The 288,358-nt window shown below is 38.9% G+C and overlaps 3 protein-coding genes, 1 non-coding gene and 1 pseudogene across 9 annotated transcripts; 2 read left to right on the forward strand and 3 right to left on the reverse strand.

Moving 5' to 3' along the window:
* Positions 1-1,473: 1,473 nt before the first annotated feature.
* PHKA1 (phosphorylase kinase regulatory subunit alpha 1) lies at positions 1,474-159,694 on the reverse strand. 6 transcript variants are annotated; one of them, XM_058714151.1, is made up of 33 exons: positions 159,176-159,693; positions 158,232-158,390; positions 149,691-149,738; positions 147,706-147,874; positions 135,588-135,670; positions 132,471-132,551; positions 127,789-127,887; positions 126,630-126,776; positions 125,153-125,206; positions 123,072-123,194; positions 119,870-119,965; positions 117,979-118,086; positions 116,185-116,263; positions 101,627-101,761; positions 68,891-69,000; positions 67,801-67,945; positions 43,213-43,291; positions 40,161-40,327; positions 37,199-37,375; positions 35,577-35,668; positions 34,832-34,971; positions 26,996-27,152; positions 23,314-23,393; positions 21,930-22,008; positions 21,666-21,795; positions 16,443-16,544; positions 15,423-15,538; positions 15,247-15,285; positions 13,429-13,479; positions 10,255-10,419; positions 7,852-7,905; positions 5,528-5,728; positions 1,474-4,104 (listed from the first exon to the last, which is right to left on the reverse strand). In XM_058714151.1, exons 1-33 carry the CDS (start codon positions 159,251-159,253, stop codon positions 3,931-3,933), a joined length of 3,717 nt encoding a protein of 1,238 aa, XP_058570134.1. In that variant the 5' UTR covers positions 159,254-159,693; the 3' UTR covers positions 1,474-3,930. The 6 variants fall into 6 exon arrangements, with proteins under 6 accessions (XP_058570134.1, XP_058570137.1, XP_058570135.1 ...); XM_058714154.1 differs by lacking the exon at positions 16,443-16,544 and having other exon boundaries at positions 159,176-159,694; XM_058714152.1 differs by lacking the exon at positions 15,247-15,285.
* LOC131503263 (U6 spliceosomal RNA) lies at positions 17,498-17,604 on the forward strand. The gene has a single exon (XR_009257367.1). It is a non-coding gene; the product is annotated as a U6 spliceosomal RNA (small nuclear RNA).
* On the reverse strand, positions 43,314-52,994 carry LOC131502971 (splicing factor, proline- and glutamine-rich-like; annotated as a pseudogene).
* Positions 159,695-203,489: 43,795 nt separating the features above from the next.
* Positions 203,490-211,338, forward strand: LOC131502698 (doublesex- and mab-3-related transcription factor C1-like). The gene is made up of 5 exons (XM_058713610.1): positions 203,490-205,511; positions 205,596-205,753; positions 206,439-206,575; positions 207,727-207,874; positions 208,852-211,338. The coding sequence occupies exons 1-5, from the start codon at positions 205,240-205,242 to the stop codon at positions 208,962-208,964; spliced, it is 828 nt and encodes a 275-aa protein (XP_058569593.1). The 5' UTR covers positions 203,490-205,239; the 3' UTR covers positions 208,965-211,338.
* Positions 211,339-215,940: 4,602 nt separating this feature from the next.
* Positions 215,941-252,225, reverse strand: LOC131502541 (doublesex- and mab-3-related transcription factor C1-like). The gene is made up of 6 exons (XM_058713321.1): positions 252,156-252,225; positions 222,488-222,706; positions 222,246-222,403; positions 221,424-221,560; positions 220,123-220,270; positions 215,941-219,145 (listed from the first exon to the last, which is right to left on the reverse strand). The coding sequence occupies exons 2-6, from the start codon at positions 222,700-222,702 to the stop codon at positions 219,033-219,035; spliced, it is 771 nt and encodes a 256-aa protein (XP_058569304.1). The 5' UTR covers positions 222,703-222,706; positions 252,156-252,225; the 3' UTR covers positions 215,941-219,032.
* Between the last annotated feature and the right edge of the window lie 36,133 nt (positions 252,226-288,358).

Raw genomic sequence — 288,358 nt, forward strand, 5'->3', positions numbered from 1 at the left:
ACTGGTGTGGTGACCCTGGATAAGGGTCCTTGACTCACTTTCTTCAACCAGTATTGCTAAAGGTAGTTTTTAAACCAGCAAGGTCAGGTTAGGCTATGCCACTTCTTTTGGCGATCTCGCCTGTCTTTGCTTGCTGGCAGAAGCAGGCAGCAGGGAAAGTAAACACACTGAAAAGGCACTACTCCTGTGGCTGCCTTCTTTGTGCATTTCTGCATGTTGCCCACTGTGCCATACAATCTGCCCACAGATGCCTCAACTGTACTCAACAGACTGACCCTTGTTTTAATGTCTTTTCCTTGAAGAGTGTCATTGTTGAGAATGGGAACTCTATAGAGCCAGACTGCTTGGGCTCAAATCCCAGCTCTACCACATACCAGCTGTTTGATCTTGAACAATTTGCTTAAATGCTCAGCACCTCAGTTCCCTCATCTGTAAGATGGGAATGACAACAGTATCTAGCTCACATGGTAACTATGAAAATAGAATAAGATGGTTCATGCTAACTGCCTGTATAACAGTCTGGCATCTGGTAAGCACTCAAATATTGCTTAGGATTTAAGAGATATTATTTAAGTCTCCCCCCCACTATTTCCTTACCCCCACACCACTACTTCAAGAGTACTTTTGAGAACAGGTCCTTGGCTTTTAGGCCTAGCCTTAAAAGAAATCAGACTTCTGCTAAATATAGGGCAACCATATCGTCCAAACTGGGACACTTTTAAGAGTGACAAAGAGTGCTATTAATAATTATGCCACGACAACAGGCATGCATGGAGACTGTCCTGGGCAAACCAAGACCTAAGGTCACTCAAGTTTAATAGGAAACAAAGACTAAATGTGGAAAACACTGTATTTATCTCCGCTGCATTAGTGTAGGTATTAGGTATTGAGTAAGTGCAAAGGGGGGCAGTAGAGGTTTTGTGAGCCATGGGTAAGAACGACAACGTTTGCCCCACCAGTTGTGTAAAATTCCTACAGTGTAGTGAAACCTAATTAGTGAGGATGGGATTGGAGACTGGTTCATCCTTACTGAATAAACCCTCTCTTGTTACACGATGGTTAATGAGTAGTATAAACAGGATTCTGCCAAATATTTATAATACTTAGGAGAACAAATTGTTAAGTACCTTCCGGTAGTACAGAAGCCCCATTTGCACACAATTGTAACACTGAGTAAAAATCTTATTCATTCATCAGTACAGGTCCCCTAAAGATGTCAATAAGCCCATTTTAATTTAATGAGCCTAGTTTGAGTGGGTATGTATTTGAAAGATAAAACTGTGTTTCTTTACTTATATTATCTAACATATTATAGAATATATATGATTTCTATATTAAGATAATTCTACTTTGACCCAATTAATGAGGTTTGACTGTACTGTATCATTAAACAGAGTATGTAAAATAGAGCCACAAAATAAACCCCAGTCACAAAAACACACATAAAGTTTTGAACACTGGCATCAGACATGATTTAATTGGACATTCCAATTTTTAATTCTAATTTCAAAACAGAAGTGCTTAAAAAAAAGTCCAAAGTTTCTTTTAGTATCACATGCTTACAAAGAATAAAATGCAGATCAAGTTTTCTAAAAAGTTGCTTTAAATGTGAAATACCACTGGATGGAGAGCACAGTGATAGGCAGTTTAGTAAACCCAGAGAAACGCAGCAGTCAGTGTCAGTTCAGGCAAATTAACATGGCAGAGAGCAGAGGTTTTCACCTGTGCCACTCCAGATGTACTTCCTGTGGCTGGGGTATGCACGGCCAGTGAAAAGACAGTGTCAGAACAGGTCATAAATTATCTTTATAAAGTGACCAGAAAATCATGTAATCAGAAAGCTACTTACTGTGTGTTTCCATTTGCTCTGAGAGACATTCTATTCTAAAAAGGTTGGCTATCCTCTCTCATTTCCACTCTCTGTTTTCTATCACCCTACTTACTGTGCTCACTTACTCATGCACTCAAAAGACTGTCATGGGTTCTGTAAGAACCGTTTAGAGAGATCCCTAGCCCCAGCCCCATTCTTGGAGAAAAATCTGAAAAATCTGAGAGAAAGGAAAGGACAGAAGTAGGAAGTTACCTGAGTGCAAACAGGTAAATTAGCAGACTCTTTACACATAAATAAGGAGAAGGAAAGTGCTATGGACTGAATATTTGTACCCCTCTGAAATTCACATTGGGGATTCAGCCTTAATCCCCAAGGTGATGGGATTTGGAGGTGGGGGCCTTTGGAAAGTAATCAGGATTAGATGAAGTCATAACGGAAGAATTCCCATAACAAAATTAGTATCCTTATGAAGAGTCTAGAGTACCCTCCGTCCCCCTTTTCTCTACCATCTGAAGACACAGCAAGAAGGTGGCCATCTGCAAACCAGGAAGAGGGTCCTCCCTGGACACTGAGTCTGCAGGAACCCCAATCTTGGGCCTCTAAGCTTCCAGAAATGTGAGAAATAAATGTTTGTTATTTAAGCCGCCCAGTCTACAGTATTTTGTTACAGCAGCCTCAATTAAGAAAGTTAGGAGAAACATTCTTCAAATGCGGTTACCTAAACATGGGACTAGGGAAAAGGACTTAAGGATTCCTCCATTACTCTTGGTGTGTCAGCCTGGGGGCCACGGTCACCACCATCCATATAACACATATTTACATAGGCTGCCAAATGTAGATACAGCTAAATATACAGACACATTGAAACTACTTACATTCAGAAAAATTCCCGTGTATGCTTAGACACACACACGAATGCAGTTATTTATAAGAAACAGATATATGCCAACAGATATCAAAATACACATAGATAGGAACACTAGAATCAGGGAGTGAAGATGTAAGTGAAAGAGTTTAAGAACCGATGGGAGGACAGGGAGTTGGTGGTGGGTGGGGGTTGGATGCTGTAAAAAGTCAGTAGGCGAGTGAGACAGACAGGTAAGGATCACCAAGGAAGGACTGCTTGTGAAGGCAGCTATAGACTTGACTGCTGGATTCCTGTTTGCCAAAGACAGAGACTTCAATTATTCTGCATGTTGTGTGTTGGCCCACTCTTCTGAGGCAAAAGTTGGTGTACAAGGCTCTCTTCAGGGTACTAACTTACCTCTGATTCCCTCTCTGTTCCCTAGGTGTAAGACACTATTGCAGGCATCCCTTTTCCCTTCCTTTTTGGAACTGGGATCCTGGCTCCTGGGTTTTTCTGCATTTTCTGCTACAGATACATCTCTGAGCACCAGCAATCTTCAGAAAAGGTGATTTCAATTGCTAATATCAAAATTCTTAAATACAGACACTGCACTTGCATTTTTTGATATTTCACCAAAGGGAGAGTAGAAATTATGTATGCAGATACAGAGAAGGCAAGAACAGGGACAGTAATTCTATACAGAAAGGCGTTTGTCACTCAGTGTGAGGCAACATGTGAGTAATGAAGAAAACCATGATCTGGTACTCTCCTTTCCCAAGAAAAGGCACTTAGAATAGATATTTCCAATTTGTGGTAGTATAAAATCCAACACTTTAGGGTTTCCCCACTTGAAACAATGTCCCAAAGCACCCACCACTCATTCACACAATGAAACTACACATAAGAAAAATTTCCAAACTTCAGTCATAAGTTATTATTAATACCTACTCTGCAAACAGTAGTTAGGAAACTAAATTTGTAACAGATCTGGAGGATAAAAACACATGCAAACTTCCATGAACCATGAAAGAATTAAGGCCTACAACAGAGTGCCTGGGCGGGCATATTCCTCCAGGCAGAGGTTCACTTCGAAAGCAGTTAGTGGATCAGAAAAGTTCATTCTTCTTGGGCGGGATGGGATGGAAAGGGGCAGGGTAGGAGTGATCAGGCCAACACATTTCAGTCCCATGCATGATCAACCGAGGCAGGAACCAGCTGTCAAAAGGCTCCCTGCAGCCAGGGCCCAGAGGCCTCACTGCATGGCACAGATGCTGTGAGGCAGGAACTCCTGTACGTAGGTGGCAGCTGCCTTGGAGAGGTAGGTCATGGTGCCAAACCTGCCACTGGGCGCACTGTCATACAGAAGAGTACAGATGCCAGACGCAGGATCCTTGGCCAACATGGTATCATCTGCCCCGAGGGTTTTCTGTTTGGTTTTTAAGGGTAGGAGAACACAGGGGAAAGGAAAAATTACTAATCCTACTAGTTAAAGTCCTCATTGGGATTACTGAGAGCCTCGTCCCCATCACCAGCTAGTTGAATCTTAGGCTGTTTTGGTAGGAAGGGATCGGTTATGCACAAAATGTTGAATGTGAGTTTCTATATGTACATTTTTCCCTAGATACCCACATCCTACGACATTATTTTTTTAATTAAAAAATTTTTAATGTTTATTTTTGAGAGAGAGAGAGACAGAGAAAGACAGGGAGAGAGAGAGGCAGAGAGAGAGTGGGGGCAGAGGATCCAAAGCAGGCCCCAGGCTCTGAGCTGACAGCACAGCCCAGTGCGAGACTCAAACCCACAAACCATGAGATCATGACCTGAGCTGAACTGACTGAGCCACCCAGGTGCCCTCATGATGACATTACTTTTAAAATATTAATTGTTCAGAATTTTGAAAGTTAAATATAACAGTTAATTAAACAAGTTGTACCTGTTAAGAGTCAAATGTTAATACTTACAAATCACCCCAGAGGGACTTGGGTCCTAATCTTTCCAGTACTACTGATTTCAGCACATACTATTTTATCTTGCTTTTGATGATTATTTCTTTCTAAGTAGACTTAGTTCAAATATACTGTACACTTTCCAAGCTAGAGTCTATGCCTAAAAGGGATCATATTGTCTGATACACAGACTAACAGCAATCCAGAATATTTAAAATTAGGACTGTCCTGAGTACTTCTGATTTTTTTTTCATATTTTTCCACAGTGCCAAGTAATAGAATGAAACACCTATTACATATTTTGGAGATTTTCCTATTGATGACAGGGCATGTACTTCACCTTAGTGTTTCTACTCTTAATCTAGGAAACATTTGGAAAGCTTTCAATAGTCTGCATTTTGTAAACATGGTTAATGTCCTGGAAGAAGATACATTAAGAAAAAGTTTTTAAATGTAGAATTAAAAGTTTCACTTTAATATTTTCCTATAGGTAAGTAGCTAACGCAAAAACAAAACAAAACCAAGCCAAAATTGAATCTTCTCTTTTCCTTAATAGCCCAAAAAGGATATGCTATCCAGTTGTCTCTTCTTAAGTCCTTATTGCTATAAAAAGCTATGTGATAAGAAGACTGAAATATGATGGAAAGCATAAAAGCCTCCTGAATTCCAGGCAACTTTACCATCTCACACAATCACAAAAACACTTGGTGAAAGACAGAGGCCGTCCCGCAGCCTACTTCTTCAGCAAACAGAGCTCAGAGACATTACAGAGGGGCCCAGAAAAGAGCTATGGAGGAAGAGGGCACAAGAAAGTGACCTTGGCTTCACTAAGAGCTCTGAATGCAGTTAGGTTAGTGTCAGACATTCCCTTTTGAGAAAACAACAGTCTTGCCACTTGCCTACCTGTTCTTGAAGGAACAAGTCATTAGCAATATGCACTATCTTTTCCACAGCAATGATGCTTCCAATACTATGAATTTCAATATCTGCCATCATGGTGAGGACAAGGATGGCTTCAACCAGAAGCTGGCGGTACTCTGGCTGAGGTACACGGTTCAGGACAGATTCCACATGAACAGAGAATTTAATCTCGCCTGGAGTCATCTGTGATAGAGAAAAAGAAAATCAATTCCTAAGAGCCCGTCATCCAGGAGTTATCAATCACCTATTCTGAAAGGCAGGAAAAGCACTATAGCCAAAGTGCAGCTCAGTCTCCTTCAAAGTACCTGAGTGAGTAAATTGGTCCGATCTTTTTGGAATGCAGTCTAGCATTGCATAACAAGAGTCATAAAAGTGTCAATGCCCCCTAACTACAATCCTATTTTTGAAAGTTTATCCGAAGTTAATAATTCAAGTGAGGGAAAAAGCCCTATGTGCAAGAGTGTTTACAGCATTAGTCATAAATGTAAAACTAAAGGTAATCTAAACATGGGAATGGTCATGTAAATAAATGGCATATTATGGTACAGCAACTTCACGGGTTTTTATAGAGTCATTTAAAAGAATAAATATGATGACTGTAGATACAGGAAAAATCTAAGTAGAACTTAAAACTGTATGTACAGGATGACTAGAATTATGTAAAACATTTATATACTGTTAGATTAAAATGGGCATGAAGAAATACAAAGTTATTTTAGGGTGAAGAGCAGTGAGGAATAATTTTTGGCAAAATTGTATTGAGTATATAATGGACCTTATATATAATGGACCCAAATATATATATTTGGACCCTAAAGACCAGGGTTCAAGTCCTGTCTTTGTTAGTTACTAGTTCTAGGACACTGAACAATTCATTTCCCTAAATTTGTTTCCTTATTTGTAAATCGGAAACTACAATCCCTTCCTTAGCTGTCTCACATACCTGTTTTTTAAAAATTAAAAAAAAAATGTTTATCTTTATTTTTGAGACAGAGACAGAGCATGAGCAGGGGAGAGGCAGAGAGAGAGGGAGACACAGAATCAGAAGCAGGCTCCAGGCTCTGAGCTGTCAGCACAGAGCCCAACATGGGCTTGAACTCGTCCACTGCGAGATCATGACCCGAGCTGAAGTCAGACGCTCAACCAACTGAGCCACCCAGGTGCTCCTCACATACCTGTTGTAAAGATCCAATTAAAGAATGTGTAAAGGTACTCTGAAGATTCTTAAAGGTACCATTTATTATTATTAATTATATTAACATTTCAATCTTGCTTAAAAGCAGAGAAAGGACAGAGAGGGCACAGTGTTCTTTATTAGAGAAGAGGCCTAGAGGCAAGAGTGAAGCTCTGAGGCATAGCATTAGCTTTCTGCACTCGCCCCTCCAGCCATTGCCCACAATAACTCCAGTGTTTTTGAGAATTCTCTACCATCCAATCTTACTATTCCTAATTTGCTAATTCTAGTTCCTTTGTTGGCTTTGTATAAAAGTTATTTCTTTAGAATACCTATGTGATTGGGCAAAAAGGGAAATATAAAAGCACCCAATAATACATGTCTGTGGTTCATGGCATTATTTTCCAACCAAGGTTATCTATCAGACTCATTCAAGGGTTGTTTGCTTGTTTGTTTATTGGAGAGAGAGAGAGAGAGAGAGAGAGAGAGAGAGAGAGAGAGAGAGAGAAGGGCAGAGAAGGAGAGAAAATCTCTCCATGTTGGAGTCAGATGCAGGGCTCAATCCCACAACCTGATGATGACCTGAACCAAAATCAAGAGTTGGACGCTCAACTGACTGAGCCACTCAGGTGCCCCAATGATTTTTTTTTTAGAGTACAGATGCTCAGGTTCCATCCCTGGAGATTTTAATTCACTAAATTGGAGATGGGAGCTCGGGTTGCTATGACATATGGTTAGAGCTGAGGACCACGAGTTCATAATATAATAGTCTACAAGCATCCTACAAGAGAAAGGTGGGGATGAAAAGGATGGGGACATGAGAGGTCATCCATTTCTAGATTTCTATCTTGTCTGCCCTCTCTAACTGGCAATACTCACATAAACCAGCCTAACTTAACCATCAAAAGGGGGCTGTCCTTATATAATTAATGTAATACATAATTACTCTCTAATGTTCCCATTCTATTTCTTTTCCTATTCTGTTTTTAAAAAATATTCTATCCTTTCCTCAACTGCACTTCATGTTTAGTTGATCTAGAGTCATAGAACTGTTATGTTGAAAAATGATCACTGAAATACTTTAGTGACATAAACCATCAATCACATAAATGTGAAAGACACAGAATCTCACCTCTCTAGTGGTTGAAGAAGGAAGAACGAAACCTTCTACAGAGAGTCCATGACACTGCAAAAGAGCAAAAACATGTTGTCACCAAGGATATGCTGATAAATGGGAGCCTGTAAGGAGACACTTAGTATTTCTAAGTGCGCTTCATGGGGTAGATGCTGAACAATCACAGGCCAGTGAAAGGCCCTGCAGCCCAAGTGTCCTTGCCAAGGGCTTATGATTATTATGTGGCAAGAAGCAGGGCTGGGCTACAGTAGATGCAAGATTTACCCTCAATTTAAAGGAGTGGAAGTGATAGAGAAGGTCTACCTTCTGGGATAGACTAGTCCCAAATATTCAGAGACTATCAGAAAAGATATCATGCTAGGTCCCAGACCCATCACAAATAGGCTTTCAGAAAGACTTTTAGGCTGAAGAATAAAAACCCTCAAAATACATACTTTTCAGACTTGTATAGTTACTACATTTAAATTTTTTTTAATGTTTATTTATTTTTGAGAGACAGAGAGAGACAGGGCATGAGCAGGGGAGGAGCAGAGAGAGGGAGACACAGAATCAGAAGCAAGCTCCAGGCTCTGGGCTGTCAGCACAGAGCCCGACGTGGGGCTCAAACTCACGAACGAACCGTGAGATCATGACCTCAGCTGCAGTTGGACGCTTAACTGACTGAGCCACCCAGGCACCCAGCAGTTACTACATTTTCTAGTTAAGCATCCCCCGCCCCTGAACATCAGTGCTCTTGATGCCCTCACTCTGCTGTACTTTTACTACAATACTTGTCTTCTTTTAATTCTATATAATTTACTTATTATGTTTATTATTTATTGAATAGCAGAATCTAAGCTCCCATAAGGATATACTGTTGTCTATTTTGTTCTTTGCTGTATCACCATGAGCACTTAGGACACTGCCTAGCGTACAGCAGATGCTCAGAAAATATAAATGAATGATATTTTATCTTCTCTCTTACAATCAACTCAATTATTAAAAAGGAATGGGCATTAAGGACTTGCCATTTTAGATGTTAAACAAATTAAAACAACATATATTAAGCCACAGACAAAGATTCCAATCCAGCAGGTTTACTGGCTCTGGTACCTGACACTTCCATCCCATGTTTCTTATGCCAAATAACAGTCTTAGTACAGAGAATTACCAGCCTGCAAACATATGTGCCAATGTGATGAGTATGTTACATTCATTCTAAAAGGAATGGAATTAAAAAAGAGGGCATTTGTTTGTCCTCTTATATTAGGATTCCAAGTCCATGTTTTTATTCTGCCATAAAATACTCAATCTTCCTGGTCATATTTAAATGTTCCTTTTCGTGTATTTGCAAGACCTTGTGGTTCTGTACCTTTATCATAATACATTTCAGCTTTACATTATAGCTGCAATTTAAGAAGATAACTATGGATTAAACTTCTTGATGATAAAAACAGATACATTCCATGGTATCTGGGGTAGAACAGCACCCACTACATGTCTGTGAAATCAAATTGCCATAACCCAGGCATAGCTGTAGAGATAAAATATCTGTCTGTGACCAGGGTGCTAGAGAAGTTAGATGGAGAGTTTTAATAATATTCTCTGAAAAGAAGATTGCCAGAGCTACTAGTCTGAGGAAACAACTTTTACCTTTCCAAAAGATCACCTGTTTTGGTCCCTGGAAGAACATCATTGTGCTAAGGGGAGAAACATAACTAAGGTTTTGAAGCCCTGGATGAAATCTTCTTCAGGTCCTTGCTAAGGGCAATGAAGCAGAAAGTACCACCTAAGAGACTATAAATGAGACCTATGAATGAGTACCATGGTCTTCCTGGCCCTCTAAATCTGTCACAATCATACTGGTGTGATGTCCTCTTAAATGTCTTTGGCAAGCTAGGCCTTTGAAAGAAAAACAAAAATTGGTCACACCAACAAAGGCTTTGGGTCATTAAAATCATTATAATCTTGCATCTATTTAGTAGTTTTCATCCAAGAAAAAATAGAACAGCTTCTTACACTAACTCCTCAGACACCACAGCAGTTTTACTCTACTGTCAGCACATTACTACAAATAACATTTCCACTCTACAATAGTTACAAAGAAAGCAGGCTCTTTATCACCAGATTTTATAAGCAGCAAATGTATCACAAAGTCCAACAATGTTCAAGTATGAGCAAAAGTAGAGAAGTGATGATTTTTGAAAAATACCTTAGTGTCAATAATAGAAAGAGACTAAATCATAAATAATATCAAAATAATAAATCAACTTCTTTGATTAGGTCTTCTAGGTTTTGTCCATATGAGTATATGACATTTATATAATTGTAGTGATGTCACAGTCAAGTCATATCTCAGCCAAGGAGACTGAGGATATCAAGTGGGAAAATAAAGATACATCTACAATGTGTTATGCTTACCTTCTGTAAAACTTTCCATACTTTTTGATAAAATCCAATTGGCACTCTGTTCAGTGCTCCATCTAGCCTTCTTCGGCGTTGCCACTGACCTTGACGATTATCTTTAGATGTCTGTTGACCTCTAGGAAAGGACCCACTACTTGGAGTCACAGATGTTCCAGGTGACTTGGGAGAAGAGGAGAGGAAAGAACATAAATCAAAAGTTATCTCTGTTTTTCTGATAAAGTATTATAGCATAGTGAATAATAAACACTCTCAGTAGAATTAGAAACCACATATTAAGTGTAACACCCAAGATAAAGAGGTTACAGTGAAGCTAGTAGGCTTATGAGTAGCTAGCAACAATGTAAACCTTTGTAAATGTAGATCCTTTTAGAAAGCAATCTAGTGATACTTAAATAGTGCCATACAAATACTGATGACCTGGGAGTTTCTTAGCTGTCTCTTTCCTTGGTTATCTCTGTTAAAATTCCAGCTGGCCTATGGCTTAGTTTGTTGCTTTCATGGCCTATAATACAAGTCTCAATCAAATTAAAAGAATTGAAATAAGATAAAGCATGTTCTCTGACTACAATGAAATTAAATTAGAAATAAAAAACAGAAGGAAATTTAGGAAATTTACAAATATGTGGAAATTAAACAATATGCCTCTAAATAACTGGTGGTTTAAGAAAGAGATCACAAGGAAAATTAGAAAACACTCTGAGATAAAGGAGAATGAAAATACAAAACTTATGGGACGCAGCTGAAAGTGCTTTAAAGAGAAATTTACGTCATAGATGCTTGTATTAAAAAAGAAGAAATATCTCAAATTGATAGCCAAACAATGAAAAAAACCTTCAGACAATGAAAAAAATAAAAGCAAGCTAAGCCAAAAGCAAGAAGGAAGAAAATAATAAACAGTGCAGGAGAAAGAAATAAAATAGAGAATAGAAAAGCAACAGAGAAAAGCAATGAAACTAAAATTTGTTTCTTTGACAGTAAATATAAACTAAATTGACAAATCTTTAGCTCCCCCTCAAAAAGTTAAGACTGAATGTATTAAAATCAGGACAGAAAGAGGGAACATCACCTCTGACTTTAAAGAAACAAAAAGGACTCTAAGGACGTACCATCAGCAGCCATATGTCAACAAATTACATAACTTAGATGAAATGGACAAATTCCTAGAAAGACATAAAGTATCCAACCTGACTCAAGAAGAAACAGAAAGTCTGAATAGATCTATAATAGAGATCAAATTAGTAATTATAAAACTTCCCACAAAGAAAAACTCAGGCACAGATGGCTTCACTGGTTAATTCTATCAAACATTTAAAGATTAATTACCAGTTCCTAACAAACTCTCCCCAAAAAAGAGAAGGAACTTTCCAACTCATTTTGAGGCCAGTATTACCCTTATTCCAAAATCAAAGACATCACAGGAAAACTACAGATCAATATCCCTTCTGAATATAGATACAAAAATCAACAAAATACTGGCAAACCAAATTCAGCAACATAGAAAAGAATTATGCACCATGATGAAATAGAATTTACTACAGAAATTCAAGGTTTCACATCCAGACATCAATTAATGTAATACACCACATCAGGAGAATAAAAGATAAACACCACATCATCCTAATAGATGCAGAAAAAGCATTCAATAAAATCTAACACTCCTTCATGATAAAGACACTCAACAAACTAGAGACAGAGGGGAACTTCATCAATCTAATAAAGTACATCTACAAAACCCCACAGCTGGCATCATAACAAATGGTCAAAGACTGAATGTTTTTCCTCTTAAGTTTAGAGGATAGTTTAGAATAACACAAAGATGTTTTTACTCTTGCTACTTCTAATCAGCATTGCACTAGAGGTTCTAGTCAGTGCTATTAAGCAAGAAAAGAAATAAAAGACATCCAGAGTGAAAGGAAAAAGTAAAACTACATCTGCAAATGACATAATCTTATATATAAGGAATTGTAAATTTGTGCAATATAAGATCAATATAAAATTTGTACAATATAAGATCAGTATAAAAATTGTACACTATAAGATCAATATAAAAATCACTTGTAATTTCTAAACACTAGCAATCAACAATCTGCAAATGAAATTAAGAAAAAAATTTCATTTAAAATAGCATCTGAAAGAATAAAATACTTAGGAATAAATTTAACAAAAGAAGTATAAAACATATACTCTGAAAACTACCATACATTTTGAAAGAAATTAAAAACCTAAATAAATGGAAAGAAATCCCATGTTCATGGATCAGAAGACTTAACATTGTTAAGGTGGCAATACCCTTTAAATTTATCTACAGATTGAAATTTATCTATAGTCTTCATCATAATCCCAATTAGGTTCTTTGCAGAAATTGACAAATTTATCTTAACACTCACATGGAAATTAAAGGGACCCATGATAGCTAATACAACCTTAAAAAACAAAAAAACAAAAAACAAACAACAAACAACAAACAAAAAAGTTGGAGTTGCCTTAATGTCTTCAGTTTAAGAAATCTGAAGTCAGAGGCCATTACATTGGTTTAAACCAAGGAAATCTAATCGGAAATCAGTCTTCCTAAAATGTAAACTTCATGATGGCAAGGACCATATCCGTTCTGTTGTTTATTGTATTTCCAGTGCCTGGTACAAAATTGGCACTCAATAAATATTTACTAAGTACATTACTAATCAGAATAACAGCCAATCCAGTGGCTTTCAAACTTAAAAGTACATCAGAATCACCTGGAAAGCTTATTAAAACACAGATTGCTGGGCCTTACCCACGCCTCTCTGATTCAGTAGGCCTAGGGTGGGGACCAAGATTTTACATTTCTAAGAAGCTCCCAGGGGATGCTGATACCATCTAGTACAGTGCCTGGCACCTAGTATACATGCAATTAATTATATTAGTTGAAAGAATAAATGCATAAACAGACACTTAAGTACTTATTAAATTGAATTTTGTTTTCTCTGAAATGGAAAAGAGGCTAGAGCTGAACCCCCTTTGATACCCTTTGTAGGAAAATGAATGGAAAGATTTTACCCCCATACATGAAGTTGATTTATAGTTATTTTAGTTCTTGATTCATTTTGGTTTTCTTTTCAGTCAGTATATGTCATGACTTATATAACAGCATATTCAAAGTACTTGTGAATGGTATATAACAGCAGTTACCAGAAAAGATGGTGATGTCAAATCTATACCCAAGGGATGACCACCATTGGACTATAAAAAAAATTAGAAAATAAGATTTTAGAAGAGATGAGGCAAGGCAAACATTATTTGTGTTTAAAAACATATTAGTAGAGTAAAATTACAGACTATTCAAGTAACTAGCCAGCATGTTATTATTTAAAAAGCTGATGAAATAGCCTTACTCCAGAAGCTATGGTAAAAGGTAAAGAAAAACTGCCTTTGAAAATATTTTTTTCCCATGATCAGAAAAAAGGGCATTGGTGAGTGGTAGAGAAAAGGGTTTAGAACAATACAAAATACCAGACAGGCAAGTAAGGATGGAAATCAATAATTAGAAATTAGAAAGTAATGAAAATTTAGGTCTCTCAATCCTTGACATTATAGTCCTAATGATTTTGCCTTTCTTGAATTCCTATAGGTAGTGGATGTGTAAAAAGGAATTAAATGATATAGCTGGATAGGTTAAGTCCTTAATATCATACTAATCTAGCTGGGAACACGGGCTTCAAGTTCTAAATATATAATGAACTTGTAAGTAATACTGTGTGCCTATAAACAACTATAAAAAAATATTTAGCCAATCACTCTCAGCCAAAACAAGGACTGTTTACCAACAACATCAGTTTAACTCCTCAGTATGAAACATAGTTCTTTCACCTTTCAGATAGGAAAATGTTCAGGTTATCCAAATTATCTGTGAAAAAACCTGTAGTAGTTAACAGTTTCCTATTAGTCCATTCAGTTCTTACCCTTGCATAATATGAATCTGAAAAGTTTCCTTCAAATTAAACTTCAAGCATTGGCTCATTCTTGTCCTAAATGGTTCTGACTCCCATAAAACCTCCAACAAAAAATTTCCATTTTGTCTCTCCTCTTCTGGATGTGCTTTAGTACTGCAAGCTACCATAAGTCAGGAGGAGTAGTTTTAAGATTTTCATAAAAAGTGCTACTAGGGGAGACCAAATCAGTACCTTCTCAATTTGGAGACTCTGAAAATCACATGATTTCCCAGAGTTTTGAATAAAGCTATGGAAGTTTGTGTTAAGTATTTCTTTGTAGAGCATAATAATTCATCTATTCTCAGCTGCAAGGAAAATGAGTAAGAGGCTACAGTATGATGTCTGATAATTCCCATCAGCTCCCCGAATGATTTCAATGTTTTACCTCTATGTATCCACAACACCTTTTGTATACCTCTCTCATGACAATGATAAAAATCTAATTTGGGGGAAATACCTGAAACTAGATTTTTTTTTAAAATTTTAGGGAGAGAGGGAGAGAAAGAGAGTGAGCAGGAGAGAGGGGCAGAGGGGGAGAGAGAGAATCTTAAGCAGGCTCCATGCTGAGCATGGAGCCTGACATGGGGCTTGATCCCTTGACCTGAGCAGAAACCAAGAGTTGGACACTCAAGTGACTGAGCCACCCAGGAGCCCCAAGAAACTAGATTTTTAAAAAGGCCCTCATCCAATCTGGTGTTCTCTCTAGTACCTGTCCTTAAACGTAAGGAAATGGAGTCTAGTTGCATAGAGAAAATTAATTCCAAAATTACATGTTAATTCTAATAAGAGGAACTCAGGGTTTCAATTTCTTGCTAACAGAAACAAATTATTTTCCTCCTAAAATTAGCAAAACAGTTTGGTCCAGAAAAGGAAAGCTATCTATAAAATGAATGCTACAAAGGAGAATCAAGCTACTCTGTGATTTGCTATCTTACTTGTAAAAAGGCCATGAGCTCATGCATGTTATATAGAACTAAAGGCAGGTTAAATTATGTTAAAGGATCCCTAGTTGTTTCACCTGACTCTCAGTTGAGATAGATAGTCTACGAAATTCCGCCTGAAAAATAAATGGCTCCAATTAAACACAGGATATGAAACAAAATACACAATCCCAACAAAGATCAATTCCAAAAGAATGTTCTTTAACATGACAATATCCCAGCTAATCTCCTGAGATATCCCAAGATGTCTTACCTGCTTTATCTCACTTTTTAACTGCATTATCCCAGTTCGTTCTGTTTTGGTTGCCCCGACAGCACCAATCTCATGGATGGAAATAGCAGGGCTGACATTTGAATCAGTGGGACGAACTACATAGCATGACAGATTAAACAGAAAGAGAGAGGATAATCAGGTTCAAATAATTTTGTCCACCATGCTTAGAAAACTTAGATATATGTCCTCCTTTTATGTTAATAATAATAATGAAAATAACCCACTATATAACCTTGCTATTCAAAGTGTGGTCCATACACCAGCAGCATCAGCGTCACCTAGGAGCTTGTTAGTAGAATCTTGGGTACAACTTCAGGCCTACTGAATCAGTCTGTACTTTTGCAAGTTCCCCACATGATCCTTATGCACAGTAAGGCTTGAGAGGCAGTGCTTTATGACTTTCTTTTACCATTCAAAGGCCTAGGATCCATCCAACTGAAATTACATGTTTATTTATCCTAAGCCTAAAAGTGGAGCAGGAAAGATAACCTTTTTCATTTGCTCTGTTTTAGGTACTTGGCACCAAACACCACTGCCAAACCACCAAGTGCCAAGTGGAGGATTAATTTGCAACAGACCTTAAGATGTATGTGAATTCACAGGCGAAAGGATATATTTGATATATCTGATACACCCAGACACACCACTGCAAATGCTATTAAATTATTGCCAAATGGAATACAAGAAAGTTTCAAATGATACGGGTTGTCAGTTTTCCTAAAGTAGAGATTCAGGATAATGTAAAGGAATCGATAGAACAGTGCAAAAACAAAAGATGATGGCAATCCACTTAGTTGATTTATCATTTAAGAAGAAAAAAAGAGACATATACAGTAGTTTCCAAATCTTGTTCCAGAAGACAGCTTTGCTTTTAACTGTTTCATATACTGGGGTTCTATTTAGTTGGGGGAAAGTTTCCATTGATAAAAGAAAAACATTTTAAAGTCAAACGAGACCAAACTAACACTCTAAAATGGAAATGCGGTTATTCAATCTTACCACTTCGTTCCACTCCGAACTCCTTGCCACTGAGAATGTGATGCAGGAGATTCTTCATGGCTGAAGGACTGAGATTCATCAGGCCGTCTGTGGCTTCCTCAGCTAGTTATCAGAAATGTTAGTACAGAGGACCACAATTTGCCTGACATACCCACCCTATTTTGTTCTCTATTTCCTTTCTTTCTTAGAATTTCTGAATTATTTGATTGATTGGAAAAATAGAATTACAAATAAATTCTTAGCACCACACTGTCTGGGTATTCATAGTGCAATAGATTTCTTTTTTAGAGTAGGGGGAGAGAGAAAGAGAATCTTAATTTTAAGTAGGCTCCAAGCTCAGTGTGGAGCTCAATGAGGGGCTTGATCTCAGGACCATGAGATCCTGACCTGAGGTGAAATCAGGAGTCAGATGCTTGACTGATTGAGCCACCCAGGCGCCCTGCATACTGCAATAGATTCTTTTTTTTAAAATTTATTTATTTATTTTGAGAGAGAGAGAGAGAGAGAGAGCGCAAGCATGAAGGTGGGGTGGGGCAGAGAGAGAGAGAGAGAGAGAGAGAGCAAGCATGAAGGTGGGGTGGGGCAGGGAGGGAGGGAGGGAGAGAGAGAGAGAGAGAATCTGAAGCAGGCTCCAGGCTCCAAGCTGTTAGCATACAGACCAACATGGGGTTTGAACTCACAGATGCGAGATCATGACTTGAACTGAAGTCGGAAGCTTAACTGACTGAGCCACACAGGCGCCCCTGCAATAGATTCTTAATAATTTAAAGACTGATTATCCAGTTTATGGGCTAATCAGATTCTTGATTTCTTCTTCATCCTCTTTCCACACCATTAGGGAACTTAGTAGAATCTTTATTTGAAGGTGGGAAGAATGTAAAGAGAAATATGGAACTGAAAGCCAGTCAGAGAAAAGCAATGGATGTATACATACAGAGGGACTAAAACAATAAACACTTCTCAGTCTGGAAATCTAGAGACTAAAAAGAGAATAGATATGAATCCATGAAATCATGAAGAATAATGAGAAAACTGGACTTTATCAATATCAGTTAGTGCTCACTTTGACAGCACATATACTAAAATTGGAACAATACAGAGAAGATTAGTATGGCTCCCGTGCAAGGATGACATGCAAATTTGTGAAGCGTTCCACATTTTGGTAAAAGAATTGCACTTTGAAAACTATAAGACACTTATGAAATAAATTGAAGAGCACACAAAGAAATGGAAAGACATTCCATACTCATGGATTGGAAGAACAAATATTGTCAAAATGTCTATACTACCCAAGGCAATCTACACATTCAATGCAATCCTTATCAAAATACCACCAGCATTTTTCACAGATCTAGAACAAACAATCCTAAAATTTGTATGGAGCCACAAGGACTCCAAACAGCCAAAGCAATCGTGAAAAAGAAAAGGAAAGCATTACAATTCTAGAGGCCAAGGTATATCACAAAGCTGAAGTAATCAAGACAGTATGATACTGGCATAAAAACAGGCACATAGATCAATGGAATGGAATAGAAAACCCAGAAATGAACCTACAACTATATGGTCAACTAATCTTCGACAAAGCAGGAAAGAATATTCAATGGGAATAAGATAAGTGTCTTCAACAGATGGTGTTAGGAATATTGGACAGCGACATGCAGAAGAATGAAGCTGAACCACTTTCTTATACCAGACACAAAAATAAATTCAAAATGGATGAAAGACCTAAGTGTGAGACCTGAAACCATAAAAATCCTACAAGATAGTATAGGCAGTAGTCTCTTTGAAACTGGCTGTAGCAACTTCCTTCTAGCTGTGTCTCCTGAGGCAAGGGAAACAAAAGCAAAAATAAACTATTGGGATTATATCCAAATGAAAATGTTCTGCACAGCAAAGAAACAATCAACAAACCTAAAAGGCAACCGATGGAATGGGAGAAGGTATTTGCAAATAACATATCTGATAAAGGGTTAGTATCCAAAATATAAGAAGTTGTAAACTCATCACCCAAAAAACAAATAATCCAGTTAAGAAATGGGCAGAAAACATGAATGGAGATTTTTCCAAAGAAGACATACAGATAGATGGCTAACAGACACATGAAAAGAGGCTCAATATCACTCCTCATCAGACAAATACAAATCAAAACTACAATGAGATATTGCCTCACATCAGTCAGAATGGTTAAAATTAACAACACAGGAAACAACAGGTGTTGGTGAGGATGCAGATAAAGGGGAACCCTCTAACGCTTTTGGTGGGAATGCAAACTGGTGCAGCCACTGTGGAAAACAGTATGGAGGTCCCTCAAAAAGTTAAAAGTAGAATTCCCTGCAGCATCTGGGTGGCTCAGTCGGTTGAGCGTCCAACTTCAACCCAGGTCATGATCCCACGCTTTGTGGGTTCAAGCCCCACATTGGGCTCTGTGCAGACAGCTCAGAGCCTGGATCCTGCTTCAGATTCTGTGTCTCCCTCTCTCTCTCTGCCCCTCCCCCATTCTGTCTCTCTGTCTCCCAAAACTAAATAAACATTAAAAAAAAAAAAAGAATTCCCTACGATTCAGAAATTGTGCTATTAGGTATTTATCTAAATGATACAGGGGTGCCTGGGTGGCTCAGTCGGTTAAGCATCTGACTTTGGCTCAGGTCATGATCTCACGGTTTGTGGGTTCGAGCCCCACATCAGGCTCTGTGCTGACAGCTTGGAGCCTGGAACCTGCTTCAGATTCTGTGTCTCCTTCTCGCTCTGCTCCTACCCCAACTCGTGCTCTGTTTCTGTCTCACAAATAAATAAATATAAAAAAATTAAAGGATACAAAAATGCTGATTGGAAGGGGCACATGCACCCCATTGTTTTCAGCAGCATTATCAACAATAGTCAAATTATGGAAAAAGCCCAAATGTCCACCGACTGATGAATGGATAAAGATGTGACGTATATATACAATGGAATATTACTCAGACAAAGAAAAGAATGAAATCTTTGAATCTTGCCATTTGCAATGACATGGATGGAGCTAGAGTGTATTATGCTAAGTGAAATAAGTCAGTCAGAGAAAGACAAATACAATATGATTTCACTCATATGTGGAACTTAAGAAAAAAAACAGATGAACACAGGGGAAGCAAGAGAGGAAAACCAGAAAACAGACTCTTAACTATAGAGAACAAACTGAGGGTTGCTGGAGGGGAGATGGGTGGGGGGAATGGGTTAAATGGATGATGGCCATTAAGGAGGGCACTTGTAGTGAAGAGCACCTGGTGTTGTATAGAAGTGTTGAATCACTAGCTTGTACACCTGAAACTAATACTACATTATATGTTAACTAACTGGAATTTAAAGAAAAACTTGAAAAAGATAAAAAATCACACAGTTAGTGAGACCTTACTACATGTCGGTCATGACTTTACACAATGTTAGTAACAAACAGGTAGGACATGGCACTTGACCTTGAGAAGCTAAGCAACTATTTGGGAGAGATCACATATGTAAACAAAATAAACAACAATAAACATGACTATATTAAGTGCCAATGAGAGGTACAGACAATAAATGCTTTGGAAATCAGACAAGACATCAATCTCCAAGGATGGTGACTGATAAAATCATTGGGAAATACTGTTGAAGTAGGAGGTAGGGGTCAGACTGTTGGGGGTCTTGAATATCACACCCAGGGATCTTGACTTTATCCTTGTAAGAAATAAAGAGCCATGGTTTTGATGAAGCCATAGGAAAAAAAATACGTAAGAGGCAAAGAAAAATGAAGAATGTTTGAGGATTTTTCCCTTCTTGAGGTTTATTATTAAATAATTAGACCTTAATAAAATATCCCTTGATACATGGCTAGAGGATATATGTATGTGTATAATGTAATACATATAATCCATAACAATGTGCTAAATTGGAAATCATATGGAATCAGAAAGACTTGGACTCAAATTGTACTATTTACTAGATGTGTAACTTTAGGCAAGTTATTTAACCTCTCTGAAATTCAGATGACTTATTGGTAAAAGTGGAACAGAAATACCTTTTGCAGAGGGTTGTTGTAAGGATCAAGTGTATATAAATATAAAGCAAAAAGCACACAGTCTGGCATATGGTAGGTATAAAATAATCATTATTTTCCTTTAAAGGGTTATTTTAATATAATTATCTTATGTAATTTAGGTTAGGCTCATGCAAAAAAATTTAGCTATTTGTTAATAGCTCAATTAAAAGCCTTTTGGGGAAATGTAACAGAAACAATGGCTAACATTGAGTTTTACAACTCTATTTTCATTTTTGTATGCAGTCCCTATCTCTATTATTTTATCATTCTTAGAAATCAAACAAATATCAATGGAAAAATAGTCATGCCATGTGGGTCCCTTTCCCTCTCTCACACTGTATACAATTCTGCGCTACAGCTTCTACAGGGCCCAGGTTTTCTTCTAACTAAAACTGTTATTTTGCCAAATACAGCTATAGTTAATTTCAAAGAGACTCCTGTCAGAAAATTTTCATAGAAATATAGCTTTCCTTTATTCAATCCTGTTGTTGACTAGACAGAATACTAACATTATGATCAAACTGATGTGGTGACTCAGTCTGGTTCGAGAAGTTGCACTGCTTGAGTCAGAATCAAAACCAGTCTGTCACGCTCAAATTCGAAGCACACTTAGGCTCACTCTAGGAGTTAGAAGGAATGTAATTTGGAGTGCAGAGCCCCCAAGAGGTGGAATTTTGAAATTGCAGAACTAATACATAAATTTGTCATAATTATCAGTCTCTTGATTTATATAAATACAGATTGACTAACATGGGAACAAGATTGCTATATGCAGCTTCTGAGCTACCGATAAAATGTTTTAGCTTTCTTTCCCTCTTGATCCAAAACTCAATAGACTGACATTAAAAATTTTTTTTAAATGTTTATTTATTATTGAGAGAGAGACACACACACAGAGCATGAGCAGGGGAGGGGCAGAGAGAGGGGGAGACACAGAATCCGAAGCAGGCTCCAGGCTCTGAGCTGTCAGCACAGAGCCCGATGTGGGGCTTGAACTCACAAACTGCAAGATCATGACCTGAGCCGAAGTCAGTCACCCAACCAACTGAGCCACCCAGGCGCCCCAGTAGACCTACGTCAAGAGTGAATTCTGCCTCTGCCTCTCTCTCTCTCTCTCTCAAAATAAACCGAAAAAAGTGAATTCTGTCAAAAATAGTTACTAAAACGAATACCTGAGCATCGAAGGGAATGGGCCAGTTCTGTTGCCATAACTTGTATGATTAGACCAATTCGAAGTCGAAACATTTCGGCAAAGAGGCCAGGCTGAGTTCGCATATACATGGCTAGATACACCATTATTTCCTGTGCATGGAATGAATATAGACAAAAATTATGGCCCAGGTCTCACAAGGCCTATTTTGTAGTCTTCAGAAACTGCCAAATCAATTGAAAACAAAAATATCAATCACCATACTAAACTTCATAATTCTGCTCACCTGTGTAAGAATGGAAATGCTCATGTCCCCTTCACTGGCTTCATCTATCAGCTGAGTGAGCACTTCATAAGGCAGAGGTCTGAGGGAGAAGACAGTGAAGAATGAGAAAACTCTGTGACTATTTAAGCTTAAATACATGGAGAAAATAAAAAAGCTCCTCCCAAGTCCAAGTCACCTCTTTAATGTCTCATTACTGGTAGCATTTGGTTCATTTAGTGTTCAAAGGTCATTGCCACCCCAAACCACTTTGGCCTATATCAACTCAGGAAAGCTCTCCTCTCTCCTCTTTAAACCTGGATTGCCCTTCTCCTTCAAAATTTTATGTAAAATTTACCTGATGAGGTCCTTCCAGATCAGTATTTCAGGGTTAATTCTTAACATATGACAAGTAACTATTATGGCTAGAAAGTAATGAACTAAATTTAAGCTGTACCTTTTGGAAACCATTTCATTACTTTATGATCACACCTTAGTTATACTTATTTTCTAGTTTCATCAGTTTACACACACACACACACACACACACACACACACACACACACACGTATGCATACCTCTTCCCACACTTCTGACTCTTCTGTTGATATTAAGTACTCTGGGGGAATGGGATATGGACCATGCCATCTTCTTTTGGATTGTCACAGTAGTCAAAAAAAATTTTTTTTTTACAGTAGTCAAAAATTGATCAGATTTGTGATGAAAAAAAACCCCTCTGTTTGCTGAGAGTAAGGTATTATGGGTTGAATTGTGTCCTGTCAAAGTTCATATGTTGAAATCCTAACCCCTAGTACCTCAGAGTGTGACCTTATTTGGAGATGAGGTCTTTCCAGAGGTAGTTAAGTTAGAGTGAGGTCATTGGGTGGGCCTTCATCAAGTGTCACTAGTATCCTTATATGAAAATTTGGGAAATTTGGACACAAAAATATACATAGAGGGAAGAAATGTGAAGAGATATAGGGAGAAAATAGCTATCTACATGCCAAAGAGAGAGGCCTGGAAGAAAGTCTAGAGTACAGCTGATTTTTTGTGGGTGCTCATTGTAGTTGCCTGTCCTATTTAAGACTGTTTTCCAATGTGAGGTTTGGGAAAGACAATAAGTAAAAAACAAGCACAAAAACAAAAACCATCACCACCACCACCACTACCAACAAAAAACCCTAAAAAGCAAATTACATTTGAGTACTACTTCCTGTGAATTTTCTCTTTCATTTACTCATGTTCTGTCATTATCAACATTCTCATGCCAAGTGTCTCTGAAAGAAGCCGACACATGTAGGACATTATTATCAACTGATAGATTAGGGCAAGAGAATTGTGGTCAGTCCACACAGCTCCTTAAAGGCTCAGAGAAGCTTGAGCAAACCCAACCAAAAACCATACTCACGCAGAGATGGTCTTCTCTCGAGGTTCTGGAGGGAGTCCCACTGTCAAATGTTTCTGGTGGGAGAGAAGGTCTGTGCAGGCCTAAGAAGAGATGGCATAACAGCATTATCCCTCCCATAACATGCCAGATTTCCAAGACAATTACTTTTTTCAGCCTACAAACCTTTGTTCCCTCTTAATTTATTGATACGCCAAACCCTCTTTCTCAGGAAATCCCATGAAGATAGCAAAAGAGAGATTTTTTTAGGAAGAAACAATGAAGGATTTTTATCTCCTAAGAAGTAGGAATTTTTAGTCTACTGTAAATTCATTCTTAAGATGTAGAATTCTTATAGTTTATAACATCTTATATTTGACATTCACAAGCAAAAAGCTAATTGAGTATCAGGAACTTTATGTGAGGAAGACAACATCTCAAATGATTAAGATGCTGTGGTTGCCTTAAAAATCCATTATGGAAACCAATTAAAAAAAAGGACCTCCATTTAACAAAGTAACAAGATATTAAATCAATGTACAGAAATTGGTTGCATTTCTATATACCAATAATGAAGCAGCAGAAAGAGAAATCAAGGAATCGATCCCACTTACAACTGCACCTACCATAAGATACCTAGCAATAAACCTAACTAAAGAGGTAAAAGATCTGTGCACTGAAAACTATAGAAAGCTTCTGAAAAGAATATTAGAAGACACAAAGAAATGGAAAAACATTCCATGCTTATGGATTGGAAGAACAAATATTGTTAAAATGTCGATACTACCCAAAGCAATCTACACATTCAATGCAATCCCTATCAAAATAACACCAGCATTCTTCACAGAGCTAGGACAATCAATCCTAAAATTTGTATGGAACCATTAAAGACCCTGAATAGCCAAAGAAATGCTGAAAAAGAAAACCAAATCTGGATGCATCACAATTCTGGACTTCAAGCTGTATTACAAAGCTGTAATCATCAAGACAGTGTGGTACTGGCACAAAAATAGACACATAGATCAATGGAACAGAATAGAGAACCTGGTAATGGACCTAAAAATATATGGCCAATTAATATTCAATGAAGCAAGAAAGAGTATCCAATGGAAAAAAGTCTCTTCAGCAAACATTTCCAGGAAAACTGGATCATGACATGCAGAAGAATTAACCTGGACCACTTTCTTACACCACACACAAAAATAAACTCAAAATGGATGAAAGATCTCAATGTAAGATAGGAAGCCATCAAAATCCTCGAGGAGAAAGCAGGCAAAAACCTCTTTGATCTTGCCCTCAGCAACTTCTTACTCAACAGGTCTCCGGAGGCAAGGGAAACAAAAGCAAAAATGAACTACTGGGACCTCATCAAAATAAAAAGCTTCTGCACAGCGAAGGAAACAATCAGCAAAACTAAAAGGCAACCGACAGAATGGGAGAACATATTTGCAAATGACATATCAGATAAAGGGTTAGTATCCAAAATCTATAAAGAACTTATCAAACTCAACACCCAAAACACAAATAATCCAGTGAAGAAATGGGCAAAAGACATGAATAGGCACTTCTCCAAAGAAGACATCAAGATGGCCAATTGACACATGAAAAAATGCTCACCATCACTCATCATCAGGGAAATACAAATCAAAACCAAAATGAGATACCACCTTACACCTGTCAGAATGGCTAACATTAACAACTCAAGCAACAACAGATGGTGGTGAGAATGTGGAGAAAGAGGATCTCTTTTGCATTGTTGGTGGGAGTGCAAGTTGGTGCAGCCACTCTGGAAAACAGTATGGAGGTTTCTCAAAAACTAAAAATAGAACTACCCTACAACCCAGCAATTGCACTACTAGGCATTTATCCATGGGATACAGGTGTGCTATTTCAAAGGGACACATGCACCCCCATGTTTATAGCAGCACTATCAACAATAGCCAAAGTATGGAAAGAGCCCAAATGTCCATCGATAGATGAATGGATAAAGAAAATGTGGTGTATATATACAATGGAGTATTACTCTGCAATCAAAAAGAATGAAATCTTGCCATTTGCAACTATGTGGATGGAACTGGAGGGTACTGTGCTAAGTGAAATTAGTCAGATAGAGAAAGACAAAAATCATATGACTTTACTCATATGAGGACTTTAAGAGACAAAACAGATGAACATAAGGGAAGGGAAACAAAAATAATATAAAAACAGGGAGGGGGACAAAACAGAAGAGACTCATAAATATGGAGAACAAACTGAGGGTTGCTGGAAGGATTGTGGGAGGGGGGATGGGCTAAAAGGGTAAGGGTCATTAAGGAATCTACTCCTGAAATCATTGTTTCACTATATGCTAAATAATTTGGATGTAAATTTTAACAAATAAAAAATAAAATTAAAAAAAAATAAAAAAAATTCAAAACAGATTAAAGACCTAAATATGAGACAGGAAACCATGAAAATCCTAGAGAAGAAAACAGGTAGCAACCTCTTTGACCTTGACTGCAGCAACTTTTTATTAGACATGTCTCTGGAGGCAAGGGAAACAAAAGCAAACGTGAACTATTGGGACCTCACCATGATAAAAAGCGTCTGCACAGTGAAGGAAACAATCAACAAAACCAAAAGGCACCATCAGAATGGGAGAAGATATTTGAAAATGACATATCTGATAAAGGGTTAGTATCTAAAATCTATAAAAAACTTATCAAACTCAATACCGAAAAAACAAATAATCCCATAAAGAAATGGGCAGAAGACATGAATGGACACTTCTCAAAACAAGACATCCAGATGGCTAACAGACACATGGAAAGATGCTCAGTATCATTCACCTTCGGGGAAATACAAATCAAAACCACAATGAGATACCACCTCACACCTGTCAGGGTGGGTGAAATTAATAACTCAGGACACAACAGATGTTGGCGAGGATGCAAGGCAACGGGAATGCTTTGCATTCCTGGTGGGAACGCAAACTGGTACAGCCACCCTGAAGAACAGTATGGAGGTTCCTCAAAAAATTATACATAGAACTACCCTATGACAGAGCAATTGCACTACTAGCATTTATCCAAAGGATGCAAAAATGCTGATTTGAAGGGGCACATACACCCAATGTTTATAGCTGTGCTGTCAACAATAGCCAAATTATGGAAAGAGCCCAAATGTTCATCTACTGATGAATGGATTAAGAGCATGTGGTATATATACATAATGGAATACTACTTGGCGATCAAAAAGAATGAAATCTTGACGTTGGCAACAATATGGATGGAAATAGGATGTATTATGCTAAGTGAAATAAGTCAGTCAGAAAGACAAATATCATATGATTTCACTTATATGTGGAATTTAAGAAACAAAAAGATGAACACAGGGGAAGGGAAGGCAAAATAGGATAATAAGGGGGAGCCAAACCATAAGAGACTCTTAAATACAGAGAACAAACTGAGGGTTGCTTGAGGGGAGGTGGGTGAGGGGATGGGCTAAATGTGTGATGGGAACTGAGGAGGGCACTTTTTGGGGTGAGCACTGGGTGTCATATGTAAGTGATGAATCACTGGGTTCTACTTCTGAAACCAATACTACACTATATGTTAACTAACTTGAATTTAAATAAATAAATTAAAGAATAAATTTACTTTTTTTGAAATGCTTAAAACAAAGCACCTCCATTTAGATTTGGTATAAATTCAAGAATTTATAGTACCTCATCGAGTGCTTCCACCTTCTTTCTTAGGATTCCAGAGATGTATCGGATCAGGCCCCAGTGACGAATTTCTCCAACTTTGCCATACAGTTCAGTAAGCAGCTCTCGGACTGTTGCACTCCCTTCATCATATAATCCAGTGTCCCAGTCAGGTCCTCTGGAATGTTAGAGACCTACATTAATTATAAGTAAAGCTGCTGGCAACGATCATTTGTTTCAGTGTTACAACAGATGTGTCTGTTTTTGTAAGTTCTGTCTCATTAGGAACTACTAAATATTATTTACCAAGAATCCTTGTAAACCTATGATTAGTGATCAGCCCTGAAACACAGATACCTAGACAATAATAAGTCTTAGTTTCTAGTTGTGCTTTGACAAAATGCATTCTTTTACCCTCTTCACAGGCTTCAACATAGCTGAAAATGAAGTCAAAGGTTTAATTTGAAAGTATGCTACACTTAGGGAGCTAATGAAGAGATAAAAAAGATGTGTGCTTATTTTGAAAGGATACATATACATTATTGTTGTAAAGATTACTATAACACGAGTCAACTGTGAAGTACCATAAAATCTATATAATGTTCTATGAAACTGGGAATTTGATATACAATAAAGGTAGATTATTTATTAAACAATATTAAGACAATGAAGTAACCATATGAAAAAGAAGTTGTATTCATGCCTTACACTGTAAATCAGATTTCTAAATATATCAGATTTCAATGTAAAGGTACTAGAAAAAATATGGGAGAACTGGTTTATAACTTTGGGGGCAAGAGGACTTTTTAACTATCACCCACACACAAGAAGCCATAAAAGAAATACTGTTATATACATAGAAACAATGAAATTCTTATTGCAAAACCCACCATAAGTGATGCGACAAATTACAAACAGAAAAATATATGCAGTTCATAGGCCAATTTCCCTAATATATAAAGAACTCTAACAAATAGATAATAAAAAAAGACACAAAAGAAAATACAGTCAAATACTGATGAATTTTAGGTATGGGATAAAGTGTCTGATCTCACTCATAATAAGAAAAATTAACACTACACCAAGACAACATTTTTTAATCTATCATGTTGTCCCAAATCCCCAAATTTGATAACACTGCATTGGTGAGGCTTTGGGAAAATAGGTGATCCTGATATATTGCTAGTGGGAATAAAATTGGGACAATTTCTCTGGAGAGCTATTTGGAAATACATATTAAATTTCAAAATCTCTATATTCCTTGACTTAACATTTCTGGTATATCTGTAGGATAAACTCCACACATGAGAAATGATATATACTATGAGGTAGGTTATTTGCTATAGCGTTGTTTGTGACAGTGAATGATGGGAGACAACCCAAATGTCCATCAACAGGAGACTGTTAAACAAATTATGGTATATTCAAACAAGGGAATGCTACACAACTACTGAGAAAGTATGATGTAGATCTAGATCATGGCAAGCTGTATGTTTCAAAGTGATTCCAATAATGTTCCATCTAACACGCTTTTCTTACAGTGTGACTTGTACAGTCCTCCCATGAAGAGGTTGGGTCTGTGTTCTCTCCCCTTCAACCCAGGCATGCTTGTGACTAATTTGAAATGATGCTGTATGATTTCTGAGGCTAGGTCATAAACATTCACGCAGCTTCCACTTGGTCCTTTTCTGGGGCACATAATCTTGGGACCTAGACATCAGGCTGCGAAGAAGTGGAGAGACATGGGGGAGGTCATCTGTAGGCATTCCAGGTGACAGCTCCCGGCGAGGTTCCAGCCAACAACCAGTGTCAACTCCTAGATATTCAAATGGACAAGCCTCCTGGTGACTTCAGCCCCAGACACTGTCAGACCACAACTGAATGAGATCCCAAGTGAGAACTGTCTAGCTGAGTTAGACAAGCTCCAGAACTGTGACGGATAATCTAAACATGTTTTATTTTTACTATTTTAAGCCACCGAATTTTGGGGTTATTTGTTAAGCACTCATAGATAAATGGGATATATATGTCATGATTTTCAAGATAAATAGTTTTAGTGAAAAAAAGCAAGGTACAGAACAGTGTATATGCCATGCTTCCATTTGGGTAAACAGGTGTAAAATTACATACATATATGTCTTTATTTACCAACATTTACCTACATATGCACAAACTGTCCCCAGATGGATACACAAATAAACCAAGTATCTAGAGACCAGAGGTGGGCAAAAGACTTTTCATCTTTTCACTGTATCCTTTTGTACTTTAAAAAGTTCAAATATGATAATGGATTATTCAGTATATTAAATTTTAGTAAGTATATACTAACATGATGTATTTAATATACTAAATATATTAAAAATAATAAATACATTAAATACACATGTTTTGCTTATTTATTTTGAGAGAGAGCGAGCGGACAAGGGAGGGGCAAAGAGAGCAGGAGAGAGAGAATTTCAAGTAGGCTTCATGCTGTCAGCGTGGAGCCTGATGTGGGGCTTAATCTCACAGACTGTAAGATTATGGCCTGAGCTGAAACCAAGAGTCGGATGCTTAACTGACTGAACCACTCAGGTGCCCCATTATTATTTTATTTTATTTTATTTTATTTTATTTTATTTTTTTAATTATATGAAATTTATTGTCAAATTAGTTTCCATACAACACCCAGTGCTCATCCCAAAAGCCCCCATTAAATATATTTTTAAAACTATGAAATAAAAAGTACCATAGGAAGAGTCAACAATGGATTAAAAAAACCAGTGAATGAAAGTCTAAAGAGTAACAGGATATTTACAGTTTCAAAATATATCTCTACAAGATACTTTTTATTTATAAAGTGCAACATAAAAGCTTTATAGTGGCAGAATGTGGAAGATACTACTTTAAATATACTACATATATATATGTATATATCTATATCTATATCTATATCTATATCTATATCTATATCTATATATATGGGGAGAGAGAGACAGAGAGACAGACAGACAGAGAGACAGAGAGAGAGAGAGAGGATCTTAAGCAGGCTTCACGCTCAGCACAGAGCCCAATGCAGAGCTCTATCCCTCGTCCCTGGGATCATGAACTGAATCAAAATTGAGTTAGGCACTCAACTGACTGAGCCACCAAGGTGCCCCGAAATGTGTAATTTAGATTTTCTTTTGCTATAAAGACATTATTAGGACAACTGACAAGTCTGGTATGTAGATTCAATAATACTATTGTTTTAACATTAATTTTCTGATTTTGGCAATTGTACTGTGCTTATGTAAGAGAATTCCTAGTCTTTAGGAAATACACAATGCACACTCAAACACTTAGGATAGAAAGGGATCATGTGGATCATGTCTGCCACTTACTCTCACATGATTCATAAAGATATATGTATGTATGTATGTATGATGATGGTGATGATGACAGAGAATGAGTAAGAGAGAGACAAAGAGAAAGAAAGAGAGAGATTGAGACTGAGATCAAAGCTCAAGGTAAACCTGAGGAATTTAGGTGAAGGATATCCAGAAAATTTTTTGTGCTATTCTTACAACTTTTCTCTAAGTTTGAAATGGTCAAAATCAAAATATATAAATGAATAGTATTAAAATACATGCTTTGAGAGCTCAGAATCAGGGATGATCCTTTTTATTCCCATAGGTCAGAGAAAGCTTTATGGAGATGACAGGTGAACTAGGCCTTGATGGATAGCTAGAATTACAATGAGGAGAGATGGGGTGTGGTAAATGAGTGTAGTCCAGGCAGAGGGCAAAACATGAGCCAAGGTATGAAAGTAGTCATGTATAGGCTGTGTTTTGGATATGGTAAGTAGCAGGCTGTTTTGGTGAAATAATTCACAATATGAGTGGGGAGCAATGGTAGACAAAGGTTGAAAGATCATAGAGGATGTATATTTGGCTCATGATTCCCAATGGTAGTGATGATGTTGCAGGGAGAGGCAGGGTATGAGGAGGAGCTGAAGATGATGACACAATTTCAAGCCTGGGTGACTAAAAGAAGGATGATACCGTGAACATGGCCAGGAGCAGTGGCTTTCCAATAAAGACAGTGAACTGGGTATTAGATATGCTGAGTAAGAAGATATATATATATTCTAAGTAGATTAAAGACATACAATCTAAAAAAATTATTAAAGGTATTTAAAATATTTTTAAAATTCTGGGAGGGGATGCATAACAAGAAACCCAAAAGCCAAAAAGGAAAGACTGACAGATTTTATGATATAAAAATTAAACTTCTGCATAGAGAAAAGCATATAATTAGCAAATTATTTGGATAAAATATCTGCAACAACTGTAACTAACAAAATAGTGACATCTAATATCAATGAGAAATATATAAAAAACCCAACAGAGAACAAACAAAGGTTATAAACAATTCATAGAAGGAATGCTAGTCAACACACATAGGAAACCTGACCTCCCAACTTTTACTTTTTTTAAAGTTTATTTATTTATTTGAGAGAGACAGACAGAGGGAGAGAGGGAGAGGGAGCAGGGTAGGGGCAGAGAGTGAGGAAGAGAGAGAATCTCAAGCAGGCTCTGTGCTGTCAGCAAAGAGCCCTCAGCACAGGCCTGATGCAGGTCTCAAACTCACAAACCGTGAGATCATGACCTAAGCCAAAATCAAGAGTCAGACACTTAGCTGACGGAGTCACCCAGGTGCCCCTCAACTTTTACTCTTAAATCCACAAGGGATATTGGGCAGAATTCCAAGTGTATTAAAACCCATGCAGCACATCATACACACTCTAGTCAAGTGGTTTGACATCACCTGGAATACTAGTTTTAGGGAGACTGTAGGTTTGATCAGATGTTATGGTGAAGTTAATATACAGGATTAGATGAAGAAAACTCATGTTAGGAGCCAAAGAGTTGGCAGCCAATCATTGATCATCTGAATTGGTGGGAAAGTATGAACTTTTCAGGTATAACTCTCTTTGTTTTCCCATATCAACTACCTAGCTGGCTCGTCAGGTTTCATTCAAGCTTACCCCTTATTTCATTTTACCTTCTCTATCTTTTCGTTATGCTGCATTTAGCATTGTGCCTGGCACATAATAAGTACTCAACAGGTATTTGTTGAATAAAGTGCCTTACCCTAAAGGAAAAATGAAAGAAACAAAGGTATCAAAACAATAAGACCCCATGTCTTTTTTTTGTCAGTAGCACATAACAAGATTTATGGGGTGGCTCTTAGGGTTGTAGGATAAGGGAAGTCCCTCACAGCATGAGACTGCCTGGAGGTTTATTTAAGGCACCAGCTCTACCATCCAGGAGGTGTGGAGGGCAAGAAAACTCCCAGAGGACAGGAGGAAGAGGAAGTTACATGTCTAAGTGATGTGCTTCAGTAGCACTGTGGGGATTCTCTAGGTTAGAGAGCATTAAATGTCAGCAGTGGTTTGGGGTATTATTCATGGCCCTGGGCTTACCTCTTGTTAGCAGATATGGAGTAGGTTTCAAGGAGTATACAAAGCAGGCAGGCCCTACATAGCTAAAAGTATGTTGGGGCTACTTTGGTAACAGTTGGATGTGTAAAAATATGCGTTTGGTGTTGGTGGGATTTTCAGCTGTCATTTTCATTTACTCACTAAACACCACAATCAAATGGAAGCAGCATGAGCTTGGGAGTCACACAGACCAAGGCGACTTCATTAGCACCTAGAGGGGATGAAAGTCCTAGATACCTACTTGGTCTTCTTTGACACTACCCTGGCAGTGCAGAAGGTGAGGTAGTGCCTGCTTTGTTACACTGGGGTGGGAGTGGATGTCTGGGCTTCAAGCTAAGCCCTTCTGGACAGGGGTGGGGCCACAGATTCTTCTATGGTGCTTGGCTCCAGTAGAGTGGTCATTGTCTCAATGTTGTTGGTCTTGCTAGTCTGCCCTTTCCTAGTCCTTTGTCTAGAAAGAACAAGTTTTTCATTGGGCTTTTGGTGTCTGTGCCCATTGGCATTTTCGGGGTGCTGGCTTCTCTGTCATCTGATGCGGGACCCAAAGGCAACATGGAACAAAGGAACCCAAGGGACGTCACCACCTTGTCATTCCTCAGATCCTGAGGTCCTTAGCCAGTCTACCTTCTTCTGTCCAGCCTTTAACACCTTGTTATGTTTGTTTTACAAATGATGTTATCCTGTACTTAGCAGGAGGAACAGAGAGGAATGCATGTAGTCTATCTTGTCTGGAACCAGAAGTCCCACTGTGGTCTTGTTTTACGAGATTCATTGACTTTTAGAAATAATACTGTAATATTTAGGGATTAAATGATAAGATGTCTGGTTTCTTTGTCAAACCAATCTGGGAGAAGAGAGGGAGATAATATAGATGTGACAAGGTTAACCATGTCTTTATAATTGTTCAGGCTGGATGATGGGTCTCAAAGTGTTCATTATGCCATTCTCTCTACTTTTAAATAAATTTGGACATTTCTATCATTGAAAGTAAAACAGGGGGTGCCTGGGTGGCTCAGTAGGTTAGGTGTCTCTGACTTCGGCCCAGGTCATGATCTCATGGTTCATGAGTTCGAGCCCCACATCAGGCTCTGCTGTCAGCACAGAGCCAACTTTGGATCCTCTGTCTTTATCTCTCAGTGCCCCTCCCCACTGTGTGTGCATGTGCTCTCTCTCTCTCTCTCAAAAATAAATAAAAACATAAAAAAATAACTAGAATCTTCTCTTAAAAATTGAATAAAAAACAAAGTAAAACAGAAAAGTTACTCTCTCTCCTCTGTGGAGGCTGGGCTTCAGGAGAACAAGATGAAAATAGGAAGACTTGTTACAAAGCTATAGCAATAGTCCTGGTGAGAGACAAAGACCTGAGTGAAGGCCCCAATACAAGAGATGCAGAAGGTAAATATTTAGAGGTAAAACTGAGTAGACTTGGTGATTAACTGGATATGGGGAGAAGCGTGCTGAGTAGGTAGGTGTTGGGTCCAACAACAAGGATGTAGAATTTCAGAATATAACTCCATTTTTAATGTTTGACTGGCTGACCCCTTTCAAGTCCTCTTTCCCTTCCAGCCTACATCTGGGCAAGGTGCCAGAAAAATCCAAGTATTTCCTCTCTTGGTGCTGGTGACAAACTTTACCCCAGCTTCACCTCCTGATTGTAATAAAACCCCAATCCAGCCTCCTTTCCCTACTCACTTAAGCTTTTTTTTTTGTTTGACCAACTTTGGAATCTGTTCCACTCTCCCCAGAAGTCTCATTATGTGAGTAATAAACATTTTACAGACTTTTGGTACATGTGTGGCATCATCAGTCTCAGCATCCAAACCAAATTTAGGGGAGGGGATCTGCCTCTTCAGGTTGATGACTACATTAATAAATGAGGAATTTCAGGTTATGTTTTGCGGGGAGGAAGTAAGGGACAGGAGAGAGTTCCACTTGGGCATGCTGAGTGTGAGGTTCCTACATATAATGTACCTAGCAGGGTTCTGGACACATAGCAAACACTCAGAAATGCTAGTTTATTTTTTCTGTAAGCCTCCATCTTCTTACTTCTTCTGAGTTTAGAATTTATTTAACTGTGGATTTTTAACAAATTACAGAGGCTTAAAATATCCATAATAATGATAATAATAGTCACCAGTTATTGGTCACCTACTCTGCAGCAGACATTGTATTAGAGACTTTGCAGATACTGTATCTTGTTTAATCTTTACAACAGTTTTATGTGGTAGGCGTAATCCAAATTTTATAAATGAGGACACTTGAGGCTTTGAAGTTACACAGTGGGTAGGGGCAAAATTCAAATCCAGGTCAATGAGACTCCAAAACTGTGTTTTATTTACTATGTTATACTTCCCCTCTACATGAACATTAAAGTGATAATATCTATCACTTACTTCATAGTATACAGCATGTAAAGGATGTCAGCTTGCTCCTGTAAGCTGGAGGTCTCCTTCAACTGCAAAATGAGTGCTTTGAAGTCCACCTCCCCAGATTGGTCTCTAGGAAGATGTATTTCTACACGAACAGATGGAACCTTTAGTTTGAGAAAGGACAGAAAAACTTAAGTCCACAAATGCTCAACTTAAATAGTGCCCTAGAGTGTCGATCTTTTCACCTCTAAACCTTTTCTGTAAGAATTCCCTACATTTTGATGGAAAGTAAAACAAAAACAATGAAATCTTCAACATGAATGACATAACAATTTCATTTTCTTAGAGCCTGGCTAGGAAAATCTTATTCATTTTATTTTATTTTTTAATGTTTATTTATTTTTGAGAGAGAGAGACACACACAGAGAGAGAGAGTGAGCGAGTGGGGAGGGGCAGAGAGAGAGGGAGACATAGAATCTGAAGCAGGCTCCAGGCTCTGAGCTGTCAGCACAGAGCGAGACGTGAGGCTTGAAGTCATGAACCCCGAGATCACGACCTGAGCCAAAGTCAGACACTTAACCTACTGAGCCACCCAGGCACCCCAAAACTTGCTCATTTTAAAAGTGACCTAAAAAGGAGTATATCTTCACCAGGGTAGCATTTTGCCTACCACCAGTTATTAGCAGAAACCATAAGGGCTAGTTCTGTTATTTGCCATACAGATGGTGGTTTTGCAAAGAGCTGACAAATACGTCATGTGCAAGTTTACCTGGTCCTCTCGTGGGCAATGAGGAGAGTCAAGTAAGTTCAATGAAGGCCGGGAAGCCCGAAATATCTTTGTAGGAAGATACATGTGAACATCTGCGAGAGGTTGACATTTATGGGAAAGGTTAGATAACTTAGGAGACTAAAAAACAAATAATTCACAGTTGCCCTCAAAATCAAGTTGTATAGGAGTTGCTCTTTATATTATGTAGAACAAGAGTGAGAAATTTATCCTTTCTTGCTAATATCAAAGAAAAAATATGAATATCAGATAATTTAAAGACTGTTCAATCAACCATATTTTCCACGGAATGCCTAGAATTGTAGCATTAAATGGACATTTAAGATATTAAACTCTATGAATGTAATCAATACCAAAATGGTGCCATCACTGATACTTTGATCGAATACCATATGTAACAGAAAGAACCCAGTTCTGTTTTCTATTTTCTGGACTACCCTGGGAAAATATCTGGCTGTCAGCAGTTGGATTTCCTTGAGAATAGATAAACAGATGTGTATCCCTATGTAGGGAATAAAAAAAAAATGTAGTGGCTGACCTACTTTGAGATATTCCTAATATTTTTACTTATAGTCCATTTACAGTCCAAATACTTACCATAACCTCAACAGAGAGACTGTCTTGTCACTTTCACCATTTTACAGATATAGAAAGAGAGATACAGAGCTCAAATAACTGTTCAAGCAAGTAAGTAGCAGAGCTGGGAATTAAGCTTAAGTTTCCTGGTTTGCAATCTAGAAGTAGAACTTAAGAAAGGCGATCTCTTCACATGAGCCCTTGGTCAAGGGAGCATATTCAAAGGGTATGCTAAGCTTTTCCCTCTTTGAAATGTTAAATGATTCACGTTTAATTATCTTTGGTTAGTAATGGTCAATAAAGTTTTAGACAGCAAGAACATGCATCTCAATCATTCTCATCATCTATAAAATGTTACCATTTAGGCCCCCTAGGTGTGGCCAAGGAGCTCTTCTGTCCCTTCAGATGCAGCTACCACAGTGGCACTGAGTACTCTTAGGAACGATGACTCCTCCTAGCAATGGGTAGTAGGTGACACCCTCCACTGCACATACTGCCGAAGGGGGGTAGTGGTCATGGGGAGGACAATGACAATGTTGTTGTATAGGGAGTACTGCAGTTGAGAAATAAACACAGCTCTTGCGCTGCTAGAACTGACTGTAAATGTCACAGCTGACATAAGGTAACCAGATGCAGCTTAAGGGCGAGTATCTCCCTCTTCATTGTCAGATTATCTTGTAATTGCTTGCAGGGCTTTCTCTTTAAATAAAAGTGCTTCCAAAGGAGTAACTTTTCCAAAAGAAAAAACTCTTTCTGTCACTTTAATACTGATGTTAAAATTCTCCATGTCTCCTGTTCTGCTTCTTTTCCCTATGAGACCATATAGCACCATCGATGGCAAAACTATATGCAGTTTATTAAATTCACAAATATTTGAGTGTCTAATGTGTTCCATCTGTCTGAGATGCTGGGGATAAAGCAGTGAACAAAACAGAGTTCCTGCTTGCACTGCTAATAAACGCCCTGCCCCCATCCTGGACTTCACATCAATCCTGTGCCTGATTCCAGTGAGTCATGGCATTACTCACTCTGTACATGCAGCTCCTTGGCCTTGGTCACCAAGGGCATTAAATCGCAGGTTGTTTGCACAGCAGCTCGGAACCGATCTAGCCCTCCCTTCTGTGAGGTGAGGGCTAGTTTAGGATGGGGAGCAGTGTGCGCCAAAAGGTGATCTAAATAGCGAGCAACTTCATCACCACAGCGAGCTGCAAGGTTAGTGGGGGTAGGGGGGAGAGAAAAAATGAACATTTTAGTTAGTTTACAATCTACCCAACCAACCAGAATGATTGGCTCCTGTGCCCATAACACAGCACCAGAAATAGGTTATTTTTGATCATGGAGGTGGAGGGGGGGAGGTTGTAATCATTTTACAACATCTTGGCTTTACCATTTAGAAACTATGGCCATTTACCAGGACCTACCTGTTCTTCAACTTTGCTAAGACAATATTAGGGCTCCTGAAAGTAGTATGAGGTTTTTTTAAGGACAGGTGGAGCAAGGATTTTATAATCTGTGAATGTGATGGTAGTGGTGTGGCAGTGGTGGTAGAGGAGGAGCAGAATGGGGCCCTTGGAGTCTTACTGGTATAAGGAGACTTTTGTGAGAAAAGACAAAAATCTTCCACTAAACCCAAGCTTAGCTGAAAACAGACAAATTCCATAAATGGCAGCTACAATTGCGATGGGAAAAACAATCTCCATGTGGCACTGGTGTCAAAATGACTACTGGCCACACATTGGTTTTTTCAAGTCACCACATTCATTTATTCACCAAATATTTCTTGCTGCTGAGGTTTCAGTGGTGAAGGAGACAGATACGGTCCATATCCTCTTGGGCTCTCCTTCTCCCACTCACCTCCTATAACATTATCCCTGACTATGGATAATGAAAACAAAATGCACACACAGACCTCATGGATCCTAACGTTTCAGACTTTACATGAACATTTACAACATTTATAGTAGGAAAATCACAGTGTTTGGATGCATACTAAAGTCTTCTAGGTCAGTTATACATCATCTGGTCTTTGATCATTTTCAGTGATCTCTCCAGATGTTTTTTTGTGTTCTGATGTGATCAGTGGAAGCTAGCAAAGCTGGAAACTAGCAAAGCTGTAAAAATGGAAATCATTCTCAGTGACATCCTAATGACAAATATTATAACCTTGAATATGATATAGATACTTGAGTGGAGGATTATGAAGAATATGGAGGGAAGTGTTCTTGGCATGGAAGAGCTGGCAAGTGATAAACAGCCATTGTGAGACCACCTATGAGTAAACCCAGAGAGGAGAAAGTGACTTAGGCACAATATCAAATTTAGTAATATATGTATATCATTAAAAAGTTGTGTTTTAGGGGCGCCTGGGTGGCTCAGTCGGTTAAGCGTCCGACTTCAGCTCAGGTCACAATCTCGCGGTCCGTGAGTTCAAGCCCCGCGTCGGGCTCTGGGCTGATGGCTCAGAGCCTGGAGCCTGCTTCGGATTCTGTGTCTCCCTCTCTCTCTGCCCCTCCCCCGTTCATGCTCTGTCTCTCTCTGTCTCAAAAATAAATAAACGTTAAAAAAAAAATTTTTAAAAAAAGTTGTGTTTTAGAAAGTAATCCAAAAGAATGAGTGCTACAGATGAAAATCCCAACTACCCATAGAATAGCAAACAACCTCAATATATGATTATTCTTGTCTTGTTTTCAAAGTATTTGTTTATGCCAAGATAGATATCATGACTTTGGTAATTATTAATAACAGGAAATAACCTTGTATTTAATGTATTTTTCCAACAAAGAAATTCACACTATTTTAGATCTAACAAAAACAAATGCAGAATAAATTCAATGGTACTTAGGTGAGTAAATGCTGAGCCCAAAGAAGAAAATCATCCTGAATGCTGATGTGTTGGTCTATTGCATATGAGATAATGCTTGCTACTTCACTAAGGAAAGCCAATTATTTTCTTTTCTCTAACACACCACTCTTAGGATAAAGAAACTGGCTGCCTTAAGAAACAGGCTAACAGTCAAAGACACAATGAAAGCAGGCAAACCATATTTTAGATAGCTAGAAGAATAATTCACTCTTATTGTACCTTCTCTTTTTGGGATTCACACAATGTAATTCTTGCCCTGCCTAGGTTAGTATTTTAACACATTAGGCTGTTTCTCAGCCGTTTTTATTTTTTTATTTTTTTTATTTTTTATTATTATTTTTTTTTAACGTTTATTTTTTATTTTTGAGACAGAGAGAGAGCATGAACGGGGGAGGGTCAGAGAGAGGGAGACACAGAATCTGAAACAGGCTCCAGGCTCTGAGCTGTCAGCACAGAGCCCGACGCGGGGCTCGAACCCACGGACCGTGAGATCATGACCTGAGCCGAAGTCGGACGCTTAACCGACTGAGCCACCCAGGCGCCCCCCAGCCGTTTTTAATATATGCCCCCATGATGCTTTCTCACTATATCATCTTTGTATTCCTAGCAGCCAGTCAGATTTCTTGTGCTTTATTTGTCTAGTTTGTAGTATGAAAGCAATAGGTACACTGAATAGGCTTTTTCAAACTATGCAGACCTCCCCAGAGATTCTGTGCCCCAATAACATTATACATAAAAAGTACTCTGAGATTCTTAGTTTTATGCTTTTAAGTGTCAAAAAGCAGTACTGTATATGTATAGTTCTCCTACTACATGCTTGATTAAATACCTCTTACCATTGTTTCCTCTCATTTTGAAGTCACTAGCCATTTTCTATACCCAGGAAAGAAGTCTTCCCTAACCTTAGTAGGAGACAGTCAAACTCCACACTTCACAATCACCACAAGGATATTAGACCCGGAACCAAAGGTAAGTAGAAGGATAAAAAGTGAAGCCAAACAGAAGTAGAAATCTAGGTGTATTAAATAGGAGTGAGGCTGCTGGTGGTGAGAAATATTAAGGAGGATGCTCAACAATACTTTGTATTCTTACCCATCAAGGCCACTGCCTTTATGAAGCTTCCTTACCATTACTGGTTGAACTGTGGCCATTCATCCAGTCACCTGGTTCCAGCTCATTATAGTTATCATCGTAATCTTCACTGTACAGCTTACCCTCAGGTCCAGGATCCATGAAACTCAAATGTGTGCAGCAAGATGTTGTCAAAAACTCTGACAATTTACCTGTTTGAATCCTGACAATTACAGGGCAAATAGAAAACAGAAAACCAGAGGAAATCCTTTAAAAACAACACTTTTCAGTGAAAAAAAGGATACCTAGACTGGTTGGTTGTGGGACTCATAATGTTTATATAACAGTGTACATTTCGTAAATATGAAATTTCATAGCACTCCTAGGCATGGTGTAGTGTAGGTTAGGGTACTGTGTTAATAAAGACTACAATTATGGGCTCACAATCTATCAGCAGATCAGTTTGTTCTCTTTCACTGTCATATACTATGTGGCTAATGATGTCAAATATCTGGCCAAAATTTCTACTGGCTGCAGAGAAGCTGGGTCAGAATGAAAATAAATCATCATAAATCTATTGCATTGTTTAAAAAAATTCTCAAAGATCATTTTTTTTAAATTTAATTTTAATTTTTTCTTTTCCTTAGCATGTTTTTTTAAATTTAAATTCAAGTTAGTTAATATACTGTGTAGTCTTGGCTTCAGGAGTAGAACCCAGTGATTCATCTCTTACATATGACACCCAGTGCTCATCCCGAAAAGTGCCCTCCTTAACGCCCATCACCCATTGAGCCCACCTCCCCACCTCCCCTCCAGCAACTCTCAGTTTGTTCTCTATATTTAAGTCTCTCTTATGGTTTGCCTCCCTCTCCATTTTTATCTTATTTTTCTTTCCCTTCCCCTATTATCATCTGCCGTGTTTTCCAAATTCCACATATGAGTGAAATCATAGGATAGCTGTCTTTCTCTGACTGACTTATTTTGCTTAGCATAATACACTCTAGAGAGATCAAAGATCATTTTTAAAAAATTTTAATGTTTATTTATTTGACAGAGAGAGAGAGAGAGAGCAAGCTGGGAAGGGGCAGAGAGCGAGGGAGATATAAATCCCAAGCAGGCTCCGCACTGTCAGTACAGAGCCCAATGCAGGGCTAGAACTCATGAACCATGAGAATGTGACCTGAACTGAAACCAAGAGTTGGACGCTCAACTGACTGAGCCACCCAGGTACTCCTAAAGATCAAAAACGAGAAATGGTATTTGAAAAATTTATGAATTATAGAGAATTGTAGGTCATATCCTCCCCTGTCTACAAAACCAATTGTAAAACCCAAAGGGAAAGTCAGTAGTACTGATCTTTTAAAAAACACAACTTGGCACCTGCTGGGGCCGCCACCAACAACCTGTACATATTCTAGGACAAAATCAACTGAGGAAGCTAGTGTGAGTATTGGGTCTGGTTGTTTTCTCAGAGAAAGGATGTTGTCCTCCTCTCCCTGAGGAGCAGTGATGCACTTACCACTTCCCTTCACAGACTGGAGGGGCTGGCCTTCTGCCTTCAGTGAAGTGAGTCACATATTGTTGCTCAAGCCAAAAACCCACTCAAAGCAGAATTGGTGGACAGTGCTCAATAAAGGCCATTACTCAAAATAGATTAAAAAAAAAGAAGCCAGCTTGAAAGGGCTCCCAATGGCCAGACCTTGGATAATTTGAACACTGAAACGAGCAATGACAGGAATAGAGCATGGCATATTGAATAAAATAAGAATCAATGAATCTATGCTGACACTAATGCTACAAAATAAAAGGGGATAAAGGGAAGCTCTTTTTAAAATTTCATTAAAATTTTTTTGAGAGAGTGAGAGAGTGTGTGCATACATGCATGAGCAAAAGAGGGGCAGAGGGATAGCGAGAGAACTGAGCATGGAGCCTGACACGGGGCTCGATCCCATGACTCTGGGATTATGACCTGAGCCAAAATCAAGAGTTGGCTGCTTAACCTACTGAGTCATCCAGGCACCCCAGAAAGCTATTTTTTTAAACAGAAGGATTCTAATTAATATGCACAGAATGATAGAAACACAGAATTATCACTTTAAAATCCCAGTAATGACTAATTCAGCAGTGGAAGATAAGACGGGTTAAAGACTGTCATAGAAAGGATAGGGAGAAACTTAGCAGATACTGCTTTAACCAAATTGAAAGACATTCTGCAATATAACTGACCTTCCTTCTTCAAAACTGTGTTGAAACTGTCACTAAAGATCCACAAAAGGCTGGGGAATTATTCTAGACTAAAAGACATCAAGGAGATATAATAACTAAATGCTAATATGTGATCTTTGATTGGGTCCTAGAGTGGGAAAAAAGCTATGGGAAAAACATTATTAGGATAATTGGGTAATTTTGAATATGGACTCTATATTAGATAATAGTACTGTATTAATATTAAATTTTGTGAGTGTGATGATTATATCTCAGCTATGTGTGAGAATACTCTTGTTCTTATAAGACAAAATGAAGTAGTTAGGGTTGAAGAGTTGTGATGTCTTTGGCTAACTCTAATACTTCAGCAAGTGTGTGTGTGTGTGTGTGTGTGTGTGTGTGTATGCACACACATATGTATGTGTGAGAGAGGGAGGAGGATATGGAAGAAGAGAAGAAGGGAGGGAGGAGCTAGAAGAGGGGAAGGAAGAGGAGGGAGAGAGTGTGTATGAATGAGACATATGTTAACAACAGAGAATCCTGAGGAAGGGTATATGGTGTTCAATAGTATTCTTATACATTTCTATAAGCATGAAAGTTTTCAAACTAAAAACTTAGGGAAAAGAAAAAAAGAAAAGCATCCATAATTAAACAGTGCAGTAACTTTTTTGCTTTTCAAAGAATAAGTTTTCTGGTCCACTGAATTAATGAGGTTTGGGCAAATTTCCAACCCTTCTCTATAACATTAGACTCTTTGATTTGATCTATCAAAAATAAGTTCCTCTAAATAGGATGGGACTATATTGTTAAACACACAGAGAAATGCATCACAAGTCTACCATAACTATAGCCAGCTTCCAAATTTCATTTCATTTCACTAAAGAGTGCGCAGAGGTCACTTACCTTGCTCCACCAAAATAGCCATCCTGCATTTTTCGGAGTGCTGCTAGGATACTTGAATTCAAGCTGGTTCCATCTTCATCTTGAAATGAAGAGAATTTTAAAACAATCTTAGTTTTAAAAAAATCTTAGAATTTTAAAACAATCAAAGAGTTAACTTTGAAATAAGGGGTCTCTTTCAATTATTTCAAACCAACATTCTGGTGGTAATGGTACAAATGAGACATTCCTCACTGTCTACCCTGTATTTCAACAATTGATCTGACAGCGAACAACACTGTAGAATAGGCAAGTGGTGAGGGATGATTACCAATAGACAGAGTTTCTCAAAGACTGTACCTTATTTATCATAAGCACTTAGCACAGTGCCTGATGGCAGACTACTTAATGGATACTGAAAACTGACAATAAAAACAGCAACCATTTGTTTAATGTTATGTGCCATGCACTGTGCTAAAATATTTTATATATTATCTCATGTAAGGAGCCTTAGCTTGTGTGTGTGTGTGTGTGTGTGTGTGTGTGTGTGTGTGTGTAGGCATAGAAAATAAAGAAGGCTAATAATTATCCGACTTTATGTGAAGGGGATTGATCATACTACACATACTCTTTTGTGATCTACTTTTTCTAACTTATCCCTTGTAAAAGCTATATAAGATTCCATAGCAGACATTTAAACTGTTTTTTAATTATAAGCAACACTGTGATGATCTTTGTACCTACATCTTTATGCTCTTATTCTGTGATTTCCTTAGGATTAATTCTAATAAGTAAAACTGTTAGGGCAAAGGGAATACTTGCTAACAGACTGTCAAATTGCCCACTAAAAAGGTTGTACCAGTTATATTTACACCATCAGTATAGAAAGCGACTGTTTCCCCACATCTTTAATAATCATCTTTTTAATCTTTGCTTATCTGCTACTTTAAAGAAACAGTTTTATTACTAGTAATATTGGGCATGTTTTCATGTATATACTGGCTATTTGTATTTCTTTTATGATTTGCCTGTTCATGTCCTTTTTCCATGTTTCTATTAAGTAGTTTATCTTTTTGTTAATTGACTTTCAAGGGCTCTTTATGTTTCATGAGTATTACCCTTTATCATATGTATGAAAAATACGTTACCTACTTTGTTATTTGTCTTTCAACCTCAAACAGTTCATTTTTATATAAAAGATTTGTTTAAATTTTCATGTTTTTGATTTTGCCAATTTTTCCTTTTCTGTGTCTTGCAAAGGACAGTTTTCTTCAGCTCAAGATCACAAAAACATTCTCCCATATTTCCTTTTAATATTTTATAGGTTTATTTATTTTTGCTTAGATTTTTAATCTATTTAGAATTCAGTTTTGCATAAAGTGGAAAGTAGCAGGCCTAAATGAATGATTTTCCTAGATGTATTTATATTCTTTTTTCTCACGTTTTTATTTTAATTCCAGTTAGTTAACATACAGTGTAATATTAGTTTCAGGTGTAGAATTTAGTGATTCATCACTTACATATAACACCTAGTGCTCATCACTACAAGTGCCTTCCTTAGTCCCCATCACTTGTTTAACCCATCCTCCTGCCCACCTCCCTTCTGGTAACCATAGGTTCATTTTGTATAGTTAAGAGTGTGTTTCTTGGTTTTCCTTTCTCCCTGCAACCCTTCCATGTTCATTTGTTTCTAAAATTCCACATATGCGTGAGATCATATGGTATTTGTCTTTCTCTAATTTTTCTTAGCATAATACTCTCTAGCCTCAACCATGTCATTGCAAATGGCAAGATTTCATTCTTTTTTTTATGGATGAGTAATGGTCCATTGCATGCATGTATATACACACACACCACTTCCTTATCCATTCAGCAGCTGATGGACATTTAGGCTCTTTTCATAATTTGGCTATTGTTGATAACGTTCTTTTGCCTCTATTTGGATTGTAATCTTTATCATTATTTTAATTATGATGGATCTGTCTTCTCTTATCGTTTTTAGTTTTTAAAAAACCTGGTTATTATTGTACATTTTCTATTCCATATGAAATTTATTTATTTATTTTTTTAGTTTTTTATCTTGAGAGAGAGTGAGCAACTGGGGGAAGGGCAGAGAGAGAGGGAGAGAAAGAAATTCCCTAGCAGACTCTGTGCTGTCAGTGCAGAGCCTGGGCTCGATCTTAGGAATCCTGAGATCATGACCTGAGCTGAAATCAAGAGTCAGAGGCTCAACTAACTCTCAATATTAACTATTTTTATCTAGCAACAGGGTATCTCTCTAGTAATTAAAGTATCTTTTTATGCTCTTCATTAGTTTTATAATTTTCTCATATGATTCTATGCATGTTTCTTATTCAGCTTATTCTTATATGATTTCCTTTTCTAGAAAATTTGTTAATTTTATCTAGATTTACAAAATTAAACTTGGTATTCTTTTATAATTTTATTATTTTTATAACTATTTTTCTATTTATGTGAAGCATGGTTAAAAATCATTGGTACACTTTGGAAATTCAGTGGCACAAGATACACTACCATAGCTTGAGAGACATTACATGGCTAAAACAAAGGAAATAAGGGGGAAAAAAATCCCATTTCAAACACTGCATTATGTAATTGTACCTGCCCAAATGGACCATTTATAAATATTAGGTCAATAAACTGCTAACATCCATTAAAAGGCAGCTTTATTACTAAAATGCAAGAATTTGAAAGACTGGTATCTAAACACGAAAAGACAAAAATGAACTGGAATGAAAACCTAGATATCATATCTAAAATCAGGGCTTTTTGTTTGGGCCTTCGTACACTTCTCTCCCTCTACCACATTCTTCTGGAGTTCCAGGCCTCATTCCTTGAGGACCCTGCACACCCACAGGTCTCATATCTCTCTGCCCAAAATGCTTAGTACATATGTTACTTCCCACCACGGAATGACTCACGGTTGCTGGTGGAACTCCAGAATTAGCTTCATAACCTATGCCACCACCACCACCTAGAGGTAGAAATTTCTGGCCTCCTAAACCATAGGGCTCTGCCATGTTCTTTGCCCCTCTACCATCCATTCTTATGTCTCTTTCTCTTGGATCCCTCTACCCATCTGCTATAACTTTACTCTCTTTGATGTCTCATTTATTCTTCCATCTCACATTGACCAGTCTTCATCTCTTTTCCCTTCTACATCATTCTCTGTTGCCTTACTTGTATTTCTTTATGTTTCTTCATTTCTTGATTGTGAAGTTCTTCCATGCGTCTTAATTCCTCCTAGTGTCCCATCAGATCTTCATGCAAAATATTTGCTTGATGCTCACGATAGGCTCTTCCATTTCACTTTTCAATTTGTCTTGCATATCTTTCATGTTTTTATTGATTTGTTTCCTTTGATGTTTTTCCATTTTATTCAAGGGCTTCCATTGCCGAAAATATTCATACTCAAATGTGCCATACTAGGCAAAATGAGTAGGGGTTTCTTTCTCATTTTAGTACACTGAATTCTTCTGTGCGAGTTCTTCAGGAAGACAATCTTCATCATCTAATTGTTTGGGTGGTTCCACAATGACTGGACAAGGAGTTGTCAGTAAGAAAAACACTCTCACTGCATCTTTCACATGCTATTCTTGCTGCTGGTTTAGAAGCAAATTCAACAATGCCTTTCCCTGCAGGTTTTCTGTGATCATCCACAATTACAATAGCCCTTTCAATAGGACCAAATTGGCAAAAGACTTCTTCCAACAGTTCACTGGAAACATAAGATTAAAATTCTGAATGGAAAGAGCAGCACATATGGCAAAGTGAACTCAAAGCTGGGTTGAAAACTCTCATGGGTTTATCATAAAATTCAGCTTTGGCAATTTTAGCCAATGCTCTAGATTCAAGTTTAATAAGTCCAAATCCTTTCTTTCTCCTGGTTCTCCCTATTTAGTCTTTTGAATTCATCCTCCATGATATCTGTAGATAGATTCCCAGCAAACAACCAACAATGCTGAGGGTAAGTTTTCTCTCCATGCCTCCTCAAGAGAGATAAGTTGGCTTTAAACTCCTCTAAGTGGGATATCTCCTTGCTGCAGCCACCAGGCCTACTGGATGGGGGATCCTGGTGGTGCTGCTGTTGGTAGGATGAGTAGTGCTGCTAGCCTCTCCAGGGCTCTCTGCCACCTCAGTGGGCCGTACATAGGCCCATGTTACCACAGGGCTTAGGCCTGTCTGCACTTCGCCACCTTTGAGGCAGCTTGTGGGTGGAGGCAGTGGATGCCCAGCCTGAGGGAATAGTGATGACCCTGCTGCTTGACAACATGATTGGGGGCACCCAAGGGAGCACTGAGGTGACAGGTGGCAGGAGGGTGTGGGTGGGGCCCAACCCTGTGGGGGCCCAAGAGGTTGGGAAAGTGGTGAGTAGTGCTAAGCTGGAGGCTGGTGGAGCATTGCCTACTCTGAGAGCTGGGCCAGGTCCCTGAGGCACAGTGGGCTTGGACAAGTCCTGTGGTGGCAGCAGAAGTTGCTGTGGTGATAGTGGCCTCAGTGGTGGCTGCTGCTATTGCTATGGCGGGATTGGGGGCTTGGTGCCACCCTGGTCCAGGCTGGGCTCCAAAGGTCTACAGTTCTGACTGAGGCCCAGGCAATGCAGCGGAGAGTGGAAGTTGTGGAGGCCACCGTGGCCACCACTTCCTCTACAACAGTGGAAGCTGCAACTGGTACTGCTATAGTTCTGGAACTGATCACAAGAAATGTCTGTGATCAAGGGGCAGTTGAGGGGGAAGCAGAGAAGATACTCAGGAAATGTGGAAGCCACCTTGCTTTGCACAAGATGTCAGATGACACAGGTCTCTTTTATAATTTTAAAGGTCTCCTCCATTTTTCTTGCTATATCCCCTTTCTCATTCCTAATGTTGTTCTTATTATCTGTTTTCTCTCTTTACTCTGAAGTCTATTTTACCAGATATTAATGTAGCCACTTCTGATTTTTTAAGATTAATTTTACATAGTCTATCTTTTCCCGTTTTAAATTTTCATTTCAATCTACCTATATTTTTATATGAGTGAATTTCATGAAGACAGCATACATGTGGGTTATTTAAAAAAATCTACTCTGTAAACCTCAGTCTTTTAATTAGTGTACTTAGGCTATTTACAGTTAATGTAATTAATGATATGGTTAAACCTACTATTTTCATTATTGTTTTCTGTTTGTTCCTCTGTTCTTCATTTCCTTATTTTCTTCTTCCTGGCTTCTTTAAAATTTTTTTTTATTTTATATTTGAGAGAGAGAGAGAAAGAGAAAGAGAGAGATCAGGGGAGGGGCAGAGAGACAGAGACAGAATCTGACGCAGGCTCCAGACTCTGAGCTGTGATCACAGAACCCGATGCGGGGCTCAAACCTATGAACCGTGAGATCATGACCTGAACTGAAGTTAGACGCTTAACCAAGAAGAGGTGCCCCTCTTCTTCTTGACTTCTAAAATATATAACAAGAATTTCATTTTGATTTATATATACTGTTTTTGACTGTATCTCCTTGTATAGATTTCTTAGTGGTTACTCTAGTTATTACATTACACATACAAAATGGATTATACATATATCACTGATATTAATGTCAACATTTTACTAGTTAGAGTGATGGGTAGAAACCTTACCTCTCTTTCAGCCATTTACCTTTCCCCCATTTATCATGTAAGATAAGATTTTAAGATTTCCTCTACACACTTTGAGAACCACATCAAACTTTAGAAAACTAAAGTTTTCTAACATCTATTGTATTTACCCATATTCTTAATCTTTCCACTGTTTTTTCTTTTTTGATGTTCCAACATTCCATCTTGTATTCCCTTTTCATTTCAAGAACTTCCTTTAAGCCATTCTTTCAGGGCCGATCTCCAGCAGACAAATTTCATTTAGCTTTCCTTCATCTGAGAATATCTTTTACCTGCTTTATTATTGAAGTACAATTTTGCTGGATACAGAATTATGTTTATAATTTTGAGCACTTGAAAATGTTGCACCAGTTCCCTCTGTCCAGAGTTTTTAATGAGAAATTTGATGTCATTCTAATTGTTTTTCCCATAGGCAAGGTATCATTTCTCTCATTGCTTTCTAGATTTTTTTCTTTTTCTTTAATTTTCAGGAGTTGATTACTACTCTGTGTTTTGGCATGGGTTTCTTTGGGTTTATCCTGTTTGGGACTTTCTCATCTGTTTGAATCTATAGGTTTATACCTTTTGCAAAATTTTCAGCCATTATTAGTTGGAATATTCTTTTTTTCAGTCCCATACTTTTTCCTCTACTTCTAGGACTCTTATTATGTGAACGGTAGATCTTTTGGTATTAGTCCCACGGGTCCCATAGGCTCTGCTCATAGCTTTTCAGTCTATTTTTTACTCTTGTTCACAATGGGTCATTTCTATACTTCTATCTCCAAGTTCACTCTATCATCTCTATTCTGCTATTGAGCCTATCTAGTGAGTTTTTGACTTCAGTTATTGTAGTTTCAGTTCTAAACCTTTCATTTGGTTCTTTATATCTTCAATTTCTTTTCTTAAGTTTATTTTGAGAGAGAGAGAGAAGTTTATTTAGAGGATTTTTTTAATGTTTATTTTTGAGAGAGGGAGAGAGACAGAGCATGAGCAGGGGAGAGGCAGAGAGAGGGAGTCACAGAATCCAAAGCAGGCTCCAGGCTCTGAGCTGTCAGCATGGAGCCTGATGCGGGGCTTGAACCCACAGATGGTGGGCTGTGAGATCATGACCTGAGCTGACGTTGGACGCTCAACTGACTGAGCCACCAGGTGCCTTGAAAAAGTTTATTTATTTTGAGAGAAAGAGAGAGAGAGAGCAAGTGGGGAGTGGAAGAGAGAGAGAGAGAGAGAGAGGGAGAGAGAGAGAGAATCTCCAACAGCCTCCATGCTGTCAGTATGGAGCCTGACATGGGGCTCGATCCCACAAACTGTGAGATCATGACCTGAGCCAAAATCAAGAGTTGGACACTTACCTGACTGAGCCACCCAGGTGCCCCTATATCTTCAATTTCCTTGCTGAATATTTCGATTTCTTTGCTGAGTCTTCACACCTTCAAATTTCAAGTGTGGTCATAATTTCTTGTTAAAATACTTTTATGATGACTGAATTAAAATCTTTGTCACAATTCCAACATCTTTGTTATCTTGGGATTGGTGCCTGCTGATCAATTTTTTCTTATTGAAGTTCAGATTTTCCTGGATATTGGTATAAGTGATTTCTATTGTATTCTGGAAATATGGGGTATCATCTTAGGAGACTTTGGATCTTACTGAATCTTCTGATTCAGCAGGCCTTTTCTGACACAGTGTGGCAGGGAAGGGAGCACTGCCTTGTTACTGCTAGTGGGTATGGAAGGAAGTTCCTCTATTGTTGGGCAGGGATGAAAGTCTGAGCTCCCCACTAGTGCTTCTCAGATACTACCCCTAAGGAAGAAAAAAGGTGCTTCTTTACAGCTATGTGAAGGTAGAAGTCTAGGGTCCCCACTCAGCTTTTGCTTATAGGAGTGGGAATGGGGCTACAGTTTTTTCTGCGGTATTTGGCTAGAGTAGAACAGTTACTGTCTGGAAGTGTTCTGTCTGGCTAGGCTGCCCCTCTCCTGTTACTCTGGATAGAAGGAAAAGGGTTTTCTTGGGCTTTTAAAATCTGCACCCATTTGTGTTTCTGGGATAAAAACTTCTCCAGCATCCAGTTGAGAATATACAAGACAGAAGGAAAACCCAGTATATTCACTGCTGTGTCATTTCTCAGGTGCAAAGTCCATAGTCTGTCTCCCTTCTTTTTTCTGACTTTCAGAATTTTCTTAAGCTTGTTTTATAGATAGTGTCCAGGCATTTTTACTATACTTAGCAGGAGGAATAGGGAGATGTGTATCTACTCCATTTTGTCTGGAAACTAGAATTTTTTTTCTTTCCAAAATAAAAGTATTTAAGGATGTGAAAAATTCCAAATAGGACTCTGGCCAAATCTCTTATGTTTTGATAAGTAGTAGTATCACTTTTTACTTTAGAGCACTATCTAATTTCAGAGTTGGTGTCCTGTTTAATCTAAGAATTATTTGTAAAATTTAACTCCTTCATGGTCAATTTTTTTTATTACACTTGTATTATTAGTTTTATGTTATATTCTGACAATATCATCTGTATGACTTCTACTTTTTAAAAAATAAACATTCTTTGTGTATTCTCTTTGGGTATAGTTTTATATGTACCCATAAATACAAAAATCAGGTTTGTTAATCTTCCTATATCTTTAATTATTGTTTTATAATCGATCTGTGACATTCTGATAGAAGTATGTTATAGTGCCCCACCATGATTATACAATGGTTTTATCATATTGTCCTTAGTTTTCCTAAATATCTGCTTTATACATTTCACTGATACTATTCAGTAGATAAAAGTTTATAACTGCTATATCATCTTGTTATACTGATCTTGTTATACTGTAACTCTCTTTTTGAGTATAGTTGACACACAATGTTACATTAGTGTCATGTGTACAACTTAGTGATCTGGCAAGTTTATACATTATGCTATGTTCACCACAAGTGTAGCTACCATCTGTCCCATTATGTCCCTATTACAATGTCACTGACTGTATTCCTTATGCTATGCCTTTCAGTCACCCCATAACTGGAAGCCTGAATCTCCCTCTCCTCTTTACCTATTTTGTCCAATCTCCCAAGCCCCTCCCCTCTGGCAACCATTAGTTTGTTCTCTGTATTTATAGAGAGGGTGTTTGTGATTTTCTGATTTTGCTTTTGTCTGTGTAACTCTTATCAATATAAATATCCTTCCTGTCCCTTTTACTAACTTTTACCTTGAATTATATTTACTATTTTTGATATTAATGTTGCCACCATTGATTTCTTTTTGTTAGCTTTACATGATTTATCTTTATATACTCCTTCATTTTCCATTTTTCTATATAATCTGATTTTAGGGATATCTTTTCTGAGTAGCATCTAGCTGGATTTTGCTCTTTTATGTAATCTGGAAATCTTTATCTTTAACATTATAATTTAATTAATTCACATTTTAATGTGATCACCAGTACATTCATTATCATTTCACCAGCACAAAATTTTCACTGACAAAAACACACAGCTGTTGGTAATGTAGGCTTTGTGGACTAACAGACCTGCTGGACTCTCTCATAAGCACTGTAACTATAGAAAATGAGTCACCTTCCTCATCTATAAAATGGGGCTATTAATATTACCTACCTGAATAGGATTCTTATAGAGATTTCAAAATAATGCATTGAAAGCACTTAGCTCTGTGCCTAGCATAGAGAAAATGTTCAATAAACATTGCAGTTATTACTGCTATTGTTACTGCTGTTTTTGTCCTGTGACCAAGTACCAACTACCAAAACTTTGTGATTCAAACGCAGATCGTTAATGTTATTCTTCTTCCCAAGCTATGGCTGTGTATCTCACCCCAACTATTGGATATTTCAATTTTGAAATCTTTTATCACCACAAATTCAACATGTCCCTTTACAACTGGCATCTTCCTATGGAATTCCTCTGCTTCTGTCGATGGTAGCATTATTTACCTAGCCTCCAAATCTTGGCATCATCTTGATTCATATCTCATATCTAGTTAGCCAACATCTGACTTACAGGTGTTGTTTAAAATGACTCTTGTATTCTCTCCCACTCTATTGTAATTACCACCAATCCAATGTATCTTCTCATCATCTCATACCTTGATTAGTTTCTTTGATATCAAATTCTCCTCGCTATAATATATACTGTCATCAAATTCATATTCTGTAAACATCACTTTCATCGTGTCACTTCTTGCTCAAAAACTGTTGATAATTTCAGACTTCTGAGAAACTCTAGTTAAATATCTCTGCTTATTTTCATTGTCTTCATAATCTGGCTCCACATTACTTGTCCAGTTTTGTTGATAATTGTACTCTAACACACAAAGCCACTCTATGGCAGGTTGGCCTCTCTATCACCCACTCACAAGTCAAGCTCAGAGAAAATGGTGGTGTAGGAGGACGCTGGGTTCACCTTGTCCTGCTGACTGCTTAGATTCCACCCACATTGGCCTAAATAACCCAGAAAACTGCCGGAAGACTAGTAGAACAGATTCTCCGGAGCCAAGCATAGACAAGAGGCCCACGGAAGTGGGTAGGAAGGGTGGAGAGGCAGTGCATGCTACACGGACTAGTGGGAGGGAGCCAGGGCAGTGGAGGCACAGCCCACCAGGCGAGGAGGAGCCCCTGAAGTCTGGCTTGCAAAAGTGGAGGGGCCGGACTGCGTGAGTTCTGACAGCCAGCGGGACTTAACATCTGGAATGTTAAAAGTCAACAGCTCTGCTCTCGAAGAGCAGGGAGGACTAGAGGACACCGGGAGGGAGAGTTGTTGAGCCCTGGATGGACAGAGCTTGGCAGGGGAACAAAGGCACTGGCAAGAGACATTTCCCTCTCCCAACCCCAGCCAAAATTCCAAAGGGAACCAGTTCCCATCACCGATCTTCCTTGCACCACGCAAATGCCCAACACTGTACTTCTGTGGACCCATCCCTCCGTTGGGCCTGCCTCCCTCCCGGTGCTGCAGGGCCCCTCCTGCAGGGGACCACCAAGGGCAAAGCGAGCTAAGCCTTCCCCTTCCATCCCTGTGCACCTTGCGGATCCGCCCTGGCTAATAAGCCATTGGCCAGATCCCATTGAAGCAGCACTGCAAGCCTGGCAGTATGCAAGCAGCCCAGACAGGGGCCACACCACTCCACAGTGAGTCCTGCCCCTGGGAGAGGGGAAGATAAGGTACACACCAGTCTGACTGTGGCCCCAGCGGTGGGCTGGGGTCAGACATCAGGTCTGACTGCGGCCCTGCCCACCAACACAAGTTACTCTGGACAGCACAGGGGAAGTGCCCTGCAGTTTGTAGCTACTGCAGAGACTAACCAAAATGATGAAACGAAGAATTCTTCTCAAAATAAACTCCAGGAAGTAGTGACAGCTAATGAATTGGTCAAAACCAATTTAAGCAACATAATGGAAGAAGAATTTAGAATAATTGTCGTAAAATTAATTGCAGGGCTTGAAAAAAGTATAGAGGACAGCAGAGAATCTATTGTTATAGAGAACAAAGGACTAAGAAATAGTCATGAGGAATTTAAAAACGCTATAAGTGAGATGCAAAATAAAATGGGGGTGGCCATAGCACGGACTGAAGAGGCAGAGGAGAGAATAGGTGAATTAGAAGATAAAATTATGGAAAAAGAGGAAGCTGAAAAAAAGAGAGATAAAACAATCTAGGAGTATGAGGGGAGAATTAGAGAACTAAGGGATGCAATCAAACGGAACAATATCCGTATCATAGGAATTCCAGAAGAAGAAGAGAGAGTAGAGAGGAGCCAAGATGGCAGAACAGCATGGAAGATTTTTGTGTGTCTTGTGTCCATGAAATACAGCCAGACGAACACTAAACCATCCTACACACATAGAAAACTGATTGGAGGATTAACACAACAATCTGCACAACCTGAACCACAGAATTCAACAGGTATGCGGTGCAGGGAGGTAAATTTGGGGAGCAAGAAGCTGTGAAAGGTAGGAAACTGCTTTTATGGGCAGAAAGAGGATGGAGACTGCGGGGGGGGGGAATACAGGAAATGCACCCCTCCCCAAAAGCAGCTGGAGAGAAAGTGGAAAATTGGAAACAGCCACAGGGACTGAACTAAAAAGGGAGAAAGGAGAAAGAAGACGGTTTAAATTCCATTAAGACTGTAAACAAGGGGAGCTCAAAGGCTGCAAGTCCACAGCTCGATACCTGGTGGTGCTCTGGTGGGAAGGGCAAATCCCCAAGAACAGAGTGGGGTCTGGGAGGTTCTTGGGCCACACGGGGAAAAGCGGTTCCACTGCTGGAAGGACATTTGGTAGAGACTGTTGAAGTCACCTGGTCCCAGCAGACCCCAAAAGGCGGCCACATTCACTGGTGCTGGGGTAAGGTCATTAAGGGTGAAGCCTGGTGTCAGACGTGTGTTGTGATTTTCCATAAACCCTGAAATGCTGCTGCTACACTGTCTCGTGAACTTTTTCTAGGGTGGGCTGGCACCTGGCTGCAGTCTCGGGGCACCGCCAACAACAGGGTTCAGCGGGCATTCCTGGGTACAGCCGATATTCAGCCATTGCTCGGTGAGACCCTCACTCAGAGGGGCATAACGGGTCAAAGTTACAGTCCTTCAGAAGTAAGTGGCCAGGGAAAACAGCCACATCTGAGACAAAACTTGGGAGAGAGGTACTGCCTGGGGCCTGGTCATGGAGAGTGAAAAAGCGGGGAGTGGACAAGAGCTGAAGACAGAGGACGGGTGCACAAATGCTGATCCAGGAGAACAGACTGGGTAGCTGGTGGCGCCATTATCACTGCTCCCGTGCATGCACATAGGCACCTACAAGCGCCACAACAATCTACCCCAGTAGGCTAGCAGCACCATCTAGTAGAGAGCAGAGCTGTTACACTGAGCCCCGCCCAACTGGGCCAACTTTGCTCTTCAAGAACACAAGTCTCACCGCCGGCTTAGTTTATGGGCAATAAAGAGCTACATAGACTGACTTGTAGGGGAAAATGAAGCAATTTTAGTCCTACTTCAATCTGTTAGCAGGTTCACCTATTCAATTTTCTTTCTTTTTTTCCTTTTTCTCTTTTACAATTCTTTTCTTTTTCTTGAATACAGAAAGAAAAAATTCATTTTTACTCTCAATTTTTATTAAAAATACCTTTCTTAATTTTTATTACTATATTCTTTACTTTTGTGTAATTTTTTTTCAAATTCTACTTTACTTCCATCATTTTATTTTAGTCTACTTCAGTGTATTCACCTTTTCAAATTTTCAAATAATTTCCTTTTTTTCTCTTTTTTGTTTCTTTTTCTTAAATGCAGAAAGAGAAAAACTTCATTTGTACTTTCAATTTCTATCAAAAATCTTTTTATTTAATTTTTATTACTACATTTTTGCTTCTATGTAATTTTTTCAAATTTTATTTTACTTCCATCATTTTATTTTAGTCTACTACAGTGTATTCACTTTTTCAAATTTTCAAATTATTTCTTTTTTTCCTTTTTTTCTCTTTTTTCTTTTTCATTTCTTTTTTCTTAAATACAGAAAATGAAAAAATTCATATTTATTTTTAATTTTTATTAAAAATATTTTTCTTTATTTTTTTTCTACTATATTCTTTATACTATACTGTAAAGTATAGTATAGTATAGTATACTATACTATATTCTTTCTACTATATTCTTTTTGTGTATATTTTTTCAAATTCTATTTTACCCCCAACATCTCATTTCAGTCTACTTCAGTGTATTCATTTTTTCAAATTCTCAAATGATTTCCTTTTTTTTTCTCCCCCCCCTTTTTTTCTCTAATCTGTCAAACTACTTTCAACACCCAGACCAAAACACACCTAGGATATAGCATTATCTATTCGATTTGTGTGTGTGTGTTCTTAATTTTTAATTTTAATATTTTTTTAATTTTAATTTTTTTAATTTCAAATTTTATATCTCATTAATTCCTTTCCTCCCTTCAAAACGACAAAATGAAGGACTTCACCCCAAAAGAAAGAGCACGAAGAAACGACAGCCAGGGATTTAACCAACACAGATACAAGCAAGATGTCTGAACCAGAATTTAGAATCATGATAATAAGAATACTAGCTGGAGTCAAAAATAGATTAGAATTCCATATGCAGAGATAAAAGAGGTAAAAAACAACCAGAATGAAATTAAAAATGCTATAACTGAGCTTTAATCATGGATGGATGCAGTGGCCGCATGGATGGGTGCAGCAGTGGCAAGGATGGACGAGGGAGAACAGAGAATCAGTGGTACAGAGGACAAACTTATAGAGAATAACAAAGCAGAAAAAAGAGGGAGATTATGGCAAAACAGCACGATTTAAGAATTAGAGAAATCAGTGACTCATTAAAAAGGAGCAAAATCAGAATCATAGGGGTCCCAGAACAGGAAGAGAGAGAAATAGGGTTAGAAGGGTTATGTGAGCAAATAATGGCAGAAAACTTTCCTAACATGGGGAAAGACACAGACTTCAAAATCCAGGGAGCACAGAGGACCCCCATTAGATTCAACAAAAATCCACCATCAACAAGGCATATCATAGTCAAATTCACAAAATACTCAGGCAAGGAGAGAATCATGAAAGAAAAAAGGGAAAAAAAGTCCCTAACATACAAGGGAAGACAGATCAGGTTTGCAGCAGACCTATCCACAGAAACCTGACAGGCCAGAAAGGAGTGGCAGGATATATTCAGTGTGCTGAATCAGAAAAATATGCAGCCAAGAATTCTTTATCCAGCAAGGCTGTCATTCAAAATAGAAGGAGAGATAAAAAGTTTCCTAGAGAAAGAAAAATTAAAGGAGTTTGTGACCACTAAACCAGCCCTGCAAAAAATTTTAAGGGGGACTTTCTAAGGGGAGAAAAGATGAAAAAAATAAATACCAAAAGCAACAAATATTACAAAGGACCAGAGAACACCACCAGAAACTCCAACTCTACAAACATCATAATGGCAATATATTGATATCTTTCACTACACACTCTAAATGTCAGTGGACTCAGTGCTCCAATCAGAAGACATAGGGTAACAGAATGGATAAGAAAACAAGATCCATCTATATGCTGTTTACAAGGGACCCACTTTAGACCTAAAGAAACCTTCGGATTGAAAATAAGGGGATGGAGAACCATCTATCATGCTAACGGTCAACCAAAGAAAGTCGGAGTAGCCATACTTATATCAGAAAAGCTAGACTTTAAAATAAAGACTCTATCAAGACATGCAGAAGGGCATTATACCATGATCAAGGGGTCTATCCACCAAGACGACCTAACAATTGTAAACATTTATGCACCAAATGTGGAGCACCCAAATATGCACATCAATTAATCACAAACATCAAGAAACTCATCGGTAGTAATACCATAATAGTAGGAGACTTCAACACCCCACTCACAGCAATGGACAGATCATCTAATAAAAAAATCAACAAGGAAACAATGGCTTTGAATGATACACAGGACCAGATGGACTTAACAGATACATTCGGAACATTTCATCCTACAGCAGCAGAATATACATTCTTCTCCAGTGCACATGGAACATTCTCCAGAATAAACCATATACTGGGACACAAATCAGCCCTAAGTACAAAAAGATTGAGATCATACCATGCATATTTTCAGACCACAACACTATGAAACTCTAAATCAACCACAAGAAAAAATTTGGAAAGGTAACAAATACTTGGCAACTGAAGAACATCCTAGTAAAGAATGAAAGGGCTAACCAAGCAGTTAAAGAGGAAATTAAAAAGTATATGGAAGCTAATCAAAATGATAACACCACAACCCAAATTCTGGGACACAGCAAAGGCAGTCATAAGAGGAAACTGTATAGCAATCCAGGCCTTTCTAAAGAAGGAAGAAAGATCTCAGATACACAACCTAAACTTACACCTTAAGGAGCTGTAAAAAGAACAGCAAATAAAACCCAAAACCAGCAGAAGACGGGAAATAATAAATATTAGAGTAGAAATTAATGCTATCGAAACCAAAAAAACAGTAGAAAAGATCAATGAAACCAGATGCTGGTTCTTTGAAAGAATTAACAAAATTAATAAACCACTAGCCAGTTTGATCAAAAAGAAAAAGGAAAGGACCCAAATAAATAAAATCAAGAATGAAAGAGGAGAGATCACAACCAACACAACAGAAATAACAACAATAATAAGAGAATATTATGAGCAATTATATGCCAATAAAATAGGTAATCTGGAAGAAATGGACAAATTCCTAGAAACATATATGCTACCAAAACTGAAACAGGAAGAAATAGAAAATTTGATCAGACCCATAATCAGTAAGGAAATCAAATTAGTAATCAAAAATCTCCCAAAAAACAAGAGTCCAGTGCCAGATGGATTTCCAGGGGGAATTCTACCAAACATTCAAGGAAGAGTTAACACCTATTCTCTTCAAACTGTTCCAAAAAATAGAAATGGAAGGAAAACTTCCAAACTCTTTCTATGAAGCCAGCATTACCTTGATTCCAAAACCAGACAGAGACCCCATTAAAAAGGAGAACTATAGACCAATTTTCCTGATGAACATGGATGCAAAAATCCTCAACAAGATATTAGCCAACTGGATCCAAAAATACATTAAAAAAATTATTCACCATGACTAAGTGGGATTTATACCTGGGATGCAGGGCTGGTTCAATATCTGCAAAAACAATTAATGTGATTCATCACATCAATAAAAGAAAGGACAAGAACCGTATGATCCTCTCAATAGATGCAGAGAAAGCATTTGACAAAATACAGCATCCTTTCTTGATAAAAACCGTCAAGAAAGTAGGGATAGAAAGAGCATACCTCGAGATAATAAAAGCCATATATGAATGACCCAACGCTAATATCATCCTCCATGGGGAAAAACTAAGAGCTTTCCCCCTAAGGTCAGGAATAAGACAGGGATGTCCACTCTCACCACTGTTATTCAACATAGTATTGGAAGTCTTAGCCTTTGCAATCAGACAACACAAAGAAATAAAAGACATCCAAATCAGCCAGAAGGAGGTCAAACTTTCACTCTTCGCAGACGACATGATACTCTATATGGAAAACCCAAAAGGTTCCACCAAAAAACTGCTAGAATTGATTCATGAATTCAGCAAAGCTGCAGGATATAAAATCAATGCACAGAAAGTGGTCGTATTCCTATATACCAACAATGAAGTGACAGAAAGAAAAATCAAGTAATTGATCCCATTTATAGTTGCAAAAAAACCCATAAAATACCTAGGAATAAATCTAACCAAAGAGGTGAAAAATCTATACACTGAAAACGATAGAAAGCTTATGAAAATAATTGAAGAAGACACACACAAAAAAATGGAAAAAGATTCCATGCTCCTGGATAGGAAGAACAAATATTGTTAAAATGTTGATGCTACCCAAAGCAATCTACATATTCAATGCAATCCCTATCAAAGTAACACCAGCATTCTTCACAGAGCTAGAACAAATAATCCTAAAATTTGTATGGAATGAGAAAAGACCCCGAATAGCCAAAACAATCTTGAAAAAGAAAACCAAAGCAGGACACATCATATCCAAGACTTCAAGCTATACTACAAAGCTGTAATCATCAAGACAGTATGGTACTGGCACAAGAACAGACACTCAGATCAACGGAACAGAATAGAGAACCCACAAATGTATGGCCAACTAATCTCTGACAAAGCAGAAAAGAATATCATTGGAATAAAGACAGTCCCTTTAGCAAGTGGTGCTGGGAAAGCTGGACAGAGACATGCAGAAGAAAGAATTTGACCACTTTCTTACACCATACACAAAAACAAACTCAAAATGGATGAAAGACCTCAATGTAAGACAGGAAGTCATCAAAATCCTCAAGGAGAAAGCAGGCAAAAACCTCTTTGATCTTGCCCGCAGCAACTTCTTACTCAACACGTCTCTGGAGGCAAGGGAAACAAAAACAAAAATGAACTACTGGGACCTCATCAAAATAAAAAGCTTCTGCACAGTGAAGGAAACAATCAGCAAAACTAAAAGGCAACCGACAGAATGGGAGAACATATTTGCAAATGACATATCAGATAAAGGGTTAGTATCCAAAATCTATGAAGAACTTATCAAACTTAACACCCAAAAAACAAATAATCCAGTGAAGAAATGGGCAAAAGACATGAATAGACACTTCTCCAAAGAAGACATCAAGATGGCCAATTGACACATGAAAAAATGCTCACCATCACTCATCATCAGGGAAATACAAACCAAAACCAAAATGAGATGCCACATCACACCAGTCAGAATGGCTAACTTTAACTACTCAGGCAACAACAGATGGTGGCGGGAATGCGGAGAAAGAGGATCTCTTTTGCATTGTTGGTGGGAATGCAAGCTAGTGCAGCCACTCTGGAAAACAGTATGGAGGTTTCTCAAAAACTAAAAATAGAACTACCCTACAACCCAGCAATTGCACTACTAGGCATTTATCCATGGGATACAGGTGTGCTGTTTTGAAGGGACACATGCATCCCCATGTTTACAGCAGCACTATCAACAATAGCCAAAGTATGGAAAGAGCCCAGATGTCCATCGATAGATGAATGGATAAAGAAGATGTGGTATATATATGCAATGGAGTATTACTCGGCAATCAAAAACAATGAAACCTTGCCATTTGCAACTCTGTGGATGGGACTGGAGGGTATTGTGCTAAGTGAAATTAGTCAGACAAAGACAAAAATCAAATGACTTACTCATATGAGAACTTTAAGACACAGAACAGATGAACATAAGGGAAGGGAAACAAAAATAATATAAAAACAGGGAGGGGGACAAAACAGAAGAGACTCATATATGGAGAACAAACTGAGGATTGCTGGAGGGGTTGTGGGTGGGGGGATCGGCTAAATGGGTAAGGGTCATTAGGGAATCTACTCCTGAAATCATTGTTTCACTATATGCTAACTAATTTGGATGGAAATTTTAACAAATAAAAAATAAAATTAAAAAAATAAGAGAGAAAGGGGCTGAAGGTGTACTTGAACAAATCATAGCTGAGAACTTCCCTGATCTGGGGAAGGAAAAAGGCATTGAAATCCAAAAGGCACAGAGATCTCCCTTCAGAAGTAACTTGAATTGATCTTCTGCACGACATATCATAGTGAAACTGACAAAATAAAAGTATAAAGAGAAAATTCTGAGAGCAGCTAGGGATAAACAGGCTCTAACTTACAAAGGAAGACCCATAAGGGTAGTGGCAGACCTATCTACTGAAACTTGGCAGTCCAGAAAGGAATGGCAGGAAATCTTCAATGTGATGAACAGAAAAAAAAATATGCAGCCAAGAATCCTTTATCAGGCAAGTCTGTCATTCAGAATAGAAAGAGAGATAAAGGTTTTCCCAAGGAAACAAATACTGAAGGAATTTATCACCACTCAACCATCCCTACAAGAGATCCTAAGGGGGATTCTGTGAGTGAAATGTTGCAAGGACCACAAAGAACCAGAGACACCACTACAAGCATGAAACCTACAGAGATAACAATAACTCTAAACCCATATCTTCCAATAATAACACTGAATGTAAATGGACTAAATGCGCCAACCAAAAGACATAGGGCATCAGAATGGATAAAAAAACAAGACCCATCTATTTTCTGTCTACAAGAGACTCATTTAGACTTGAGGACATCTTCAGATTGAAAGTGAGGGGATGGAGAACTATCTATCATGCTACTGGAAGTCAAAAGAAAGCTGCAGTAGCCATACTTATACCAGACAAACTAGACTTTAAATTAAAGACTATAAAAAGAGATGAAGAAGGGCATTATGTAATAATTATAGGTCTATCCATCAGGAAGAGCTAAGAATTATAAATGTCTATGCGCCGAATACGGGAGCTCCCAAATATATAAAACAATTAATCACAAACATAAACAACCATATTGATAAGAATGTGGTAATTTCAGGGGACTTTAATACTCCTCTTACAACAATGGATAGATCATCTAGACAGAGAATCAATAAGGAAACAAGGGTCCTGAATGATACATTAGATCAGATGGACATGACATATATATTTAGAACTCTGCATCCCAAAGCAACAGAATATACTTTCTTCTTGAGCGCACATGGAACATTCTCCAAGATAGATCACACACTGGGTCACAAAATAGCCCTTTCATAAGTATAAAAGAATTGAGATCATACCATGCAAACTTTCAGACCACAATGCTATGAAGCTTGAAATCAACCACAGGAAAAAGTCGGGAAAACCTCCAAAAGCATGGAGGTTAAAGAACACCCTACTAAAGAATGAATGGGTCAACCAGGCAATTAGAGAAGAAATTAAAAAATATATGGAAATAATTGAAAATGAAAAGAAAATTGCAAACACTTTGGGAGGCAGCAAAGGCAGTCCTGAGAGGAAAATAAATTGCAATCCAGGCCTATCTCAAGAAACAAGAAAAATCCCAAATACAAAATCTAACAGCACATCTAAAGGAAATAGAAGCAGAACAGCAAAGACACCCCAAACTCAGCAGAAGAAGAGAAATAATAAAGATCAGAGCAGAAATAAACAATATAGAATCTAAAAAAATGGTAGAGCAGATCAATGAAAAAAAGAGTTGGTTTTTTGAAAAAATAAACAAAACTGATAAACCTCTAGCCAGGCTTCTCAAAAAGAAAAGGGAGATGACCCAAATAGATAAAATCATGAATGCAAATGGATCTATTACAACCAATCCCTCAGAGATACAAACAATTATCAGGGAATACTATGAAAAATTATATGCCAACAAACTGGACAACCTGGAAGAAATGGACAAATTCCTAAACACCCACACACTTCCAAAACTCAAACAGGAAGAAATAGAAAACTTGAACAGACCCATAAGCAGCGAAGAAATTGAATCAGTTATCAAAAATCTCCCAACAGATAAGAGTCCAGGACCAGATTGCTTCCCTGGGAAATTCTACCAGATATTGAAAGCAGAGATAATACCTATCCTTCTCAAGCTGTTCCAAAAAATAGAAAGGGAAGGAAAACTTCCAGACTCATTCTATGAAGCCAGCATTCCTCTGGTTCCCAAACCAGAGAGCCAGCAAAAAAAAAAAAAAACAAAAAAAAAAACCCAAACAAACAAACAAAAAAGAACTACAGGCCAATATCTCTGATTAATATGGATGCAAAAATTCTCAACAAGATACTGGCATATCAAATTCAACAGCATATAAAAAGAATTATTCACCATGATCAAGTGGGATTCATTCCTGGGCTGCAGGGCTGGTTCAACATTTGCAAATCAATCAATGTGATACATCACATTAATAAAAGAAAAGATAAGAACCATATGATCCTGCTAATTGATGCAGAAAAAGCATTTAATAAAATTTAGCATCCTCTCTTAATAAAAACCCTCAATAAAGTTGGGACTGAAGGAACATACTTAAACATCATAAAAGCCATTTATGAAAAGCCCACAGCTAATATCATCCTCAATGGGGAAAAACTGAGAGCTTTCCCCTGATATCAGGAACATGACAGGATGTCCACTCTCACCGCTGTTGCTTAACATAGTGTTGGAAGTTCTAGCATCAGCAATCACACAACAAAAGGGAATCAAAGGCATCAAAATTGGCAAAGATGAAGTCAAGCTTTCATTTTTTTTGCAGATGACATGATATTATACATGGAAAATCCGATAGACTCCACCAGAACTCTGCTAGAACTGATACATGAATTCAGCAAAGTTGCAGGATACAAAATCAATGTACAGAAATCAGTTGCCTTCTTATACACTAATAATGAAGCAACAGAAAGACAAATAAGGAAACTGATCCCATTTACAACTGCACCAAGAAGCATAAAATACCTAGGAATAAACTTAAGTGAAGATGTAAAAGATCTGTATGCTGAAAACTATAGAGAGCTTATGAAGGAAATTGAAGAAGATACAAAGAAATGGGAAAACATTCCATGCTCATGGATTGGAAGAATAAATATTGTTAAAATGTCAATACTACCCAAGGCAATCTACACATTCAATGCAATCCGAATCAAAATTGCACCAGCATTCTTCTCGAAGGTAGAACAAGCAATCCTAAAATTTGTATGGAACCACAAAAGACCCTGAATAGCCAAAGTAATATTGAAGTAGAAAACCAAAGCAGGAGGTATCACAATCCCAGACTTTAGCCTCTACTACAAAGCTATAATCATCAAGACAGTATGGTATTGGCACAAAAACAGACACATAAACCAGTGGAATAGAATAGAGACTCCAGAATTGGACCCACAAAAGTATGGCCAACTAATCTTTGACAAAGCAGGAAAGAATATCCAATGGAAAAAAGACAGTCTCTTTAACAAATGGTGCTGGGAGAACTACACAGCAATATGCAGAAGAATGAAACTAGACCACTTTCTCACACCATTCACAAAAATAAACTCAAAATGGATGAAGGACCTGAATGTGAGATGGGAAACCATCAAAACCCTAGAGGAGAAAGCAGGCAAAAACCTCTCTGACCTCAGCCGCAGCAATTTCTTACTTGACACATCTCCAAAGGCAAGGGAGTTAAAAGCAAAAATGAACTATTGAGACCTCACAAAGATAAAAAGCTTCTGTACTGCAAAGGAAACAATCAACAAAACTAAAAGGCAACCAACGGAATGGGAAAAGATATTCGCAAATGACATCTCAGACAAAGGGCTAGTATCCAAAATCTATAAAGAACTCACCAAACTCCACACCCGAATAACAAATAATCCAGTGAAGAAATGGGCAGAAGACATGAATAGACACCTCTAAAAAAGACATGCAGATGTCCAACAGGCACATGAAAAGATGCTCAACGTCGCTCCTCATCAGGGAAATACAAATCAATACCACAATGAGATAGCACCTCACACCTGTCAGAATAGCTAACATAAACAACTCAAGCAACAACAGATGGTGGCAAGAATGCGGAGAAGGAGGATCTCTTTTGCATTGTTGTTGGGAATGCAAGCTGGTGCAGCCACTCTGGAAAACAGTATGGAGGTTCCTCAAAAAATTAAAAATAGAACTACCCTATGACCCAGCAATAGCACTGCTAGGAATTTACCCAAAGGATACAGGAGTGCTGATGCATAGGGGCACTTGTACCCCTATGTTTATAGCAGCACTTTCAACAATAGCCAAATTATGGAAAGAGCCTAAATGTCCATCAACTGATGAATGGATAAAGAAATTGTGGTTTATATATACAATGGAATACTACTTGGCAATGAGAAAGAATGAAATATGGCCTTTTGTCACAACATGGATGGAACTGGAGAGTGAGATGCTAAGTGAAATAAGTCATACAGAGAAAGACAGATACCATATGTTTTCACTTTTATGTGGATCCTGAGAATCTTAACAGAAGACCAGGGGGGAGGAGAAGGGGGAAAAAAAGTTACAGAGAGGGAAGGAGGCAAACCATAAGAGACTCTTAAAAACTGAGAATAAACTGAGGGTTGATGGGGGGGGTCGGGGGAGGGGAAAGTGGGTGATGGGCATTGAGGAGGTCACCTGTTGGGATGAACACTGGGTGTTGTATGGAAACCAATCTGACAATAAATTTCATATTAAAAAAAACAACAACAACAACAACAAGTCAAGCTCATCCCTGTCTCCAGGTCTCATTCATGGTATCTTCCCCTTACCTAAACTGCCTTTCCTTCTTCTATCCTCCTATATGAATTCTACCCATCCCAAAAAGTCTTGATAATTCCCATCTCAGTCAAAAGATTTTCTTTAACAACTTGATTACCTTCACTTTAAAATACTAATCCACTCTGTCTCAAAAATAAATAAATGTTAAAAAAAAATTAAAAAAAAAACCCTCCCCCGTTCATGCTCTGTCTCTCTCTGTCTCAAAAATAAATAAATGTTAAAAAAAAATTAAAAAAAAAACCCTCCCCCGTTCATGCTCTGTCTCTCTCTGTCTCAAAAATAAATAAATGTTAAAAAAAAAATTAAAAAAAAATACTAATCCAATGCTTTGGTTCTTCTTTATATACTGTCTTTGATTGTTTCTATTATTTTTGTGTATCAGCTTTGCCTCTCCAATTAGACTTTATATTTTCTGAAGACAAGTCTGGAAACATAATGTTTATTAATCAGGAACTTGTTGTCTTAAATAAAGAAGAAAGGCAAAAAGAAGAAAGACTACCCTACTTCCTCAATTCCTCTGCTTTTGAAGCACTTTAGAGATGTGATCAAAATTCCTAACAGCCTGTCTGGACACTGAATGATTTATGACAAAGGATTCTTCTCTAATGAAAAGGAATTCTACTTCCTTTGGCAGTATAACCAGGCTTTTGGAAGCAATAGCAGAGACACAGAAAGGAAACAGTGCTTCAGTATTGGCTCTAGTCCTCCAGGAACTGAGAGAATAATAAAGCCTTTCACCCAGTTTCAAATAAGAAATGTTAAGAAGCCCAGCCAGTAAAGGAAAGCTAAACTGAAAGCCTTTTCACTTCTCCTTGTTAGATTTTACTGCTTCAGTTAGGCAAGACTTGGAAGGATAAGTGTGGGAACTTATCTATAAAATCTTGGTGCTCCACTGGGGTAAGACAGATGCAGAATGTATTATTACTGTCTTTAAAATGAATTACATTATAAAGTTTCTGCAATTGACCTAAAAACCAATTAGCCCCCAAGTAGCCTGCAAGTTATTCTATTACATTTTCAGAATTATAACTCTCAAACCATTTGAAATATTCTTGAACGTTGGTTCATTTGTTACATATTTATTCTAAAACATAAGCTCCATGAGAGTAGAATTCTATCTACTAATCTGCCTTATTTCCTCCATGTAGCCCAAGTGCTTAGATAAATGCCTGGCACAAAAATAGGAGCTAAGAAATAACTGCTGAAAGAATAAATGATAATGAGCAGCTTTCCAGTGACTCTAAGACTTTGAAGGGCTAACCACATGACTTAGTCCCCAAATACATTTGTTCCTTGCCTCATACAACCTTACCAAGCATGGTGTGTGAAATGGGGAAGGTGATGGTAGGCTGGCCTGTCATCCTCCAGCGGCTACAGAGGTAGGAGAGGTCTGTTCTAAGCATTTCTACTATCATCTTGTTGTCCAGAGCCAGGTAGAACTGTTGCTGGTCTATAAACTGAGAAAAAGAAGGAGAAAAATAACAGCTTAGAATAACTTACTCTTATAACTGTCAAATAATATTTTAAAGTACTCACATATTCACAAAGGTATATAACACATCACAGAGGCAACTATAGTGCCTAATTCTTTCCAAAGAATCTGATAGTCAATTGGTACATATAATTTTTGACATTTTTACAGTGTACTCTAGTTTACAAAGTGTTTTCAAGTACATAATTTTATTTAATTATATAACAAATGAGTGACGGCTTTTCTTCTTTTAATAGATAAAAATAAGGCAGAGACACTAAGTGGATTAGCAAAGTCACATGGCTAGCAAATGGCAAGGTCAGAAATAGGATCTATGGTACATTACTCTTTTGTCTCTACCTCAGATGCACAACTTCAGATGTAAGACAACAAATGGGGAGCTTAAGCTTTCTTTCCGGAAAATAGTTTCTCCTCCTATACACACATATAATTGGGCTTACTATTATAATGTGGCCAATAACAGGCTAACAATATGTATAATCATGGCTGAAACAGTACTGACATTTTTGTTTAGAAGAGAATATCAATGTAAAAAGGGCCTCTGCCCAAAACAAAGAGAACACAATTTAGTAACTAAGTAAAAGAGGTTATATTTTGTTCATAAAGAATAAATAGAATCTTATTTTTAACATTTAAAAGGAGTACTTTTTAAAAGTACTTCAACATTTATAAAATCCCTAGTCACTGTTTCTGCAACACATAGGACTACTCTTGGTAGCCACAATCACTTGGCATAGCTCTGTGCTGCAAGCTCAGTTCAATCCAACTCAACAAATATTTATTGAGCAACTTAATATGTGCAAGGCCCCATGAACTCTGACACCTGCCCTAACTCTAGTAAATGCTTTATTTCTGTACTGTTAGTCTTACTTCCATTCATCTCAGTGCATCTAAATCTTATTCCACTTACCTGTGGAGTGAAGGTAAAGATAGTTTTCCGAATGTCATAGAGTTTTGAAGTTCCAAGGACTCCCATGTGCCTATAGGGTCGTCCACTAAGTTTCATTCTACTGTTGCATCCTAAGATAGAGTTAAAAAAATGCTCAAGATCTTTCTAGGGCACAAATCCAATGAGTAAACATTTTTTTTTGTATTAGATTTACACTTCCTGATACAACAAACTAAGTTCTGTACCTCAAAGTTACTATCTGTATCATGTACAAGTTCATACTAAGTACTTTAGGGCTCTCCAAGAGAGTATGCATTTATCTCTGTTTTTTAAAAATGTTTTTAAATGTTTATTTTTGAGAGACAGAGAGACAGAGCATGAGCAGGGGAGGGGAGGAGAGAGAGGGAGACACAGAATCCGAGGCAGGCTCCAGGTTCTGAGCTGTCAGCACAGAGCCTGACACAGGGCTCAAACCCACAAGTTGTGAGATCATGACCCGAACCAAAGTCGGGCGCTTAATCAACTGAGCCACCCATTTATCTCTGTTCTTAAAGAACTTTATGCTCTTATAAAAAAGTCACATAATCTACATGAGAGAAAAGAATGCACATGAAAATTAATAGTTCTACGAATGATAGAATTCTATTATCGATATTCATATGCTGAATTTCCTTAAATCCCATGAAAACTGCAAAAACTACATTGACTACCAAACTTATCAATGTAGACTATGCCTCAATAAAGCTGAACAAACCCTCATCAGCTTAAAGATGGCATACTAAACTGAAAAACTGAAATGAATTTACTTGGACTCCTTCAATTTAATTGACACATTTTAAATTCAATGGAACAACACAACTTATCCAAATAAGTCAAAATATTATTGTGTCTGATAGGTAATTTTGTGGAAACTTATACATAGAGTAAAATTCATTTGGCAGAGGAATATTTTTGAAAACTTAAGAAAGGGGAAGACTTGAACTATCAGAAATCTACAAAAGGTGTAATTTTATTTATTTTTTTAACTTTTAAAATGTTTGTTTATTTATTTTTGAGAGAGAGAAAGAGAGAGAGACACACAGAGAGAATGAATCTCAATCAGGCTCCATTGCTGACAGCACGGAGCCCGATGTGGGGCTCAAACTCACGAACTGTGAGATCATGACCTGAGCTGAAGTTAGATGCTCAACTGACTGAGCCACCCAGGCACCCCAAGGTGTAGTTTTAGTGAAAATTTATATAGAATCTGCACATCTCTCTATAAATATTATGTATATGTGTGTGTATGTATGTATACACACATCCGCTTTATTTCCCTGATATGTCTTCTTTTTTATAGTTTAGCATTTTGAAATTAGAATCTGATCATTTATATCTATGTTACATGTAGTTGAATTTTTTTGTCTCTGAAAAGACAATTATTACATTAATACCTCCTACAATGAGGAAATAGTTCATTTACTCACACACTTTTTTCCCTTTTATAACAATAGCACTATACACAAAAAGCTTGTTCTCAACCTCTCTTTCTCCAAAATTTATATTAAATATCATTTCATGTCAGTACTGACAGAACTAGTACTACCTTTTTTTTATTGGAACTCATTTTTCTTTTTATTTATTTATTTATTTATTTATTTATTTATTTATTTATTTTTATTTTTTTTTAATATATGAAATTTACTGTCAAATTGGTTTCCATACAACACCCAGTGCTCATCCCAAAAGGTGCCCTCCTCAATACCCATCACCCACCCTGCCCTCCCTCCCACCCCCCATCAACCCTCAGTTTGTTCTCAGTTTTTAACAGTCTCTTATGCTTTGGCTCTCTCCCACTCTAACCTCTTTTTTTTTTTTTTCCCTTCCCCTCCCCCATGGGTTTCTGTTACGTTTCTCAGGATCCACATAAGAGTGAAACCATATGGTATCTGTCTTTCTCTGTATGGCTTATTTCACTTAGCATCACACTCTCCAAGGAACTCATTTTTCTTGGGGATTTTATTTTTGCTCCTGCTTTATCCTAAGTATGAAACTTATCAAATATGCCACCTTTTTAGTGTTGCTTCACTTTTAGGGACAGAACTAGAGAGCTGTCAATGCGTTGGTCATATTCCAGGATTCTTTCTGGAAAGTACACATTTAACTGACATTGATATCACAACCAGGTTTATCCACTGTTTCTTCCATTTTTTTTCTTTTTTATTGTAGTAAAAAATATTCATAACCTAAAATTTACCATTTTAACCATTTTTAATTGTTCAGCGGTATTAAGCACATTCACAATGTTGTGCAACTATCACCACCGCCCATCTCCACAACTTTTCCATCTTCCCAAACTGAAACTGTGCCCATTAAACAATAACTCCCCATGTTCTCCTCTTGCCAGTCCCTGGAAATCATCACTATTTCTGTCTCCATAAATTTGCTTACTCTTGGTACCTCATATATGTGGAATCATACAATATTTGTTGTTTTGTGACTGGTTTATTCCACTTGGAATAATGTCTTCAAGGTTCATCCATTTTGTACTGTGTCAGAATTTTATTCTTTTTCAAGGCTGAAAAATTTCCCATTGTATATACACATCACATTAGTTTATCTTTTCATCCATCAATGAACATTATTTTCATTGGTAATTTCTTATAGTATAATATACATAATATACATGAAGTATGCTAATCTTAAATGTAAAAATTGATACAGTTTTACATAGTAAACACACAACCCAAATCAAGATATGGAACATTATCAGCACTGCAGAAGCCTCCCTTGTGCCTCTTCCCGGTTATTAACATCCCCCAGCTCCCAAAATTAACCACCATTCAAACTTCAATCACCATAAATAAGTAGTCCACTTTTTAGCTTTATATTAATAAAATCATACAATATTTTTTGGCATCTTGTTTTTTCACTCAACAATATGTCTATGAGATTCATCCATACGATGTATGTAGAATTAGTTCATTTGTTTTCATTGCTATATAATAGCCCAGTGTATGGATGTATCGTTTATCCATTCACTTATTGATGGACATTTGAGATTTCCTGCACCCCATCCAGATTTTTGTTATTATAAATAAAGCTCCTATGAATATTCTTGTTGTGTTGGAGGTCCCATAGATTATCTCCAGGTTTGGTGATTCACTAGGATTCCTAGAACTCACTGTATAGCTGTATTAATGGCTAAGGTTTATTAAATCAAAATGACACAAAGCAAAACAGCAAAGAAAAAAGGCACATGGTGCAAAGTCCAGAGGAAACAAGCTTCTAAGATTCCTCTCCCAGAGCAGTCACATAGCAAATGCATAATTCCTCCAGCATCAAAATATGACAACACATGTGAAATGTTGTCTACCAAGGATGCTCATTTGAGACTCGATGTTTTTATTAGTGGTTGGTCACACAGACACTCTCTGCACAGTACATACCCAAACTCCAGTCTCTCAAAAGGAAAACAGATATTCAGCATAAGCCATACTGTTTGTACAGTTTAGACATGCAGTAAACCACTGTTACCCTTAAGAGGATGGTGGACCCTCTTAAAATCCAGGTCTTCAAATGCCATCCAAGGGCCAAACTTACAAGCAGTTCTTTCTTTGTTTTTTAAGACTTTTTTGGGTAATCTTTATTTATTTTTGAGAGAGAGACAGACTGAGAGTGGGGGAGGAACATAGAGAGAGGGAGACATAGAATCTGAAGCAGGCTCCAGGCTCTGAGCTGTTAGCACAAAGCCCGATGCAGGGCTCAAACTCACGAACAGTGAGATCATGACCTGAACTGAAGTCAGACACTTAACTGACTGAGCCACCCAGGTACCCCACAAGCAGTTTTTTCTAAGAATTGCATTCTCAGGCCTGTCATGCGAACTCTTTTACTGCACAGTCCACCCCATTGGCTTTTGGCCAAGGTGTCTTTGTCAGTAGGTTCCCATGCAGTAAAGTAAGCCCAACCTGTAGTGTAATCCTCAATTATGCCCTCAGGGGTCTTAGATTTAGCCAGATAGAACCTAACATTACTATAATTATGTCTCTTCAACAGCCAGGTAACTTCCTCAAGTTTCTGTATTAACCTTTTTTTATCTGGCTTGAGGGATCAGTCCAAGCACAGCACCAGCCTGGCCTGTATATTGATGCTGACCTAAATGCCTTCCAAGGCTGAGGCAGTGCCAGGATAGTCAGGGTTCACACACAAGTATAATTCCAGAGGGCATACGCAGTACTCTTGGACAAAAAGAGTTTACAAATATTAGGGCATCACATACATTAATCAGGCAGTATAGGTTAACATGATCTCCAGCGGGGTCTCCCAGTGCAGGCCTCCTATCCTAGTGTTTCCAGTCCAGTACAAAAAGTTCAGTTCATTCTTTGATTTCAATGGGAGTGTCTCCTGAAGGAAACTGGATCCAAACAGTTTTGTTTCTTCATGACATCAGCTAATCTGCTTTGTGAGTGTGGATGACATTGGGAGGTGTTCTGCATAGAAGGTGTGGGAGCTGTGGCCACATCCTGCTATCTCCTAGTCAGTTCAGTCAGATGTGACCTTAGACTCAGCAGTCAGTTTGAATTCAAAGCACTCTTGGCAGCAGGTAAGAAAACATGTGGTTTTATTAGGAAGGAGAGGAATATTTCCAGGTATAGTCCTAAAAATCAAAGATGATTAATGCCCTTCTCCTTTACCCATGCCTCCCCAGGTGTCAGGATTTTGTTTTTTCTCCACTGTCACAAAACCTGTGTGTCTGAATTAGCAACCAGAATTTCATAATATTCTCTTCCTTCCATCCCAATCTTTTATCTGGAAGAGTTGTATACAAGAAGTTTAAGAGTATTTTCATAGGCAAACATTATTATACAGTTTAGCCAGAAAGACATATCATGTCCAGGAATTGGTCAAGACGAAATTCTGTATTTTCAAATAATTAAAAAATGCGTTTTTGTACTTCTTACCACTTTTGTCCCAATAATTTATCCAATGAGAAGCTTAGAAAAGATTACTCTCTTTCTGGGGACAGCTGCACTTAGTAAGCAAATTGCCTTACTAAGGCTTGTGCATCAGGAGAAAGGGCAGTGGAGTTATCAATACATTTTTGTAAACTGGCACTAATCTGGAAAGCCAAACAGAACCACCAAGTCCCAAGGAGGGTTCAAGATTCCAATTTGTCAGGAGTAGGGGAGGGGTCACATTTCCTCTGATGTGCTCTCCCCCAATTTGTAGCTTTTGCAGAAATCAGAAGAATACAATCACTTTCTGTATCAGACATATAGAACCAATCAGCAGATCAATTTCAGATGGTCTGATCAGAGAACAAGCCTTTCCCTGTGGACATCAGCAACTGTCCCAAATGGTCCAGCCAGAACCCAGGATAGTTTCATAAATTTAGAGCTCCACAGGAGGGTGACCCAAATCTGCAATTATCTGAGTTCATTTAAAGTTCATTTTGTTAATTTGAAATTTGTTTAGCCTGTGCCTGCTTTCAGTTTGGCACATCTGGTGCTGAGGTGGGAACAGTCTATATGGTAGAACATATGAAGATTCAGTTGAGAGTCAGGTCTAGGCATTTAGGATCTGTAAATGCCAAATTAGGATGCCAAAAAAGTTAGTAGCTTTTCTTAGGCAGCAGCAAATCTCGGATGCTGCAGGGTCAGTCAGCCATGGTATAAGTTCAAGTGATAAGCAAGACCTTCCTAAATTCTTTACTGTGTCTTACAGATTTATTTGCATTTTTAAAAAGTTTTTAATTCCAGTTAGCTAAGTTATATAAGTTTCAGGTGTACAATATAGTGACTTAACAATTCCATACATCAACTTGTGCTCATCATGACAATCGCACTCCTTAATCCCCTCACCTATTGAACCCATTTTCTCATCCACCTCTCCTCTGATAACCATCAGTTTGTTCTCTATACTTAAAAATCTGTTCTTTGTCTCTCTCTTTTTTTGCCTTTACTCATTTGTTTTGTTTGTTAAATTCCACATATGAGTGCAAATATATGGTATTTGTATTTCTTTTCTGACTGAATTATTTTGCTTACGATTATACTCTTTAGCTCCATCCATGTTGTCACTAATGGCAAGATTCCATTCTTTTTCATGGCTAATATTCCATTATATATATATATATATATCACACACATATCTCACATCTATTTAAAGTTTTAATTTAAATTCCAGTTAGTTAAAATAATAGTTTCAGGTGTACAATACAGTGATTGAACACTTCCATACATCACCCAGTGATCATCACAAGTGCATTCCTTAATCCCCATCACCTATTTAACACTTTTCTCCACCCACCTCCCTTATGGTAATCATCAGTTTGTTCTCTATAATTAAGAGACTGTTTCTTGGTTTTCCTCTCTTCCCCTCGCCCATGTTTATTTGTTTCTAAAATTCCACATTTGGGTGAAATCGTATGGTGTTTGTCTTTCTCTCATTTATTTAGTTTAGCATCATAGTCTCTAGCTCCACCCATGTCCTTACAACTGGCAAGATTTCATTTTTATTTATAGCTGAGTAACAGTCCATTGGATATATATACCACACATTTTTTATCCATTCATTGGTCAATGGACATTGGGGATATTTCCATAATTTGGCTCTTGTAGATAATGCTGCTATAAACATCAGGTGCATGTATCCCTTTCAATTAGTATTTTTGTATTTTTTGGGTAAATACCTAGTAGTGAGATTGCTGGATTGTAGGGTAGTTCTCTGTTTAACGTTTTGAAGAAACTCCATACTGTTTTCCAGAGTGGCTGTACCAGTTTGTAAGAGAGTTCACCTTTGTACACATCCTGACCAACACCTATTGTTTCTTATGTTGTTGATTTTAGCATCTGGTGTGAGGTGGTAGCTCAATGTAGTGTTGGTTTGTATTTCCTTGATGATGAGTTATTTCAGCATCTTTTTATGTGTCTGTTGGCCATATGGATGTCTTCTTTGGAAAAATGTCTATCCATGCCCTCTGCACATTTTTAATTGGATTATTCATTTTTGGGGTGTTAAGCTATATAGGTTTTTTTTTTTTTTACATATTTTGGGTACTAACTCTTTATCAGATATGTCATTGGCAAATAACTTCTCCCATTCTGTAGGTTGCCTTTTAGTTTTGTTGATTGTTTCCTTCACTGTGAAGAAGCTTTTTATTTTTAGTCCTAATACTTTATTTTTGCATTTGTTTCCCTTGCTTCAGGAGAAAAATCTAGAAAGAAGTTGCTACATCTGATGAAAAGAAGTTACTGCCTATGTTCTCTTTTAGGGTTTTTTATGGTTTCAGGTCTCCCATTTAGGTCTTCAATCCATTTTTAGTTTATTTTTGTGTATGGTTTAAGAAAGTGGTCCATTTTCATTCTTCTGCATGTTGCTGTCCAGTTTTCCCAACACCATTTGTTGAAGAGACTGTACTTTTCCCATTGCATATTCTTTCCTGCTTTGTTGAAGAATAACTGACCATATATTTGTGACTATATTTCTCGGTTTTCTGTCCTGTTCTATTGATCTGTGTACCTATTTTTATGTCAGCACAATACTGTTTTGATCACTATAGCTTTGTAATATAACTTCAACTCTGGAATTATAATGTTTCCCACTTTGTTTTCTTTTTCAAGATTGCTTTGGTTATTTGGAGTCTTTGTGGTTCCATACCAATTTTAGGGTTGCTTGTTCTAGCTCTGTGAAAAATTTTGTTGATGTTTGATAGGGATTATATGAAATGCGTAGATTGCTTTGGGCAGTATAGACATTTTAACAATATTTGTTCTTCCAATCCATGAGCATGGAGTGTCTTTCCATTTCTTTGTGACATTTTCAATTTCTTTCATTGGTATTTCACAGGTCTTTCACCTCTTTGGTTAGGTTTATTCCTAGGTATCTTATTGTTTTTGGTGCAATTGTAAATGGGATTCCTTAATTTCTATTTCTGCTTCTTCATAACTGGTGTATAAAAATGCAACAGAATTCTGTACATTGATTTTGTATCCTGGGACTTGATTGAATTAGTTTGTTAGTTCTAGCAGTATTTTTGGTGCAATCTTTCAAGTTTTCTATATATAGTATCATATAATCTGCAAATAGTGAAAATTTGACTACTTACTTGCTGATTTGGATGCCTTTTATTTCTTTTTGATATCTGATTGGTGTGGCTAGGACTTCCAGTACTGTGTTAAAGAAAAGTGGTTAAGAGTGGACATCCTTGTTTTGTTCCTGACCATAGAGGAAAAGCTCTCATTTTTCCCCCACTTAGGATATTAGTTATAGTTTTTCATATATGGCTTTTATTATGTTGAGGTATGTTCCCTCTACACCTACTTTGTTGAGTGTTTTTTTTTTAATCATGAAATGATGTTGTACTTGGTCAAATGATATTTCTGCATCTACTGAAATGATCATATGGTTCTTATCCCTTCTTTTTTAATGTGATGATCACGTTGATCTATTTGCAAATGTTGAACCAGACTTTCAACCCAGGAATAAATCCCACTTGACTATGGTGAATGATTTTCTTAACGTAGTGTTTCATTTGTATTTTGCTGAGGATTTTGCATCTATGTTCATCAACGATACTGGCCTGTAGTTCTCTCTCTCTCTCTCTCTCTCTCTCTCTCTCTCTCTCTCTCTCTCTCTCTTGTGGTGTCTTTACACACTGGTTATGCTATCAGGGTAATGCTGGCCTCACAGAATGAATTTGGAAGTTTTCTCTCCTATTGTATTTTTTCGAATACTTTGAGAAGTATATGAATTAACTCTTCCTTAAGTGTTTGGTAGAATTAGCCTGTAAAGCCATCCAATCCTGGACTGTTGTTTGTTGGGAGTTTTTTGATTACAGATTCAATTTCTTTTCTGGTTATTAGTCTATTCAACTTTTCTATTTCTTATGGTTTCATCAGTTTTGGTAATTTATATGTTTCTAGGAATTTATCCATTTCTTTTAGGTTTTCCAATTTGTTTGCATATTAATTTTTCATAATATTCTCTTATGATTATATTTCTGTGATGTTGGTTGTTATTTCTACTTTCTCACTTGTGATTTTATTTGGGTCCTTTCTCTTTTCTTTTAGATAAGTCTGGATGCAGGTTTATCAATTTTATTATATTTTTTTCAAATAACCAGCTCCTGGTTTCATTAATCTATTTTTTAAGTTTCTATATCATTTACTTCTGTTCTAATCTTCATTATTTCCTCCCTCCTTCTTGCTTTAGGCTTCATTTGTTGTTCTTTTTCTAGTTCCTTTAGGGGTAAAGTTAGGTTGTTATTTGAGATTTTTCTTCTTAAAATAGGTCTGTGTTGTTATAAACTTCCCTCCTAGGAACAATTTTGTTGCATCTCAAAGGTTTTGGACCACTGTGTCTTCATTTGTATTTATTTCCATGTATTTTTAAATTTCTCCTTTCGTTTCATGGTTAACGATGAAAATTTTTATTTCATTGTTTAGTAATGTTATTTAACCTGCATGTATTTGTGGTCTTTCCAGATTTTTTCCTGTGCTTGGCTTCTAGTTTCATAGCATGTGGTCACAAAAGGTGCATAGTATGACTTCAATCTCTTTGTATTTGTTAAGGCCTGTTTGTGGCCTAATATGTGATCTATTCTGGATAATGTTTCATGTGTACTTGGAAACAGTGTTTATTTAGATGTTCTAGGATGTAATGCTCTGAATATATACATTAAGTCCATCTGGTCCAGTGTGTCATTCAGAGCCATTTTTCCATGCAGATTTTCTGTTTAGATGATCTGTCCATTGATGTAAGTGGAGTGTAAAAGTCCCCAACTATTATTGTATTTTTACCAATGAGTTCTTTTATGTTTATTATTAAATGTTTTATATGTTTTGGTGATCCCACATTGGATACATAAATATTTACAATTTATATCTTATTGTTGGATTGCCTCGTTATGATTATATAGTGCTCTTCTTTGTCTCTTGTTAATGTTTGTATTAAAGTCTAGTTTTTCTGATATAAGTATTGCTACTCTGGCTTTCTTTTGACACCCATTTACATGATAAATGTTTCCCCATCCCTTCACGTTCAATCTTCAGGTGTCTGTAGGTCTAAAATGTGTCTCTTATAGGCAGCATATAGATGGGTTTATCCATTCTGACACCTTATATCATTTAATTATTTAGTCCATCTACATTCACAGTAATTAGTGATATGTATTTATTGCCATTTTATTACTTGTTTTATGGTTGTATCTGGAGATTTTCTGTGATACTTTGTGTTTCTTATGTTGCTGATTTTCTTTAGTAATATATTAGATTTATTTCTCTGTATTCTTTGCATTTATTGGTGATTTTTGATACATAGTTACAAGTAGGTTTGTATATAACCTCTTCTACAATAGCATTCTATAGTAAGTTGATGTTCATTAAGTGTGAACCCATTCTTTCTCCTCTCCTCTCCTCTCCATGTTTTAGGTGTAAGTTATTATATATCCTTTTTAAAATGAATTCCTTAACTTATGTTTTACAGAAATAGTCATTTTTAAAAAATTATTTATTTATTTTTTAATTTACATCCAAGTTAGTTAGCATATAGTGCAATAATGATTTCAGGAGTAGATTCCTTAATGCCCTCTACCCATTTAGCCCAGTCCCCCTCCCACAACCACTCCAGCAACCCTCTGTTTGTTCTCCATATTTAAGAGTCTCTTATGTTTTGTCCCCTTCCACGTTCTTATATTATTTTTGCTTCTATTCCCTCATGTTCATCTGTTCTGTGTTGTAAAGTCCTCATATGAGTGAAGTCATATGATTTTTGTCTTTCTCTGACTAATTTCACTTAACTTAATACCCTCCAGTCCCATCCATGTAGTTGCAAATGGCAAGATTTCATTCTTTTTGATTGCCAAGTAATAGTAATACTCCATTGTATATATATATACCACATCTTCTTTATCCATTCATCCATTGAGGGACATTTGGGCTCTTTCCATACTTTGGCTATTGTTGATAGTGCTGCTATAAACATGGGGGTGCATGTATCCCTTCCAAACAGCACACTTGTATCCCGTGGATAAATGCCTAGTAGTACAGTTGCTGGCTTGTAGGGTAGCTCTATTTTTAGTTTTTGGAGGAACCTCCATACTGTTTTCCAGAGTGGCTGCACCAGCTTGCATTCCCAACAACAATGCAAAAGAGATCCTCCTTCTCCGCATTCTTGCCACCATCTGTTGTTGCTTGAGTTGTTTATGTTAGCTATTCTGACAGGTGTGAGGTGCTATCTCATTGTGGTATTGATTTGTATTTCCCTGATGAGGAGCGACGTTGAGCATCTTTTCATGTGCCTGTTGGACATCTGCATGTCTTTTTTAGAGGTGTCTATTCATGTCTTCTGCCCATTTCTTCACTGGATTATTTGTTATTCGGGTGTGGAGTTTGGTGAGTTCTTTATAGATTTTGGATACTAGCCCTTTGTCTGAGATGTCATTTGCGAATATCTTTTCCCATTCCGTTGGTTGCCTTTTAGTTTTGTTGATTGTTTCCTTTGCAGTACAGAAGCTTTTTATCTTTGTGAGGTCTCAATAGTTCATTTTTGCTTTTAACTCCCTTGCCTTTGGAGATGTGTCAAGTAAGAAATTGCTGCGGCTGAGGTCAGAGAGGTTTTTGCCTGCTTTCTCCTCTAGGGTTTTGATGGTTTCCCATCTCACATTCAGGTCCTTCATCCATTTTGAGTTTATTTTTGTGAATGGTGTGAGAAAGTGGTCTAGTTTCATTCTTCTGCATATTGCTGTGTAGTTCTCCCAGCACCATTTGTTAAAGAGACTGTCTTTTTTCCATTGGATATTCTTTCCTGCTTTGTCAAAGATTAGTTGGCCATACTTTTGTGGGTCCAATTCTGGAGTCTCTATTCTATTCCACTGGTTTATGTGTCTGTTTTTGTGCCAATACCATACTGTCTTGATGATTATAGCTTTGTAGTAGAGGCTAAAGTCTGGGATTGTGATACCTCCTGCTTTGGTTTTCTACTTCAATATTACTTTGGCTATTCAGGGTCTTTTGTGGTTCCATACAAATTTTAGGATTGCTTGTTCTACCTTCGAGAAGAATGCTGGTGCAATTTTGATTCGGATTGCATTGAATGTGTAGATTGCCTTGGGTAGTATTGACATTTTAACAATATTTATTCTTCCAATCCATGAGCATGGAATGTTTTCCCATTTCTTTGTATCTTCTTCAATTTCCTTCATAAGCTCTCTATAGTTTTCAGCATACAGATCTTTTACATCTTCACTTAAGTTTATTCCTAGGTATTTTATGCTTCTTGGTGCAGTTGTAAATGGGATCAGTTTCCTTATTTGTCTTTCTGTTGCTTCATTATTAGTGTATAAGAAGGCAACTGATTTCTGTACATTGATTTTGTATCCTGCAACTTTGCTGAATTCATGTATCAGTTCTAGCAGAGTTCTGGTGGAGTCTGTCGGGTTTTCCATGTATAGTATCATGTTATCTGCAAAAAGTGAAAGCTTGACTTCATCTTTGCCAATTTTGATGCCTTTGATTTCCTTTTGTTGTGTGATTGCTGATGCTAGAACTTCCAACACTACGTTAAACAACAGCGGTGAGAGTGGACATTCCTGTTGTGTTCCTGATCTTAGGGGGAAAGCTCTCAGTGTTTCCTCATTGAGGATGATATTAGCTGTGGGCTTTTCATAAATGGCTTTGATGAAGTTTAAGTATGTTCCTTCAATCCTGACTTTCTGGAGGGTCTTTATTAAGAAAGGATGCTGAATTTTGTCAAATGCTCGTTCTGCATTGATTGACAGGATCATATGGTTCTTATCTTTTATTAATGTGATGTATCACATTGATTGATTTGCGAATGTTGAGCCAGCCCTGCAGTCCAGGAATGAATCCCACTTGATCATGGTGAATAATTCTTTTTATATTCCCATGCAGAACTCTGAATCCACCATGCCACTTGGCTTGACAAGTTTCTGTTAAGAAATCTGCAGCTGGCTTTATGGGTCTTCCCTTGTAAGTTAGTGATTTCTTTTACCTTGCTACTTTTAAGATTTTTTTTATCACTATATTTTGCAAATTTAATTAAAATATGTATTGAGGCTGGGCTGCTTTTGTGGATTCTGTTGGGAGTTCTCTGTCCCTCCTAGAATTTCAATGTCTATTTCCTTCCCCAGATTAGGGAAGTTTTCAGTCATTATCTCAAGTAAATTCTCTGCCCTCGTTTCTCTCTCTTCTCTTCTGGGACTCCTTTAATATGAATGTTATTACATTGGTGGAGTCACTGAGTTCCCTAAGCCTATTCTTATGTTCCCTAATTCTCTCTTGTGTTCAGCTTCATTATTTCCCATTATTTTGTGTTCCGTGTTACTAATGTGTTCCTCTGTTTCTTCTGGCCTGCTGTTCACTGCATCAGGCCTATTTCCAATTTTTGTTTATTACATTATTCACCTCTGGCTCTTTTCTTAACTCTTTTATCTCTGTGTTAAGGGTCTCACTGGTGTCTTCCATTCTTTTCTCAAGCCCCATGAGTATCCTTAATATTGTTGCATTAAATTCTCTAACAGGTATGATACTTTTGTCTGTTTTTGCTTAGATCTCTGACTGCGGCCTCATGTATTTCTTTCATTTGGGATAAATTCCTCCATTTTTGCATTTTGGCTAAGTCTCTATGTTAGAAGAGTGAGTTATGTCTCCTGCTCATGGAAGTAATGGTCTTATGAAGAAGAGGTCCTGTAGTGCCCAGGGACTGGCACTTCAGGGAGTTCCTCTAATGTGTTGGGTGTGCTCTGTTGCTGTTTTGGCTACTCTGTCATTCAGGCCTGTCATCTGCAGAGGCTCTCCTTGCCTGCTGTGGACAGTGTTTGCTCCCTGGACTGAATGTGGTGAGTTTTAACTAGATATACTCTTGTCTGCTTGTGAAATGAGACCTGATACCACTTCCATGAAAACTGAGGCCTTGCAAAACTCTCTGGTCAGGACATGTGGTATGGGCAGGGTTTTGTGCTGGTATTCTGGGGTTGGGGCCAAGACTGCTAGGACAGAGGCAAGCATGGCTGAGAAGGCAATTCCACTGTAGTGCAAGGGGGCAGGGCTTAGTGTAAGCAAGTAAGGCATCTGGTGTCTGCACTGGACTGCTTCCAGCAGGTGGCTCTGTGTTTATGCTGAGGAGCAGAGGAGGGAAATGGAACCAGCCAGATCCTTTGTTCCTGGAGAGATGTCTCCACAAATGCTGCCTTTCAGGGACACCTGAGAAAAGAAAAGAATCTCCTCACTGTGTGCCCCAGGCGATCTCCAGATCTCTGTTTCTATGCTTATGCCCCTGGGTTGTTTGCCTGTCTTTTCTCCAGGAGCAGTGCAGTGCTCTGTGGTGTCTATCCCAGCCAAGACTGCAGACCTTTAAAACTTTGGGCTTTAAGCCCTGCTGGTTCTAAGGACTCACATAATTCAGCCCCTTTGCTTTCCAAGACAATGGCTACAGGGAAACATTCTCCTTTTGCGTTCTCCTGTGTGCTCTCTTCCTTGCCCTTATCCATGACTGTGACTCCCTCCCCTCCAAAGCAGGCAGGATCTGTTTTTCTCCTAAACCATGTCTCCTCACTTCCTACCTTCTTCAGTGTGGCCTCTTCTCTTCTTTTAGTTGTGGAGTTTGTTCTGTCAGTCTTCAGGTTGATTTTTGGGGGTATGTAGGATGATTTGATAGTGATCTAGTTGTATTGGTGGGACAAGGTGAGCCTGGAGTCTTCCTACTCAACTGCCATCTTCTTTTCTATCTATTCATCTATCAATGGACATGTGGCTGCTTCCATAATTTGGCTATTGTAAATACTGCTGCTATAAACATAAGGGTGCATGCACTGCTTTGAATTAGTGTTTTCCTAGTTTTTGGGTATATACTTAGTAGTGTGATTACTGGATCATAGTGTAGGTCTATTTTTAACTTTTTGAGGAACTTCCATACTACCTTCCACTGGTGGTTGCACTGTTTACATTCCCACCAACAGTGCATGAGGAATCCCTTTTCTCCATATCCTCACCGACACTTGTTTCTTCTGTTGTTGATTTTAGCCATTCTGACAGGTGTGAGGTGATGGCTCACTGTAGTTTTGATTTGCATTTCCCTGATGGGAAGTGATGATGAACATCTTTCCATGTGCCTATTGGCTATGCATAAGTCTTCTTTGGAAAAATGTCTACTCATGTTTTCTGCCATTTTTAATTCAAATATTTGTTGTTGGGATGTTGAATTTTATCTTTATATATTTTGGATACTAACCCTTTATCAGTTATGTCATTTGCAAATATCTTCTCCCATTCCGTTGGTTGCTTTTTTAGTTTTGTTGATTGTTTACTTTGCTGTGTAGAAGCTTGTTATTTTGATGTAGTCCCAGGAGCTTATGTTTGCTTTTATTTTCCTTTTCTCAGGAGACTGCTTTTTTGTCTTTTTTTTCATAAGTGTACACTATAATCCTCGTCCCCTATTTCACCCATCATCCCACCGACCTCCACTATAGTAACCATCAGTGTGTTCTCTATAGTAGAGTCTGTTTCTTGGTTTGTCTCTCTCTTGTTTTCTTCTTGCTAATTTGTTTTGTTTCTTAAATTCCAAATGAGTGAAGTCATATTTGTCTTTCTCTAACTGGTTTTGTTTAGCATTATACTCTAGCTCCATCCATGTCACAAATGGGAAGATTTCATCTTTTTTATAGCTGAAGACATATCTAGAAAAATATTGCTATGGTTGATGTCAAAGAAATTACTGCCTGTACTCTCTTCTAGGAGTTTTGTGGTTTGAGGTCTCAGATTTATGTCTCTAATCCATTTTAAGTTTATTTTCGTGTATGGTGTAAGTACATGGTCCAGTTTCATTCTTTTGCATGTAGTTGTCCAGTTTTCCCAACACCATTTGTTGAACAGACTTTTCCCCATTGTACATTCATCTCTTCTTTGTCAAATATTAATTGACCATATAATTGTGGGTTTATTTCTGAGTTTTCTATTCTTTTCTATTGATCCATGAATCTATTTTTTTATGCCAGTACCATACTGTTTTAATTACTACCACTTTGTAATATAACTTTAAGTCTGGAATTGTGATACCTCCAGTTTTGTTTTTCTTTTTCAGGATTGTTTTGGTATTCGAGGTCTTTTGTGGTTCCACACAAATTTTACCATTGCTTGTTCCAGTTCTGTGAAAAATTCTGTTGGTATTTTGATAAAGACTACATTAAATTTATAGATTTCTTTGGGTAGTATGAACATTTTAACAACCCATGAACATGGAATATATTTCCATTTATTTGTGTTGTCTTGAATTTATTTCATCATATTATAGTTTTCAGAGTATAGGTCTTTCACTTCTTTGGTTAAGTTTAGACAGATATTTTATTGGTTTTGGTGCAATTTCAAATGGGATTGCTTCTTTTACTTTCTTCTGCTTCATTATTAGTGTATAGAAATGAACAGATTCCTGTACATTGATTTTTGTATCCTCCATCTTTAAATAATTCATTTATGAGTTCTAGTAGGGTTTTGGTGGAGTCTTTAGGGTTTTCTATACACAGTATCATGACATCTGCAAATATTGAGAGTTTTACTTCTTCCTTACCTACTGGGATGCCTTTTATTTCTTTTTGTTGTCTGATTGGTATGGCTAGGACTTCTAGTACTATGTTGAATAAACTGGTAAGAGTGTATTTTCTTGTCTTGTTCCTGACCCTAGGGGAAATGCTCTCAATTTTCCCCCATTGAATATGATATTGCCTGTGAGTTTTTCATTTAAGGCCTTTGTTATGTTAAGGTATATTCCCTCTAAGTCTAATTTGCAGGGTTTTTTTTGTGTCATGAATGGATGTTGTACTTTGTCAAATGTATTTTCCCTATCTATTGAAATAGTCATGATTTTTATCCTTTCTCTTATTGATGTGACCTATCATGTGATTGTTTTGTGAATATTAAATCACTCTTGCATTTTGGGAATAAATCCCACTTGATCATTCTGTATGATACTTTAATGTATTGTTGGATTCAGCTGCTAATATTTTGTTGAGGTTTTTGCATGTACATTTATGAGAGTTATTGGCTTGTAGTTCTCTTTTTTGTGGTGTCTTAATCTGGTGTTGGTATCAGGATGACACTGGCCTCATGGAATGAATTTGGAAGTTTTCCTTCCCTTTCCATATTTTGGGAACAATTTGAGAAGAACATGTATTAACTCTTCTTTAAATGCTTGGTAGAATTTGCTTGTGAAGCCCTCTGATCCTGGACTTTTATTTTTTGATTGAGGATTCAATTTTATTGTTGGTAATTGGTCTGTTCAAATTTTCTATTCCTTCCTGTTTCATTTTTGGTATGTTATGTGCTTCTAGGAATGTTTGTGTTGGTCTTCTGAGCAAGAGGGCCTGAATTATGGGGACCAAGGCCAGCACGACTGGAAGGTGGATTCACCAAAGCACTGGGCGGGGGGGGAGGGCTTGGTGCAAACAAGTGAGGCAATAAGTGTTGGTGCTGTGCTAGTTCCCACAAGTGGCCATTGTTTATGCTGGGGGGTAGGGGAGGGAAATGGCACCTGGCAGCTCCTGTGCTCCTGGAGGGGTCTCCCCATGACCTCTGTCTCTGCAGGCCACAGTCTGAGATGAGCAAATCATTCTCCATCCTGTCTGTCTCTGGTGTTTTTCAAACTGCTGGTTCTATGCTATATCAGCATAGGCTGCTTGTAGTGCTATATCTTTAAGGGTGGGGACTCAGCTTCCTAATGTCTTCGGGGCTGTCACTAAGCCAAATTTGCCAGTTTTTAAAATTCCAGGCTTTAAGTTCCACTGGTTTTAAAAACTCACGAAATTCTGGCCCCTCTCATTTCAAAGGCAAATGTTATGGGGATTTGTCCTTTCTGTGTGCTCCCCAGTATGAAGGTCTGTTTTTTGCCCTTCTCCATGCCACTAGCTCTCTCCCCACTCTAGATGGCCATGGTCTATCTTTGCCCAAACTGTGTCTTCCCCCTTCATACCTTCTGCAATGTGGCCTCTTCTCTACCTTTAGGTGTGGAGTCTGTTCTGCCAGTCTTCAGATAATTTTCTGGGTTATTTATGCTGATATGAATGTTATCTAATTGTATCTGTGGCGAGGTGAGCTTAGGGTTCTCCAATGCTGTCATCTTCCTACCCAACCTAAATCTTACAAATTGCTACAGGATTTGCATTTGCTGTGTTTATTCCTTTCTTTTTCTCACTTATCTTCTTTTGGATTAATCAATAATTTTATTATATCATTTCACCTCCATCATCTTATTAAACATTCTTTCATTACTCCTTTAATGGTTACTCCAGAGCAGCTCTTCTCAACTAGATCCCACCAGAGTATTATGTCCTAATTTCTTAGACATCCATTATAAATATTAACTTTCTTTATATTTAAAATAGAACTAGTATGTGCAACCCTTGGGGGAACTTAAAAAAATTTTTCTGTAGTTTAATTCTGTCATGGAACCCTGCTTGAGAGATTAAAACATGCATCATTGACTGGTTAGAGTGTACCTTAAATTTGTACTTTTACTACTTTCTGAATAATGCAAGATTTTACAACATTTTAACTCCATTCACATTCTGCCTGCCTTTTTTTTTTTTTTTCAACGTTTTTTATTTATTTTTGGGACAGAGAGAGACAGAGCATGAACGAGGGAGGGGCAGAGAGAGGGAGACACAGAATCGGAAACAGGCTCCAGGCTCCGAGCCATCAGCCCAAAGCCTGACGCGGGGCTTGAACTCACAGACCGCAAGATCGTGACCTGGCTGAAGTCGGACGCTTAACCGACTGCGCCACCCAGGCGCCCCTGCCTGCCTTTTTTTGCAGGCATTTTGGTCATTTATTTCACTTCTTCTTTTGTTATTTTATCCACAAAGCATTGTTATTAGTGTTTCCTTAAACAGTCAATAGTGTTTTTATTTACACTTTATTTTTCTCTTTATTCCTTCCTGCATCCCTATGTTTCTGCCTGGGGTCATTTTTTTTTTTTCCTGCCTAAAGAACTCCCTTTGGTATTTCTTTTAGTATGAGTCCGCTAGTGATACATTCTGTTTTTATTTATCTGAACATGCTTTTATATCACTTTTATTTCTGAAGGATATTTTCACTGGATATCAATTTCTAGTCTGACAGTTATTTTCTCCCAGTAATTTACAGGTGTCATTCATTGTCTTGTGGATTTCATTAGTTTGTTGAGAAGTAAGCTGGAAGTTTGATCATTGTTCATTTGAAAGCAATGTATCTTTTCTTAACTCTGGATATTTTTAAGATTTTCTCTTTGTCTTGGTTTCCAGAAGTTTGATTATTAAATGTGTAAGTTGTTTTTCTTTGTATTTATCTTGCTAACAGATTTTTAGCCTTTTTGAATATGTGAATTGATACTTTTGGTCAGTTTTGAAAAACTTTTTGTCGTTATTTTTTCAAATACACTTTCTGTTCCATTCTTTCCTCTTGTTCTTGAACTCCAGAAATTCCACTATATCTGTCCCTTAATGCTCTTTCAGTTTTCCATTGTTTTCTCTCTCTTTTGTGCTTTAATCTGAATATTTTCTACTAATTTATTTTTCAGTTCATCAATTCTCTCTTCTGCTATTTCTCATATGGTGCTGATACTATCTATTGCATTCCCAATTTCAATTATTGTATTCTTATTTTTTGAATTCTATTTGATCCTTTTTTAAACTTCATTTTTTTCATAGTGAAATTCTAAGTCTATTTCTGAACATACATCATAGTTTATACAAGTTTTGGCTGACCACTCCAGAAATGTGAATTATGTATTTTTTTAAAATATTTAAAATTTTTGTTTTTTTATTGTACTATAACATATACAACATAAAATGTACCATTTAAAATACACAGTTCACTGGCATTAATTACATTCACACTATTCTGCAACCATCACTATCACCCAGCTCCAGAACTTTTCATTATCCCAAACAGAAACTTCATACCTATGAAACAATAACTCCCCATTACCCTCTCCTTCTGGCAACTAACCTTTAATCCTTTAATGGCAACCACCATTGTATATTCTTTTTCCATAAATTTGACTGCTCTAAGTACTTCATACACGTGTAATCATACAATATTTATCCTTTTGCATCTGGCTTGTTTCACTTAGCATAATGTCTTCAAGGTTCATCCCTGTTTTTGCATTTCAGAATTTCCATCCTTTTTAAAGCTGAATAATAGTCCATTTATACATACAAATATACATAAATTTATAAATTAAATATTAATATATGTAAAATTATAATAATATATATGTGGCATGTATATCATATATATGTAATTTTGTCTATTCATTCAGTAAATTGACATGTGGGTTATTTCCACTTCTTGGATATTGTGACTTATGCTATTTTGAATACTGGTGAGTAATCTATTTCAGTTCCTGTTTTCCCTTCTTTTTGGTATATATACACAAGTGGAATTGCTGGATCAATTCTATATTTAATTTTATAGGGAACTGTCATACTGTTTTCCATAACAGCTACACTATTTTATATTCCCACCAACAGAGCATAAGGGTTCAAATTTCTCCACACCCTCACCAACACTTGTTATTTTCTTGATGGATGGATGGATTGATTCATTTTATAACAGCCATACTAATGAGTGTGAAGTGATATTTCATTGGGGTTTTGACTTGCATTGCCCTAACGATTAGTGTTGTTGAGGCTCTATGTATGTGTGTGTGTGTGTGTGTGTGTGTGTGTTTATTTTTGAGAGAAACAAAGCACTAGTGGGGGAGGGGCAGAGAGAAAGGGAGACAGAGAATCCGAAGCAGGCTCCAGGCTGAGCTGTGAGCACAGAGTCCAATGCGGTACTCAAACTCACAAGCTGCGAGATGATGACCTGAGCCAAAGTTGGAAGCTTAACTGACTGAGCCACCCAGGTGCTCCGTTGAGGCTGTTTTAATGTGCTGACTGACCATTTGTATATCTTCTTTGGAGCAATAAGTATTCAAGTCCCTTGCCCTTTTTAATCGGGTTTGGGTTTTTAAATAAAATTCCCCCAGCTTTATTGATATAATTGACATAAAACACTGTGTAAGTTTAAGGTGTACAATGTAATGGTTTGATACACATAGGTGTTGTTAAACATCTACAATAAGGTTACTGAACAGTCCTTCACCTCACATAACTGCCATTCTGTTATTGTTTTTGTGAGAACCTTAAGCTCTACTCTCAGAGTAACTTTCAAGTATACAGTATGGTATTGTTAACTATGGTCACCATAAGGTACATTAGATCCCAAAGCTTACTTATTTTATAATTGAAAGTTAGTACTTTCTGACCAACATTTCCCCATTTCCTCCACTCTTCATCCCCTGGTACTCATTTTACCCTGTTTCTAGGAGTTTGGTATATATATGACATTTTCTTTACCCATTCATCTGCTAATGGACATTTAGATTGCTTCCATGTCTTGACCATTGTGACTAATGCTACAATCAACATGTAAGTGCAGATATCTCTTTGAGACAGTGATTTCATTTCCTTTGTATATATACCCAGGTGTAGGGCTGCTGGATCATATGGTAACTCTATCATTATTTTTTTGAGGAACATCCATACTGTTTTCCAAAGTGGCTATATCAATTTACATTCCCACCAACAGTGTACAAGGGTTCTGTTTCTTCCACATCCTTGCCAGCATTTGTTCTCTCTTTCTTTTTCATAACAGCCATTCTAACAGGTGTGAGGTAACATCTCATTCTGGTTTTGATTTGCATTTCACTGTTGAATAATGATGCTGAACATCTTTTCATGTACCTCCTGGCCATTTGGATGTCTTCCTTGGAAAAATGTCTATTCAATTCCTCTCCCCACTTTTAAACTGTTTGCTTTTTTGCTATTGAGCTGTAAGAGCTCCTTATACATTTTGGGTTTTTTTTCCTTATGTATTTTGGATATTAATCCCATATCAGATATATGATTTGGAAATATTTTCTCCCATTCCATATATTGCCTTCTCATTTTTTGATTGTTTCTTTTTCTGTGCAGAGGCTTTTTAGTTTGATGTAGTCTCACTTGTTGATTTTTTGCTCTTGTTGCTTGTGCTTTTTGTGTGACATCCAAGAAATCTTGTCCAACACTGACGTCAAGTAGATTTTTCCTTGTTTTCTTCTACAAGAGTTACAGTTTCAGGTCTTACATTTAAGTTCTTAATCCATTAAGAGTTAATTTTTGTGAGGGTGTAAGATGGGGGTCTAATTTCAATATTTTGCATGTGGATATCCAGTTTTCCCAGTGACATTTCTTAGAGGCTATCCTTTCCTTATTGAGTATTCTTGACTCCCTTGCCACATATTAGTTGACCATATATGCATGGATTTATTCCTGGGCTCTTGATTCTGTTCTATTTGCTTATGTGTTTACTTTTGTGCAGTGCTATACTGTTTAGATTACTATAGCTTTGTAATATTGTTTGAAATCAGGAAGTGTGATTCTTCTAGCTTTGTTCTTTCTCAGGATTGCTTTGGCTATTTGGGTCTTTCGGTTCCATATGAATTTTAGGATTATATTTTCTATTTCTGTGAAAAACGCTATTGGAATTAAAAAAAAAATTAACATTTATTTATTTTTGAGAGAGAGACAGAGCATGAGCAGGAGAGAGGTAGAGAGAGAGGGAGATAAATTCCAAGCAGGCTCCAGGCTCTGAGGTGCGAGCACAGAGCCTAACACGGGGCCCAAACCCACTAACTGTGAGATCATGACCTGAGCTGAAGTCGGATGCTTAACTGACTGAGCCACCCAGGTGCCCTGCTATTGGAATTTTTATAGGGATTGCAATGAATCAATAGACGGCTGGTGGGGGATTGTTTGATTGTTATTGAGTTGTAGGAGTTCTCAATGTAGTTTGGATATTAATCCTTTATCAGATATAAGATTTGAAAATATTTCCTCTCATTCTACATGTTGCCTTTCACTGTTGATGGCAGCCTTTGATACAAATAAGTTTTTAATTTTAATGAAGTCAAATTTATCTAATTTTTCTTTAGTTGTCTGTGCTTTTCATGTTATATCCAAGAAATGATTGCCAAATCCAATGTTATGAGGCTTTTCTCCTCTATTCTCTTCTAAGAGTTGTATAATTTTAGGTTTAGGTCTTTGATCCATTTTTGAGTTAATCTTTGTATGTGGTGTAAAGTAAGGGTCCAACTTCATTCTTTTGCACATGGGTATCCAGTTTCCCCAGCATGGTTTCTTGAGGACTACCCTTTCACCATTGAATGGACTTGGCATCTTTGTCAAAAATATTTGACTGCATCTGCAAGGCTTTCTTTTTGGGATTTTTATTCTAGTTCATTTTTCTACAGATCTGTCCTTATTCCAGTAGTGCACTCATTTTATTAGTCACTTTGTAGTAAGTTATAAAATCAGTTAATATTAAGTTTTCCAGCTTTGTTTTTCTTTTTCAGGAATGTATTAGGGTTCCTTGAGATTCCATATAAATTTCAGGATGAATTTTTCTAGTTTTGCTAATAATATAATTAGGTTTTGGATAGGAATTGCATTGAATCTGTCAATCATTTTGGATAGTATTGACATGTTCTAATCCATGAACATGGCCATCTTTCCATTTATTTGTGTCTTCTTTAATTTCTTTCATCAACATTTGATCATTCTCAGTGTACAAATCTTTCACCTCCCTGGTTACATTTATTCCAAAATATTTTATTTTTTTGATGCAATTGTAAATGGAATTTTTCTCTTAATTTTCCTTTTGTATTGTTTATTGTCGATGTATAAAAATGCAACTGGTTTTTGCATGTTGATTTTGTATCACGCAATTTTGCTGTATTAATTCTAACTTTTAAAAACTAGAATCTTTAGGATTTTCTACATGTAAACCATATAACCTGCAAACATTTTTACTTACTCCTTTCTGAGTTGGATGCCTTTTATTTCTTTTTCTTGCCTACTTGCTCTGGCCAGAACTTTCGAAGTATACTTTTTTAAAGTTTATTTTATTTTGAGAGAGATAGAGAGCAAATGGGGGAGGGGCAGAGAGAGAGGGAGACAGAATCCCAAGCAGGCTCTGCGCTGTCTATGCAGAGCACAATGTGTGGCTCGAACTCACAAACCACAATATCATGACCTGAGCTGAAGTCAAGAGTCGAATGCTTAACCAACTGAGCCACTCAGGCACCCCTGACTAGAACTTTTAATACTACATTAAAAAGAAGTCTGTGTATCTATTTTAATTGTATTTTTTATTTTTGCTTCTGTTTATTTGGTTTCTTAGCATATATTATATATTTTCAGTGCTGAACACATTGTACAAAGAATCGTAGTGGCTCTGGGTATTATCTTCTTCCAGAAGTGGTTTAGTTTATTTTGGAAGGCAGTTACACTACAAGCAGGCAACCTGAGTCCAATCAGGGATTGAGAAGATTGTATTTTAGGCTTTGTGTTTTAGGCTTTCCAAGAATAGGTCTGTTAGTGATTTGCCTTTACTTTTAGGGTGTAGCTTATCCTTCAGGGATGTAACTGAAAGCCTGAAGTGTTTATCACAGTCTCTTCCACAAAGAAAGGTCCTGAAATAAATTTTTTGTTTTCCTAGCAGCGAGACTTTATACTTGGTTTCTTGGCCTCTCATTCCATGCGAGCACAACTTAAAACTCAGCAAATGTCTCAAAGGGAAACTGTACAGAGAGTAGTGCTTAGTTTTCTGAGGTTCTCTTCTTTTCAGGTTTTTGGCTGCTCAAGTTATAGCTGTCTTAATTATTTTCTAATGCCCTCATTCACCTTTATTTTTATTTACTTTTAAAATGTTTATTTATTTTGAAAGAGAAAGTGTGTGCATGATCAGGTGAGGGACAGAGAGAGGGAGGAGAGAATCTTAAGCAGGCTCTGCACTGTCAGCACAGAGCCCAATATGGGGCTTGATCTCATGAACCATGAAATCATGACCTGAGCTGAAACCAAGAGTCGGACACTTAACCAACTGAGCCACCCAGGCATCCCTCACCTTTATTTTTAAAATATAGCCATTGTAGTTGTTCTTAGTATGAAGATTAGTCCAATATAAGCAATTTCACAGCTGGAATCACAAAGTCTACTTTATTCTTTTTAATTGTGTCACAACATATCATAATTCAACCATTCTTATTCATACATATTAGGTTGCTCCTAACTGTTGTTTTGCCATTACCAATTATGTTGTAATGAACAGCTTTGTATATCTATATCTTTGTGCACTTGTATAAGTATTATATAGGATCAATTCCTATAAGTAAGGTTGTTAGTCAAAAATATGTGCATTAACATTTTTTTATGGGTAATGCCAAATTGCCTCTGATTTACACTACTACCAGGAGTGCTGAGAGTATCCGTTTCTCCACATATTCACCAGCACTGGATATTATCAATCTTAACTTTTGTAAAATGGATGGGCAAAAGTTTCTATTTCATTGCTGTTTTATCTTACATTTTCCCAATTATTAAAGAGTCTGAAGCTTGATAACTTAAAAAGTATAGTGCTAAGAAAGAAGAAACTGTGACCAACAGCACCAAAAAGTAAGGCCAGAAACATACACACATGCACATGTATGTACGTGCGCACACACACACGTTAATTAATCTATGTATATACAGTAAATGATCAAGGTGACATTTCAAAACAGTGCTTATATGAACTATCCAGTCAATAGTGCTGGAATGACTGGCTATTTAGCAAACAAGTTATGATTCTTACATCATAAGATAAATGAAAATTAAAATTCTAGACTAAGTGTTAAATGTAAAATTGTGACTAAAAAGAAATAAAATACAGTGAAAATGTATCTGACCTAGCAATGAGTTTATCTTTCTAAGGATAACAGCAAAGAAACCAAAAAGGAAACAATTTTACTATGAAGAAATATAAAAATTTTGTATGTCAAAATCAAATACAAAATTAAAAGGCAAATAATAAAATAGCAAAACATTCCAATAACATGTGGAAGACAGTGTTAGCATCTCTCAAATAAAAAATATTGTCTAAACTAATAAGAAACTGTAGTAAAATGGTAAAAGAATATCAATAAATAATTTACAAAATAAATAGAAAAAAAGGCAACTTAATTTATCAAAACAATTTATTACCTATATGTCTAAAAACCTGAAATTATGCTAACACAGATATTAAAATAGTGTTGTAGGAGGTTATTTAAGAAAATATAATAGGGTTCATTACACATTATTATATTGCAAAGAACAAATTGTGGGGCACCTAGGTGGCTCAGTCAGTTAAGCAACCGACTCTTGATTTTGGCTCAGGTTGGTTCGTGAGATCAAGTCCCGCATTGAGCTCTGTGCTGACAGTGTGGAGCCTCCTTGGGATTTTCTCTCTCCCTCTCTCTCTCTGCCCCTTCCCTGCTCACTCTCTCTCCCTCTCTCAAAATACATAAATAAACATTAAAAAAATTGTACAAATTGCAAAGTACAAGTTGCAAAGACTATTCTTTTGGACACCATTTTTCTAAAAACAAGTGTGTATATATGTATATATTTTATAAAAAAATGATTGGAAGCAAATACTCCAAAACAAAAACAATAGCTTCCTATGAGTGATAGAATTATAGGGGACTTTTATCTTTTTCCTTTGTGCTTTGCTCTACTTTTCAGTTCCCTGCATCCAGTATGTACATATCAATTTTTTTATTTTATTTTTTTATTTTTATTTTTATTTTATTTTATTTTTTTTTCATTTTTTTTCATTTTTTTTAATATATGAAATTTACTGTCAAATTGGTTTCCATACAACACCCAGTGCTCATCCCAAAAGGTGCCCTCCTCAATACCCATCACCCACCCTGCCCTCCCTCCCGCCCCCCATCAACCCTCAGTTTGTTCTCAGTTTTTAAGAGTCTCTTATGCTTTGGCTCTCTCCCACTCTAACCTCTTTTTTTTTTTTTTTCCTTCCCCTCCCCCATGGGTTTCTGTTACGTTTCTCAGGATCCACATAAGAGTGAAACCATAGTACATATCAATTTGTAATCATAGCTTACTACTTATGAAAATTGAAGAATGAGAATAGTACATCTATTCAAATCAAACTAGGAGATAAATTTACAATTCCTGAAGAAATGAAACATATATATATATATATATATATATATATGTATATATATATATATATATACATATATATATATATGCTAAAATGGATGCATTTGATGTTCAAAAATTTGCACAAAGGCAAGAAAATAATTATCTAAAAGAAAGTTACAAAACAAAATATATATGTACATTACAAACTTCATTGATAAAAGCCTACCATAAAGCATACTTAAAAGAACTGATAAATATATATGAAAATGTACAGATCCTGCTAGATATACAAGCAATAGGAGACACAATTTCAAAAAAAAAAAAAGTAAAGCAAAATTAAAAAAAGTGCATATCCTCACTGGGAATTAAAGAAAGGCAATTAAAATAGCATGTGTGATAAAACTATTAATCTAACAAAAAATGATAAAAATTCAATGTTAGTGGGGTAGTAAAAATAAAAAGGTATATTTTGTATTTATTGATGTCACTAAAAATTGGTTTGTCTTTGTAAAGAATACTCTGGCAACACAAAACAAGAGCCACAAGGTTGTCCATACTCTTTTATCCAGAATCCCTTTTTCTGAGAATATGCTCCAAAGAAGCAGGAGTATATGTATGAAAGCCTATACAAAGGCATTCACAGAAGGATAAAAACTTGGGAAACAATTCAAGTACCTAATAAAAAGGCAATAATTACTTTAATTTGATGGAGTAATACATAGTTCTTTCAATATGTAAACAAACTTACAAGAAAGAATAAGTGAAAAAAAACAAGTTAATATGCACACATTAAATATAACTATAAATGTATTTATGCACACTAACAGATTAGGAAAGAGTTAGAACTATATAAAGAATTAAGTTTAATATTCATGAAGTTATTATGTTCCTAAAGTTGATTAACCTCATACTTTAAAAATATTTAAAAAAAGATATTATAGAACTGAAATACATGAAGTACAGTGTTTGAGGTGAGGCAGACATTCCCATTTAGTTAACATATATACATGATTATGCCTGGTAAAGAAATTTCTCTTTTTTTTTGGTGGTAGTACAGTTCTCACTTGATGTATGCTTCAAGCAATTTTGGAATTGTGAAATTGTTACAATGTTAAAAATTTGAAGAGTCACTCATTTGATAAGTTATTGTATCATGCCTTTCCTGACTTTCCCAGACAAATCTATCCTCTTTCTCCTGTGCTTTGTACATAACACCACTACTATAACATTTATAAGGCTGCACTATAATTCACTGGGTAAGTGTCTATGTTGCCTATAGCATCTAGCCCAGTGCCTGGTACATAAGTGAGCAAGATTCTTATGAAAGAATGAATGAAGCAAACACAAAAACATATTTGGAAAATAAATGCAACTTGTTAACTTGAGTCCCTGTAATGGTTAATTACTCATTAAACTCAAGATCCATCAGTCTTCATTTCCTGTGACTAGGAAATAATAGCTTAGTAAGAGGCCCCAAACAAAGTATAGGCTTTGAAAAAGTGACCAGCAGGGAGTTTGCTTCAGTTTGTTGGAGAGATGTGATGTGATGCAGGTAGATTCCAAGAATGATGGCCCAGAGCTTGGAAGTTACCTATATCCTAGTAAGATTATGGTGAATTTAGAGCAATAAATGTGAAGAAGTAACCTATCATCTTCTGAGTGAGAGCCAGAAAGAATCAGGTCAAAGGCGACAACAGGACTTGCATGAACTCCAAACCATAAGGACTTTCTAAGAGGGTCAAAGAAAGTGACTACAAGATCAACTAATACTTGATCTTGGAATAAGATTTGGGCTACATGGAGAAATACCTTCCTTATGTCAAAATATTTAGTAGACTGGGACCTGGAAACTAGGAGCACATTATAGTCTGAGGCTAGAGGGAATGGCCAAAAAGATAAAAACCAGGAGTCTGGTTCTGGGAAGGAGTGGGATATCCATCCCAGCTTGTAAAGCATCAACCCAAATTAATCTCAGAAGTTTCAGAAATTTGACTTGGAATTTATCTCAGATAGGGTTGAGTAAAGGGCTCAGTATTTTGTAATAGTCAAGCTACTCTGTGGCTACATCTCAGAAATTAACTAGGATCTGAGATCTATAGTCAATAAACTTGTTAATTTCTATGTTTACATTTTAGTTTCCCCCTTTTTAAAGTAAAGTTTCTTTACAAAATTTCAACTTTGCACTTGAATTAAAAAGAAAAGGGACTTGTTAAAAACTGAGAACAAACTGAGGGTTGATGGGGGGTGGGAGGGAGGGCAGGGTGGGTGATGGGTATTGAGGAGGGCACCTTTTGGGATGAGCACTGGGTGTTGTATGGAAACCAATTTGACAGTAAATTTCATATATTAAAAAATAAAAAAAAAAATAAAAAATAAAAAAAAATAAAAAAAAAAATAAACTACCATATGACCCAAAAAAAAAAAAAAAAAAAAAAAAAAGAAAAGGGACTTTGTACTTTATAGCTAGGATGGAAGAAGGGAGAAATCTGTATATTCCAAGAGTCATATTCAGTATTAAAAGCTCTAAGAGTTAAGGCCCTGTTGGCATAAATTATGAGTGCCTATGAGAGATAGAGAAAAGTCACCTCTGACTGTTGGTCCTTTCCTCCTTGGTTGATTCCATCTCAGTTGAGATCTACATAACTGCCATAGAAATTGAGTTTCTGAAATAGGTGTTAGTAAAAAGGTAAGGAAACTGGTTTTGAGCTGTATGAGATTTGGCTTGGCTATAATTACTAACAGACCATTCTTGGTGAAGAAGAAAAGTATACACACACACACATATACACAAAGCGCACACACACACACACACACACATATATATATATATATACAAAAGCCAGGCTCTGGTTCTCTAAGTGGCAATCCATTATCTAGGATAGAATCTTTATTTATAAATTTGCCCTTTTGTGGCTTGATTTAACATTGTATTAATTTCTAACTGGTGCTATAACAAATTACCACAAATGTAGTGGCTTAAAATAACACATATTTAAATTCTTACAGCTCTTAAAGTCAGAAGTCCAAAATAAGCCTTATGGGTATTATAAGGTAAAATCAAAATTAAAAGGTCAGCAGGCTGGTTCCTTCTAGAGAATTTGTTCCTTGCCTCTTCCAATTTCTAGAGGATAAGGCTAGCAGCCATATCACTCCAATCTCTTGCTTCTGTCCCCACATGTCCTGCTTCTACAGGCAGATATCCCTTTGGCTCCCTCTTATAAATAGGACACCTATGGTTACATTTAGGGCCCACATGGATAATCCAGAATAATCCTATTTCAATCTCTTTAGTTTCATCACATTGTCAACTCCCTTTTATTATATACGGTAACATTCACAGGTGCCAGGGATTAGGGCCTGGATGTCTTTGGGGACCATTTTTCAGCCTTCCACAGTCCATACTCTGGCCCCTAAAGATTCATATCCCTCCAATTTACAAAGTGCATTCACTCCACCCCAACATTCCCCAAACTTTCAACACATCACAGCATCAACTGAAGTACAAAATACCTTCTAAATATCATTATTCATAAAGCCCCACGTCTCATCATCTAAATCAGGTATGAGTGAGGATCTGGGTATGATACATCCTGAAGCAAAATTCCTACCTGTGGACCTTTGAAACTAGAAAATAAGTTATATTCTCTCAAAATACAGGCATAGAATACAAATTATAGACATTCTCATTCCAAAATGGAGAAAATGGAAGGAAGGAGTCAACAGCCCTGTTTGGGGCTTTTAAAATCTAACTGGGCAAACTCCATTAGGTTTCAAGGCATGGTAGTAATCCTCTGTGGTTTTAGGCTCTGCCATCTGAGCCCAAGGCACCTCCCTTGAAGTCATACTTCCTTTTTCTTGAAGAGTAGCATTTGTTTAAAGCTTAGTAGTTTTATCAGCCTGCTTTCTGGCTATAGAGTTTGGGAAGTCCAATATCCTCCTTTAATCTTGACCTCTCTCTGTCCCTTTCAGTCCAATTTGGCATTGTTTCCGCATGTAGAACATTCTCAAAAACTTTGTATTACATATATGTCATGGGGGTTCATGCCATTAGCCAAGAGGGTCCTCTCCCAAGATCTTTCCTGTATAATAATATCTCTAGTCCTAGATCTGCTGATATGGTTGAGGGAATCCACGAGTCACCAGCCTATTCTCTTTAAAGAGCCCACTGTGTAAATGAATACACTGACCTTTTGATCTTTCTGAAGCACTAGCAAAAGGTTGTCCAGCCATAACCTTGACCTTTTTTTCCAGGGCATGCTTTCCTAACAGTAAATCTCCTAATTTTATCATCTTTTCCAATCCGAGAATTTCATCAAGTCCTAGTTCCTTTTTGCTTAACTGCTCTTCCTTCAATTTACCTCTTTCCTCTTGCATTTTACTATAAGCAGCCAGAAAAAGCCAGGTCATGATTTCAACACTCTGCTAGAAAATCTCCTCAGCTAAATATCCAAGTTCATAATTTGTAGTTGTGTTTTCCACATAATAGGACACAATTCAGCTAACAATCTCCTGCTGTGACTATATGACACATGTGACTCAAAATTCTTCCAGCCTCTATCCATTACCTGATTCCAAAGCCACTTCCGCATTTGTATATATTTGTTACAGCATCACCCCATTTCTCAGTACCAAAATCTGTATTACTTTCCCATTCCTGCTGTTAACAAATTACCACAAACTTAGTGGCTTAAAACAACACATATTCATTCTCTTACAGTTCTGGAGGTCAGAAGCCCAACATGAGTCTTACAAGAATAAAAACAAAATCAAGGTATTAACAGGGCCGATTTCTTCTGAAAGTTCCAGGAGAGAATCTGTTCCTTTTCAATTCTAACCACTAGAGGCTGTGGGCATTCCTTAAAAATCTTTGGCTCATAGCTGCATCACTCCAATCTCTTGTTCTGTTGTCACATGTCCTACCTTCTATACTATGAACTCCTTCTGCTTTCCTTGTATAAGGACACTTGTGATTATATTTAGGGTCCACCTGGAAAATCCAGGATAATCCTCCTCATCTCACGCTCCTTAAACTAATCATACCTGCAAAATCTCTTCTGCTATATAAGGTAATATTCACAGGTTCCAGGAATTAGGACTTAGATACCTTTGGGGGCCATTATTCAGTCTTCCAAAAGGGTAGTTTAGAAAATTTTGCAGATCCTTTCTTTGTTTTTTCAGTTAACAGCATAGTAATTTCTTTAATGTAAAATCTGTAACAAATTGTATAAATCTGTAATTTGTAGTAATTTGATGAATGTGTCGATCACAAAGTTTCATAAATTAAATAAAAATTGCATACTAATTAAAATAAGTTTTAGATTAAATGAAATTTTAAAATTTTGCCAACTAATTCATTACATGACAAAGTATAAAAAGACCTAAAAACAAGTTCCTTGGCTATTACTTTACCTAAAATTAGCATGTATTCAAAACAGAAATATAGGTCTCAAGAAAAGGGAGAACATGTTAGTTAAGCATGCACTTGGAATGAAGATACAATATTGTTTGCTAACAGTTATGCCCTAGGTACTAGACTTCATAAACACATCTAAAATTATCAAGCCTTCTCAGGATATATTGGGTTAGAAACTTAGGTTCCAAAGACTCCAAATTCCTTTTCAGATCCAGTTGAATAAAGCAGTTACAAAACCAAGAAAAAATAAAAAGGAAAGAAATCAGCCTGTATTGAATAATGCTTTGATTATTATAATGATTATTAAGGCCAGTTTCCTTACCTAGGCTGGAATAAATGTGGCTGAGAATACGGGCTGGTTGTACTCTGATAGGGTATACCTCAGCAATGGTCTCTACATCAATTCCCTTGTCCTTCAAAATGGCCTTGATTTCTTCTGTCTCAGCAAGAATGGAAACTAAGAAAGAAAGAAAGAAAGAAAGATGAGGTCAATAGAAACTTTTATTTTAATAGGAACCTAAAAATCTCTCAAGCCACATAATTTCTTCTGAAGGGAAGAGAAAGAAAATGGGAGGAAATCAATAGTTATTGAGGAACTTTTATGAAACACATACCATGCTAGGTACATAACACTGTTACCTAAATGAAAAAGCTAAAAGGATCTCTTGACTAGACAATTAGGTTCTGCTTTTTTAGCTAAGTACCTATGTGCTCCTAGAGATTGCCACACTCTCTTTATGTCTGAGATTCCATGTGTAAGTAGGAAAAAAAAATCCAATGTGAGCTGTGTTATAGCTTTGGTAATAGTTGCTTCTCCAAGGCTCTTTCTTATCCATACCCTTAAGACCAGACAGATTTTGAGGGTAATAATAAGAATTACTGTATAGCTAGAGAATGGTAGAAGACAAGGTAAACTCAGAATATAGAACTGGGGCACCATAGATAAAATTGTGTGTGGTTCTTTTGGGAGTTGGGGGACAGGGATACCACTTCTGTAGATTCTGAGCCTGCCAAACCTGGACAGCTCCCTTTTCAAAAATTTTTTTAACACTTTACTTATTTTTGAGAGACATAGAGAGACACAGCATGAGCAGGGGAAGGACAGAGAGAGAGGGAGACACAGAATCCGAAGTAGGCTCCAGGCTCTGAGCTGTCAGCACAGAGCCTGATGCGGGACTCAAACTCACAAACCGCGGGTTCATGACCTGAGCTGAAGTCGGACACTCAACCAACTGAGCCACCCAGGCGCCCCTCCCTTTTCTTCCTTTTATATTCATGTCTGTGAAGTGGTTATCATACTCACTAAGCAAGAGGCCAGGCCAGTTCCCTGACTCTTTTGTTTACTCTCCCTCTAGAGGACAGATACCTGGTTGAGGGCTAATAATCCAAGTGGGGCCTCAGCTAGTTTGACACTAAGCACCAGGGGCAAACATGCACCATCTTGTTCCTCCAGTGCTGGTAGATGTGTTGAATTGGATAATGGGAAAATAAAGGTACCATTTGGTTCATTCAAGCTGACTAGCATTTTCTATGTTGAGCATCGGGGGCAAAAACCTAGTTAACAGAGTGCCACTTTCTTTATCTTTGCCATTATCTTTTGTGTGTATCTTTCTATCTTGGGGGCCTCATGGCATTGTGTTACTGTGGTCTGGGTCAGGAAATGCAGGATACAGCGATCATAGGGTCCCCTGGACATAACACAATCTTGATTACTTAGAACTAAAAACACAAAAATGACAGATTCTCCAGGGAAAATGTACAAAGGAAGAATGATAATGCAGCTAAGGAAAGTCCAGGAAAACACATGTGGTCATCCATTCATTTATTAACAAACATTTATTAAGCACCTAAGTGGATGAGGTACTATGCTAGGCATTAGGGATAAAGAGATGGATAAGTTAGTCTCTCTCTTAAAGGAGCTTACAGTGTAATGGAATTACACATAAACTGATTATAAACTAAGCTGCTATGTAAATAAAGATATGCACAAAACATTATAAGCCACCCAAATACAACACCTGTAATGTCTGGGACTGGTAGGGAGTGGTTTCAGAAAAGGCTTTCTGGAAGAGTTGATATCTAAGCTGAATTTGAAAGAATGAATGTTAGCCAGGAGAAAGAAAGGAATAGGAATGGGGAAATCCATTTAAAAAAAATTTTTTTTAGCGTTTATTTATTTTTGAGACAGAAAGAGACAAAGCATGAATGGGGGAGGGTCAGAGAGAGGGAGACACAGAATCCGAAACAGGCTCCAGGCTCTGAGCTGTCAGCACAGAGCCCGATGCGGGGCTCGAACTCATGGACCGCGAGATCATGACCTGGGCCAAAGTCGGCCGCTTAACCGACTGAGCCACCCAGGCGCCCCCAGGAAATCCATTTTAGGTAGAAGGTACACAATGGTCATAAAACATGGAAATGAAAAAAGAATGTGTATGTATTGGGGAGGGGGAAACTACATACACTTCAATGTTGCTGTAGCATAAAATACCTTGCATGATGGTAAAAAAAAAAAAGAATCTGGAAAGGCAGACAGAGGTTAGATTTTTATGGAGGGTATATGTGCCACTTTAAAGATTTTGAATTTTATCCTTGGGTAATGATTTCCAAACTTCATTCGACTAAGCTTCAGGGACCTGCAGACGGCAATGCAATTGGTAGCAGGAGTAGAGAGGACTGAAAGAGAGGCAACTGAGCAACACTCTGGGGCACTAGGAATAGTTTCAACCCCAACAGTTGAGCTCTTTTTATACTTTACGTTTTATAAAAACATTTAGAAAATGCCACCAATGTGCTAGGCACTGCCAAATGCTAGGCATACAGAGATAGGCATGATCCCTGGAGAAAATGACATTGACATTGAGTTCTGCTAGAAGGCTGAATGGAAATTAATCTGGCAAAGGTGAAGGTAAAAATATGAGAAGTTGTTCCAGACAGAAGAAAAAGCAGAAACAAAGGCTCAAAGGCAGCACAGAACAAGGCAGATATGGGAATTATATAATGCTCTTTACAGCAGGAGCATGAAGTGTGAAGGAGCCATGTAAAAAATGACAATGGAGACAGGGTCAGGCACCAGATCCTAAAGGACCTTATAAGCCATATGAAGGAGGTTGGCAACAGAAACCCTTGTAGAGTTGTAATCAGGAAAATAATATGTCCATATCTGTACCTTAAAAAGCATATTAATGTTGATGATTAAAGAATAAGCTGATAGTCTGTAGTGGGCCTAGACTGAAGACTTAAAAATCCATTGCAGTAATGCAAGTGAGAGATGTTGATTACCTAGATTAGGATCATGGCATCGGCACTGAAGAGGACTAGATGGATTTCAGAGTCATTTAGAAGGTAAAGAAATCAGGATTTGTTAAGTGATTGAATATAGGAGGTGAGAGAGGGGGAGATATTGAGAATGATTCCCCAGGAATTTATATGTGGAACTGAGAATGGTGTGTGCCTTTAATGACACAGGCATATAGGGAGAAAAGCAGGCATGGGTGATATAGTAGTAGGAGGGTGCAGCTGAATAATTTTAGACATGTCGGGTTTTTCTTTTTTTTTAAATTTTTTAATGTTCATTTATTTTTTGAGAGAGAGACACACACAGAGTGTGAGTGGGGGAGGGGCAGAGAGAGACAGGGAGACACAGAATCCGAAGAAGGCTCCAGGCTCTGAGCTGGCATGGCATGATGTGGGGCTTGAACTCACGAGCTGTGAGATCATGACCTGAGCTGAAGTTGGATGCTTAACTGACTGAGCCACCCAGGCACCCCAAGACATGTTGAGTTTTTCTAAGTTTATTTATTTATTTTGAGAGAGAGAGAGAAAGAGAGAGAGAGAGAGCGAGCATGAGCAGGGGAGGGGCAGAGAGAGAATTCCAAGCAGGCTCCATGCTCAGCCCCAATGCGGGGCTCGACCTCATGACTGTGAGATCATGACCTGAGCTAATTTAAAGAATTGGATTCTTAACTGACTGAGCCACTAGACATGTACCTGTAGACATGCTGAGTTAGAAGTGAATGTGAGACATCCAAGTGGGGCTGTCTTAAAGGACAGCAATAAAGATTCAGGAGTCATTAGCATACAAAGAGATGAGATGGGTCAAGGAGAATACTTAGAGAAAAAGATAAGAGAACCCAGAATACAACCTTGAGAAAGTTCAACATATAAGAAATGGGCAGATAACAAAGCCTGGGGTGGGAATGAGGAGTTCTTGTCTCAAGGCTTGTATTTTCTCTATGATATAGGAAGTGAAGTCATCTTCTGAGAGGGAAGAAGTGAGGAGGTAGGGAAAGGGAGAAGGTCTGGAATAGGAGCCTGACAGACCAGAACAAATATTCTGAGTAAGAAGGTCTATGGATATAAGTCCTAGGAATACCAACAATTAAGGGTCAAAGAGAAGAGGAAGCCCAGAATGAGGCAGAAACATGCAAAATCCAGGTTGAAGAAGATCCAAGAGATGGTATCACAGAAGGCATGTGAGTTAAGAGTTTCTGGAAAGATAAACAACAAATGAAACAGAAAGATCTACTATGGTGTGGATTGAAAAATATCTACTGAATTTTTCAATAACTTAAGCAAAAGCATTTTCAGAGGAGTAATAAGCCACACTGGAAAGGACTGCAGAATGCATGGAATATAAAGAAGCAGAAATTCGGATGAGAAAGGAAAGACAGGATTACTAAAGGGTGACAGGTATGTAAATGAACTAAAAAACAGAGCCAAAAGAGAGGAAGAGTTTGAAGATTAGAGGAAAGAGTAGGTTTCTAGGAAGGCTGGGGATGAGGATAGGATCAAGCATTAGAAGGAGGAGTTGGTCTTAAAGAGGAGAAGAAACACCTTTTTTGCGACTGGAGAAAAGGGGACAAGGATAAGTGAAGATATAAGTTAAGATTGTGGTGGAGGGTTGGGAAACAGACAGTGATCATAATATTAACATTATCTAGCTAGATTAAGATATCTAACCTTGGTAGCAAGCCAAGAAAAAGGATGAAAACAAGGGATGGGCTTGAAAACAGAAGGTTTAGAATAGTGGTTGAAAAGAATGAAAATGCTGAGTAACAGTAAGAACAAGGACTAACAGGAGGCACTGTGGGCCTAGCTGGGTTGGAGACTTCAGAATTACAATGCTACCATCTGCTGATTTGTGTGATTTCTTTCCAGTAGAATTTAGTAGACCAGGTATAGGATCAGAAAATGCAGAATGGAAGAGGCTGAGAAGATGACAGACTAGGGGGACCTAAAGATTGTCTCATCCCACAGATACAACTAGATAACACTCACATCAGTGTAAATAACCCAGAAAACAATTTGAAAACTGGCAGAACAAACTCCACAACTTAAGGTAGGGAAGAGGCCACAAGGAAGAAGGTAGAAAGGTCAAAGATGCAGTTTGGGAGCAAAATGGACTGTGGCCATCTGTAGAGGGGAGGGAGCCGGGGGCACAGAGAAGAGCAAAAAACAGACTATTACACCGAGGAGCCCAAATGGGGAGGAAAAATCCCCATAACACTTGGCTTTGAAAGCAAGAGGGGATGAGTTTTGTGAATTCCTACAACCAGCAGGACTTAAAGCCTGGAATTTTAAAAATTAGCAGTTTCAGCTCTGGGAGAACCCAGAGGGCATTAGGAAGTGGAGTCCCTGCCCTTTAAGAGACCACGACAAACAACCAGCAGGATATAGTGTGGAGCAGCAGTATGAAACACACTGGGGACAAATGAGAGGGAGAGTTATTTACTCATCTCAGAGCATGTCCCTGAGTGATCACAGTGAGACCCTTCCAGGAATAAAGGAGCTGGAAGGTACCATTTCTGTCGCTCACCACTCAGCATAAATACATGGCCACTGGCAGGAACCAGCAGTGTTGAAACTTGCTACTTAACTTGCTTACACCAAATCCTGCCATTCCCATATTTGGGTGGATCTGCCCTTCCCAGTCATACTTGCCTGAGTCATGGCGTTGCAGGTCCCCTCCCCAGAACACAGGTGGAAACCCCACCAACACCTTATCTCCCAATCCACATGTTCTGTGGGACTAAAGTTCCAGTGCCAGTGTCAGGTCTCATTTTGCACGCTGACAGGTACATACCTTGTTAAAATATGCTCCACCCAGCTAGGGACCAAACACTGACAACAATAGGCAAAGAGAGCCCCTGCAGACAACTTGACTAAAGGAAAAAGAGGCCAGGACTCAAGAGTAGGGCATACACAGCCCACATAAGAAATCCTTCCTGAAGTTCCAGGTCCTAGGGAATGGGACACCACACAGCAAGACACTATGGGACCTCTTCTTCATAAGGCTATTATCATTAGGAACAACAGAAGTAAGTGACTTTCCTCACACAGAAAAGACACAGAGACTTAGACAAAATGAGGAGACAGAGGAATATGTTACAAAAGAAATAAAAGGACCAAATCACAGCAAGAGACTTAAGTAAAACAAATGTAAGTAGAATTCCTGATAGAGAATTTGAAGTAATGGTCTTTTAAAGATACTTGTTGAACTTGAGAAAAGAGTGGAAGCCATCAGGGAGACCTTTAACAAAGAGATAAAAAAAGAACCAATCAAAGATGAAGAAGACAATAACTGAAATTAAAAATACACTTGATGGGGGGTGCCTGGGTGGCTCAGTCAGTTAAGTGTCCGACTTCAGCTCAGGTCACGATCTCACGGTCCATGAGTTCAAGCCCCGTGTCGGACTCTGGGCTGATGGCTCAGAGCCTGGAGCCTGCTTCCGATTCTGTGTCTCCCTCTCTCTCTGCTCCTCCCCCGTTCATGCTCTGTCTCTCTCTGTCTCAAAAATAAATGAACGTTAAAAAAAATTAAAAAAAATACACTTGATGGAATAAATAGGATGCTAGAGGAAGTAGAAAAACAAATTACTGACCTGAAAGACAGAGTAATGGAAAATAATTAAGCTGAAAAAATGAGAGGAAAAAAATATTATGCAAACTGAGAATAGCCTTAGGGAACCCAGGGACTCCATCAAGGTAATAACATTCACATTATAGAGATCCCAGAAGAAGAAGAGAGAGAATAGGACATAGAAAATTTATTTGAAGAAATAATAGCTGAAAATTTCCCTAATATGGAGAAGGAAACATATCCACATCCAGGAGGCAAAGAAATCCCCATAAAAAATCAACCCTAGGAGGTTCACACTGAGTAATTAGTGTGGCATAGTAATTAAAATGGCAAAATTAGTGATGAATAATTTTAAAAGCAGCAAGAGAGAAGACAATTATATGCAAGGGAAACTCCATAAGGCTATCAGTAGATTTTTCAGCAGATCTTTGCAGACCAGAAGGGAGTGGCATGATATATTCAAAATGCTAAAAGGGAAAAATCTTCAGCCAAGAATACTCTATCAGCAAGGCTATCAATCATAATAGAAGGAGAGATAAAGAGTTCCTCAGATAAAAACTAAAGGAGTTCATGACCACTAAACCAGCTCTACAAGAAAGTAGTGGAAAGACCATAAGTAAGAGTATGAAAAGTAGTAAGATAATTATTTTACTTACAAAAGCAGTAAAAATAAGTATTTCTGTAAAACTCAGTCAACAGATTCATAAAATAAAAGGATGTAGACTATGACACCATATACCTAAAGTGTTGGGGGGTGGTTAATAAAGACTGGGTTTCAAGGAAACAGTGGCTATAAGTGACACACTGTACCAAATGGATTTAACAGATATTTTCAGAAAATTTCATCCCCAAACAGGAGAATACACATTCTTCTCAAGTGCACATGGAACATTCTCCATTATAGATCACAATTAGGCCACAAGTCTCAACAAATTTAAAAAGGTCAAAGTCATACCTTGCATCTTTTCTGACCACAACGCTATGAAACTAGAAATCAACCACAAGAAAAAAATCTGGAAAGACCATAAATACTTGGAGGTTAAACAACATAAACAATGAATGGGTTCACCAGAAAATAAAAGAATAAATAAAAAAGTACATAAAACAAATGAAATGAAAACACAGTGGTCCAAAATTTTTGGGATGCTGCAAAAGTGGTTCTAAGAGGGAAATTTACAGCAATACAAGCCTATCTCAGGAAGCAAGAAAAATCTCAAATAAAAACCTAACTTTATACTTAAACAAGGTAGAAAAAGAAGGAAAAACAAAACCCAAAACCAGCAGAAGTAATGAAATAATAAATAAATAATAAAGATTAGAGCAGGAGAGAGGGAAGATGGCGGCATAGGAGGACGCTGGGCTCACCAAGCGTCCTGCTGATCACTTAGATTCCACCTACACCTGCCTAAATAACCCAGAAAACCGCCAGAGGATTAGCAGAACGGAGTCTCTGGAGCCAAACACAGACAAGAGGCCCACGGAAGAGGGTAGGAAGGGCGGCGAGGCGGTGCACGCTCCACGGACTGGCGGGAGGGAGCCGGGGCGGAGGGGCGGCCTGCGAGCCAAGCAGAGCCCCCGAGTCTGGCTGGCAAAAGCGGAGGGGCCGGATGGACTGTGTTCTGACAGCAAGCGCGACTTAGCGTCTGGGAGGTCATAAGTTAACAGCTCTGCTCAGAAAGCGGGAAGGCTGGAGAACAAAGGGAGGGAGAGTTGTTGAGCCCCCGGACGACAGAGCTCAGCTTGGCGGGGAACAAAGGCGCTCGCCAGCGCCATCTCCCCCACCCACCCCCCAGCCAAAATCCCAAAGGGAACCAGTTCCTGCCAGGGAACTTCCTCGCTCCGCACAAACACCCAACTCTGTGCTTCTGCGGAGCCAAACCTCTGGCAGCGGATCTGACTCCCTCCCGCTGCCACAGGGCCCCTCCTGAAGTGGATCACCTAAGGAGAAGCGAGCTAGGCCTGCCCCTCCTGCCCCCGTGCACCTTGCCTACCCACCCCAGCTAATACGCCAGATCCCCAGCACCACAAGCCTGGCAGTGTGCAAGTAGACCAGACGGGCCACGCCACCCCACAGTGAATCCCGCCTCTAGGAGAGGGGAAGAGAAAGCACACACCAGTCTGACTGTGGCCCCAGCGGTGGGCTGGGGGCAGACATCAGGTCGGACTGCGGCCCCAGCCACCAACTCCAGTTATACACCACAGCACAGGGGAAGTGCCCTGCAGGTCCTCACCACTCCAGGGACTATCCAAAATGACCAAACGGAAGAATTCCCCTCAGAAGAATCTCCAGGAAATAACAACAGCTAATGAACTGATCAAAAAGGATTTAAATAATATAACAGAAAGTGAATTTAGAATAATAGTCATAAAAGTAATTGCTGGGCTTGAAAACAGTATAGAGGACAGCAGATTATCTCTTGCTACAGAGATCAAGGGACTAAGGAACAGTCACGAGGAGCTGAAAAGCGCTTTAAACGAAATGCAAAACAAAATTGAAACCACGACGGCTCGGATTGAAGAGGCAGAGAAGAGAATAGGTGAACTAGAAGATAAAGTTATGGAAAAAGAGGAAGCTGAGAGAAAGAGAGATAAAAAAAATCCAGGAGTATGAGGGGAAAATGAGAGAACTAAGTGATACACTAAAAAGAAATAATATACGCATAATTGGTATCCCAGAGGAGGAAGAGAGAGGGAAAGGTGCTGAAGGGGTACTTGAAGAAATTATAGCTGAGAACTTCCCTGAACTAGGGAAGGAAAAAGGCATTGAAATCCAAGAGGCACAGAGAACTTCCTTCAGACGTAACTTGAATCGATCTTCTGCACGACGTATCATAGTGAAACTGGCAAAATACAAGGATAAAGAGAAAATTCTGAAAGCAGCAAGGGATAAACGTGCCCTCACATATAAAGGGAGACCTATAAGACTCGTGACTGATCTCTCTTTTGAAACTTGGCAGGCCAGGAAGGATTGGCACAATATCTTCAGTGTGCTAAACAGAAAAAATATGCAGCCAAGAATCCTTTATCCAGCAAGTCTGTCATTTAGAATAGAAGAAGAGATAAAGGTCTTCCCGAACAAACAAAAACTGAAGGAATTTGTCACCACTAAACCAGCCCTACAAGAGATCCTAAGGGGGATCCTGTGAGACAAAGTACCAGAGACATCACTACAAGCATAAAACATACAGACATCACAATGACTCTAAACCAGTATCTTTCTATAATAACACTGAATGTAAATGGACTAAATGCGCCAACCAAAAGACATAGGGTATCAGAATGGATAAAAAAACAAGACCCATCTATTTGCTGTCTACAAGAGACTCATTTTAGATCTGAGGACACCTTCAGATTGAGAGTGAGGGGATGGAGAACTATTTATCATGCTACTGGAAGCCAAAAGAAAGCTGGAGTAGCCATACTTATATCAGACAAACTAGACTTTAAATTAAAGGCTGTAACAAGAGATGAAGAAGGGCATTATATAATAATTACAGGGTCTATCCATCAGGAAGAGCTAACAATTATAAATGTCTATGCGCCAAATACCGGAGCCCCCAAATATATAAAACAATTACTCACAAACATAAGCAACCTTACTGATAAGAATGTGGTAATTGCAGGGGACTTTAACACCCCACTTACAGAAATGGATAGATCATCTAGACACACGGTCAATAAAGAAACAAGGGCCCTGAATGATACATTGGATCAGATGGACTTGACAGATATATTTAGAACTCTGCATCCCAAAGCAACAGAATATAATTTCTTCTCGAGTGCACATGGAACATTCTCCAAGATAGATCATATACTGGGTCACAAAACAGCCCTTCATAAGTATACAAGAATTGAGATCATATCATGCATACTTTTAGACCACAAGGCTATGAAGCTTGAAATCAACCACAGGAAAAAGTCTGGAAAACCTCCAAAAGCATGGAGGTTAAAGAACACCCTACTAAAGAATGAATGGGTCAACCAGGCAATTAGAGAAGAAATTAAAAAATATATGGAAACAAACAAAAATGAAAATACAACAATGCAAACACTTCGGGATGCAGCGAAGGCAGTCCTGAGAAGAAAATACATTGCAATCCAGGCCTATCTCAAGAAAGAAGAAAAATCCCAAATACAAAATCTAACAGCACACCTGAAGGAAATAGAAGCAGAACAGCAAAGACACCCTAAACCCAGCAGAAGAGAAATAATAAAGATAAGAGCAGAAATAAACAATATAGAATCTAAAAAAAAGTGTAGAGCAGATCAGTGAAACCAAGAGTTGGTTTTTTGGAAAAATAAACAAAATTGATAAACCTCTAGCCAGGCTTCTCAAAAAGAAAAGGGAGATGACCCAAATAGATAAAATTGTGAATGCAAATGGATTTATTACAACCAATCCCTCAGAGATACAAGCAATTATCAGTGAATACTACGAAAAATTATATGCCAACAAACTGGACAACCTGGAAGAAATGGACAAATTCCTAAATACCCACACACTTCCAAAACTCAATCAGGAGGAAATAGAAAGCTTGAACAGACCCATAACCAGTGAAGAAATTGAATCAGTTATGAAATATCTCCCATGAAATAAGAGTCCAGGACCAGATGGCTTCCCAGGGGAGTTCTACCAGATGTTTAAAGCAGAGATAATACCTATCCTTCTCAAGCTGTTCCAAAAAATAGAAAGGGAAGGAAAACTTCCAGACTCATTCTATGAAGGCAGTGTTACTTCAATTCCCAAACCAGACAGAGACCCAGCCAAAAAAGAGAACTACAGGCGAATATCCCTGATGAATATGGATGCAAACATTCTCAATAAGATACTAGCAAATTGAATTCAACAGCGTATAAAAAGAATTATTCACCATGATCAAGTGGGATTCATTCCTGGGCTGCAGGGCTGGTTCTACATTCGCAAATCAATCAACGTGATACGTCACATTAATTAAAGAAAATATAAGAACCATATGATCCTGTCAATCGATGCAGAAAGGCCTTTGACAAAATTCATCAACCCTTCTTAATAAAAACCCTTGAGAAAGTCTGTATAGAAGGAACATACTTAAACATCATCAAAGCCACTTATGAAAAGCCCACAGCTAACATCATCCTCAATGGGGAAAAACTGAGAGCTTTTTCCCTGAGATCAGGAACATGACAGGGATGTCCACTCTCACTGCTGTTGTTTAACATAGTGTTGGAAGTTCTAGCATCAGCAATCAGACAACAAAAGGAAATCAAAGGCATCAAAATTGGCAGAGATGAAATCAAGCTTTCACTTTTTGCAGATGACATGATGTTATACATGGAAAATCCGATAGACCCCACCAAAAGTCTGCTAGAACTGATACATGAATTCAGCAAAGTTGCAGGATAAAAAATCAGTGTACAGAAATCAGTTGCTTTCTTATACACTAATAATGAAGCAACAGAAAGACAAAGAAACTGATCCCATTCACAATTGCACCAAGAAGCATAAAACACCTAGGGATAAATCTAACCAAAGATGTAAAAGATCTGTACGCTGAAAACTATAGAAAGCTTATGAAGGAAATTGAAGATGATATAAAGAAATGGAAAGACATTCCCTGCTCATGGACTGGAAGAATAAATATTGTCAAAATGTCAATACTACCCAAAGCTATCTACACATTCAATGCAATCCCAATCAAAATTGCACCAGCAATTTTGTTCTTCTCGAAGCTAGAACAAGCAATTCTAAAATTCATATGGAACCACAAAAGGCCCTGAATAGCTAAAGTAATTCTGAAGAAGAAGACCAAAGCAGGAGGCATCACAATCCCAGACTTTAGCCTCTACTACAAAGCTGTAATCATCAAGACAGCATGGTATTGGCACAAAAACAGACACATAGACCAATGGAATAGAAACCCCAGAACTAGACCCACAAATGCATGGCCAAGTAATCTTTGACAAAGCAGGAAAGAACATCCAATGGAAAAACGACAGTCTCTTTAACAAATGGTGCTGGGAGAACTGGATAGCAACATGCAGAAGGTTGAAACTAGACCACTTTCTCACACCATTCACAAAAATAAACTCAAAATGGATAAAGGACCTGAATATGAGACAGGAAACCATGAAAACACTAGAGGAGAAAGCAGGAAACGACCTGTCTGACCTCAGCCGCAGCAGTTTCTTACTTGACACATCCCCAAAGGCAAGGGAATTAAAAGCAAAAATGAACTATTAGGACCTCATGAAGATAAAAGCTTCTGCACAGCAAAGGAAACAACCAACAAAACTAAAAGGCAACCAACGGAATGGGAAAAGATATTTGCAAATGACATATCGGACAAAGGGCTAGTATCCAAAATCTATAAAGAGCTCACCAAACTCCACACCCGAAAAACAAATAACCCAGTGAAGAAATGGGCAGAAAACATGAATAGACACTTCTCTAAAGAAGACATCCAGATGGCCTACAGGCACATGAAAAGATGTTCAACGTTGCTCCTTATCAGGGAAATACAAATCAAAACCACACTCAGATATCACCTCACGCCAGTCAGAGTGGCCAAAATGAACAAATCAGGAGACTATAGATGCTGACGAGGATGTGGAGAAACGGAAACCCTCTTGCACTGTTGGTGGGAATGCAAATTGGTGCAGCCGCTCTGGAAAGCAGTGTGGAGGTTCCTCAGAATATTAAAAATAGACCTACCCTATGTCCCAGCAATAGCACTGCTAGGAATTTACCCAAGGGATACAGGAGTACTGATGCATAGGGGCACTTGTACCCCACTGTTTATAGCAGCACTCTCAACAGTAGCTAAATTATGGAAAGAGCCTAAATGTCCATCGACTGATGAATGGATTCAGAAATTGTGGTTTATATACACAATGGAATACTACGTGGCGATGAGAAAGAATGAAATATGGCCTTTTGTAGCAACGTGGATGGAACTGGAGAGTGTGATGCTAAGTGAAATAAGCCATACAGAGAAAGACAGATACCATATGGTTTCACTCTTATGTGGATCCTGAGAAACGTAACAGAAACCCATGGGGGAGGGGAAGGGAAAAAAAAAAAAAAGAGGTTAGAGTGGGAGAGAGCCAAAGCATAAGAGACTGTTAAAAACTGAGAACAAACTGAGGGTTGATGGGGGGTGGGAGGGAGGGCAGGGTGGGTGATGGGTATTGAGGAGGGCACCTTTTGGGATGAGCACTGGGTGTTGTATGGAAACCAATTTGACAGTAAATTTCATATATTAAAAAAAATAAATAAATAAATAAAAAAAAAGACAAAAAAAAAATAAATAAATAAAAGATTAAAACTTAAAAAAAAAAAAAAAAAAAAAAAAAAAAAAGAATGAAATATGGCCTTTTGTAGCAACGTGGATGGTACTGGAGAGTGTTATGCTAAGTGAAATAAGCCATACAGAGAAAGACAGATACTATTTTTTTTCACTCTTATGTGGATCCTGAGAAACTTAATAGAAACCCATGGGGGAGGGGAAGGGAAAAAAAAAAAGAGGTTAGAGTGGGAGAGAGCCAAAGCATAAGAGACTCTTAAAAACTGAGAACAAATGGAGGGTTGATGGGGGGTGGGAGGGAGGGGGAGGGTGGTTGATGGGTATTGAAGAGGGCATCTTTTGGGATGAGCACTGGGTGTTGTATGGAAAGCAATCTGACAATAAATTTCATATATTAAAAAAAATTTTTTAAAAAGGGTATGAGAGGAAAGGAGTACTAACAGAAGAAGCACAGAAGTAATGTTCGGAAAGAAAGCAGAAACAATCAGGAGGCTACAATATCATGACAATGAAAAGACTTTCCAGAAGTAAGAAGTGGTTAAGAGTATCAAATAACATCATTTATTAAGCATTTGTTCATGATTAAGATTAATAGCAATCTTGAAACCAAACAGAACCAAGTTAATTGTATACTTTTTGAGGCTGAACAAAACACATGATAAACAATAAAGCCATCATTTACTGGTACAAAACAGATCTTTAATATAAAGTTTTAATGCTGGGAATAAGTATCCATACCTTGAACCACAACATCTGGCTTTGGCACAGTAGCAAACCTTCGATTCAGGGGATCAATTTCTCCAGGAGCTAAAAATCCCTAAAGAAAAACCATAAAAAGATTGTTACATCTCAACCAAAAAGCTAATTATGTTATGTAAGTAATTTATTTGTACAAGGTACCTAAATTCATGCTTTTTCCACCAGAGCCTTTCAGGGGAGTAAAAAGCTAATGTTTGAGGAGAAACAACACACCAGTGCCAAAACCTCACATCATAACCTGTGAGAGGCAGGTATGGAAAGAAAACAAATACCTTCTAGTGGTGGCCACAAGTTCTTTGCTGGAAATAGATGGGGTGTAAGTGATAAGCAGAAAGTTTTTTAGCTACAACTCCACCTTCTCTGGATGCATACAATTAGATAATCAAATCACAGTGTTTATTATCAATAATTTAAGTCTTGTTTTCTCATTTATTCATGTGACTGTTATGCTTTATGCTCAGTATATATCTTTTGACTTGAATTTCTGTCCTTGCTGAAATGGGATGAATTCACCCATTTGCTCTTAAAAACACCATTCATTTCCTCCTTGTTCACAGCATTTAATTTATTTATATCCCTGAATGAGAAAGTCATCAGGTAAGGATTATTTTAAACAAATCTTTCTGCTCATTATTGCTACATTCTTCATAATATCAACTAAAGATAATCAAACTTTTATGCTGTACACCTGAAACTCACATGGATGTATGTCAATTATAGCTCAGTGAAACTGAGAAAAAAAAACAAAATAGAACAAAAACAGCTGCAGAAAATAGTCACGTATAAACAGGTCAAAGAGACTGGCTTAGAAAGGATAGCTAAGTCCCACCTTAGATCTTCTAGAAGCCTCAGTTATAACTTACCATAATAACCTACAATGGGGAAATAGATTTGCCGGTAAATCTGGAAAACTTTGAGAAAGAGAATGCTTACAATAGCTCAAAATATCAAAAATAAGCTGAACATAAAGTACAAAATTCTCAAGCGCTACATTTAAGAGCTGTTTCAACAGAATTTAACATAAAAAAAACATTTAAAGGTCCCCTTAACAAAAATAAACAAACAATACATTTTTAAAAACTATGATGTTCCTGGGCCACCTGGGTAGCTCAGTCGGTTAAGTGTTAGACTCTTGATTTTGGCTTAGGTCATGATCTCAGGGTTCATGAGTTTGAGCCCCACACTGGGCTCTGTGCTGACTGTGAGGAGCCTGTCTGGGATTCTCATTCATTCTCTCTCTCTCTCTCTCTCTCTCTTTGCTTTTCCTCTCTCTCTCAAAATAAAGAAATAAAAATTTAAAAAAACTATAATGTTCCCAAACACTTGTCATGGTGCCTAAGATTATCTTATCAGCTTACTCAATTAAATAATGAAACATCATATTGCTTGTAAAAGTTAGTACTTAAATCCATTATCAGTCAACATTACTATCTAAGCACAAGTGCATTCATCAGTCACCAGGCAAGGCACTAGGGGAGTATTTTGAAAGAGTAAGATCTAGGCCCTGATCTCAGAGCAGCTCTAAGTATAGTACCAAGGTAGGAAGCCCTAGGCAGTATGAGAGACATGGTTGCCAGGGGGAAAGATTTTTGTGAATGATTGGCCATATTCCCACTCTAAGCACCTGACCTAGAGGAAAATATATAATTAAGGCAGAATATAAAAGGCAAAAATACCTTTTGCCTTTTGCCTTTTAATGAGCTACTCACAAATCTGATTCTTGCAGTGACTTAAGCAGAAAAAAGGTGGAAGAGGCTTGATGCTTCCCCTTACCTCTGCCATCAAGCTTCCTAAGATGTACAGAGACTGACCCCACATATGGGGCAACTTGCCCATGGGGACTCGGTCCACAGTGTGAGGATTTTGATATTCTTCGTCAACCTAAAAGAAAACATAAAGAAGCCACACAAAAGATAATAGAAGGTTAAAGATACTGGACAACAAAAGGGCTGAATCTGGATCGTGATTCATACCCTGTAAAACAGTTATATATGCAATGCACCGAAAAGTTAAGCACTGTGACTACAACCTAGGGTAGTGCTCCTTTTTAAAAAATGTTTATTTATTTTTAAGAGAGAGAGAGAGAGAGACAGAGAGAGACAGAGTGTGAGTGAGGGAGGGGCAGAGAGAGGGAGACACAGAATCCAAAGCAGCTCCAGGCTCCAAGCTGTCAGCACAGAGCCCAATGTGGGGCTTGAACTTGTGAGCCGTGAAATCACGACCTGAGCTGAGGTCGGACACTTAACCGATTGAGCTACACAGGCACCCCGAGAAGTGCTCCTCTAAATGTAGGTACATACAAATCACCTGAGGATCTTATCCAAAGGCAGATTCTGAGTGTGGAGGAAAGCCTGAGATCTGCATTTCTAACAAACTTTCAGATGGTGCTGCTGATGTTTCTAGAAGCTTATTACATCCATCCCCACCAGGATGGAAGATTACAACCCTCCCATGGCTAATGCTCCTTCGTAATGGAGAAGAGGAACAATGGTACTCCTGACTGGCATGGTGGGAAAACGGAGACCTACATTTTTCAAACCTGATCTACTTAAACAATCCCATATTACTGGCCTCAAAACAGAAAATACCAAATCCTGACAGTTTACACAGAACATCACTGTACGTCTGCCTACTGATCTCCATATCATTCTTAACCTTAAGGTTTGGTATTTAAAAATAAATCAATATCTGGGGGTGTCTGGTTGGCTTAGTTGGGTAAGCTTCTGGCTCTTCATTCTGGCTCAGGTCATGATCTCTCGGTTTGTGGGTTCAAGCCCCACATCGGGCTCTGTGCTGACAGCATGGAGTCTGCTTGGGATTCTCTCTCTCTCCGTCCCTCTCTACCCCTCCCCTGTTCTGTCTCTCTCTCAAAATAAATAAGCTTTAAAAACATTTAAAAAATCAGTCTCTGAACAATTAATTTTTTTAAATTGAGGTATGGTTGACATATAAAAAGGCCATGCATATTTAATGTATGCACCTTGATGAGTTTGAGGATAAATATACACCCATGAAACTACCATTGTAATGTTTGTTCTTGCCCTTGTCTCATTATGCAACAGTGCCATAACTGAGACTGCTTTAAAAATTTATTTTCAGGGAGCCTGTTTGGCTCACTTGGTTAAGTGTCCAGCTTCAGCTCAGGTCATGATCTCCCAGTTTGTGAGCTCAAGCCTCATATCAGGCTCTCTGCTCTCAGTGCAGAGCCTGCTTTGAATCCTCTGTATCCCTCTCTCTCTGTCCCTCCCCCATCATGCTCTCTCTCTCAAAAATGAAAATAAACATTAAAAAATTATTTTCATCGTTTCATGTGTCTGATGGCCATCTGGATGTCTTCTTTGGAAAAGTTTCTATTCATGCCTTCTGCCCATATCTTCACTGGATTATTTGTTTTTTGGGTATGGAGTTGGGTGATGGGCATTGAGGAGGGCACCTGTTGGGATGAGCACTGGATGTTGTATAGAAACCAATTTGTCAATAAATTATACTTAAAAAATAAATTATTTTCAAAGGAGTTAAATCATATTTTTATCATCTTATACCTAAAGACAAATTTTTAGAACATGAAGATCAGAAAGTTAAAACTGGTTTGACTCAAATGAGGCAGTCCTGTGGAGGTACTGCTCTTCTCCCAGCTCCATGAAATGGTACTTGTCCAGCTCACCTTGTCCGGAGGAACACTATATAGCTCTGGCAAAAGTGGGACTCCATTTTTGCCCTTGATGAGGACAGTTTCAAGAGCCTCTCTATATTCTTGAACCTGTAGATAAAGGGAAAAAAAAGTTTATAGAGTGTTCCCTCAGGAACTCAGGGAGTGTTGTAGCCAAAGAGAGTCCTATTGCAAAGGAACATATTCACCTAGTAAAATGGAGAAGAAAGGAAAGTAGCATTTGAGAAATGCTTATTGCAGGCCAGATACTATGCTAGGAGTTTTGCATACTTGAACACATTTATAATTTTTACAACCATCCTAGGAGGTATATGCAGTTAAAACCTTTTTACTGAAAAATGAAAGCTCAAGACATTATGAACTCGTGGAAGATCATGCAGAACGTGTAAGGTTGAGCCTGGATTTGACCTCAAGTCAGCCTGTCTCCACAGGCCTGTTTTGATCCACTATGTACTATTCTAAACATAGCTTCTTGCCTTTACATGTACTGGCTTTTAAAACTGTATTTAAGGGGCGCCTGGGTGGCGCTCAGTCAGTTAAGTGTCCAAGTTCAGCTCAGGTCATGATTTCAGGGTTCTTGAGTTCGAGCCCTGCATTGGGCTCTGTGCAGACAGCTCAGAGCCTGAAGCCTCCTTCAGATTCTCCATCTCCTCTCTCTGTCCCTCCCCCGCTCATGCTCTTTCTCTCAAAAATAAATAAACATTAAAAAAATATTTAAAAACTGTATTTTACCTGCTAAATTTTCTATTATAGTGAAGTTCACATTTTTTTGCTTAATAATTTGTGGTAGATTAGTAATACCTAAAAAGCAAACAAGACAAAACAGACAAAAAAAACCCCATGATAATTTATGGTGGGGAAAAAACAGTTCTAACAGTTGTTTTGCAAACACAAATTTATTCTGATGCATTTGATGTATGAGGGAACAATTTGAGCATAACATAAATTTGACATTTGCTTACACACAATTGCAAGAGTATACACTCAGCTGAACTGAGCTGTGTAAGAATACCCAAAACATACACATGCACACACTTCAGGAGGAAAATAGAACCACGCTCATCCATGTTTCGTGTTACAACTTTCTGTCCAATTTCAGACAACATTCCTTCTACCACTGCATAGTAACTCCTGAGCTGCTCCCTTTTCATGCCCACCCTAGGTACATGACTCTGTGCCTTCCTGTTTAATTTCCTTCCCTTTCTTCACAGTTTATTTTTTAATTATTCTGTCTGTTCTATGTTCTTTTTCTCTTTCTCCTCACTCTCGTGCTATCTTTCTTGTTCTCCTCCGGCACACAGAGTGGTGGGTATGAGAGCCCAGCAGGTCAGCTGGCAGGAACATGGATGCATATGTCCATTAGCAAACCTTAGGTCTTTTACAAGGTACAAGTGTCATATTTATTGTGATATTTATGTATTTCTTAACCTTTCACCATGCACAAAGTTACAATACTGTGTTTATTAGGTTCCTATTGTTTTAAAATATTTTAATGTTTATTTTATTATTTTTAATGTTTTATTTATTTTTGAAAGCAAGAAAGACAGACCGTGAGTGGAGGAGGGGCAGAGAGAAAGGGAGATATAGAAGCTGAAGCAGGCTCCAGGCTCTGAGCTGTCAGCAGAGAGTTTGATGTGGGGCTCAAACCCATGAACTGTGAGATCATGACCTGAGCCGAAGTCAGACACTTAACTGACTGAGCCAGCCAGGCACCCCAGGTTCCTATTGCTTTGTATACATTTCTGACAAACTTTTTAAGTGTTGTGTCCCAACCTCATTTTCCCATGAGCCCTATAGTTTTTATTTCTCAAATATGCAGAGCATGGTGATCTTTAAGAAACATATATGTCTTATTATAGCCGAACTGACCTCCCTTGTTCTTATGGCATATCTTCATCTGTAAAATTAAAAAAAAACTTTAGGGATATTTTCTTCTTGTAAGAAGAACAAAAAACTATATTCATTGTATACAGAGAACCTGAAGAGTCAGTGACTATACTTGGACTACTTAATAGTTACTATGGAAGCCAGACCAAAAAAACGAATAAAAAAGAATCCAGGTCTCTCAACTCTTTTTTCCCCCCCAGAGTCCAAAAAACCTGTGTGCTTTGTAGTTGGTAGGCACGTATAATAAATAAATCTTTCTTTGAGCAAGAAAGGTTTTTGAAATTCTGTGGATTTTCCACAAGTCTGTGGAATTTGAGAAGGAGGGAGAAAAATGGTAGAATCAAAATAGGGTGGGTTATTTCTATTATTGCTTATCTTATTTGCTTTCTCAAAAAGGGATATCCTTTAATTTACTAAAATTTAGAGTAAAACACTTTATGGCCTCTGAAACTTTGGTGTAACCCTATTACTTAAACTCATATTGGCAGTTACAGATTTAAAAAAAGTTAATGTTTATTTTTGAGAGAGACAGAAAGTGAGCAGAGGAGGGGCAGAGAGAGAGGGAGACACAGAATCTGACACAGACTCCAGTCTCTGAGCTCTCAGCATGAGCCTGATGCGGGACTCGAACCCACGAATTGGGAGATCATGATCTGAGCTTATGTTTAACTGACTGAGCCACCCAGGCACCCCTGGCAGTTACAGATTAATATTGGCCAAAGCATTCAAATTACACAGAATTATGTTTTATGTAGCTAAGGATAAGGGACTTACAAATGTGCTGGATTCATGTCCAAGCTTAGACCATGGTCAATTTGTAGAATGCCGAACACTAAACTTACTTGGTTAAATTTCCCAGTCTCACTGTTTTCCAATGATGGTTTCTAAATTACTTTATTCATGTAGCCCCCAAAATGATGATGACCATGTTTTTTGGGGCAAGGACAGGGTATGAACAGGTTGTTGTTTTGGGGTTTTTTTTTGGGGGGGGAGGCTAAAGTCAGAACATCATTTCCAAGATTTAAAAAAAAGACATACAAATCCAAGTACCTCTTATAACTGAGGCAAGTGGACAGGGCTTGTTATTGTGCTCTCTGTATTTATTAAAGGTCAAGTCTGAGCAATGGCAATATTCAGGTCTTTCAACTCTTAACCTAGTGTCCCCAACTGCTAGTCTCTAGAAGACAACTCTGTCTCTTCCCTATTAGGGAAGAATTCCATTTGGTCACAGGGTCAGCACAAACATTAACTGAAAGAAGAAGACATAACAAAAACATTCTGCTGAAAAGCTCTTTCCCCAGCATATTACCTGTTCTGCATTGCCACTAAAGACCCCATCAAGAATAAAGTATGTCCAGAACAGTGGCCATTCACACTCAATGTTTTCAAATAACTTCAGCTCAGATGGTTCATAGTACAGACGATTGGGATCCTGGTAAAAACACAATAAACAAAGTCTATTTTATCACTGCAAATTCAGACACATATCTTTAGTTCAGAGGTATCACAATACAGCCTTGCAGAGTGTGTACACACCCCTCCTCCCTTAGCAAGTACTCTGTGATATGACTTGTAACCCGTAGAACTGGGATAAAAATGACACCATAGGCAAGTATGTGAAGAAGTGATATTAATTCCTAATAAGCATGAGTTTGGTTTTGTATTTGTTAAGTTTGAGGTAGCAGCAGAACGTATAAATAGAAATGTTTCAAAGGACAGCAAGAGAGATGAGGATTTGGGAGTCATCCTCGTACAGGTGACACTTGAAGCACAAATTACAAATGTAGTAGCTACATATAGTGAATAGATGACCTGAGAACGGAATCTTGGTTATGCTCTCATAGTTTGGTGAGGAAAAAACAAAAAGAGAAGAATGAGGATAGTGTAGAACTGTATACATTAAATAGGAAAAGAATTTCATGAAAATGGAGGGGTAGGTAACAGTAATGTACTACAGAGAAGGCAAGTATAATGAGGAGTGGGAAAAGGCTACTGGATTGATCACTTGGGACATTCTGATGGTATTTCAGAGCATAATTTTAATAGATCAGTAGAGATAGAAATCAACAGGACTAAAGAATAAAGTAGAAGAAGGAAAGTAGACCAGAAGAGTTTGAGCTCGACGATTAAAAAAATGTTTACATTCCTAGTGAAGTGCTTCTTATTGACCATTCATTCCCTTTAATAATACTTAACTTTCTCCATTGATAATTCCAAGGATAATTTTTGACAGGTGGAGCAAAAGCAAGTTAACTTTTCAAGATCAGGTACTGTTTAGAGCCAACCAACCACAAAAAGGTGGAAAGGGGAAAAAGTGCTATTGAAGAAAAGATTTTTCCCTTTGTAACTATTAAATATTTGTGAGGAAGATACTTTGAGACTATTCAAATATTCTGTTTCTGCTTAAACTTTCACCCACTGATTTAAGTGTCTGTCAGTAGCTCTTTCCTGAAACTAACCAGCTGCAAGAGGTGGAAGAACTACACCTTCCTCTATTTTTTTTTTAATTTTTTTTAATGTTTATTTATTTTTGAGACAGAGAGAGAGCATGAATGGGGGAGGGGCAGAGAGAGAGGGAGACACAGAATCGGAACCAGGCTCCAGGCTCTGAGCCATCAGCCCAGAGCCTAACACGGGGCTTGGGGCTTGAACTCACGAACCGTGAGATCGTGACCTGAGCTGAAGTCGGATGCTTAACCGACTGAGCCACCCAGGCGCCCCAACCTTCCTCTATTTTATTTAATCCATAAGGGCTCACAAATAGAACGTGGCAACTAAGCCCAACAAAGGTAGGAAACATTAGTTACTGTAACCTATTTAGTGATTATTTTATTTTATATATGTTTCTTTTAATTTTTTTTAACGTTTATTTATTTTTGAGACAGAGAGAGACAGAGCATGAACGGGGGAGGAGCAGAGAGAGAGGGAGACACAGAATTGGAAGCAGGCTCCAGGCTCTGAGCCATCAGCCCAGAGCCCGACGCGGGGCTTGAACTCACGGACGGGGAGATCGTGACCTGAGCTGAAGTCGGCCGATTAACCGACTGAGCCACCCAGGCGCCCCTATTTTATATATGTTTTTAAAGTGTATTTATTTTGAGAGGCACAGACAGGACAAGTGGGGGAGGGGAAGAGAGTAAGGGACAGAGAGAATCCCAAGCAGGCTCTGCGCTGCCAGTGCAGAGTGTGATGCGGGGCTCAAACTCATGAACCTGTGAGATCATGACCTCAGCTGAAACCAAGAGTCAGATGCTTAAGCAACTCAGCTACCCAGGTGCCCCTTTAGTGATTATTTTAAGTACCACTAGTGAGTTAAATATTATCTGAATGAGACTGCAAACAGTACTGACCATGCTACCTTGGACTCATTTTGGGGGAAAAGAAACCCACCTCTTTGGGAGTTTTATATCCATCTCGTAGAAAGCGACAGCAACCATAACGACCCTGGAAACCCAAAGAAAAGAAACAGTGGAAGCATGCACATTGGTATAGCCATACAGTCCATCAAATACAGCCTTTGCAAGAGCTACATGTGCCAATCTATCACCAATACAGATACAGTATTTAAAAAACAATAAAATATAATCTAAAAAAACCTTTGATACTAGCCCAGTAGCAGAAACTGATTTTAGAAATCAATGTGTGTTCAAGTGAGGGCTAAGTTACAGGCTCTTCTCTAAAGCAGAGTTTCTAATAACTCTTTCATCACTTTCCACCATAGGATAAATCTGTAACAGCCCAATTACTATGTGGGCTGTTCACACAGCTCATAAGAGATGAGAGGCTCAAAAAAAAGACAACAGGGGCGCCTGGGTGGCTCAGTCGGTTAAGCATCCGACTTCGGCTCAGGTCATGATCTCACAGTCTGTGGGTTCAAGCCCCGCATCGGGCTCTGTGCTGACAGCTCAGAGCCTGGAGCCTGCTTCCGATTCTGTGTCTCCCTCTCTCTCTGTCCCTCCCCTGCTCATGCTCTGTCTCTCTCTGTCGCAAAAATAAAATAAAAAACATTAAAAAAAAATTAAAAAAAAAGACAACATATTTTTAAAATTTTGATAATTTGAGACTTAGACAAGAGTTGCAAAAACAGTACAGAGAGTCACCACTACCCTTCAATCACTGTCTGTTTATATTAACTTCTTACATAACCACAGAACATGAATAAAAACTAAAAAATTAACCTTGGCACAAGACTATTAACCAAAGTACAGAACTTATTTGGACTTTGCCAGTTTTTCCTTCTTTCTTTTTAAATATTTGTTTTAGAGAGAGAGAGTGAGTGCACAAGCGAGCAATGGGCAGAGAGAGAGAGAGAGAGAGAGAGAGGGAGACACAGAATCTGAAGCAGGCTCAAGGCTCTGTGCTGACAGCTCAGAACCCACGATCTGCAAGATCATGATCTGAGCCGAACTCGGACGCTTAACTGACTGAGCCACCCAGGCGTCCTGCCAGTTTTTCCACTAACGGCTTTGTTTTTTCTTGTTCCAATATCCATTTTAGGATCCCATTCCATTTAGTTGTCATGTCTCATTAGTCTCTTCCAGTCTGTGATAGTTCCTCAGTCTTTCCTTGTCTTTCATCACCTTGACAGTTTTAAAGAGCTCATCAGGTATTTTGTAGAATGGCCCTCAATTTGGTTTTGTCTGATGTTTTCCCATGACTGAGATTACGCGTTATTTGCATGGATACCACACTGGCGTTGTGCACTTCTCAGTGCACTGTATCTGGGGCCACATGATGTCAATATGCTTTATTACTGGTGGTGTTAACCCTGATCATTTGGTTAAATCGCTGACTCAAGGCTCCCAAGAGAATTAATTTCTCTTTAAAGTCAAAGCCTTAAAGAAAAGAAGAGCACATATGGACATACCTGAAGCTTGGTGATGATTTCTTGCTTTGTAAGCTCTACCAACCGGCTATCTTCTACTGCAAAGGCTGGGAACGAAATAACTGAAAGTAGACTAGCATCTACCTCTTTGGATGTTGAAGCCCGGGGGAGTAGTGAATTAAGGATAGACTAAAAAGAAAGAAAGAAGTCAAATGTAGCACATTAGTAGTTAAGTTGGGATTATAAAACTAACAGCTTTAATTTCAAAAGATTTATGTGGAAGAGGATCATTCAGGAGAAAACCCAAAGATTTTTCAATAATAATGATTCAATTATATTCAATATTGAATTCAATGATAATTCAATAATAATTTCTAAGTGAGAGCTTAGAAAACTAGTTATTTGTGTAAATTATCCATTGTCTTAACACTGTTCTCAATGCTTCCCAAACCTGGATCTTAAGCAGCTACTAATGGATGAAGAATACACTAACATCATCTTGCCCATAGTCCCCTTGCTCCATTGGCCATTTAAGGGTAAAGACAAGAGAAAATGTAGCTGCTGAGAAGCAAGATGTGGAAGGCTCAGCTCCTCCACTGCTGACATTTATCTTTTCCAAGGAAAATTTCACATTTTAAAATTAGAAGATGAGTTTATATTTATTATGGGCATCCAATCAGAGTTTGAAGGCAAGGAGAAGGTCATCTTGCCAATGAGAAGAATGTTAATCTTTCAATACAGAGAGTAACCCTAAACAAAACTGAAGATACATATTTTTGCCACTTAAACAGTCTAATCTCCAAACATCTCAGCCCAGAGCCAACTGGGGACAAAAGAATATTTCAAAGCCACTATCAAGAAGAACACTCAAAATCACTCACCTCTTGTTCTCTTGGCATATTTAGAAAAGGAGATATTCACGAGTAGAGCCCATAGACCCTTGATATGACAACAGTGGAGAATTCTGCACAGTATGGTGGGATCCCTTTATAACCATGGATGAGAGAACAGGACTGTGATCTATGTTATAGTTCATGCTATATCAGGCTTATCTCAGTATAGGAAGTTTGGATAAGACATTTTTGGCCCATGATAATAAATCAGATTATGTACTCTCAGGTCTTCTTATTCTAAAAGCCATGCTAATTCTGAGTCTGGGTAAGAATAAAATTTTCTATAATGTGATCCATTATTCTCTTACCTGGCAGTGTTGTACTTCATCAGCCAGGACATGGATAACTGATTGGGGCCCACCTTTCACACCAAATAGGTCCAGTTCATCTAATGCTTCCAGGGCTGCCTGTGAAGGGCAAAGAAAGAAAGACCATTTTTAGCAAGAGATATATTCTTCTCCCTGTACCCCAGTATCATATCAGTGCATATGAAGTCATTTTGAATATGCTCAGCAGAACAGAAAAAACAATGTAGCATTTTTTATTCCCAGGGGCCTCTGAGTTTTTCTTTACCTCCCATATTGTTCCAGAGACAGTTAAGATGGAGGTTGTAAACTTCTTTTCATGATAAAAACCCTCAACAAATTCAATATGGAAGAAACATACCTGAACATAATAAAGGCCATAAACAACAAACCCCACAGCTAACACTTGCTGTGATGAGCACTGGGTGATGTATGGAAGTGTTGAATCACTATTTTGTACACCAGAAACTAATATTACACTGTATGTTAACTAACTGGAATTCAAATAAAAACAAAAAAAAAACAGTGAAAAATTGAAAGCTTTTCCTCTAAGATCAGGAGAAAGACAAGGATGCCGACTCTCACCACTCTTATTCAACATAATATTGGAAAATCCTAGCTAGAGCAATTAGGCAAGACAAAGAAAATACATCCAAATTGGAAATAAGTGGCAAAACTGTCATTATATGAAGATGATATAATCTTATATATAGAAAATTGTAAACCTAACCCCAAACTGTTGGAACCAATCAGTGAATTCAGTAAAATTACATGATATAAAATTAACATACATTAATTGTCTGTACATTAATGACAAAAAATCATCTGGAAAAAGAAATAAAGAAAACTATCCCATTCACAATAGCATCAAAAGCAATAAAATACTTAAGGATAAATTTAACCAAGTACAATGAAAACTACAATACTTTGATGTAAGAAATTAAAGACACAAACAAATGGAAATATATTTCATGTTCAATGGATTAGAAGGAATAATATCATTAAAATGTCCTTACTACCAAAAGCCATCTATAGATATGATGCAATCCCTATCAAAATTCCAATGGCATTTGTCACAGAAATACAAAAACAATCCTAAAATTTGTATGGAACCACAAGACACCAAATAGCCAAAGCAATCATGAGAAAGAAGAACAAAGCTGGAGGCATTCATGCATCCTGATTTCAAACCATACTACAAAGCTATAATAATTAAAATATTATGGTGTGGGCATTAAAATAGACAAATAGACCAATGGAACAGAATAAAAGCCAGAAATAACCCTGCATTTACAGTCACTTAATATTTGACAAGGGAGCCAGGAACAGTCAATGCAGAAAGAATAGTCTCTTCAACAAATGGTGCTGGGAAAACTAGATAACTACATGCAGAAGAATGAAATTGGATCCCTACCTTATACCCTCACAAAAATTAACTTAAAATGGACTAAACATAAGACCTGATACCATAAAAATTCTAGAAGAAAACATAGGAGAAAAACGTCTTTACACTGTCTTTGGCAATGATTTTTTTTGGATATGACACCAAAAGCACAAGCAACAAAAGCAAAGATCAACAAGTGGTATTACATCAAACTAAAAAGTTTCTGCACAGAAAAAGATACAATTAAAACAATGAACAGGCAACCTATGGAATAGGAGAAAATATTTACACACTGCATATCTGATAAGAGGTTAATATCCAAACTATGTAAAGAACTCATACAATTAAATAATAAACAATTAAAAAATGAGCAGAGGAATTGAATATACATTTTTTCCAAAGAAGACATATGAACGGCCAATGGATACAAGAAAAAATGTCCAAAGTCATTAATTAACAGGGAAACGCAAATCAAAACCACAACACAATATCACTTCACACCTGTAAGAATGGCTATTATCGGGGCGCCTGCGTGACTCGGTTAAGCAAACAACTCTTGATTTCGGCTCTGGTCGTGATCTCGTGGTTCATGGGTTTGAGCCCTGCATCAGGCTCATGAGGACAGTGCAGAGCCTGTTTGGGATTAATTCTCTCTCTCCTCCCCCCCCCCCTCAAAATAAATAAATAAACTTAAAAGAATGGCTATTATCTAAAAGACAAGTGGTAACAACTTTTGGCGCCAGAATGTGGAGAGACGGGAAACCTTGTACACTCTTGGATGGAATGCAAATTGGTTCTGTCACTATAGAAAACACTATGGGGGTCCCACAAAAACTTAAAATAGGACTATCATATGATCAACCCAGCAATTCCACTCTTGGGTATATATTCAAAAGAAATGAAAAGAGGATATCAAAGGGATATATGTACCCCCATGTTTATTGCAACATTATTCACAAAAGTCAATATATGGAAACACTAAGTGTCTGTCAACAGGTGAATGGGTAAAGAAGACGTGATACACATACACATACATACACACACACACACACACACATGCAATGGAATATTATTCAGCTATGAGAATGAAGGAAATCCTGCCTTTTTGTGACAATAGAGATGGACCTTGAGGGCATTATGTTAAGTGAGATAAGGTAGAGAGAGAAAAACAAATACTGTATTATATCACTTATATGTGGAACTTAAAAAGCCAAACTCCAAAAAACAGAGTAAAATGGTGGTTACCAGGGGCTGGGGGATGGAGGAATTGAGGAGATGTTGTTTAAAGGTACAAACTTGCAACCAGTAGATAAATAAGTTCTGGAGATCTAATGCACAGCATAGTGATTATAGACAACAATACTGTATTATCTAAGATTAAATATTAATTGTTCCTATCACAAAAAAGAAATGATAATTATATGATGTGATAGAGGTGTTACCTAACTCTTTGGTGGTAATCATATTATAATAAAAACGTATCAAATCAATATGTTGTGTACTTAAAACTTGGACAATGTTATACGTCAATTACATCTCAATAAAAATGCATTTAAAAAAGATATGACATAAGATAAAGTTACAGGATTATCAAGTCAAGCATCACACTTTAAAAATAATTTGAACATGGCACAGATGTATTTGTAGTAAACCACTAGTGTGATACCAGTACATAAGAAATACCACAAGTTGTCTGGATGTAAGATACTAAAATACAATAGCCATTAGGTATTGGCGCATCACTGAGTTTCCACAGAGAAGTGAATAGCCTAAAAAGACACTATGATTGACTTAAAGATGAAAGTTACTAGTCACCAAGGCCAAAGATGAGTTTCCATGTTTTTTTAAAAAATAGAATTTACTTATTAATTTCTTGCTTTTCTTGATTATAAAAGTATACCATACTTGTTATAGAATATTTTGAAAACATAAAAAGTATGGAGAAGGCAAAAAAGTCACCCAAAATAATGCTAATATTTTCAGTATGTTCCCTATTAGTTTTCTCTATGCAAATCTTTCTATAGTTGAGATCATGTTTCATATAAAATTTGGTTAGGATACTACAGCATAAATGTTTCTCCATATTATGAAAATTCTTTATTTCAACATAATATTCTCTCATATTTATTTAACCATTTAACAACTGTTGGGAATTTAGGTTGACTTTATTGTGTGCTTTTAATTGTGTTTTATTTTTTAGGTTCCACATATAAGTGAAGTCATATGCTATTTGTCTTTCTCTGTCTGGTTTATTTCACTTAGTATAATACCCTCTACATCCATCCATATTGTCATGAATGGCAAGATTTCACTTTTTCCTATGGCTAAGTAATACTGCATTTTGTATGTGCGCATGTGTATATGTATCTCATCTTTATCCATTCCTCTATAGATGGACACTTAGGTTGTTTCCATATCCTGGCTATTGTAAATAACACTGAAAAAAGATACATATATCTTTTAAAAGTCAAACCGTGTCTTTTGGCAGGAGAAACTTAAATTAGGTCATGTGTATTTATCATTATAATATGTGTGATCCTATTCCTGCTATCCTATTTTATGCCTTCTTGCTGTCTCCAATAATAAGAGCTGAAATTAAGGCAGGAGCAGAGGGAAGGAAAAGATGGAGTCAAGTGGAAAGGCAGTGATGATGATGTTGATGATGATGATGATGATGATGATGATGATGATGATGATGATATGTGGGATGCAGGAGAGTGAGGAGGGTTCAGAATTGACAGATGGTTCCCTGATATCGAGTTGTGTCAACTGGTGTATGGAAGGGCAAGTCCTCTTTTTGTTTTTGTAATGATAGAGAAGATGAATTTAGTTTAAGATATGTTCTCTGAGGTCTCTGTGGTATATATAATTAGAGATATGCTACAAAAGCAGTTGGATATATAAATCCAGAGATTATGAAAGAAATCTTACCTACATGTCCATAGTTCTATGGGAGAATCTGAATTTACCTGTGTTTTAAAAGAAAAATTTGGAGGCACCTAGATGGCTTAGTTAAGCATCCAACTCTTTATTTCAGCTCAGGTCATGATCTCATGGTTTGTAAGTTCAAGACCTGCATAGGGCTCTGTGCTGACAGTGCAGAGTCTGTTTGGGATTCTCTCTCTTCCTCTCTCTCTCTGCCCTTCCTCCACTCATGCTCTTTCTCTCTTTCAAACTAAATAAATAAACTTTAAAAAAAAGAACAATTTGATGATGGTCCAAATTCACATTAAACCTTCATCTACGGCAAAGGTGTATGTCCTTTCTCCACACTTGGTATAAACAAAGCAAGAAAAATTACCTTTGCCATTCCAACTGAACTGGCATTCAATTCTGAGATCCCTTGGTTTGTCTTGTCTCCACGTTCCCATATCCCGAAGTCCTAGCATAAAATAATCAACATACCATTAGCAAGTCATTACTACTAAATGCTTACTAGACACATAACCCTTGAATAAAAAGCACACATAGTAGCTAATCTGCCATACATGTGTGTACCCACAATGCTTATTAAGGAGATACCAATGAGTTGGGCTGCCCCCTAGCTATTTTCCTAGTAGCTTTAAATTCTATTGGGATCTCCGAGACGTTGGAAGACTCCTCAACAGTTGATCAGGTCAAGAACTATAACTCAGTTCATGTAGAGAAGTGCTTCTCAAAACTTTTCATCAAAGCAGATAGAGGGGTTCTAAAAGATGGAGCTTAAACAGTACCCCAGTGTTCTATCTTTATTATCTATTCTAATTTTACTCTCTATTGTCACTGACAATGTACCATGCACTAACCTATGCACTTTACACTGCTACCTTACTTAATCTTTATATTTTATAGATGATGAAACTGAGGTGCAAAGAGAAGTTGTGACTCACCCAAGGTCACACAGTGACAGAGCTAGGATTAGAGTCCAAGTACTCTCGAAGTGTAAATTCTTAACCATAGCTTTATATGACCCCTTGATAATGCAAAGATAACATGTAAAATTACTTTTTAAAAACTTTTTTATTTGAAAAAACTTCAGAGTTACAGAGAAGTTACAAAAACAGTACAGTGAGTTTTCATAGACCTTTCACTCAACTTCCCCTAATGTTAACACCTGACATAACCATAATACAATGGTCAAAGCTAAAAAATAAACATTTGTACAATTCTAGTAACCAAATTATGGACTTTGTTAGGATTTCACCAGTTTTTCCACTAATAGAATTTTATGTTCCCAGATCCAATCCAGAATACCATGCTGCATTTGTCATGCCTCCTTGGTCTCTTCTAATCAGTTACGACTTCTCAAGTCTTATCTTTCATGACTGTTACACATTCTGAAGACCAGTGGTCAGACATTTTTATAGATTTCCCTCAATTTAGGTTCACCTGATGCCTTCTCTTGATTATATTAAGACTATGCATTTTTGTCAGGAATACTACAGACGTTATGCTGTGTTCTCACTGCATCACATCAAGGAGTATACGATGTTGCTATGGCTTATTGTGGTCATGTTTACCTTCATCACATGGTTAAGGTGGTGTCTGCAGGGTTTCTCCATGCTGCTGTTACTATTCTCTCCCTTGTGATTAATAAATATCTTGAGAAAGATACTTTACAACTGTGCAAATATCCTGTTTCTCCTCAAATATCTACCCGCTAATTTAGCATCCATTGGTGAAACTTGTCTGCAACAATTATTACAGTGGTATTTCAATGGTGGTATCTTAGTTCTTTTATTACCTCTACAGCCATTAACTGCAATTCTTCTCTAAGGAAGAGCTGTCCTTTCTCCCTCATTTATTTATGTTAGTATGAATTTATAAATATTTAGGTTATTCTCTGGGTTATAATAAAACATTATCATTATTTGTTTTGTTGTTCAAATTGTTCCAGCTTTACCCATTGGGAGTTCTTCTGGGTTGGCGCCTGTGCCCTTTTGACATGTCCCGTTCTTTTTGAACACTTCCTCACTTTCTGTCACTATAAGATACTGCAGTTTCATCCTGTGTTTTCCTCACCCCAGCCCTGGAATCAACTGCTTCTATAAGGAGTCTTGCTTTGCTTTATTACAGAATGAGCAGTTACAATACAGAAGGCACTGGTGCTCATTGTCACTGTGGTGCCACTGCTTCTAGGCCCTCTCATTGAATAGAACTTGGAAATACTCATGTGTAAACATGCATGTGCGCACACACACACACACACACCTATACTTGTTTCTATATTTACCTTAAATGATTTTTATATCAAATCTCTGAGTTAAAGTGAAGCTTCCATAGGTGAGCCATATTTATCCCATGGCTAGCCTCACTTGTCCAGAAACCCCGCTCTACCCTAATTTGTGCAGCAAAGATTAGAGTAGGAGAAGGCACACATATCATTAATTCTGCTGTACCCCCTCGCTGCAATTGAGAGGCCAGACAGCCCTAACTTGTACCCTGAACCATAGCACACCTATGGTATCAGAAGGCAAAGGAATCAGTCAACAAATAATATCTGCTTGCATCAAATATGTCTATGTTAAACTTCTCTTTCTGGCAAATATGGAGTTACAGGTCACAGATTTACCCTCCCACCTAAAACAGCTAAAAACCAACTAAACAAATTAAACATTTTAGATGACTAAAATACCTGGACTACTTATGACAGCCATTTTCAATACAATGAACATTATGCAGTGAAGAACAGTGATCCCTGAGAGAGGAGATGTTAAATATGTCATGATTTAATATAAACTTATCTCTCATGGTAGTCATAAGAAAAAGGAACTATTTTTTGTATAGTAAACACAGAAGCAATGTCTACAGATAATATTAAACATATGACCAAATTTTATTTCTAAGTAGCTAACTGACCCATTATATTCGCTAGCCATCTTGCTTCTGGTTTTTAGACTACAGATCATTAAAATAAGACTACAATTTAGTCCCAGGTCCCCAAATATATAATGTGAGATATTACAGAAAGGATATGGATTATTGAAAGGAACAGATGCATAGTATCTTGACCCTCTTGCTTCTGTAACTCCCTTGGAAAGGAGGCAAACAGAGGACAACAGAGCTTAGTAAAGAAAAAGGCTGAAGGCAATTTCTGCTGGAAGCCTTACAGATTGGTTCACTACGAGGTGCAGCATTAAGAGAAAGAATAGGTTGTCTAGTATTTTTAAAAACATCATATGTTTAGGGGCGCCTGGGTGGCTCAGTTGGCTAAGCATCAACTCTTGGTTTTGGCTTAGGTCATGATCTCATGGTTTGTGAGTTCAAGCCTGGTATCGGGCTCTGCGCTGACAGCTTGGAGCCTGCTTAGGATTCTCTCTCTCTTCCTCTCTCTCTGCCCCTCGCCTGCATGTGTGCTCTCTCTCCAAAAACAAATAAATTTAATAAAAAAATTGAACAAAAACGTATGTTTAAAATTAATTCTAAAATGAGTACTTACAGCAGTTTTATATGCAGCTTCAATGTAAAATACAAGGTTCTGTATGAAATTGACTTCATCTAGGCTGTGGATGATATGAAGTCCTGAGGAAAAAGAAAGTAAGGATATAGAGCTGGTTAATTATCACTATAGGCTTATAGGCTGCCACAGTAACTGACTGATCCCATTACTCTCAAGTAATCTTATTCCTGCTTTTGGAACAATGAGACACTTTAATTCCTAAACCATAAAAACAACACCACAAATCAGACCTAGGCTAGTCTTTGAATAAGTGAGATATCAGCGTATTATAACATGGAAGAATTTGAACTGTTATTTGTAGGTTTGGATATAAAGTCTCAGATTCCTAATTCTATATGTCATTAATTTATAATGTGCTTTAAGGTATCAGGAAAAAAATATTTCAAAAAGAGTTAGAGGGAGTATAAATACTAAGCAAGAAGTAGACAAAGATTATGATCTCAAGGAAACCTTAAAACTATATTTTTTAGAGTACAAAATGATGATTATTCTAAGTGTAAACAATACAAAGATAGTTATAGCTAACAAATTGCAGTGTTTTGCATGAATTATCCTTTTAATTTTCACATTTTCTCCATGAGGTACCTCAATTTTCTCCATGAGGCTTAGAGAGACTATTTTCCTCAGACCATTTTTAAATTTTTTTTTAACTTTTATTTATTTATGAGAGACAGAGAGAGACAGAGCATGAATGGGGGAGGAGCAGAGAGAGAGGGAGACACAGAATCTGAAGCAGGTTCCAGGCTGTGAGCTGTCAGCACAGAACCTGACACAGGGCTCGAACCCATGAACTGCAAGATCATGACCTGAGCCAAAGTCAGACACCTGACTGAGCCACCCAGGCACCCCTGCCTCAGATGATTTAACTAATAAATAGTGGAGCCAGGACCCAACTATCAACTTCACAGTCTGAGTTCCTAACGAAGATGCTAAGCTGCTTCTTGATATATAAAGTATGATCTGTTTTTCTTGAAAAACTAATTCCTTTCCCCTCTCCTGCTCCCCCAACCCCCATAAAGAAATACCAATAGGCATACAGCGAAAGTCTTTCTCCTACCCAGAATCACATCACTCCCACCCTGCCAAATCTCCTCTCTGGAAGAAACTAGTCTTAGCAGTTTCCCCTGTAGACTTTCAGAGAAATGTTATACATATATAAAAATTATCAAAGAGTAGTATGCTATAATGTACCTTGCTTTTTTCACATATATGTTGGAAATAATTTTAAGTATATCTGAGTTATTTTTTAATGGTTATGCAGCATTCCACTAAATGGCTATTCATATAACCAGTTCCCTACTGAAAACATTTAGGTTGCACCTAATCCTTCATCACTATAATCAATGCTGTAATGAATATATGTGTGTGTGTTTATATATGTATATACATGTACCAGTATGTCACATGTACCAGTATGTCAAGGTAAATTCTTTTCTTTCCTAAGGTAAATTCTTGGAAGGATTGCTAAGTCACAGATTTATGCATATTATTTTTCCCAATATTGTATTATGAACAGTTTCAAACAGAAAAAAGGACAGAATTTTACAGTGGATATCTATATGCACATCATCTGGATTCATGCATTAACATTTTACTGTACTTTTCTATCATATATGTATCCATCCATCAATCCATCCTTTTTGATACATGTTCAAAGTATCTTTCTGGTATTTCTACAATTTCATTTTTTGCATTTAAATGTTTGATCTATGGACAGATGTTTCAAATGAGAACTCTGTAGCTTTAGAGCTCAAAAGGACTATATAATTCATATCCTCAGACTCCAAACTCTTCCTGATGCATGGCTCTGTCAAAACTAGCAACCACAGCACTGGACAGCAGCAGCAGCAGCCAGGTCTTTCTTGTAGCAGCAATGACTTCAACCTCTTGGGTAGAAAGGAAAAAAAGAGAAGAGATAGTAATATTGGACATCAGCTTCACAGCCTTATCTTGTCTCCTATGTGTGCCAGAGTGCTTGCGCAGAAATTGGGAGAAAGTAGAGGGTGTGAAACTGGTTTTGTCCATCTCTCAGACTGGTGACACAGCTAACAAATAACTATTTGATAGAACTGCCCCATTTCTGGGGCGCCTGGGTGGCGCAGTCGGTTAAGCGTCCGACTTCAGCCAGGTCACGATCTCGCGGTCCGTGAGTTCGAGCCCCGCGTCGGGCTCTGGGCCGATGGCTCGGAGCCTGGAGCCTGTTTCCGATTCTGTGTCTCCCTCTCTCTCTGCCCCTCCCCCGTTCATGCTCTGTCTCTCTCTGTCCCAAAAATAAATAAAAAACGTTGAAAAAAAAAATTAAAAAAAAAAAAAAAAAAAGAACTGCCCCATTTCTATCACCTGTCCCTTAGCTCATGATATTGTTTATTTTATTTTATTTATTTTTTTTTAATTTTTTTTTCAACGTTTTTTATTTATTTTTGGGACAGAGAGAGACAGAGCATGAACAGGGGAGGGGCAGAGAGAGAGGGAGACACAGAATCGGAAACAGGCTCCAGGCTCCGAGCCATCAGCCCAGAGCCTGACGCGGGGCTCGAACTCACGGACCGCGAGATCGTGACCTGGCTGAAGTCGGACGCTTAACCGACTGCGCCACCCAGGCGCCCCAGCTCATGATATTGTTTAAATGGCCTTCTCCACATCCTGAAATCTGAACTGTTCTTTCAAGGCCCAGCTCAAGTTTTATCTCCTCTGTGATGCTGCCATTGATTCTCTCTTCTATGTTTCAAAGAATTTTATTTTCCTGGCGCTTATGAATTTTTTACTTTGCACTATAAATAAATCTGTACCTAAATTTGAAGGAAGGAGCCATTTATTATTTATATTTATAGTCCCTAAAATGTCTCACATAGTATTGTGCATGGTATTAAATAATATTTAACAGTAGATAATAATTCAATAATTATTTATTGAATGATCTTAAACAATCCTGTTAACCACAGGAGAGGGACCTGTCTTTTGAGGCAAGACCATACATTTTAGGACCTCTGCATCCTGTCCCCTCTGTGGAGCCAAAACACTGCTTGCAGAACAGAGGAGAGGGTACACAGAGATGAAATGAGGTATGGTTGGGTAAGGCCAAAGATGGCAGTGCTATTTAAAACACACTAAAGAGGGGGCACCTGGGTGGCTCAGTTGGTTAAGCATCTGACTTCTGCTCAGGTCATGATCTCACTGCGTAGGGTTCTGCACTGACAGCTCAGAGCCTGGAGCCTGCTTTGGATTCTGTGTCTCCTTCTCTCTCTACCCTTCTCCCATTCACACTCTGTCTCTCTCTCAAAAATAAATAATAAACATTTAAAACTAAATAAACAAACAAATAAATATATAAAATGTCACTGATAGAAACATTTCAGCGAAAATAGCTACATGATCAAAAATCAACATGTAATTAGCAAATACACTTATAAAAAAATAAATAGAACACACTAAAAGGGAGTCTGGGTAGCTCAGTCGATTAAGCGTCCAACTTCAACTCAGGTCATGATCTCACTGGTCGTGGGTTCGGGCCCCACATCAGGCTCTGTGCAGATGGCTCAGACCCTAGAGCCTGCTTCAGATTCTGTCTCTCCCTCTCTCTCTGCCACTCTCCCACTTGTGCTCTCTCTTTCAAAAATAAACAAACATTAAAAACCCACTGAAACATGCAGGGTTCCGGAAATGAGGCCACCTTAGTGGTCTACTCCACTTAGATTGACTTGCACTTACTTAACGATAAGCCTTTCTCCCTCATTTTTAAAAATGTTATTGAGATATAATTCACATACCATGCAATTCACCCATTTCAAGTATATAATTCAATGGTTTTTAGGGTATGCAGTGTTCTGCAACGGTGGCCACAATCAATTTTGGAATATTTCATCACCCCCAAAAGAAACCCTATACCCATTAGAGTCATTCCCCATTTCAAGACTTGTTCCCCCTCTACATCCACCTAAGCAATTGCTAATCTACTTTATGTCTCCACAGAACTGCCTTACCCAATGTTCATATGCATGCAATCATACAATATGTGGCCTTTCATGTCTGAGTTCTTTCACTTAGCAGAATGTTTTCAAGGTTCATCTGTATTGTAACATGTATCACTGTTTCCTTTCTTTTTGTTGCTAAAACAATATTCCATTCTGTGGATGTATCACATTTACCCAATTATCAGTTGATGGACATTCAGGTTGTTTCCAGTTTTTAAAAAAAAATTTTTTTAATGTTTATTTATTTGAGAGAGATAGAGGGAGCAGGGAAGGGGCAGAGAGAGGGAGACACAGAATCCGAAGCAGGCTTGAGGCTTCGAGTTGTCAGCACAAAGCCCAACACGGGGCTCGAACCCACAAACCATGAAATCCTGACCTGAGCTGAAGTTGGACGCTTAACTGACTGAGCCACCCAGGCGCCCCAACATGTCTTCATTTCTTTTGGGCATACACCTAGGAGTGAAATTGCTAGATCATATGGTAATTCTGCTTAACTTTTGAGAACTGTCAGATTGTTTTCCAAAGTGGCTGCATCATTTTACATTCCCACTGACAATGTATGAGGGTTCCAATTTCTCTAGTTCCTCAGGAACACTTGTTATTTTCTGTACTTTTGATTATAGCCATCATAGTGGGTGTGACATGCTATCTCATTATTTGGATCTGCAAGTGCCTAGGAACTAATAATGTTCAGCATTGTTTTGTGTACTTATTAGCCATTTAAATATTTCCTTTGGAGTAATGTCAATTCATATTTTTTGCCTAGTTTAAATTAGGTTATCTTTTTATTATTGAGTTGTAGATTTCTTTATATATAATACAAGTCCCTTATCAGATATGTGATTTGTAAATATTCTCTATCATATTGTGGTTTTAAATTTTTTTGTTTTATTTATTTTTGAGAGCAAGAGAGACAGAGCATGAGCGGGGGAGGGGCAAAGAGAGAGGGAGACACAGAATCCAAAACAGGCTCCAAGTTCTGAGCTGTCAGTACAGAGCCTGACCTGGGGCTTGAACTCACAGACTGTGAGATCATGACCTGACCTGAAGTGGGATGCTTAACCAACTGAGCCACCCAGGTGCCCCATGGGTTGTTTTTTCACTTTCTTGAAGAGATCCTTTGAAGCACAAATGTTACTAATTTGATAACTTCCAATTTATGTTTTCTTTAGTTGCTTATGCTTTTGGTGTCATATCTAACAGGGCTTTGTCTAATCCAAGATCAGGAAGACTTACTCCCATACTTTCCTTAAGTGCTTGTTATGAACCCAGTTGTGTCACCCTGAAACTCCTATGTTGAAGCCTTAAACCCCAGTGTGGCTGTTTTGGGGGTTAAGACTTTTAAGGAAACAATTAGGTTTAAATGAGGTCACAGGGTGGGGTCCTAACAGAATAGGGACTGGCATCCTTATAAGAGACATCAGGAGTGCACACACACAGAGGAAAGGTCATGTGAAGAAAGAGCAGAGAAGGTGGCTGCATTCAAGCCAAGAGAGTGTTCGCTGCCCTGCTGACACCCTGATTTTGCGCTTATAGCATCCAGAACTGTGAGAAAATAAATTTCTGTTGTTTAAGTCAACTATTCTGTGACATTCTGCTATGGCAGCCCTAGCAGACTAATAGTGTTTTATAGTTTTCACTCTTACAGTTAGGTCTATGATTCATTTTGAGTTAAGTTTTATCTAATTTCATTCTTTTGCATATGGATATCCAGTTTTCCCAGCACTATTTGTTGGGAAGACCATTCTTTACCCATTGAATTATCTTGGTACCTTTGTCAAAAATCACCTGACCATAATATGATGGTATATTTTGGACTCAATTGTATTTTGTTACCCTAGAGATCTATCCTTAAGCCAGTACCACACAGTTTTGATTACTGGAGCTTTGTAGTAAGTTTTGAAATTAGAAAGTGCAAAACCTCCAACTTTGTTCTTCTTTCTCAAAATGGTTTTGGCCATTCTGGGTCCCTTGAATTTCCATATGCATTGTAAGATAAGCTTGTCAATTTCTGCAAAGACAGTGGGATTTTTGGTAGGAATTATGTTCAATCTATAGATCAATTTGGGGAATGTTGCCACCTTAATAATAAGTGCCCCAAGTGCCCCTTAGATCACTGTTTCTACACCACCTGCCCTCCCCCCACCTGTTATTTTCCTGCCTCTCTCCAGGAGTAGGGCAGCACCCTCAGGGTTCCATCCCAGCCACTGACCTTTAAAACTCCAGTCCTTAAGCCCCCCTGGTTGCAAGAACTCAGGAAATTCAGCCTTTCTTATTTTTCCAGCCGATGGTTTTGGGGAAATGTTCTCCTTGTGCATTCTCATGTCTCTGTCTCTGTCTCTGTCTCTGTCTCTCTCTCTCGCCTTTCTCTGCAACCACAGGTCTTTCCCCTCCACAGTACCCATGATACATTTCTCCCCTAAAGTACGTCTCTATACTTCCTACCTTCTTCAATGTGGCTTCTTCCTTACCTTTAGTTGTAGATTTTTTTTCTGTCAGTCTTCAGGTCGATTTTTGGGCTATTTAGAATGATATGATAGTTATCTAGTTGTGTTTGTGGGAAAAGACAAGCCTAGTTTCCTCCTACTCAGCTCCCATTTTCTTTACTCTCTCCGTATAATTATATATCTTTTAAGGAAGCTGAGAGGAAATTATATATTTATATTTTGTAATATTAATCTTGTAATTTACCATTTCTGGTGGTCTTCATTTGTTACTGTGGATTTGAGTTACCATTTGGTATTATTTCCTTAATATTGCTTTGCTCCCACCCACCTCCTTAATTCTGTTATTATCAAATATATTACACTTTTATATGCTATTGGCTCAACAATACAATTATAGTGTCTTATGCAACTGATTTTTAGATCATTTAAGAAAGAAGAAACATGTAATTTTATTGTATTTTATAATTATTTTACCAGTGGTTGGTTTTTCTTGATTTATTTTTATTTTTTCCATTAAAAAATTCAAGTATATTAACATACAGTATTATATTAGTTTCAGGTATACAATATCATGATTCAACAAGCCTATACATTTCTCAGTGCTCATCAAGTTATGTATGTATGTATGTATGTATGAATTTAGTAGGCTGCATGCCCAGCACAGAGCCCAATGCAGAGCTTGAACTCATGATCCTGAGATTAAGACCTGAGCTAAGATCAAGAGGTAGACGCTCAACCAACTGACCCACCCAGGCGCCCCCAATTTTGTACTTATTTTTTTTAAGTAAGTTCTAGTCCCAACATGGGGCTTCAACTCATGACCCTGACATTAAGAGTCACATGCTGTACTTACTGAGCCAGCGAGATGCTCCAAGTTAAGTGTACTCTTAATCCCCTTTACCTAGTTCGTTCATCCTGCCCCCTCCCCACCCCCCGCCGCCACACACACAACCAACCTCCCCTCTGGAAACCACCAGTTTGTTCTCTGTATTTAAGAGTCAGTTTAGGGGTGCTTGGGTGACTCAGTTGGTTGAATGTTTGACTCTTGAGTTTGGTTCAGGTCATGATCTCATGGTTCATTAGATTATGCCCCACATTGGGCTCTACACTGACATTATAGAGCCTGCTTGAAATTCTCTCTCTCCTCTCTGCTCTTCCCTCTCTTTCTCTAATAAATAAAATAAAATTTTAAAAATCTTTTTAAATTTTTTTTTAACGTTTATTTATTTTTGAGACAGAGAGAGACAGAGCATGAACGGGGGAGGGTCACAGAGAGAGGGAGACACAGAATCTGAAACAGGCTCCAGGCTCTGAGCTGTCGGCACAGAGCCTGACGCGGGGCTCGAACTTATGGACCGCAAGATCGTGACCCGAGCTGAAGTCAGACGCTTAACCGACCAAGCCACCCAGGCGCCCCTAAAAAATCTTTTTAAAGAAAATCTGATTTTTTTGGTCTCTTGTTTCCTCATTAAATTGTTTCTTAAGTTCCACATATGAGTGAAATTATATGGTATTTGTCTTTCACAACTGGTTTGGTTTTTTGTGTGGATTCCAATTACTGTCTGGGGTCACCTGATTCCAACAGCAAGAACTTCTTTTTGTATCTTGTAAGGTAGGTCTACCAGCAACAAAATCTCAGTTTTTGTTTATCCAAGAATGTCTTTATTTCACTTCATTTCTGAAAGATAGTTTTGCTGGATATAGGGTTCTTGGTTGACAGTCAGTCCTTTGATTACATCATTCCGCTTCCTCTGGGCCTCCATTTTTTTTTTTTTTTTTTTTTTTACTGAAGAAAAGTCAGCTCATAACCTTATTTGGGTTCCTTTGTATATGACAAGGCATTTTTCTCAGATTGCTCTCAAGATGTTCTGTTAAAAATTTGGTTTTTTAAAATTTTTACTATGATGTTCCTTGGTGTGGATTTCCGTTTATCCTATCATTGAGCTTCTTTGATTTATACAGATCAATGTTTTTCATTGAATTTGCGATGTAGTCAGCCATTATTTTATGTCTTTGAATATATTTTCTGTCCCTTACTCTCCTTCTAATATACTCATTACACATGAGTTGGTGTTCTAAATTATGTCCTACATTGCTCTTGGGTACTATTCATTTTCTTTATTACTTCTTCTATTCTTCAGATTGCATAATCTCTGTTAATCTATCTTCAAGTATGGTGATTCTTTCTCTTGCCAGCTCAAATATGTTGAGCCTCTCAAGTGAAATTTTCATTTAAGTTACTATACTTTTCAACTCTAAAATTTCCATTTGGTTCATTTTTATCTCCATATTGATATTCTCTATTTGATGAAATACTTTCACCATATTTTTCTTTACCTCTTTAAGCCTGGTGTCCTTTAATTTTTTGACATTTTTATACTAACTGCTTTGAAGTCTTTGTCTACTAAATTCAGCATATGCTTCCTCTCAAAGGCAGTTTCTGTTACCTTTTCTTTCCTGTGTTGACTAGGCTTTCCTGTTTCTTTCCATATGTCATAATTTTTTTGTGGAAAACTGGATATTGTAGATAATGTGTTATAGAAACTCTATAGATTAATTGATGCCCTCCTGCATGGGGCTTCTTTATGTTTCCTTTTTATTTGTTTAGTGACTTGGCTGGACAATGTCAATGAAATCTATATTTCCCACAGGATGCAGCCTCTGATGCTGTTCCTCAGAGGATGTAGCCTAGGGCATACACACTGTCATCCAAGGAAGACCACAGTTTTCGTTTTAGCCTTCTGTGATCTATTAAGTGTCTGCCTCTGTTGGTTCCATACCCAGCTGTTAACCTCCACCAACTGCTCTATTATACCGTATAATTCCTTGAGGTATAAATTGCTTCACAGTCTCAGCCAATTATATTCAAGCCCCATTTCATGATTTTGAGGCCACCCTTTGACATTTGTTTTAACCCTAGGATAACTCTTTCCAGCTGTTTCTCTCTGGTTCTCTGCTAAAACTTCTAGTTAGTCTATAGGCTAGTTTGTTGGTCTTATTGAGCTATCAGCGTCCTCTTCATTTCTTAGAACAAAAATCTCCACTGTTTTTGAGAGTGCCCTTAGACTTGAACTTTCCCATACTCAGTTCCAAATAAAGTCAGTCTTCTTGGGAAGGACTACAGAGGTTTCTGTCCTTGTGGCTTGCCTTTGCCTCCATGCTACTAGCAAGGTGGGCCAGGCCTATTATTCTTGGAATGCTCTGCCTGGGTTTAAGCTTTTGCTCCATAAGTGGGACTGGAATAGGAACGCAGTTTCAGACCTCTTAGTTATTCTTGGCTAGACCAGAACTTCTGTAACACAGAGGTGAGGAGGATGAGAAATGCTGGCAACCTCTCTTGGGGAGATATCACCTCAAACTGGGAGCTAGGGGAAGAGGAAGTCTTATATTCTTGGCCACATCCAAGCTGAATAGTGTTTCTGTCATGGTGAGCTCGGGGGGAGGGAGGGAGTAGGTTGTGGTCTAAATGCCACACTCTCACTGCTCTTACCAAGACTTAGATTTCCTTGAATAAATGTTTCTCCACTTTGCTGTATGCCCTTAGGACAATTTCCAGTGATAAATGATTGGGCTTTTTTTTTTCAAATTTATTTTCACAGTTTACAGTTATTTTGCTGGGGAGAAAGGCGTCGGCTTCTGCCTAAGCCTCTCTTTTAACCAAGGTGGAGATTTTCATATACTCAAAAATGTGCAGAGAATTGCTTTCATGAAAGGTGGAAATTTTCCATGAAGAGCTTTCATACGTTATCTATTGATTATCTCTCACATCTATACTTTTCACCCTCAAGGCTATTGCCTTGCATATATTCTGCATCACTTCTTGCCTCAAGTACTTCACTAACCTCCTAACTAGTCCTCCATCTTAATTTTCTCCCCCATTCAATCTATCCTCCTGCTACTGGAGTGAATCATCTGAAACTTTCTTGATTATTTACCTTGAGTGGTTCTGTAATGACTATAGACTAAACTCCCAATTACTTGGCATGGTACACAGGCCCTTAAACAGATAGCTCCAACTTTCTAGCCTCATCTTTTGGCAATTTTCCAGATCTATCTTACATTCTAATCATAGAAGATAACTAGTCTTACCATGGCGGTCGGCTATCTTTCAAACTTTTGTGTTGGAGCCATGCTATTCCCTTTCCTTCTCTGTCTTGTAAATTTCTACTTACTCCTCTTTGTTCTGCAAAGGCCTGATCAAATAATATCCATCTTTTTCCAAGCACCTATCAAAGTCAGTTTATTGAGTTGAAAATCACATGTTAAATCAGAAATCAACAAATATTTGTTGAATGAGTATGTCTTATAAACCTCTTTACTATATTTCTCCTTCCTTTCTAGACTCAAATTAAAAAACATAAGAAATGGGGCGCCTGGGTGGCTCAGTAGGTTGAGTGGCTGACTTCAGCTCAGATAATGATCTCGCAGTTTGTGAGTTCGAGTCCCATGTCAGGTTTTGTGCTGACAGCTCAGAGCCTGGAGCCTGCTTCTGATTCTGTGTCTTCCTTTCTCTCTGCCCCTCCCCTGCTTTCTCTTTGTCTCTCTCTTTCTCGAAAATAATAAACATTAAAAATATTAAAAAAAGAAAACCATAAGAAATATTGAGACACTTTGCTTTGTAGAAAAATAGAGTTGGTATTAAAAGAATATTAGAAATGAAGTTACAGCTGCCATTCTATTTAAATGAATAATAGCTAAAAGTATATTTATTCAGGGAGGAACCTCCTCTCCAAAAGATGGGAGTATGTGGGTAGCCGTGTTATAATTCTAATAAAAGGTAATTCAGCTTCTGGGCTGTGCATTCTAGAGGGGGAAAAGGAAGGCTTCATCACCACATATTTATTTATGCAAGAAAAGTAGAATAAGTATATTCTGGGATAATTCTCACCCTGAATGCCCTTTGTTCTTAGGAGTTCTATACCTAGATAGGAAGATAAAGAAATTGGAATATCAAAATGTGGCATTCTGAGTACATTTACTTACTCAGGAAATCTGGGAAAGGTCCTGTTTAATTTACAAATGGAGTATAATCAGATTCATTGTCCTCACCAAGTTAGGAGAAATAAAAGGGAATTATGTTGGTTCTTACATTTTCCTTTTTCAGGTGAAGTATCTAAAGCTAATAACAAAACCATCTGAAAGGGTATATTACTCAATAATAAAAATAAATACTGGAATTCTGATTCCTAAGTTAATTCCCTTAATATAATTTAGATGCCTTTAGATAGATGCCTTGTTTACTATATATATATCTATATATCTATCTATCTATCTATATATATATATATATATATACACAGTAGTATAAAGTAGGTGATTCAATTTATTTAATGTTAACTATAGGCTAGTCAGTGAATAGCATGAGAAGAAGCAATAAACTCTAGCTCTTTTTTCCCATCTCACGGTATCTGAGGATAAAAATAAAAATCTACCCCAAATTTCTTGGTTCTCAATTAAGAAAATTCCCCAGACTTGTTTTTCAATGGAAAAGAATACTAACTAGATCTCAAAGAGTTGTTTCTCTGTATAAAATTTGCAAAATTGTATTTTTCCACTGTGTACCTTTGAGCAATGTGAACAGCTATGTTGTTTTCTGGTCAACACCTTTGGAGAAGCCACGTGCGCCAGAGCCAGTGCTCCACCTCAAGCGGCTCCCAGTAATTCTGTCCTGGTACTGACCTGAGGCAGTCATTTGTGCTAAGAAGAGCAGGTACACAGAGGTAGCATCCAATTGCAGGTGTCCCCACTGGTCATCACTCACTACGGTGGCGCAGGTTTTGGTATTGTATTTGGCATGGAGGCTATCCCTGGTACTCTGACTATATTTGAAGGATTCTACTTTATCCACCTGAAGAAAACAAGAACAGTGAAAGAAGGCTATGCAGAAAAGTTGTCCCATATGCCATACTTCTGTCATACTCTCACATTTATCAGTGCATTTGGTTTTCAGGCAACTGTGAATATTTAAAATATGCTGTTACCTCTTTTTCCTGACAGTGACATAACTAGGAAAGTCTGCTGTTGCCATTTTTTTTAATTTAAGCAATCAAATTATAAAATAATACCAGTTAAAACCAGCTATTTCCTGCTCATTACCTCTCTTTTACTTTTCAGATGGCTGTTTTGCCACATTGTAGACATAAACTCAGATGCCAGTGGTTGAGTGAAAACAGCCTAATGAGAGATAATTAAATTATAAAAAGATGAATTAGTTCCTAAAACAGAGGTAGGAATTTTGAAGGAAATTCAGACAAAGGGATATATGTTGAAGGAGTAATGAAAAGAGTGGCAGAGAGATACATGGAGTGACAGAGAAAACATATGAAAGAAAGCTGAAACCAGAAGTGAGAAAGGAAACACTGTGCAAGGGACAACTGAAAGACTTAGCTCCTGAAACTTAGATTTGATTATATGGGCATCTGATATATGACAGTAACTATTATACTTTTAAATATGGTTCATGAAGTTAGTGAATTTAAACCTATTTGGTAAGGTAGAACATACAAATACCTAAAATACAAAAAAAAGTAGCAAAGAAGGGGAAAAGAGAAATGATGACTATGAGACTCCAGGAGAGAAAGCACGAATAAAGAAGTTCAGAAGTATGGAATTGATTTCCTTTTATTTCTACTTTAGCCTTGTGTGCCTGTGGATAGTCACTTTATTAATCTGGGCTTTGCTTGCTTCTTCTAATAAAATGTAATCTTGGACTCAAGAAAATCAGTTTAAATTCAATTGTGCAAGGTGTGTAAAGATCTCCTAGGATAAATGTAAAACACTTTTTTTTGGTAAAATACTTTCGAATGAAAAAAAATCATAAATGCAAAAGATAAACCACAGACTGCTAAAAAATATTTGCAGTGTGACAAATATGTGACAAAACATTAATATCCATGATATACAGGAACTCAAGTAGTCAAGAAAGAGCCCAAAAGAAAAATAGGCAAAGGATCTAAAAGGTAATTAAAAGAGGAAATGAAAATTTTCAATTTACACCAGAAAAGACGCTCAACTTCATTCAAGGTCAAGAAAATGCAAATTAATGCAAGGAGATATAAATCCTAGACACTTATCTCCAATCCTAAAACCTACAACACTGACAAAAGGTTTTTCCTCTAAATTTTGTACCAAAATGCATTTAGTGGCAAAACCTGACTCAGATTGACATGGGGCTATTTGTAGTTTTAATTTGTTCCACTCAGTGTGGAAATGCATGCTCCCCTACAGAGAGATTACTGTTTTTGATAATCCAGTGCTGTTCTGGACCTCCTGAGAGCATAACATAATATATAGCACATGCACTGGACTTAAAAATCTGAAAAAATTTGAATTCTAAAATTTATCTGGTCCCAAGGGTTTCAAATGAGGGCTTAGAGCCTGTGTCCTCTTTACTCAATGTCCAGAATTGCATGTACAGTAGTGATGAAGTATATTAAAGAGCCATTTGTAGAGGGGGCGAAAAAAGACTGAAAGGAAACATGCTAGTGGTAACTGGGTGGTGAGATCATGGATGACAGTTCCTTCCTTGATTCTACAAATTTTCTAAACTTAAGTGTCCGCTGTTGGTGAAGTTGAAAAAACATAAGCTGTAAACATTCCCTAAAGGGTAGAGACACTATTGCAATGAGCTTTTATTCGAGAGGGAGCTGGTACCAATGCCATACCTGTCGGATCATGCAGTGGAGCAGTCCTCTCATCAGCTTCACTACACTCTGCAGAAATAAATGGAAACAAGACTGTTATAAACATCCCTAGATGCAGGAACACTTACTCAGCAACTGCAGTTGGTACATGACCTTTTGCAAATGAGTAACCCTATCCTGGGCTCCTATTTACATGGCATTTACTTTATAGGTACACAGAAGAGCTAAATTGCAGCTAAAAGTGGAATCAAAAGCTGCAGTTGCTGCCTCCCTCAAGTCAAAAAAAAGAATCCAAGCTCCAACAGGCTTATGTAAAACCAAGCCAACCATCCTATTAGAGGACATTCCACCCCGAGAAAAGAGGCAAGTCAGCTCTGAACTCCTAAAGCTATAAGGGTATTCTAGAATAGTTCCTAGGGCCTGGAAAAGCCAATGGCGTCACTTTTTACTTTTTCTAAAGTAGCCCAGACTTACCTTCAGGAGTTCACAGAAATATTTATCTGTACATTTTCCCTAAAGAATAAATGAACTTCAACTCAGAATAAGTATAAAGGGGAACTGTTAGTGCAACTCAACCTCTTTTGCATGGGGAAAAAAAAGCCACAGTATTCTTAGGTCTCAAGTCATCACTCTTTCTCTTACTGGGGCTTGGAAAGTTTCTTTTTTTAATGTTTGTTTATTTATTTTGGGAGAGAGATAGTGAGCATGGGAGGGACAGAGAGAGAGAGAGAGGGAGACAGAATTGCAAGCAGGCTCCATGCTAACAGCATTATGTCTTATGAAAGACATTGAAGATGACACACAAAAAATGGAAAAACATTCCATGCTTATGGATTGGAAGAACAAATGTTGTTAAAATGTCTATATCCACTCAAAGTCAAAGCCATCTATAGATTTAATACAATCCCTGTCAAAATACCACCAGCATTCTTCACAGAGCTAGAACAAACAATCCCAAAATGCGTATGGAACCAGAAATATCCTGAATAGCCAAAGTCATGTTGAAAAAGAAAACCAAAGCTACAGGCATCACAATTCCGGACTTCAAGCTGTATTACAAAGCTGTAATCATCAAGGCAGTATGGTACTGGCACAAAAATAGACACACAGATCAATGGAATAGATTAGAGAACCCAGAAATGGACCCACAAATATATAGCTTCTCCATTTATTTAAGCTTTCTGTTTCACGGTCCAAAAGAAATACAACCAGGTTACTCCAGGATATGCTAGCTCAGAGGTGGCTTCAGGACACCTCTGAAAATTAATCTACTTAGGAGCCACATCACTCTGTTATTCCTTCAAAACACTGAAGTGGGACTATGAGCAATAGGCATGATAAGGATTTAGTACATGTTATGTCGGTTATGTTCCAACTCTTTATGCAGGCTTTTATTGAGAAAGAATAAAAAGTGTATTCTTGGGAGAGCTCCCTTTGTTAACTAATTGCTGTCTATAAATGGTGCCCTCCTCTTACACATCAAGGGAAGAAATCATATACATACATACATATACATGCATATATACATATATATGTGTATACACACACATATATACACACACACGCACAGATATATATATATATATATATATATATATATATATATATATATATGCATGTGTAGTCAGGCAGTATATGATCTCATCACCTCTTATTTTAATTTACTTCTATCTATCTATCTATCTATCTATCTATCTATCTATCTATCTATTTATCTATTTTGAGAGCAGGGGAGGGGAGAGAGATAGAAAGAGAGGGAGAGAGAGAATCCCAAGCAGTCTCCACGCTCAGCACAGAACCCGATGAGAAGCTCAATCTCATGATCGTGAAATCATGACCTGAACTGAAATTGAGTCAGACGTTTAACTGACTGAACCACCCAGGCACACCAAATCTCCTCACCTTTTAAAGTATGAAGCATTTATCATAAAATAATGAAACTGACTGCAACCCCTTTAAGAAAATCTCTATCATTACTTTGACCCTAATGAAAGAGACCATCCTTTTAATATACCCTGTTACAGAAAGCATCTGAACTATCTTCTACATGTCACCACATCCTCACAGGTTTCTATCACATTCTTTCAACTTTCTTGGCCATCAACAAGCCTTGCTACTGCTGTCTACATTTTCTTTAACTTAAATAGCAAACCTGGGAATCATGGACCCAGTGGAGAATTCCTGATTTCACTTTTGGCCTCCTGAAATGGCCATTGTCTGTCATTTCTGTCCTCAAATTCCAACTTCCAAGCCAGGATACAATTAATAGAAAGTATGGGCAGGTAGGAATGAGGGGAGGTATTTGTACTTTTGTATTCCTCCAAACTGGCCATTTTCTGTTTCATTGCTGTAGTTAGTATTAATTAGACATGTTTATTCATACACTAGAGCTTCTAACCACATCAAATGACACCCTCTTCTTACCTACTCTTTTTGAGGACATGGATCGACATACAGTAAAGCCTTGGATTCTGAGTAACTTGTTCTGCGAGTGTTCCGCAAAGATGAACAAACATTCCTAACAAATTTTATCTTGATAAACAAGTGATGTCTTGCAATATGAGTAGTACATGATGCCCAATGTCACATGATCACAACTGAGCCAATGGTTCTTCTCTTTCTCCCTCTCTCTCTCGCTCGCTCTGGGATTGTAGATGATCATCAATACAATGTCACATTTCTGTGAAATCCTCAAAAGGAGACAAAAGCAAGGGTCATTGGATAGGTTACTTGTTGGAAATTGCACAAAAAGAAAAAGATTCCATTGAGCCAATAGATAGCAGTGATTCTGTTAGTGATAGTGGAAGTCGTCCTACATAATAACCCTCCTCTCTCGTCTACCTCACACCAGCCATAAAGGTTTTCAAAGATAAGTGCAGGTTAATTTGTTTCTTTTTCTTTTAGTTTATTTATTTATTTATTTATTTATTTATTTATGAGAGAGCGAGAGTGAGCACACACGTGCAAGTTGGGGAGGGGCAGAGAGAGAGAGAGAGAGAGAGAGAGAGAGAGAGAGAGGGCGGGAGAGAGAGAGAAAGAATCCCAAGCAGGCTTTGCAAGGTCGGTGTGGAACCTGATGCGGGGCTAAATTCACAAACAACGAGATTGTGACCTGAGTCAAAATCGGACGCTTAACTGACTGAGCCACCCAGGCGCCCCTCATTTATTTATTTTTCTTTATATTTTGCATTTTCTTTATTATTTTGTATTATATTACAGTATTGTAATCATTTTTATGTAAATATTTTTGGGTTGTGGAATGAATCATCTGAGTTTTCATTATTTCTTATGGGGAAAATTTGCTTTGATATACAAGTGCTTTGGATTAAAAGCATGTTTCTGGAACAAATTATACTTGCAAACCAAGGTTTTACTGTATTTGTAAACTGACTATATAAGGACATATAACTATGTACAACCACTTCTACTTTAAGTATTAATCTCTTTCTCTTCAGGTATATGTACAATCAGATGTTTGTTGGGCATGTAAAATATGCAAAACACTTTATCAGGCTTTGTGGAACATAAAGATAAGGGATACAGAGCACATACGTTAAAAAAAAAACCTAAACTACATAGTCTACCTAACAACTCCTAGTTATCCCTTAAAATCTAAATTTTCTGTGAATCCTTCCTTGCTTTGTTCAAGGTGAAGACAAGACATTCCCACCTCTGTCCCACAGAACTTTGTACTGTATCTCCTATATAGTACCTACAGTATCTGTCCTAATGTATTATTTATTTGTTTATATATCTGTATCCCTCATTAGACTATAAACTCTTTAAGAAAATGGGACAGAGACCAGGTTTAGAAATAAACCTTTAAGTCAGTGGATTGAGTAGGCTTTATTTTTAAAAATATATATTCCATGTTTGCAAGTAATTCCCAAATGGCTCATCAAAAAAATTGTGGGTGTGTGTATGTGTGTGCATGCATGCATGCATTTTGAGAAAGGGAAGATGTAAATAAGACAAAATGTTAACAATATAGTGAATCTAGATAAAGAGTGTATGCAAATATGCTCATTTTACTATTTCTTATAACTTTCCTATAAATTAAAAAATTTTTAAATAAGAAGTTGAGAGCTAAATATAAACATTTTGTCTCATTTTGTTTTTTTATATCTAGTACAGGGCCTGGCACATGACAATTACACAAAGTCTGCTAAATGAAAAAGTGAACATGTTGAATAGTACAGACCATAAGTGAGCTAGAAGTTCCAAGAAAGTCGCCCTGAGAAAGAAGTGACCACTGTACAACTGAGTGGTCTTATGAGGACAGAAACCACAGAAAAAGTGAGACTGGTGCTGGGCTTGAATGGACAGTATTAGTTCAGATTGGAAGAGAACGGGTATTGTGAGTGGAAGAAACAATTTGTTTTTGTTTTGGTTTTTTTTTGGAAGAAACAATTTGTAAAAAGATTTGGAGGTGAGACTGTCCATGGCTTCCATGGAGGAAAAATTCAAAGACTTAATCTGAAGTCATAAGATCCAGGTTGTATTCACAGCACCACCAAATTCCAGCTTCATCTCCAAGCTTCAATCCCTTCACATAAATTGAGGAAGATAATACCTAATTCACAGGGTGTTGTGAGAATAAAATACTAATAATTATGGGGAAGTACACAGTACAATAAAAAGTATTTACACAAATGTCAGGTATTTTTATTAAGGGATTGTTTTTAGAGGAATAAGGAAGATACCAATCTGGTTAGAACTGGGAGTAGGTAATACAGGGCCCCCAAATCTTACAATTTTGAAAAAGCAGGCTAGGACCAAGCCCTAGAGTCTTGGCTATTAATCAAAAACATCTGGATTTTACTTGTCAGGAAATGAGCCACAGAAACATTGCTGAGAATGCAAATGATATAATTAAAATGTGTTTTTCACAACAGTGTTGTGATCAAGGTTTAGACTATGGTTGAGGCAGAAGGGAACAGAAAGGAAGAGATGGATTAAAAAAAATTACATGAATCAACAGACTTTGGTCTGCATGTATCAAAAGGTAAAAGGGCAAGTCAGAAATCACCCTAATGGCAGCACGTTTCAAATGCTGTTTTATAGAACACTAGTCCAAGAAATTCTGAAAAGGGTGTAAACCTCACCCTCATCTTACATTTGAAACACACGTAAGTACATCAAAGGTTCAGAGAAATAATGGAGTAAAGAAACCCACTGTTTAACATACCCCCAAGGTTAGTTGACCTAATGTTCCATGCAATACACTCTGGGAAATTCTGTAAATAATGTTGCTTAGGTGACTGGTAGAATGAGGACACCAATAAGAGAACAAGGATGCCTGCTGAGTTGCTATTGTTAGCTAATCTCTTTTTTTAAAGTATTTGTTTATTTGAGAGAGAGAGAGTGGGCAAGCAGGGGGAGAGGCAGAGAGAGAGGAGAGAGAATCCCAAGTAGGTTCTGCACTGTCATGCCCCGATGTGGGGCTCGATCATACGGAACCGTGAGATCAAGACCTGAGCTGAAACCAAGAGTCGGGATGCTTAACTGACTGAGCCACCCAGGTGACCCAGTGATCTCTTTTGTTTGTTTTTAGTAGGGAACATGGGGTTTCAGACATCCTGATTTTGAGAAGACATAGGATATGCAGGTAGAACTGAACAGAAGACAATGAAAATCAGGGTTTGAAACTGAAGTGAGACCAGAACTAAAGATGAAGTTTTGGAAGTGATTCACATAAAGGTAATAGTTAAACTCATGAGAAAAGGTAAGAGACTACACAAAGAAAACAAAACTGAGGAAGAAGCAGAACTGGAGGCATCCAAAGAGCTACCTCTATTTGTGTGCCTATTTATTTTTATGGGTGTGCATCTTTATCTGTGTGACTAAGAGAAAAGGGCATTTGTAAAAACATATATGTGCATAATTATATTCTCACTCTAAGACAGAATAGTCACCTAAACCCTTGTCTCCTAATTCTCTTTAGTTCTTTGACATTATTTCGCAGAGAGAAACCAGTGTGAGAGTTGGAAGGAAGAGTAAAAATGATTAACAATTGGTTTAGGAAAATCCACACAGTAATGGAAAGTTGACCGTAGGTGGGAATTTCATCTGTCGATTTACTGGATTTAATCTATACTCATTTACTGGCCATAAGTCAATGGTTATTATCCCTAGTTTCACTTTAGAATCAGTAGTTTTTTTTAAAACTGAGGGCTACTGGAGGGGAGGTTGGTGGGGGGATGGGCTAAATGGGTGACAGGCATCAAGGAGGGCACTTTTCGGGATGAGCACTGGGTGTCATATGTCATCACTGGGTTCTACTCCTGAAACCAAGACTACTCTGTATGTTAACTAACTTGAATTTAAATAAATAAATAAAAAGAATCTAAAAAAAATAATGTCCCAGGGCTCCACTTCCAGAGATTTATATAAATTGTTCTAGGCTGGGGTTCAGTAAAGGTATTTCTTAAAAGCTTCCCAAAAGATTCCAATGTACGGCCAGAATAGGTTAGGGACAAATGTAGCTCACCACCTGTTATGTAAATAAAGCTTATCTCTGGCTCCTTTTGTGCAGCAACTGAAGTGCTGAGTAGTTGGGCAGAGATCACACGTGATCCACAATGCCAAAGATATTTCCTATCTGGACCTTTACAGAGATGATTTTCTGATCCCTGGTCTGAATTAACTGAGTCAGGTTTGAGAAAAGTTAATGAGACCTAATAATAAAATATGTTTTAATTCATAATGGAAGTTCATAGAAATTTTAGGATTCCCAAAGAAATGTTTATTTTTTGAAGGTGCTTTCTATTGTTATAATGTTTTTGAGATATTTCAAAGTTATTACTGAGGTAGTATGGAAAATATCTTTGGGTTCTGCTAAAAATTATTTAATGAAACATTAAAATTTAAAAGTAAACAACTCAATGTTTCCTTAAATTCCCCCCCTCCTCTGTTAAATTCTTTCTTCCTGGACCACAGAAGGAAAAATTTTAACTTTGCATAATGATTAGTCAACAAAGAGACAACAGATTTCTTCTAATAGTATTGAAAAACATTGGTCAAATTGTACTAGGTATGGAATCTTGGATATTGTTCCACTAATATTAATCTCTAGCAAAACAAACAAAATACTGAGCTCAAAATAGCCAAACATTACAGTAGGATGCAGAATTTCAGAGGTGGAGGGAGGAATAGGATTACAGGATTTTTAAAAAAACTCCTCCATATTTTCCAAATTCTTACAATGGTTACGTATGACTTTTATAAGCCATAAAAATATTGATCTGTACTTCTTAAGTTAGAGCAAAAACTCCAAAATTTTTTTTTGATGGACCTAGGTACATCCCAATAAATGGCTTGAAAGAATGGCAAATGCCTGCTGTTGCAGATGACAACATGGTGAAACTTCCCTATTGCCAAGGACTGCAACCCCGCAACATGTTGATGCCCTTAAAAAATAACCAAGTCTTGGGTGCCTGGGTGGCTCACTTGGTTGAGTGTCTGACTTCACTCGGGTCATGATCTCACGGTTCCTGAGTTCAAGTCCCACATGGGGCTTGCTGCTGTTGTCAGTGCAAAGCCCTCTTCGGATCCTCTGTCCCGCTCTCTCTGCCCCTCCCCCACTTGTGCTCTCTCAAAAAAATAAAATAAAATAACCAAGGCTCAATATTCTGATTTACAGATAAAGACTAGAATTCAGATTACCTAAGTCTGAGAGATACCACTTGAGCAGATGGCTGGTGTAGAATCTTCTCCACTAATGGAAAATAATTCACACATACCTTACAACTGACGGTGAAATTTCATAATATTAAGAGACCCATGTAGCTCAGAATATCATTTTCTTGGTCATTCAAGAGAACAGAGCACTCTCTGTCTATAAAGGATGCTACTTTACTGATGGGAAGGCCTTAAAATTTGGCTTAAACGCATCTGCTGATTCTGACCTTATTTTGTTTGGGGAGGGGGACAGGCTCTGAAACAGTGGTCATAGGTATAAATTCAACAAATAAAGTCTTTACTTGTGTCTAGTTGTGAAAGACTCCTAATTTGTGTCAGTTACCCTCATACGAATACCACCTATCAATGAACACTGGGTGCTATATGTAAGTGATGAATCGCTGAATTCTATTCCTGAAACCAACATTGCACTGTATGTTAACTAACCATAATTTAAATAAACATTTGCAAAAGAAACAACAAATACCACCTATAATTTTCAAAAATGAAGTAAAATTATAGATACCTGCCTCCAACATCCTTCTCAATGAGAATAAATATGCCGGAGACTGCAAAATACCTTTACTTAGACAATTATAAATTTCAGCAAAGATCCCACGATAGGCTTTTCCACTATAACAGAACAGACTGCCCTCTCCCCCTGAATCAGCAAGTTTCAAATTCCACTACACCAAAAAAAAAATCAGTACAATACAGGAAAGCATTCTGGAATGTAATTTCAAGAAGGTGAAGAGAGAGCGAGAAAGGCAAAATATAGTTCTTTTATCTCCTTTGAGCGACATTTCTTTAAAACCCTGCTTCCCATTCAACCTCCCAGCTCACACACAGCTCCAGATCTCTTTGTATATTTATTCTGAGTACCTGCTCCAGTTCATAGGCCTTTGCCTTATCCTCATCCCGGTCTGCATTCTTCCGATAGGCCAGGCCCAAACCCCACACAGCCAAGATACTGTACACATTATCTCGGACCCAGGCATCTTTCTGATCATAGCTGGCTGGAAGCAAGCCAGTCACTGGATTCTGTAAGACCAAGAAAAACAGGACAGGCAGGTAAACATAAGGTGTTAATATGAGGAGACCAAGTCTATCAAATGGGTTACTGAGGGACTTTGGTTTTTCTTCTACTTCACCACTCTTTAGTTTTATAACCTCCTCTTCTTCTGACCAAGTGCAAGCAAATGCTATCTTGAACAAGGGGGAAACGCCGGCTGAAAACTTCCAAATCTGAAATGTTAGTATTGTTAAAAGAGAGGTAGTGTTTTAACTTTCCAGTTAGAAGGAATAACTATTAACAAAAACCCAGCATTATAGGACTAGAAAAAATATATAATTAATAGTGTATACAAGGTACCACAAATCTTCAACAGTTTAGTCTTAAGATGACTAAATGTTCTCCTACTTCTTTTCTTTGGCTGGAGGACAAGAAGATGACCCCCAAACCTGGGGGAGGGGACGGGGAGTGTCAATAAACAAGCTTCAACACATTTTTCAGCTGTGCCCCTGGAACCCCGCTGTGGCTTCAGGGACGGGGTGGTGTGTGGGGGGGACGCTTAGAAGCCAAGGCTCAGGGCTCAAGGCTAACGGTACTTGACCCTAGTTCTGTTCTTGGCCCAACACCTATCTTTTCTTCAGGGTCCTCTACGCCTTCCCCAGCTAAGAGGCGGGAAGACCTGCTAAACACACACACACACACACACACACACACACACACACACACACACACCAGGGGTGGGTGTCACTCAGCAGTCTCTGTCTAGGCCATCACACTGCACATCCTCGATGATTACAGGCACCCCTTCACTTACCTGATGGCACAGGATGGTCTGATGCACCAGCCGAGCGTAGCCATCCAGTCGGACCCCGGAGTTACTTCGGCTCCTCATCGCGCCACGTTTCCAATCCCCTCAAGAGAAACAGCCTGCGTGCTACAGGGGCCCTGAGTCCTCCAAGTTAGGAGGCTCCCCAGTGCAGCTCCACCCTCGCGGGGGGGGGGGGGGGAAGAGCCCGAGTGCCAGGCCCCGGCAGAGCCCTCCCACAGCTCAGGCCTGGAGCCGGCCGTCCATGAGCCTGCGGCGGCCTCTGGAACTCCAGCCCACGCCAGCAAGTGCCCAAGACGCTCACGGTCTAGGGCCCTGCCGCAGCTCCCTGCCACCCTTACTCCCGTCGAGCCTCCCCGCGAGGTTCCTGCATCCCCCACTCAATCCCCGGAGGCGGCCGTGGCCCAGAGCCTCCCGCGCGGCCTGCGGCAGCAGGTCACTAGCTGCTGCGCCGCTTCCACCTTGCGGGAGACGGGAGCTGGAGGCGTGGCGGGCGCAGCGGGTCCTGGCAGCTGCGCGCTAAGTCCAAGGGGTTCGCCTCGTCCGCCCCGCCCGCGCGGGGGCCCCAGCACTCCCGCCCACTCCGCGGTCGAGAATGTGTCACCGTAGGCAATATGCTTTCAGAGGTTTATTTTCGAAACATTTCTAATGACGATTTAAGTTTTCCACACTTGCTGTGCATGCAGGATATTGAGGAGGCCTGGTTTCTTCTGCCGGCCTGGTTTTGGGAACCAATGGTAACTTCAGACCTAAGAGGCAAGACTCACACTGGCGTTAAGGGTCTAAAGAATTGGAATCTCTGGGGTTTTATTGTATTTTATACTTTTTCACTAAAAGAACAGCTTGAATTTCTCACTTTGACCCAAACCAAACAAGAAAGAACTCCCTAAGTTACTTTACTCCTTAGCAACTGCGGAAGAGCCAGGCCCGGGAAGGAGGGGGGCAGTGGTGCGCTTTGAGGAAGCTAGTTTTCGGGTAGGGAACCGGGCTGGGAGGGAGCAGTACCTCAAGACCGCCTTGGCCAGAGAGGAGCTAGAGGAGATTGTGTAACTGCCTTGGAAGGCTTCCACGTGCGCACGTAGATCACGAGGCTGAGGCACCAAACAGCTGAAAATAAAGGGGCTAAAGGGAGGCTAGAAAAGAAGCCTGCAGGCAACCCTGATCATTTGCCACAGGGTAATCGGCCCGCACCCCGCTGGGTGACCCATAGGGCCATTGCTCCCTCCGTTTGCAGCTCTCGACCCCAGTGCTTGATCACTGCTTATGCAAAGCCTGCACATGCTTTTCAAAAAATTTTTAACATTTATTTATTTTCAAGAGACACAGAGAGACAGAGTGCGAGTGGGGGAGGGGCAGAGAGAGGGAGAGGGAGATAGGGAACCTGAAGCAGGCTCCAGGCTCTGCTTGAACCCAGCAGCAGTGAGATCCTGACCTGAGCTGAAGTCGGGTGCTTAACAGACTGAGCCACTCAGGAGCCCCTGAACATGCTTTTCAAAGTTGGGTTTAAGTACCAACTCTCAGGGTAAAAGAGTTAGACTGACCTTTCAAATCCAATCTGGAGAATCTGTGATTCGAAACCTTCCCTAGCCACCTCACCCAAACTAACCACCCAAGTGGTTTTGCATTTTCATTTATCTCTTTATTTCTCTAAATTTAGTCTCTTCTCTCATAAGCTCCCTCCATTTCAACACCCCCCTCACCCCTGCCCAAATTAACCTCAAGCCCAGCATCAAGGAGGTAATTAGCAAATATTTGTTAATGATAATGAAGAATGAGAAAATGCTCAAGAACTCAGACCTGGAATTTTCAGTTTCAACGGCCAGTTAGATGCAGTGGTACACTTAGAATTATTCTCAAGTGAATAGTTTCCATTGTAGTAGTCACTAGCTACACAAATGCCAGGACTGGCAAATAACAAGCCACTTCAAGGCCCAAGTGCTCAGGGGGAGAAAAAGTCTTTCCAGGGAAAGCTACTTCATTTTGGTGGAAAGAGTGCTTGACCCTTCCTGCATTGCCCCTAATCCCTGACATCTTCCTCTCAGCCTGTGTCCTCAGAAATCTTGTCTCTATGCTTCTCCCCTTTGAGCTTCTGCCCTCTCTTTTTCTTCATTTAAAAATGTTTTCGGGGCACCTGGGTGGCTCAGTCGGTTAAGCGTCCGACTTCAGCTCAGGTCATGATCTCACGTTCCGTGAGTTCGAGCCCCCGTAGGGCTCTGGGCTGATGGCTCAGAGCCTGGAGCCTGCTTCCGGTTCTGGGTCTCCCTCTCTCTCTGCCCCTCCCCCATTCATGCTCTGTCTCTCTCTGTCTCAAAAATAAATAAACGTTAAAAAATAAATAAATAAAAATGTTTTCAAAATACTGAAATGACAGGTGCTCACCAAAGAACTTGAAAAGTATAGAAAAGTAAAGCAAATCACCCATAATTCCTTCACACACACAACCACCTGTTAATAGTTTAGTGTAATTTTCTAGTATTTTCATTCCTTCTGCATGGGACCTACCCCACCCCAAATTATTTAGAAGTATGAATAGATTAGGAATGCCAAAGGTGGGGTGTCACCAAGAAAGGTAACTGGCTGGCTGGCTAACAAGAGGTCTTGCTCAATGGCATTACTTCGGTGCTTTCAACCTCAGTCCAGGCTGGGTATTCAGTCCTTCAGTCTTCGAAACTTGATCTCCTCAGTGTCCCAGAACTGGTCAGACTCAGGAGGCTGACTCATGCTGATCACCTTAGGAGACTGATGTATGAAAACTGGAATGCTGGTTGGTAATGAGAAATGGAACTGTAACAGTTTATGTTGGCCTTATTACCAGATTCCTTCCCTTAAATAATGTATAAGACTTACTCTTTACCAAGTGCTACTTTGTATTACATAATAGCTGTATGAAGTAAATACTATTATTAACCCCATAATAGAGATGGAGAAACTAGGGCACGGGAGGATTAAATTATCAGGTCTGCTCTGTGTTGGCTTCACCGACTCTCCCTTTTCTATGCTTCTGTGGCTCACTGACACATTGTTTAGATATGTCAGAGTTATCAATCAAGTTATAACCAAGACTTACCAGTCTGGAAGCCATTATGTTTCTTGAAGGTGATTCTTCCATTTGATTCAATGTATATTAATTTTATAGTTTAACTCTCAAATAAAAGTTTATTTCCTGGGGCACTTGAAGGATCAGCCGGTTAAGCATCCGACTCTTGATTTTGGCTCAGATCATGATCTCATGGTTAATGAGATTGAGACTCGCATTGGGCTCTGTGCTGACAGTGCAGAGCTTGGTTGGGATTCTGTCTCCCTCTCTCTCTGCCCCTCCCCTGCTTTTGCTCTCCCCCACTCTCCCTCTCTCTCTTTCAAAATAAATAAATATACATTTAAAAAAATTTATTTCTGACTTCCTAGAAATTTTTTTACTGTTGGTCCCTTATATTACCTGGAAGCTTTCATTGTACTAATCTTCAAAAATCCAAAATTTTTAAACCTTCACATTTTATAAATATTTCCATGGTTTACATTCTATGTTAATGTATGCACTAATCTTCCCTCTAGTACATGCCCTCCAGTTTGCTTAGCTATTCTCTTATTCTTAATTAATAATAAATCTTTTATTATTAAATTTCTTGAAAGAAAAAGCCCATACACTATCTCCTTTCCATCATTTCCCATTCACTCTCTTCAAATTTTTAAAAATATTGCATAAGCAATATATATAAACACATTCTGTATTTAAAGAGTTAAAACATTACAGATAAGGTTAAAGTTCCTTGTGTTTATCACCCATAATCACAGGTTCCTCTATCTCCTTTCTGAAAGGTAACCACTGTTACAAGATAAGTTGTATACTTTCAGATTTTTTCATATGGATTAACATGTATAACATGTAGAAATGCATATAAGATCTTGTTTTCTGTGTATTCTTTGAATATAAGCAATGTTATACTCTACCTACTGTTGTGCAGATTTCCCTATTCATCCAAAGTTATGTCATGGAGATCTAGTCACGTTATCATGCATCATGGTTTATGTAGGCATATTGATGAGCATTTACATAGTTTGTTTTCAGGTATGAATTCTTGAAAACAGTACTTCAGGGAATATACATATATGTCTTCTTGCGAATGCATACAGGTGTTTTGGATATAGGCATTTAAATTGTTGAGATAACCAAAAAGCCATTTTATTTATTTATTTTTTAAATGTTTATTTTTGAGAGAGAGAGAGAGAGAGAGTGAATAGGGGAGGGACAGAGAGAGAGAGAGAGAGAGAGAGAGAGAGAGAATCTGAAGCAGGCTCCAGGCTCCAAGCTGTCAGCACAGAGCCTGATGCAGGGCTTGACCCCACAAACCGCAAGATCATGACCTGAACTGAAACCAACAGTCAGATGCTTGACGAACTGAGCCAGCCAGGTGCCCCCCGAAAAGCAATTTAAATGATCTGTACCAATTTGTAGTATAGGAGTCTCCACTTCCTCCATTCTTACCAACACTTGATATTATTAGACTTTGATTCTAAGCAATCTAATGGGCACAAAATGGTATCTTACTTTGTTTCATTTACCTGAAGACTAACGTCATTGAACATCTTTTTATGTTTAATTTCATTTATATTTTATTATGTTTAGTTAGTTCATTTCTTCTGATTAATAACTGTTGATGTACTTAGTCATTTCTCTATTGGGCTGTTTTCATTATTGACTTACAACAATTTAAAAAATGTATGTATTCTGCATTTTAGCTTTTAAAAAAATCTAAAAGAGATATTGTACTGAGTTTCCAATATGTAGTTTGTCTGTTTGCATTTTTATGGTGTTTTCTTTTAATATAGTTTTTATTTTTAATGAAGTCAAATTTATGAGTTTTCTCATTTTTGTCTTATTTTAGAAGGCCTTTATAGTAGATTGAATGGTGACTTCCCTAAAGATATGTCCACCTAGAACTTGTTAATGTGACCTTATTTGGAAAAAGGGCCTTTACAGATGTAATTAATGTTCTGGAGATGAGATCATGCTGGATTTCCTACTAGCCCCTAAATACAATGACCAGTGTCCTTATAAGAAAAGGAGAAGATGCATAGGGAGAAGGCACTGTGAAGATAGAGCCAGAGATGGAGGTGATGCATTAAAAACTAAGGAATGCCAAGGATTGCCAGCAACCACAAGAAGCTAGGGGAGAACCAACCCCACTAATACCTTGATATTGGACTTTGGGCTTTCAGAATGTGAGAGAATAAATTTTTTGTTTTGAACCACACAGTTTGTGGTAATTTCTAATGGCATCCCTAAAAAACTAATAAAGCCTTCTTGTCCCCAAGATCATTAACATCTTATCAATTTTTCTATTACTTTTATTGTTTTGCTTTTTATCTATACCTCTTTTAATTCCTCTATAATTTATTTTTATAAGTGGGTTTACATAGAAAATTAAAAAAAAATTTTTAATGTTTATTTTTGAGAGAGACAGACAGAGTCTGAGTGGGGGAGGGGCATAGAGAGAGGGAGACACAGAATCTTAAGTAGGCTCCAGGCTCTGAGCCATCAGCACAGAGCCCTATGTGGGGCTCGAACACAGGAATGGGAAGACATGACCTAGGCTGAAGTCAGACGCTTAAGAGACTGAGCCACCCCAGGCGCCCCTAGACATTTAAAAAATTTTTTTATTTTTTAACTTACATCCAAGTTAGTTAGCATATAGTGCAACAATGATTTCAGGAATAAATTCCAGTGATTCATCTCCTGTGTATAACATCCAGTGCTCATCCCAACAAGTGTCTTCCTTAATGCCCCTTACCCATTTAGCCCATCTCCCCACCCACAACCCTCCAGCAACTCTCAGTTTGTTCTCTGTATTTAAGAGTCTCTTACGTTTTGTCCCCCTCCTTGTTTTTATATTATTTTTGCTTCCCTTTCCAAATGTTAATCTGTTTTGTATCTTAAATTCCTCATATGAATGAAGTCATATGATATTTGTCTTTCTCTAATTCTGGTTAGCATAACACCCTCTAGTTCTATCCACGTAGTTGCAAGTGGCAAGATTTCATTCATTTTGATTGCCGAGTAACACTCCATTGTATGTATATACCACATCGTCTTTGTCCATTCATCCATTGATGGACATTTGGGCTCTTTCCATACTTTGGCTATTGTTGATAGCGCTGCTGTAAATATTGGGTGTATGTGCCCCTTTGAAACAGCACACTTGTATCCCTTGGACAAATACCTAGTAGTGCAATTACTGGGTCGTAGGGTAGTTCTATTTTTAACTTTTTGAGGAACCTCCATACTATTTTCCAGAGTGGCTGCACCAGTTTGCATTCCCACCAGTAGGGCAAAAGAAATCCTCTTTCTCTGCATCCTTGCCGACATCTGTTGTTCCCTGAGTTGTTCACTTTAGCCATTCTGACTGTGTGAGGTGATATCTCATCGTGGTTTTGATTTGTATTTCCCTGGTGATGAGCTATGTTGAGCATTTTTTCTGTTAGCCATCTGGATGTCTTCTTTGGAGAAGTGTCTATTCATGTCTTTTGCCCATTTATTCACTGAATTATTTGTTTTATGGGTGTTGAGTTTGATAAGTTCTTTATAGATTTTGGATACTAATCCTTTATCTGATATGTCATTTGAAAAATATCTTCTCCAATTCTGTTGGTTTCTTTTTAGTTTTGTTGATTGTTTCCTTTGCTGTGCAGAAGCTTTTTATTTTGATGAGGTCCCAGTAGTTCATTTTTGCTTTTGTTTCCCTTGCCTCCAGAGACATGTTGAGTAAGAGACATGTGGCTGAAGTCAAAGACCTTTTGGCCTACTTTCTCCTCTAGGATTTTGAAGGCGTCTTGTATTACATTTAGATGTTTCATCCAGTTTGAGTTTATTTTTGTGTATGGTGTAAGAAAGTGGTCTAGGTTCATTTTTCTGCATGTCATTGTCCAGGTTTCCCAGCACTGTTTGCTGAAGAGACTGTCTATTCCATTGGATATTCTATCCTGCTTTGTCAAAGATTAGCTGGCCATATATTTGTGGGTCCATTTCTGGGTTTTCTGTTCTGTTCCATTGATCTCAGTGTCTGTTTTTGTGCCAGTACCATATTTTCTTGATGATTACAGCTTTGTAATGTATCTTGCTGTCCGAGATTGGGATGCCTCCAGCTTTGGTTTTCTTTTTCAAGATTTCTTTGGCTATTTGGGGTCTTTTCTTGTTCCACACAAATTTTAGGATTGTTTGTTCTAGCCCTGTGAAGAATGCTGGTGTTATTTTGATAGGGATTGCATTGAATGTGTAGGTTGCTTTGGGTAGTATCACCATTTTAACAATATTTGTTCTTCAAATCCATGAGATTGGAATATTTTTCCTTTTTTGTGTCTTATTCAACTTCTTTCATAAGCTTTCTATAGTTTTCAGATTATAGATTTTTCACCTCTTTGGTTAGGTTTATTCCTAGGTATTTTATGGTTTTTGGTGCAATTGTAAATGGGATCAATCCCTTGATTTCCCTTTCTGTTGCTTCATTATTGGTGTATAGGAATGCAACTGACTTCTGTGCATTGATTTTATATCCCAAGACTTTGCTGAATTCATATATCAGTTCTAGCAGCTTTTTGTTGGAATCTTTTGGGTTTTCCATATAGACTATCATGTTATCTGCAAAGAGTGAAAGTTTGACTTCCTCCTGGCTGATTTGGATGCTTTTATTCCTTTGTGTTGTCTGATTGCTGAGGCTAAGACTTTCAATGCTATATTGAATAACAGTGGTGAGAGTGGGCATGCCTGTTGTGTTCCTGACCTTAAGGGGAAAGTTCTCAGTTTTTTCCCATTGAGGGTGATATTAGCAGTGGGTCTTTCATATATACTTTCATGATCTTGAGGTAAATTCCTTCTATTCCTACTTTCTTGAAGGTTTTTATCAAGAAAGTTGCTATATTTTGTCAAATGCTTTTTCTGCATCTATTGAGAGGATCATGTGGTTCTTGTCCTTTTGTTTATTAATGTGAATTATCACATTGATTGTTTGGTGGATATTGAAGCAACCTTGCATCCCACGTATAAATCCCACTTGGTCGTGGTGAATAATTCTTTGAATGTATTGTTGGATCTGGTTGGCTAGTATCTTCTTGAGAATTTTTGCATCCATGTCCATCAGGGAATTGGTCTGTAGTTCTCCTTTTTAGTGGGGTCTTTGTCTGGTTCTAGAATCAAGTTAATGCTGGCATCTAGAATGAGTTTGGAAGTTTTCCTTCCATTTCTATTTTTTGGAACAGCTTCAAAAGAATAGGCCTTAACTCTTCTTTAAATGTTTGGTAGAATTCCCCTGGGGAGCCATTGGCCCTGGAATTGTTTTTTGGGAGGTTTTTGATTACTGATTCAATTTCTTTACTGGTTATGGGTCTGCTAAAATTTTCTATTTCTTCTTGTTTTAGTTTTGGTAGTTTATATGTTTCTAGGAATTTGTCCATTTCTTCCTTATTGCCCAATTTATTGGCATATATAATTTTTTAAATGTTTATTTATTTTTGAGAGAGAACAAGAGACAGAGTGTGAGCACCAGAGGGGTAGAGAGAGAGGGAGACACGGAATCCAAAGCACACTCTATGCTCTGAGCTGTCAGCATAGAACCTGATGTGGGACTTGAACCCATGAGCCGTGAGATCATGACCTGAGCCTAAGTCTGATGCTTAACTGACTGAGCCACCCAGGTGCCTTAGATTGAAATTTAACTTAATATATTCCTAAATGGTTAGCCAATTGAACTAACCACTAATGAGTTATTCTTTTCCTATTATTCTGAAATACTACTTTGACTCTACCCATGGCTCTGGTTCTGAATCACTAGTCTGTTCCATTAATCTGTTTTTCCATTCCTTAAATAATATTGCAGTGCCTTGGCCATTATGAAGCTTCAATCTTGTATGAACTTTAGAATTTTCCAGTCAGGTTCTAATGAAAATCCCAATTTTTATTGTAATCACAATAAATATATCTAAATTGAATTTGTAGATTTGTTTGGGAAGAATGGACATATTGATCATATTTAGCTTTCCTGTCTACAATGTATTTTTATGTATTCAGGACTTCTTTTATTTCTTTTAATATCCTTTACAGTGTTCTCCATGAAAGCCTTGTAATTTTTTTGTAAGGTTTATTTCTTGGTACTTTCTAGTTTTTGTTGCTATTAAGATAAGAGTTTTTCCCTCTATTATATTTTAATTAGTACTATGTATAGGAAAATGTTCTTTGAATATTTATCTTCTATCCACTTGTGGGGAGTAAGCTTAGAAATTCCCTGGGCTTACACCAATGGGTTAACAAGGCATAAAGAAATAAAAGCCATAGGATGCTCACACCCAAGTTTGGGTAAACAAGATTGGCACCCCAAGAATAGGGAGGTGCAAAGGCACCCAGGATAGAGAGGGTTGCAGAGCCCACAGAATAGAGGGAAGGGCAAAGGCACCATAGGGGCACAAAGGCACCTAATAGAAAGGTATATGAAGTAAGCAGGATTAGGTGTTCAGGGCAGAAATGCCCTTCAATTTAATACTATAGCAAAAAGCTGCTTTCACAGGAGGAAAGGACCAAGTTAGGTAAACAGGTAAAATGAGCTATAGACTGCTGTGCTGCAGGTGAAGCATCCCAGAGCAGAAATGGTTAACAAAAGAAAAGGTGCCTTGTTAACCCTGAGGTTATTCCCCCTACCTGCCTTATCCCCTAGGCTAGCTAAGTTAAACAGACATGGCTCCTCCTGTTTGCTGTTAACAACCATATGCCCATCTGCCTGGCACCAGGATTTTGTTTTATACTGACCCAAACCCCAAACACCGTATATCTTCAAAACCCCCCCTTTCCCTCATGTCCCCAAGTTAATGTTCATAGTTTCTTTGTCTCTTTGTGCACACCCATCACGTTTGTAAGCCTTCTGATCTTAATAAATACAGGGCAAGGACCCTTATTTGGGGCTCTTGTCTTTTCCTGGACATTAGCCATCTCTCGCTTTGCATCCTGCGTCCCACTCTTTTGCTGGCCAAAAGATAACTTTAGGCTTAGAGTCTACGACATCCACTTTTTTGCACGTTTATCTTTTATTCACTGTGTTAATTCACTGGATGTTTGAGGGTGATGTTTTTGGATTTTCTAAGTGGACAGGCATATCATTTGCAAGTAGTAACAGTTGTGTCTTTACCTTTCAAATCTTTATAACTCTTACAGTGGGGATACTGGTTATTATTTCTTGTTCCTGACTTTAATGCACTAATTCTAATGTTTCATCATTAAATATGTCTTCAGTTCTTTCTCTTGTTGATTTCCTAATGCTTTATTATTAATATTTTTATGAATGAATGTTGAATTTATTTAATGATATTCCTGCATGTTTTGAAAAGAATCATTTGTTTATTCTTTTACTTTGTTAGTGTGTGAATTATATCAATAGGTTTCCTTATGGCAAACCATATTTTTATTGCTAAGATAAAGAACACTTGGTCAGAATGGGCTATTCTTTTTTATGTTTATTTATTTATTTTTGAGAGAGAGAGAGAGAGAGAGAGAAAGAGAGAGGCAGAGAAGGGGGGAGAGAATGAGTGAGAGCCAGATGGGCAAGGGGAAGGGAGAGGGAGACAGAGAACCCCAAGCAGGCTCTGCTGTGTCAGGGCAGAGCCCATGTTGGGGCTTGAACTCACAGTGAAATCATGACCTGAGCCAAAATCAAGAGTAGGATGCTAAACTGCCTGAGCCACCCAGGTGCCCCACCATTGACTATTCTTTTAATATGCACTACATTCAATTTACTAATATTTTATTTAGGATTTTTGCATCTTTGATTTTAAATTATATTAGCTTATAGTATTCTTTTTTATATTTTTTATGTTTTTATTTTATTTTTGAGAGAGGGAGACAGATCACAAGCAGGGAAGGGGCAGTGAGAGAGGGAGACACAGAATCCAAAGCAGGCTCCAGGCTCTGAGCTGTTGGCCCAGAGCCTGACATGGGGCTTGAACTCACAGACGGCAAGATTATGACCTGAGTGGAAGTCAGACGCTTAACCAACTGAGCCACCTAGGTGCCCCTATAATATTATTTTTTATGGAGTCCTTGTTTGGTTTCAGTACCAAGGTTATGCTTGCTTGTGAAATGAGTTTGGTAGTTTCCGCTCTTTTCTATTCTCTGAAGTTTTTAAAAATTTTATTTAAATCCAAGTTAGTTAACATATAGTGTAATAATGATTGCAGGAGTAGATTCCAGTGATTCATCCCCTATGTATAACACCCAATGCTCATCCCAACAAGTGCCCTCCTTAATGCTCATCACCCATTTAGCCCATCCCCCCCAACACCCCTCCAGCAACCCTCAATTTGTTCTTCATATTTAAGGTCTCTTATGGTTTGCCTCTCCCTTATTATCTTATTTTGCCTTCCCTTCCCCTGTGTTCATCTGTTTTGTTTCTTAAATTCCACATATGAGTGAAATCATATGATATTTTTCTCTCTCTGATTGACTTATTTCACTTAGCATAATATACTCTAGGTCCATCCACATTGTTGCAAATGGCAAGATTTCATTCATTTTGATTGCCAAGTAATATTCCAAGGTGTGTGTGTGTGTGTGTATGTGTATATATATATATATATATATATATATATATATATATACCACATCTTCTTTATCCATTTATCAGTTAATTGACATTTGGGCTCTTTCCACAATTTGGCTTTGTTGATAGTGCTATTATAAACATTGGGGTGCATGTGTCCCTTTGAATTCAGCAGTTTTGTACCCTTTGGAAAAATACCTAGTAGTGCAATTGCTGAGTCATAGGGTAGCTCCATTTTTAATTTTTTGAGGAACCTCCACACTGTTTTCCAAGTGGCTACGCCAGTTTGCATTCCCACCAGCAGGGCTAAAGTGTTCCCCTTTTCTGCATCCTCACCAACATATGTTGTTTCATGAGTTGTTGATTTTAGCCATTCTGACAGGTGTGAAGTAGTATCTCATTGTGATTTTGATTTGTATTTCCCTGATGATGAGTGATGTTGAGTATCTTTTCATGTGTCTGTTAGCCATCTGGATATCTTCTTTGGAAAAATGTCTGTTCATGTCTTTTGCCCATTTCTTCACTGGATTATTCGTTTTTTGGGTGTTTGATAAGTTCTTTATAGATTTTGGATACTAACCATTTATCAGATATGTCATTTGCAAATATCTTCTCCCATTCTATTGGTTGCCTTTTAATTTTCTTGATTGTTTCTTTTGCTGTGCAGAGTTTTTACCTTTATGAGGTCCCAATAGTTGATGTTCGCCTTTGTTTCCCTTGTCGCTGGAGACGTGTCTAGTAAGAAGTTGCTGTGGCCAAGGTCAAAGAGGTTGTTGCCTGTTTTCTCCTCTAGGATTTTGATGGTTTCTTGTCTTACATTTAGGTCTTTCATCCATTTTGAGTTTATTTTTGTGTTTGGTGTAAGAAAGTGGTCCAGGTTCATTCTTCTGCATGTTTCTGTCCAGTTTTCCCAAAACTATTTGCTGAAGAGACTGTCTTTTTTTCATTGGGTACTCTTTCCTGCTTTGTTGAAGATTAGTTGGTCATAAATATGTGGGTCTATTTCTAGGTTTTCTATTCTGTTCCATTGATCTATGTGTCTGTTTTGTGCCACTACCATACTGCCTTGATGATTACAGCTTGAAGTCCAGAATTGTGATGCCTTTTATTTACAACAATACTTTGGCTATTCGGGGTCTTTTCTGGTTCCATACAAATTTTAGGATTGTTTGACCTAGCTCTGTGAAGAATTCTGGTGTTATTTTGGTAGGGATTACTTTGAATGTGTAGACTGCATTGAGTAGTATTGAAATTTTAACAATATTTGCTCTTCCAATCCATGAGCCTGGAATGTTTTTCCATTTCTTTGTGTCTTCTTTAGTTTCCGTAATAAGCTTTCTATACTTTACACCATGCAGATCTTTTACCTCTTTGCTTAGGTTTATTCCTAGATAACTTATGGTTTTTGGTACAATTATAAATGGGATCGATTCCTTGATTTCTCTTCCTTCTGCTTCATTAGTGGTGTACCAAAATGCAATTAATTGATGTATGTTACTTCTATCCCTACTTTCTTGAAGGTTTTTATCAAGAAAGTTGTTATATTTTGTCAAATGTTTATTTTTCTGCATCTATTGAGAGGATCATTTGGTTCTTATCCTTTCTTTTATTAATGTGATGTTTCACATTGATTGATTTGCAGATATTGAACCACCTCTGCATCCAGGAATAAATCCTACTTGGTCGTGGTGAATAATTCTTTTAATGTATTGTTGTTTCTGGTTGGCTAGTATCTTGTTGAAAATTTTTGCATCCATGTCCATCAGGGAATTGGTCTGTAGTTCTCCTTTTTAGTGGGGTCTTTGTCTGGTTTTAGAATCAAGTTAATGCTGGCATCTAGAATGAGTTTGGAAGTTTTCCTTCCATTTCTATTTTTTGGAACAGCTTCAAAAGAATAGGCCTTAACTCTTCTTTAAATGTTTGGTAGAGTTCCCCTGGGAAGCTATTGGCCCTGGAATTGTTTTTTGGGAGGTTTTTGATTACTGATTCAATTTCTTTACTGGTTATGGGTCTGCTAAAATTTTCTATTTCTTCTTGTTTTAGTTTTGGAATGTTTCTAGGAATTTGTCCATTTCTTCTAGATTGCCGATTTTTTGTCATATAATTGCTCTTAATATTTTCTTATTTTTGTTTGTATTTCTGTGGTGTTAGTTATGGTATCTCCTGATTCATTTCTGATTTTATTTATTTGGGTCTGTTCCTTTCTCTTTTTGATCAATCTGGCTAGGGGTTTATTAATTTTGTTAATTCTTTCCGAGAACCAACTCCTAGTTTCATTGGTTTTTTTAAAATTTTGATATCATTGATTTCTGCTCTAATCTTTATTAGTTCCCTTCTTCTGCTGTTTTTGTGATTTATTTGGTATTTTTTCCAGATTCTTCAGGTGTAAGTTGGGTTGTGTATTTGACACATTTCTTCCTTCTTTACAAAAGCCTGGATTGCTATATGCTTCCCTCTTATAACTACTTTTGTTGTATCCCAGAGATTTTGGACTGTCGCATTTTCATTTTCACTGGCTTCCATGTACTTTTTAATTTTCCCTTTAATTTCTTGGTTAACCCATTCATTCTTTAGTTGTATGTTCTTTAATCTTCAAGTATTTATGGTCTTTCCAAATTTTTTCTTCTGGTTGATTTCAAGTTTCATACTGTTGTGGTCTGAAAATATGCATGGTAAGATATAGATCTTTCTGTACTTGTTGAGGACTGATTTGTGACCTATTCTGATATGTGATCTATTCTGCAGAATGTTCCATATGAACTCGAGAAGAATGTGTGTTCTGCTGCTTCAGGATTAACGTTCTGCATATATCTGTTAAGTCCATCTGGTCCAGGGTTTCATTCAAAGCCACTGTTTCCTTGTTGATGTTCTGCTTAGATGATCTGTCTATTGAGGTAAGTGGGATGTTAAAGTCCCCTACTATTATGGTATTGTTATCAACGTGTTTCTTTACGTTTATGATTGATTTATATATTTGGATGTTTCAATTTGGGGGCATAAATATTTACAATTGCTAGATATTCTTGGTGGATAGACCTTTTAATTATGATATAATGCCCTTCTTTATCTCTTGTTAATTTTTTTGTTTTAAAATCTAGTTTGTCTGATATAAGTATGTCTAGTCCAGATTTCTTTTGATGTTCCTTAACATGAAAGATGATTCTCCATCTTCTTAATTTCAATCAGCAGGTGTCATTAGGTCTAAAATGAGTCTCTTCTAGGCAGCATATACACGGGTCTTGTTTTTTTTTTTTTTTTAATCCATCCTGATACCCTATGTCTTTTGACTGGAGCATTTAGTCCACTTACATTTAGATTGATTATTGAAAGATATTAATTTAGTCCCATTGTATTGCCTGTAGAGTTGGTGTTTCTGGTGATGTTCTCCAGCCCTTTCTAAGTCTTTGGTGTTTTTGTTTTGTTTTGTTTTGTTCTCAAAGAGTCCCCCTTAGAACTTATTGCAGAGCTGGTTTAGTGGTCACAAACTCTAGTTTTTGTTTGTCTGGGAAACTCTTTTTCTCTCCTATTCTGAATGACAGCCTTGCTGGATAAAGAATTCTTGGCTTCATATTTTTCTGACTCAGCAAGTTGAATATATCCTGCCACTCCTTTCTGGCCTGCCAAGTTTCTATGGACAGATATGCTGTGAACCTGATCTGTTTTCCCTTTTAGGTTAAAAACTTTTTTTCCCCCTTGCTGCTTTCATAAGTCTTTCCTTGCCTGTGTATTTTGTGAATTTGACTATCATATGCCTTGGTGATTGATGGTTTTTGTAAAAGGTGAAAGATTTATACGATCTGAAGAGAAACCAGAGTGGTCATTGATGGTTTTTGTTGACTCTAATGGGAGTTCTCTGCTTCTTGGATTTTTATGTCTTTGTCCTTCCCCATATTAGGAAAGTTTTCTGCTATAATTTGCTCAGACTTCTGCCCCCTTTTCTCTCTCTTCATATTCTGGGACTCCTATGATTTGGATGTTATTCCTTTTTAATATGTCACTGAATTCTCCAAGTTTTGTATTGTGATCTTTTGCCTTTGTTTCCCTCTTTTTTCTGCTTCATTATTTTCCATAATTTTATCTTCCTTATTACAGATTCACTTTGTCAGTGAATACTGATTCACAGGTATGCTTTGTCTACCCTTACCATCACAGCATCCATTCGAGATTGCATCTTGGTTATAACATTTTTAATTTCAGCTTGACTAGATTTTAGTTCTTTTATATTTGCATAAAGGGATTCTCTGGTGTCTTCTATGCATTTTTCAACCACAGCTAGTAGTCTTATAATCATGGTTTTAAATTCCAGTTCAGACATCTGGGGCGCTTGGGTGGCTCAGTTGGTTGAACATCCGACTTTGGCTCAGGTCATGGTCTCACGGTCCATGAGTTTGAGCCCCGCGTCAAGCTCTGTGCTGACAGCTCAGAGCCTGAAGCCTGTTTCAGATTCTGTGTCTCCTTCTCTCTCTGACCTTCCCCCATTCATGCTCTGTCTCTCTCTGTCTCAAAAATAAATAAACTTTAAAAAAGTTAAAAAAAATAAATTCTAGTTCAGATATCTTACTTATATCTGTGTTGATTAAATCCTTGGCGAGTATTTCTTCCTGTTATTTCTTTTGGGGGTGAATTTCTCCATCTTGTCATTTTGGAGAAAGAAAAAAATTAATAAAATTAAAATTAAAATTAAAAAATTAAAAACAAAAGAAAATAGCAAGTAAAGGAAGTTAGATCTTAGGTTTGTTTCAGTCTGCTTGTTGAGAGATTGATAGGATAGAGAAGAAAGAGAAAGGAAAAACAAGTTTAAAAAATTTAAAAATAAAAAAATTAAATAATAAAATAGAATAAAATAAAATAAAGTGTATAAAATAGAATTAAACATAAAAGATAAATAAATAGGGACACCTGAGTGGCTCAGTCGGTTAAGCGTCTGACTTCAGTTCAGGTCATGGTTTCACTGTTCATGAGTTTGAGCCCTGTGGCGGGCTCTGTGCTGACAGCTCAGTGCCTGGAGCCTGCTTTGGATCTGTTTCTCCCTCTCTCTCTGTCCTTCCCCTGCTCATGCTCTGTCTGTCTCTCTTTCAAAAATAAACATTTAAAAAATAATAAAAGAAAGAAAGAAAGAAACAAATAAACAACAAAAAAGGAACAATATGCTCTTTATGTATCCAAGAAAGAGAAAACAGGAAAGAAAAAAGAAAACAAATCAAAAACAAAAGCAAAGGGAACAAACAAATAAACCAGGAAACAATTAAACCCAAATGAAGTTACATCCAGTTTCCCCTAGAACTGAAACTTTGCAGCACACTATAGTCTGTAGACTAATACACTGGTGGAAGGGATTTGTACTGGTCTTCTGGGGGGATGTGCCTGGAGGGCTTGGTGGGAAGGGCTCGGTGTAATTGCTCCATTCTCCACTTGGTAGCAATGCTTAGCTTACAGGGGTTGATCTGAGTGCGTGTGTGCACCCTTAAAGGTGAAAATGACTTCACCCAGATCCCAAGTCTCTATCACAGGAACTTCACACCCTCACCAACCCACAATCAAACACCCCTCCTTTGTCTTATGCCTCCGCCTGCTCCCCACCTCTACCCTTTCCATGTCTAAGCTGTCTGCCTGCCAGGTGGCACTTCCCCCACCCCGAGAGTTTTATTTAAGATGGGCCTGTATTTCAAAACCCCACACTTCAGAGACCCTTGCAGCTTGGATCTGCACCAATTCTCGGGGTGAGGGTCTCTCTGAACAATGGTCTAGTGCTGGTTGGTTCCAGAAAAGGTTCACGTGATTGCACAGCAGCAGAGGTTCAGAGTTTATGGTAAATCACAACACACAGCTGGTGCCAGTCTTTGCTGCCCTCTGATGTCTTTTTCCCAATATCACTAAACATGGCTGCTCTCTGGGGCCCACCAGGACTTTGCCTATGGAGACATCATATGGCTTGTACCAAATGTATTCCAGTCAGGGGAAATGCTTCTCCCGTGTGGCACACGGACCCCTTAGACTATGCTGCCTACTCCCGGGGATTCGCCCTACTTCCTCACCACAGCACTGCCAGACACTGAGTTCCAAACATTCAGACTGAGCTCCACTGTTTATAGAATCCTGGTGGTATGGAAACCCTCTTTTTTCTCCCAATCAGTGGTTTTGGGAACAGATTTTTTTGTTCAGTCCCTTTGAATATTTTCACTCCTTCCCTCTCTCTTTCTCTCCAGCTACTTTCAGAGGGAGTGCTTTTCTTGCATGATCCTGAAGCTCTGCACTCTCCCCCTTTCTCTTTCTCTTTCTGTCCTCTTTCCAGGCAAATAGCTCCCTACCCTCCATGGCTTCACATCTTTTCTATTCCCCAATTCACCTCTCCACACCGTGTACCTGCCAAGTTCTCTAGATGAAATTATACAGATTGTTGTATTAATCTTCAGACCAATTTCCCAGGTGTTCAAAATGATTTGATGCTGATCTAGCCGCATTTCAGGGAGGAGACAAGCTCAGGGTCTCATGCTGCTTTGCCTTCTTAACTCCTTTGTTCTCTAAAGTTCTTTATATGAAATAAAAATGTTGTGTTCTTTGAAATGTTGGTAGAACCTCACCTGGTAGAACTCTCTCACCTGGTGTCTTTTGGGAATAGGTAGATTTGCAAAAACTATTTCAATTTCTCTTATGGTTATTGCATTACCCAGATTTTCAATTCTTCCTGGGTCAGTGTTGATAATTATTGTTCCCCTACAAGCTTGCCAGTTTAATCCAGGTCAGGGTTTCTCAATATTGGCACTATTGACATTTTGGTTTTGATGATTCTTGGTTGTGGAGGGTGTGCTGTGCATTCTAGGATGTTTAGCAGAATTCTTGGCCTCTACCAGCTAGATGTTAGTTGTACTCTCCTCCCTACACCTAAGGTTGTAACAACCAGGCTCCAGATCTTGCCAAATGTCCCTTGGGGGTCAAAATTTATTTGTATAAAGTTATGCAAAACTGCTTATAACTTTTAAGTCTCCTCTTAATCTGAATTATGCCATTTTTTAAATGCCTGATATATTTTGTTTGTTCATTCTCTCTTTTTTTATAAGATGAACCTGCCCAGAACTTTGTCTATTTTATTAGTCTTTCCCAGAGCCAGCTCTTAGCTTTATTTATTGGTTATATTTTATTTTTGTATTCTTTTGTAACATAATAAATGGACACATTTTTAAAGTATTTTGTTAAAATAACAATGTATATTATGCACGTTTTGTGCATAAGTAGTATGTACCTATAAAAAATAAGGAAGTTTTATTAAATACAATTACATTACCATTATCACACCTAAAAATACAATTCCTTTATATCATCAAATTTTTTTCTTTGTTCAGATTTCCCAACTCTTTCATAAGTGTTCGTGTGTGTGTGTGTGTGTGTGTGACAGAGAGAGAGAGAGAGAGAGAGAGAGAGAGAGAGAGAGAATGAACCAAGATCCAAATAAGGTCCATACATTGCATTTGATTGACATAACTCACAAAACTTGTCTCTTTTAAGTCATAGGTTTCCTCTCTTATCTCTTTTATTTCCTTGCAATTTATTGAGGAGATCTGGTTGTTTTCCTGGTAGGGTTACCCAAGTTTGACTTTGCTGATTTCACTGCCATGGCATTATATAACATATTCTCTGACTTTGTATTTCCTACAAACTGTTGCTTCCCTTTAGAGGCTTAACCAGTTTCAGGTTCAATTTTCTTGGCTAGATAGCTCATATGGAGTTCTCCCACCAGGAGGTACATGATGTTTAGGTGTCTGTCGATGGCTAGATCCATTAATTTATTTAAAGTTGCAAAATAGTGATATTCTATAATTTTATATCCATTTATTGGCTGAAATCCTTTTTCACAGTTATCTGTAGAAGTGTTTAGGAATAGCCCTATGTTTAATTTTTACATTAGCTTTTATTTAAATTCCAATTAGTTATCAGAGAGTAATATTAGTTTCAGGTGTACAAGATAGTGATTCAACACATCCATACAACACCTAGTGCTCATCACAACAAGTGCAATACTTAATCCCCATCCTGTTTAACCCATCCCCCAAACCACTCCCCTCTTTTGTTCTCTATAGTTAAGACTCTGTTTCTTGGTTTTCCTCTCTCTTTTTCCCCCTATAATCATTTGTTTTGTTTCTTAAATTCCACATATGAGTGACATCATATGCTGTTAGTCCTTCTCTGACCGAGTCATTTCATTTAGCATAATACATTCTAGCTCCATCCACGTTGTTGCAAATGGCAAGATTTCATTTTTTATAGCTGAGTAATATTCCATTATATATGTATTCCACATCTTTATCCACTTATCAGTCTATGGTTATTTGGGCTCTTTTCATAATTTGGCTATTGTAGATAATGCTATGAACATCAGGGTGCATGTTCCCCTGTGAATGAGTTATTTTGTATTCTTTGAATAAATACCTAGCAGTAGAATTGCTGGATCATAGGGTAGTTATATTTCTAACTATTTTTAACTTTTGAGGAAGCTCTGTACTATTTCCCAGAGTGGTATTCCCACCAAAAGTGTAAGAGAGCTCTCCTTTCTCCGCATCCTCGCCAGCACCTATTGTTTCCTGTTTTGTTAAGGTTAGCCATTCCGACAAGTGTGAGGTGATATCTCCTGGTAGTTTTGATTTGTATTTCCCTGATGATGAGTGATATTGAGCATGTTCTCATGCATCTGTTAGCCATCTGTATGTCTTCTTTGGAAAAGTGTCTATTCATGTCTTCTCATTTCTTAAGTAGGTTATTTGTTTCTTAGGTGTTGAATTTTATAAGTTTTTTAAATACTTTGGATACTAATCCTTTATTAGATATGTCATTTGCAAATATCTTCTCCCATTCTGTAGGTTGCCTTTTAGGTTTGTTGATTGTTTCCTTTGCTGTGCAGAAGCTTTTTATCTTGATGAGATCCCAGTAGTTATGTTTGCTTTTGTTTCCCTTGTCTCCAGTGACATGTCTAGTAAGAAGTTGCTGTGGCCAAGGTCAAAGATGTTGCTGTCTGTGTTCTCCTGTAGGATTTTGATGGTTTCCTGTCTTAAATTTAGGTCTTTCATCCATATTGAATTTCTTTTTCTGTATGGTATAAGAAAGTAGTCCATTTTCATTCTTCTACATGTTACTGTCCAGTTGCCCCAGCACCATTTGTTGAAGACACTGTCTTTTTTCCACTGGATATTCTTCCCTGCTTTGTTGAAGATTAGTTGACAAAATAGTTGTGGGTAAATTTCTGAGGTTTCTATTCTGTTTCATTGATCTATGTTTCTGTTTTTGTGCCAATACCATGCTGTCTTGATTACAGCTTTGTAATAAAGCTTGATGTCCAGAATCATGATGCCTTCACCTTTGCTTTTGTTTTTCAGGATTTCTTTGGCTATTCAGGGTCTTTTGTGGTTCCATACAAATTTTAGAATGGTTTGTTATAGTTCTGTGAAAAATGCTCATAGTATTTTGGTAGGGATTGTATTAAATGTGTAGATTGCTTTTGGTAATATAGGCATTTTCACAATATTTGTTCTTCCAATCCATGAGAATGGAATGATTTTCCATCTCTTTGTGTCTTCTTCAAATTCCTTCATAAGTTTTCTATAATTTTCAGAGTATAGATCTTTTACCTCTTTGGTTAGGTTTATTCCTAGGTATATTATTGTTTTCCATGCAATTGTAAAAGGGATTAAATCTTTGATTTCTTTTTCTACTACTTCATTATTGGTGTATAGAAATGCAATAGATTTCTTCATGTTGATTTTATATCCTGAAACTTTGCTGAATTCATGTATTAGTTCTAGCATTTTTTTTGGTAGTCTTTTAGGTTTTCTACATAGAGTATCATGTTATCTGCAAATACTGAAAGTTTGAATTCTTGTTGATTTGGATGCCATTTATTTTCTTTTTGTTGTGTGACTGCTGAGCTAAAACTTGTAGTACTATGTTAAATAGTAATGGTGAGAAGGGACATCCCTTTTGTTCATGTCCATAGAGGAAAAGCTCTCAGTTTCCATGTGTGCTTGAAAAGAAAGTGTATTCTTCTGCTTTAGGAAAAAAATGTTGTGAATATATCTGTCAAGTCCATCCAGTCCAAGGTGTCATTCAAAGCCATTGTTTCCTTGTTGATTTTCTGGTTAGATGATCTGTCCATTGATGTAAGTGGGGTGTTAAAGTCCCCTACTATTATTATATTATTATCAGTGAGTTTCTTTATGTTTGTTCTTAATTGATTTATGTATTTGGGTGCTTTCACTTTGGGAGCATGAATATTTATAATTGTTAAATCATCTTGAAGGATAGGCCCCTTAAATATGATATAATGCTCTTCTTCATCTCTTTTTACAGTCTTTGGTTTACAATCTAGTTTGTATGATGAAGTCCCTACAGCTCACTTTGCTTTTGTTTCCCTTGCCTTCAGTGACATGTCTAGGAAGAAGTTGCACTGGCTGAGGTCAAAGAGGTTTCTGCCTGTTTTCTTGAGGATTTTGATGGTTTCTGGTCTCACATTTAGATCTTTCATCGATTTTGAATTTATTTTTGTGTATGGTGTAAGAATGTGGTCCGGTTTCATTCTTCCACGTGCTGCTGTCCAGTTTTCCCAACACTACAACTCTTCTGCACAGCAAAGGAAACAATCAACAAAAGTAAAAGGCAACCTACAGAATGGGAGAAGATATTTACAAATGACATATCTGATAAAGGGTTAATATTCAAAATCTATAAAGAACTTATCAAACTTAACACCCAAGAAACAATCCAGTTAAGAAATGGACAAAAGACATGAATAGACACTTTTCCAAAGAACGTACAGATGGCTAACAGACACATGAAAAGATGTTCAACATCACTCACCATCAGGGAAATACAAATCAAAACCACGAAGAGATACCACCTTATTCCACCTGTCAGAATGGCTGGAGTTAACAACACAAGAAACATCAGGTGTTGGTGAGGGTGGAGAAAGGGGAACCTTCTTGCACTGTTGGTGGGAATACAAACTGGTGCACTCTGGAGAACAGTATGGAGGTTCTTCAAAATACTAAAATAGAACTACCCTATGATCCAGCAATTGAACTCTTAGGTTTTTACCCAAAGGATACACAAATACAAATATTAAAGGGTACATGCACCCCAATGTTTATAACAACATTATCAACAATAGCTGAAGTATGGAGAGAGCCCAAATGTCCGTTGACTCAGCCATCAAAAAGAATGAAATCTTGACATTTTCAATGATGTGGATAGAGCTAGAATGTATTATGCTAAGCGAAATGAGTCAGTCAGAAAGACGAATACCATACGGTTTCACTCATATGTGGAATTTAAAAAATTAAACAGATGAACATGTGGGAAGGAGGGAAAGAGAAGGGAAACAAACCACAAGAGACTCTTAATGATAGAGAACAAAATGAGGGTTGATGGAAGGGGATGGGTGATGGGTATTAAGGAGGGCACTAGTTGTGATTAGCACTGGCTGTTGAATGTTAAGTAGTGAATCACTGAATTCTATTCCTGAAACTAATATTGCACTGTATGTTAACTAACTAAAATTTAAATAAAAAAATAAAATCCAGTTTGTCTGATATAAATCTGGGTACTCTGGCTTTCTTTTGATGTCCATTAGCATGATAGATGGTTCTCCATGCCCTTAGTTTAAATCTGTAGGTGTTTTTAGGTCTAAAATGAGTCTTTTATAGGCAGCATATAGATGGGTTTTGTTGTTTTTTTTTTATCCATTCTGACACCTTTTGTCTTTTGATTGGAGCATTTAGTCTATTTACATTCAGAGTAATTATTGATAGATATGTATTTAGTGCCATTTTATTACTTGTTTTGTCATTGTTTCTGGAGATTTTCTCTCTTCCTTTCATGTCTTTGTCACTTTTGGTCTTTTCTTTCCACTCACAGAGTCTCCTTTAATATTTCTTGTATGGCTGGTTTAATGGTCATGAGCTCCTTTTGTTTTTGTTTGCCTGGGAAATTCTTTCTCTTCCTCTATTCTGAATGATATCCTTGCTGGATAGAGTTTTGGCTGCAGATTTTTCCAACTCACCACTCACCACATTGAATACATTATGCCACTCGATTCTGGTTTTGAGAGATCTGCTTTTGAGAGATCTGCTGCTAGCTAGCCTATGGGTCCTCCCTTGTAAGTTAAGGACTTCTTTTGTCTTGCAGCCTTAAAATTTTTTTCTTTATCAGTATATTTTACAAATTTAACTACAATATATAGTGGTATTGGCCTTCTTTTGTTGATTTTTGATGGGAGTTCTCTGTGCCTCCTGGATCTGGATGTCTATTTATTTACCCAGTTTAGGAAAATTTTCAGCTATGATTTCCTCAAATAAAAATTCTGCTCCCTTTTCTCTTTTCTTCTTCTGGGACTCTTATGATATGAATGTTATTATGTTTGATGGAGTCATGGAGTTCCCTAAGTCTATTCTTGAGTTCATAATTCTTTCTCTCTTTTGTTCAGTTCATTATTTTCAATTATTTTGTCCTCTATATCACTTATTCTTTCCTCGATGTCTTCAAGCCTTGTGTTTATTGCATCAAGCCTGTTTCCAATGTCAGTTACTTTATTTTTTATTCCTGGCTGATTCTTTTTTAATTATTTTGTGTCTGCAGCAAGGGATTCTCTGAAGTCTTCCATTTTTTTCTCAAGCCCAGCTAGTGTCCTTATGATTGTTGCTTTAAATTCTCCATCAGGCATGTTATTTATATTTGTTTCACTTAGACCTCTGGCCATAACCTTATTTTGTTCTTTCATTTGGGATGAATTCCTCTGTCTTGATATTTTGCCTAAGTTCTGTCTTTTTCTCTGTATTAGAAAAGCCCATTATGTTTCTGCTCCTGAGAGTAATGGCTTTATGAAGAAGAGGACAGATACTGTTTAGCTCCTGGTGGTTCAGACAGTGTCCCTGCTGTGTGCTGCATGTGCTTTACTATTGTGTTTTAGCTGCTCTATCCTTCAGGCCAGTTGTCTACTGAGGCTCTCCTTGCCTGCGGTGGGCAGTATTTGGTCCTTGGCCTGAATGTGGTGAGTTTTAACTATGTGTGCTCTGGTTTGCTTGTTAAATGAGACCTGATACTACTTCCAATAGAATTGAAGCCTTGCAGAACTCTACGGTTGGGAGATGTGGTGTGGGCATGGGTTTCTGGTGGTCTTCTGGGGAAGGGTCCCACTGGGCTGGGATTTATGCAAGCTTGACCAAGAAGAGCAGTCCCACCAAAGGCAGGGGTGGGGACCTAGTGTAAGCAGGCCAGGTAGCCAGTGTTGGTGTGCCGCTTACTACAGGTGGCTCTGTGTTTATGCTGAGGGTCAGGGGAGGGAAATGGGGCCAGCCAGCCAGCTCCCTTGTCCCCAGAGAGGTACCTCCATGCACCCTGCCTCTCAGAGAAGCATTCTGGGAAGAGCAAATATTCTTCCCCCTATACCCCAGGTGTTTTTCAGATTGCTGTTTCCACGCTGTCTGCCTCCAGGTTGTTTACCTGCCTTCTCTCCAGGAGCAACAATGTGCTCTTTGGGCTCTATCCCAGCCAAGCCTTCTGATTTTTAAACCTTTAGGTTTTAGGGATGTGGCCTGTGCTTGTCGACCAGCACTGGGATTGAGGCGAGATTGACTGAGAAGCACAGTTGTACCAGAGACCAGGGGTGTGGGACTTGGAGCAAGCAGGTTAGGCAGCAAGTGTCGATGAGGGGATTGGGCAGGGCTAGCTTCCTTCTGCAGGTGGTTCTGTGTTTATGCTGAAGAGCAAGGGAGGGAAATGGTGCCTGCTTCTTCCTCCCTAAACCCCCAGGGGAGAGGGGTCTACCTGAATGCTGGCTTTCAGTGATGCATTCCGGGAAGGGAAGGTTGAATAATCTCCCTTCTGTGTGCCCCCAAACACCTCTCAGATCTCTGTTTCCATGCTGCTGCCCCTGGGTTGTGTGTCTGCCTTCTCTCTAAGAGCAGGGCAGTGCCCTCAGGGCTCCATCTCAGCCAAGCCCACTGAACTTTATTTTTTTATTTTTATTTTAAAAATTTTTTATTTATTTTTGAGAAAGAAAGAGATACAGAGTACTAGTGAGGAAGGGACGGAGAGAGAGGGAGACACAGATTCTGAGGCAGACTCCAGGCTTTGAGCTGTCAGCACAGAGCCTGATGCAGGGGGCTTGAACTCGTGGACCATGAGATCATGACATAAGCCAAAGTCAGATGTTTAACTGGGTGAGCCACCCAGGTGCCCCAAAAATTCCAGTCCTTAAATCCTGGAAAAAATGCATTTGGGATTAACAGATTGGGGGGATAGGGTGAATGGGAAATATGGGAGAGGAATAGGAGCAAAACTTTCCACTATACCTCTTTTATTGTTCTTTGGGTTTTCAACCACAAGAATGTATTACCTATTCAAAAAAAGTTAAACTAAAATTAAATATAAATCCAAGATTCCAAGCAACAATAAGAGAGGTTGTTCAATGAGTCAGCAAGTCATGCTACAAAGCTTGTCAAGTTTGGAAGAATAGAAATAATGAATTAACTTAGATATGTTAAAATATTTTAGAGTTAAGTGTACAAATTAAAAATTAAGGGCAACCGGCAAAAGAATATAAATAAATAATATAGTTTCTGAGACACCACAGGGAGCTAAAGGGAATATAGAAATCCATGGTACCTGGAAAATAGTATGGAGCTTCCTCAAAAAGTTAAAACTAGAACTGCTCTATGACCCAGCAATTCCACTACTAGGTATTTACCCAAAGAACACAAGAATATAAATCAAAGGGACATGCATCCCCATGTTTGTAGCAGCATTATCTACAATAGCCAAATTATGGAAAGAGCCCAAATATCTGTTGACTTATAAATGTATAAAGAAGATGTGGAAGAATATACATACAACAGAATATTACTCAGCCATGAAAAAGAATGGAATCTTACCATTTGTAACAATGTTGAGTTAAGGGCTAGAGAGTATTATGCTAAGTGAAATAAATCAGAGAAAGACAAATATCATATGATTTCACTCATATGTGGAATTTAAGAAAAAAACAAATGAGCAAAGTGAAGAAATAAGAGAGAGAGAGAGAGAAACCCAAAATAGACTCTTAACTATAGAGAACAAACTGATGGTTACTAGAGGGGAGGTGGGCCCAGGGTTGGAGTAAATAGGTGATGGGGATTAAAGAGTACACTTGGTGTGATGAGCACCAGGTATTGCATGGAAGTGTTGGCTCACTAATTTGTACACCTCAAACTAATATCACACTGTATGCTAACTAAAATTTAAATAAAATAATTTAAAAAGATAAATTAGTATTTTAGAAATTTTTTTTTGCAAAAATGCGTGTGTATGTTGAATGTTCAGCATATGAAGTTTCCTCCTAGCTCTAATACTCTAATTCCAATTGTAAAGATAAACCAGGATATTTCTGCCTTGTAAAAACCAGAGCTTCAGAATACAGAAGGTAGCAAGGATTGAAAGTGGGAAATTCAGAACAGATACACCAAGGTGAGGTCAACATCAGTAGGAATTTCATGATTGTGGTATGTGACCTTGGGTAAATCACTTTTCCTTTCAGGGCTGATTTTCTTATCTTGATTTTTATTTATTTATTTATTTTTTAAATGTCTATTTTATTTTCAAGAAAGAGAGAGACTGAATAAGGAAGGGAGGAGCAGAGAGAGAGGGAGACAGATGAGTTGAAGCAGGCTCTGCACTGAGAGCACAGAGCCTGATGCAGGGCTTGAACCCACAAACCATAAGATAATGTCCTGAGCCAAAGTCGGACACTTAACCGACTGAGCCACTCAGGTGCCCCAATTTTTGTATTTTGTTAAGTTTTCATTTCAATTGCATTTATTTAAAATACAGCAATATTATATTCAGCTGTACAATATAGTGATTCAATGCTTCCATACAACACTGGGTGCTCATCACAAGTGCACTCCCCACTCCCCAACACCTATTTAAACCATCCTCCCACCTATCTATTCTCTAGTGACAATTAGCTTCTTTTCTGTAGTTAAGAGGCTGTTTCATGGTTTGCCTCTCTCTGCTTTTTTATCCTTTATTCATTTGTTTTGTTTCTTAAATTCCATATATGAGTGAAATCATGTGGTAATTGTCTTTCTGTGACTGACTTATTTCACTTAGGATGATACTCTGTAGCCCCATTCATGTCATTGCAAATGGCAATATTTTGCACTTTTTTATTGCTGAATAATATTCCAGTGTGTGTGTGTGTGTGTGTGTGTGTGTGTGTGTGTGTGATTTTTTTTTCTCGGATCTAGGGTTAGAGTTTGGCTTAGGGCCAGTGTTAGGGTTAGGGACAGGGTGAGGGTTAGGTTTAGGGTGAGAATGAGGGTATGTGCCTGGTATCCTGCAGTTCAGAGACCTCTCCAGAGTATAAAACGCTAGACTTCTGCTGGGGTGAGAATAGACATGGCAGCTATCTACTGAACTGAGGCAAGGAGGATATTTGGTCCTCTAAGTGCCCTTTAATTAGGTATCAATTATTTCTTCCCACACCCATTTTTAGAAATGTCACCAATTCTTAAATGTTTGGTATCTTCTCACGAATGGAAACAGACTCTGAACTATAGAGAACAAAGTGATGGTTGCCAAGGGGATGGTGGCTGGGGTATGGGTTGAATAGGTGATGGGAATTAAGGAGTGTACTTGCTATGATGAGTACCAGGTGTTGTGTAGGAGAGTTGAATCTCTACATTTTACACCTGAAACTACTATTACACTGTATGTTAACTAACTGGAATTCAAATAAAAAGTTAAAAATATAAATCAAATGGGGATAAGCAATATGCCTGATAAGGACTTTATTTTTTATTTTTATTTTTATTTTTTTTATTTTTTTTAAATTTTTTTAATTTTTTTAATTTTTTTAATTTTATTATTTTTTTATTTTTTAATATATGAAATTTACTGTCAAATTGGTTTCCATACAACACCCAGTGCTCATCCCAAAAGGTGCCCTCCTCAATACCCATCACCCACCCTGCCCTCCCTCCCACCCCCCATCAACCCTCAGTTTGTTCTCAGTTAAGGACTTTAAAGAAATTATGCTAAAAATGGGTTGGAGAAAACAATGGAACAACTCAGTGAAACCTTCAATAAAGAGACAGAAAATGTAATAAAGAACCAATCAGTGTTGAAGAATACAATAACTGAAATAAAAAATATACATTAGTGGGAATCAACAATAGATTATCAGATGCAGAAAAACATATCAGAAATCTGGAAGACAGTGTAATGGAAAGCACATGAGCTGAACAACAACAAAAATTTTTTTAATGAGGATGGGTTAAGGGATCTCTTGCAAATGAAATGATACTATACATAGAAAACCCTAAAGACTTCACAAAACCATAAGAAGTAATAAATTAATTCAGTAGAGTTGCAAGATGCAAAATTAATACCCCCAAATCAGTAGCATTTATATACACTAATAAGAAAGTAGCAGAAATGGGGCACCTGGGTGGCTCAGGTCGGTTAAGCATCCATCCAAATTCAGCTCAGGTCATGAACTCACCATTCATGAGTTTGAGCTTTGCTCTGAGCCTGGAGCCTGCTTCAGATTCTGTGTCTCCCTCTCTACCCTCCCCTCACCTACTCACGCTGTGTCTCTCTCTCAAAAATAAATAAACATTAAAAAAATAAAAGAAAGTAGTAGAAAGAGAAATATAAACAATTAAAATTGCACCAAAAATAACAAAATACCTATGAATAAGCTTGAAAAACTATAAAAGACCAATACTATAAAAACAATGAAACATTGGTAAAAGAAATTTAACATGACACAAATGGAAAGATATTCCATGCTCATGAATTGGAAGAATAAAAAAATTCAAATGTCCACACTACCAAAACAATCTACAGATTCAAAGCAAGCCCTATCAAAATACCAACAACATTTTAACTGGAAAAAATAATACTAAAATGTGTATGACACCACAAAAGACCTCAAATAGCCAAATCAATCTTGAGAAAGAAAAAGCTGGAGGTATCACAATCCCAGATTTTAAGATATGCTACAAAGCTATAGTAATCAAAACAGTATGGTACTGGCACAAAAATAGACATATAGATCAGTACAACAGAATTGAGAGCCCGTAAATAAACCTATGCTCTCTGGTCAATTAATTTCTGACAAAAAGTAAGAATATACAATTTGGGAAGAATAGTATCCTGTAGTATTACCCTAGGGTTGTCCCCACTAACTATTGATGAGCACTGGAATGCTGCTGAATGGCCCATTCTCAAGTCAAGAGAGGGAGACAAGCACAATTATAATACAGGGTAATTATAAAATCTAGAAACAGATTTTTTTAAATAAAGTCTTGGGGTGACTGGGTGGCTCAGTCGGTTAGGCATCCAACTCTTGATTCCAGCTCAGGGAGCAGGGAACTGTGAGCAGGGAAGAGATAGAGAGGGAGACACAGAATCTGAAGCAGGCTCCAGGCTCTGAGCTGCCAGCACAGAGCCCAATGAGGGGCTCAAACTTACAAACTGTGAGATCATGACCTGAGCCAAAGATGGACAGCTGAGCCACCCAGGCACCCTGAGTAATATAGAAATTTTAACAATATTTGATCTTCCAATCTATGATCATGGAATGTATTTTCATTTCTTTCTGTCATCTTCAATTTCTTTCATCAGAGTTTTATAGTTGTCAGAGTACAGGTCTCTTACCTCTTTGGGTAGGTTTATTCCTAAATGTCTTATTGTTTTTGGTGCAACTTTAAATGGGATTTATTCCTTGATTTTTCTTTCTGCTTCTTCATCATTGGTCTGCAGAAATGCAACAGATTTCTGTACATTGATATTTCATAATGCAACTTTACTGAATTCATGTATCAGTTCAGCAATTTTTTGGTGGAATCTTTTGGGTTTTCTATATAGGGTATCAGGTCATCTGCAAATAGTGAAAGTTTATTTAGATGCCTTTTAATTCTTTTTGTTGTATGATTACTGTGGCTAGGACTTCCAACACTACAGTAAAAAAACAGTGGCGAGAGTGGACATTCCTGTCTTTTTCCTGATCAAAGAGGAAAAGCTCTTAGTTTTGGCCCTTTCAGGATGATATTAGCTGTGGGTTTTTCATATTTGGTCTTTATTATGTTGAGCTTTGTTCCTTCCAACCCTACTTTGTTGAGGGTTTTTATCATGAATGGATGTTATACTTTATCCAGTGCTTTCTCTGCATCTGTTGCAAAGATCATATATGGTTCTTATCCTTTCTTTTATTAATCTAGTATATCACATTGACTGATTTGTGAATTTTGAACCACCCTTGCTACTGAGGAATTAATCCCTCTTGATTGTAGTGACTGATTTTTTTAAATGTATTGTTAGATTAAGTTTGCTAGTATTTTATTGAGAAGTTTTGCATCCATGTTCATCAGAGATATTGGCTATAGTTTTCCTTTTTAGTGACATCTTTATCTGGTCTTGGTATCAGGATAATGCTGGCCTCATAGAATGAGTTTGGAAGTTTTCCTTTTCTGTTTTTTGGAATAGTTTAAAAAGAATATGTATTAACTCTTCTTTTTAAAAATGTTTATTTATTTTTTTGAGAGAGAGTACAAGCGGGGGAGGTGTATAAAGGGGGACAGAGGATCTGAAGTGGGGTCTGCACTGACAGCAGAGAGCTCGATGTGGGGCTAGAACTTATGAACCAGAAGATCATGAGCTTAGCTGAAATCAGACACTCAACCAACTGAGCCACCCAGGTGCCCCAGTACTAAGTCTTCTTTAAATGTTTGGTGGAATTTGCCTGTGATGCCATCTGGCCCTGGACTTTTGTTAGGAGTTTTCTGGTTACTGATCCAATTTCTTTGCTGGTTATCTGTTCAAGTTTTCTATTTCTTCCTGTTTCAGTTCTGGTAGTTTATTTGTTTCTAGGAATTTACCCATTTCTTTCAGATTGTCTAATTTTTTGGAATATATTTTTTCATAATATTCTCTTATAATTGTTTGCATTTCTGTAGTGTTGATTGTTATTTCTCCTCTCTCATTTGTGATTTTATTTTGTTCCTTTCCCTTTTCTTTTTGATAAGTCTGGCTAGGGAGGTATCAATTTTATTAATTTTTTTGAAGAAACCAGTCTCTGGTTTCATTGATGTTCTATTATTTGTTTAGTTTCTATATTATTTATTTTTGTTCTCATTATTATTATTTCCCTCCTTTGGCTGGCATTAGGCTTTGCTTGTTGTTCTTTCTTAGCTCCTTTAGTTGTAAGATTTGGTTGTTTATTTGAGACTTTTCTTGCTTCTTTTATTTATTTATTTATTTATTTATTTATTTATTTATTAATATATGAAATTTACTGTCAAATTGGTTTCCATACAACACCCAGTGCTCATCCCAAAAGGTGCCCTCCTCAATACCCATCACCCACCCTGCCCTCCCTCCCACCCCCCATCAACCCTCAGTTTGTTCTCAGTTTTTAACAGTCTCTTATGCTTTGGCTCTCTCCCACTCTAACCTCTTTTTTTTTTTTCCTTCCCCTCCCCCATGGGTTTCTGTTACGTTTCTCAGGATCCACATAAGAGTGAAATCATATGCTATCTGTCTTTCTCTGTATGGCTTATTTCACTTAGCATCACACTCTCCAGTTCCATCCACGTTGCTACAAAAGGCCATATTTCATTTTTTCTCATTGCCACGTAGTATTCCATTGTGTATATAAACCACAATTTCTTTATCCATTCATCAATTGATGGACATTTAGGCTCTTTCCATAATTTGGCTATTTTTCTTGCTTCTTAATGTAGGACTGTATTGCTATATACTTTCCTTTTTAGGACTGCTTTTTCTGCATCCCAAAGGCTTTGGACCATTGTGTTCTCATTTTTAATTTGCTTCCATGGTTTATTTTTTATTTCTTCTTTAATTTCCTGTTTAGTAGCATTCACTGTTTAGTAGCATGATGTTGAACCTCCATGTATTGGTGGTCTTTCCAAATGTTTTTCTTGTTGTTGATTTCAAGTTTCACAGCATTATGGTCAGACAATATTTGTATTTGTTGAGACCTGATTTGTGACCTAATATGTGATCTATTCTGGAGAATGTTCTATGTACACTTGAAATATGGTGTATTTTGTTGTTTTAGGATGAAATGTTCTGAATATATGTTAAATCCATCTGATCCAGTGTTTTATTCAAAGCCATTGTTTCCTTGTTGATTTTCTGTTTAGATGATCTATTAATGTAAGTGGAGTGTTAAAGTCCCCTACTTTTATTGTACTATTATGAACGAGTTCCTTTATGTTTGTTATTAATTGTTTTATATATTTGGGCATTTCATGTTGGGTGCATAAATATTTACAATTGTTAGACCTTCTGTTTGGATTGTCCCCTTTATTATGATATAGTGTCCTTCTTCATCTCTTGTTACAGTCTTTGGTTTAAAATCTAGTTGGTCTGGGGGTACCTGAATGGTTCAGTTGGTTGAGGTTCTGACTTTGTGTCAGGATCATCATCTCACGGGTCATGAATTTGAGCCCCACATTGGGCTTGCTGTTGTCAGTGCAGAGCCCTCTTCAGATCCTCTGTCCTCCTCTCTCTGTCCAACCCCTGTTCACACACTCTCAAAAATAAACAAACATTTACAAAAATAAAAAAATTAAATCTAGTTTGTCTGATATAACTATGGCTACTCTGGCTTTCATTCGATGTCCATTTGCATGATAAATGTTTCTCCATCCTCTCATTTTCAATCTGTAGTTTCTTTAGGTCTAAAATGAGTGTCTTGTAGGCAAAATATAGATGGATCTTGTTTTTTATTCCCTCCATTCTGACACCTTATGTGTTTTGATTGGAGCATTCAGTCCATTTATATTCAGAGTAATTATTGATAGATACATATTCAGTGCCACTTATTTTGTTGTTTCTGGTGATTTTCTCTGTTCCTTTTTTTTCTTTGTCACTTCTGGTGTTTCCTTTCAGCTCAGAGTCCACTTTAATATTTCTTGCAGGGCTGGTTAAGTGGTTATGAACTCTTTTAGTTTTTGTTTGGGAAACTGTGTTTTCTTCTATTCTGAGTGACAGCCTTGCTGGGTAGAGAATCCTTGACTGCAGGTTTTTCCCATGCAGCATTTTGAATATATCATACCAATCCCTTCTGGCTTGCTAAGTTTCTTTTGACAGATATGCAGTTACCATCATGAGTCTTCCCTTGTAAGTTAAAGGCTTCTTTTGTCTTGCTGATTTTAAGATTTTTTCTTTATCACTATATTGTACAAATTTAACTATAATATGTCTTGGTGTTGGCCTGCTTTTGGTGATTTTGATGGGATTTCTCTGTGTTTCCTGGTTTTGGATTTCTGTTTCCTTCCTCAGATTAGGGAAGTTTTTAGCTATTATTTCCTCAAATAAAATTTCTGCCTCCTCCCCCCCCCCTTCTTCTTCTGGGACTCCTATAATATGAATGTTATTATGTTTGATGGAGTCACTGAGTTCCCTAGGTCTATTCTTGTTTTCTATAATTCTTTCTCTCCTTTGTTCAGCTTCACTAATTTCCATTATTTTGTCTTCTAGGTCATTAATTCGTTCTTCTGCTTCTTCCAGCCTAGTGCTTATTGCACCAAGCCTGTTTCTATTCTCATTTATTGCAATCTTCACTTCTGATTGATTCTTTTTTATCTGTTTTTATCTTTGTATTAAGGATCACCCTGATGTCTTTTATTCTTTTCTCAGGCCCAGTGAGTGTATAATTGTTACTTTACATCCTCGATGAGGCATGTTACTTATATGTATTTCAGTTAGATCTTTGGCTGTGGCCTCATCTGTTCTTTCATTTGGGACAAATTCCTTCATCTTGGCATTTTGTCTAAGTCTCTGCCTTCTTTTTTGTGTTAGAAAAAGCAGTTATGTTTCCTCTCCTGAGAATAATGGCTCTGTGAAGAAGACATGTGTCCAGGGCCTCGTGCTTCAGGAAGTGTCTCTGGTATGTGCTGCATGTACTCTGCTGTTGGGTTTTGGTTGTGCTATCCTTCATGCCAGTTATCTGCAGAGGCTCTCCTTGACTGCTATTGGCAATCTTTGGTGCTTGGCCAGAATGTGATGAGTTTTAACTAATTGTGCTTTGGTCGGCTTATTAAATGTGACCTGATATACTTCCATGAAAACTGAGGCCCTGCAGAATTCTGGTGGAGAGACATGGTGTGGGCAGGCATTTGTGCCAGTCTTCTGGGTGAAGGGCCTGTCACACTCAGACTGATGCAAGCTTGATTGAGAAGGGCAGTCCCACCAGGGCACAGAGCTGTGGGGCTTGGTGTAAGCAAGTTAGGTAGCCAGTGTGAATGCTGTCCTGTTTCCAGCTGGTGCCTCTGTGTTTATGCAAATGGGTTGGCGGGGTGGATGGCATCAGCCAGCTCCTTTGTCCTAGATGAGGTATCTCCATGACTGCTGCCTCTCAGAGAAACGCTCTGAGAAAAGGAAATAATCTCCCACCTGTGTGCCCCAGGCATTCTTCAAATCATTATTTCCACCCTGTCTGCCCCTGGGTTGTTTACCTAACTTCTCTGCAGGAGCAGGGAAGTACCCTCAGTGCTCCATCCTAGCCAACCCTCCTGGCCTTTAAACTCTAGACTTTAAGCCCTGCTGGTTGCAAGAACTTACAAAGTTCAGCCCTCTCATTTTCCAAGCTAATGACTTTGGGGGAAATGTTCTCTTTGTGCAATCCCCTGTGTGGTCTACTCTCTCTTGCCATATTCCATGACCATGGCTCCCTCCCCTCTGCAGCATCCACAATCCATTATTCCCCTCAATCATGTCTCTTCACTTCCTACCTTCTTTGATGTGGCCTCTTCTGTCCCTTTAGTTGTGGAGTTTGTCTTCAGGTTGTCAGTCTTCAGGTTGATTTCTAAGGTGTTTAGGAAGATTTGATAGTCATTTAGTTGTGTTCATGGGACTCAGTGAGCCTAGGATCCTCCTACTGTGCTGCCATCTTCCTCTCCTCACCTCTTCATTTAGTTCATTATCTGAGGTTTTGTGTTGTTCTTTCTTTTGGACCATATTCCTCTGTCTCCCAATTTTGCTTGACTTTCTGTGTTTATTTTTATGAATTAGTGGGACAACTGCTTTTCCTAAACTTGAAGGAATGGTCTTCTGTAATGTTGTCCCCCATGTAGATTATGTGTGCTTGGTAGCTTTTGCCGGGTTGCTGGAGCTGTGGCTGGTGTGAGGTGGGGTTCCCAGGGATCTCCACTCAGTGAGAGCCCTGGCAGGATAGGTATAGCTGAAGTAGGTGCATATCAGTGTATTCCATGGGCTCTCCGTGCAGTGGGTACCCTGGCAAGACAGGTAAGACTAAAGTGTGTGCAAGCCATGGTGTTCCAAGATTCTACATGCAGAGGAGACTTTGGCATGATAGCTGAAGCTGAAGTGGGTGTTATCTGGGATTTCCTGGGGCTCTCTGCTTAGAGGGTATCCTAGCAGCATGGGTTGAGCTGAGACAGTGTGCAGGCTGGGACATCTCAGGGCTCTTCATGCAGAGGGCACTTTGGCAAGACAGCTGAAGCTGAAATGTGTGCAAGCCAGAATGTCCTGGTGTGTTCTTTGCAGGGGGAGGGGGGTGTGCCCTGGCAGAGTGGCTGGACCTGTGGCAGTGTGCAGGCTATGATGTCCCTGGGCTCTCTGCACAGAGGGTGCCCTGGCAGAATAGCTGAAACTAAACTGGGTATAATCTTGAGGACCCAGGGCTTTACTCAGAGGAGGTACATTGTCAAGACCACTAAAGCTGAAGCAATGTAAACTAGGGTGTTCTAGGACTCTTCACACAGAGGGTACCCTAGTAGGGTAGGGTATAGGCTAGGAGGTCCTGGGGCACTCCATTCAAGGGACATTTTGGCAGAATAGCTAAAGCTAAGGTGGACATAGGCTAGTGTGGTCTCTAGGCTCTCTGCAAAAAATGTGCCCTGGCAAGACACCAGAAGCTGAAGTGGTTGCAGGCTGGGTTGTCTTGGGGCTCTCTACGTTGAGGGCAACCTGGTGGGGCAGCTGAAGCTGAATTGGGTATAAGCTGGGGTGTTCCAAGGTGCTCAGCAAAAGGGGGGTCCTGTCCAGTTGGCTAGAGCTGAGGCAAGTACAGGTGAATCTGTTCTAGGTTGTACCATGCAGGGGGTGCCCTGGCAGGGTAGCTAAAACCAATGCAGACCTGAGCCTTGGGTTCCTGGGTTGCTCCATTCAGGCGGCACCATGTCAGGGTGCCTGGATCTGAAGAAGACATCAGCTGAGAAGTTCCAAGGTACTCTGCACTGGGGGTTCCCTAGCAATCTATCTGAAGCGAAACTAGAGTAGGCCTAGAGTGTTTCAGAGTGCTTTGCACCTATGTCACTTTGGCACAAAGGTTAGAGATGTAGTGAGCACTAACCAGGGGTGTCCCCATGTGTGCTGCCCTGTGACCACCCTGCTGGGATGGCTGGGGATAATGTAGCCTAGGGGCCTGAGCCTCAGTAAGTCAGCATGTTGGTAGGGTGCTTGGACTGTGCATTGGTCTATGTCTTCAAGATGGGGGGGTAGTGTAGACTGGTCTGCTCCCAATGAGCATTACAACAACTCTGCTATTTGGCTGAAATCTTGGGCTGGGACTTTTATATGATAATTGCTATTTTAAACCATGGCTTTTTTTTTTTTTTTTTTTCTGTGCTGCTGTGCAACAGGGGCTGGTGTGGGTCTACAGACCTGGGCTTACTTACATGATAGACCAGCTGGTGCACCTGGGCTCTGCTCTCCACAGTGTTAAGATGGGGGGGGGGAAGATGGAGCGGGAGCTTAAACCCTGGTGCCAGTCCCTCCTTGCCCGCTGCAGAGGGTGTTCCAGCAGCTCCCCCACTGTTTGCAGAATTCTAGTGCTAGCTCTTTTACATACTAATTGCTCTTTTAAACCATAGCTTGTGTGTGTGCGTGTGTGTGCCCCAACATCATATCTGGTTTTACTTTCTTTAATGAGATTATATTCTTTAATTAGATTATGTTTTCTTAATATAGGTTATATGTGTTTCTTGTTAAATTTATTCCTAAGAATTTTATAGGCTTTGTCATTATTTGAATGAAATATTTTTTCCGATTTCTATTATTAAATGCTTATTGCTAGAAGAGGAAAGCTATTGATTTTTGTATCTTTATCCTTTTAGTTTAAAATAAATGCTTTATCAAATTTTGTCATTTAATATAGTAAAGTCTTAACAGCTTTTTTGAGAAAAAAATTCACATACCATGCAATACACCTATTTAAAATACAAAATTGAGTGGCTTTTCGACCATTGAACAAAGTTGTACAGCCATCACTACGATCCATGTTAGGACATTTTTATCACCCCCAAAAGAAACTCCATATCTATTAGTAGTCAATCCCCATAATCTAGTACATTTTTAATATGGCCATGAACTTTCCAGGTATATAAGCATATATTCAAAAAAGTGAGTTTTATTTTTTCCAAAATTTATACCATTTATTTAAATTTCTTGTCTTACTGCATTTGTTGGGGTTTCCAATATCATATTAAATAATAGTGGTGATAATATGCATCCTATCCACTTCCTGACTTTGACTTAAATAGTTTTAGTGTTTTGAATGATATTTGTGTGCAAATAGTCATTTTATATATCCTTTTCTTTTAATCCTATTAGTAATGGCTGCTAAATTTTATAAAGTATATTTTTAGTCTCTGTTAATAAAACTGTGGTTTTCTCCTTGAAATTTTTTATGTTGATAGGACATTGTTGATTATGTTGGTAGAATAGCAGATATGGACCTACACTTGCACTTCTGGAATAAACACAACTTGGTTAAAGAGTATTTTTCTTTGGATTTGTTGCTTGAATCTATTTGCAAATATTGTCTTCAGAATTTTAAATCTTTATTCATAAGTGAGATTGGTTTCTAGTTTTCTGTTTTATACTCTCCTGACCAGGATTAGGTAATAAAATGATGGTGGCTTTATGAAAGGTATTGAAGGACTTTCTATGGTTTTTAATGGCTAGAAGAGTTTAGATAACATTGATGTTTATCTGTTATTCTTTTTATCAAGATAAAATTCACATAACATAAAATTCAACATTTTAGCTATTCTTTAAAGTGTAAAATTAAGTGATTGTTAGTGTGTTCACAATTTTATGCAACCATCAACACTATCTAATTCCAGAATATCATTCCCATCATTCCATTTCTATCATTCCCAAATGTAACTCCATACCCATTTGCAGTCGTTCGCAATAAGGATTACTTATTCTTGAAAGTTAAATTCCACTGTGAATTCTTATGGTCTTCCTGCCTTTTCTCGTGATAGATCTCCAATTAATATTCCAATCATCTGTATAGTAATTTATTCAAGTTTTCCACTTCAACTTTGGTCATTTTATTTATTTTTTTAGGAAATCATCCATTTCCTTCGATTTTTAAATTGATCATGAAAGAGTTACAAATGCTATACTCGTAATTATTTTAATGTCTAGTATCTGTGGTTGTCTCTTTTCTTCTTGCTAATCTGTATATTTTTCTTGCCTTATTTTATTCAATCAAGTTCTTGAGACATCTATCTATTTGAACTGGTATTTAAAAATGGCTTATTTTATTCATTCATTTTATTCATTCTAATGTATTTTATTTTCTACAAAATTAATTTCAAATTTTTTATGTAACTGGTTTGCCACGTTGTAATTCACTTACCACAAAATTCACACATTTAAAGTATATGACTCAATGGTTTTTAGAATATTTACATATTTGTGCAGTATTTACAACAATAAATTTTAGAAATGGTTAAGATGTTAAAATTTATGTTATGTATATTTTGTCACAATTAAGAATAATTAAAGTATTGAACACAATGAAAATAAAGTCCCCTGGAATTTGATTGGGATTATGATAAATCTGTAAACCAATACAGAAATTATTGACATTTTAACATATTGAATCTTCCAAACAAGGTGCATTCTCTATTTAGATTTTCTTAAATTTCTCAGTGCATTTTTGAATACTTTTTGGTCTACAAATGTTGCATATCTTTTGAGATTTAGCTGTATTTAGCATTTCTAAAAAAATTCAGTTTCTAATTGCTAATAGACATAAAGTTCATATTTTATATCTTAAAAAAATGTTTTATTTTTGAGACAGGGAGAGATAGAGCATGAGTGGGGGGAAAGGCAGAGAGAGAGGGAGACACAGAATCCAAAGCAGGCTCTAGGCTCTGAGGTGTTAGCACAGAGTCCGATGAGGGGCTCAAATCCGTGAGATCATGACCTGAGCCAAAGTCGGATGCTTAACTGACCTAGCCACCCAGGCCCCCCATATTTTGTATCTTGATCATGTATTCTGCAATCTTGCTAATTTTCCCTTTTAGCCTTTTTTTTTTAGACTCCTTTGGATTTTCTACATAGATGAGCATTGTGTTTGTGAATAAAGACATTTTAATTTCTTTTCAATCTGGATACATTTTATTTCTCCCCCTCAAGCTTTGTTGAGATATAATTAACATAGAAAATTAAATAAGTTGAAGTTGTACAACATATTGATTTGATATATTTATATATTGCAATATTATTACAACCATGTTAGCTAACACCTTCATCACCTTAGACAATTATAAATACCTTTTCGTAATGAGAATATTTAAGATTTACTTGGCAACTTTTAAGTGTATAATATAGTATGGTTAACTATAATCCAAATGCTGTGCATTAGATCCCCAGAAGGAATCCATTTTCAAAATGGAAGTTTGTATCCTTTGACAAATATCCCCCATTTTCCCCAACACCCAGCACTGGTAACCACCATTCTATTTGATGTTTCTACAAGTTCAGCTTTCATATTCCACATATAAGCAATATCATACATAAGAAATATTTGTTTTATTATGTCTCATAAATAAATAAGTCCAGTAATCAATAAAATTGAAAACAGAAAACAATAGAGAAAATGAAACAAAAATCTAGTTCTTTCAAAAGATCCATAAATCTTACAAATCTCTAGCAAGAATGACAAAATTAACCTACAGTGATTCACTGCATTTGCACATATTTACTGAAAACATTAATATCTATATCCATGATACTTTACATATAGTCTATTTTAGAAACCTAATTACCCATTTTTTTCAATATATATCATACAGTGGAAAGAAGAATAAGAGAAGTTTATTTAAAACAATGGTGAGATTCGCTTTCCAGCATAACAGCTAGATTGTGGTCCTTCATGACAGAAACTATTTTTGCACTATCTCTTGTAATTAGGTCAAATTTTTTTCTAAGTGATAGAAAGGATTCAAGGATATCTGTGCCATTAGTTCATTTTTTAATCTACAAATCAGGTTTTTTGCAAATTGAAAAATCCATGGAGACAAAATGTGCCTAAAGTATTAATTGGCCAGGGTCTCATATCTCATGACTCATGTAATGGTAAAAATAAGGTATTTGAAATTGTTCAGAGTTTGAATCAATTCCTTTTTCACATTGTTGGAAAGGTCTTGTATCGTATGGAGAGTTGAAGATATGCTTTTTGTAAAATGGAATATATGGTGTCACAATTTTCTCATATGTTCTGTAACAAACAAAGTGTTTTTTATTTATATATTTTAAGCATGTGTCTATCTGAAATGTGTGTGTGTGTGTGAGAGAGAGAGAGAGAGAGAGAGAACACAAGAGATCCACGCCATTTTAGAGCTGGCCAAATTTATAACTCAGATTATCTTAATAATTGTTAAAAACTTTGTTCCTGTTAATTTCAGGCAATAGATTTTATCGTTCTGTTTGGACTGTTAGAGAAATTCTTACCAAATTCCTCCTAAATTTGCTTATATATCTCTTAATGTTGTCCATGTTATTCTCTTTATATTTATTTGAACACAATGAATTGCTTTTCATCTTTCTCTGCTGCTATAAACACAACAGCAGCACCAGCAACCAGATGGGTGGTGAGGAATTGGGATATTCGTCTTTACAGCAAAATGTCTGCCAATAAAAGTAGAAAGAAAGGACAGCAATAGAAAGTCATCATTTTTCAACCACCAAATAGTAATCAAATCAGACAATAACCAGGAACAATAACCCAGAGGTGAAATTTTGTGAGGAAGGAACAGAATACCCACATGGTATCAAAATATCATGCTACCGACTGCTTATAAGTCACAGAGGAACAAAGGTACATTTTAAATTTAGTGATCTGTGCAAGGATACCATAAATAAGTGATCAAACTGAGTAATGCCAAAAGTAGCACCGACAGCACGACAAACTGACCTTTGGAGCTTTCAGATGTGATGTGATGTGAACTACTCATCACCTATTTAATATTCTTGCCAAAAATGTTAAACAGAAATCTAAATAAGAGGAAAATATCAGGCAAAACAATACTGTGGACACATTGGAAGCAAACGTACCTAGGCTCTTGGAAAATGTCATTGTCATGGTAGATTTTAAGTTGAGGAACTGTTTGGGACTAGAAGATACAGAAGAGACATGACAACCAAATGTAATTTGTATGATACTTGATTGAACTGGTGACCCTCAAAAGGATATCCTGGGATAATTGGTGGAAATATGAACACAAACTGTATATGGACTTAGATAATATTGTGTCATTGTTAAGTTTCTTCAACATGATGACAGTAATCTGGTTAGACAGAATATCCTATTTTTATGAGATCCATTCTGAAGTAATTGGATGAAGTGTTTGGAATTTGAGTGCTTATGCAAAAAGAAAGAAAAGAGAGATAAAGCAAAGGGATAATATGCAATCTAGGTAAAAGAATGTTCACTTTTTAATGTTGTGCATTTTGAAAATAGAAAGTTGATGAAAATGGATTGCTCATATTTTGAGTTATGTTGTGTATTCTGCAATAAAATAAGATGATTTGTAGTATTGAAAATAATCCAGAAGAGAGGGAGGGGAGAAGATCTATATGAAATGAAATTGGCAAAGATTTGTTAATGGTTGCAGTACAGTGATGGATATTTGGAAGTTCCCTCACTATTCTGTCTTGAGCAGTGTTTCTCAAAGTGTGGTTCCCCCACCATCAGCTTCTGCATCACTAAGGAATTTGTCAAAAAGCAAACTCTGGGTTCCATCCTTGATTTTAAATCTGAGACTATAGGTGTAGTATTCAGCAATCTGTACTCACAAGCCCTTTGACTTAGAATTGCAAGCTAGTGTTCAGGACCACAGTTCTAATGAACCTAGAGATTGCAAGTTTGTATACAAACCCTATTTGTATATGTTTGAAAATATTCACAGTACAATTTAAGAAAAAATGGAGAAAACAGGCATCACAGCTATCTAGTAGCCAAGTTTTAATAAAGTCCCAAGGCAAATACTCCCGATGTTATACAAAAATTTCCAGAGGGTAGAAAAGAGAAACTATTCCCCAACTGAGTCTGAGACTAGAAAACCTTGACACTAGAACCAGCAAAGACAGTATAAGAAAAAGAAGCATCAAGTCAATTTCATTCAGGAACAGAAGACGCAAAAATCCTAAGCAAAGCTTTAGCAAACTGAACCCACCAGTATCTACAAAAGATGATCCACCATAAAGAAGTTACATTTATCCTTGGAGAATGAAGCTGGATTCACATTTAAAAAATATAGGTCGAAGGGGGCATGAGAGAGGTTTTTGTATCGGTAATATATTCTGTTGCTTGCTCTAGGTGCTAACTGAATGTGTATGTTTAATTTTTGAAAACTTATTAAGATACACACTTATGGTTTTGTCCTCTTGTGATTATAAACTTCACTACAGATTTTGAAAAAAGCATCTGCAAATAACAGTCACTGTATTAACAGACTGTTAAACAGACTCTTGAACATTTCAATAGAGACAGAAAAGTAAAATTCGATATCGATTCATGTTTTAAGACAAACTTATGAAATTAGAAATGTAAGGGAAGCTCCTTAAACCTATAAAGAGAAAGAAAGAAAGAAAGAAAGAAAGAAAGAAAGAGAAGGAAAGAGAAAAAAGAAAGAAGGAAGAGAAAAAGGAAGAAGAAAAGAAAGGGAGAAAAGAAGAAGAAAGCAGGGAAGGAAGGAAAGAAGGGAGGACAGAAGAAAGGAGGTAGGGAGGAAGGAAGGAAAGAAAACAGTGGAACACAATGAATACATTTTAATACGGAAATGTTAACCCAAAGGGGTCCAATTTTGCCATGTCTGTTCCACTTGTAGTGGACGTCCTAGCCAGTCAGTAAGGGTTTAAGAAAACTGTAAATTGATTATTGTACTTCTCTTACTCAAAGATTCACAGAAACCTGCAGACGTCTAAAGACAAATTATTAGATATCACAGAGTTTAACACGGTGGCTGACCTTAAGGTCAATACAGTTTTAAAAAATCAAATGGATTTCTATAAATTAGATACAATTAGAAAATGTCATTTTAAACAGGTATCAAGTACGAGAGCAACAGTACTCTAGAGTATCTTGGGATATACGCCATAAAAGATGTACAAGATCTGAATGTAGAAAAGATAAACCTAAATAGTAAACTAAAATATTAAAACATTAAAGAAGACCCTCATAAACGGAGAGACATGCCATGTTGGTGACTAGGAAGGCTGGGTGTCATAAATATAGGCAATTCTCCCCTAGCTGATCCATAGATTCAATGAAAATGCAACCCAAATGTGTTGCAAATGAATTTTCAAGGAACATGACATGTTGATTCTAATATTTATACTGGAAGGGCAAAAGGTGAAGAATACGAAAGATACGCCTGAAGATTATGAATAAGATGTGGGGACTTGCCCTACCACACATAGATCAAGATGTCCTGTCAAGAGGTAAAAATTAAGATGGTGGAGTATTGGCACAGGAATAGACAAATTTATCTATGGAACAGACGGGGAGCTCAGAAGCCGAGACATGCAAAGGTGGACCAAAATGACTCCAGGCACATCCAAATGTTCCTCGGGGGTGCAGGATGCCCCCCTGATTGAGAATCCCTGACATAGGAATATGGATGAATCTTAAAAACACACGCTGGATTTTGTAAAAGTAAATTACAGAATACCAAGGACATGAGTTAAAACTGCACGCGCATGTAGTATGTCACATCCAAGGAGAGAAAAGTCTGGGAAACAAGGTTTGGGGGAGCGCAAAGCTCCACCTCACTTCAGGAGTTACTCACTGGTGGGCTTGGTAAAGCCAGCACGCGGAGAAGTGGGAGGACGGTAAGGGGGCGGGGCTTTGGTGGGTGAGTTCCGGTAGAACTTGAAGCTCATTGGTCGCTGGCCACAGATGTGGGAGGAGCAAGGCAGCGCTGGAAGCTCATTGGCCTTTGTGCGAAGGGCGGGAAAGGGAGAGAGAAGTGGTCTTCCCTCCCACCTCCTGTCACTGCGGCTGGAGGCTGAGGTAACCACAGGCTGGCATCAGGAATACGACCCTCGTTCTCCACACATCTTCTTTCCTCCCTCCCTCCTGCTCTGGATCACCAACCCCTGCGCCTCTCCTCCACCTCAGTGGGGTCCCTCCGCCCGCTCCTGATGTCCAACTCAGTCACCCGCACCCCCACCCCCACCCCCAACCAACAACATCGGAACGCCTGGGGGAGGATCCCCTGCCTCAGACCCTTGACTCCTGGCCTCTGGAACCTGAGGCAGGGCATATGCCCCTGCCTTTGATTTTGATGTGGTAGTGGCAGCGAATGACTGGGCTGCCTTGAGGCGAGGTAGTACACCCTGGGTTTGGGGGACAGGGAAGGTGTACCCAAGCATAACTGTTGAAGCGTGAAGAGGATCATGGGAGATTGTCAGGAGGCTGTGGAGGGAATACATGGGTTTGAATGAAAGCAGAGAGGGTGTGTTGGTGGAAGAAAACAATTAGTGCAGCGAGGAGTTGTCTGTTGACCAGATCAGGGTCTGGCATTCCATAGGGGGCCCAACAAGGATCTAGTCAATGACTAATCGAAGGGATGAATAAAACATAATTATCGAAAGAGGGGCTTGGGATTCAGCAGCATAATATAATCTCATGGGGTGCAAAGGGGTGTCCGCTTAAAGGGGGAAAAAGAATAATTAAGATTACAGTGGGGTGCAGAAGAAGATCAGAATGGGGTGTGAGAGGAAATTCGAACATAGGATGTACCTGAGACTAATAACAGAATTGAGTTCAGGAGCCATAGAGTCATGAGTAGGGAGTGAGTGAATGCGGGAGGTTAGGAAGACAACGGTGGAAGTGAATGCCAGGAAAAATAGGTATAGCAGAGTAGAGGATGACACATGAGAAGGGGAGGGCAGGAATTGTTGAAGGGGGCACAAGAGTGAATGTATATGCCTGAAAATGGGGTCTATGTAGAGTGAAGGTAGGCAAGGAGAATGATGATTGGATTGAAAGTTGACAGGAACCATGCCATGAGTTGCTTGGAACGAGGCTTTGCGTGAGTAAGGCCTCCTGGGCAGGAGGCTGTGTGAGCAAGAAGGGTGGGTGCGATCCAATTTCAGCGGTGAGCTGGATGAAGAAGAATCCAGGCACCTCAGGTGGGGATTTTGAAGGGCAGAGGAAGTATGCTGAGGGTAGGGGATCATGTGGCCATCCTGACATCCACTCCTGGCCCTAGAACCATGGATCCCAATGAAATGCCTGCTGTGCCCTGCTGCACCTCCGACTCCCCCAGTGGCCTTGAGACCAGAGCCCCATGGGCGATCGAACTTGGCCCCAAAAGAACTGTAAGTTGCTGTGCCCGCTGCTACAACCATGGCCTCAATGACCAAACCAAGGACCAGGAGCACTCCTGCCCCTTCCAGGCTTGCGAATGTCACAAGTGTGCCTTCTTCTCGTGAGTATGGTGTCTGACAGTGGGGGTGGGGAGGGGGCCTCCTCTAAATGTGACTGACTGTAGACTGGCAATCCCCCACTTTAGGGATCCCTGCAGAGTCTTGCCTGCTGAGAGTGCCTTGAAGAGGGAGCAGGGGGCATGCCTAAAGAGGCACCTGACCCAAGGACTGATAACGAGTGGGGCCTCCCCTCCCAAAGCTCACAGCCATGTCCAGAAGTTGACCATTCAAGGAGGAGTCGTCAGTGAGTGTCTCTGGTCAGGGAGGGCGTCTTGGGTTTGGGTGTAGAGAGCACGAGCAGTTCTGCCACCAGTCCCACTACCCAATTTCGATGTGGCCTTGGCAAGTTACTCCTCAGGGTTTTAGCTGCCCCACCTATAAAACTTTATCAATATGATCTACCAAGTGTTGGTGGGAAGGGACAATCGGGGTGGGGGTGGAAATGGTTCTCGGTGAGATGAGACCTCAGATTGGGGGTGAGGTAGTGTGGGGGTGGAGTGAGGTGGGATGGGTTCAGGGGGGAAAGGCTCATCTAAAGTGTCCCCAGCTTTCCACAGCTGGGAAGGAGAACATCATGTCCCAGCTTGAGGCCCACCCCTGTGCAACCCCCCCGGGGAAGTTAGGAGAGTCTGAGGGCTGTGAGGAGGTTCCCATCTCAGCCACTGCCCAGACTCTTTTGTCTGTGTCCTGAAGACATGGGTTCCCTCTCTAACCCTATTGCAGCCTGCCATATGACTTTGGGGAAATAATACTCCTCCTTGGGTCTCAATTTCCCCGGTTGGAAAATAAAGAGCAGGAACTGGCTGGTGCTCAAGGTCTTCTCAGCTCTGACATTCTGGGCTACTATCCTCATCACACAACATACCCATGTCTCCTCTCCATGGGTGGCCTGGTGCTGACACTCCACCCTGTCCTCTCGGCTCCTGCAGGCGAGCACCCAAGGAGGTCTGCTGATTGGTCAGGCCCCAAAATCTTTGTCTCTATCTTGGACTCCAGCAGCCTTGAAGATGCAACTCACAACTTCTCTTTCCAGGAAGACCCACAGGACCCCTGCCCTGTCCAGCATGTGCGTAGAGTGAGAAGGACCACGGAGCTAGTTGTATATTGTGTTATTGTATGCCTGGCCTTTGTGCTTGATGCCATGGGAGATACAAGGAGGAAGTGGAGGTGGCGACCGATGAGGAGCCAGAAGGAGGGGGAGGGGAGGAGAAGGACAAGAAGTGGGAGGAGGAGGAGGTGGTGGTGGAGGAGCAGGAGGAGGGGAGGAGGAGGCGGCATCTCAGACTAGTGGGGAAGGGCAGGGTTCTCCCAGCCTTGCCATTTCCTATTTGTGAGAATATGGCCATTTCCAAGTCTCCATTTCCCTAGCAGTGTACTGATGGAGACAATATCATAAACCTATAGCATTGACAAGAGGACTAGGCCACGTTGTGCCACAACGTGGCACATTCCTTCAACGAATGGAGGCTGTTAGTCCACATGAAACAGATTGATGGGATAGAAGGTCCTGCTGAAAGGAGGGCCATGGTGGTCAGGGCCACAGAGCCCAGGGGAGAGTCCAGAGGCCCTTAGAGAAAGCTTCCTGGAGATGAGCCAGGCTGGTCCGTCAAGTTCCATGGGGACTGGGGAATATGGAGGTGAGAACCAGTCCGTGGACAGGACAGTAATCACACCTCTTCAGGTGCCTTGCAGATTAAAATGCAGACACCTGTGATTTCCTACACCCGTCACTGTTGCCCCGAGAGTTTTGAAACTGCTGGCAGGAATGAGTGTCTTCAAGAAAGATATACAAGAAAGACATAGAAAGGAAAACAGGCCAAACAGGGGAAAGGACTTGCACAAGCCACAACGACTAATGGCCAGCAGGCACTCAGATTCCTACATCCAGATATTGCAAAATCCTGGCCCTGTTTGTCTACTGCCAGTATGTGTCTGCCAGAGGGTTTGATCCCCTGGCCTCTGCTTCCTTGTTTCTAGATGCTTAACTCTGGTCCTCCAGCCATGTGCCACCTTTGACCCTGTCCTCACTGCGGCCACAGATCCTGGAAAATAGTGGGGTCCAGGACCCTGGCAGGGGCCAAGCTTAGTGCATGGGAAGGGCAGATGGCCTCAGGGTGGGTGGGGCCTTCAGCGGAACCGGGGGCTGAAGGGACAATTGCAGGACGCAGGGAGGCGTGGGTTTTCAGTTCCCGTCCTCTCACACCCTTTCCATTGCAGGGTCCTGAGGCTTCTGACCAGGACTCAGTTTCTGCCTCCTCAGAGTGGCAGCGGAAGCTGGAAGCCGCTGAGGCTCTGCTGATGCTGAGAAACTCTTCTCAGGCATCTTCTGGCTCCATCTCCCTGCTCCAGCCCTGCGTGGCAGCAGGTAGCCTGGTCCTTGAAAGGAGAGCACAGCACGGGGTGGGGATGGTTGGGAAATGGGACGGCGCTGTGGTAAGTAGGGCCTATCTGGGAGGTCTGGTTTGGTGGGTTGAACCTCCTTGGGCCTGGGGAACCCAAGCTCCTCAGCCTGATGTCGGAGATGGCAGGTGATGGTTGCTCAGTGAATCGTCAGAGCTCTGTGCTCATCAGGAAATGCCCAGTGCATTTGGTGTCAAGAAACAAGGAAACTGAGGCCCGGAGAGTGGCAGGGACTTGCCCTGGGGCATGCAGCATATCAAGTGGCACGCCCAGGTCTCCTCACTCCCATCCCAGGGCTTTCTAGTCTGACCCCTGCAATCTGTTGTGGTGGACAGGATATACATAGGTGATAAGAGCCTAGGCTGGAGGGAGATCTGGTCTCTGCCTCCAGTCTACATGTGGAGCCTGGATGCCTTCACTAGTTGTGTTTTGTGGCTAAATTTCAATGTTGAGCCTGGAGAGGAAGGATCAGAGGAGGTCTGAGGAGCAATAGAATCCTGGGAAGGTTGAGAGGGAAGGCTGGGCACTCCCAGACCAAAATGCTGGATGGGGTGTGGTGTGTGAGCGAAGCGGCAACCTTAGAGGAACTGCTGGAACAGAAAGGGATGAGGCTGGGGAGGCTACTGGTCACCCAGGTCTAGAATGCCAGGCCTAGGGGCTAGACCAGAAACTGTGGGTGGTGAGGAGCCCGGGAATGTCTGAGCTAGAGAGGAGTATATTCAATTATCCCGGGCTTGACAAAAGAAAAAAAAAAAAAAGATATGTGGTGACTTTGATGGAGAGATTGGAGGAGGCAAGACGCAAGATGAACACATCAGCGAGGAAGAGTTCTGTGCTGTAGTCCAGGTGACAAAGCCTCGATTGGGTGGAACAAAAAAGAGGGGAGAGCCAGGAGGGGAAACGGATGTGACGTGGCTCTGATGCCTTCCTTTCTATCTGCAGCTCCTGCTGGAGATGGAGGACTCCAGCCTTCTAGCTCCTCTCTCCGACCCAGGCCAGCCAGCTCCATTTCTCTGCCTATTGGACATCTGGGGTGCATCTCCCTCTTGAGCTAGAAACCCAGAAGAGGAGGCCTCACCAGAGTACTTCCTATTCATGCATTTGCAAAATGTTTAAAGTCCAAAATGCTTAACATGTTTGGTTTTTTTTAACCTCTAGGTTCTTTCATAAGCTTTTCAGACTCTTTTTATGATACGGGACAATTCCTTGGCTGAGAGTGGATATTCTTGTACCACCATCCCTTAATGCCTAGATTCTGGGGCCTTTTTATGTCTCTTATGAAAACAGCGTCATGGGGTCTAAGCTGATCAGTCTCTAAATAGGGTTCTGTGGGAGGTCATGTGTTCATATGCCAGAGTTTTCATTTGACTCGTGATTGCAAACATACCCATGCACTCATGCATGTATGCATGCTTGTCAAAATATAAGGGTGTTTTCATTTTGTGTCTAGGTTTGTGTGTGTGAACAAATAATAAATTCTCGTTGTTGTAAGGCACTGCGATATAGGAGTTGTTTGCTACCACAGTATAATGTAGACTCTCCTGACTCTAACAGACTTGTTCAGTTTACTTTTCTAAGTGAGAATCACCTTACTCAATAACTGGGCTTTCTTAGCATGACAAGACAAGAAAATGGTAGCGAAAAAAGGGGGAGATGGTGAAGGGGGTAAGCGTTTTACTCATTTAGCAAGGAAGTGCCTACCTTCTGCCTGGCATAGACTGCTTCCAGCTGTCCAGAGGGCCCCAAATTGGGTTGTCTTCAGGGTCAAGCAGGTCTTGCGAATGAGCAGAGCAGGACTGATAGGCTCTGGCCAACTGGCAGCGCATGCTCTACCTTAGGGGCCAGCTGCCACCTGGCTCCAGCCAATTGTTGTCATGTAGGGATGTGGACTCTTCATTGCCACATCTCCTGATTTTTCAAGAGAAGATGGAATTCTAGATTTCTATGTAAAATATCTCAATTTTAAAACATTGGCTCTGGTTTCCTGTACGTGGGCCAAAGAAAACATCCATTCAGGCCAACTATGGCCAAGTGAATGCCAGTTCGATTCTAGTCGAATGTGTATTTTACAGTGGGGGGCACTGAAGGCAACCAGGGCCAGAAGAATCAAAGAGGGGGCATGAATTAGACCCAGAGCCTACTTTTGAAGGACCCATGAAATATGAGGGAGAATCATTATCATTGATTTTGTGCCCACTGTATGCTAAACACATAGAGCCTCACAGCAGCTCTCTGAGCTAAGCATTATTACCAGTCTTTTACTTATGAGGACACACACTATATGAGTACAAGTAACTTGCACAAGTGTTTTAGGGGAAATTTGTAGCCACAGATGGATGGAGGAAGACTCCCTTCTCTTTGCCAGGCCCTAAATTAGCTACTAATTTTATAAGTTTTAAAGACTAAATTCTATAAAGTAGCAATTACATTACCTGCATTATATTTAAAACAATCATAATACATACTCATCAATCTCTCATTACTTTTCCTACATCCTGATAGTATACCTATGTACATATACCATTGAGTGAAAGGTTCAAAACTTGAAGCAGCAGACATCCAGTGAGAAGAGTCTTCCAAAAATAGTTCTTTTGTTTCCTATTCAATGTAACAATATGTAGTAGTGGATCAGATCTTACGTGCACTGAGATCAGATCTCGGTCTTCTGCTGATGTTCCAAACAAAGAAGGACCTGGAGACCCCGCCCAGAAGACGGAAAGCTCCACTGGATATGCCCAGTCGCTGACTATTTCCCATTGTGTTTTCTCCCTCCTCCCATGCCTCCCTCATTTTTACCCAAGACGATTGATGGTGATGACTTCTGATAACTTATGCTTTCTTGTTTCAGGCCTTGAGAAGTCAGGCTTCTTATATTCCTTATCTCATGCCAGATAAACATGCAAGGCCACTCAGCGCATAGGGCAAGACTGATGTCCGTCTCATGCTTTCCTACCTTCCCTGATTTGCTACTTAAATCAGTGATCCCGAGACCCCTCCTCGCCCAGTATTAGATAAACAAGGCCACACTGTCACAGAGGAAGGAAGCAGTGTTGCCTGGAAAAGGCCCAAAACCCTGCTATGCAGTTGTGTCCCAGGTGCACCACGGTCCCACAGCTGAGTTGGTAAAGGAGAAAGTGTATTTGGGGTTAAAGGTTGTGGCATGAGAAGAGGGAGGAAAAGAGAAATAAAGTGATGGAGATTGGGAGAAGGAGTCAGCCCCCCTTCCCTGTACCTTTTCACTTTTCTGAGTCCCACCTGCCCTTCTACACAGAGCCTCTTAGACCTGATATCCATGCATCCTCCCCCGCACCCCACAAATGCACGCGTGCAAGCACATGCGTGTACGTACACTGCCCTATACCTTTTTTAAAAAGTCTCTTAATGGTGGCATATTATGGGCATCTTAGGACTTTGTCACAAATATCAAATATCCAGCTTTTTTTTTTTTTTTTTTTTTTTTTGTGAACCATCCTTAGTCATGTACTACTCCAGTTCACAGATTTAAAACATCACTTTGTAGGGTAGTGTACGTCAGATCTTGACTCTCATGTGTTTTACAACAGCACCAGTTGGATCTGAGGATATCCACCACATCTGCAGATCTGCAGCATCTGCAGAGTGCATCAGTTTCAACCAGTGGTATGCATGCAAATGTGTAACAACAGGCTCTCTGGGGAAGGGGGTGGGTTGGGGGAAATGCCCTGTGTTGTAGCATTTGCCAATTTCAAGCTACTGACCTCATGTCAATTAAGGCAGAGTTGGGAAAGGATGCATTTCCACCATTCTGATGCAATAAATGTACATAACCTCAAGATGTAGGAAAAGTGATTAGAGACTGATGAGTTTTGAGTATGTATTATGATTGTTTTCAATATAATGCAGGTAATGTAATTGCTACCTTATAGAATTTAGTCTTTAAAACATCTGTGTTCAACAGCTGGCTCGCAAAATTCCCGAACAGTTAAGTTTGCTCTCATGTTCCAGTAAGAGCCCCCTCCAGCATTCCACTACTTTCAACCCTTGCCCAGAAAGGCACCTCTCCCCAAAGCAGGTCACACAAACACTACAGGGCCATAAAGGCCTGATACCTCTGGTTTCTGAGCACGAACAGCTTAACGGGTAGGACAAGTATTAATTGATAATGAAAAAAAAAATGGAAAACGGGAGCCTGGGTGGCGCAGTCGGTTAAACGTCCGACTTCAGCCAGGTCACGATCTCGCGGTCCGTGAGTTCGAGCCCCGCGTCAGGCTCTGGGCTGATGGCTCGGAGCCTGGAGCCTGTTTCCGATTCTGTGTCTCCCTCTGTCTCTGCCCCTCCCCCGTTCATGCTCTGTCTCTCTCTGTCCCAAAAATAAATAAAAAACGTTGAAAAAAAAATTTAAAAAAAAAAAAAAAAAAAGAATTTCTGATGACATCAGTCCTTTGGAAAGAAAGTGCAACATATTGAGACCAGATAATAGTAGACTTAAAACTAGGGTTATTTTTAACTCTAGTTATACATACAATAATGCTGCTTTGTTTTGGGCCAATTTGTCTTAACTATGAGAAAGAGAAAAATTTCAAGACCCAAACTTCACAAATGTGGATCTTTCACCCTGATTGCTCTTTCCATATAAAAGAGGTCATGGTGTGGTGGAAAGAACACCAGATGATTTGGCTTTTCTGAATTCACATCTTGAGGCTGCTCTCCCTGACTTTGAGACCTTGAGTAAGTCATATTAAGCCTCCGGGCTTCAAATTCCTTATCCTCCAAATGAGAGATTTGGACTACATTTTTAGTACTCTTTATGAACCGCTTAAGCTGAAAAATTCTAGGGATATGTGGTTGAGCAAATATTCTGTAGGTTTCCTTTTCATTTTGTTGATCATTCATGTGGTTGTGTGGAAACTTTTTATTATCTTTTCATTGAAGAAGTTTATTTGTTCATTTATCATATTCCTTGCAGAGAATTTTGCTGTGAATAGAACATTCAAAAATTGTTGTTAAATATATAGTTTTTGATAACTACTCTGACTTACAGTATTATGGACATTCAGGGGATGTAAAAATGAAGGAGGTACAGTTTTTGTTCTCATGGAGTTATTAGTGTATTATGCAATAGAATATTGCACATTAAAATACCAAATGTTGTATACCCATGTGTACCCTAACTGTCCACTACTCTTTTGTTCTTGTCTTTTCCACTTAGCCTTTTCAACGCGTTTCTTTCCTAAATTTTAAGTACATCTTAGTAAAGTGTAACCTATCTACACAAATTACACAAATCAAAGTGTGTACCTGAATTCACAAAATGACACACCCATGCATCCACAAACATATTTAGAAGTAGGACATCGTACAGCCCCTTGCCTGAGGAGCCATTATGCCAACTTCCATCACTGTATATTGACTTTGACAGTTTTAACAATTTATGAATGGAATTATAGAGTACATATTGTTTCTTTCTTGGCTTTTTTCACTCAAATGATGTTTGTGAGCAGACGCTTTTTAGTTCGATGTAGATACACTTGTTTATTGTTGCTTTTGTTGCTTGTGCTTTGGGTGTCACATCTATAAAATCATAGTCAAGGCCAATGTCAAGGAGATTTTTCCCTATGTTCTCTTCCAGGAGTTTTACCATTTCAGGTCTTATACTCTAAAGTTTTTGTTCTGTTTTGAGTTAATTTTTGCAGATGGAGCAAGATAAGGGTCCAATTTCATTCTTTTGCATGTGAAGTTTCACTTTATTGAGGAGACTGTCTCCTTTATTGAGGAGCACCATTTATTGAGGAGACTGTCTTTCCTCCTTGACTATTCTTGACTCCCTTGTCAAATATTAGCTGACTGTATATGCGTGAGTTTACATCCAGGCTCCCCATTCTGTCCCATAGGTCTATGTGTCTGTTCTGGGGCCAGCAACATATTGTTTTGATTACTATAGCTTTGCAATCTACTTTGAAATAAGGAAGTGTGATATCTCCCGCTTTGCTCTCCTTATTGAGGATTGCTTTGGCTGTTGGTTGCTATGCCACAGCCTTTATGAAAGGGAATGTGACAGTAATGAGCAAGATTACGTGTGTTTTCACCCTTTATTCAGCAATAGTAGTACATCTAGGGATCAACCTCAAAGACACATTGAGAAACATTGCTAAAGATTATGTCACAATTCTATTCATTGTGGCTGTATTTGTAATAGCCATAATAGCAACAACCAAGGTGTGCATCAGTAGAAGATTAGCTGACTAAATCATGGTCTGTTCACACAATGGCATACTCTGCAGCTGTTGAAAGGAGTGGGAGATCTTGCACTGTTGGTGGGAATGCAAATTGGTGCAGCCGCTCTGGAAAGCAGTGTGGAGGTTCCTCAGAAAATTAAAAATAGACCTACCCTATGACCCAGCAATAGCACTGCTAGGAATTTATCCAAGGGATACAGGAGTACTGATACATAGGGGCACTTGTACCCCAATGTTTATAGCAGCACTCTCAACAATAGCCAAATTATGGAAAGGGCCTAAATGTCCATCAACTGATGAATGGATAAAGAAATTGTGGTTTACATACACAATGGAATACTACGTGGCAATGAGAAAGAATGAAATATGGCCTTTTGTAGCAACGTGGATGGTACTGGAGAGTGTGATGCTAAGTGAAATAAGCCATACAGAGAAAGACAGATAGCATATGGTTTCACTCTTATGTGGATCCTGAGAAACTTAACAGAAACCCATGGGGGAGGGGAAGGGGGGAAAAAAAAAGAGGTTAGAGTGGGAGAGAGCCAAAACATAAGAGACTGTTAAAAACTGAGAACAAACTGAGGGTTGATGGGGGGTGGGAGGGAGGGGAGGGTGGGTGATGGGTATTGAGGAGGGCACCTTTTGGGATGAGCACTGGGTGTTGTATGGAAACCAATTTGACAATAGATTTCATATATTAAAAAAAGAAAAAAAGAAAAAGAAAAAAAGGAGTGGGAGATGCCTCTATGGAGCACTATGGAGTGATCTCAAGGATATTGTTGTCTCAGCTTTACTGGGGTATAATTGTATGCCAAAAAAAAGCCCAAACTACATATTAGTGTATACAATCTCATGAGTTTGGGCATCTGTGTAACCGTCTCCACGATCAATGTAATAAACATATTCATCACCTCCAGAAGTTTTTCTGTGTCCTTTTATTACTGTGTTTTGGTTTGTTTTTTTATTTTGCTTTCTTGTGAGAAGAAAATTTAACATGAAAAAAAAAAAAGAAAATTTAACATGAGATTTACCCTCTTGACATATTTTTACATGGACAGCACCTCTTATTCAAAGCGTCTAATATAGTCGAACTTATGGAAACAGACAATAGAATGGTGGTTGCCAGGAGAGGGGGAAAGGGGGACATGGAGAGCTGTTGTTTAATGGGTATAAAATTACAGTTATTCAAGATGAGTATGCTTTAGAGATCTGCTGTATAACACAGTCCTATACGTAACAATGAAGGCCATATTTCTACATGAGAAAAGGCAAAGTGGAGGAGTTTGTATAGATTACACAGCATTTATCTAAGGAGGAGGGAGTGTATTGAATGTCTGTCTCTCTGATGAGAGATACAGATCTGATGGCCAGGTAATACCAGTTGCCCCATTCCTTGAGCCTTTAAGGAATCTGTTGAATACACTCCCTGCATGAGCTTTGCTTACCCTGGTGTCCCCACTTCTCACTTCTACCCAATGTTGGCTGTCTCTGGGAATCCACGTTCACCCACAAACACTTTTGACAAATTGCTCAATATTTGCTCCAGATCATTCCATTTTTTTTTCTTTTTTTTTTCTTTTTTTTTTAAATTTTTTTTTTCAACGTTTTTTATTTATTTTTGGGACAGAGAGAGACAGAGCATGAACGGGGGAGGGGCAGAGACAGAGGGAGACACAGAATCGGAAACAGGCTCCAGGCTCCGAGCCATCAGCCCAGAGCCTGACGCGGGGCTCGAACTCACGGACCGCGAGATCGTGACCTGGCTGAAGTCGGACGTTTAACCGACTGCGCCACCCAGGCTCCCGTTTTCCATTTTTTTTTTTTCATTATCAATTAATACTTGTCCTACCCGTTAAGCTGTTCGTGCTCAGAAACCAGAGGTATCAGGCCTTTATGGCCCTGTAGTGTTTGTGTGACCTGCTTTGGGGAGAGGTGCCTTTCTGGGCAAGGGTTGAAAGTAGTGGAATGCTGGAGGGGGCTCTTACTGGAACATGAGAGCAAACTTAACTGTTCGGGAATTTTGCGAGCCAGCTGTTGAACACAGATGTTTTAAAGACTAAATTCTATAAGGTAGCAATTACATTACCTGCATTATATTGAAAACAATCATAATACATACTCAAAACTCATCAGTCTCTAATCACTTTTCCTACATCTTGAGGTTATGTACATTTATTGCATCAGAATGGTGGAAATGCATCCTTTCCCAACTCTGCCTTAATTGACATGAGGTCAGTAGCTTGAAATTGGCAAATGCTACAACACAGGGCATTTCCCCCAACCCACCCCCTTCCCCAGAGAGCCTGTTGTTACACATTTGCATGCATACCACTGGTTGAAACTGATGCACTCTGCAGATGCTGCAGATCTGCAGATGTGGTGGATATCCTCAGATCCAACTGGTGCTGTTGTAAAACACATGAGAGTCAAGATCTGACGTACACTACCCTACAAAGTGATGTTTTAAATCTGTGAACTGGAGTAGTACATGACTAAGGATGGTTCACAAAAAAAAAAAAAAAAAAAAGCTGGATATTTGATATTTGTGACAAAGTCCTAAGATGCCCATAATATGCCACCATTAAGAGACTTTTTAAAAAAGGTATAGGGCAGTGTACGTACACGCATGTGCTTGCACGCGTGCATTTGTGGGGTGCGGGGGAGGATGCATGGATATCAGGTCTAAGAGGCTCTGTGTAGAAGGGCAGGTGGGACTCAGAAAAGTGAAAAGGTACAGGGAAGGGGGGCTGACTCCTTCTCCCAATCTCCATCACTTTATTTCTCTTTTCCTCCCTCTTCTCATGCCACAACCTTTAACCCCAAATACACTTTCTCCTTTACCAACTCAGCTGTGGGACCGTGGTGCACCTGGGACACAACTGCATAGCAGGGTTTTGGGCCTTTTCCAGGCAACACTGCTTCCTTCCTCTGTGACAGTGTGGCCTTGTTTATCTAATACTGGGCGAGGAGGGGTCTCGGGATCACTGATTTAAGTAGCAAATCAGGGAAGGTAGGAAAGCATGAGACGGACATCAGTCTTGCCCTATGCGCTGAGTGGCCTTGCATGTTTATCTGGCATGAGATAAGGAATATAAGAAGCCTGACTTCTCAAGGCCTGAAACAAGAAAGCATAAGTTATCAGAAGTCATCACCATCAATCGTCTTGGGTAAAAATGAGGGAGGCATGGGAGGAGGGAGAAAACACAATGGGAAATAGTCAGCGACTGGGCATATCCAGTGGAGCTTTCCGTCTTCTGGGCGGGGTCTCCAGGTCCTTCTTTGTTTGGAACATCAGCAGAAGACCGAGATCTGATCTCAGTGCACGTAAGATCTGATCCACTACTACATATTGTTACATTGAATAGGAAACAAAAGAACTATTTTTGGAAGACTCTTCTCACTGGATGTCTGCTGCTTCAAGTTTTGAACCTTTCACTCAATGGTATATGTACATAGGTATACTATCAGGATGTAGGAAAAGTAATGAGAGATTGATGAGTATGTATTATGATTGTTTTAAATATAATGCAGGTAATGTAATTGCTACTTTATAGAATTTAGTCTTTAAAACTTATAAAATTAGTAGCTAATTTAGGGCCTGGCAAAGAGAAGGGAGTCTTCCTCCATCCATCTGTGGCTACAAATTTCCCCTAAAACACTTGTGCAAGTTACTTGTACTCATATAGTGTGTGTCCTCATAAGTAAAAGACTGGTAATAATGCTTAGCTCAGAGAGCTGCTGTGAGGCTCTATGTGTTTAGCATACAGTGGGCACAAAATCAATGATAATGATTCTCCCTCATATTTCATGGGTCCTTCAAAAGTAGGCTCTGGGTCTAATTCATGCCCCCTCTTTGATTCTTCTGGCCCTGGTTGCCTTCAGTGCCCCCCACTGTAAAATACACATTCGACTAGAATCGAACTGGCATTCACTTGGCCATAGTTGGCCTGAATGGATGTTTTCTTTGGCCCACGTACAGGAAACCAGAGCCAATGTTTTAAAATTGAGATATTTTACATAGAAATCTAGAATTCCATCTTCTCTTGAAAAATCAGGAGATGTGGCAATGAAGAGTCCACATCCCTACATGACAACAATTGGCTGGAGCCAGGTGGCAGCTGGCCCCTAAGGTAGAGCATGCGCTGCCAGTTGGCCAGAGCCTATCAGTCCTGCTCTGCTCATTCGCAAGACCTGCTTGACCCTGAAGACAACCCAATTTGGGGCCCTCTGGACAGCTGGAAGCAGTCTATGCCAGGCAGAAGGTAGGCACTTCCTTGCTAAATGAGTAAAACGCTTACCCCCTTCACCATCTCCCCCTTTTTTCGCTACCATTTTCTTGTCTTGTCATGCTAAGAAAGCCCAGTTATTGAGTAAGGTGATTCTCACTTAGAAAAGTAAACTGAACAAGTCTGTTAGAGTCAGGAGAGTCTACATTATACTGTGGTAGCAAACAACTCCTATATCGCAGTGCCTTACAACAACGAGAATTTATTATTTGTTCACACACACAAACCTAGACACAAAATGAAAACACCCTTATATTTTGACAAGCATGCATACATGCATGAGTGCATGGGTATGTTTGCAATCACGAGTCAAATGAAAACTCTGGCATATGAACACATGACCTCCCACAGAACCCTATTTAGAGACTGATCAGCTTAGACCCCATGACGCTGTTTTCATAAGAGACATAAAAAGGCCCCAGAATCTAGGCATTAAGGGATGGTGGTACAAGAATATCCACTCTCAGCCAAGGAATTGTCCCGTATCATAAAAAGAGTCTGAAAAGCTTATGAAAGAACCTAGAGGTTAAAAAAAACCAAACATGTTAAGCATTTTGGACTTTAAACATTTTGCAAATGCATGAATAGGAAGTACTCTGGTGAGGCCTCCTCTTCTGGGTTTCTAGCTCAAGAGGGAGATGCACCCCAGATGTCCAATAGGCAGAGAAATGGAGCTGGCTGGCCTGGGTCGGAGAGAGGAGCTAGAAGGCTGGAGTCCTCCATCTCCAGCAGGAGCTGCAGATAGAAAGGAAGGCATCAGAGCCACGTCACATCCGTTTCCCCTCCTGGCTCTCCCCTCTTTTTTGTTCCACCCAATCGAGGCTTTGTCACCTGGACTACAGCACAGAACTCTTCCTCGCTGATGTGTTCATCTTGCGTCTTGCCTCCTCCAATCTCTCCATCAAAGTCACCACATATCTTTTTTTTTTTTTTCTTTTGTCAAGCCCGGGATAATTGAATATACTCCTCTCTAGCTCAGACATTCCCGGGCTCCTCACCACCCACAGTTTCTGGTCTAGCCCCTAGGCCTGGCATTCTAGACCTGGGTGACCAGTAGCCTCCCCAGCCTCATCCCTTTCTGTTCCAGCAGTTCCTCTAAGGTTGCCGCTTCGCTCACACACCACACCCCATCCAGCATTTTGGTCTGGGAGTGCCCAGCCTTCCCTCTCAACCTTCCCAGGATTCTATTGCTCCTCAGACCTCCTCTGATCCTTCCTCTCCAGGCTCAACATTGAAATTTAGCCACAAAACACAACTAGTGAAGGCATCCAGGCTCCACATGTAGACTGGAGGCAGAGACCAGATCTCCCTCCAGCCTAGGCTCTTATCACCTATGTATATCCTGTCCACCACAACAGATTGCAGGGGTCAGACTAGAAAGCCCTGGGATGGGAGTGAGGAGACCTGGGCGTGCCACTTGATATGCTGCATGCCCCAGGGCAAGTCCCTGCCACTCTCCGGGCCTCAGTTTCCTTGTTTCTTGACACCAAATGCACTGGGCATTTCCTGATGAGCACAGAGCTCTGACGATTCACTGAGCAACCATCACCTGCCATCTCCGACATCAGGCTGAGGAGCTTGGGTTCCCCAGGCCCAAGGAGGTTCAACCCACCAAACCAGACCTCCCAGATAGGCCCTACTTACCACAGCGCCGTCCCATTTCCCAACCATCCCCACCCCGTGCTGTGCTCTCCTTTCAAGGACCAGGCTACCTGCTGCCACGCAGGGCTGGAGCAGGGAGATGGAGCCAGAAGATGCCTGAGAAGAGTTTCTCAGCATCAGCAGAGCCTCAGCGGCTTCCAGCTTCCGCTGCCACTCTGAGGAGGCAGAAACTGAGTCCTGGTCAGAAGCCTCAGGACCCTGCAATGGAAAGGGTGTGAGAGGACGGGAACTGAAAACCCACGCCTCCCTGCGTCCTGCAATTGTCCCTTCAGCCCCCGGTTCCGCTGAAGGCCCCACCCACCCTGAGGCCATCTGCCCTTCCCATGCACTAAGCTTGGCCCCTGCCAGGGTCCTGGACCCCACTATTTTCCAGGATCTGTGGCCGCAGTGAGGACAGGGTCAAAGGTGGCACATGGCTGGAGGACCAGAGTTAAGCATCTAGAAACAAGGAAGCAGAGGCCAGGGGATCAAACCCTCTGGCAGACACATACTGGCAGTAGACAAACAGGGCCAGGATTTTGCAATATCTGGATGTAGGAATCTGAGTGCCTGCTGGCCATTAGTCGTTGTGGCTTGTGCAAGTCCTTTCCCCTGTTTGGCCTGTTTTCCTTTCTATGTCTTTCTTGTATATCTTTCTTGAAGACACTCATTCCTGCCAGCAGTTTCAAAACTCTCGGGGCAACAGTGACGGGTGTAGGAAATCACAGGTGTGTCTGCATTTTAATCTGCAAGGCACCTGAAGAGGTGTGATTACTGTCCTGTCCACGGACTGGTTCTCACCTCCATATTCCCCAGTCCCCATGGAACTTGACGGACCAGCCTGGCTCATCTCCAGGAAGCTTTCTCTAAGGGCCTCTGGACTCTCCCCTGGGCTCTGTGGCCCTGACCACCATGGCCCTCCTTTCAGCAGGACCTTCTATCCCATCAATCTGTTTCATGTGGACTAACAGCCTCCATTCGTTGAAGGAATGTGCCACGTTGTGGCACAACGTGGCCTAGTCCTCTTGTCAATGCTATAGGTTTATGATATTGTCTCCATCAGTACACTGCTAGGGAAATGGAGACTTGGAAATGGCCATATTCTCACAAATAGGAAATGGCAAGGCTGGGAGAACCCTGCCCTTCCCCACTAGTCTGAGATGCCGCCTCCTCCTCCCCTCCTCCTGCTCCTCCACCACCACCTCCTCCTCCTCCCACTTCTTGTCCTTCTCCTCCCCTCCCCCTCCTTCTGGCTCCTCATCGGTCGCCACCTCCACTTCCTCCTTGTATCTCCCATGGCATCAAGCACAAAGGCCAGGCATACAATAACACAATATACAACTAGCTCCGTGGTCCTTCTCACTCTACGCACATGCTGGACAGGGCAGGGGTCCTGTGGGTCTTCCTGGAAAGAGAAGTTGTGAGTTGCATCTTCAAGGCTGCTGGAGTCCAAGATAGAGACAAAGATTTTGGGGCCTGACCAATCAGCAGACCTCCTTGGGTGCTCGCCTGCAGGAGCCGAGAGGACAGGGTGGAGTGTCAGCACCAGGCCACCCATGGAGAGGAGACATGGGTATGTTGTGTGATGAGGATAGTAGCCCAGAATGTCAGAGCTGAGAAGACCTTGAGCACCAGCCAGTTCCTGCTCTTTATTTTCCAACCGGGGAAATTGAGACCCAAGGAGGAGTATTATTTCCCCAAAGTCATATGGCAGGCTGCAATAGGGTTAGAGAGGGAACCCATGTCTTCAGGACACAGACAAAAGAGTCTGGGCAGTGGCTGAGATGGGAACCTCCTCACAGCCCTCAGACTCTCCTAACTTCCCCGGGGGGGTTGCACAGGGGTGGGCCTCAAGCTGGGACATGATGTTCTCCTTCCCAGCTGTGGAAAGCTGGGGACACTTTAGATGAGCCTTTCCCCCCTGAACCCATCCCACCTCACTCCACCCCCACACTACCTCACCCCCAATCTGAGGTCTCATCTCACCGAGAACCATTTCCACCCCCACCCCGATTGTCCCTTCCCACCAACACTTGGTAGATCATATTGATAAAGTTTTATAGGTGGGGCAGCTAAAACCCTGAGGAGTAACTTGCCAAGGCCACATCGAAATTGGGTAGTGGGACTGGTGGCAGAACTGCTCGTGCTCTCTACACCCAAACCCAAGACGCCCTCCCTGACCAGAGACACTCACTGACGACTCCTCCTTGAATGGTCAACTTCTGGACATGGCTGTGAGCTTTGGGAGGGGAGGCCCCACTCGTTATCAGTCCTTGGGTCAGGTGCCTCTTTAGGCATGCCCCCTGCTCCCTCTTCAAGGCACTCTCAGCAGGCAAGACTCTGCAGGGATCCCTAAAGTGGGGGATTGCCAGTCTACAGTCAGTCACATTTAGAGGAGGCCCCCTCCCCACCCCCACTGTCAGACACCATACTCACGAGAAGAAGGCACACTTGTGACATTCGCAAGCCTGGAAGGGGCAGGAGTGCTCCTGGTCCTTGGTTTGGTCATTGAGGCCATGGTTGTAGCAGCGGGCACAGCAACTTACAGTTCTTTTGGGGCCAAGTTCGATCGCCCATGGGGCTCTGGTCTCAAGGCCACTGGGGGAGTCGGAGGTGCAGCAGGGCACAGCAGGCATTTCATTGGGATCCATGGTTCTAGGGCCAGGAGTGGATGTCAGGATGGCCACATGATCCCCTACCCTCAGCATACTTCCTCTGCCCTTCAAAATCCCCACCTGAGGTGCCTGGATTCTTCTTCATCCAGCTCACCGCTGAAATTGGATCGCACCCACCCTTCTTGCTCACACAGCCTCCTGCCCAGGAGGCCTTACTCACGCAAAGCCTCGTTCCAAGCAACTCATGGCATGGTTCCTGTCAACTTTCAATCCAATCATCATTCTCCTTGCCTACCTTCACTCTACATAGACCCCATTTTCAGGCATATACATTCACTCTTGTGCCCCCTTCAACAATTCCTGCCCTCCCCTTCTCATGTGTCATCCTCTACTCTGCTATACCTATTTTTCCTGGCATTCACTTCCACCGTTGTCTTCCTAACCTCCCGCATTCACTCACTCCCTACTCATGACTCTATGGCTCCTGAACTCAATTCTGTTATTAGTCTCAGGTACATCCTATGTTCGAATTTCCTCTCACACCCCATTCTGATCTTCTTCTGCACCCCACTGTAATCTTAATTATTCTTTTTCCCCCTTTAAGCGGACACCCCTTTGCACCCCATGAGATTATATTATGCTGCTGAATCCCAAGCCCCTCTTTCGATAATTATGTTTTATTCATCCCTTCGATTAGTCATTGACTAGATCCTTGTTGGGCCCCCTATGGAATGCCAGACCCTGATCTGGTCAACAGACAACTCCTCGCTGCACTAATTGTTTTCTTCCACCAACACACCCTCTCTGCTTTCATTCAAACCCATGTATTCCCTCCACAGCCTCCTGACAATCTCCCATGATCCTCTTCACGCTTCAACAGTTATGCTTGGGTACACCTTCCCTGTCCCCCAAACCCAGGGTGTACTACCTCGCCTCAAGGCAGCCCAGTCATTCGCTGCCACTACCACATCAAAATCAAAGGCAGGGGCATATGCCCTGCCTCAGGTTCCAGAGGCCAGGAGTCAAGGGTCTGAGGCAGGGGATCCTCCCCCAGGCGTTCCGATGTTGTTGGTTGGGGGTGGGGGTGGGGGTGCGGGTGACTGAGTTGGACATCAGGAGCGGGCGGAGGGACCCCACTGAGGTGGAGGAGAGGCGCAGGGGTTGGTGATCCAGAGCAGGAGGGAGGGAGGAAAGAAGATGTGTGGAGAACGAGGGTCGTATTCCTGATGCCAGCCTGTGGTTACCTCAGCCTCCAGCCGCAGTGACAGGAGGTGGGAGGGAAGACCACTTCTCTCTCCCTTTCCCGCCCTTCGCACAAAGGCCAATGAGCTTCCAGCGCTGCCTTGCTCCTCCCACATCTGTGGCCAGCGACCAATGAGCTTCAAGTTCTACCGGAACTCACCCACCAAAGCCCCGCCCCCTTACCGTCCTCCCACTTCTCCGCGTGCTGGCTTTACCAAGCCCACCAGTGAGTAACTCCTGAAGTGAGGTGGAGCTTTGCGCTCCCCCAAACCTTGTTTCCCAGACTTTTCTCTCCTTGGATGTGACATACTACATGCGCGTGCAGTTTTAACTCATGTCCTTGGTATTCTGTAATTTACTTTTACAAAATCCAGCGTGTGTTTTTAAGATTCATCCATATTCCTATGTCAGGGATTCTCAATCAGGGGGGCATCCTGCACCCCCGAGGAACATTTGGATGTGCCTGGAGTCATTTTGGTCCACCTTTGCATGTCTCGGCTTCTGAGCTCCCCGTCTGTTCCATAGATAAATTTGTCTATTCCTGTGCCAATACTCCACCATCTTAATTTTTACCTCTTGACAGGACATCTTGATCTATGTGTGGTAGGGCAAGTCCCCACATCTTATTCATAATCTTCAGGCGTATCTTTCGTATTCTTCACCTTTTGCCCTTCCAGTATAAATATTAGAATCAACATGTCATGTTCCTTGAAAATTCATTTGCAACACATTTGGGTTGCATTTTCATTGAATCTATGGATCAGCTAGGGGAGAATTGCCTATATTTATGACACCCAGCCTTCCTAGTCACCAACATGGCATGTCTCTCCGTTTATGAGGGTCTTCTTTAATGTTTTAATATTTTAGTTTACTATTTAGGTTTATCTTTTCTACATTCAGATCTTGTACATCTTTTATGGCGTATATCCCAAGATACTCTAGAGTACTGTTGCTCTCGTACTTGATACCTGTTTAAAATGACATTTTCTAATTGTATCTAATTTATAGAAATCCATTTGATTTTTTAAAACTGTATTGACCTTAAGGTCAGCCACCGTGTTAAACTCTGTGATATCTAATAATTTGTCTTTAGACGTCTGCAGGTTTCTGTGAATCTTTGAGTAAGAGAAGTACAATAATCAATTTACAGTTTTCTTAAACCCTTACTGACTGGCTAGGACGTCCACTACAAGTGGAACAGACATGGCAAAATTGGACCCCTTTGGGTTAACATTTCCGTATTAAAATGTATTCATTGTGTTCCACTGTTTTCTTTCCTTCCTTCCTCCCTACCTCCTTTCTTCTGTCCTCCCTTCTTTCCTTCCTTCCCTGCTTTCTTCTTCTTTTCTCCCTTTCTTTTCTTCTTCCTTTTTCTCTTCCTTCTTTCTTTTTTCTCTTTCCTTCTCTTTCTTTCTTTCTTTCTTTCTTTCTTTCTTTCTTTCTTTCTCTTTATAGGTTTAAGGAGCTTCCCTTACATTTCTAATTTCATAAGTTTGTCTTAAAACATGAATCGATATCGAATTTTACTTTTCTGTCTCTATTGAAATGTTCAAGAGTCTGTTTAACAGTCTGTTAATACAGTGACTGTTATTTGCAGATGCTTTTTTCAAAATCTGTAGTGAAGTTTATAATCACAAGAGGACAAAACCATAAGTGTGTATCTTAATAAGTTTTCAAAAATTAAACATACACATTCAGTTAGCACCTAGAGCAAGCAACAGAATATATTACCGATACAAAAACCTCTCTCATGCCCCCTTCGACCTATATTTTTTAAATGTGAATCCAGCTTCATTCTCCAAGGATAAATGTAACTTCTTTATGGTGGATCATCTTTTGTAGATACTGGTGGGTTCAGTTTGCTAAAGCTTTGCTTAGGATTTTTCCATCTTCTGTTCCTGAGTGAGATCAACTTGAAGCTTCTCTTTCCCATAGGATCTTTGCTGGTTCCAGCGTCAAGGTTTTCTGTTTTTCTTTTTCTTTTTAAATTTTACTTATTTATTTATTGAGAGAGAGAGTGTGTGTATGTGTGTATGTGTGAGTGGGGGAGCGACAGAGAGAGAGAGAGAATCCCCAATTGGCTCCGCACTAATAGTGAGTAGCCCAAAGCACTGCTAGAACTCAGGAACCTCTGAGATCATAACCTGAGCTGAAATTAATAGTCCGACACTCAACCAATGGAGCCACCCAGGTGCCCCATCAGGGTCAGGGTTTTCTAGTCTCATAGACTGAGTTGGGGAATAGTTTCTCTTTTCTACCTTCTGGGAGTTTCTGTATAACATTGGGATTATCTGTCTTGATTCTTTGTAAAACTTGACCACTAAACAGCTGTGATGCCTGTTTTCTTTACTTTTTTTTTCTATTGTACTGTGGAGAATTTCAAACATACACAAATCGGGTTTGTATACAAACTTACAGTCTCCAAGTTCATTACAGCAGAACTGTGTTCCTGGAACTCTACCTTGCAACCATCAGATTCCAAATAAGCCAAAGGGTTTGTGAAAACAGAATGCTCAGCTCTACATCTATAGTCTCATATTAAAATATTTGGGGTGGAACCCAGAGTTTGCTTTTCTGACAAGTTCTCTGGTTATGCAAATGCTGCCAGGTGGGGAAACACACTTTGAGAAACATTGTATATACAAGACAGAATGGTGAGGGAAACCATTACTGGACTGCAACCATTAACAACTCATACCCAATTTCATTTCGTATGGACCTTCTCCCCTCCCTCTCTTCCAGATTATTTTCAAGAAAATACCAGAAATCATCCTACCTTATTGCAGAATACTTCACCACATAGCTTTAAAATATGAACAATCCATTTTCTTCAACTTTCTATTTTCAAAATGCACAAAGTTGAAGAGTGAACATTCTTTTACCTAGATTTCATATTATCCCATTGTTTTATCTCTCCTTTTTTTTTCTTTTGCTTAACCACTCAAGTTCCAAACGCTTCATCCAATTACTTCAGAATGGACATTCTCTTGTCTAGCCATATTACTGTTGTCAAGTTGAAGAAATTTAACAATAACATGATAATATTATCTAAGTCCATACACAGCCCGTATTCAAATATATCCTTTTGAGGGTCGACAATTCAATCAAGTATCATACACTGCATTCAGTTGTCATGTCTCTTTAGTATCTTCTGGTCCCAAACAGTCCCTCAACTTAGATCTTCCATGATAATATTTTCCAAGAACCTAGACCCGTTTACTTTCAATGTGTCCACAATATGGTTTTGCTTGATATTTTCCACTCATTTAGATTTCTTTTTAACATTTTTGGCAAGAATATTAAATAGGTGATGGGTAGTTCACTTTACGTCACATCTGAACGCTCTGAATGAAGGTCAGTTTGTCTAGCTATAGGTGCTGCTCTTGGCATTACTCAGTTTGATCACTTATTTATGGTATCGTTGGAGAGATCACTCCATCGTAAAGGTACCTTTGTTCTTCTGTGACTTATAAGAAGTCTGTAGCATGATATTTTGATACCATGTGGGTATTCTGTTCCTTCCCCACAAAATTTCACCTCTTGGCCTTAGTTTTTGTCCCTGGTTCTTGTCTGATTTGATTATTATTTTGTGGTTGAGAAATGATGACTTTCTATTGCTGTCATTCCTTTCTACTTTTGTTGATGGACATTTTGCTGTGAAGATGAACATCCCACCTCCCCACCCCCACCCTGTTGCTGCTGTTGTGTTTGCAGCAGCAGAGGAACATGAAAAGCCACTCATCTGTTGTGTTCAAAGAAATATAAGGAGAATAACGTGGAAAATATTAAGAGACATGTAAACAAATTTAAGATGAATTTGGTAAAAATTTCTCTAACAGTCCAAACAGAGCAACAGAATTTATTGCCTGAAGTTAACAACAACAACAAGAACAAGATTTTTTAAAAATTAAGAGAAGCTGAGTTATAAATTTGGCCATCTATAAAACAGTTTGGCTCCTTTGTGTGCACCTTCTCTCTCTCTCTCTCTCTCTCTCTCTCTCTCTCTCACACACACACACACACACACGAACTTTTTAGGTAGACACATGCTTAAAAATATAAATAAGAAACACTGTTTATTTCAGTTACAGAATATATGTTAGAAAATCGTGACACCATATATTAGAATTTACAAAAAGAAGATCTTCAACCAAGTCTACATAATATAAGACCTTTCCAACAATGTGAAGGAGGAATTTATTCAAAATCTGAAAAAAAATTTCAAATACCTTATTTTTACCATTACCTGAGTCATGAGACATGAGACCCTGGCCAATTAATACCTTAAGTACATTTTATCTCCAAGGACTTTCCAGTTAGCAAGGACATGATTTGTAGCTTAAAGAATGGAACTCATGGTGCGGAGCTTGTGGAATCTTTTCTATCACTTAGAAAATAATTTGAGCTAAGTACAAGAGATATTACAAAAAATAATTCCTGTCATGAAGGACCATAGTCTAGCTATTATGCTGGAAAGCAATTCTCATTGTTGTTTTAAATCAAGAGTCCGATGTTTCTCTTATTCTTCTTTCCACTGTATGATACATATTGAGAACATGGATACATAGCTTTCTAAAATAGACTATATGTAAAACATCATGGATATAGTTATTAATGTCATTCAGTAAATATGTACAAATGCAGTGATTTCATTGTAGCTTAACTTTGTCATTCTTGCTAGAGGTTTGTAAGTTTTATGGATCTTTTCAAAGAACCAGATTTTTGTTTCATTGATTTTCTCTATTGTTTTCTGTTTTGTATTTCACTGACTACTGGATTTAATCTTTAGCATTGCCTTCCTTCTGCTTGCTTTGCTCTTCTTCTAGTTTCCTGAGGTGAGAACTTAGATTATTGATTTGATGCTTTTCCTTTTACTTAATGTAAATGCTTAATGATGTAAATTTCCATTTCAGCAATGGTTTAGCTCATCCACATATTTTGATATGTTTTGTAATCATTTCTATTCAGTTCAATTCATTTCTTGATGTGCTGGAACATTTTCTCTTTAGTCCATGGATTGAGTGGCCTCCTTACCACTGGGTGTTAAAATCATTTCAGCAGGGGGGCGCCTGGGTGGCGCAGTCGGTTAAGCGTCCGACTTCAGCCAGGTCACGATGTCGCGGTCCGTGAGTTCGAGCCCCGCGTCAGGCTCTGGGCTGATGGCTCGGAGCCTGGAGCCTGTTTCTGATTCTGTGTCTCCCTCTCTCTCTGCCCCTCCCCCGTTCATGCTCTGTCTCTCTCTGTCCCAAAAATAAATAAAAAATGTTGAAAAAAAAATTTAAAAAAATAAAATCATTTCAGCAGGGATAGGGAAGTCTCCTTACTGCCTGGTGGAGGTATAGTTCCAGAATCTCCACGTGATTGATTTCCACTAACATAGGAGGGGCAGAGTGGCCCCTGTTTCTGCCAGTCAAATATGGAATTCTAGGCTTCCCGTTAGACCTTTGCTGGTTTGAGCGGGCGCAAAGCCATAGTTTGTTCTGCTGTGTTTGGCTGAAGTGGAGCAGTTATTGTCAAAGGGTTTTCTGTCTTGTAAGGCTGTCACTTTTATGATCCTTATGCTGGAGACAGCAGGCTTTTGTTGCAGCCATTTTGTTGTTCTCATTGTCATCCTTGTCATCATCATTGGTTTGCCTATGCCTTTTGTCATTTCTGGGTAGCTGGCTTCTTCAGCTCAAAGTCTGGGATATATGACACAGAAAGAAAACCAAGGGAACTCACCATTGTGTTCTTCCTTTGATTCTGAGATCCCTAATTGTTCTGCCTTCTCTTCTCCACTTTGCAGAGTCCTGTGTTTATTTTATACATGGTGCCCAGGCTTTTAGATTGTAATGGTAAGAATAGGGAGATGTACCTCTACTCTATCTTCCCAGAAGCATAATTATCTATATGAATTTAATTATAAGTACTGATTTTTCATGTGTGTTTGGATTTAAAATGAAATTTAAATTCAATTTTAATCCAACTTAAAATAATTGAATTTTAAGTGAAAATTAAAATTAAATATAGCTTTTGAATTCAATATGTTTGTCTTTGATCAGAAACTCTAAGTTTTGCAAAAAATAAACACATCTACCTGATAAGGTATTTGAAAAATATATCCCAAATTGCATGTGCTTTGAAGAGATAGGAATTAACATTCAAAAGACTCCCAGATAAATCAGGCATAATTAAAACAGTTCCATCGTAGGTAAAACACAAATTTTAGGTCAGAATCATAGTTTCATGGGGAAATTTCTCAGTCCCTCAACTTTGGATGTTTTCCCCAATTTCTAAGGTATATCCACTTCATTGAGTTAATATTCAGAAACATACTTCAGCTTCAATAACCAAATATGAGTATTCCTACAAAAGCTGTTAAAATGACAATTAGGAAATTCAGTAGATGTGGGAAATTTGTCACTTGGTAAATTCATTAATTTTAGGCGAGTTGATTTTGTTGTTACCCAGCATCACAAAGCATAACAGGGAGAATCCTGGACAAAGGGGCCTCTTCTCCTGGCCATCATCCATCTGTGCAAGCACATGGAGGGAGGAACTCATTGTTGGCCAAATGAGGCAAGTGGATTCTGAATCTCTTAATTTGGATTACTATAATAGCTTTTGTGTATTTGTGGCATTTCAGAGGCCTATCGATAGTAATTAGAGCTAATATTTTGGGGGCATTAGCTATTTGCCAGACAGTGCACTAAATGTCTACAAACAGTGTCACATTTAACAAGCCCTCCTCCCATTACCCTCAGTTTTGCAAATTGGAAATCTGAGGCTGAGAGAGACTAAGTAATTTGCCCAGCTAAGCAGTGGTTAGAACCAAGTTTCAAATTAAAAACTGTCAAGAGACTCTTAATAACTGAGAACAAACTGAGGGTTGATGGGGGGTGGGAGGGAGGGGAGGGTGGGTGATGGGTACTGAGGAGGGCACCTGTTGGAATGAGCACTGGGTGTTGTATGGAAACCAATTTGACAATAAATTTCATATTTAAAAAATAAAAATAAAAATTGTCTATCTTATACAATTGTCATTTGTGGGCTCTTGACATCTTTACAGGCATCTTTATCCAAGGTCCCAGAATACCTTGAGTAATTAAGCCCTGAACACACCGGCTGTACGTTAGCAGGCATCTCTTGCAGTTCAAAGGGTTTCACATAAATAGACATTCATTGTATGTAAACTCAGATTTTAGGCTACTGTTGGGAATCTTTGATCAATGACTGAGTGATATTTGTTAAATATGCAGAGACTGATTCAGAGGGAGAAACGTGGAGCTATATTTCCATACTGTGGTGTGAAGAGTAGTCTTTTGGGCCTCTTCTACGTTTTAAACAGAAGCCTATCAATAACCAGCAGGGCAGTGGGCTGCATCAATATAAACATAAGCTATTTCAGTGGAAAATACTAACTTGGTGCTATGGAATTATGAAAACCATAGTTAGTTGTTCAAACAAATCTTTGTTTCTAACTCTTCCTATGGGAGATCTCTGCAGCCCCTCATCTACATTTTCATTCACTAGAGTCTCTCAGCTTCCTGAACGGATTAGGGATGAAGTTAGCTGTGACCAGAGATATTAGTCCAGGCTTGCTGCCAAATATCCAGGTGAAAATCTGGTTTTATTTAAGACATGGTGGCCAAAAATAACTCCCATTGAACTGAAGATATAATTTGGTGACCAGATGCAGGTGTGGCAATCATTGTGCTTGAAATGTTCCAGTTAAATTGATGGTTTTTCAAGAGTGACAACTTTGAGATGAAAGATGGTGTCTTATACATCTTTGCTCCTACAGCTCCTGTTGTGGTCCTTTTCACATGGTCGGTGACCAAGAAAAGTTCTATCTTGAGAGACATGTAACTGCCAAGCACAGCCACAAACACCCTGTTAGACAAGCACAGTGAAAGGTTGTACTGGAAGCCAGCCAAAACTGGCAGAAGAACCTCCGAAAATTCTGTCCTCCCTAAAAGTCATGAGAAAACTGGCAGAATTTTCAAAATCAATGTTTTCAGAACTCTGGAAATTCACCAAAAGCATGTAACACCATCAGGTATGTTTATTCTAGAGAAACAGATGAATCTCAGTAGGAAGAGTGAGTTATGTGGCATATCAACTGGCCCTATTCCCATGTTCCTCTATCCAAGGCTTCTATGGTAGCCTTGAATACGGACGGCCTGCAGCTTCAGTGAAAACCAGCAGCCTGGCAGCTGCCACAGGGAGCAGAATGGAGATGGGCCTCCTGCAAACTTTCACTCCCAGGGAATTGTCATTATATGACCTGTATGGTTGGTCTTGGATGACCCCACTTGCATGGCTGTCTGTATTTGCACTGATTCAGAGCTTGCCCATTTGAAATGTCTTTTCCCTGGGGGCACTTGTCAAAAACATGTAGGGGCAATTGTTTAACCTTGCAGCTGCCTCAGGCAGTAGACAACACGTGGGGGCATACAATAGGTGAACCAAATCCTTAAAAACACTGAGTAGTAAGATGTTCACAGGGACTTTAAGAAGTTGTGACATTATCTCAATTAATATTTGACAAAGCAGGAAAGAGTATCCAATGGAAAAAAAAGTTTCTTCAACAAGGATACTGGACCACTTTATTACACCATACACAAAAATAAACTCAAGATGGATGGAAAACCTAAATGTGAGACAGAAAACCATCACAGTCTTAGAGGAGAACACAGGCAGCAACTTCTTTGACCTCAGCTGCAGCAACTTCCTACTAGACCTATCTCCCAGAGGCAAGGGAAACAAAAGCAAAAATGAACGGTTGGGACTTCATCAAAATAAAAAGCTTCTGCACAGTGAAGGAAACAACAAAACTAAAAGGCAGCCAACAGAATGGGAGAAGATATTTGAAAATGACATATCTGATAAAGGGTTAGCATCCAAAATCTATAAAGAACTTAGCACACTCAACACCCAAACAAGAAATAATCCAGTGAAGCAATGAGAAGACATGAATAGTCACTTTCCCACAGAAAACATCCTGATGTCTAACAGACACATGAAAAGATGCTCAACATCACTCATCATCAGGGAAATACTTATCAAAACCATGATAAGATACCACCTCACACCTGTCAGAATGGCTAAAATTAACCACACAGGAAAGAACAGGTTTTGGTGAGGATGCAAAACAAGGGGAGCCCTCTTACACTGTTGGTGGGAATGCAATCTGGTGCAACCACTCTGGAAAACAATGTGGAGTTTCCTCAAAAAGTTAAAACTAGGGGGCGTTTGGGTGGTTCAGTTGATTAAGCGTCCAACTTCGGCTCAGATCAACGATCTCATGGTTTGTGAGTTTAAGTCCCACGTTGGGCTCTGTGCTGAAAGCTCAGGGCCTGGAGCCTGCTTCAGGTTCTGTGTTTCCCCCTCTCTCTCTGTCCCTCCCCTGCGCGCTCTCTCTCTCTCACACACACACACACACATAAATAAACACTAAGAAGTTAAAAAAAATTTAAGAATAGAGCTATCCTACAATCCAGCAATTGCACTACTAGGAATTTACCCAAAGGATACAAAAATCCACATTCAAAGGGGTATATGCACCCCAATGTTCATAGCAGCATTATCAACAGTAGCCAAGCTATGGAGAGAACCCAAATGTCCATCGACTGATGAATGGATAAAGAAGATGTGGTGTGCCTTTCAGATAAAGGCAAATATAATATGATTTCACTCATATGTGGAATTAAGAAATGAAACAGATGAACATAGGGGAGGGGGGAAAAGAGAGAGGGAAACAAACCATGAGAGACTGTTAAATTAGAGAACAAACTGAGCGTTGATGGAGGGAGGTGGGTGGGGGTGGGCTAGATGAGTGATGGGTATTAAGGTGGGCACTTGTTATAATGAGCACTGAGTATTGGATGTAAGTGATGAATCACTGACGTCTACTCCTGAAACCAATGTTGCACTGTATGTTAACTAACTAGAATTTAAACCCAAATTGAAAAAAAAAGAGCTGTGACCTTATCCCTATGAATCCGGAAGGCCAGACACATTCCTAAGACCACAGCATGCTCCAGAAAGATCCAAAAAGTCTCTAAGCTCTCAACTCAGGTTTAATTTGAAGCTCTGAGAAGGCAGAAATGAAAGCCTGCGTGGCTGAGTGTGGAAGGCATGCCTAACATAAATACGTCACTCACATGTCAAAGACTGTTTTTTTTTTATTTTTAACGTTTTTATTTATTTTGGAGACAGAAAAATTCAGAGCATGAGCAGGGGAGGGGCAGAGAGAGAGGGAGACACAGAATCCAAAGCAGGTTCCAGGCTCTGAGCTGTCAGCACAGAGCCCAATGTGGGGCTCAAACTCACAAGCTGTGAGATTATGACCTGAGATGAAGTCGGATGCTTAACTGACTGAGCCACTCAGGCGCCCCAAAAGACTGAGTGTTTTAACAGTTACAAGCATTTAATCTCTGCCCAATCATTAGTTAACCACTAAGCTAGCCAAGCAGTGAATTCAGTGGCCATGTACAACAAAGGATACAGACTTTACAGAAGCAGTTCAGAAAAGTTACAAAACAAATGACAGCAAAAATACCAACAACAGACAGCAACAATGAAACCTGGAGAAGAGGCAGAATCTGAATTCCAGAGTCACCACGTTATATTACTTAAAATGTCCAGGTTTTGATAAAAGCCTATCAGATGTGCAAAGAAACAGGAAAGTATGGGACATACACTGGGATACCCAGTCATTGGATTTACTAGACAGAGGCTTTAAGTCAGTTATTGTAAATATGTTCAAACATCTAATGGAAGCTGTGTCTTATGAATTAAAGGGAAGTATGAGAATGATTTATTAAGCAGATATATCAACAAAGAGATAGAAATCATTTTTAAAATATCAAACAGAAATTCTGGAGTTGAAAATATAATAACTGCAATGAAAAATTCATGATACCAGCTCAACAGAAATTGCATTTGGGGTTAAAAAGAATCACCAAACGTGGAAGTTAAAGCCAATTGAGATTGTATAGTCTGAGGAAAAGAAAGAAAAAGTAATGAAGAAAAATGAACAGAGCCTCAGAGACCTTGTAGGATGTGATAAAGCACAGTACTTATGCACAGTGAGAGTCCCTGGAGGAGAGAAGAGGAGATAAAGGGAAAGAAAGACTATTAGAAAAATTTGGGGCACATGGGTGGCTCAGTTGGTTAAGTGTCTGACTCTTGATTTTGGCTCAGGTCATGATCTCACAGTTCATGAGATGGAGTGCAGTATCGGGCCCTTTGCTGACAGCACAAGCCTTCTTGGGATTCTCTCCGCCTCTCTTTCTCTCTCTCTCTCTCAAAGTAAACTTAAAAAGAAGTAAGTAATGGCCCAATACTTCCCAAATTTTACTAAAATTATGAATCTAGTGAAACAAAATGATTGAAAACTCCATGGAGGATAGACTCAAGGAGAGCTGCACCTAGAAACAGCTTAATCAAACTCCTGAAAACCAAAAGCAATGAGAGAAGGTTGAAAGCAGACATACAAAGCAGCTCATCACGTACAAGGGATCCCCAGTAAGATTAACAGCTGATTTCTCATCAGAAACCATGGGGAACAGAATATAGTGGGAAGTCAAAGTGCTGAAAGAAAAAGACGGCCAGACAAGAATTCTCTATCCAGCAAAACTAGCCTTCAAAAATGACGGTGAAATAAAGCCATTCTCAGGTAAGGGAAAAACTGAGTGAATTTATCACTATCAGGCCTGTCTTACAAGAAATGTTAAGGGGGAAATCCCCCAAAGACACTAGAGAGTAACTCAAATCCACATGCAGAAATAGAGAGCATCACTAAAGTTAACTAGGCTGGCACTTATAAAAGACAGCATAAACATATTATTGTTTGTAACTTTCTTCTGACTTTACCCGATTTAAAACACAAGTGCATAAAGCAATAATTATGGAACTATCTGGGTGGACTTTAAAGGTATAAAGATGCAATTTAAATAACAATAATAGTACAAAAGAGCTGGAGAGTCCAGAGGTATAAAGATCAAAGTTTTTACATAGTATTGAAATTAAATTGGTATTAATCTGAGTTAGATTCTTTTCAATTAAGATCTTAATTGTAATTTGTGAGGCAACCACTAAGAAATAATTCAAAATTGTAGTAAACAATAAAAACGGTATGAGAGAAAATATTTTTAACACAAAGTGGCACCTCAATGGTGAGAGAGAGAAACATGAAAACATGAGAAAAAAAAATGACAGTGGCAGACATAAATCATACCATATCATTAATTACATTAAATGTAAGTGGAATGAACATGAAAAGACAAAGCAGTTATTGGCAGAATGTCATGCAGATAAAAAGCAGAATGGTGGTTGACAAGGATTGTGGGAAGAGAAGGGGAATGGAGAGTTAGTGTTTCATGGGTACAGAATTTCATCTGGGGAAAATGAAAAGGGTCCGGAGATGAATATGTTGATGGTTGCACAACAATGTGATTGTGCTTAATGAAACAAAGATGTATGCCTAAAAATGGTTAAATGTTAAATTTTACGCCATGCATATTTGACTGCAATTTATAAAAAGGAAAAAAAGAAAAGAAAAGAAAAGGCATGCCCTGCCCATTGTTTGGGAAAGTAAATATTTTAACCTGGCCACACACCCCAAACTGATCTACAGATTCAATGAAATCTCCAACAAAATTCCAGCTGACTTCTCTGCAAAAATAAGTAAGCTGGTCCCAAAACTTTCATGGAAATTCAAGGATTCAAGAATAGCCAAAAAGGGGCGCCTGGGTGGCTCAGTCGGTTGGGCGTCCGACTTCGGCTCAGGTCATGATCTCACGGTCCGTGAGTTCGAGCCCCGCGTCAGGCTCTGTGCTGACAGCTCAGAGCCTGGAGCCTGTTTTGGATTCTGTGTCTCCCTCTCTCTGACCCTCCCCCATTCATGCTCGCTCTCTCACTGTCTCAAAAATAAATAAATGTTAAAAAAAAAATTAAAAAAAAAAAGAATAGCCAAAGAAACCTTTAAAAAGAAGGTTAAACTTAGATGACTCACACTTCCCAATTTCAAATCTTACTACGAAACTCCAACAATGAAGACAGTGTGGGTTTAGCATAAGGATTGTTATATAGATTAATGGAATAGGATTGAAAGTCCATCAAAACATTTTCACATTTACAGCCAGTTGGTTTTCAAACAGGTGGCAGGATAGTTATATGGGGTAAAAAGGAGTGTTTTCAACAAATGTTGCTAGGAGAACTGGATATCCACAAGCAAAAGAATGAAATTGGACCCAATCCTTATTTTACTCCCTATACAAAAATTAATTCAAAATGGATCACAGACCTAAATATACGAGCTAAAAGTGTAGAACTCTAAGAAGAAAGCATAGCAGTAAATTTTCATGATAGGTTTAGGCAGCGTTTTCTTATACACAACACCAAAAGGCCAAGGTACACAATAAAAAGAGATATAATGAACTTCATCAGATTTTATTTATTTATTTATTTATTTATTTTTGAAGTCTTTATTTTTTTATTTTTTTTCAATATATGAAATTTATTGTCAAATTGGTTTCCATACAACACCCAGTGCTCATCCCAAAAGGTGCCCTCCTCAATACCCATCACCCACCCTCCCCTCCCTCCCACCCCCCATCAACCCTCAGTTTGTTCTCAGTTTTTAAGAGTCTCTTATGCTTTAGTTCTCTCCTACTTTAACTTCTTTTTTTTCCTTCCCCTCCCCCATGGGTTTCTGTTAAGTTTCTCAGGATCCACATAAGAGAGAAAACATACAGTATCTGTCTTTCTCTGTAAGGCTTATTTCACTTAGCATATCTACCCTATGACCCAAGGGATTACAGGAGTACTGATGCATAGGGGCACTTGTACCCAATGTTTATAGCAGCACTCTCAACAATAGCCAAATTATGAAAAGAGCCTAAATGTCCATCAACTAATGAATGGATAAAGAAATTGTGGTTTATATACACAATGGAGTACTATGTGGCAATGAGAAAGAATGAAATATGGCCCTTTGTAGCAACGTGGATGGAACTGGAGAGTGTTCATCAGATTTTAAAAACGCTATTTCCTGCAAATAATGCCATGAAGAAAGTGAAAAGAGAACTTACAGAATGGGGAAAGTATTTGTATCCAGATGATATAAATTAGTTTTACAAACCAATAATAAAATATATAACCTCATTGAGAAATGAGGAAAAGATGTGAATAGTCATTTTCCCCAAAAGATAGAGAAATGGCCAATAAGCACATGAAAAGTGGCTTGATGACATTCGTCCTTAGGGAAATGCAAATTAAAACCATAGTGAGGACCTACTTTACACCCACTAGAATAGCTAAAATAAAAAAGATGAAAAATCATTGTTGTTGAGGATGTGGAAAAATGTGAACCCTCAAACATTGCTGGTTGGAATGTAAAGTGGTGCATACACTTTGGAAAACTGTCTGCCAATCCCTCAAATATTAAACACAGGGTTATCATGTAACAAAGCAGTTCCAGTCCTGGGTATTTACCTGAGAAAAATTAAAATATATATCCACAGAAAAGCTTGCATATGATTCCCCCAAAGTGGAAACAAACCAAATGCCCATCAACTGATGAATGGATACATAAAATGGGATATATCCACACAATGGAATGTTATTTGGCCATAAAAACAAATGAAGTACTGAAAAGCACTCAGGAAGATGATGGAGCAGGAAGATAACTGAGTTCACCACCTCCTTCAGACACACTGAGGCAACAACTACATGTATTGCAACTCACTCTGAACATGACCTGAAGACTGGAAGAGCAGATCTTCCACAACTAAAGTCATAAAGAGAAGTCTACATTGAAAAGAGTAGGAAGGGCAGAGATGCAGTCAGGAACCAAACCACCAGACGGGAAGGATATCACAAGTACAGAAGAGTGGAGGAGCAAAGGAGTAAAGGGATCAAGCCCCAAATTGAGCACCCCTGGCCCTTGGGACCTGCCTTGAGAAGACAACTCTCCATAAAGTCTGGCTTTAAAAATAAAAAATCAATGGGGCTTACCTCGAGAAGAGCTGGATGGCTATGGGAAACAAAGTATGTGCTCTTAAAGAGTTAGTATACCATATCACTTGGCATGAGACAAAGCACAGAAGCATCGGTTTGAAAAATACCTGGGTTATATGTGAAGGAGATTTATTGACTAATTTTAGGATGTGTGCTGGAGGCAGAGGGATCTGTAGGAGCTCTCTTTGGGATGGAAGTGATGGTGAGCACCATTTTTCTTGCCTTCCTTCAGCCTAGACCACCATACACTTGCAAAAGCTGGGTTTGACACTCTCCATCTATCTTGCTAGTACCACTTGTCCTGTCCCAGCATTCACCTGCAGACCACCTCATTCAATCTTCCTGCCCCAGCAAGTGCCCTTCTTGCCATACTGGTGAGATATTATAAAGTTTATTATTAAAACTTATTACATTTTAAAGTTCATTATTAAAATTTATTAATATTTTAAAGTTTATAATAGTGATGGCTGCACAACTCTTAAATATGCTCAAATAAATTGAATTGAAAAATTTAAAGGAGTTAATTGAATGGTATGTGAATTATATCTTGATAAACTGTTCTAAAAATGGGGAATTGAAGCTATTTAGAGCCAAATAATATTGAGTGGATCATCATGAACACATCTTCACGAAAAGAAAGGTTAGTTAAATGAAATTCTGCAGTCAGAAGTAAAATGATACTACATGGAAACTTGGATTGGCCAAAAAGAATGAAGGAATAACACACACACACACACACACACACACATATAATATTTTCTCATTAAAAATTATAAAAGATAATTGTCTATTTATAACAAATTAATATGAAAGGGTAATGGCATTTACAACTTACATAGAAGCAAAATATATGCAAAGGATGCTCCAAAATGCCGGAGGAGGAAATTTCATTGTATGTGAAATGGTGTCTATTATTTGAAGATAGAGTATGATACATTAAAGGTGCATACTGAAAGCCCAAGAGTAGCCACTGTAGTAAAATATAATAGTTATAACTAACATAAATGCGAGGAACAAAGAACAGAGAACAAATGTGACAAATAGTAAGTTACTATCAAGTTTGTGGTTTAAAAAAATGTATTGATAATTACACTAAATTTAAAGGACCTACACACTGGAAGAAAACGGTTTGGAAGGAGTTCAGTTTCCAGTTTGGAAGAAATTTAGATGTATACTATATACAAATATGCAAATAGATTAGAAATGAATAGGTGAATTGGGGCGCCTGGGTGGCGCAGTCGGTTAAGCGTCCGACTTCAGCCAGGTCACGATCTCGCAGTCCGTGAGTTCGAGCCCCGCGTCAGGCTCTGGGCTGATGGCTCGGAGCCTGGAGCCTGTTTCCGATTCTGTGTCTCCCTCTCTCTCTGCCCCTCCCCCGTTCATGCTCTGTCTCTCTCTGTCCCAAAAATAAATAAAAAACGTTGAAAAAAAAAAATTAAAAAAAAAAAAGAAATGAATAGGTGAAAAAAAAGGTATACCATACAAATACTAATTGAGATTAATTAATTAATTTATTTATTTTTTAATATATGAAATTTACTGTCAAATTGGTTTCCATACAACACCCAGTGCTCATCCCAAAAGGTGCCCTCCTCAATACCCATCACCCACCCTGCCCTCCCTCCCACCCCTAATTAATTAAAAAAAATAAATAAATAAATAAATAAATAAATAAAAAAAGAAAAAAAAATAAAACTCTGTATAATGGTATAAATAGGTAGAAATAAAAAACTTAAAGAGAAAAAAAAAAAAAAAAAAAAAAAAAACAAATACTAATTGAGAAACAGCTGAGTGTGTATATGATTATCAGAGACATCATACCAAAGGATATAACCAGAGGCAAAGTTGTATATTCCATGAAGACAGAGCCTGTGTTGGGTCTTAACACAAGTCTCAAGAAGTTTACAGGAGCTGACATCATACAGAGCAGGTTTTCTGAGCTGTAACAGCATTAAACGAAAAAGCAATAACATAAACATAGTATAAAAATCCCAAATTACTTGTAAATTAAGCAGAAAATATTTTAATAACCCATAGGCTGGAGAATATATCATAAAGGAAATTACAAAATATTTTTAATTGGAATGAAAATGAAAGCACAGCATAACAAACAAAATTTGAGGGATGCAGATACAGAGTGGCACTTAGAGGAAATTTTATTGCACTAAGTTTTTATATTATAAAAGAACAAAGGCCTCAAATCAATATATATAATATAGAAGAAGAGCAAGGTAAATGGAAGGGAAATAAGGTCCATTAAAAGGAGGATAGATAGATAGATAGATGACAGATAGATAGTTAGATAGAAATCTCCAGGTACTGTCCTTAAAGAAACACATGCATCAAAACTACTAGATCAAGAGTTTAAAAGAACTCTTTTAAATATGTTCAAAGAGCTAAAGGAAAATACAGATAAAGAACTAAAGGAAATCATGAAGATGATATATGAACGAAAGGCTAATAGCAACAAAGATAAATTAGTTTTTAAAGTGCCAAACAAAAATTCTAGGGATGGAAAATACAATGGGTAAAATGATAAATTCACTAGAGGGTTTTCAACAGCAGACTCAAATAGACAGAAGAAGCAATCAATAAACTTGAACAGAGTTGATTTGAAATTACTGAGTCTGAGGAGCAAAAGGGAAAAAGAATGAATCAAGTTGAAGAAAGACGAAGGGGCTTCTAGTATTTCACCAGGTGGAACAATATATGCATTACAGAAGTTCCAGAATGGTTAGGGAGCATGCAGAGAGATTATTCAGAGATAATGGCTGAAAACGTACCAAATTTGAAGAAAAACATAACTACTCAAATCCAAGACACTGAAGGATCCAAGCAAGATAAACACAAGGACATCCACCCCAAGACACATTGTAATCAACCTGTCAAAAGCCAAGGACAAAAAGAGAATCTTCAAAAGAGCAAGAGAAAAGTGGTTCATTATGTATAAGGGACCCCTAAGAAGACTATTAGCAAATTTCTCAGCAGAACCCTTGAAGTCCAGAAGGTAGTGAGATGATATATTTAAGTCCTGAAAGAAAAACACTGTCAACCAAGAACACTATATCCAGCAACACTGTTCCTCAAAATGACAAAGAAGACGTTCTGAAAGAAACAAAAGCTGATGGAGTTCATTACCACTAGGCCTGCCATCCAAGATATGTTAAAGGGAGTCCTTCAAGTGGAAACTAAAGGACTCTAGACAGTAATTTGAAGCCATATGATAATATAAATTATCCAGTAAAGGTAAATATATGGGCACATAGAAACATATGTTATTGTAATTTTCATTTGTAACTCTATTTTGTTTTCTATAGAGTATGAACGACAAATGCATAAAAATAATAAGCCCATGTCAATAGGTACATAATATATAAATATAAAATTTGTGGGGCTGGGCTCACCGCGCGTCCTGCTGATCACTTAGATTCCACCTACACCTGCCTAACTAACCCAGAAAACCACCAGAAGACTAGCAGAACGGAGTATCCGGAGCCAAGCGCAGACGAGAGGCCCACGGAAGAGGGTAGGAAGGGCGACAAGGTGGTGCGCGCTACACGGACTGGTGGGAGGGAGCTGGGGGCAGAGGGGCAGCCCGCTGGCCAAGCAGAGCCCCCGAGTCTGGCTTGCAAAAGCAGAGGGGCCGGACGGAGTGTTCCGACAGCAAGCAGGACTTAGCGTCTGGGAGGTCATAAGTTAACAGCTCTGCTCGGAAAGCGGGAAGGCTGGAGGACAAAGGGAGGGAGAGTTGCTGAGCCCCGGGACAACAGAGCTCAGTTTGGCGGGGTAAAAAAGACACTCGCCAGAGCCATCTCCCTCCCCCATCCCCCATCCAAAATCCCAAAGGGAACCAGTTCCTGCCAGGGAACTTGCTTGCTCCGCGCAAATACCCAACGCTGTGCTTCTGTGGAGCCACCCCTCCAGCAGCAAGTCTGACTCCCTCTGGCTGCCACAGGGCCCCTCGTGAAGTGGATCACCTAAGAAGAAGTGAGCTAAGCCTGCCCCTCCTGCCCCCGTGCACCTTGCCTACCCACCCCAGCTAATACGCCAGATCCCCAGCACCACAAGCCTGGCACTGTGCAAGTAGCCCAGACGGGCCATGCCACCCCACAGTGAATCTCGCCCCTAGGAGAGGGGAAGAGAAGGCACACACCAGTCTGACTGTGACCCCAGTGGTGGGCTGGGGGCAGACATCAGGTCGGACTGCGGCCCCACCCACCAACTCCAGTTATACACCACAGCACAGGGGAAGTGCCCTGCAGGTCCTCACCACTCCAGGGACTATCCAAAATGACCAAACGGAAGAATTCCTCTCAGAAGAATCTCCAGGAAATAACAACAGCTAATGAACTGATCAAAAAGGATTTAAATAATATAACAGAAAGTGAATTTAGAATAATAGTCATAAAATTAATTGCTGGGCTTGAAAACAGTATAGAGGACAGCAGAGAATCTTTTGCTACAGAGATCAAGGCACTAAGGAGCAGTCAGGAGGAGCTGAAAAACGCTTTAAACGAAATGCAAAACAAAATGGAAACGACGACGGCTCAGATTAAAGAGGCAGAGGAGAGAATAGGTGAACTAGAAGATAAAGTTAAGGAAAAAGAGGAAGCTGAGAAAAAGAGATAAAAAACTCCAGGAGTATGAGGGGAAAATTAGAGAACTAAGTGATACACTAAAAAGAAATAATATACGCATAATTGGTATCCCAGAGGAGGAAGAGAGAGGGAAAGGTGCTGAAGGGGTACTTGAAGAAATTATAGCTGAGAACTTCCCTGAACTGGGGAAGGAAAAAGGCATTGAAATCCAAGAGGCACAGAGAACTCCCTTCAGATGTAACTTGAATCGATCTTCTGCACGACATATCATAGTGAAACTGGCAAAATACAAGGATAAAGAGAAAATTCTGAAAGCAGCAAGGGGTAAACGTGTCCTAACATATAAAGGGAGACCTATAAGACTCATGACTGACCTCTCTTTTGAAACTTGGCAGGCCAGAAAGGATTGGCACGAGATCTTTAATGTGCTGAACAGGAAAAATATGCAGCTGAGAATCCTTTATCCAGCAAGTCTGTCATTTAAAATAGAAGGAGAGATAAAGGTCTTCCCAAACAAACAAAAACTGAAGGAATTTGTCACCACTAAACCAGCCCTACAAGAGATCCTAAGGGGGATCCTGTGAGACAAAGTACCAGAGACATCACTACAAGCATAAAACATACAGACATCACAATGACTCTAAACCCGTATCTTTCTATAATAACACTGAATGTAAATGGACTAAATGCGCCAACCAAAAGACATAGGGTATCAGAATGGATAAAAAAACAAGACCCATCTATTTGCTGTCTACAAGAGACTCATTTTAGATCTGAGGACACCTTCAGATTGAGAGTGAGGGGATGGAGAACTATTTATCATGCTACTGGAAGCCAAAAGAAAGCTGGAGTAGCCATACTTATATCAGACAAACTAGACTTTAAATTAAAGGCTGTAACAAGAGATGAAGAAGGGCATTATATAATAATTACAGGGTCTATCCACCAGGAAGAGCTAACAATTATAAATGTCTATGCACCGAATACTGGAGCCCCCAAATATATAAAACAATTACTCATAAACATAAGCAACCTTATTGATAAGAATGTGGTCATTGCAGGGGACTTTAACACTCCACTTACAGAAATGGATAGATCATCATCTAGACACATGGTCAATAAAGAAACAAGGGCTGTGAATGGTACATTGGATCAGATGGACTTGACAGATATATTGAACTCTGCATCCCAAAGCAATAGAATATTGCACCTTCTCGAGTGCACATGGAACATTCTCCAAGACAGATCACATACTTGGTCACCAAGCAGCCCTTCATAAGTGTACAAGAATTGAGATCATACCATGCACACTTTCATACCACAATGCTATTAAGCTTGAAATCAACCACAGGAAAAAGTCTGGAAAACCTCCAAAAGCATGGAGGTTAAAGAACACCCTACAAAAGAATGTTTGTGTCAACCAGGCAATTAGAGAAGAAATTTAAAAATATATGGAAATAAATGAAAATGAAAATACAACACAAACGCTTTGGGATGCAGTGAAGGTAGTACTGAGAAGAAAATACATTGCAATCCAGGCCTATCTCAAGAAACAAGAAAAATCCCAAATACAAAATCTAACAGCACACCTAAAGGAAATAGAAGCAGAACAGCAAAGACAGCCTAAACCCAGCAGAAGAAAGAAATAATAAAGATTAGAGCAGAAATAAACAATATACAATCTAAAAAAACTGTAGAGCAGATCAACGAAACCAAGAGTTGGTTTTTTGAAAAAATTAACAAAATTGACAAACCTCTAGCCAGGCTTCTCAAAAAGAAAAGGGAGATGACCCAAATAGATAAAATCATGAATGAAAATGGAATTATTACAACCAATCCCTCAGAGATACAAACAATTATCAGGGAATACTATGAAAAATTATATGCCAACAAATTGGACAACCTGGAAGAAATGGACAAATTCCTAAACACCCACACTCTTCCAAAACTCAATCCGGAGGAAATAGAAAGCTTGAACAGACCCATAACCAGCGAAGAAATTGAATCGGTTATCAAAAATCTCCCAACAAATAAGAGTCCAGGACCAGATGGCTTCCCAGGGGAGTTCTACCAGACGTTTAAAGCAGAGATAATACCTATCCTTCTCAAGCTATTCCAAGAAATAGAAAGGGAAGGAAACCTTTCAGACTCATTCTATGAAGCCAGTATTCCTTTGATTCCTAAACCAGACAGAGACCCAGTAAAAAAAGAGAACTACAGGCCAATATCCCTGATGAATATGGATGCAAAAATTCTCAATAAGATACTAGCAAATCGAATTCAACAGCATATAAAAAGAATTATTCACCATGATCAAGTGGGATTCATTCCTGGGCTGCAGGGCTGGTTCAACATTCACAAATCAATCAACGTGATACATCACATTAATAAAAGAAAAGATAAGAACCATATGATCCTGTCAATCGATGCAGAAAAGGCCTTTGACAAAATCCAGCACCGTTTCTTAATAAAAACCCTTGAGAAAGTCGGGATAGAAGGAACATACTTAAACATCATCAAAGCCGTTTATGAAAGCCCACAGCTAACATCATCCTCAATGGGGAAAAACTGAGAGCTTTTCCCCTGAGATCAGGAACATGACAGGGATGCTCACTCTCACCGCTGTTGTTTAACATAGTGTTGGAAGTTCTAGCATCAGCAATCAGACAACAAAAGGAAATCAAAGGCATCAAAATTGGCAAAGATGAAGTCAAGCTTTCGCTTTTTGTCAGATGACATGATATTATACATGGAAAATCCGATAGACTCCACCAAAAGTCTGCTAGAACTGATACATGAATTCAGCAAAGTTGCAGGATACAAAATCAATGTACAGAAATCAGTTGCATTCTTATACACTAACAATGAAGCAACAGAAAGACAAATAAAGAAACTGATCCCATTCACAATTGCACCAAGAAGCATAAAATACCTAGGAATAAATCTAACCAAAGATGTAAAAGATCTGTATGCTGAAAACTATAGAAAGCTTATGCAGGTAATTGAAGAAGATATAAAGAAATGGAAAGACATTCCCTGCTCATGGATTGGAAGAATAAATATTGTCAAAATGTCAACACTACCCGAAGCAATATACACATTCAATGCAATCCCAATCAAAACTGCACCAGCATTCTTCTCGAAACTAGAACAAGCAATTCTAAAATTCATATGCAACCACAAAAGGCCCCGAATAGCCAAAGTAATTTTGAAGAAGAAGACCAAAGCAGGAGGCATCACAATCCCAGAGTTTAGCCTCTACTACAAAGCTGTCATCATCAAGACAGCATGGTATTGGCACAAAAACAGACACATAGACCAATGGAATAGAATAGAAACCCCAGAACTAGACCCACAAACGTATGGCCAACTCATCTTTGACAAAGCAGGAAAGAACATCCAATGGAAAAAAGACAGTCTCTTTCACAAATGGTGCTGGGAGAACTGGACAGCAACATGCAGAAGGTTGAAACTAGACCACTTTCTCACACCATTCACAAAAATAAACTCAAAATGGATAAAGGACCTGAATGTGAGACAGGAAACCATCAAAACCCTAGAGGAGAAAGCAGGAAAAGACCTCTCTGACCTCAGCCGTAGCAATCTCTTACTTGACACATCCCCAAAGGCAAGGGAATTAAAAGCAAAAGTGAATTACTGGGACCTTATGAAGATAAAAAGCTTCTGCACAGCAAAGGAAACAACCAACAAAACTAAAAGGCAACCAACGGAATGGGAAAAGATATTTGCAAATGACATATCGGACAAAGGGCTAGTATCCAAAATCTATAAAGAGCTCACCAAGCTCCACACCCGAAAAACAAATAACCCAGTGAAGAAATGGGCAGAAAATATGAATAGACACTTCTCTAAAGAAGACATCCGGATGGCCAACAGGCACATGAAAAGATGTTCAACATCGCTCCTCATCAGGGAAATACAAATCAAAACCACACTCAGATATCACCTCACGCCAGTCAGAGTGGCCAAAATGAACAAATCAGGAGACTATAGATGCTGATGAGGATGTGGAGAAACGGGAACCCTCTTGCACTGTTGGTGGGAATGCAAATTGGTGCAGCCGCTCTGGAAAGCAGTGTGGAGGTTCCTCAGAAAATTAAAAATAGACCTACCCTATGACCCAGCAATAGCACTGCTGGGAATTTATCCAAGGGATACAGGAGTGCTGATGCATAGGGGCACTTGTACCCCAATGTTTATAGCAGCACTCTCAACAATAGCCAAATTATGGAAAGAGCCTAAATGTCCATCAACGGATGAATGGATAAAGAAATTGTGGTTTATATACACAATGGAATACTACATGGCAATGAGAAAGAACGAAATATGGCCCTTTGTAGCAACGTGGATGGAACTGGAGAGTGTGATGCTAAGTGAAATAAGCCATACAGAGAAAGACAGATACCATATGTTTTCACTCTTATGTGGATCCTGAGAAACTTGACAGAAACCCATGGAGGAGGGGAAGAAAAAGAAAAGAGGTTAGAGTGGGAGAGAGCCAAAGCATAAGAGACTGTTAAAAACTGAGAACAAACTGAGGGTTGATGGGGGGTGGGAGGGAGGGGAGGGTGGGTGATGGGTATTGAGGAGGGCACCTTTTGGGATGAGCACTGGGTGTTGTATGGAAACCAATTTGACAATAAATTTCATATATTGAAAAAAAATAAAATAAAATTTGTGAAATCAATCATATAAAAATGGAGGTGAAATTGTAAAGGGCTAGATTTTGTGTGCAATTGAAGTTAAATTGGGATTAATTTAAGATAGATTGTCATACTTCAGGATTCTTTATGCAATCCCTGTAGTAGGCACAAAGAAAATATCTATTGAGTGTACACACAGAAAAACAAGAAGAAATCTAAATGTGAAACTACAAAAATAACTAGACATAAGGAAGAAAGTAATGGAGGAAATAAGGGACAAACTATAAGGAATACAGAAAACAAATAACGAAATGAAAAAAGTGTTTCCCTACTAGCACTTACTTTAAATGTTATTAAATGCATTAAACTCTCCAACTGAAAGACATAGATGGGCAGAATGGATTTTTTTAAATGATCCAACTAAATGCTATCTACTGCAAACTCACTTAAGGTACAAGGACACACAGAAGGTGAAAGTGAAAGGATGGGTAAAGATTTTCCCTGTAAATAGTAACTAAAATAAAAGGAGGTATACTGTCAAAAGAGACAATGAAGGTCATTTTATAATGATAAAAGGGTCAATGAACCAGGAATACATAATAATTATAACCATATTTGCACCAAATGTCAGAACTCCAAAATATATGAAGAAAACATGCACAGAATTGAAGGAACACATGGTCAGCTCTACAATGATAGGAGACTTCAATAGTCACTTCTAGTAATGGATAGAACTACCACGCAGAAGATCAAAAAGGAAATGCAGGACTTGGACCACCCTATAGAACAATTATATCTAACAAACATACAGAGAACTCCATTCCAAAACAAACAAAGACATGCACACTTTTCTCTAGTACATCTGGAACATTCTCCAGCAGAAACCTTATGTTAGTCAACAAAACAAGTATTAAAAAGTTTCAAGAGATGGAAATCATGCAAAGCATTTTTTCCAATCACAATGGAATGAAACTAGAAATTAGTAGCAGGAGAAAAACTAGAAAATACACCAATATGTGAAAATTGAATTTGTAATTCAAGATTTTTTTCATAAAGAAAACTTCAGTCCTAGATAGCTTCGCTAGTGAACAGTATCACACATTTAAAAGAAAAGAAAAGAAAAATACTAGCAGTCCTACAGAGCTTTTCCAGAAAATCCAGGAGGAACACTTGCCAGTTCATTTCATGAGGGCAGCATTACTTTTATACAAAAAAATAAAAAATAAAAATGGAAAATGACATTACAAGGGAAAGAAAGCACTACAGACCAGTATCCCTGATGAACATAGATGTAAAACTTACTCATGAAATTTTAGAAATTTGAATCCAATGATATCTGAACGGTATAATCCTTGACCAGGCACAGTTTTTCCTAGGAATACAAGGTTATTTTATTTTATTTTATTTTATTTTATTTTATTGAGAAAGAGTGAATGCGCCCAAGTGGGGGAGGGGGCAAAGGGAGAGACAATCTTAAGTAGGCTCCATGCTGTGTGTGAAGCCCAATGAGGCTTGATCCCACGACCTTGGTATCATGACCTGAGCTGAAAGAAATCAAGAGTTGGACGCTCAACTGACTGAGCCACCCAGGCGCCCCCAAGGTCATTTTAACATTTAAAAACTACATCACTGCTTTGCCATGCTAAGGGAATGAAAGAAAATCAATGATTATCACAATATGACAGAACAATCATTTGATAATATAGAATATCCAATCACAATAAAAACATCTAGTAACTTAAGAGCATAAGGGAGCATCTTCAACCTGATAAAGTTAGTCTACCAAAAAAACCTGCTGTTGGCATCATACTTGATGGTGAAAGACTGAATGCTTCTCCCATAAGTTTAGAAATATTGCAGAATGTCCACTCTTACTGTGTCAATTTGACATTACATTTGAGGTTCTATTTGATGAGATAAAAAGAAACAAAAGGCATGCAGATAGAAAAGGAAGAAAGTCAAAACTGTCTTTATTTTCACAAAGCATGATTGTCTATAGAGACAATAGTAATCTAGGGGGAAAGAAACTCAGAAATCATCTCCCAGATCTAAGAAACAATTTAATAAGGTCGCAGGAAAGAGTCAATATAACAAAAAGTCCTTTTTATTCCAAGATACCAGAAACAAATACCTGGAGATAGAAATTTTCTTCAATGCCACTTACGATAGCAGTAAAATAAATAGAATACCTACTGAGAATTTTGGTGTAACCTGTTCAAGACTGGTACACAGATACCTATAAAATATTGCTGAAAGAAATTAAAGAAGTGTTCAATAAATGGAGATATGTTCATGGATCAGAAGACTCAAAAAGTTTTAAGATGACAATTCTCTAGTAATTCATCTAGGGATTTGCCATAATCATAATCAAAATGAAAAGCAATTTCTAAAACTCATATGGAAATGCAAAGGACATAAAATAGCCAAGGCCATTTGGAAAAGAACAGAGATGGAGGACTTACACTACCAAATTCCCTGACTTAATATAAAGGCATGGTAACCATGACAGTGTGGTATCATCATAAAAATAGACATATGGATGAAAGGATAAAATAGAAAGCCCAGAAATAGACTTAACTATATATGGTAAGTTGATGTGTGACAAAGGTTCTAGGATGATTAAATTATCAAATAATTAAGTAATGCTGCTGGGAAAAGTGTATCTCCATATGGAAAAAGAAAGCACAAGCAAACTTCAGTACCTCATGCTATATGCAGAAATTAACTCAAAATAAATCATAGATCTAAGTGCAAATTGTAAAATTGAAGATCTGCAAGACAACATGAGAGAAAATTTTGTGTGTCGTGAAGTTAGGCAAAGGTATCTTAGGTAGAACATTCATTCAAAAAGTATGAATCACAAAGGAAACATAATCAATGGACTGTTGTCAAATCTAAATACACACACACACACACACACACACACACACACACACACACACACACCTTTTGCTTCTGAAACACCAGGGTTCAGTACCTCTGTGTGGCACAATTTTATACTCCTCATGACTGACCTTGACTTCTACTTAATCCCCAGAACAGGGTCTACTGATTTTTCAGTTACAAAAACTCAACTTTATTGCCTGGGATCCTGCTTGTGAAGCACTCCTCTTTCTCTATTTCCTGGTCAACTTTTTCCCTCACTCATTTTAGGCATGCTTCCTCTGGGAAATCTCCAAGACTCTATTCTAATTCCCAAGGCTGGATGGTTGTCACTTCTTGTTCCTCCCATAGCCATGTAAAGTTACTTCCATTGTTCTCTACTGTAATCATCCTTTTCTTGGCTTCTCTCCCACAGAGTGGCTTGAAGTAGCAACCCAGCTTCATTCATTTCTATGACCCCAGGTCATGGCCCATTGATAGGCTCCCAGAGAAGATTAGCCCTGTATCCTCACAGCTATGTAAGAGATGCTTTCCTAAACAATGCTATTTCTCAAAAACCAAATAAAAGATTCTGAGCCCACCTCCTTCCTCTTTCCCATCCAGGTACTGTTTGCAAGGGAGTTCCCCTGAATTCAGTGGCACAGACTCTCATAGTTCTTAGTGGTAAAAAGGGGGCATAACTACACAGCTTCACTTGTAACCCAAGTGTCAAAGATGAAATTTCATATGGCAGAGGTAGGCAACGATGAGCTCTTACCTTAATTATTCTGCTTTCAACTTGGCCCAGCACAGCAGCCCCCCCCACCCCCGTCCCTCACATTTTCCAAGCTCTCTAGGCCTCAAGCCACCTGTCCATTACCCATCAGATGCTGACTCACAGCCATGGCATCTCACATAACCCTCTGAGAGGAAAAGCTCTGCTGTTGATTGGGCTATGGATGCCATCACCTAGCTCACCCTCCTTGCTTTGATAACTTGTTTAGACCCATACACCTCCCCAGAGCTTTGATGTACGTAATCTTATGAATCTCTCCCATGTAGGGAAGGCCCAAATGAACACTCCTATCTATGGCATCCCCACCAAATGACAACTCACCATCTGCCTGAACACCTCTGATTTTTTGGTCAGCAAGTAGAAATCTGGCTTGAGCCTGCTGGGAAGTTCAGAGAAAATAAGAAAAAGAAAAAGACTCAGGAGGGGTGGGAGTAAAGACTCAGGAACAGAGGGGATGTCACATGCCAGAAATGTATCCACTGCTTGAGCACAGTGCACTCAGCTGTGGGAGGGAGGAAGGACAGGACAGGGCCAGAGGGGCTAGAGGGGCGTGGTGGGGCCAGGCCCTTAGCCTGTTTGCATGAAGCAGAGTGAGGAGTTCAGCTGGTCTCTTCAAGGAAGTCCTGTCCATCACTTCTGGCACATCACACTCTCCTGGAAGCATGATCTTCACTCCTTTCCTTCCACCTCCTGACCTGGTGAGTCTGCTTTCCCTCTTACCATGGGATGTCAGCCCCAGGGGGCTGGAGTGTGGGCTACAGCAGTCCCAGCTGTATCCCTAACACCTGGAATAGGGCCAAGGATGCACACAATACTTACTAAATGAGTTAATGAATGTCAGGGAACATGGGGACCACTAGGATGAGGCTATCTACTCTTGCTCTGTTTGTTTTTCAGAATGTGAAAGACACCAAGGAATTTGTTTTTTTGTTTGACACCGCAGAGAACCCACCCAATGGCACAAGCTCACCCAGAGAGCCTGCTGGTCCCCAAGGATCTTGGAGGAGCTGGTTCCAGAGAGTCCTGGCACATTTCACCAGGTCCTTCAGGTGAGAGCTCAGAGCCAGCCTCTGCCTCTCACTGCTCACAGCCAAGCCAGCACACCACCCCTTCTACTTGACCCAGAGAGCCCCCAGGCCAGGCCTCACTTCCCCAGAGTTACCAAGGGTCCAGTTGCCATTCTGCTTTGCCTTTGTAGGGGAGGATACCAGACACTTGGAAACTGAGTTCACGGGGGCCACAGGCAGACCCATGAATGGTGATGGAGCCCCCTCAGCTGCCACATGCCCTTGCTTTCCCCAGTTTTTTGGTCACTGGCCCTGAAATAAATGCTGGAACACTTGACTGTTTCTGCTTCAACTTTTCAACAATGTAACTTGCAATGCTGATGCCAGCCTCAGGTGAACTAGGGGTTATCAGTTGTGGTGGGAGGGTGGCAGAGGGACAGAGCTAGCATCTTACTTGGCTCTATAGGCTATACACCCTCCTTCTTGGGGCAGTTCTGCTGGTTTCTCAGTCACCATTGCAACAGAGTTCAGCCAATAAAGAGTGAACTTTTCACAGTGTAAAGCAGTGACCCTGATGAGGGAAATGACTGCAAGGATGACCCAACACCACACACACTCTTCATATCTGAGAATAACCGGGCAGTGCTGATATAGAGGAGAGGGGGAGGGACACATGCAAAAAGAATCTTTGTATCCTAAGAAAAACTCTTAGACCCGTATACATATGGTCAACTCCCAAGACCCCTGACTCAGGCACAAGACTGAGCCTCTTCAACAGGCAACCTCTTCCCTAACTACGGATTGTTCATGTTCATGATGAGGGTTTTTTTCCCCTTCCCATGGTGGCCTTGTTATGTACTGCAACATAATGTCAGAAGAGTAAGTCTGTCAGAGTGATTGGAGCATATTTGTCCCTCTAACCCAACAACATGTAGAAGCCCTGTTAGATATTGCAACACCTAGAATCACAAGTCCAACAGACAAAGATATAGGATGTGCTCTTTAATATCAAAAAACCTAACTAGCACACAGGAACACCAAAATATTCTTTTCCCCTGACTCACATAGTCACCTGTACAAATCCAGGAGAGAAAAAAGTACTTGTACAGGGTGTGCTGTGTGAACTAATTGTCCTTTAGTTGATCAGAGGTCCAATGTCTTTAAACATTAATGAAGCTCAGGTGGGGTAGGGTTCAGGTACAAAACAACATTTGGGAGTCCCACAGCCCTTTCATAGCCCTTTTCCTACATCCCTGATGGGTAGCCAAGGTGGGACCCATAGGTACAGAACAGAGGAAGATGTTGACTTAGTGTGACAGGTTTGCTTTAGGTCTGGTGTCTCAGCAGCCATTCCTGATGGCCTAGGAACCACCCATCTTCCTACAATGCCTCTGTTCTCCTAACCTGGCCCCTAATTCAGTGCGGATGCTCAGCTCCATATCACTGCTTCTCCACATCCTGGATCTGTCCTTTCCAAAAAGGGAGAGGAGCTCCAACTCTTAAGGGCTGGAGAGACTGTTGGGCATTCATTCCTTCATAGCGGCTGTCACATCAGTCACCGGACATGACGGGGATTGTCAGGGAGAGTCTATGCATGCATGTGCACAATGCACCTCTGCATGTGCGTGTGTGTTTAGGATATGAATATTTGTGGAAACAAGAAATATTACTATAAAATCTGGTGGATAAACATGGGGCACAACTCGGCAGCCACTCGAAGCCCAAGCAGCAGAGATAGCATTTAACAAAGCAGGACCTGTCAACAAGGAACCCTCACTTCTGTTCCTCATCTTCAGCACAAGCCCACCTTGTCTACGGATTCCCAAATCTGAGAATTTTATTTTTCAAGGCCCCACCCCAGGCCCAGAGCCACCTACCCACTACCCACCAGATGCTGACTGACCATCACCCAGACACATCATCTCTTGAAAGAAGTACCTCTGCTGTTGATATAACCTCGGTTACCATCACCCACCTCAGCGTCTCTTAGTTTTGATGAGCCACGTGGCCTTCCCTGTCTCCTACTTTGTACAGGCTTTTGGGTTCCACAGCCTCACAGCGAAAGGTACTTTCCTCTGCCATCCCCAGACTCACAAGATATTCTCCTTATGCCTCCCCATTAACATCCCTATTCTTCCTGCTTGGGGGACCATGATCTCTCCGGTTGACCTTGAGCAAGTCCTTCCTCTTCTGTGGGCTCGGCACTTGTAGAAGTGATTACCTGGGTTTTCAGCAAGTCATGTTCTCCTAGCTGTGCACATCCTTAAGCCTTCTGATTCTGCTCTGGCTGTGGAGGGCTCAGAATCAGCTGCAAAACCTCAAATATGCCTCCTGTCTGCTATGACTAGGAACGAGTCAACTTGTAAATTTTAAGAGGGGCCCCATTACCCCTTGAATATTCAGATGAAGAGTCAGAGCACACAAAGGCAATTACATGTGGAAAGAGACAGAGAGTTCGGCAGTAAAGAAAGGTGTGGGTCATCAGTTTTCCATCTTTGCTTCTAAAATATGACTGAACCCAAGTTCTGAGCTCTCCTTCATTGTGTACTCCTGCCTTACCCCTGCCCCTAACTATACCATGTCACAATTCCTGAACCCAAGCGGATGGCTCAGGTAGGGGAGGAAAGTGGACAGCTCCTCAGGAGAGGGGATGGGATCATGAGGATCTCCCGGCTCTTATGGTGAACAGATGGCCATTGGAGTGTGCAAGTGAGCAAGAGATTAAGCCTGTTTTTTGCCTCATCTACCCTCATTCTCTCTAGTGCTTTATCCCAGTGAATTCTGAGCAGCCTTAGGAAGGTGGCAACGTTTGTCCTCAGCTCTGCCAAACATTACACACCCTGCTGTGTTACAGGGGCTTTACACATTATTTGTTTTATTCTCCAATCATCCCAAGCAAGGGGAGTGGTGTGAGCTGAATTCTGAGGTCACATCACCAGCAAGGGATCCAGAGCCAAGACCCAATCCCTGGTCAATGCAAGGTAAGAGCCCTTCCACTACAGCATTGCAGCCCAAGCACCACTGTCCCAAGCTAGGAGCCATGGGATCCTGACCTACTGTGTGTCAGCTCATTCCCTTAAGGATGGGGATTCTGTACTTGAAGTCCCATACCCAGAAGAGCTAAAACATTAAGGGGGTCAATATTCTTGGGTGACACGGTTGCCTAGAGACAGTTGCACCACTACTCACTGTCCAATCTCACCCAATACCACACACCACTGGGGAATTATTTCCTCTAATAAAATGATGGTGGTAACTCAGTGGGAAAAAAGAACTACATCTGATGTACCCTTCACCCACTACTCCTTATGATCTCCTGAGGCAATTCTGCAGACCTCTGGGGAGCTCCCTAGCACAGTGTGAAAACCACTGGTCTCATGCAAAAGATGGAGTCTAATGGTGGGCCTTTCAGGCACAGAATAATGAGTGAGCAAACGTCATAGGGGTCCTTAACAAATCACATTAATCTTCTGTTTTCTTACTGTATGGGGAAAGCTGTATCTCACCAGGGCTTCCAGCATGGGGCCCTCCACTTCCCAGGGTGGGCAGCTCACTATTTTAGCCATCTCAAGGGAGAGCACACTTGTGAAGACCAGTTCCACTCTTGGGAGACCGTCCTCCCGGCACCAATTATAAAGAGGGACTCGGTTTTTCTGTGACTACAGTGTGAGGAAATGTACTGAGATCTCACCAGTGGGGGCCAACGTGGGCTTTGCTTATATCCATGACCCTGTCAGCTAATTTTGTTCAATCCTGGCCATCTTCAGACACTCCTAGTGTCAGTCACAGACACAAGACAGGCAGACAGAACGCCCTCTCACTTGTGGGTATTAAAATGTGTGTTAAAAATTAGTGGAAGAGGTTGTGGAGGCAAAGGGCATGATTTGAGGGATGTTTCACATAGGAAAGGTAGGATAGCACTGTCCTATGGGTCTTATGGAGGTGGGCCAGGGCAGGGGAGGGCAAAGAGGAGCCAAGGATGACACTCAGGTTTCCAGCTTGAGTGACTGGTGGCCTGCGGTTGCCATTCACCAAGATAGGGATTACAGATGGAGAAGTAGGATTCATGGGAGGCTGAGGACATCAGGTCTGGACTTGGACTCTGCTGAAATTCATAGAGCAGATGGGTTGGTGAGCAGCTACATTAAATATACTCTCAATGACAATGGAAATAAAAAAGAATTCTACACCACTTGGGGAGTGGATACATCTTCTGTTTTATTTATTTGTTTGTTTATTTATTTTATACACATGATAATGCACATAACGATGATGTGTATGGTGTGTGAAGGTGAAACTTGATATTGGTGATTCTTAACCAATTGGAGTAATACTTGTATAAAACATTGATATGAACAGAAGAGGCTGCCTTAGGCCCTCATTGGCCACTCAAGAGCTGATAAGGCCATATACATTTCAGGGACACCCATAAACCATTCACAGCACACACCGCAGAGCATGGGTTGCAAAGCATTGACCTTGGGTTACTTACTCACAGGTGTCCTCTGGGGATGATGAGGGGAATATGACCTATCTCTTCCTAGAGGCAGGAGCTAAACCTAGAAATCATAATCCTTATGTTCTCTATTTGCCATGAGAACTAAATGGGATAAAACATGTAGAGGAGTGCCAGGCAAAACCTGGCGCCCAGTAATGGCGTGACTTGCCATATTTCCCTGGAGGACAGGGGCCATGATTTTAGGAGTTGGCATTTGTAACTCTGCCAGGCATATTACCAGCAGTGGGCATTTAATAATGAATAGTAATAACAGTTACCATTTATCTCATATGGACCAGAAACAGCTCTGTTGTTGTTGTTGTTCTTTCTGTTGACTGGATCATTAATCAGTTGGATTTGTATCATGCCTCATGCTCCCTAATGTCTCCCAGTGCTGTCAGATTTACCTCATTACTCTCCAAAGCATTCTCAAGGGGTTGAGGACTGATGTTGTTATACTTTTTGGGGGGATGAGTACAGACGTTCATAGGAATAATAGTTTCTGCCTCACAGAAGGGCTTTGAGGATTAAGTGGGATGCCCCTTCCACAGCAACAGGTGTTGAACTGGGCCCAGAGCCAACACTCAGCAGTTTCCTTGAGGTCAGGCACATTGGGGGTGGGCTTTGGATGTCATTTGTCCTCCAGACCTGGTCCAGCATCCATTTGCATGAAAATCACGAAGACACTAGCAATAACTGAGAGCTTGCAATGAGGAGGACTATCGGCTGCCAAAATGACTGCTGGAGGAAGAGCACATCTTCTTCTTTTACAACCCAGCTGGGGCCCAAGAATTCCCCTTCACCCAAACTCATGAAGTGAGGATCAGAACTATTGCTTTGATTTTAGAGAAGAGGCCAGGAGAGAGTCAGTTACTTGGCCAAGGTCACAGTCAGTGATGGGTCTGAATCTGGCCTTCAGATCTCCTTACCCTCATTACAGTGTTTCTGTCCAGCAGACCCAATATCATGTCTCATTCTTCTGCAAGACCTTGTTGTGGGGGTTAAAGTAGGCACATTCCTTGGTGGGTAAACAGGAGCTAGTTTTGCTACATACTTTATTCCCTTTATGCCTGGCAGGAGGCAGGTGTGAAGGGGCCTTAGTGTTAGCTGACAGCCTACCATGAGCCCAACTCATTACTTGGCTTCTGATTCTTGCACACGCAAAGGTTAGGATCTCCAATTAGCATCTGGGGGTAAATCATTGCACCTTCTCAAAGTCTTGTATTCCCAGTTTGAAAATTGGGGCAAGTATTACAACCTTGCAAGGCTGTGGTGAGAACCAAATAAAGCAGCCAGTATGTACACCCCAAATGAAAAGCAGTCATATGAGAAGACAGAAGAAATAAAATGAAAAGGGAAGTGAGATGCTGGGAGCAAATATGTTTTTCAGTTAGAACAGATTAAAGAATCATATTTAGGATATAAAGAGAACTCTGATGAAACAACTCAAGAAACATACATCCACAAAAAAATAGCAATAGAAAAGTTAGCAACAAATTGAACAGGCCATTTACAGCACTACAAATGGTCAATATAAAGGAATAGGAGCTCAACAGCACAGGCAACAATGGAGATAAAATAGCGAAATTACATTTTTCAAATTGCAAATGGACAAACATTTAAAAAATTAATGATGTCGTGTCGGTATCACACAGATGTTGGGTGAATTGGTGCAGATTCTTTGGAGAGTCAATTTACCTAGGATTAACCAACTATAATATACTTACCTTACTGTGCAGCTCCAAAGTCTCCTCCTTCCTGCTGCCACAGACCAAAACTAGAAGCAGGCTGGGGAAACTGATGCTTCCTGGAACAGCGCCATGGGGGCTCAGATGTCACAGTCTTAAGACCCACTGCAGTGTTCTGGAAAACCTGTTTGGAGCCCTGGACACATCATCAAGGTCAGGACCTTGGGAGGGGTTCCAAGAGTTGAGCCTGAGCCTTGATGGAGCAGCCTGACTCTCAAAAATTACAGACAAAGGTCTTGGGTTTCTGTGAGACACAAATTTCTATATCTGTGCTTCCTTCAATTATCCTACCTTGGCTTTCACTAACACGTGGAAGAGAAACCTCGAGTTTGACTATGCATCCCCAGCAAAGCTGGGGCTCTGCTCATTGTGAATTCAGGGGCAGTTTCAGAAATTTGGCAGAGCCTTCCTGTCTAGAAACTGAGTTTCTGGATATCAGGAGGGAGCTGGTGGGGAGAAAGTATAATCGACAGTGACCTGGGTTTGAATTTCATTAGAACTTAAAATAATGCACAAATCAGACTTCCCTTAACTCTTACATATTCATAATAGAGTAATGTGAAAATTGGGAACCATCACTTTCAATTAGTCATTTAACCATCTATGTTAAAGTAGAGTGGGGAAGCTGGACGCCTGGTTAGAGTGGGTTTAAGGGAGAGTGAGGGAGAGGAGAGGGAAACAATCATATTAGTCAATGAGATATCTCCGTACTTGAAGGAGTGTCAGAGAATGCTTGGACACAGTGTACTCATCTACAGGATGGGATGGTGGGAATCCGGGCCAAGGAGGTGGGATGGAGTTTCAAGAAGGGCACAGGCCCTTAGCCTCCCTACACCAAGCAGAAATGAAGAGCTCTGCTGGCCTCTGACAACAACGCCCTTCACATACAACATGCACATCACACTCACAGAAAACATGAACCTCCCTGGCAGCCTGCTACTGCTGAGTCCAGACCTGGTAAGTCTGATTTCCCTCCAGCATCACAGATCATCAGCTCCAGGAGGGCCAGGATCTAGGTCTCTAGAGTTCACTGTTGTATCCCCAGTGCCAAAAACTGAACCTTGTGTGCACATAGTAGGCCTTCAACAAACACTTGAAAGAAGAATGAGTGTCAGTGCTGGCCAGAATGATTTTTCTCTATTTTCCATAACAGGGCGGGCTCAGCTGAAGACACAGTACCCTTCCTGTATTTTGCCAACATCATGGAGAATGCATTCAATGACACAGGCTGGCCCAGAGAGCCTGCTGGCCCCCAAGGGTCTTGGAAGAACCGGATCCAGAGAGCCTGAGCATGTTTCACCAAGTCCTTTGGGTAAGAGCTCAGAACCAGCCTCCACCTCTCTCAGTGTTTACAGCCAAGCCAGCACAACCTCCCCTTCCTGCTGGACCCAGAGAACCACAAGCCAGGCCTCACTTCCCACAGAACTCCCAAGGGCCCAATTGTAACTCTGCTTTACCTCTGTAGGGAAGAATACCAGAAACTCAGAAACTGAGACCACAGGATCCACACACACCAATGAACAGTAATCAAGACCCCTCTGCTGCCACATGCCCCTATTTACCCAGTTTCTCAGTCACCAGGTTTAAAATAAATGCAGCACACTTGATTCCTTTGGATTCACAATATTTATTGTCCTTTTCCACACCAGCATCTCCTGTGGTTTACAGTTTGCCTCTTTTTTGTGGGGTTGTTGGGAGAAGGTGGTGTTGGGGAGGGGGGTTACCACATTACTTAGCCATAGGAGGTAGTACTCCTGTGCCTTGGAACAGTAATGCTTGTTTCTCAGCCACTGTTGGGATAGGACTGTGTTGATGGAGAGTAATTATTGTGCAGGTTTCATACATTTCAAAAAGGGTGGCTGTTGGGCCACAACTGAGTGGCAGTCATCAGGGTGGGGGATGAGAGTACTGAGTAGAGGGATAGGGAGGCTGGGTCAGAAGGAGAGGAGATGTTGCAGAACTCAAGGCTTTTAGAGGCATGATAGCTACTAAGTTATAATAGCATCACAACAACAGTCACCCCACCTTTGGAAAGAGTCCCTTACAGTACATGGCCTCGTCCTTTACCTCAGGTCATTTATCTCATATTATGACACCATGTCTCTTTGTAAGCTGTTCTTAGTGTGTATTGCTTTAAAATAGCAGCAGGGGAAGAACTGAGTCTGGTGAGTGCTTCCAGGAACTGGGAAAAGCCTGGGCTTTTCTGGGACTGTTCTGCTCCTGGCTAACACTCTGTTAAAGGAGTTCAGCCCCCTGTAGTCTATACCACCATGGCCTAATTGGAACTGTTTTGTTCCTTGGAAACTCCTGAGCCCACCAGGCCCCTCGACTTGCTGCATTTGGCTCTGAGTCACACTGAGGAAATGTGGGGTGCAAGGGCTCCAAAAGGCCACCCTTCTCTTGTGTTTTCCACTTTTAGGGTATTTTATGCTAAAATATTTCAAAGTTGCAGAAAACAGAGAGAACAATACAGAAGCCATCACCCAATTCTAATAACACTTTGCCATAAGTGCTTCAGATCCCTCTCTACCTTTGAATTAGATAGCATGGGCACATATAAATCATCCCCAACTCATGCTCACTCATCTCCTCCCTAAAGCAGGTCCCCCTCCCTGGTGTCTGAATAATCCTAGGTCTTCTGGCAGATTCAGAGCAGTTCCCCCTACTGCATGGGTGACCCCCCCCACATCACCTTAGAAATGGTCCCCTGAGGCCTCCTAGTGTACATTGGGGGGGGGGGGGTTCTACAACCCTGAATCCCAACCCAGAGGGAAAAAGCAAGAACACCACCACAGCTTTTACAGATAACCAAAAACCCAGCCCTTTCCCACGTATAAACTTGTTCTTTGGAGGTTGGCCCTATCTCAGTGTGGGTTCCTCATCTCTTTTAGCAAGAGAGGCCAGGAACACCATTCTGGGTCCCATCCCTGATCAAGTGTTCCATCCACACAGGCATCTGATCTTTTGCCAGCTGCTGTCCACACCCTATGGGCTCAATGACTGTCTCAATGATGGAGATGGGGAAGAAGGCAGGACCAGGCAGGCCCAAGTCCTGATGAGACCCATTCATCCATTGGGCCTACTGGAAGCTGGCTGGGATAACCAGACCACGCAGCACTGTCCAAGGTAACCCACCAACCTTTAGTTCCATCGAGGTGCCCGATACTTGCAGGGGTTCACTCTGCTGAAATGGGTACAGGGAGCAAGTATGGTAGGTTGCCTTCTAAAAGGGCTTCTACAGATCCCTGAATCCTGGCACTCATGCCCCTGTATAATCCCTTCCCCTTGAGTGTAGGCTGAACCTAATAACTTGCTTCTAACCAATAGATTTGGCAAAAGTGATGGCATGCCATTTCTGGGGTTAGGCTAGACCAAGACTGTGACTTTCATCTTGCAGAAATTCATTCTCTCTCTCTCTGGCTCTTCTTGTGTTCTTGTTCTGATGAAGAGGGCCACATGGCAAGGAGCTGATGGCAGTCTCTGGCCAATAGCCAGAGAGGAACTGAGACCATCAGACCAATAACCCATGAGGAACTACATCCTGCCAATAGCCACATGAGTGAGCTTGGAAGTGGATCTTTCCCCAGTTGAGTCTTTAAATGAGACCACAGTCCCTCGGCTGACAGAGACTTTTTTTTTTTGACAGAGACTTGATTGCAGCCTTGTGAAAGATGGGAAGTAGAGGATCCAGTTAAGTCACAGCCTTGGTGGTTTCTGATCCACAAACCCCTAAGATAATAACTGTGCATCGTTTTAAGCTGCTTTGTTTTGGAGTAATTTGTTATGCAGTGGTAAATAGTAATGGAGACAGCAGGGCTCTCTGGACGCTAGAGGCAGGAGACAGAGTCCTGACTTAGGCTGGGAAGGGCTTCCCAGGGGCTGGAGTGGCACACACAGACTATGCCCACATCCTAATCTGACCTGCAGTCTAGTCCCAGCTTTGTCACTAATCACCTGTGTCACCTTGGGCAAATCACTTGAAGTCTCTGGCTCAGTTTGCTCTTCTGTACCATTTGACTGATAATCAACTTGCAGGACTGTTGGAAAGATAACTATCAGTTTAAAACCCACATGACAGAGGGGTGCCTGGGGAGCTTGGTCAGTTGTGTGCCTGACTTCGGCTCAGGTCATGATCTCACAGTTTGTGGATTCAAGTTCCACATCGGCCTTTGCACTGATGGTGCAGAGCCTGTTTCATATTATCTGTCTCCCTCTCTGTCTGCCTTCCCTCTGTTTGCTCATTCATGACCTCTCTTTCTTTCTCTTTCACAAAAAAAAAAAAACATGAGAAAATGTCTGATATATAATAGGCCCTCAGTAAATGGCAGCCATGAGTATTAACATAGTTGATCTGGAACCTTGCATCCGCCTCTCAGGAGCTCTCCAGTGATCTAGGAGGGTCCCAGTACTCAAAAGACAACAAAGGAGCAAACACACACACACACACACACACACACACACACACACACGAAAGCAGAGCAGAGCAAAGCAAAGCAAAGCAAAGCAAAGCAAAAACAAAACAAAATAAAACAAAACAAGCAAACAAAACAAAACCCAGGCAAAAATATGTTCCTACCAAGTAGCACAAGTGTTTTTTCTCCAGGAAGTGCAGCATATTAGAATGGATACTTTTCTAAAAAATTCTGGTGTGAGGGAGGCAATCCCAGCTGAAGGCTATATCCCTAATACAAAGCTTAGATGGCCTTCTCCATAATTTCCTAGAGGTGGTTCATTTAGAAGGTCCAGTTTACACAGTATAGAAATCTTCACTGGGACGGGCGCTCAGGACATAATCCAGACCAGGAATGGAGACATCTTTATGGATTGCCCAGATCCAAAATGAGATCATTCTGTAAGAGCCCCTTGTATTCAGGATTTTGTCTCTTGTACCTTCCTTCAGACCTTGCTCCTGAACTCTTGGACTCTGTTTCTTTCCTACAGCCTCATCTCTTTCTACAACATGTCTAAAATTTGCCTTCTGTCCTCAAAAAGAGCTTTCAATTCTGCCCTACTTCAGGGCCTTCGCACTCCTTTGAAACTACTATTTCCTCATTCAGCCTTCCACTTATCCTTCTGGTCTTGTGTGTTCCTACCCCTATAAAAAATCCTTCCTTGTTATCAGATCTCCCAGCCCTTGGTCACCTGTTCCCCCTCTGTAGTGCACACAAACATACTGGGTCCTTTCTCCTACCACAGCTTTTCGTATGCTAAATTGTCACTTCAGGAGGGTTAATTTGCATGACTGTCACACCCAGACTCTCATCTCTGGGGCAGGAGTTTTGCCTTGTTCCTTGAACAACTGGGTACCTGACACAGGGATTTTATATACAGCAGGGACCCAATAAATATATATTGAAAGGATGAGTCAATAAGCTTGTTTTCATTAAGCCTTTATTGTACCTATACCACCTGATCTGGGACATGGTGAGCAGTATCCTTTTTGTTTCTTCCACCATGGAGTCCAGAGCCTCCTGCCCAGCAGAAGCTGGATGTTTTCTAAGACTGGGCTGAGAGAAGTCTTTCTGGAAGTGCCAAAAGCTTTTCTGCATTCCTGAAAGGAACATAGCCTGGCCAAGTGTAGGTAGCAAGGTGTGGGAGACTACATGGGATATAGAGATAGATGTAGCTGTTGCCACTGTTGTCAGATTGCAGGCCCAAGAGACAAGGATATTAGGCCTCACCACTCCCTCTTTCACTTTAGGACAGTGCTTGGAAGGAGGACCCTTGGCTATGATGGCACCACTCTCCAGCAAATCCAGTGGGTAAACAGGGGACATAACTTGGCATCAGCACTACAAACTCAAGTGGAAATGGTGGGATTTAATGGAGCAAGGCTTGGCAATAACACTTCACCTGTATTCCTCAGCAACTCCCCACAAGCTTATATAAACACAGCCTAGGCCCACCACCCCCTATTCACCACCTACCAGAAAGGCTGACTTACACACACACACACACACACACACACACACACACACACACACAACATCATACATTACACCCTCACAGGAACACTAGTGCTGATTGATTTGGATCCTGGCTGTTCTAACCCATCTCAGGCCCTCCTTGCCATGATGACCCATTTAGATCCATCTACCTCACTCTTTGCCCAGGGCTTTTGCTTCTGAACCTTCTCAGCTCCAGAGGAAAACATGTTTGATCTATAACTACTAATCATACTTTTCTCACTCATCTGACCACAAATACCCCTGTTCTCTTTCTCTCAGCCCAGGGGAGCCCTCAACACCCTGTTCAGGCTCAGACAAGTCTCTTCCTCCTTCTATTCAGACCTCAGTTTCCTCATGTATAACGAGATCTTGAATAGTTTTGCTCTCACAGTCAGTGATGGTATGCTATTTAGGGGATTGGTACATTCGCAGCTGCCTTCTGTGCCAGCCAGAAAGATTTGATATAAAAACATCATAGGCACTGTTGCACTGGGGGGATCTTTGCCAGTGGCATCCCATTTTGTCTTTTCCCTAAGATGCTGACTGACACCTCAGGCTCCTCTTTGTGCCTAAAGCTTCCAAATCCACAGGCCAGAGCTGTGGGGTCAATGGCATGTCCTAGCCCAAGTCTCTGGGGGTGAAGGCAGATATAACTGTCACTGAAACTTTTCAGAAGCTCTAGATAATGCCCTGGATATATTCTGGTGCATCCTAGATGGCTAGAAGTTGGAAGGGCTACTCAGGATTCAATCTGATCCCTGAATGAACATTGGGATTTTTAATAACTGAGTTAAAGTGCTCTGGGTCATGCCTGGCCATGATTTTCTAATCCTGTTCTGCCTCCTGTGGTTGACCTTGACTTCAACTAATGCACGAATAGGAAGCTGGGTCTGGTTACCTGCAGCTATACAAATTCACCTAATTCTTTTGGACTTCTTGGGATACTGGTCTTGGCTAACTTCTTTCCTTACTCACTTAAGGATTTCCCTCCATTGGGCAATCTTCACTGACCTCAATTTTTCACCTAACACTGAGCATTCAGCCTGAGCTCTCTCAGAGCCCCAAAGTCTCTTTCCATCCCTCTCTGTTATAATTGTCCTATTTCTTGTCCCCTATACCCTGGAACCTGAGGCAGTAGCTGAGCTTCATTCTCTGTATCCCCAGGGCCTGACCTGTGAAAGGATCCAAGGGAACATCAGCTGTGTACCCTCACTGTTTATGTAAGGGAGACTTTCACCAACACCTCCTCATATTCCAACAATCAAATTTTCAGAATTTTAAAATGTTGACAACATCAGATGTGAAGGATAAAGAAAAATGGATGCCATTCAATGCCATACCTCAGAGTGTGAATTAGTTCTGCCTTTTTGGAGAGTCACTTATCAGTATCTAAACATATATATCTTTCTTATTAAGATACAATTCAGATACAATAAAAGTCACCATCATAAGGTGTGCAATTCAGTGGTTTTTAGTATATTTGCAGAATTTGTGAAACCATCACAATTTTAGAACCAATTTCATCATCCCTGAAAGAAACCTCACATCCATTACGGTCATTCTCCATTGCCCCCACCCCCCAGCCCTAGGAAACCATTAATCTACTTTTTGTCTTGTGGATTTGCCTATTCTGGACACTTCATCTAAATGGAATTATACAATATGTGGTCTTTGTGATGGCTTATTTCACTTAACATAATGTTTACAAGGTTCACCCATGTTGTTATCATGTATCAGTACTTCATTTTTTTGGATGAAAATATTCCATTGTATGAATATACCACTGATGGTTATCTGTTACTCAGGTGATGGACATTTGAGTTGTTTACACCTTTTAGCTATTATAAATATTGCTATTATGATCAATTTTATAAAAGTTCATGTGTGGACCTATGTTTTCAGTTGTTTGGAGTATATAGCTAGAAGTGCAATTACTGTGTCATGAGGTTTATGTTTAACCACTTGAGGAATTGCCATACTATTTTTCACAGGGGTTGCACCATTTTACATTCCCACCAGCAACATAGGAGAGCTCCACTTTCTCCATATACTCTCTAACTTTTGTCATTGTCAGTCTTTTTATTATAGCCATCTGGTTGGGTGTGAAATGGCATCCCATTGTAGTTTTGATTTGTATTTCCTTAATGACTAAGCATCTTTCCATGTACTTACTGGCCATTGGAATATTGCCTTTAGAGAAACATCTATTCAGGTCTTTGCCTGTATATTTTGATCTAGCATTTTTTTCTAGCTTTATTTGTTTCCATATCAGACATAATGGACATTGAATTATAAATCAAAAACAAAAGAGAGAGAGAGAGAGAGAAAGAAAAAGATCCACTAGAGATTACTTACGTTATGACTACATATCAAAATTTGTGTATTAGTAGACACAAATTCAATTCTTAGGTGCCAGGTTAGTCTTCCTTTTTCCTTATTTTTAATTTTTAATTTTGTAATTGAGATACAACATTAAGTTTAAAGTGTATGATGCATTGATTTGATACATTTATATATTGAGAGATTACTACCACCCTGGGGTTACCCTACACCATTACCTCACATTATTACTTACCTTTTCTTTTTTGTGGTGAGAACTCTTAAGATCCACACTCTTAGCAGATTCCAAGTGTATAATACAGTATTAATAACTATAGTAACCATGCTATACATTAGATTCCCTAAATTTACTCAACTTATACCTGAAAGTTTGTACCTTTTGACCAATATTTTCCCATTTTCTTCACCCCTTACCCCCTGGTAAACACCATTTTACTCACCAATTCTGAGTTTGTTTTCTTTAGATTCCACATATAAGTGATGTCATATGATTTTTACCTTTCTCTGTCTGGCTTATTTCATTTTGCATAATGTCCTCAAGATCCATGCATCTTGTTGCAAACAGCAGGATTTCCTTCTTTCTCATGACTGAATAACATACCATTGTGTATATATAACACATCTTCTTTATCCATTCATCTGTTGACAGAACTTATGTTGTTTTCAAATCTTGCCTATTGTGAATAATGCTGCAGTGAACATAGGAGTGCAAATATCTCTTTGAGATCGTGATTTCATTCCCTTTGGGTATATACCCAGAAGTGAGATAGCTCGACTATATGGTAGTTGTATTTTTAATTTTTAGAAAAGGCTCCATTCTGTTTTCTATAGTGGCTGTACCAATTTACATTCCCACCATCTGTCTACAAGGGTTCCCTTTTCTCCACTGCCTTGCCCCAACACTTATCTTTTGTCTTTTTGATAATAGTCATTCTAACAGGTGTGAGGTGCTATGTCATGGTGGCTTTGATTTGCATTACCTTGGTGATCAATGATGTTGTGCTTCTATTCAATGCCATGTATGTCTTCTCTGGGAAAATGTCTGAATCCTCTGCCCATTTTTAAATCAGGTTTTTGGGGGATTTTTTGCTACTGAGTTGTATGAATTCTTTATATATGTTGGATATGAACCCCTTATCAGATATATGAATTGCAAATATTTCCCCCTATTCTGTATGTTTATTTACTTTTGAGAAAGAGAGAGAGACAGAGAGAGAGAACGACTGGTAAAGGGGCAGAGACACAGAATCTGAAGCAGGTTCCAGGCTCTGAGCTGTCAGAACAAAGCCCAACGTGGGGCATGAATCCCCATAACCATGAGATCATGATCTGTGTTCATCGGATGCTTAATTGACTGAGCCACCCAGGTGCCCCTCAATATATTTTTTAAAATAACCCTTTTGATTTCTTCTTTGACCCATTGGTTGTTCAGGAGCATGTTGTTTAATTTCCATTTATTTGTGAATTTTCTAGGCTTCCTCCTTTCTAATTTCATACCATTGTGGTTAGAAAAGATACATGGTATGTTCTGAATCTTAAATTTGCTAAGACTTACCTTGTAACCTATTGTATGATGTAATATGCAAAATGTTCTGTTTCCAATGGAGAAGATATATATTCTGCTGATCTGGTGTTGTATGTTCCGTTAGGTCCATTTGGTCTAAAGTATTGTTAAAATCTGGGGCGCCTGGGTGGCTCAGTCGGTTAAGCCTCCGACTTCAGCTCAGGTCACGATCTCGGATCTCACGGTCCATGAGTTCGAGCCCCGCGTCGGGCTCTGGGCTGATGGCTCAGAGCCTGGAGCCTGCTTCCGACTCTGTGTCTCCCTCTCTCTCTGCTCCTCCCCTGTTCATGGTCTGTCTCTCTGTCTCAAAAATAAATAAATGTTAAAAAAAAATAAAAAATAATAAAAAAATATTGTTCAAATCTAAGGTTTCTGTATTGGTTTTATGTCTGGATGATATGATATATCCACTGTTGAAAGTGGGGTACTCAATCCCCCTACTATTATGTTGTTGTCTATTTCTTTCTTCAGATCTGTTAGTATCTGAAGGATGTCAGACCTGATGCTTAATATGTTTACAAGCCCCAAATTTGAATGCATGTATATTTACAATTGCTGTATCTTTTTGATGAATTAAACTCTCAATCATTTTATAATCAACTTTTTTGTGTCTTGTTATGATTTTTGGCCTAAAATGTATTTTGTCTTATATAAGTATAGTTACTCCTGTAACTACTTGGATTTTGGACTCTACTTGCTTGGAATATCTCTTTCTGACCCCTCCCTTTGAACCTATTTGTGTCCTTATAGCTCAAGTGAGCCTCTTGTAGGCAGCATATATTTTTTTTCTTTAATACATCCAGCCACTGTATATCTGATGTTTGGAGAATTTAATCCATTTGCATTTAGAGCAATTATTGATTTATGATTTATAAGGGAATGATTTATAAATGCCATCTTATTAATTGTTTTCTGGTTGCTTTCTTCCTATTTGTTTGCCTTCTTTTATGAGTTGACAACATTCTATAGTGATATGCTTTTTTCTTAGGTTTTTTTACTTTTTAAGTTTTCTTATTTAAAATTTTTTAATTTGACTATAGTTGACACACAATGTTACATTAATGAGTTGAAGACCTAAATACTAGACCTAAAGCCATACAACTCTGGAAGAGAACATAGGCAGTAATTTCTCTGACTTCAGCCCTAGCAACATTTTGTAGATATGTCCCCTCAGGCAAGGGAAACAAACAAAAGCAAAAAAAAAAAAAAAAAAAACCTATTGTGACTGAAAAGCTTTTGCACAGGGAAGGAAGTCATCAACAAAACAAAAAGGCAGCCTACTGAATATAGTGATATACTTTGATTCCATTCTCTTTACCTTCTGTGAATTTACTGTAGGTTTTTGCTTTCTGGTTACCATGAGAATGACATAAAAAATCTTATAGATTTAACAGTCTATTTTATGCTAACAACTTAACTTCAATTGTATACAAAACTCTACCCTTTCCTTTCTCTTTTTTATGTTTTTGATGTCACCATTTGCCTCTTTTTAGATTCTGTATTTGTTAACAGATTGTGGTACCTACAGTTACTTTTAATATTCTTGTCTTTTTTAACTTTTATATTAGGATTAACTGGTTAGCACATCACCACATTACAGTGTTAGAGTATTCTGAACTTGACTATATACTTACTTTCACCACTCTTTTGTATGTTTTCATGTAACTAACTCACATCCTTTCATTTCACTTTAAAGGACTCCTTTCTGCGTCTCTTGTAAGGTAGTTCATAGGTCTAGTGGTGGTGAATTCCCTCGGCTTTTGTTTGCTTGGGAAAGTCTTCATCTGTCCTTCATTTCTGAAGAATAACTTTGGGGGATAGCCTATTCTTGGTTGCAGACTTTTTCTTTCATTGCTTTGAATATATTATCTCATGCTCACCTGGCCTATAAAGTCTCTGTTGAGAAATCTTCTGATCTCTCCTTGTTGGTGTTCCCTGGTAAGTTACAAGCTTCTTTTTGTTTCTTGCTGGGTTTAAGATTCTCTTTGCCTTTGATTTTTTTTTTAATTTTTTTTCAACGTTTTTTATTTATTTTTGGGACAGAGAGAGACAGAGCATGAACGGGGGAGGGTCAGAGAGAGAGGGAGACACAGAATCGGAAACAGGCTCCAGGCTCCGAGCCATCAGCCCAGAGCCTGACGCGGGGCTCGAATTCACAGACCGTGAGATCGTGACCTGGCTGAAGTCGGACGCTTAACCGACTGCGCCACCCAGGCGCCCCTCTTTGCCTTTGATTTTTGGTAGGCTTATTGTAATGTGTCTTGGAGAGAATCTCTTTAAGTTGAATTTGTTTATTGACCTATGAGCTTCCTGAACTTGGATATCCAAATCTCTACCCATATTTGGGAATTTCTCAGTCATTATTTTTTTAAATGACCATTCTGCCCCATTTACCCCCTCTTCTCCTTCTGGAACTCCAATAATTCTCAAGTTTTTTCTTTTGGTGTTATCTTTTAGATCACATAAGCTTTCCTCACACTTTTTCATTATTCTTTATTCTCTCTCTTTTGATTGAATGATTTCAAAATTCTTGTCTTCATGGGGTGCCTGGCAGCTCAGTCGGTTAAGTGTCTGGCTTCAGCTCAGGTCATGATCTCATGGTTCATGAGTTTGAGCCCCACGTCAGGCTCTGTGTTGACAGCTCAGAGCCTGGAGCCTGCTTCAGATTCTGTGTCTCTCTCTCTGACCCTCTCCCCTTCTCTCTCTCTCTCTCTGTCAAAAATAAATAAACATTAAAAAAATTTTTTAAAAACATTCTTGTCTTCTATCTCACAGATTCTTTCCTTTACTTTATCCATTTGATGTTGATGCTTGCTATTACAATTTTCTGTTCATTCACTGTAATCTTCAGCTCCAGATTTGTTTTTTTTATTTGTGATTCCTATCTATTTGTTAAAATTTTCATTTCGTTCATATATTGTTTTCCTGACTTCAATTAACTGTCTTTCTGTGTTTCCTTGTAGCTTATTTAGTTTCCTTAAAAGAGATAGTTTGATTTACTTATTGGGCACATTGCCAGTCTCCATATCTTTGTGTCAGTTACTGGAAGATTATTGTCATCCTTTGGTGGTGTCATGCTTCTTTGATGTTTTAAATATTTCTTGAAGTTTTGCACTGCTGTCTTTACATTTGATGTGTCAGTAACCTCCTCCAATCCTTACTGTCTTCAGGAGTGAAATACCTCCCATAAGTCCTGCGAATGATTGTGAAGCTTCCTCAGATCCATTGATACCACTGTTCCACACTTCTTGCTCTCTCTTGTGGCAGAATTCTTTTTTTTTTCAATATATGAAATTTATTGTCAAATTGGTTTCCATACAACACTCAGTGCTCATCCCAACAGGTGCCCTCCTCAGTACCCATCACCCACCCTCCCCTCCCTCCCACCCCCCATCAACCCTCAGTTTGTTCTCAGGTTTTTTTGTTTTGTTTTGTTTTTTGTTTTTTTTTTTTTTATTTTTTAATATATGAAATTTACTCTCAAATTGGTTTCCATACAACACCCAGTGCTCATCCCAAAAGGTGCCCTCCTCAATACCCAACACCCACCCTGCCCTCCCTCCCACCCCCCATCAACCCTCAGTTTGTTCTCAGTTTTTAACAGTCTCTTATGCTTTGGCTCTCTCCCACTCTAACCTCTTTTTTTTTCCTTCCCTTCCCCCATGGGTTTCTGTTAAGTTTCTCAGGATCCACATAAGAGTGAAACCATATGGTATCTGTCTTTCTCTGTATGGCTTATTTCACTCAGCATAACACTCTCCAGTTCCATCCACGTTGCTACAAAGGTCTTGTGGCAGAATTCTTAAGCTCATATGCCTTCTCTTGGTCTTTCAACAAACCAGACTAGGTGTTAAGTCTCCCTTTCCTTTCCACAAGGTGGCACTGTAGCTCAAGTTTGTGCTCTCTCTGGGGACCACAGATTTGGGCCCATTTTCTGCACATGTTCCCTAGCCATCTCCCAAAAGTCCTTCTCACTGCCAGCCATAGCTTGTACAGGGAGCTTGCCACAAGGTGGATGTGTGTGTGTTGAAGGATGTGAGGAAGGATACTGGGGCTTTCTGTGGTCCAGCCAGTGTGTACTATAAGGAGACATTTCTCTTGGCTCATGAGTAGGCTTCTCGGAGTTCACAATGCAGTTAATAGGATCTGTGTTTCTTTAATGCCTTCTGGGAGTCCTGTCTGCTACTGTCCCAGCCTCTTCTAGGTCCCCTCACCCAGCAATGCAGCTTATGATTCAGTAGTCCTTTCCAATGCATCCAAATTTGTATTTTGTTTTGTTTTTTTCTTGCCCAATGGTGTGCTGTAACTTCTGCTCTGGAAACCCTGATCCCCCCCACAAAGGCTCTCTAATTTGTGGGTGATTGTCTAAAACAGGCAAGGATGCTTGTGACATAGGGTCAAAGTCAAAGAAGGTTTAAAGAACAAGTCTGCATTGTTTGATTAGTTTTCTCTGAGAATAAAATTACCTCCATAAATAAGACAACATTTAAACAACAAGTGAAACACCTCAAAAGTAATTTGACAAAATAATGCAGAATTTCTGTTCACAATGTAAAGAGATAAGTGATCTTGGAGATAAGATCATTGCATTTACAACCAGGGTTTCAACATTCGTGACATTTCCATACAGTTTCTGTAAGTCATTTTCTAAACTCCACTTTCCTGCATTATTTTTGGTCAGCTCTTGGTCCATACTCTTGTAACTACTGAAAATTTAGGACATCTTTTGGCATATGGTAGTGCAAGCAGATCTATGTTACTATCTCCTCAAAATGTTTTTGGCTATTTTATTGTTCCACACGAACTTGAGATCAAATATTACAAGTTGCCACTAAAGATATGATTGGACATCCACCTCTAGTTGCATGAGATATAGATAGATATAGGAGGGATATAAAATATATTTACACTAACAGAGTCTTTCTCACTTGGAAATTAATATACATCTGCTAATTTAGAGATTTCTAAAAAGAAAAAAAAGTGTCCCTCATATAAGGTTTAGAGGGTTTTTTCACATGGCTTTCACTTATATTTATGTGAGTCTTATAATAGATGCTATTGCAAATGTGGTCCCTTTTTAAAAATTGAGGCATAATTGACAGATGACATTGTATCAGTTTTATGTGCATGACATAATTATTTGATGTATTTCTGTATTGTAAAAATGATTACTATAAGTTTAGTTAACATCTGTCATGGAACATGGTTACAAATTAATTTTTTGTGTAGGGAAATTCTAAGATCTACCTTTCTAGCAACTTTCAAATATGGACTATGGTATTGTTAACTATACTCACTATGCTGTACATTACATCCACAGGACATATTTATTTTATTACTGGAAGCTTGTACCTTTTGAACACCTTCTTCCATTTTGCGCATCCCCCAGCCCTCCAGACATGTGATATATGGAAATATATATAGATCTCACATTTTTATTTTTGGAATTTGTTTTATGTTTTTAAAAATATTTTTAGAAAGCTTTTTTTTTAATTCCAGTTAGTTGACATATGGTGTAAATTAGTTTCATGTGTACAACATATTGATTCAACATTTTCATACAACACCTGGTGCTCATGACAACAAGGGCACTCCTTAAACCCCGTCACTTTTAAAACCCATCCCCACACACACCTCCCCTTTGGTAGCCATCAGGTTTTTTTTTTTTTGTAGTTTCAACTTTTTATTTAAATTCTAGTTGGTTAACACACAGTGAAATATTAGTTTCAGGTGTAGAATTTAGTGATTCATCACTTACATATAACACCCAGTGCTCATCACAAGTGCCCTTCTTAATCCCCATCATCCATTTAACCCATCTCCCTGCCCACCTCCACTCCAGCAACTTTCAAATTGTTTTTATAATTAAAAGTACACTTTATGGTTTGCCTCTCTTTTTTCCCGTGTTCCTCCATTTTATTTCTTAAATTCTACATATGAATGAAATCATATGGTATTTGTCTTTATCTGACTGACTTACTTCTCGTAGCATAATCCTCTCTAGCTCCATCCACGTCATTGCAAACAGCAAGAATTCATTATTTTTTCTGGCTGAGTAATGTTCCATTGTGTGTATATATACTACATCTTCTTTATCCATTCATCACTTGATAGACATTTGGGTTCCTTCCATAATTTGGCTATTGTTGATAGCACTACTATAAACATTGTGGTGCATGTGTCCCTTCAAATCAGTATTTTTGTATCCTTTCAGTAAATACCTAGCAGTCCAATTGTTGGGTCAAAGGGTAGTCTTATTTTTAGCTTTTTGAGGAACCTCCATACTTGTTTCTAGAGCTGCTGCACTAGTTTGCATTCTCACCAACAGTGTAAGGGGGTTGCCCTTTCTCTGCATCCTTGCCAACATCTGTTGTTTCCTGTGTTGTTAGTTTTAGCCATTCTGACAGGTGTGAGGTAGCATCTAATTCTAGTTTTGATTTGTACTGCCCTGATGATGAGTAATGTTTCATGTGTCTGTTAGCCATCTGTAAGTCCTCTTTGGAAAAATATCTATTCATGTCTTCTGCCCATTTTTAAACTGAATTATTTGGTTTTTGGATGTTGAGTTTTATAAATTCTTTATATATTTTGGATCCAACCCTTTATCAGATATGTCACATCCAAATACCATTCCCCATTTTGTAGGTTGCCTTTTAGTTTTGTTGATTGTTACCTTTGCTATGCAGAGGCTTTTAAAAATAAAGTCCCAATAGTTTATTTTTGCTTTGTTTCCCTTGCCTCTAGTATGACATTGCTACAGCCGAGGTCAAAGAGGTCTTTGCCTGTGTTCTCCCCTAGGATTTTGATAGTTTCCTGTCTCACATTTGGATCTTTCATCCACTTTGAATTGATTTTTTACGTGTGGTGTAAGAAAGTGGTCCAGTTTCATTCTTTTGCATGTTTCTGTCCAGTTTTCCCAACACTATTTGTTGAAGAGACTGTCTTTTTTTCCATTGGATATTCTTTCCTGCTTTGATGAAGATTAGTTGAGCATATAGGTGTGGGTCCATGTATGGGTTATCTATTCTGTTCCATTGATGGGTTATCTATTCTGTTCCATTGATTGATGTGTTTCTTTTTGTGTCAGTACCATACTGTCTTGATCACTACAGCTTGGTAATAAAACTTGAAGTCTAGAATTGTGATCCCTCCAGCTTTGCATTTCTTTCAAGATTGCTCTGGCTATTCTAGGGCTTCTGTGGCTCCATACACATTTTTGGAATTTTTACTTTAGCTCTGTGAAACATGCTGGTGGTGTTTTGATAGGGATTGCATTAAATGTGTAGATTTATTTGGGTAGTATAGACATTTTAACGATATTTGCTCTTCCAATCCATTAGCATGGAATATCTTTCCATTTCTTTGTGTCATCTTCAATTTCTTTCATCAGTGTTTTATACTTTTCAGAGTACAGATATTTTACCACTTCTGTTAGGTTTATTTTTAGGTATCTTATGGTTTTGGGGGCATTTGTAAATGGGATTGATTTCTTTATTTCTCTTTATCTTGCTTCATTATTGGTGTATAGAAAAGTAACAGATTTCTGTATGCTGATTTTGTATTCTGTGAAATTACTGAATTCGTGTAATCAGTGTAAGCAATTTTTTGCTGGAGTCTTTCGGGTTTTCTACACAGAGTATCATGTTTTCTGCAAATAGTGAAAGTTTGATTTCTTCCTTGCTGACTTGGATACATTTTCTTTCTTTTTGTTGTCTCATTGCTGAGACTAGGATTTCCAGTAATATGTTAAATAACAGTGGTGAAAGTGGAGATTCCTGTCTTGTTCCAGACTATAAAGGAAAAGATCTAAGTTTTTTCCTGTTGAGGATGATATTAGCTATGGGTTTTTTGTATATGGCCTTTATGATGTTGAGGTATATTCCATCTATCCCTACTTTGTTGAGGGTTTTTATCAAGAATGGATGCTGCACTTTGTTAAATGCTTTTCTGCATCTATTGACAGGATCATATGGTTCTTATCCTTTCTTTTATCAATATGGTTTATCACGTTGATTGATTTGTGAATGTTGAACCACACTTGCAGCTCAGGAATAAATCCCATTTTATCATGGTGAGTGATTATTTTAATGTAATGTTGGATGTGATTTGCTAATATTTTGTTGCAAATTTTTGTGTCCATATTCATCAGGAATATTGTCCTGTAGTTCTATTTTTCAGTGGAGTCTTTGGTTTTGGAATCACGGTAATTCTGGCTTCATGGAATAAGTTTGGAAGTTTTCCTTACATTTCTATTTTTTGGAATATGTTGAGAAAAATAGTTATGAATTCATCCTTAAATGTTTGGAAGAAATCCTGTGAAGCCACCTGGCCCTGGACTCTTGTTTGTTGAAATTTTTGACTACTGGTTCAATTTCTTTGCTGGTTATCAGTCTGTTCAAGTTTTCTATTTCTTCCTCTTTCAGTTTTAGTAGTTTATATGTTTCTAACAATTTATCCATTTTTTCCACATTGCTCAATTTGTTGGTATATAAATTTTCGTAATATTTTCTTATGATTGTTTTTATTTCTGTGGTGTTGGTTGTGATAGCTCCTGTCTCATTTGTGATTTTATTTAGTTCCTTTGTATTTTCTTTTTAATATGTCTGGCCAGGGGTTTATCAACTTTATTTTATTTTTTTCAAGGAACCAGCTCCTAGTTTCATTCATCCACTTTATTGTTGTTGTTTCTTTGTTACTATATCATTTATTTCTGTTCTAATATTTATTATCTCCCTTCTTCTGCTGGCTTTAGTCTTCATTTAGCGTTCTTCTCTTAACTCCTTTAGGTGTAAGGTTAGGTGGCACATTTGAGATCTTTCTTTCTTTCTTTCTTTTTTTTTTTTTTTTTTTGTGGTAGTCCTGTATTATAAATCCTTTCCTCTTAGGACCTCTTTTGCTGCATCCCAAAGGTTTTGGACCATTGTATTTTCATTTTCATTTGTTTCCCTATATTTTAAAATTTCTTCTTTAATTTCCTAATTGACCCATTCATTCTCTACTAGGATGTCTTTAACCTCCATCTATTTGAGGGCTTTCCCAACTTTTAATTGTCGTTGAATTCTAGTTTCATTGCATTGTGGTCAGAAGATATACATGATATGATCTCAATCTTTTTGTACCTTTTGAGGCCTGATTTTTGACCTACTATGTGATCTATTTTTGAAAATGTTCCATGTGCACTTGAAAAGAATGTGGATTCTGCTGCTTTAGGATGAAATGTTCTGAATATATCTGTTAAGTCCACTTGGTCCAGGGCGCCATTCAAAGCCATTGTTTCCTTGTTGATTTTCTGCTTAGATGATCTGTCCATTGATATATGTAGGTATTTAAAGTCCCCTGCTGATACAAAATCAATGTACAGAAATCAGTTGCATTCTTATACACTAACAATGAAGCAACAGAAAGACAAAGAAACTGATCCCATTCACAATTGCACCAAGAAGCATAAAATACCTAGGAATAAATCTAACCAAAGATGTAAAAGATCTGTATGCTGAAAACTATAGAAAGCTTATGAAGGTAATTGAAGAAGATATAAAGAAATGGAAAGACATTCCCTGCTCATGGATTGGAAGAATAAATATTGTCAAAATGTCAATACTACCCAAAGCTATCTACACATTCAATGCAATCCAAATCAAAACTGCACCAGCATTCTTCTCGAAACTAGAACAAGCAATTCTAAAATTCATATGCAACCACAAAAGGCCCCGAATAGCCAAAGTAATTTTGAAGAAGAAGACCAAAGCAGGAGGCATCACAATCCCAGACTTTAGCCTCTACTACAAAGCTGTCATCATCAAGACAGCATGGTATTGGCACAAAAACAGACACATAGACCAATGGAATAGAATAGAAACCCCAGAACTAGACCCACAAACGTATGGCCAACTCATCTTTGACAAAGCAGGAAAGAACATCCAATGGAAAAAAGACAGTCTCTTTCACAAATGGTGCTGGGAGAACTGGACAGCAACATGCAGAAGGTTGAAACTAGACCACTTTCTTACACCATTCACAAAAATAAACTCAAAATGGATAAAGGACCTGAATGTGAGACAGGAAACCATCAAAACCCTAGAGGAGAAAGCAGGAAAAGACCTCTCTGACCTCAGCTGTAGCAATCTCTTACTCGACACATCCCCAAAGGCAAGGGAATTAAAAGCAAAAATGAATTACTGGGACCTTATGAAGATAAAAAGCTTCTGCACAGCAAAGGAAACAACCAACAAAACTAAAAGGCAACCAACGGAATGGGAAAAGATATTTGCAAATGACATATCGGACAAAGGGCTAGTATCCAAAATCTATAAAGAGCTCACCAAGGTCCACACCCGAAAAACAAATAACCCAGTGAAGAAATGGGCAGAAAACATGAATAGACACTTCTCTAAAGAAGACATCCGGATGGCCAAGAGGCACATGAAAAGATGCTCAACGTCGCTCCTCATCAAGGAAATACAAATCAAAACCACACTCAGATATCACTTCACGCCAGTCAGAGTGGCCAAAATGAACAAATCAGGAGACTATAGATGCTGACGAGGATGTGGAGAAACGGGAACCCTCTTGCACTGTTGGTGGGAATGCAAATTGGTGCAGCCACTCTGGAAAGCAGTGTGGAGGTTCCTCAGAAAATTAAAAATAGACCTACCCTATGACCCAGCAATAGCACTGCTAGGAATTTACCCAAGGGATACAGGAGTACTGATGCATAGGGGCACTTGTACCCCACTGTTTATAGCAGCACTCTCAACAATAGCCAAATTATGGAAAGAGCCTCAATGTCCATCAACGGATGAATGGATAAAGAAATTGTGGTTTATATACACAATGGAATACTACATGGCAATGAGAAAGAACGAAATATGGCCCTTTGTAGCAACATGGATGGAACTGGAGAGTGTGATGCTAAGTGAAATAAGCCATACAGAGAAAGACAGATACCATATGTTTTCACTCTAATGTGGATCCTGAGAAACTTGACAGAAACCCATGGAGGAGGGGAAGAAAAAAAAAAAAGAGGTTAGAGTGGAAGAGAGCCAAAGCATAAGAGACTCTTAAAAACTGAGAACAAACTGAGGGTTGATGGGGGGTGGGAGGGAGGGGAGGGTGGGTGATGGGTATTGAGGAGGGCACCTTTTGGGATGAGCACTGGGTGTTGTATGGAAACCAATTTGACAATAAATTTCATATATTGAAAAAAAAAGAAAAAGGGAAAAAATAAAATTTAAAGATATGAAAAAAAATAAAGTCCCCTGCTATTATTGTTTTATTTTCATGAGCTCCTTCGTGTTCATTGTTAATTCTTTATATATATTGGTGCTTTCAAGTTGCAGGCATAAGTTGCATTATAAATGTTAAACCTTATTTTTAGATAGACCTCTTTATTATGATATAGTGCCTTTCTTCATTTCCTCTTACATTCTTTGGTTTAAAATCTAGTTTGTCTGATATAAGTATGGCTACAATGGCTTTCTTTGGACATCCATTTGTATGGTAAATGTTTCTCCATCCCTCACTTTCAATATGAAGGTTTTGTTAGGTCTGAAATGAGTCTCTTGTACGTAGTATATAGATGAGTCTTATTTTTTAACTGTATTCTGACACTTATGTCTTTTGATTGGGACATTTAGTCTATATGTTCAGAGTAATAATTGATAGATATAAAATTAGTGCCATTTTATTACTTGTTTTGTCATTGTCTCTGGATATCTTCTCTGTTCCTTCCTGTTTTTGTCACTTTTGATCTTTTTTTCCCACTAAAAGAGTTCCCTTTAATATTTCTGGCAGGGCTGGTTTGGTGGTCACGAACTCCTTTAGTTTTTCCTTGTCTGGGAAACTCTTTATTGTCCTCCTATTCTGAATGACACTCTGGCTAGAAAGAGTATTCTTGGCTCCATTTTTAAATGTTTTTAGACTGGAGAATTTGGTTCAGTTATAGTTAAAGTAATTATTGATAGGTATGGACTTACTATTATCATTTTGTTCATCATTTTCTGGCTGTTTTGTGATTCTTTTGTTCTTTCGTTCTTCTCTTGGTCTCTTCTTTTTTGACTTATCTGTAGGGATATGTTTTGATTCCTTTCTCTTTATCTGTTCTGTATCTACTATAGGTTTTTACTTTGTGGTTACCATGAGGATTACATCAAACTTGCTATAACAGTCAACTTTAAGCTGATAGCAACTTAGCTTTGAACACACACTAAGGCTTTACATTTCTATTCTGACCCTCCCAACACAGTTTATGTTTTTGATGACACAATTTAGATCTTTTTACTGGAATTTTTTTTTCATTTTCTTTGCAGATTTTCTTTATTAATGTAGAGAAATGGAAGTAATTTTTGCGTGTTGATTTTGCATTCTGCAAATTTGGTGAATTTGCTTGTTATTACTAAGGATGTTTTGTAGATTCTTTAGGTTTTTCTGCATATATGTTCATGTCATGCATGACAGAGTTAATCTTCTATCTACCTTTACAAATGGATGCCCTTTATTTCCTTTTCTTGCCTAATTGTTCTGGCTAGGTCTTCCAGAATTATGTTGAATAGAAATGGTGAAAGCATCATCCTTGCCTTATTCCTAACCTTGGAGAAAAAGCTTTACCATTGTGTAAGAGGTTAGCCAGGAGCTTTTCTTACATGGCTTTTTATCACGTTGAGGTAGTTTCTAGTTATAGTTTGTTGAGTATTTTTATCATAAAAGATTGTTGAATTTTATCCAATATTTTCTTCCTCGATTTCAATAATTATTTTCCCTTCCTTCTGTTTGTTTGGCATGTCATACTGATTTTATTCTGTTTTTAACAAGCCTTACTTTTCGGGAATAAATCCCACTTGGTCATGGTATATCATCCTTTTAATGTGCTGTTGAATTCTGTTTGGATTTATTTTGTTGATGATTTTTGAAAAAAATTCAAAAGTGACATTGATCTGTAGTTTTCTTTTCTTATAGTGTCTATTTCTGCTTTGGCTATTACAGTAATGATGGAATCATATAATATTTTGGAAGATTTTCTTTTTTTTAAATTTTTTTTTAACGTTTATTTATTTTTGAGACAGAGAGAGACAGAGCATGAACGGGGGAGGGGCAGAGAGAGAGGGAGACACAGAATCGGAAGCAGGCTCCAGGCTCTGAGCCATCAGCCCAGAGCCCGACGTGGGGCTCGAGCTCACAGACCGCGAGATCGTGACCTGAGCTGAAGTCGGACGCTTAACCGACTGCACCACCCAGGCGCCCCTTGGAAGATTTTCAGAAGAATTGGTATTAATTTTTCTTTAGGTGTTTGGTACAATTCACCTTTGAAGCTATTCATTCCCTCTTTTTCTTAGTCAATATAGCTAAATGATTGCCAATTTTGGTGATCTTTTTGAAGAGTAAAGTTGGTTTTGTTAATTTTCTCTATTGCTTTTTTATTTGCTATATTTTGGTTACTGTTTGGCCTCTTTTGGTCACTATTCACATTAAATATCTTTTTTTATCCTTCACTTCATATTTCAACCTATATGTATCTCTAAATCTAAAGTAATCTCTTATGGTTAGCATATTGCTGGTTATAGTTTTTCATCTATTCTGCCAACCTAGGTCTTTTGTTTGGGAATTTTAATACATTTACATTTCAAGCAATTACTGATTGGGAACCACTGACTACTTTTGCCATTTTATTATTTTTCTGTATGTCTTATGACTATTTCATCCTTCATTTCCTCCTTTATTGTCTTCCTTTGTGTGACTTTTTGGAGTAAAACTTTTCAATCTTTTTCTCATTTCCTTTTGTGTCTGATCTATAGATATGTTCTTTGTAGTAACCATGCAGATTTTTATAACATCTTAAAGTTATTATATTGTATTTTGAACTGATAACTATTTAACTTCAATTGACACAAAAACCCTGCACCACCTCCCTTTTATGTTATTACGTCTCAAATTTCATCTTTATATATTGTATAAAGATATTAAAAGATATTTATAAAGATATTTATATATTAAAAGATGTTTATAAAGATTTTTGTGCTCATGTCTTTTAAATATAAAAAAAATTAAAATTAAAGCTAAGAACTAAAGTTAAACAATATTTGTTTTATATTTGTCCATGTATTTACCTTTACTGGAGAACTTTATATTTTCACATGGCTTTGAGTTACCATATAGTGTTTTTTTTTTCTCCTTAAAAGACACTTTTTAGCATTTCTTATAGGACAGGCCCAGTGGTAATAAACCCTGTCAGCTTTTTTTTTTTTTCGATGTGGGGATGTCTTAATTTCTTACTAATTTTCAAAGGCAGTTTTACCAGATATAGAATTTTCAGTTGACATTCTTTTTCATCACTTAAAAAATATAATACCATTATTTCAGTCCTGGAAGGTATTTACTGAGAAATTTTCTGAGAATTTCATTAAGGACCCATTGTATCTGACAAGTTATTTTTCTCTTACTGCTTTCAAGATTCTCTCTTTGTCCTTGACTTTTGACAGTTTGATATAATTTGTCTTAGTGGGGTCTCATTTGATTAATCGTACTTGTGGTTTGTTCAGTTTCCTGTAATTTTATATCCATGTCTTTACTCAAATTTAGGAAACTTATTTCTTCAAAGAAGCTCTCTGTTTCTCTCTCTCTGTCTCCCCCCGCCCCCCACCTCCTCTGGGACTCCCATAATGTAAGGGAGTGTCTTGTAAGTCCCTTAAATTCTCTTCACTTTTCTTTATTTTATATTTCTTTTAAATCATTGGGCTTGATAGTTTCAAATGACTTGTATTCATGTTCTGCGTTCATTTAACATTCTGGTCTGAGTCTACTGTTGAGGGCCTCTAGTGAATTTTTAAATTCAGTTACTGTATTTTTCAAGTCCAGAAATTTTTGATTCTACCTTCTTTTTAGAGTAATTTCTATGTCTTTGATGATATACTTATTTTGTTTATATATTATCTGTGTTCTCTGTCAGCTTGCTGAGTATTTTTAAAACAGTTAAAATCTTTATCAATTAAAACTTTAAAAAAATATGTCATATTTTATCGGGAGGCTCCCTCCTGTTCATTTAGCACAGTGCTAGGAAGGGGGTTGGTCAAAGATGAGAAAAAATGCCATGGATGATTTATGATTTTGAGTGGAACTTTTTCTTACTTGGGGGTTCGCTTGGTTGTTGCAACTCTAACTAGTTTCTAGAGTTCCTATAGGGATACTTTGGTCTGTATGTTATTGTTTACTTAGTATTTCCATATGACAGTGAAGTATTGGAGTTTACTAGTCAGTCCTCTTGCTAACATCACTATCCCAAGAACGTCCCACTTTGAGAACTCTATTTAAGTACATTTGCTTTTGCATTGCAGATAGTTCAGAATAAGAGAAAAGCTGTTTCATAAAATTTATAGGACTTCCTAGAAATGAACAAGTGACCTTTTCTGAAGGGTCAACAAATAGTTGAGAAGCCATTCAAAGACACTGGTTTCATGGAATGCAAAGCTTAGGTCTTAGCAGATGTTTAGCAGCCATGTATACTTTCTCATTTATGATTCTCTTCATTGTCTCTTCACACTGCTACCTTAAACTGTCCAGCTGTAGCATATGCTCTGTGACCAAATTGGCAAGGATTCCCAATGGGCTTTTGGAAGATACAATTTTGTACATCTAGAAATCTAAATGTTTTTCTTTTCCCCAAAGCACTGATTATCTTCTAATTTCCCCTTTAATGATTTTTTTTTTTGTTTTGGCTTCTCTCTCACTTCACTAGAATATAAGGGCAATTAGGTGTGTCTATTTTGTTTTGTGCTCTACTTCACATGCTTAGAAGGATGGCTAAAAGAAGATCTCAAAAAGTATCTGCTGTATTGAGCTGTGTTGATATCCTGAGTTCCAAGGCCATCCTCAATAATACTGGCTCTTTCCCCTGAGTGCTCCAAAAGGCCAATGTTCAGAAGTGCCAGCTTTGCTTACTATTTTTTTCTAGCACCAGAATACCAGGTAGATTGTATTAGTGCACAATAAACTGTCAAATCAATGCATGAAACATCATTTGAAAAGTGTGCAAGACAATTTAATTGGTGAACAAATAAAAAGGGGGAATATGTATATACACATATCAGTAGATAATGTAAATGCATTTGATAATAAAAGAGTCTAAGATTTTTATAGCACTCTAATAAGAACTCTGTATATTTAATAATTTCATCACCAGAGAAATCTTATAATGTAGGTAGTATTATCCTTATTTTGGATATAAAGAAACAGAGTGGATGAATAAGTAATTGGCCAAGCCACATAGCTGATAAGTGTCAGAGCATGAGATTTCAATACTGGGATTCCTGGTGCAGCATTTGTGCATCCAAATACTACATTGTAATGACTCTCTGGAAAACTATTAGCAGTTAATTCTAAAGAAATCTTCAAGTAGTCAGGTACATTATCAGGATGGAAATACCAGAATCTGTGAGTTAACTTTCTTCCAAATGATGAAATTCTAAACTGATTTCTGCTAAAAGTGTTTAATGTTACTCTATATCAATACTCTTTTCAACTTTGTTTTAGGTATCTTGATGATATCAAATTAAAAAAAAATGAAACAACTGGTCAAAGTCCCAAAGCATACCACCATTTCTCTCACCACAGTGGATCATGCACACATGTGTGACTACCATTCAACACCACCTCTTGCTAGTGGTAATGATTGGTAATGGAGAACTCGTGTTTGTCCTTGAGCTAAGAGGTCTCACCTGGTTATCATATGAACTTATGGGGTTTTCAGGCAGCATATCATGGAAGAAAATGCATAGAACATGCAGGCAAAAAAATTCATAGTTCCTGGCTCAGACATTTCCTAGATATGGGTGATTTTGGGCAAACTGCTTCACTGACATGAACCTTAGCTTCTTTATTAAGAAAATAAGGGTACTGTGGCACCTGGGTAGCTCAGTCGGTTAAATGTCCACTTTGGCTCAGGTCATGATATCATGGTTTGTGGGTTCCAGCCCCACTTCAGGCTCTGCACTGACAGTGTGGAACCTGCTTCAAATCCTGTATTCCTCTCTCTCTGATACACCCCTGACTGCATTCTCTCTCTCTCTCAAAAATAAACATTTAAAACAAAAGAAGAAGACAATAAGGGTACTAACAACCACTAAACTAGGTTGTTCTGAGGAGTCTATGTGGTCATGCTGGAAAAGGAGATTGCACAGTGCCTGGCACATGGCAGACACGTAAAGCAGAACCACTAGTTTGAAATAACTATAATGTCAGAGTAGATGGAATTTATTTCCTCCACTCAATATCGTGTAATGTGTTTTACTTCTCCTTTTCACATTTATGCAATATGCGAAGAAAACCAGAGTTCTGAGACTGCTCCTGATTTGACATATGAAATAGTTTGGGGACATATTTACCTCTATAGATGAGTCCTTATTTAAGTGAAGGTCAGAATAGCTTGTCTGAGACTGAGTTGTCTTTTATCTGGGAGAAAGTGAAATAACATTCCATATGCTCATTCTGCTTGTCATGTGATACAATAGGATATCATTACTCTGTCTTGAAAGGAGACCTGACACAGAAAACAGGATTTAAGAATTCTCATCAAACTGTGGGTTTCTTTAAAGCAGGTCTGTCTTGGGCTTCCCTCCTACTGCCAGCCAGAGGGACAGATATAATGTTAAAACATGTTTATTTCACTTCTTGTATTTACATTTTCAAGTGTTCTCTTTGATAAATCTCATATTTAATTCAGACAGAAGTTATCTTTTTTATAAGATGTACCAAGACCAGATTGGAAGGGAACAATATTTCATAGGGCTTACTATGTGCCAGACACTTTATGCAGCAAACACCAAGATAAATGGAAAAGGATTACATCCAGGAGGTCAATTATAGGAGGATTGTCACTGTGTCATCTTTGACTATTGCTTAGTTCTGAATTTTTTTTACAGAATAAAAATATATAAGTTTGTGTTTATACCTGAGATTGATTTTTTTCAGTAGGAAAATGCAGGTATCCCTAATCCAGAGCTATATGCTAGGAAACATTTGATGGCTATTCAATATAAGAACATTAGATTGCTACAGTCATAAGAGAATAAGAGTAGATATAGCTATTCATATTTTAAGCCAAACAGAAACTATATTTTGGGGATGATAGCTCCAAGAATCTATCACTTATTATAGAGAAAGATTATCACCAAAAATCCATATTATCCCAGAATTTATTTCCATTGTGCAAGTTACCAACATATAATTAGTATGAGTAAAAGACCAAGAAGCATATTTAACAGTTCATCTGAGAAAGCCAGGAATTGTGGTCTGTATTAGTCAAAGATCTCCAGAGAAATAAAACTATTGGTTTGTCTGTCTGTCTGTCTGTATCTCTTTCAATTGATCAAGAGATGTAGAGACTATACACACACACACACACACACACACACACACACATACATATATGTATATATATATTTATTTATAGAAAAACAAAGGGAGAGTGAGGGAGAGCAAGAGAGAGAGAGCAAGAGAGGGACAGAGAGATTGAGATCGATGTTAAGGAATTTATTCACACAATTGTGAGGCCTGGCCCAAGTCCAAGTATGCTGAACTTCCCCAGGGGAGGTCAGTCTTTTTATTTTTTTAAATTACATTACATTTTTTTTTTTACTTTTATTTTTTAGTTTTAGAGACACCATAAACAGGAGAGAAGGGCAGAGGGAGAGAATCTTAAGAAGATTCCATGTTCAGCATGGAGCCCAACACAGGGATCAATCCCACGACCCTGGGATTGTGACCTGAGCCGAAATTAAGAGTCATGCATTCAACTCACTGAGCATCCCGTATTTGTATTTTTCAATTAAGACTTTCTACTAATTGGATGAGGCCCACTCACCTAAAGGAAGGTAATCTATATTGCTCAAAGTCTACTGATTTAAATGTTAATCTAACCTAAAACATACCTTCACAGAGACATCTACAGTACTGTTTAACCAAATATCTAGATACCACGGCCTAAGCAAAACCACACGTTAAACTAATCATCACATGATGATTGTATCTTATCACAGCCTATGAGGTTTTTCTTTGTATTAACAGTTGTTATGGTAACACTTGGGTGGTTCATTCAGTTAAGCATCCAACTCTTGATTTTGGCTCAGGTCATGATCTCATGACTTGTGGGATCAAAGCCTCCATGGAGCTCTGTGATGACAGTGAGGAACCTGCTTCAGATTCTCTCTCTCCCTCTCTCTCTGCCCTCCCCAATGCACATGCCATCTCTGTCTCTCAAAATAAATAAATAAACTTAAAAAAACAATTGTTATGGATAATAGGCAGTTCTATTTGAAACTTTTTGAGGAATCTCCATACTGTATTGCACTGTGGCTGCACCAGTTTGCATTCCTACCAACAGTGCAAGAGAGTTCCACTTTCCCCACATCCTGTTGTTTCTTGTGTTGTTGA

Source organism: Neofelis nebulosa, chromosome X (assembly GCF_028018385.1).
Source record: "Neofelis nebulosa isolate mNeoNeb1 chromosome X, mNeoNeb1.pri, whole genome shotgun sequence".
NCBI lineage: Eukaryota > Metazoa > Chordata > Mammalia > Carnivora > Felidae > Neofelis > Neofelis nebulosa.

Coding starts and splice junctions, on each gene's coding strand:
- LOC131502698 (XM_058713610.1), top strand. CDS start 205,240: ATGCTGAGGGTAGGGGATCATGTGGCCATCCTGACATCCACTCCTGGC. Junction 205,512..205,595: donor CACAAGTGTGCCTTCTTCTC/GTGAGTATGGTG, acceptor CCCCCACTTTAG/GGATCCCTGCAGAGTCTTGC. Junction 205,754..206,438: donor CATTCAAGGAGGAGTCGTCA/GTGAGTGTCTCT, acceptor CGGCTCCTGCAG/GCGAGCACCCAAGGAGGTCT.
- PHKA1 (XM_058714151.1), bottom strand. CDS start 159,253: ATGAGGAGCCGAAGTAACTCCGGGGTCCGACTGGATGGCTACGCTCGG. Junction 101,762..116,184: donor GCCAGATGTTGTGGTTCAAG/GTATGGATACTT, acceptor TTTCTTTCTTAG/TTTCCATTCTTGCTGAGACA. Junction 43,292..67,800: donor CATTTCACACACCATGCTTG/GTAAGGTTGTAT, acceptor CTTCATTTCAAG/ATGAAGATGGAACCAGCTTG.
- LOC131502541 (XM_058713321.1), bottom strand. CDS start 222,702: ATGGATCCCAATGAAATGCCTGCTGTGCCCTGCTGCACCTCCGACTCC. Junction 222,404..222,487: donor CACAAGTGTGCCTTCTTCTC/GTGAGTATGGTG, acceptor CCCCCACTTTAG/GGATCCCTGCAGAGTCTTGC. Junction 219,146..220,122: donor CCAGCCCTGCGTGGCAGCAG/GTAGCCTGGTCC, acceptor TTCTATCTGCAG/CTCCTGCTGGAGATGGAGGA.